General features: G+C 40.5%; 13 protein-coding genes across 32 annotated transcripts; 5 read left to right on the top strand and 8 right to left on the bottom strand.

The window, feature by feature from the left end:
• Positions 1-6,062: 6,062 nt before the first annotated feature.
• On the top strand, positions 6,063-18,881 carry zgc:113279 (uncharacterized protein LOC553749 homolog). 2 transcript variants are annotated; one of them, XM_026339349.1, is made up of 11 exons: positions 6,063-6,410; positions 7,174-7,295; positions 9,403-9,427; positions 9,626-9,663; positions 9,813-9,960; positions 10,045-10,360; positions 12,333-12,438; positions 13,016-13,162; positions 14,158-14,218; positions 14,460-14,623; positions 16,221-18,881. In XM_026339349.1, the coding sequence occupies exons 1-11, from the start codon at positions 6,239-6,241 to the stop codon at positions 16,251-16,253; spliced, it is 1,332 nt and encodes a 443-aa protein (XP_026195134.1). In that variant the 5' UTR covers positions 6,063-6,238; the 3' UTR covers positions 16,254-18,881. The 2 variants fall into 2 exon arrangements, with proteins under 2 accessions (XP_026195134.1, XP_026195125.1); XM_026339340.1 differs by lacking the exon at positions 16,221-18,881 and having other exon boundaries at positions 14,460-15,107.
• A 6,357-nt stretch (positions 18,882-25,238) lies between these two features.
• LOC113148238 lies at positions 25,239-30,215 on the bottom strand. Its single transcript, XM_026339853.1, has 4 exons — positions 29,635-30,215; positions 28,744-28,959; positions 27,205-28,393; positions 25,239-26,529 (listed from the first exon to the last, which is right to left on the bottom strand). The coding sequence occupies exons 2-4, from the start codon at positions 28,883-28,885 to the stop codon at positions 26,343-26,345; spliced, it is 1,518 nt and encodes a 505-aa protein (XP_026195638.1). The 5' UTR covers positions 28,886-28,959; positions 29,635-30,215; the 3' UTR covers positions 25,239-26,342.
• Positions 30,216-46,734: 16,519 nt separating this feature from the next.
• Positions 46,735-72,698, top strand: LOC113170943 (alpha-2-macroglobulin). Of its 5 annotated transcripts, none has more exons than XM_026373282.1 (37): positions 46,735-46,918; positions 49,504-49,684; positions 51,971-52,127; positions 53,565-53,617; positions 54,276-54,296; positions 54,784-54,952; positions 55,056-55,140; positions 56,250-56,370; positions 56,463-56,577; positions 56,660-56,769; positions 57,352-57,504; positions 57,592-57,828; positions 57,924-57,987; positions 58,403-58,548; positions 58,652-58,801; positions 59,007-59,210; positions 59,384-59,462; positions 59,571-59,600; positions 59,738-59,879; positions 61,369-61,594; positions 61,779-61,905; positions 63,380-63,501; positions 63,597-63,648; positions 63,851-63,934; positions 64,075-64,251; positions 64,658-64,739; positions 66,446-66,602; positions 67,263-67,337; positions 67,599-67,764; positions 67,944-68,140; positions 68,248-68,463; positions 69,935-70,053; positions 70,195-70,285; positions 70,403-70,471; positions 70,552-70,657; positions 70,752-70,793; positions 71,401-72,698. In XM_026373282.1, the coding sequence occupies exons 1-37, from the start codon at positions 46,836-46,838 to the stop codon at positions 71,421-71,423; spliced, it is 4,431 nt and encodes a 1,476-aa protein (XP_026229067.1). In that variant the 5' UTR covers positions 46,735-46,835; the 3' UTR covers positions 71,424-72,698. The 5 variants fall into 5 exon arrangements, with proteins under 5 accessions (XP_026229067.1, XP_026229058.1, XP_026229092.1 ...); XM_026373273.1 differs by having other exon boundaries at positions 59,568-59,600; XM_026373307.1 differs by lacking the exon at positions 59,738-59,879 and having other exon boundaries at positions 59,571-59,685.
• On the bottom strand, positions 71,592-155,102 carry phldb1b (pleckstrin homology-like domain, family B, member 1b). Of its 9 annotated transcripts, none has more exons than XM_026373214.2 (23): positions 154,960-155,102; positions 133,737-133,838; positions 130,664-130,787; positions 129,822-129,992; positions 109,971-110,096; positions 103,147-104,654; positions 92,098-92,403; positions 91,312-91,455; positions 91,027-91,164; positions 90,214-90,342; positions 88,386-88,541; positions 88,014-88,124; positions 87,816-87,905; positions 83,801-83,941; positions 82,843-82,959; positions 82,655-82,760; positions 81,802-81,846; positions 80,325-80,667; positions 78,880-78,970; positions 78,119-78,265; positions 77,627-77,846; positions 75,876-75,961; positions 71,592-74,731 (listed from the first exon to the last, which is right to left on the bottom strand). In XM_026373214.2, exons 1-23 carry the CDS (start codon positions 154,981-154,983, stop codon positions 74,591-74,593), a joined length of 4,566 nt encoding a protein of 1,521 aa, XP_026228999.1. In that variant the 5' UTR covers positions 154,984-155,102; the 3' UTR covers positions 71,592-74,590. The 9 variants fall into 9 exon arrangements, with proteins under 9 accessions (XP_026228999.1, XP_026229031.1, XP_026228985.1 ...); XM_026373246.2 differs by lacking the exon at positions 154,960-155,102 and adding an exon at positions 148,813-149,094; XM_026373200.2 differs by lacking the exon at positions 154,960-155,102 and adding an exon at positions 134,923-135,075.
• A 3,291-nt stretch (positions 155,103-158,393) lies between these two features.
• arcn1b (archain 1b) lies at positions 158,394-164,979 on the bottom strand. The gene is made up of 10 exons (XM_026375208.1): positions 164,801-164,979; positions 163,497-163,760; positions 162,022-162,201; positions 161,600-161,805; positions 161,304-161,465; positions 160,738-160,903; positions 160,425-160,572; positions 160,210-160,318; positions 159,356-159,560; positions 158,394-158,535 (listed from the first exon to the last, which is right to left on the bottom strand). Exons 1-10 carry the CDS (start codon positions 164,801-164,803, stop codon positions 158,446-158,448), a joined length of 1,533 nt encoding a protein of 510 aa, XP_026230993.1. The 5' UTR covers positions 164,804-164,979; the 3' UTR covers positions 158,394-158,445.
• Positions 164,980-166,702: 1,723 nt separating this feature from the next.
• Positions 166,703-174,018, top strand: LOC113147904 (porphobilinogen deaminase). 2 transcript variants are annotated; one of them, XM_026339227.1, is made up of 14 exons: positions 166,703-166,876; positions 168,666-168,719; positions 169,156-169,228; positions 169,457-169,506; positions 169,732-169,787; positions 170,273-170,350; positions 170,739-170,816; positions 170,901-170,976; positions 171,092-171,205; positions 171,293-171,331; positions 171,425-171,544; positions 171,623-171,676; positions 171,909-171,995; positions 172,084-174,018. In XM_026339227.1, exons 1-14 carry the CDS (start codon positions 166,853-166,855, stop codon positions 172,255-172,257), a joined length of 1,077 nt encoding a protein of 358 aa, XP_026195012.1. In that variant the 5' UTR covers positions 166,703-166,852; the 3' UTR covers positions 172,258-174,018. The 2 variants fall into 2 exon arrangements, with proteins under 2 accessions (XP_026195012.1, XP_026195002.1); XM_026339217.2 differs by lacking the exon at positions 166,703-166,876 and adding an exon at positions 168,266-168,522.
• Positions 174,019-174,254: 236 nt separating this feature from the next.
• On the bottom strand, positions 174,255-176,508 carry LOC113147899. 2 transcript variants are annotated; one of them, XM_026339193.1, is made up of 5 exons: positions 176,382-176,508; positions 175,695-176,296; positions 175,527-175,609; positions 175,339-175,401; positions 174,255-175,201 (listed from the first exon to the last, which is right to left on the bottom strand). In XM_026339193.1, the coding sequence occupies exons 2-5, from the start codon at positions 176,204-176,206 to the stop codon at positions 174,294-174,296; spliced, it is 1,566 nt and encodes a 521-aa protein (XP_026194978.1). In that variant the 5' UTR covers positions 176,207-176,296; positions 176,382-176,508; the 3' UTR covers positions 174,255-174,293. The 2 variants fall into 2 exon arrangements, with proteins under 2 accessions (XP_026194978.1, XP_026194988.1); XM_026339203.1 differs by having other exon boundaries at positions 176,391-176,499.
• Positions 176,509-177,394: 886 nt separating this feature from the next.
• ubash3bb (ubiquitin associated and SH3 domain containing Bb) lies at positions 177,395-217,976 on the bottom strand. Of its 2 annotated transcripts, none has more exons than XM_026370206.1 (14): positions 217,566-217,976; positions 193,611-193,664; positions 192,333-192,519; positions 189,776-189,974; positions 187,188-187,357; positions 186,867-187,075; positions 186,199-186,343; positions 185,995-186,121; positions 185,669-185,788; positions 185,491-185,583; positions 185,229-185,373; positions 184,606-184,712; positions 184,356-184,465; positions 177,395-183,147 (listed from the first exon to the last, which is right to left on the bottom strand). In XM_026370206.1, exons 1-14 carry the CDS (start codon positions 217,691-217,693, stop codon positions 183,010-183,012), a joined length of 1,932 nt encoding a protein of 643 aa, XP_026225991.1. In that variant the 5' UTR covers positions 217,694-217,976; the 3' UTR covers positions 177,395-183,009. The 2 variants fall into 2 exon arrangements, with proteins under 2 accessions (XP_026225991.1, XP_026225999.1); XM_026370214.1 differs by having other exon boundaries at positions 185,995-186,118.
• Positions 217,977-218,658: 682 nt separating this feature from the next.
• gkup (glucuronokinase with putative uridyl pyrophosphorylase) lies at positions 218,659-227,344 on the bottom strand. The gene is made up of 23 exons (XM_026371337.1): positions 227,193-227,344; positions 226,041-226,147; positions 225,881-225,925; positions 225,606-225,759; positions 225,435-225,506; positions 224,984-225,072; positions 224,689-224,851; positions 224,432-224,509; positions 223,916-224,007; positions 223,653-223,758; positions 223,471-223,550; positions 223,310-223,378; positions 222,511-222,571; positions 222,348-222,364; positions 222,184-222,241; positions 221,910-222,002; positions 221,750-221,810; positions 221,543-221,656; positions 220,862-220,919; positions 220,583-220,651; positions 220,450-220,513; positions 220,232-220,303; positions 218,659-219,462 (listed from the first exon to the last, which is right to left on the bottom strand). The coding sequence occupies exons 1-23, from the start codon at positions 227,247-227,249 to the stop codon at positions 219,367-219,369; spliced, it is 1,875 nt and encodes a 624-aa protein (XP_026227122.1). The 5' UTR covers positions 227,250-227,344; the 3' UTR covers positions 218,659-219,366.
• Positions 227,345-227,499: 155 nt separating this feature from the next.
• Positions 227,500-233,166, bottom strand: usf1 (upstream transcription factor 1). 4 transcript variants are annotated; one of them, XM_026371350.1, is made up of 11 exons: positions 233,114-233,166; positions 232,363-232,485; positions 232,160-232,209; positions 231,809-231,945; positions 231,418-231,531; positions 230,947-231,100; positions 230,202-230,289; positions 229,962-230,020; positions 229,767-229,861; positions 229,462-229,590; positions 227,500-228,357 (listed from the first exon to the last, which is right to left on the bottom strand). In XM_026371350.1, the coding sequence occupies exons 2-11, from the start codon at positions 232,368-232,370 to the stop codon at positions 228,268-228,270; spliced, it is 924 nt and encodes a 307-aa protein (XP_026227135.1). In that variant the 5' UTR covers positions 232,371-232,485; positions 233,114-233,166; the 3' UTR covers positions 227,500-228,267. The 4 variants fall into 4 exon arrangements, with proteins under 4 accessions (XP_026227135.1, XP_026227146.1, XP_026227163.1 ...); XM_026371361.1 differs by having other exon boundaries at positions 232,363-232,431; positions 233,114-233,151; XM_026371378.1 differs by having other exon boundaries at positions 231,809-231,921; positions 232,363-232,431; positions 233,114-233,151.
• Positions 233,167-258,671: 25,505 nt separating this feature from the next.
• On the top strand, positions 258,672-264,706 carry camkk1b (calcium/calmodulin-dependent protein kinase kinase 1, alpha b). Its single transcript, XM_026376993.1, has 16 exons — positions 258,672-258,938; positions 259,021-259,068; positions 259,163-259,216; positions 259,292-259,343; positions 259,427-259,560; positions 259,837-259,873; positions 259,984-260,005; positions 260,111-260,199; positions 260,741-260,940; positions 261,080-261,133; positions 261,232-261,305; positions 262,056-262,143; positions 262,257-262,385; positions 262,737-262,840; positions 264,127-264,177; positions 264,497-264,706. The coding sequence occupies exons 1-16, from the start codon at positions 258,687-258,689 to the stop codon at positions 264,576-264,578; spliced, it is 1,470 nt and encodes a 489-aa protein (XP_026232778.1). The 5' UTR covers positions 258,672-258,686; the 3' UTR covers positions 264,579-264,706.
• A 10,210-nt stretch (positions 264,707-274,916) lies between these two features.
• On the bottom strand, positions 274,917-279,845 carry ywhag2 (3-monooxygenase/tryptophan 5-monooxygenase activation protein, gamma polypeptide 2). The gene is made up of 2 exons (XM_026341207.1): positions 279,591-279,845; positions 274,917-276,543 (listed from the first exon to the last, which is right to left on the bottom strand). Exons 1-2 carry the CDS (start codon positions 279,675-279,677, stop codon positions 275,887-275,889), a joined length of 744 nt encoding a protein of 247 aa, XP_026196992.1. The 5' UTR covers positions 279,678-279,845; the 3' UTR covers positions 274,917-275,886.
• Positions 279,846-284,232: 4,387 nt separating this feature from the next.
• Positions 284,233-286,680, top strand: LOC113165422 (RIMS-binding protein 2). Its single transcript, XM_026364867.1, has 5 exons — positions 284,233-284,454; positions 284,830-284,986; positions 286,216-286,337; positions 286,435-286,506; positions 286,588-286,680. The coding sequence occupies exons 1-5, from the start codon at positions 284,233-284,235 to the stop codon at positions 286,651-286,653; spliced, it is 639 nt and encodes a 212-aa protein (XP_026220652.1). The 3' UTR covers positions 286,654-286,680.
• Positions 286,681-288,358: the final 1,678 nt, after the last annotated feature.

Below are 288,358 nucleotides of genomic sequence, written 5' to 3'. Positions count from 1 at the left end.
GAGAGTGGAAAAAAGACTGAGTAATGAATCAAAAATGCATCTGTAACAGTTATTAAAAAAACAGTCCAATTGTTTGAATGAGTCATATTTCACAAGTGCGTGGTTTATCATTAGTTTTGTGGTTTGGGCATGCAATTGATTTAACTGATACTACAAAAAAAACATCTATTCTATTATTTAACACCAAAAAACAATGTTTAATATGCACACAAAGGTTATTTGTGGGGGTTTCCCCAAACGCACTTTGAACATGACTGTCTGCAATATCAGAAAACATTTCCGGGTTAAACATTTAGAGACTGGAATTTTTGTCTACTGTCTCAACACTGATAAATGACTGAAAGTGCTATTTGTCACTGACTGCGATCCCATTAGAAATTCATACAGCAACTACAAGGCAGTAGCCCTGCGGTGGCTCTTCTCAGAAACAGAGAAGGAAGGTGCAGAAAACACAAGTTACACAGAAACTCGTTGAATGAATCCACCCCTACACAAGTGAGGGCTTGCACAGTTTCTTGAGTAGGATAGAAAACCATGAATTCAAACTCCACACACACACACACACACACACATTACAGTTTGTAATGTTTGCAGTTTGTATTATAGCAGGATACAGTGGTGCACACACTGTTCCTTTTTACCACTGAGGTGTGTTACATTAATGAATTTGATTAATATCAAACGAATGTTGTAACTTGTGCTTCACTGTGTGAGTGTGTAGACGCTAAAAAACAGTTTCTGTCTGTGCGCCAGTAGAAACATGTCAGAATCAACTCTTTTAAGCACAGACAGTGTCAAAACTAAGAAATTAAAGTTAAATTAAGCAATAAAAGAACCCGCAGGAGTTTGAGGAACACACTATTAGAGGAGTCAATCCTGCTGTAATAAAGCAATGAAGCTGTTTCTTTATTATACACTACTGCAACCTAGTGGTGACCACTCATAATTACAGCTCTTTCAAACAAAAGTCTTGTAAGATCATTCTGAAACCACTACATGGCGCCAGGGGACTAAATGTAAACATCATGAAAGAGCGCATGATGGGAAGATGATGTAGACCAGTGGAGGTCTGGTTGTAACCAAGTCCTCATTCCATGGTGGACGAAACCTTCAAAACTTCTGTACAGTACTGCATTACAGTCAGTCCAACTAAAGGCTGCAGGTTATAAGCCCCTTGAAAAAAGAACGCACCCCATCTGTAAGATTTGACCTTTTATTTAAGTGTTGTGTGCCTTTTCCAGTCTGCTCGCGTGCTGTATGTACTGTAAATGTAGGCTTTCAAAAATGCGCGCCTCTAATCCAGCTTTGGTTGCAGCCTTTCAGCCTTTGTATTGTCTTCAGTTGTTTGGTCCTATTGAGCACTCTTTAATGTTCTGAGTGAGTGTCCATGTCCAATGGGACCATTTTTTATGTTGAAGATGAAATTGACAGTAGATGTACCATTTCCTGTGTTGACTCTGTAATCCCATGTGCTGTAAATCTTTAAAATGCTGTTCTAATAACAAGCCATAGGTCGTAAAGGTTGTTAAACTGGCTATCAACTAGAAGAAACTGCCATTTGTGGGGAAAAGGACATGAATAAACTGCACAAATGGACCTTTAAAGGGCTATTTAACAGTGGGAGAGGGAATGCAAATTTAAACTGGAGGGGACATTTCTATAGAACAGCAGTAAGCCTGTTTGGAACAGCTCACGTCTGGCTCATGACTCCCAAGGAGGGACCTCTTGAGCTGCACCTTACTCCTGATGCGGTTAAAGCATTGTTTGCCAGGTTCAACTATCATATTTTTCCACTGACCTCAGTCTTTTCATGTGCTTTTAATACTGCACAACCTAATCTCCTCATATTGAAACTGATTGATTTGAATTTAAACTTCTCATATCCTACCCACACATTGGTGTGTGTGTGTAGGAATAATGATAAGATTAATGATAATGTCACCATCTTCCTGATGATTCTGCCATGGTAGGCTTCACACAGAATGGTGAATACATAAACAGATTTGCCAATGATAACAACAGGCTCGATGAGAGCTATGATTAAATTGTCTATATTATGCCCTTTTGCAACATAAAAACATGCCCCTGGAGTCTCAGAAATGTGCATGTACACTGTCATGCTGAAAAACTATGTAGATTATAACAAGTTTTAAAAAATGTTTTGAGGTGGAGATTCATTAGTCAAATTAGACATGTAGCAAACAAGACAAAGCACTTGTGAGGGTAACACTTACATAAAACTTTCAAATTCTGAATTTTCTGAATGACTTTAACATAACTTATAAGTTTACATCATAAGTGAACATGATATTATTGTATTGTACTGTAACAGCACTAAACACAACAACGTTCCATTGTTACTGTGAGCATGGGGACTCTGGTATTGGAAAATAGTGGCACACATCAGATTGTTTTGCCCTACAGTGACTCACATCAGTTTTTATCATATCACACCTGACCAATTTCTTGAAAAATCCTAGATCTCACTCATATCTGATCTTTGACAATCACTGTCAGAACGGAGTCAGTCAAAATGTGTTTCCTCTTATTCTTTCATTTTTCAGAACTATTATATAAGGATGAGTAATAATATTGTGCATTCCTAAGTATGCTTTTACACTCTAACACATACCAGAGAGGCCTTTAGAAGAGACACCGAACTGTGGGGCCCCACTTCATTATAAACATGTGATAACTGGTCTGACAACATGAGTGCTTTAAGCATTTTGGTTTCCATGTAGAATTCATGGAAAATTCACAGCACCTGATTAAATGCACTCAGTTATGTTTCACCACTGCTCCTACATAACAATGTGACTGTGTAAATGGAGGAAAGTGTGATCAATACATGACTGTGTCGGCTGGCCCCTAATCAGTTTCAAGTTTGATTATTCTAACAGAGATTCAGTTAGTGCTCTGCAGAGATGAAATAATCTGGCAAAGGGACAAACATCTAGTATATATCTACAGTACAACTAATTACTACCCTTTAATCCAATCGTTAGGGAAGAATCATTAAATGGAAACCACTCATTTGGAGTTTACCAAACAGCATCTAAAGGTCTCTACACTACATCAAGCAGACACTATGCTCTGCTCATCAACTACTAGAGCCTTCCCTACAGTGAAGCATGGTGGTAGCTTGATGCCATGAAAAGGGCTTATGGACAGCAGGGACAAGGAGACTGGCTTGAATCAAGTAAAGGATGAATGTAGCCAAATACAGAGAAGTTCCAGCTCCAGAGAGCACAAGAACTGAGACCTTCAGCATGACCAATGATCCAAAGCAAACAGACAACACTGAGTCTCTAACTGTCCTTCCAAAGACCAGACTTAAACCCCGCTAAACATCTGTGAAGACACCGTAAGGTGTCAGTTTACAAATGTTTCCCATCCAGTCTGAGCTTGGAAAGACAAATGAGATAAACTGCCTGAATCCAGGCGTCAGAAGCCTGTAGAACCTTAGCCAGGACGACTGGGTAGTTGTTGAAATAAGAAATACTCGTAGGTGAGAGATTTTAGTTTTGAATTTTTACTGACTTTGACTAACGTTTGACTTCATGGATTCAAGTTCAATCAGATCAGTTCAGACAGCTCTTATTAATGGATTCTGGAGTCCATTAACACTGAACATTGAAGGTAGCAAATGAATTTTCTTTCACCTTTTGGGTGAGATGATATGTTGCTTAATTGCAAACAAAGGTGGAAAATTTCCATGCTGGCATAGGTTAGAACTGTCACCACAACCGTGAAAGATTTTAACTCAGATCAAAAATAAATAAATAAATAAATAAAGGTAAAGATCTTACAGAATAACATGGAAACATATACTACTATGTAGAATTATATGGAAAACCCTACAAATCCCCCTTGAGCAGCACCAAGTATCAGTGGAGAGGGAAAAGTCCGCTAAATCTCCAGCAGAACCAGGCGCAGGGTGGGCGGCCATGTGCCTCGACCAGTTGGGGTGAGTGGAAGGAGGAGAGAGAAAAGAACAGTAACCAAGAGAGAAAACCCTGTCATCATTGGAAACAGTCAGAACAAAAATCGGCAAGGGCTGAACATTTTTTATTATTGTTATTTATTTCTATTTAGAGGTACAAGTGGTCATAGTTGATATTTCCGCAGTATGTAAAGTTGTGGGGTTTTATCTAACACTGAACTTATTACTTAATTATTTTATTTTATTATTTATATTGTACAATGAGTCAATTGAGCCAGTCAAAAGTTTGGACTGACCTTTGCCTTTCTCTTTAGTTTTATTATTTTCAACATTGTACATTAATACTGAAGACATCCAAACGATGAACAAACAAACAAGGAAAGAATATGTAAGTGGTGTTATTACACGTGGCATCTTAGCTCTCTGGTCCAACTCATAACAAACCATCTCAACTGGATTCAGACTGGATGATTGTGGATGTCAGGTCATCTGATGCAGCTCTCCATCACTGTCCTTCAAATATCTCTTACATTACCTGGAGGAGTGTTGGCTGTCGTTGTCCTGTTGGAAAAGAAAAGATGAGTGAAAACCAGATGATCAAACCGGATGTACAAATAATCAATAATAAAGAAAAACACCTGAAGGAGTAGGTGTGTTCAGACTTTTGTGACAGGGAGTGTGGTTCTCAAGATCAGAGCTTTAACTTTGAACCAGACAGGTTTTTCCACCGTCTCCCAGATGTTTGATCTGATGTGGACCCGCCCCTGAGCAGTAGGCGTGTGGCCTCATATGAAGCTCACACAGCTCCTGCAGCCTGCAGACAGAGACAGGCAGAGCAGAAAGACAGTCAGTCAGAGCAGAAAGACAGTCAGTCAGAGCAGAAAGACGGTCAGACAGAGCAGAAAGACGGTCAGTCAGAGCAGAAAGACGGTCAGTCAGAGCAGAAAGACGGTCAGTCAGAGCAGAAAGACAGTCAGACAGAGGAGAAAGACAGTCAGTCAGTCAGAGCAGAAAGACAGTCAGTCAGAGCAGAAAGACAGTCAGTCAGAGCAGAAAGACAGTCAGTCAGAGCAGAAAAGACAGTCAGACAGAGCAGAAAGACAGTCAGTCAGTCAGAGCAGAAAGACGGTCAGTCAGAGCAGAAAGACAGTCAGTCAGAGCAGAAAGACGGTCAGACAGAGACAGTCAGAGCAGAAAGACAGTCAGACAGAGCAGAAAGACAGTCAGTCAGTCAGAGCAGAAAGACAGTCAGTCAGAGCAGAAAGACGGTCAGTAAGAGCAGAAAGACGGTCAGTCAGTCAGAGCAGAAAGACGGTCAGTAAGAGCAGAAAGACGGTCAGTCAGTCAGAGCAGAAAGACAGTCAGTCAGAGCAGAAAGACAGTCAGTCAGAGCAGAAAGACAGTCAGTCAGTCAGAGCAGAAAGACAGTCAGTCAGTCAGAGCAGAAAGACAGTCAGTCAGAGCAGAAAGACAGTCAGTCAGTCAGAGCAGAAAGACAGTCAGTCAGAGCAGAAAGACAGTCAGTCAGAGCAGAAAGACAGTCAGTCAGAGCAGAAAGACAGTCAGTCAGTCAGAGCAGAAAGACAGTCAGTCAGAGCAGAAAGACAGTCAGTCAGAGCAGAAAGACAGTCAGTCAGTCAGAGCAGAAAGACAGTCAGTCAGAGCAGAAAGACAGTCAGTCAGAGCAGAAAGACAGTCAGTCAGTCAGAGCAGAAAGACAGTCAGTCAGTCAGAGCAGAAAGACAGTCAGACAGAGACAGTCAGAGCAGAAAGACAGTAAGAGCAGAAAGACAGTCAGTCAGTCAGAGTCAGACAGAGACAGGCAGAGCAGAAAGACAGTCAGTCAGAGCAGAAAGACAGTCAGTCAGAGCAGAAAGACAGTCAGTCAGTCAGAGCAGAAAGACAGTCAGTCAGTCAGAGCAGAAAGACAGTCAGACAGAGCAGAAAGACAGTCAGTAAGAGCAGAAAGACAGTCAGTCAGTCAGAGCAGAAAGACAGTCAGACAGAGACAGTCAGAGCAGAAAGACAGTCAGAGCAGAAAGACAGTCAGTCAGTCAGAGTCAGACAGAGACAGGCAGAGCAGAAAGACAGTCAGTCAGAGCAGAAAGACAGTCAGTCAGAGCAGAAAGACAGTCAGTCAGTCAGAGCAGAAAGACGCAGCACAGTCAGCTGCTGGGACTCGGCCCCGTCACAGGGCGCTTCACGCTGCAGCCGCAGTAACTGGGTCAGTGTTTAACGCTTACAGGACTTAAGTCTGTCTTCATCGTTTCCTTCTCTTGTCAGTAGTTGTACAAGATGAGAGGAAGGTACAAAAGAAAAGAACCAAAAGAAATTCGTGATGAAGCGGCAGACCACGGCGCTGGGCTCTCTCCTCCACACCTGTCAGGGGAAACCGCGGCGGGTTTGACCGAGCCTCACACACCTGTTCCCGCCTTGAGTGTGCAGGATGTGGGCGCTATAAAAACAGGTAACGTCGGGAAACCTGTTGGTTAAACAGCTCTACTAGTTCAGTGTCAGTGTTTGTTTTGGCTCGACTAAACTATGTTGCTAGTTTGGGTTTTTAGCAAACGTAGCTAACTTGTTGCCTAACTTGCTAACGTTAGCTGAGCTGCTAAGTCGGGGCCGGTTTTCGTGTGTGTTAGCTAAACACACAGCTGTGCAAGTTAAACTTCAGCATTACAGTTATTTAAAGGGGACATTTTTATATTTTTATTTTTTACCAATACATCTTACGGCACTTCCCAGTGAAACAACAATTTATTATTTAAAGCACTAAGCTACAAATTAACCCACAACAAGTGGGAAATAATAACTACAGCTACAACATCAGTAATCCCAGTATTTCTTCTCCTGCTTTGCTGTGAGTTATTGTCTTTAATCTCATCCTAATGTCCATCACACGTATCCACATATCTAGCTGTTAGTGTCAGAGCTATACCTGTTTGAACATGTTGGGTTCATGTGAATTCCAACTAAAATACAGTCAAGTATCAGACGTAGATCAGTGTGCCAGAGCAATATCTGTCTTCCTGACAGCAATTACTGTTGCTGTCATTTCAACGCTAGATTAAAATGCATAATATTAGTCCACCCAGTCCAACAGGCATGGGGCACTGGGAACAAAACATCACATCAGATGTGGGAACAGCTGATTCTGTGTCTAAGTATCAGCGATGATAAGGATTCATTATCTTTTCCGGTGTTGTTTTGTTTTCCTCCTTTTCCTCCAGGTGATAGATACTCTGTTTATGGTGGAGAGAAAGTCTACCTTGGAGTACGTGTCAAAATGCCAGTGAGAGATCTGCTGAGAAACATCCGCCTAGCCAAAGGCTGTGAATCTCAAGACCTTCAGGTAATGGCTAATAATGAAGATTTTAAATAATATGGAAATTGTCATATATTCAATATGCATTTTCATATGCAAACAAACAGAGGATAGTGTAAGGAAATGAGCAGGTGTCACATGGGTTGAGAGAATGTGTAGCATCTCCTAAGTGAGATGTGAAGCCACTTAAATTTGTTATTTTGGACCGTGGTTACTGTCTTCTGCAATAAAGTAGGCTATTACATGTGTGATATCTATTATTTCAGTTTTATTTATTATCTGATTCTGAACAATTGGAAAATTACCGGATTCTCTCTCCAGAAGTCCTACTGGAAATATGGATTTGTTGCTACAGGTTGTTTCCACACACCAAGCCCGTTCTGCATAATATGCGGTGACTGGCCCGCTAATGAGTTAATGATGCCTTCAAAACTGCTTTGTCACTTCATTTTGATCGGCAAAAATATAATTTTGATCGAAAACGCCTATATATTTAGAAAATACATTTTATTTTGTTGCATCTATCCGCCACACCTTAATGGCTGGTCCGTCAAAATGTTGTCTGACATTAAACCGGTCTGTGGCGCAGATTGGGGGCCGCTGCTCTAAAGGTGGATACTGCTTTAGTTCATAGAAATAAAAAAAATTACCTGTCTTTGTAAAAACATGCCTTTTACGCATTAATTTTCTCTTATCTTGCCCCTGGTCCTGACGCACTACTGCAGCGTCCTGCAAAGTGTCTCTATTTGTAGATTGTTTGCCTAACTTTAGACTGGTTAATTTCTCAAGTCTTTGACATCACTTTGTAACCCATTCCAGCTTTATGTAAGTCAACAATTCGTGATCGCAGGTCCTGTGAAAGTTCCTTTTGGTGAGCCATATTCCTCTTGTGCGGTGCAAACTCAAAGTTAGTGTCAGTAGAAGTATCTTTAGGTAATTATTCAAAGGGTTCACGTACTTTGTCCACATGCATCATTTATTTATTATTTAACACGGTTACTCGATGACTTAGATTTATTACATTTTTATCTGTGAATTGTATTGGATTTTAACTGGCCTATTAATTTCAAATAAAAGTGAAACACGGTATAATTAGTATATTTGCAAATGTCACTAACACTCTCCAGTTCAAACCATTACTCTGGATCATGTTTACTAATGCCTAAGGCTGGTGGTCTAATCAGTTCAGAAAGTGAACAGGGCGTAGGGCAATGCTTGTTATTGCTCTGTTGCTCTGTTATACACAGATACACACATAACTTGCTCTGGCCGTGGAAACTCAAAGCTCACAATTTGTATTACATATTAAGCCAAAATAAGTTGGAGGGGAACAGTTCTGAAAAAATGTAGTGCCTTCTTCTTCTCTCTTGTGTCTCTGTAGCCTTTTGCACCTTTTTACATCTAGGAAAATAAAAAAAACACCAGTTCGTTTTTGCTTAGAAGTTTGTCCAGTTACCTAAATAAGAGTGAGAGAAAAATATTTAATAGTCATAGCAATTCTAAAGTAATTCTTCAATAAAGAAAAGTTACAGTCATAGTTTTCGTATGCTCAGTTATTGGTGCTTAGGAAATAAATAAGAATCAACCAATATTATAATTAGCAGGTAAGATTACTTGAGGAATATCGGTTTATGTCTAAATGTCACATCTAAAATGAGTTTTTTGCAATAATTGTTTTTACATTGTTTTCCTAATCACTGGAAGGCCAAATCAGTAGTTGAAAGTGAAATTTAAATAATCACACAGCTTTGTTACTACATTGCTGGTGAAGCATATTTATAATAATCTTTTTTGCCACATTCAACTGCCAAACTCAAAAGTGAACTTGGAACTTCTTTTCTCTTGTGTTCACACAAATTAGAAAAAAAGGCTAAGAGACACAAGAAAATGCTTGTTTCTCTTGTTAGTTTTGATTAAAACTGAGTGGTGAGTTTTTTCAGTGCGTCAGTTTGAAGTTAACCAAGCCACTGACTCCACACCTGAAATGCTTCCTTCTTGTCTGTTAGACCGAAGATCTGAGTGGTCCAGCTGTATGATGTGCTTTGTGTCTGAGCCTATAGTCTATAGAAAACAGCCCACACTGACATAATGGTTGCTTTTTTTCTTTTCACATCAAACTAATGTGGGAATGAAGGAGGCCTGCAGCAAAACAGCCAAAGGTTAGTACAACCTACACCCATAACAGTAATTCAAATGTCTTATGTAGGTTTCTCCATTAATTGTAAATGTTCTTTTTCCTGTTCAGTACTGAAATGACTGGTGCAGTTAACCACCATTAACGCTAAACTCTTGCTATAGTTTGACAACAATTGGAATGTATAGTACTCTGAGTAATAAGGAAAACTTATCTTTTTCAGGAGATAAGAAACGCGTCAAAACTTGCAGAACCACCAGGGTGAGTGTTTAAAAACACACACTGCAACTCCTCCCAGAATTTTCCGCACACTTTATTTAAAAGGCAGAAGAAGGAAATGCTATAAATCACATGTCAGTTTTGAGGACCAGTTCGAATAACTGCATGCTTTGGCTGTTTTTGGTTTTCAGAGGAAACACCCCACCAAAAGCCTGGAGGAGCTGGCAATCATTGTCGAGGTGCTGGAAGAGGATCTTAGGACTTGTACTACCTACCATTCCCCTTCCCAAACTTTCTTTTCCTCCAACCCTCCAGTGTCTCCTGAATGGTCTCTATCAGGTAATTCATGTCAAACAGCTCCATATTTATAGAGCTGCCTCTTAAAATGCAGCAACTCCTCACATGCCGCATCTTTTAACCCAGGTATAGAGTACAACAGTGACGAGTCAGATGAAATGATCCCCAGTCCCCAGTACTACGTGACCTATTCACCAGGCACAGCGGAATATCATCACGCCCTGTCTCCTCCTCCTAGCATCTTGCACACCAGCCTTCAGCCTCCCAGCCTTTCAAACTCGGGAAGAGAAGCTGGAAGAGGGGAGAAGTGGTTTGATCCTCAAAACCAGGACTGGAACCTGAACAGCTCTGCTTTCTTCTGGATGCAGCTGCAGAAAGAGGAGGAGCAGCTGAGGGACATCTCTGATGCGGCACTGCTGGCCATCGATGAACACGGTAGAACGTAAGTTTGGAGCAAGTGTGTCTTTGCATTAGGGGGTTATATCATATTGTGATTTTTATTTATTATTTATTTTCAGGCAGCGTAATGATTTCAACACAATTATTTTTCATGTTGGATTTTAAGACAAAGTAACTGGACATTTGAAGTATTTTCGCTATTTAAAAGATAGAAACAAAAAGAAACAAAACCTAATGGAAAATTCAATGATTGGTCAGACTTAAGATTAGGATTGACAAGTCCAGCTAGACAATAAATCAGTTGTTAAAGCAAAAAAAAAAAAAGTAAGTTTGTGTTGAATGTGGTCAAAGCATTTAGACAGTTGCAATGGAATGGATTAATATTTGTGGTTGGACATCTGGTAGCATGGATAAACTGTTTTAGAGCTGTGATTTGAAACCTTCATCTTCCAGTTTTTATAGCAATCATAAACCTCATAAACATCACAACATCAGCTACCTCTTTCTAGTGCTACTTTGTAAATTACTGTTTTGTAAAGCCTACCGATTTTAGTCAAGTTGTCACACATTATGCTGCCAGCTACATTGTCCAAATAAGGAATAAAGGTATGTATCAGTGCACTGCAGTGCATGTTGAACATAGAACACCCCACTGATAGACTGAAAAGATTGAAACAGTTTTTGATTTTGCCAGAAGGGGACATCAGCAAATCTGAAATAACTAATCTTACATATATGCTCATGTCCTTCCTGCATTGCCTGGGAAAGGACAAAAAGTTACAAAATAATGTTTACTCAAGTTACTTTTTACTTTTGAGTAGATTGATTGAGTAGATACTGCAGACATAATTGTACTTTGTCTTGAATATAATTTCACCATCTTTACTTTTAAACTAATAAAATTATGTAGTACTCTTTACACTGCTGATAAATGTCCTTCAGTGATGTCACTTGAGTCAGTTGGAGCTGAGGTTTGAAAGAAGTGACATGAGACATGATTTATCAGCCTCAAGCCAAGGGTTGATCTGCCCCTGGCTTGAGGCTGAATTGCTACATAATTAGTATCACAAGCCTGAATTTATTACACAACTGTTGGCAGTTGAGTTGCATGGCAACAAACTGTGCCGGCCTCACTTTTGTGAGAGTCACCATACGAGTTTCTCCTTCATATGTGTAACTTCAACTTGTGCTTCACTGGGCTTTTTCTTCTTTGTAATGCGTAGGTGTCTCACAGTTGTTGTTTAAAGACACAAAGCCGAGCTTAAAGTAATTGCTCATTAACATTGTTCACATAAATGTAACACCTGTTTTTTCTTTACTGTGACTAGTCAAAATGTCTGCGAGGAAAAACATTCAATGTAGATCAGTTTACTGAGCTCACTCAAGCCCCTGGGCTTTTTGCATTCAAGTCTCTGTGTCTCAGTGTACTTTTAGAATCACCTGCAACTACTGTACAGTGTAACCCAGTTACTAGATTGTGTAGATTGACGTACAACGTACATACAGTACTGTGCAAAAGTGTTAGGCACCATTACATTTTTCTTTGGTTTGGCAGTGCTATTATAACTATATACCTATTTATATCGTAGTCACTTGATTAGAATACAGCTAGTGTACATAGGAAATATGTTCACAGTGATAAAAAACACAAACATAACATAATAAAGACGTTCTGTTGGCTAAAGTGACAAATAAGTGTAAGGACCTGGTTCAGCATCTGGCAGCTTCATGTGGATGTCATGTTGGTCCTTCCATAGCCTAAAGAAGCTTGACCAGAGATGTTTTTTGTGGAAAGGCAAAAGCCAAGAAACCCCTTTTTTGTTTCTAATGTAAAAAGAGAAATAAATACTGGTCATTTCTCATAACAGAACAAAGCAAATGGTGCCTAAGACGTTTGCATAGTACTGTATGTAATTTGTTCTCAGGTCTCTTAATCCCATTGAGATTTTCTGTTTAAATAAAGTTGAACTAACTGCAGCAAGTAACCATATGTTGGTCTGTGCTTGTCCCTCTAGAGCTCTCCATAAAGTGGCATGTGTTGGGAAGAGGGCGCTTGGCTATGCCATCGCTAAAAGGATGGCTGCACTCAACAGCCTGGATATTAAAGATAGTGATGGAATGGTGCGGTACAAACCATTTTATATTTACGTTTGTAATTCTTGTATATAATTAGCCTTCTTGTAAAATGATCTACAGTATACAGTGAGTTCCTGTGTTTCAGTCCTTCCCCTTTCTGTAAAATTCATTTTTAAGATCAGCTTCAGTATTATAGGAACTGAAGTATCAATGTGATATTTTATTAATGAAGATCATATTAAAACAAAGTACATGCACTCTCCCTGCTGTTTAATACAACATAATCTGTCTTAGTGAATCTCTGCTACAGTTTGCTCACAGTGATTGGGTCATATTTAATACAGTTAGGTAGGCAGTGTAAACAATATTAATTTGAAAGTTAATTTGTAACTTTAACAGCTGTGTTTACAGTTTGTCAATGTTGGCACAATCATCTGTAACGTTAACTATTCAACATTTAAATGTCTCATCACATATCTCCCCTACCTGCAGTAGGTGTATCGATCAGGCATGTTAAAAACATATTTACAAAGATAGAGTGGTGTTCTGTAAATATTCATGATGTTGTTGTCTAGTCATTGTTTAAAATATGGTTTCAATGTTAATAACCTTATATTTCCAGACTGCCCTTCTCTATGCAGCAAAGAACAACCATCACCTTATGGTGGCAGATCTGATTAATCTGGGGGCCAATGTCAACGAGACAAACAACTCTGGAAAGTCCTGTCTCCATCTCAGTGCAGAGAAAGGATACTTCAGAGTCCTGGAGGTTAGAGCCTTGTTTTCCTTTCTGCTATTCAAGACGTGTTTTGTATGGAGGTGCATTGCATAAAGATTGATAAGGTAAAAATTTCAAATCTGAGATAAAAAGTCAAAAGTAATAAAAAAAACATTCTGTCAGTTTGCCAAGAGAAGAATGGCATGGGGAACATCTTCTTTACTTTTCCTTGAGTTTTTAGTTCACAAGCATCACTCAACATATTAGATCATATTTATTTTTAATAGGCAACATGACTCCATCTGCCACATTTACAGTATGCCACAAATATGGCTGCCTCTGCCCCAAACAGGTTATTCAGGTGCTTGAGTGTTGGTTTTCACATCATGAAGATTCCACTTGTGTTGGTGTCTTTAAAAGGGTGAGATGAGAAAAAACCAACAGAACTGGTTTTGTAAGCCACACCCATTGTGTACAATGTGTCATTTAATTTCATCCTTTAGTTATTTAGTTTTCAGTGTTTATTTCTCTGGTGTCAGTGTTGAGTGAACCTGTCTGTATGATGGATGACTCAGCAGAACAAATATGAGAAGAACAAATAGTGTACCTACAAAGTGTGCATTGAGCTCATATTGTAGTTGTGTACAACGACAAGTCATTATGCTTCAAAGCAGATGTTTTCTTTGAACTATATTCCCATCTCCAGCTCAGCCCAAATACAAATGGCAGATCCTGTTTGACCAAACTGCTTCATCAAGTCACAATCACACAATCCTCAAACTGTACATTTTAGTTTATGTTGTTGAGGTTATTAGTAGTACAAGAGAATGTGATGTTGTCAGGATTCATTAAAAAGAGAGCACAGTTCTTTGGAAAGTTTTTTTTTCTCTAAATAATATCAAAATCTCAGCAATTTTCCATCATCAACCATAGTACTATACTTTATGAAAACATGGTAACAGCCTTTTTTGTTGTCGAACTAGAAAAACTGGCTTGCTCAAATATATGTAAACCTATCCTTAACCACTATGTATGCTTTCTTTTAGGTCCTAAAACACTCAATGATGGATGGTGTGTATGTTGATGTCGAAGCTACTGATAGCTCTGGTGTGTACTGTGACCTTTTAAATTCTACAGATTTCAGAATTATAACAATCATAAATTGCATAGCTGTCAGAAAATGGAAATACACATCACAAAATATAGAGTGTGTATTTAAGGTCTACTGAGTATGTTTAGACTGTTAGAAAGGTATCAGTTCAGATCAGTTAGGTGTGGTTTGGGAGTGCAACATCAGAAATGAAAGTTCATCAGAAGTTCACTAATCAAAATGTTTGTGTGTTCTTAGGAATGAGTGTCCTCCAGTGTGCTTCATTGGCTCTGAAGGCCATAGTACGTAAGCTGGAAAGCAGTAAATCCCCAAGTCACACCACACTACACAAGCTTCATCAAGAGCAGATGATGGAGACCCTGGAGTGTCTGCTGCAGATGGGCAGCTACGTTCATACCATGGTATGTCACTCTGTAACAACTATTTTTGTGTTGAAATGTTGGGTGCAAATGTTGATGGGCGTCATCAGTAATTAAGTTTCATTAAGTATTACAGTGGCTATTCTTACCATCTGACATGTATTGTGTTATAGCATTGTGGCTGCATCTGGAATGCCATTTTGAGAGTAAAATGTTGGATCACATGTGACCATGTGTTCATTTGTTACTGGAAGATATCCAGGAGACATTCAAACAAAAATATTGAATACAGTTGTCGCTTGTTGATACACTGCCCGTCCAAAAAAAAGTTAATAGGTTGGATCCTCCCTTTGGATAATTACTGCATGTGTGATTATGTTTCAGCTTGCAACAGTTTATTAAACCCTAACTGATGCTTCTCATTTCTTCAACAACCATATCTGAAGATACATCCTGTGGTCGTGGAAAAGATGTTAATCTGTTTCAGAAGGGTCAAATTATTGTCATGAATCAAACAAAGAAAACATCTAAGGAGATTAATGAAACTACTGAAACTGGGTTAAGAACTGTCCAATGGAAGAAGGTCGTGTGGTCTGATGAGTCCAGATTCACCCTGTTCCAGAGTGATGGGAGCATCAGGGTAAGAAGAGAGGAGGGTGAAGTGATGAACCCATCATGTCTAGTGTCTACCGTACAAGCCTGTGGGGGCAGTGCTATGATCTGGTTATGCTGTAGTTGGTCAGGTCTAGGTTCAGCAATGTTATGTGTCCAAAGAATGAGGTCAGCTGACTACCTGAATATACTGAATGACCAGGTTATTAATCAATGGAGTTTTTCTTTCCTGATAACACATATTCCAAGATGACAATGCCAGGATTCATTGGGCTCAAATTGTGAAAGAGTGGTTCAGGGAGCGTGACACATCATTTTCACACATGGACTGACCACCACAGAGTCCAGACCTTAACCCCATTGAGAATCTTTGGGATTTGCTGGAGAAGACTTTGCACAGCGGTCTGACTCTGCCTTCATTAAAACAAGATCTTGGCGAGAAATTAATGCAACTCTGGATGCGAATGAATGTTGGGTCATTGCAGAAGCTTATTGAAACGATGCCACAGAGAAGGTGTTCCATAATTAAAGCTAAAGGCGTTCCAACAACATTTTGTTTTTTGTTTTTTTTTTACGGGCAGTGTAGTTTTTGGCAGGGCAGCACTTGGTAGTGAAGAACTTGGTAAACAAAATGTACTAACATCTAAACCTGTTTGTCTAATTCTTCTTTGTTCCCTTGTCCTAGTTCTTTTGCATTCCAGGTAATGTTGTCATACAGTAAAAGCATAAGCAGAGGCTTGCAGTTTACAGAGCATAATATCTGATGACCAGAACATCTCATGGCAATTTACCTCTGAAATTTTACAACGTAGTTCATACTTTGAGCTTAATGATCATTTTTGCTTCTATAGTATGTTAATTCTGTGGTCATCAACATTAGCATGCTAGTGTTAGCACTAAGGTCTTTCTAACTAAGACTAAGACTTTCATTTTAATAAAGTTTGTTTCCAGAATATGTTTTTTGTACTTAAGCATCGATATGTTAAGTTATTATCCACTAACCTCTTTTTTTCCTCTTTTTTTCCAGGCGAGCCAACATATCCTGCCTAGAAATGGTTAACTTCTTGGCACACTGGCCCGGCAGGGCATTTTGGAACCCGACAGTAATGTTCTGAGTTAGTTCAGGCTTGAATTTGACATGGAGAAAACTGATTTGTAGTTGTTTTCTCCCTAAGGATAAATTCAGCCTTGTTATGTAAAGCATCTGATGTTTTGTGTGTGGTAAAAATACCTGACTTGCAATCAGGTATTTTTTGTAATCTGCACAGAAACATTAGGTGCCCTTCAGCTGGTTTCTAAGAAACTTCCATTGTTTGTTACATTTTAGTAACAAATTGTTCTCAGTTAGTCTGTGGAGATCCAGGTGTAAAATCCTATGAGAATATTATAAAAATATGAAACACTTTAATGACAGTTCAGTATCCCTTTAGTTTGTTGATGTTTACTTAGTCCTGAATCCAGTGACTGGACTGATATGGACTTGATTTTGTTTTTGTCTGTTGTGTGTTTGTTTTTTTCTGCCAATCAAGAACCAGTCAATAGATACTAGAATCCAAATGTTTAAATTGAAAATATTATATTTTCATATAAACCCAGAATACTCTGGACTATTACTGGTGTACTCACACAAAGTTCAGGGTGTCAGTGCATGTATGAAAGAAGCATATGTGAGAACTAAGTGAAAGTGTCAGAAGTCTGAATTTGTTTGTTGTGTATCCGAAACACGATTAGGCAGACTCAAAGTGACCACACCACCAGAAGATTAATAAACCGCACTTTCCACTGAGAGACAGAAAAAGAAATAATCACAGATACAAATTTAACTCCATTAGACTCTAGTCGGCAGAAGTTCTGTCAGAAGAAGGCTGTGTAGTAGTGCTCGCAGAGGATGAGTAGCCGTCTCTAAAAGAGAAGTGATTTAAGGAGGTTTAAAATAGACCAAATTTAATTTCTTTTTTTGTTTGTTTGTTTTTGTTTTTCTGTTGTTGTTGTTGTTGTTGTTGTTGTTTTTTAGGCACTGGATCTTTCTAATGACTTTCATGCTGGAGGACATTATAATTTTTATTATGTATGGTCTGGTGATGGGGAGTAAATACAGTTTGACTGCCTTCATGTGATTTAGCTTATTTAAGAGTTTGTAACAGTTTGTAGCTCATCAAGTGCTGGGAGTTGCTTTCCTAATATACAGTATAATCAAGCAGATACTGTAGTTTGTCAGCTTTTCTCAGCTGTTTTGATGAATTACTCAACTTAAACTTATACTTATTGTGGCAAATGCATTTGGTTTCTTTCCTGGGAGAGAGAGCAGTACTGGTTTAACAGTTAAATATTCGCAAGTGAACCATTCAAAATGTGTTGGCTAGCTTAGCTTAAAGATTGGAAGCAGAATGAACAAGCAGGTGAAGAAAAGGAAACCTTCAACAGCTTTAAAACTGTCAATATCATCTTTATTTAGTATGTGTAGAAACAGAAAACCAACCAACAATGAAGCTGTGGACACTGTAGTTCATGTAAAGTTTTAAAGACCTGTAGTATGTTATTAATTATTCTATGTGTAGAAGGTGTTGGGACCTTTGGGACTAGATGGTGCCTTTCATCATTTAGTAAGATGTATTCAGTCACTGTCTTTAAAATTATATCTTTGGGGAATTCAACACCAAAATTTTGTCAGAGTTTATTTAGAGTTTGTTTTGTAGTTGATTCACTGATGCTGCATCACTTTTTTCTCACTTCAAAAAGATTACCACGAACCTTGTTTTCTGAGTTAAACTTAACTCAAGATACAAGTTTAAGGTTAAAGAATTGATTTGATGATATCCTCTGTATGATGTTGCAAAGTGGTGGCCGGCAACAGTGGAAAAGATAACATTGCATGCAGCAAGTTAAGAGACTTGTACAGTTAACAGGAGACTGTTAGTAGAGATCTGAGTCATCGAGCTGCAGAATGTAGCTTGTGTGAAATTGACTGACTTGGAGCCTTGACGTGTATTTTTGTTATAGCTGCTCTAGAGTAAACAGTGTGAATAATTTGTTAGTGAGTCAAATATGTCTCATATTTTGTGTACAAGATTGGTTAACGTTAACATGGGTAATCAGCAGGTTAGGTTTTATTGTGATTTTAATACTGTGATCAAGTCACATTTATTTTCATGTAAATGTATATTTATATAAGTGTGTTTGTGGGTGGGTGTTATAGAGAGAAACATGTGGGTCAACTATAAAAAAAATCTCATAAGCAGTCACTGATGACTGCTTTACTGATGACACCAGTTTTATCTTCAGGTGGGTTTTTCTTCTGTTGCATTATCATGTGATGTTCGGTGAATCACGCAGATTTTAGACAGATGATGTCACAGTTTCAGTCCACAGTGGTGTTGTCTGTAATAAATGATGAACTCTGATTAACCAGAAACAAATCTGTGTCAGTGACAAGGTTTTTAAATTCCTGATCATGTTTCTCTTGATGTTTGAAGATGAAAGTGGAAGCCTGCTAGCTTGACTATAGTCTAATGATGGTTACCTAAGCTTAAACTGCTTTTGCACATCTTCAGTAATTGTCTCCATTTGTGTAACATGTATGTCTCTTGCTTTGGGTGGGTATTGGTTGTCATTATCATAATTCCTCCTTTTGTAACATGTATATATTTTTCATTTTATAGAATTCATTAAAGTTTTGGGTTCAGGAAAAGTTGTTCAACTTATTTATTGTTTGCTCCATCGAGGCACAGCACTCTGAAGGTCTACGAAAAGAACTCACATTTGGATAGTTTTATCCAAAGCATAATATTTTTTCTCTTTTTGTACTGTTACACACATCCATGGAAAACTATCAATAATAATAATAATAGAGCAACAGTTGCAGTCGAGTTAAGTCGGAGTCAGTTTCAGGTTTTGTTTCATTTCTATGGAGAATTTCTAGAAATAATGTATATTGAAAGTGGTCATTTGGATGTTCATCCATTAGCCTACATGCTGTGTCCCCTTAAGGGACTTGCAGTGGCAAGAAAACGTATGTAAATCTTTTGGAATTTCATTGTTTTCTGCATTGAATCAACAGTTCTTGATCATAGATGTTTTGAAAGCACCTTTTGGTGAGGTATGCCTCACACAGGAGTATTCTTCTTGTGCAAAGTGTTTTGGTCAGTCGAAGAAGCTCTATTATTTCAAGGGTTCTTTTTCCACTAGCATTATGAGTGCTAGTACTAGTCAACCAGGTACTATTTCCCGGGGTTCACATAAGATTTCCACTATAACTGTGAGGTTTTTAAGGTTGTTCTCAATAAAGACAAAGATCTTAATTTTTTACGTTATTATTTTAGTCACATTATATTTGCTAATACTCTTGACTTGGATGAAGATCAGATCAGATTTCACAACAAATTTAATAAAGCTGGAAAGGGTTACTGAAAACATTTTAGGATCAGATCACATTTTATGACAAATTATTGCAGAAAACCATGAAAATCCACTGTATGTCTGGACGAGTACCTGGAGAGAATCCACACAGAATATTCAAACCCTACACAGAGAGGCCTCCGGCCGACCCACAGATTCAAACTCGGGTCCTACTTGCTGTGAGGCGACAGTGCTAAGTTCAGGATGACTTCTTTTAGAACTTGAACTTATGGTTTTACTGAAGACAAGTTAATGCTAATTGATTTTAAAACCACAACTCAACAGAATATGTTTAGATGATATACTGATGACACCCTACTGTTTGTAAGGAATGATGGAGACAGTGAAACCACAGTCCCAGTTTTTCTGCCTCTGTCTGATGTGACACACCAACCAGCCACCAGATCGTTGTCGGCCATGACACTAAGTGCACGTTATCATATAGCTGGTAATGGCAGGCTGTTCAGCTGCAACAGTAAAGGCCTTAAAGCAGCTGAACTGCACTGCCCTCAATCTGTCAGGCTCTTTCAGGAGTCTCTGAAGTATTAGTCAGATGTGTCAGGGCTTGCTGGGTCGGTTAGTCTGGCTGATAGTTGAAGCAGCTGAAGAGTTTGATTTGTCAGCGCCAGTTCTCTCTGGTAAACAACTTTTACCTGGAAAAGCTGCCGAAATTCACTTTCTCAATATTGCATAGCGTGACTTAGATTAACAAAAGCATTTCCCGAATGAAGTGAATAAACTAGAGTGTGAAATCAAGCTCACTCATCATATTCCACATGAATAAACAATTAGTAGGTGTTTTCTCCAGGTTACTGTAAGCTTGGTGATTCTTAAGACTTTCTGAGGAACTGACACAACTGGGAGGAGGGGACGCGATTAAACAAGCAAAAAGTTCATGAGAAGGTCGGATTTCACAATAACGCTGACGAAATGTTAACACTGCAGACGGTAAAGTCATGCACTTAACTTATTATGGTCTACAAAAGAATCAATTCACACCAATCAGCCACAACATTAAAACCAACTGGTGGTTTCAGTGTAGTGGTATACATACAATCCTTTCCAAAAGTATTGGAAAAGTGAGGCCAGTTCTATTTGTTCCAATACTTTTGCTCACATGAAAAATGGGCGGGTTCAAATCACCAATGCTGCATCATGTTTTTCTCTGTTTGTTTAAATAGTTTCCTCGTTTTCTAACGGTTTAGTCTAAGGCTAAAGGAGTAATCTGACGACCTGCTCTAAATGGTGTTGACAGCTTCCTTGGACTTCACCAAAAAGGTGTGATGTAATTTCTCAAGACATGGCATGTGTGGGAAAACCAACCAGAATCAGCAGGAGATGAAACAATAATTCACTAAGTTGTCTTCTTGGGGAAATAAATTCTTGTCAGCAGCTGGGACAAGGTGACTGATGTTACTCTTACCAAACACCTTGGCACCTGGGATATCAGCAAATGTAGAATTCCACGACATGGTTGAGCACATACCTCCTGCTCTTGTTCATCTTCATCCATGCCAGCCTCCTGAACCTCCACCGCCCTCTCCCAGCATCTTTAACCCCCACTTTCTTACATACGGCTGCTAAAAATGAATTTTAGGCATGCTTGCTGATGCTTGCCTCAAACGGAGCTGCAGGCCATTCTGCAACACTGAGCTCCGGCTCATCCTCTACTCTCCACCACTGCTGGATGCTCACTGTGATCCCTCTAACCCGTCCTCTTCCTTCTCCTCCATTTCTCTTCTGTCTTGCATCACAGCACCTCTCCCAAAGCGTCCTATGGTTCTATGTTTCTATCATGTTACCGCTCATTTCTTTAGCCTGCATGTGTCTGCATGACCCTTGACCAGAGTAACAATACAGGACTGAACATGGGACTTTGTAGTTTGTTGCTGTTGCTGGTGATTGAACTGTACTTCACTGATCTCTGTGCAGATCTACAGTCCACACTCACACTGGAACACTACTGACCACATTACCACGGGCAAAAATGGAGCAACTGCTCTCTACTGGGGAAATTAAAAACACATAGTGGGTGGTAAAAGTTTTGTTTTGTCAGCTGCTGTTTCTAACATCAGGATAGAGGTCTTCTTTTTTTTCTTTAGGATGTTTCGCATCAAATTCATAGTGTACTTATGCAAACTGCATAAGTACACTATGAATAAATATCTGCAGAAACTATTTAGCTATTAAAATGTTCAGCTTTTTAAGGACTTTTCAGCTTCCATTCAGCTTATTTCTAATATTTATACTTTTTATGATATTAAGCTTTTTTCATCAGACTTTAAAATGGAACTTTGTGGGAGAGACTCTTCAAATGCTCTTCAACTTCGGCCTCTTTCAGCTGTAACCAGTTCAGCGTACTTTAACCTACAGACACCATTCAATCGTTAAACAGGTCTCACAACTTCAAGCTCTTAATCTATCATTCACTTTTTAATATCTTTCACAGTTTTTGTGTCATGATGGTGATTTGTATTAACAGTGAATGACGACAACTTTCTGACCCTTCGGTGAGTGATGTCACAGCTTTGATGAGTTTAAGAGGCTGATTTTTGAAACCCAAATTTCTCTCTTTAACTTGTTGTCACAGCAACAATGTTCACTCTTAAGTGACAGGAAAACCTGTCTTCATTTGAATAATGTGCTTTAGGTGAAAAACCCTAAAGATTTTTCTGTGTCAGCCTCAACACACAGAGAGTTCAAATTTCCCCTTAGGGAGCACTGTAAAATTTCAGTCAGGTCACATGATCAATGATCAGCATCAGTGTCAGACACAGACACTCACACTCACTCACACTCACACGCACACACTAACACACACAAGGTGACAAATATTGTGCTTATAACTGTATAATGATAATAGGTTATAACTTTTTTCCCTGAATGACAGTTGTCACTAAATCATTTCAAAATAAAAGCATGCAATTATGAAATAATATTTCAAATAGCAAAAATTAAATACTGGGAATTCTGCTTATGACTTGTATATTATGATTGTGTAGTAAATATTAAGTATATATTAAGTCAGCTGTAATAATTTTAATGCACTTTTTCTGTCAAATCCAGAAATCCAAATCAAAATAAAAGCACAAACTGAGAAATGTTGCTCAAATAGATCACTTAAATACTAATAAAATACTTTCAGGTTTTATATTAACAATGCAGAGATTATTGTCATGTTTCACAATATCCAACACTGTTTCTCAAAGGCTTTAGTTTAAAATGAACTTTAGCATGTTAGCAGTGTGGCTCGAGGACTGAAAAGCAATTATTGACTGAATGAACATGAACGTATTTGTTTTAGGTTTTCTTGTGTGCTTTATGTGTGAAATGCCTTTACTGCTGTCATTAGTCATTTGCAGGGAGGTCTGTGGGAACCGAGGAACATTGCAGCTTGTTGTATCATCAACTGAATCTAGCCAAAGTTATGAATCTATAACTTGCCCAGTGCTGATTTCTCATATTTATTGTTTTCCAAGTGTTTGTGTAACATTGAGTCGCTGTTAATAACCTCTTTGCACACTCCTGTGGTTTTTCAGGAACAATGACATGCCCTGGGGCTAATTCACTTCATACCTGTGTGAGGTGGTATCCAAAGAGCTTCTTGGAAAACGTTCAAACATGCACACAAAGTAACGCACAGCCAAGCACAGCAAGTGTGGGAAGAAATAAAACCAGAGGTTAGTTTAATTTACAGTACATTAGGTCTCATCAGGTTTCAGAGCAGACGACAGAACCAGCACTTTACCCGAAACACCACGTCTTCAGAGTCCGAGTGACGTGCGGAGGAAACAGGCTCTTAAACAGCACAGATCCTGGAAAATCTCACTTGCATCCCACTGTGGTGGGAAAGTATCAGCTCATCAATTAATTCATTGTAACTCACCAGCAGGAGCCCATCACTCACACCCCAGCTGGTTACCAACTTTAATCTTAATGTGAACTTGTCACAGCCCACGTCTCAGACTGGGATTTTAAAAAAAGTTATACTGAATAAGAATTTTATTAAATACAAAATGCTCAAAATAAACAAGAAGGGGTCATCTGTAAAGTGAGGTGTGGAGGAGATGCACTTGTTGTTGCACTGTAAAACAACAACAGGAGACAAAACTGGTTGCTGCTCTGGCTCATATGCGTTCAGCTGTTTACACTCAGATCTGCAGCCGTGACAAGAGAGAGCGGGAGAGAGGAACAGGAAGCCAACACAAACACAGGGACCAGAGTCCAATGACAGACTTGTACCTGTGAAAACAGAGATTGTTCATAATGATTTGAAGCTGTCTTGCTTTTCTTCGTCCCTCTGTGGGATCAGTACAGTTCACCTGAGACTCCTGCTGCATGTTATGCACAACATCTTACTGTACGGTGTATTCACACATACTGTAATGTTGTAGGGCGCACTGTAAAAAACATAACTCTACCACTCAGGTTCAATTTGTCTTTATCTAAGCTTGTGGTGACACCTGGTGGTGAAGAGGATATGTGCGCATATTGAATATATATTTCTATTATAAATTTAAAAACAGTTCTCCACACTTTCTCTTATACCTATATTTACTCCTAATATGTCAATGTTGTTTAATGTGTGCATGTGCGACATTAGTTTGATTAGAATATAAAAACATATTGTTTTTCTGACATTTCAATTTCAATTTGTAATTCTATCAATATTTATTTGATGTACCTCTAATTTACTTTACATCTTTATCTATCTAAATACGTAAATATATCTACTAGATATGGTAAATAGACATGTCTATTGTTTTAATTCCATTTATTTATAAATATTAATATGTTAAAGAATTTTATTGAACAAACTGCAAAATTAGATCACATTAAACATCTGCATTACAGTTCACTTGTCTCTGTATCAAACAAACAGAAGCGAAAACTGAATCAACAGATATAACAGCATTCTCTATCAACCCAATACTTTCTTTTTTTTTTTATTCTGATACTTCACTTGCATCTCTCCCCCTGCTGCAAGTATTGTGTGATATTGCCTCATGCACTTGAAAGGGCCTACGACTGCTAGGAGAGATACCAAGAGATTTCACACACTCACACACACACACACACACCCTCCACGAGCTGGGAGATGAGATAGGCAACTTATGTTGTCTGTTGACTGCTGAAGCTTGATATCGCTCCACTCAGCCCCAGGGATCAATCACACTGCACAACAAAGTAGTTAAATATTGTTTAAAAAAAATAGCATCAATAGCGGTTTTCAGTTTTTCTCCGAACATTTTTTTCCTCTTTCTTTTTCAGTTTGGACAAGTTGGCTCAATCTAACTGCAGCTGTTAAATGTAACGGAGCAGCTCTGTTTTGATGCAGGATGATCGGGCGTCAATCACAGCATGCCTTGATGTGCTGCCGACCAGCGGTGACTCTTGGGAAATGCCTTGTGGACTCTGCATTGCAGCCAAAATGAAAGAGGGTGGAACCAGCAGTTATGGGGTAGAGCAGAGAGAGGGTGGGAGGGGCAGTGGGGGTTTGTCCTCCATATCTCTGCTGTCTCTACCTCTAGCTCTTAATTCCACGTTCTTCTTATTTAGTGTGTGGAGGTCGTGGAATGTGGACGTGTAATGGCAGCAGGATGAACGCACAATGAAGAGCATGCAGTGAAAAACAGTCCACAGGCAGAGATGAATGATACTACATAACTTCTTTTTATTTGGCTGTAATTGACCTGATGTAGAATTTCCTGACATTGACATTGACTGTAAAAGGACCTGAATTTCAGATACATCAAATTGATCAACTTTAAAAACAAAAAATTCCCACGAAGTCGTACCATTACCCAACAACAATTTATTGTTGCATCAATAGGTGATTGTTTGTCCGCAAAATACAGCCGAGAAAGAGAGACAGTAGAGAAAAGAAAAAGAAGCCAGCGAACGTTTCTGTTTCTCCGAGCAGAAAACCAAAACCTGAGCATGAGTCACACTGGCGGGAACTCACAAGTCGCCAGCTGATGACGAGAAGAAAGTCAACTCAGATGAACTGACGCGGTGGAGATCTTGAAGCCATGCAGTTAACAGAATATTGCCTTCAAATAACACTCGCACATGCTTTTCCAAAATCAAACATGCATTGGGTATTTCAGTGGGGGTAAAGAAGTGTAAATACTCGACATTTTAGCAATACAAATCTCTAAATGTTTCTCATAATGAATATTTGTAGAGCATGTTACACACTTTTTCCAGCAATCCCTTTATTCAGTAGATTGTTTAAGCAAATGATAAATGAACAATAAGTCAAAATAAAATAGAAAATAAAATATATATTTAATAGTATGGATCTGCCTCGATGCTGCCGATGTGTCACAAAAACCACAAAGGAGTTCAATCACTACTACTAATTCAAAGAGCGTTTCTGTAAACGATCGATCGTTGCAAGCGCAAAGCTCAGTCATCACAAGGCTGTGAGTGCAGTTCGGGTCACAGTGGTCACGGACAAGTTCAGCATCTCCTCTAGAAGCCACCTCACTAAGGCTTGTTATAGTTTAGTCACCCATTTGGAAACTTCCTTTCTTTTTATTTCTTCTTTTTTAGGAAAGGTGTGTTTTTGTTTGACCATCCTCTCAGGACATTTTTTCCTTTCTTTCTTTTTTTTATTTTAGAAAAGAACTACCAAAACCATGCAACTACCATTTCATTTTTGTGAGACAAAAACCAGTTGGAGCTGTGGACTTGATTTTTCTCTTGGTGCTGGTTGGGAGGTTTGGAGGTGAGGTCAGCCTGGGCATTTTTAGGCACTGCCATCTTGTTTGAGCCGCTGACTGCGAGCCTTGTAGACCTCGATCAGTAAATCTTTGACGTACTGGATTTCTCGCTCCACAGACTCCGCCTTGTCACGAAGCTCCCGGTTCTGCCCCTCGAGGCCGTGCAGCTCTTCCTCCAGAGAGTCCAGCTCCGCCCTCTTACGCAACCTGTACCTGCAATGGAAACGCAGGCGTTTGATTGGTTTCACAATCACAGGTTTCTGCTGTCTTGCATATTTATTAATGAGTCAAGTGAATGTGAGCTACATCAACAAAGGAGGTTATCACTACTCCCACACACACACACACAGACACACAGACACACAGACACACACACACGCACAAAGACAGTGGGAACTGTGACACATTCCTACAATTTAAAACTTTGTATTAAATGTCCCCCTATTAAAATCACGTCGATTTTATCTGCGTGTATCTCATCTTAAACAAATATTACTCAATGAAACACACACAAAACAGACTTATAGAATTGACTAGGTGGAGCTGGATTTGGATGGGAGTGAGGGACTTTCCATTTCTCTCCTACACTCTGCAGGACATTTAAAGAACTGGGTGGTTTAGTTTATGTAACATTCCTGCTATGTGAAAGTGCAAAGTGAAACAACATGTATTCAATGTTATCCATCAACTAATGGATAAGCTAAATATAAGGGGGAAAATTCAATATTTGTTGAATTACATTATAACACTATGTAACTGTAAATATCTTACTTTTACAAACTACATTCACATTTTATCTATATGTGTATATGTTAATGAAGATTTTGAGAGAGAAAGAAAAAAAAACATGATGACGTTAAAATTTTAAAATAAGACTTAGTGGTTTACCTGTGAGCAGCAGTTTTGTTCTGGTCTCTTTTTTTCTGCTTTCTCTCCCCACTGCCGGTATCCAGAGAAACGGTGCCCATCACCAGAGATGGCTTCATGGAGCAGGGCTCGTCCTTTAGCCTGTGGGTGGGGCGGTGGATGGGGGTGCCCATCAGTGGCCCCTCGCCCTCACCTCTGGACAGACATTCATAGCTTTGGTCTGCAAGGCATTCTGGATAGAGGTAGTGGCCATGTTGGGGCTCTACAGCCTGTGCTTGTGACGGCTGATCTAGGTCACCTATAAAGCTATGGTAAGGCTCTGTGCTGGCCATGGATTGGTGGAAGTAGCCATCACCGGCCACCATTGTCTCTTGGGGAATACTTCCAGAAAGTCCTCCATCTTTGCTGCAGTGCAAGACGTCAAGCCCTGTGCTGTCGTAACTTACATTGACCTTCACGTTGTGCATCAACTGTCCCTCTCGCTTGTGGTGGCTGTCATACGAGCCACCCAGACAAAAACCTCGAGCAATCTCTTCGCTGCAAAACATTCCTTCTGAAAAACAATAACTGTCCTCCTCCTTCAACGATAAAGCACATTCTCTCACCTTCTTAACGTTACCAAGGCTGTTCTTGCTTACTGTCTTCAGTGTGGAGTAGTGGTTCACAGACAACTCTGTGCTTCCTGAGTAACTTCCTCTGGAGCCCCACGTATCAAGTCCAACTTCGTCTCCGACTTTCACTGCCTCGCTGATTATTCTTCGCCCGTTGTTGTGGTGGTAGCGGTGATGGTAGTTGTATGGAGCGGGTCGAGCGATTTTGGTTCTTCCGATGGGACCGCCACAGAAGCTGGCCAGGTCCAGTTCCCCTGTTGCCAAGGTAACAACCACGGGGCTGGTTTCTGATTGGCTGGTCCCATACGAGCCATAGGGTAACTGATAATAAGATTGGGAGCCCATGGCTTGAGCACCCTTGTCACATTTTGAGGATTTGTCCAACTTGTTTGTTGTGGATGTAGATTCGGAGCGGAAGTAGTCCTCCAGTTGAGCCAGCTCCTCCTGCAGTAGAGAGGTCATGACCTCCAGATCCGAGGGCACCTTGACATCCTGTTCTAACGGTGAGGGTGGAAGTGATGAGCTTGGAGAAGACTCGGTCGTTGACACAAATGAAGACAAATCAACTTTTTCCGTCATCCAATCTGAGTGACCATCACCTATAAAAGTTTAAAATAAGAACGATATAATAAGTAAAACAATCCATGTTTTTCATTCAGCTGCTTGTACAGAATAACTGAAATAAAAACTACCAATTCAGAAAAAAAATCTTAAAATCACGAAAGGTGTAGAGGATAACTGTAAAAAAAAGCTTAAGTTAAAATCAAGCAATACAGCCGTAAAATCCAAGTGAGCAACTAACCGATCATCTGAAAATGATTGAACAGCATCGTCTGCATTCGATAAATATCCACTTAGCTGTACTCACTGTACGACATTAGCCCCGTGCTGCACTGCGGCTCCGACCTCGGGATGTGGAAAAATAAAAAAGCGTCTTGGCAAAACTCACCAATTAAGTGCTGCCTCTCCACTGGCTCCACCCCCGTGCCGGGCTGTGATTGGCTGGAGCTGCTAGCCTGTCGGAGAAGGGGAGCGCCAAGCTCGCCTGTGGAAATGGGAGGATATCTGCTGCGAAGGATCGATGCCGCCATTGTATCGTCTGCTTCGATCGAATTGTTCAAAAGCACAGATCGTGCACAGAGTGGATGAAATAACAGTGGAAGACCTGTGGGGAACAAATTGACATCACAAATTGAATTCTGCGTTAAACTCGTTAATGTAAAAAATTTGTCAAATTTAACTAAGTTAATAAATTACAAAAAGTTGCATTTAATTAGTATTATAGATACTGTAAAAAAACAAAAAAGTTTTATAAAAACAAACATTTTTTTAAGTTTGCTGAGTTGAAATGAACTCCATTCACCTGTCACCTCCTGCTGTGAACACATCATTCATTTATGTCCTAACTGTTCAATTTTAAACAATACTGTGCAAAATATTAACCTGACATACTTTAACAAATAGCTATGACAAAATAAAGACAATTTTTTAAAATTATAATAAAGACTTTAACATTATTATAATAAATAAGCATAATTACAGACTTTGCATCTAATAACTAGTTCTTTTACACAGTGTAAACTACAGAAACATTTGTTGTGCACTCATAAAAAAAAAACTTTATCAAGAAAATAAAATCAAAAAAACTTCCACATTTTTTTTACAGGAGAATAAAATGACTTTGAAATAGCCACTTTAAAATAATGCTAACAGCAAAAACAGCGGTGTAAATGAGAGAAATAAGTGAATAACGTGTTGGTCAGACAGTGTCTGAGCAGGTTTGTTAGCTAAAAGCAGAAAACGATGTTTAACCTCAAAGCTCCAAAACACTTTGACTTACCCCATAGTTTCTGAGTGGTCTTTTTTTAAAGTGCGCCGCAAGAAGCAAAGCACACGACGCTTCACGGAGGGCAGGCAGACAGTCCCAGTTTAAAAAGCCATGTTTTCCCTTCCTTTTGGGAGACGGGACTCTGCATCAGGTGCTTTTTTCGACGAACAGAGGATCGAGACAAAGTTTTTAAATCCGCTACTTCTGCAACTCCTAACGCCAGGACCTGATCACCGCTCACCGAATCACTCCACGGTTTCCAGAGTCCAGCCGGCGTTACGTCATGAGCGGGGACTTTCCGACGGCGGACAACAGCTCCTCTAACTCAGCTTTCTCCTATTTCACTGGTCTTCAGCTGAGGCTCTCCTCAACTTTTGTTGCTCACAGTCACTTTACTCCATCCAAACTACAATCTGAAGTAAGTGCCCACTTGGAAAAGGACTCAGGTAAAGACATGTACAGAAACTCTGCCTCCTAACGCACACTGGTCTTTAAAGTCTACAAACTGCCTACTTGTGTCACCCAGTCATACACTAAACAAGAAATGAAGCCGTTAAACGCCCGATTAAAACCGTAAACACACTTCTAGTCACACGACTGAGGGATGCGCTCAGCACACGGCGCAGCCGGCACTAGTTTCCAGTGCGCCGCAGCGGAAGGACACCGTGTTGCAGTTCGATGGTGTAACTTTAGTTGCAGCCCTGTTGCATCAGATCCGCAGGGGATTCGCTGAGCGCTGGAACAATGTGGCCGCTCCGTCGGTTTGTCTGGGGGAACTTTTCTATTTCTATTGGCCTCCGATCACTCTTCCACTGATTGCTAATCATTCCACATTAACACCAAGCTGGAACCGGTGAACTGTGTCTTCTAACCAGTGGTAGTGTGGCAAAGAGAAACCCTGACCCCCAGCTGGCATCACAGTGACATAAATACCCACTTTAAATGAACTACACTTTAAGATGAGTTCATCCTACCTATCTGTTTGTCCTCCTGTATAATTATAATTTAGAAAGAATCATAAATACTAAACCTGACCAACATCCTTTGTTGCTACAGATGACCTTTTTCTCCTCCTGTTTAAATTTATGTTTGTTTTTTCTATAGATTTTTTTTTTCTTTTTCTTTTTTTACTTCTGTTAGATTCATGTTTTTGTTCATTTCAATGACACCACTGCCTTCATATCCTACTTTACTTATATTTCCAATCAAGAACTGGTACTTAACCAGTTTATTCTAAAAAGCTTTATGTGTTTACCCAACACATGAAACACAAAATGCAGATTTATCTGGAGAATAGGACGACTTCTCTTAATCATTTATAAAATAATGTTACAGGAGGGTTACAGGTAATAAACTGGTAACCTGTCTGTGACGGCAGTAGCAATTACATCAACAATTCAATCATGCTGCGCAGTGTGCTAGTAGATCCTTTATAGTCATTAAAAACATTTGCAACTTATTCCAAGTGTTCTAATGTAGAACAAATCTTTCCCATTACTTTAGCAGCTGTGTGTTCTCACATGTAACTGAGTTATTGGACATCAGATGAAACACAAGCGTGGTCGGCTGAGAGAGACAGAGTCTAAAACTGAGAGAAGTGAAGAGACAGGTGTAATAAAATCCTATTATTGTAATTGTATACAGTTTGTAAATTGTCCATGTTACCACTATCTATTTTAGTAGATGAGCTGGCACACGGACATATGTGAAGTACAGCATATACACATTAAAACCATAATGTAATAATACAACACAGTAAAATCAACTATGATAAACTCTTTCTTTCACCGTGTCCTATTCTATGTAGCATATGTAGGTAGAATAAAGGCATTAAATGATTTATACCAAGTGTTTATTACAGTATTTGTCATCTGTCAACTAGGACTTCCTGTAGGCACCCATCAGTCAATAAGTGGATGGTGTTTAAATACAACAATAATAACAACAATATAGTGAAACAGAATTGTAACAGTTTAAAATTTGCCTCATTTGTAGATGCATTGCAATCCCAACTCAAATGTTCCGTTTCTTGAGCGCTAACTGGACAATAAAATGACAAATATGTTGGAAGAAATTTTAAAGCTTATGTAGCTTCTTTTGTTCTGAGCTGATAACTTTATCACCTTTACTTTTAGTATTGTAAATAAATCCACATCCACCCCAGTCCCCAGACACCTGTGTATCCACTACTGTATCATATTTATGTGTATAAGTTATAATTGTTAAAAATGTCCTTCCTTGCTCAGAACTACAATACACACAGTTAAAACAGATTCTTATACCAAACTAAATTAAATGAAATCCTCTAATAGATTTTTTACATTTTCCTTTTTTTTTTTTTGGCTGTTTTTTTTTTTTGAGTTGGGAAGACTCAGTGATGTACAATTACGCTGAACTCAAAAGTTTAAAAGGTAAAGAGAATGAGTTCAACAAACTTATTTCAAATGAGCATTTGAATTACTGCAGTCCTTTAAGTCCATTACGAGTTGCAGCAACTCTAATTATTAATGTTATTTGGTGATTTTACCAACTCTTCTTTTGCATCAGAACAATCAGTTTGAACTAAAAAAAATCAACTCATATGAAATGTTAATTTATGTTTATTTTAACGTGCTGCAACAGAGAGCAGCACATTTAAACATTGTTCAAACTCAAACATTTGCAACATTGTTAACACAACCTGAGAAAACACATTTTGATATCATAAAGAAAAAAAGAACGCAAGTTCAGTTAAAAACCATTTGTTTGACATTCGAAATTCCAAAAAACAATCTATAACCTGAGTCAAAAGTCAAGCTATTGCATTAAGAGAATATTTAATTGTATTAGAAGAAGAAGCATTTCTTTGACTGGACATAACATACTGTGGCAGCACTTTTCACTCATCTTTGTAAGTTGAAAGAGCAAGTTATTTTTTACAGTGTAGACAATCAGCTTCTAAGTAAAGGAAAGGACTCTCTGACTAAGAATGACAATTTGACATGGATACATGGTAAAATAATGTGTCTTTTATTGTTATTTATGCTACTTTTTTTATTGCGTTTATGTGTTTGTCATTAAAGAAGACTTTTGAAAAGATATTTTATATATATGATCTTATTTGAAAACAAATTATCTGGCTTTTAGTATGTTGAACTTGTTACTTCCATCCTATTCTGCCTTCAAGTCAACTTTAGTCAGACACTCCCACAAAAAAGCATAATTTATTTAGGTAATAATTTTAAGTCAGATCAACTATAACAAAGTGACAGTAATGCAGTGGCAAGAAAAAGTATGTTTATGTGAACCTTTTGAAATTTTGAAAGTGATTTTCTGCATTAATTTGTCATAAAACATGATCTAATCTTGAGCTAAGTCTAGAGTATTAACAAATATAATGTGCCTAAAATAATAACACAAAAAAGTATGATCTTTGTTGAGAAAGCAACATAAAAAGCAAAACCTCATGCAGCTAGTAGAAAAAGTATGTGAACTAATGTGAATTAATAACTGGTTGACCCCCCTCGGCAGCAATAACTTTCAACCAGGTGCTTCTTGTAGCTGTGGATCAGACCTGCACATCGTTCAGGAGGAAACTGAGTCCATTCTTTCTGCAGAACTGCTTTAACTCTGTCATATTCTTTGGACGTCTCATATGTGTGGCTCTCTTCAAGTCTTTCTATAGCATCTCTATTGGGTTGAGGTCTGGGCTCTGACTTGGCCACTCCAAAAGGCGGATTTTGTTTTTCTGATGCCATTCTGTTGTGGACTCGCGTCTGTGTTTTGAGTCATCGTCCTGTTGCATCACTGAACTTCTACAGAGTTTCAGCTGATGTACAGACAATCTCACATTATTCTGAAGACTTTTTTGATAGACTTGGGAGTTCATCTTCCCCTCAATCACTGCAAGCTGGCCAGGTCCTGATGCAGCAAAGCAGGCCCAAATACTGTGTGTCCTTTTTAAATAGTTCAATATAGTTTCATCAGCCCACAAAACATTTTGTCAATATTGCAGTGTCAATGTGCTCTTTAGCAAACTTCAGGTGTGCAGAAATGTTCTTTTTAGTAAGCAGCAGCTTCTTCGTGGTGTCCTGCCATAGACACCCTGCGACACCCAATGTTTTACCTACTGCAGACTCATGAACACAGATGTTATCCAGTTCCAATGATGTCTTCAAATCTTTGCCTGTCACTCAGGGTTGTTTCTTTACCTCATTAATGAGTGTTCATTTTGCTCTTGCGGTCATTTTGACTGGCCGCCCACTTCTTGGTAGAGTAGCCACAGTCCCAAAGTGTCTCTATTTATAGATTGTTCACCAACTATAGAATTGGGTGAATTTCTTAAGTCTTTAAAATCACTTTGTAACCCTTTCCAGTTTTATGTAAATCAACAATTCTTGATCGTAGATCCTCTGGAAGCTTCTTTTTACGAGGCATGGCTCACATAAGTGTATTCTTCTTTTGTGGAGCAAACTCAAAAAGTGTTCTTTTGTCAGTCAAAGTAGCACTAGTCCAGAACTGATGAAATTCCAAAAGGTTCACATACTTTTTCTTGCCACTACACCTATTTTAGAATAGACTTTTAACATATTTTAAATGGATTGTGCAAAATTAATAGATTATATCTCGAAATAAATGAAAAAACAATATACAAAAAAACATGTTTTAATCAGTTTCCCTTTAAATTCGGAGTTTGGAGAGTAACCTTTCACTACCTTATCAGAGTCACACACTCAGCGCAGCTGAAATTAAAAAACAAAAAAATAAAATGATGCAGGCCTGAGTCTGAGGAGCTTGTGGCCTAAAACAAATGAGTGCTTCAGGGGAACTTGGCCTTGGCCTTGTTATAACTATTCACTGTGACATTTGACAGTGGAGTGAAGACTGCAGACAGTGGCAATAAAGCTGCTGGTGACAACAAGTGAAACTAAATGAAAAATGTGATTATCCATCTGTAAGCACCGCCTCATGTTTGAAATCAATCTGTAATGTGACTATAGTGTAAAATCGGTTTTACAACACAATGGGAGGAATTTGTTTTTGTGTAATCAGATGTAGATGTATTTATTATATTTTTCTCGACAGGCTGTCACTTTGTGTTTTTTATACCTGACCTCCAGGCTACTTGCGCGCCTTGACGGGCAGTGTGACAGCTAGGAGGACGTGTGGAGGTCGGACAGGCGGGCTGACACCCAGCCGATCCCACTGCCCTCATTAGTAAAACCAGAACGGCCTCTGCACGGCTCCTTGGCTGGAGCTCCTCCGCCAACCCTCTGCCTCCCCAACAAACCAAGAGCTGACTGAAGCAGCCAGGTCTTCCTGTTGCTATAGTAATAGGCAACACTGGCTCACCCCGCTCAAAAACATGTTTTTGGCATCCCTGTAGCCGTAGGTTTTACGGCCTCCCCCTCAGAGTTCTTACACCCCCATTGTTTACACTGTTCGTCTCCCTATTTTTGCAAACGGGGCACTTTTTTATTATGCATGATGCACCTCTTTAGTTGCGCATGAATTCATAATCATCTCGTGTCGCAGAGATCAGGGAAAGTTGTGTGGATGAATGTGAAATGCCCCTGCAAGAATGTTACCGTGCCCTCTAACAAATCTCTTCTGGAGATCAATTACCAAACAATCCAGTGTTTCTTTCTGACGGTGTTGACGTGAAAACTTCACTATTTAAGATTAGAAAACATGATGGAACAAATTTAAATGAATAAATTCATTCCAAAAAAAATGTTTTTTGACTAAATTGCAAACAATACACTTTTATTTCAGATTTACAAAAATAACGTGCAGATTTGCATTTGAAACACTTGAATATACACACTGTATATATTTACGGTACAGTCTACAGATTTCAGTGCTGTGTGCAATAGTGAATTTACAACCAATTTCTTAACTTGCAGGCGTTTTCTGTATTGCGGCAAAACGATTGCCTGCTTTTTGTGTGTTATTGCCCTCCATCTGTCCGTTTGTACTGTACAGCCATACAGGAGCCCTCTCCAGCAGTGCATCGTGGGATGGGAAGAGCCTCCTTCAAAGACGCAGACGGCCATGCACTTCTCTACTATGGCACATTGGTATCAGTTACACCATAATTTCATCACCAGCAGCTCCCTGTGAATCCTGCTTACATTAACTTTTTACAGGGATTGGCAACACAGAGGCAGAGATGCATGGCAGTGCCGGCACTTGAACCCATTTAGACTTATCCTCCCTATTCAATAGTTGTTCTCAACATATTGTTATTTGTTGATGAAGTGTTGTATTTGTATGAACAAATGGTCTGAATTGTGAAGAATCCCCGCGGTTACAGTGGGATTACACTGAGAGAAAAGGCGAGGGGGATTAAAAAAACAAGAGGATGGGGGTAGACTTCAAAGTGGCAAAGTGTGCAGGGCTGCGTTTGAATGACGGCTGGCGTATTGTTTTGATAAGTGTTCCCTGAGGAGAACATGTGAAGCAGCAAGTCACTTTCTCCTCTCATCTCTGCAACAGGGAGCCGGACAGCCGAAGGAGCGTCAAAACCTGCTGTAATTACAGCGTTCATACAATAATACTGCAGAGCTGTTGGCTCACACTCACACAGCAGCCCAGACATACACACACACACACACACACACACACATACATTAAGTGCACAAATGCATATTAATGAATTTGCTTTAAACGTGAAGCTAAATTAACATGTTAGACCCTGAGATGATGAGAATTATAGTGGTGCTCTGGGAGCGAGGAAGAAGATCAAATACAGACAGTTTAATTCAATCCCCGTGATGCACACGTCTGCTTTCATCAATGCTCATTGTGATATTTTCAGTTACTGTAAATGCTTGTTAGGAGACAAAGCACAGCATCAAATACACTGTACATTCCCATATTTGTTTACTCTTGAATTAATGTTACAGTGTGTCTGCTCGGAAATTCAAATTACAGAAGCAAGTTGAATAAACATGAATGAATTAGGCCATTACTGTGAACATGAATAATATATTTAAGATGTTCAAATAACGATTATTGGAGGTCTTATTATAATTGTAATTATTATCACTTTTGATTTGATGGCTAAACACACAATATAGTGCCTCTACAGCATACAGGAACTAGCACACAGCATTTTTTATGCATTAGAATAATGGAGTGTGTTTCTCACCCTAAGGTGCAGCTGTGTTGAAAATCAGTTTGACCATGATATCAGTGCAGCAGGAAGGGACACGCATTTTATTCAAGGCAAAAAATTTTCTTCACAAGAGATTGACATATTTATTCAAAATAAGTGAAGGAAGAGGCCCCGACACACTGCAGTGGCTCCAGGAGTCAGGACCATGATTCATGTCATGAGGAAATGTTGTTGGGAACATTGTTTTTTCTCTATGAATTGCTGCGTAGTTTTATCTCTTTTCGGGGGTATTTGTTTTATTTCTTCAATTCTTCAATATGCAGCATAATCATGAAACTTTATTGATCCTCAGTGTGACATTCCCAACGAAATGATAATGTTTAAATGTTAAGCTCAATAGTTAAAGGTGCAACATTAAAGTGATTAAAGTGATGAACACACGAATGCATCACTAGCTATAACATATGATGATCACGGATTCACTTGAGGAACATTTTGAGTGCAGTGGCATTGAACCTTTTACTACTTCAACCACTGCCAGTTAAGTCTTTGTTTGCCTTTTACTCCGTAAATTAGTACGTGGAAAAAATAAGGATGAAAAGGAAAAGATCTCTCTTTCAGAGCAACCAACAAGCCTCTGGTCTGTGAGATAAATTATGTATGTTTAGCAGTATCAGATACAATGCAGTGTTTTTCAGTTTTATCACATATTTACTTTAGATTTGACTGTAAACTAAAATGATACTGTTCCCTTCCATAGGCCTAAGCTCATTTTACCATTTGAATTAGGCTCCACACGCATGAACATTTTCCTGAGACCGAGAGCAAACCTGAAATTTAGGATTTATTTTCCAAAAGCAGCAGCATTTATAAAGAAGATGAAGCGTGGTGGTTAAAAAAGCCATTCTGGTTCAGTGCTGCTCACAGTCATTTGTTGTGTGTCGTCTCCCTGCTTCTCTCCCCTGGATTTCGGTGTCTGTGATGTCAGTGTCAAAATAAAGGCAAAAATGCCAGTCAAAAATAATCATCCCTTGAAAAAGGAAAGACACAGACCTGAAAGGGTGATAGGAAAATAAACACACACACATACACACACACTGTGCCTTACACTATGTATTAAATTACCATAAGCTCATGAGGACAAATGAGGTTTATTGAGCGAGACAGGCCATCCACCACTGTCTGTGACCTGGGGGAGAGACAGCGTGATGGAATAGTAATATTATACCAACGCTCAGCCCCTCTTTTACGACAGAAACAGTGATCAATATAAGGCCAGATATTTATTCTTTCACTCGGTTTCTCTGCCGTTTTCGAGCAGCATCACACGCAAAGAGCCGAAGCCAAGCAGATGAGTTTGCATCCAGAGAAACCCACATTACTAGATTACTGTTGTTTTTCTCAGGGTGTTCCACCGCAGCCTCTCATAACGATGTTGTGGTTGAGGGAGAGTGTACCAAGCCATGCTAGCTATTTCAAATCATTGTGGTCTCATTACAGCAGGCTGTTGGTAATCCTCTGCCTTTGATCTGGGAGCTGAAGGGAGCTGTGTTTTACTGTAGTTCAAACAATGTTTCCCCTGCTCCCTCAGCACCTCCACCAGCAGCCCCGTAGTAGCTGAAGAACCACAGCCTGACGATGGGAAACAGAAAGCTGTGGGTTGGTTTGTTTTTCAGCTCAATGCAGGTGAGACTGAAACACAGATGAAGGGTTGTTGGTGATGTGTGAGTCAAGCTGAGGGGAACCAGAAGAAGATTCACTCCACTGAGGTGAATAGAAATGGTGTGGGATGGAGAGTGATTAGAACCCTTTCATGCATGAAGTATGAGAAGCTCAGTCCAGATTGTTTTCCTCTCTAGGCATAAAAAAAAAAAAAATAATGCAATTAAAAAGAAATGTTATGAACCTATTTTTCAAGGAGTTACAAAAACAATGCACATGTTGACTTTTTAACAAATAAAAACATGTATTTAACAAACCAATAGCACTGTGTGAAAGATATGGAATAAAAAAAAGCTAATCTGTTTTCTCACATTTTAACATATTAAATAATACTTTAAAAAATGTTAAACGTAGCCGCTGACCCATAAACTGCAGAGAGTGGAGGATTTGTCCATGGCTCTACTGACCCTAACCCGTGCATACACCAGAGAACAGCTTTTGAGTAGCTGTTTACTGTAGTGACTCTTAGAGTACCACAGTAAATTCATTTCGTTTGTTGTGGAATTCGCAATTCTCTTGAAAATGTTTACCCCTGAGAAAGTTCCTGGTCTTTGCCTCCTTCAAAATAAAAGTCCCAGGAATTGCCTTTGTGTGATTAACTTATGGTGCAGCTTTAAAGTAACGTCAATATTAAAGAATATTATGATGGAAAACTGTTTTTTGTCTTTGTCAAATTAATACATTAAATTTCAGGGCTGTAAACCAACAAATGAAAGCATATTTTTTAACAAACGAGTTAGAAGGATTGTCAGGATTCTGGTACCAACCTCAAGCTTTTAATTCTCACTGATGGTTTCTCTATGTTCAGTGTATTTTACTAAGACAACCAGCTGCTAATTATATTGAACTGATAACATGCACAACAAGCAGATGGGAGTGGGGAGTTAAACCAAATGAATGAGCTGAAAGATGCTATAACGCTTGAGTAGAGGTGAACTGCAGAGCAAGCAATACTGTACTTACTGCTAAAATATGCAACTTTGGGGAATCGAGTTAACTGTAGCATGAAAGGCAAAATCAACCCACCCAGGCTGTCAAATACTGTCACTGTGTCAAAAACTATGCACACATGGTCAAAAAAACCTGTGGTGTCGATTGGATACGCGCAGGGTTTGACTCTGCCTCACTCAAAAACCTTTAGAAGAGAATATCTCTGCATTACTGCTGGTGAGGACTGTCAACGGGCATTTAGGAAAATGCAATAGGCCATTGTCTGGAGAAAACACAATACCAGCTAATCTGCATGATAGCATTGTAATCGTGTGCATGTTAGCAGGCTGACATTAGCAGCTCGCTGAGAGCACCTCCGGTTGACGCAATAGCTGCAAAATATCATCATGTGAGTGTCGCCTCTGTGAGCATGTTATCACAGTGAGCCTACTGTAAGTGCAGCCTCACACTGATGCTCACGGTATGACTGTGTGGCCTTGTTTTCCTGCAGGCACAATGCCACTGCTACAGGGCAAAGCAGTTTTTATACAGTTTTCCTGCGACACAAATCTAATTGCACCATTGTAGCATGGCACAAATCACACATAAGTCTCTGTGCGACAGGTCGGTCAGGATGTCACAGTGAAATATGTCAGACTGGTAAACATTAACTCAAACACAAAATATATAAACTGTGCTGCCCATAGAAATAACTTTATTTAAAAATAAAAAGTCAAATGATTTGTTTCCACAGCGAGTAAAGTGGCTGCAGAACAGTAGGCAGTGAGCACACAGTGTCAAAGTTCAAACAACAGCCAACTACAATGTTTTGGATGCGACAAAATGAAGATATCCAACAACAGGAGAGCGGGAGTTTCCCTTCAAATCCTAAGTCATACAAAGCACCGTACAGCGAAAAGTCAGAGTCTCTGGTCCACCCCGGGGAGAAAGAACTAAGAAACCAACAAGCAGCCAGCTCTCCGTTATGTCCACCACCTGCAGCTCGACACATCCCTGCTCAAGCTCTGTAGAAATACACTGAGACAAACACACACACACACACACCGATGGATTTAGTTATTTCAGTATGGGAATCATCCTATCTGATATGGCCTCACTGACAGAAATGCTCTGGGATTGTGCTCCTCGTCGGGCTCGTGTAGCTGCTGCTGCTGGGGGCTTCTGTTTGTCCCTGATCTCGCTATCTTTTGGTAGAAGTGTGGATTCCAATAAAGGCTTGTTAAACAACAGATTTCATTCTCCGACTCAAGAGGGCCCCGCATGGCCCAGAGGCGTAAGCTGCTCCTTTGAACATCTAAATCCCCAATGCAGCATCTGACTTCCCTTTGTTATTCACTGGTGGATGTTCCTCCACTGTTTTTCCGTGTGTCTGCAGAGGCTCCAGTGGACTGAGTAGGAAGAGGGATTTTAGCTCAAAAAGATGATCTTATTGAGATCATCAAGGCCCAGTTAATTGAACTGTTATATGATATCTTTGTAAGAGCACAGGGTGAACATATTGTTTTAATAAAGAATTCATCAGCCGCAGCTAGGGAGTCCAATTTAATGAGCTCCTCCCTGGGTTGGAGATGAGAGACATGGAACAGTCTGCTCTTAGACCGAATGTCTGCTGCCCTCTCCTGCCTGCTGCTGTGAACACAGACACACACACACACACACACAGATCACGCTGAAACGTCTCATTCACTGTAGCAGCTCTGCTACCTTATGAAACTTGTGCAGAGAAAATGTTTTAGTACCAAATAACATTTATCAGCAGAAATCCTTTAAAATACACAGGACATAGTCACCACTGTTGTTCAGACAAGGCAACAAGACTGTAATCTATGATTTATGAACTGCCCTGCCCCCAGAATCCCAGATTTACTGTTTAGGGGGGTTTCCAGTGCAGGAACATACACCCATGCCTGTGTGTTTTTATCCAGCGCTTGATATGCTAATGCTCTTATGTTTGACAAAGTCATTCAGTCCATTCCTCCTCCTGACTATGAATCACTCTTGTACAAATGTGTGAAGTCACTTTCGGACTGTTTTCTTCTGTTCTTTGCAGGAGGGGTTTTTGTGGTACTAACATGAGCTACTTAAAGTCTGGGACGCACAGTACTTAGCCAGGTCACAAGCCAAGTGGGATATCTTGCCTAGATGAGAGTCATCTTTTCACTCAGTATTCCAGTTTACACATTTTGTATTATTAATATATCTATAAATCATCTGCCTTACTCCAGTTCCATTCCTGCAGCTACTGCCACCATCACAATACACAGTCAACATTACTGTGGCATCTGGAAGGTGAGTGATGGCAACTGGACTTACTTCTTGTTAGATAGAAGGAAGCCTAGAACAAGAAGGAAGGAATGCCATGCTTTAACTTTCAGATAACTTCACCCAGATGACTGAGAATCTTCACCAACATCACTGTGGCACTTAACAAGGTTCACACAAAACGTGCTGGACCCCATCTGATCCACACTGTATAAATACTGTTTATTTAACAGTATTTAGTGCCCATATTCAGGGTTATTTTCAAGTTTTGTGGCAAGTTGAAAGATGATTTCCACTAGTTCTCTAAAAGAAATGTGTATAGCATATAGCAGGTGCATACCCCAACCCAAGTGAACCTGTCAAAACCTGAAAATTTGGGTCAGTTTTTGCCAGAAATGTAGGAACCGTCTTTACATTTGGGTATGGTTCAGTCACACAGGTCAAACTAAGCTAATTATTTTCAACTAAAAGGTTTATTTATGCTTCTTCTTTACTCTCATTTAAAGTGCTATTAAACATTGAGGTGATGAGGTAGATGATGATGTTGTTTGGCAACCACACTCTCGAGGTAATTGAAAAGCATAATACAGAGAATTGATACAAAAAAATCTCAAGGCACTGAACATCAGCCAGAGTTCAGTAAAATCTATCAACAAGAAATGGAAGAAATATGGCACATGTCTAAATCTGCCTAAAACAGGTCGTCCACACAATCTGAGTGACCGTTCAAGAAGGAGTCTTGAATGACTACTTTGAGGGAGTTACAAGCTTCAGCAACTGAGATAGGAGAGACTGTATATGCAACAATGGTTGCTCAGGTTTTTCACCAGTCAAATCTTTATGGGAGAGTGCCAAGGAGAAAGCCACTGTTGAAGAAAACTGATGTTAAATCACAACTTGGGTTTGGTAATAGGCATGTGAAAGACTCCATGGTCCAGAGGGAGTGGGAGAGGGAGAGTTCTTTGGTCTGATGACTCCAAAATGGGGCTTTTGTCCATCAGACAAGAAACACCAAACAGCAAAACAATGACCCAAAGCGTAAGGCAAAGCTACACAGAAATGGTTTACCAAGAAGAAGGTGAATGTTCTGGTGTGGCTGAGTCAAAGCGCAGACGTCAATCTAATAGCAAATTTGTGGATGGTTTGTAAAGGCCTGCACATATCTATAACATATTTAATTGACATTACCTTGTAAAAATCTGTTTTCTACCTGTTTTCTAAAAATACCTTTGAGATATTTTTCTGAAATTCTTTCATCAAAGTCACCAACTTGTATTGACCATGATTTATTTATAATGTCAATAAAAGGATGAAATATCCAAGGGGGTGAATACTTAGGCACAGTATGTGGCGTGATACGTACTGGTGTACAGTCTACACCGTACCACCTGCTTAAAATACACCCTAAAGATAAACTTATTAGTAGCACTAATAATAATATAAATAATAATTAAGAATAATATAAGTCAATTACTTCTTTTAGGAATCGAATACTAAATATTTAATTCACAAGATGATGTGGATAACTCTTGCTCTATTCAAAGTGATGCTTAATAAACAAGAAATTTAGTTAGAAATCTTATGTAAAAGTAGACATTGTTTGTTTGCTTTTTTTAAGGGTTTGCTCTGCGAAAGCTGTTAGATTAAATCCTTAACAGATTCAGCAAAACAGCTCATACAAACAATTACCCATTTAAGTACAAAAAGCCACATTAGAAGCAATTCAATTAGCCCATAACAGTCTTTACTGGCCAGCTTGATTTCTCTAATTGTAGCTATATAGACTAAACACCCTTGTCTTTTCTCCATTATGGAGGAGAAAGAAAACTTCAAAGCACAGCACTGTGGATCCATCTGATAGCTGAATGAGAAAAAGTGTTGCACGCACTCAGACTGAAATACTGTACATTGTTATCATTTCATTTCCATTCACCCCTATCCTTGATTGATTTTCTGAGCAGCAGAGATCAAAGGCAGGAGGAGACAAAAGATAAAAGAAGATAAAAGAAGAGCTGCAGAAAAGACGTCCTAGAACCTGTCACCATGTCACCTCCAGTTGTGGCAAACAGGTTCCCCAATAGACCTGAGATGAATGAAAATCTTGCCCTTTGTATTGTTATGCAAGTAGAGTCGCTTCAGAACGTATTCACTTTCAGCACTCTTTTCTGCAGTGTAAATGTAATTTCGAATGGGCTACATTTGACACTACTTACAGTTTCAAGACTCCGTGGCTACGTCTTCGGATACATGGACTCGTCCAGACAGATCCTGTCAAACTCCATTGGACTGGATGGGAAGCAACTGTGACGTCCACAGATGCTTCACAAGGTTTACTTCTGGGCTTTGGTTGTACCACTCAAGTCTCCACAGCCTGAAACTCGCCCTGAATCCACTTAAGTATTGCCTTAGTTGTCGAGTTGACCCCGGTCTCATTAACTGGGGAGCTGGTTTCCTTTAAGCACATCTCTGTATTCCAGAGAAATCTTTGTCCTCAGGTTCCCAAAGTCCTGTAAGTGCTATTTGGAAAACACCAAACAGGCTGTGGCTTCTACCAAATCTCTGTTTTTGATATGGTTGTTCTTCTGCTAGTTTTTTCAATATCTCTAGAGTATGTCTGAAACTTGTTGGGTTCTTGGTGACCTCCCTCAAAGAACCCTTGACCTGACCTATTTCTCACAAATATCAAAGCGGTCTACAAAGAGCTGCAGGGACTTCATGGCTCAGCTTATGTCCTTATGACATGCAGCGTGCATGTCAGGACTTATATTCACAGCTTTGTGTATTTCTTCCCTTTATTTCCGATGCCAATTAAGTTCTAGACTCACTTCAAGAAAGTGGCTTATTAAGAGTGTGAATACTGGCTTTGTTAATATTTTAAATCTCTAAAAGAATATGCCTGCACTGTTGTTATTGAGGTTAGATTGATGTGAAAAGGTTGCAATGTTTCCATTTCAAATGAAATGTAAAACTCAGTATACATAAAACAGATGTATCTCTTATTGCAATTGGATAATTTAAGTATATTTGCAGACTGGAAAAGCCAGACCACATCTTGTGTGCCTTGTGGAAATGAATGTCCCCACCGTGTAAAATGTATCAGACTTTTACTATCCCAAGAGGAATTCACCTCATGTTTACCCTCTCCTGTAACTCACAGCATGACATGCCAGATTCCTTCGGCTGTGTATATAAACTACTCACCTACCTCTGGCTATTGGTTGAAACTTGTGGAATCTACCAAAAGGTAGAACAAGTTCAAGTCATCCTCTAACTATAAAATCCTAATGTTGGCAGGAGAAGGTAGAGAATGACAGTGACAGATACCCCAGAGCTGTTTCTAGTGTTTTCTTTCTACTTTCAAGGGCAACTCCCTTTAATTTCAAACATCGGTTTATGTCAGTTTATTTGCACCATAACATACAGTTTTTTGTTTTTGTCTAAAACAACATATGCACCAACTCGGTCCAACTCAGGTCTTTTTTGCTAACCAAAACCAACCCTGGCTTCTTTCAAACAAACGTTTGTTCTTCTATAGTGAAAAGAAAAAGAAACCTGGGAAATCATTTTCAGCTCTACAATGGAAAACTGTCCATGACAGAGCAAAGCAGCCCCAAATCATGATGCTTCCTCCTCTGTACTCTGTCAGTGGAATGATGTTTTTATGTTGGTATGACATGGTGCTGCTGTAGTGCAGCTAAAGTTTGCTGAAGACCACCTTGCCATTTACAATGCTACTGAGTCTGTACTGATGAAATTACATTGGAATTGTATATATATATATTGGTTAAAAAGAGAACCACCAACCAGCATGAAAACACCATCCCTACAGTGAAGTACAGTGGAGGGAGCATGCTGCTTTGCTGCATTTGGACCTGGAGAGCTCTTCATTGTGGAGGGGAGAATTAATTAATAACTTCATGTCAGGGTTTGTGCCTGCAAGCTGAGTCTCAGTAGAACCTGGATAATGCAGCGGTCAACGATCCTAAACACTGAAGAAACATTGTGCAGCTCTAATCCACAGTTACAAGAAGAGTTTACTTGCTGCCAAATGTGGATTAACCAGTTATTAAAACACTGTTGCTTTTACACTTTCCATTATCATTCTGTATGTTTAACGGGTGTGTTCAGCAAAGACATGAAAGAATATGACTGTTTGCGTTTCATCAGCTTAGAAATATTGTGTTTGTTGATATTTGTGATTTTGGTGAAGATCAGGTCACATTTTATGACTAGTTTAGTCAGAAAACCAGGAAACCACAAAGTATCACTTACTTTTTCCTGCCACTGTAGATTGGCTTGGTAGATGGCTGGATGGCTCTCTATTCCCATTAATCCTGTTTAGTAAATACAAGTGATTTCTGAGAATTTCATTTAAGAACAGATCTACATTATTTGTTTGTGCTTTTAATTCGTTTTCCTGTAATGTGTAGTGCTTACTGAGGTTACACACCAGTCAGTGTTTTAAAAGTAGAAAACAGTGATTGTGAAGCTGCAGACAGATTTTCAGATATGAAACATATTTTAAAAATAGTCCTTACTTAAATAAAAAGTAAAAAAGGACATACTGTACTGCTGTACTATAGAGACAACTGTTCCAAGTTCCATCAACCCTCATTATTAGGATTATTAGGAACAGGAATAAAAAGCTTTGACTGTGGGATTTCTAAGTTAAGCCTTTATTAAAGCTTCTCTAACTTAAAGAAATGACCACCTTAAGACACTGGGATGTGCTTTGAGGGGAGGACTCAGCACTGTTAGAGCTGTGCGCTGCAGCCAGGCCTGCTGTTGCTCACCACTGCCTCCTAAACTGCACGGTCACTGTTCCTGGGTCTCACAGTGGCTCCTGTATCCCCCCCCCCCACCACCACCTTCACGCCCACCGTGTTTCACCCCTCACCCTCTCCGATTATTCAGGATCAGGAGGAGCAGGCTGTCTGCCAGACTGTGTGATTCAACTTTTGGGAAGTGAAACTCTTTTGGGAGTAGGGAGGTGGCTGCAAAAGGTCCAACGAACGTGGGGGGAGTGACTCTAGGGGGAGGGGGTGGCGTTGGCTTTGGAGGTATAAACAGCAAACCGCCCCCACCGGTGGGGATAGCAGGCTGGAAGTGCGTCCTCCTCCTCCGGTCCTGTCCGCTCGTGTCGTCGCGGTTTGCAAAGCACCGAGTGTCCTCCGCAGACATGGCACCTGTTCTCCACATGTGTGCCGTCATGCTCGCATCAGCGCTGCTGCACGCTGCGACATCGGCCCACCTCAATGATACGTAAGTAAAAGAAAACAGGGAAGTTTTTTTTGTTGATCCGACTGCTGCATCTGATGTTGTCCGCGAAAAGTTTGGCTCGTTGCGTCACGCCTCTTTTACGCCAAGTGCGCGCGCTACTTTCTGCAGGGGATGCGCATGCACGTGATGAAGTTAGGAAAAAAAAAAAAAAAAAACCGTTGCATTGTATTTGTGAATTCGTTTGTGAAGGTGCATTGTAGTGCACAAGGGCCAACATCCAGCCTCACGGTCCAGTGGTTGGCCTCAGGATACTGTTACGCAATCAGCACAGGGAGTATGTGTGTCCGTCCCTCCATCTGTTCCCATTTACCACCAAGATACTGAGTCTTAGTTCTGAAGACAACAACTCGCTCTCTCTGGATGTTTATTTCCACTGTGATTGTTTTGCAGCCCCGTGTGTTCTCTGCCATGAGGTCATCCTGACTCTAATGCCTTTCATAGTTTAGGATCAGTGTCAAATAGCTTTTCATCATCTCTGACTAACACGCCATCAATATTCTCAGCAGCACCACCCAGAACTCAATTAATTGTGTCCTTTATTTGTCATTGTCAGCTTCGGGGCCCCTGTGTGCCAGCAAGCCTCGTAGAAAATTCAGCAGAGTTGTTGGTTGAGATGAGATGATACGGTTGTTTGGTGTGTCCTTCAGTTCAAAATCCACACAAAACACATTTCTGATAACGCTGCATTGCGTATTACTAATTTACATATGTCATTCTCAGCAGTGAAAGTAGTTTTATACAAGTAAATGTCCTTCATTCAAAATCACAGGTTTGATCAAACTGCACTTTTACTTAAAGGTAAGATACTGTCATCTACTTCAGTACAGCAGGAGCCCGGTTGGTAGAGCAGCCGTCTATGGCCCCCACGGTTAGTGGCTCAACTCCAAGTTCCCGACTACCTGTTGAGGACAATATAGCAAAACATTGAAACACCATAGTGGTGTTGATAAGTACTGTGCGGCAGCAATCCAACCACAATTTCCCCTTGTGGCTCAAAAAAGTATGTCACCAATATTAAGTACAAATCCATGTAGCGGACAGTGGATTTTTTGGCCACTTGGGGGCAGAAGAAACATGCTTTGAACACAATGCTGACATATTATCACTTTCCACACTGATTTGTCAAACGAGGAGCTGCCCATTCGAACATCAAACATTAATATGCTTGTAACTTCAATACTCTCTCTGCTTTTATCAGAGTTTGCATCACAAGCTGTTCCGGCAAAATACGTGGGTCTTTAGTTGCTACGGAAAACGCTCCAATACAACCGCCTGTCGCTATCGACTAAATTGTCTGCAGTTTAGCGTTGATCAGATGGTGTACTGTGGGGTTTTAGCTCTTAGCACCAGATGAAAAATAACAGTACTATGAATGCACTGAGACTGAGCCAAAATATCATCATGTCATTGCGAAACTCAAAACGAGTTAAAAGTGCGAAAAGCGCTAAAATGCAGAAAACAGATTTGGTGATATTTACCATGTGCGAAACCTTTCACATAAAATCCACCACAAATACTGAAAACCTGATGAGTGAATCTGGGTTTTATAAATGTATCTGTAATGCATCAGGTTCACGTAAGCTGCGCTTGTTAGACAGCAGCAAGTGGGTTAGTGAGGTGACACATGTAGGGTCAAACATGGAAAAACACACTCGTGGAAGAGTGGAATGTGAATAGAGTCAAGTGGTGCCAAAAAGTGGCTGATTGTGTATAGCTGCTAATAAAGTACCTGGGTGCTGACTGGTCAGTCCTTAGATGACCATATACAGAGAGAGAGCACCTGAGGGAGGAAAAGGGAGAATAGAGGTCTTTTCCAAAACGGTATTGTTACATATGATATTACAAAAGATACAAATAGAAGATTAACCTCTGTATAATATCTTTGTTGATTAGAGAGACATACTATTGTTTTCTGTCAGGTAATGTTGGGCTGGCACAACTGCTGAGTGGTGGACAACTAGGAAATCAGCATAGACCACTAAAACAGAAGTGGTGTGCCATCAGATTTCCAAAGCTGAGTGCTGGCAGAATGATATCAGTTGTTAAAACAGACAGGTGACATGTGGGGAGGATGTGGGGAAATGCAACAAGCAGTTTTTACCATTTGAAAAAGTAAAGATACTATGAGCCTTATAAGGCTAATATTTAGTGTTCTTGACAAGCTGTTTTATGTAGGATTTACTACTTAAGTGAATATATTGAAATTTTTTGGAGTTATCTTGTAACATTACAGGTATCTGTACTCATTTGGTATGCATATGCATCTTCGAGGCTTGTCCATGTTGGATGTGTAAACTCCTTTTTAGTGGTATTAAATCTACATCAATCAATACAGAATATTATTTTTGGCCATATTATCTAAGTAACATGCTCCAGAGTGGATTACCTTCAAAATATCTCCTCAAAAGCTACTAGTGACCAATGGTTCAATAGAAAAAGTCAACAAGATCTTAACAAAGCAATAAAGATCAATAGATATTATAACAGATCTATATGATGCTTTTGATCTGTATCATATTATATCCTTTTCTTTTCTGAATCATTTGATGTTATTTATCTTCCTGTAGGATTTTTGTAGTCACAGTGAGCTCCCGCTTGACAGGAAGTCAACAGGAGATCCTGTGTGCCCAGATCCAGGATCCGACGGAGTCTGTGTCTCTGACCATCACCCTCAACATGGACTCTGGCAGCACAGTCATTCTAGAGGAGGCTGTCGAGGAGGACTTCTACCACTGCTTAAGTTTCCAGGTCTGAATAAACGAATGCACAACTGGCAACTTGCACAACAGGATGGATAATAAGTTTAGACAATAAATATATAGTAGTACATATAGTATGTGCTTCTGTTTTTCCAGTGACAGCGAGGTAGAATAGTGCAAAACACCATTTTTAATGTTTGTAGGGTTTAAATACATCCATGAAGTTTCCAAGCTGAGTGCTGAGTACATTCCTCTCCTTGTCCTCTAACTCTCTAAACTAATGGCACAAATCCTAGTTTCATTATGTACCTAATTATCCTGCCGACGCCATGACTGAGGCATTTGATGCCAATGGTTCTCTGTAAATAACTGCTCTGGTTTCTGCTACACCTCTGTTCCTGCTGTTACGCAACTCTCAGCCCCTGCTCAGTATTGATACTAAATGACCCGGCAACCCCAAACAGCCCCCGTGACACTAGCACGTAGTTACACTTCATTCCCCAGCATAGGGTCCAACTGCAGGACTGGTCTGGCGTTTGTCTATCAGCGACTAAACAAAGGCTGCTTTATGCCAGAGGCAAGCTATGTATTCCTGCATTCCTCTGGAAAACATCCTGTGCCCCTTACTCAGTCTTACAACACACACTCACAAAACACTACCCTAACAAAGTTAGGCAGTGGTTCCAGTCTCTGTTATGTAATCGCAGCAAGTAAAAACATATGCTTTACAAGTGTGGTGGCACTTCATAATTAACCTTGTATGGTAGAAGGGGTCTGTTGTTGCTTAATACCAGCATATTTGCCTGCAAGATTATGTACACTTAAGTCCATAACTAATGGAATTGTTTTTTTATTTGGCCACTGCAGACCACCACGCTGAATTTAAAATGAAACACTTAAAATGTGAGTGAATGTAAGACTTTCAGCTTTAATTCAGGAGGTTTGACGAAAGTGTGGCATCAACTAGTCAGGAATTACAGTGATTTTCATACACACAGCCCTATTTCTAGTGGGGCTCAAATAATAAAACTAAAATAATGGATGCCTTTAATTCTTTGCAAAAATCCTTTGCAGTCAATGGCATGACATCTGGAATACAAGGACATGACCAGATGCAGAGTTTCTTCTCTTAAGATGCTATACCAATGCTCACTGCATCTGCCTTCAGCTGCTGCTTGTTAATGGGTCTTTCTGCCTTCAGTCTTGTCATCAATAAGTGAAAAGCTGCTCTGTTGGGTTGAGATCAGGTGACTGACTTAGCCAGTGAAGAATAATGACAACCTTTAATGGTCCCCTTCGGAAAATTGTTGAATTTCTTTCTGTCTATATGGATATATCTTTTGTTGTGTGTTTTAGGTCATTATATAGTAGTACAGACAATAGCCTTGTATATGCCAGAATTCATCCGTATACTTTTATCAGCAGTGAGGTTATCAATAAATACAGTACCACTAAGCCCGTTCCACTGGCAGCCATACATGCCCATGCCATAGCACTCCCTCCACTATGTCAAACAGATGAGGCAGTATGCTTTTGTTTATGAGCTCTTTTTTTCATTCTCCATACTTTTGCCTTCCATCATTTTGGTACAAGTTATCTGGAATCTTATTCCAGAAGTGGTCGGGCTTTTTTAGGTGTTTTACATCAAAATCTGATCTGACCATTCCACATTAACAGTGTTGGTGTGAAGTGTCTGTATTTCCCCAAGAGGATCAATAAAGTATGTCATTATCATTATTTACATTCATAAAACTGTCTCTTGACTGTAGACTTTGGCAATGACATACCACCTCCTAAAGAGTGTTCTTTTAGAAGATTGTTATTAAAGGGTGTCTTTTTCTGGACAAACATGTTTCTGCAGTCCTTCACTTTAATGTTGTCTTTTCAGTAGTCTTCCAGGCCTTTTGCTGTTGCTGAGCTCGAGTAAATTTTTTTTTGAATATATCTAAATTCTCAAACTGTTGCATTGACCACTCCCAGTGTTATTGCTATCTCTCTCTGATGGAATTTCAAATTAATTTCAGCCTAATGATGACCTCGTTGGACCTTATGTATAGAGTTCCAGTGAACAGCTCCCAAATGCAAATGTAACACTCAGAGCTACCTCCAGGCCTTTTATCCTCTTGATTAGTCATGAACAAGGGAACAGGCCACCTCTGACCATGCAACCTCTTGCAAGCCATTCATTCCATTATTTATGAAACAATTAGAGTATGTGCATGAAAATTGCACTAATTCCTGAATGGTCAATGCCACAAAAGCTCCATTCCCTGCTCACCTCCTTTCAAATATCCCATGGTCCTGTCTGACAAAAGCATGTTTTCTGATATTGCAGGTCCCAGCAGTGCGCAGCAGAGTACTGGCAACCATTAACGTCAATATTCAGGGTGAGAGTGGCTCGATGAGCAAGAAGACCAAAGTTGTCATTGAGCCTCCTGCTTTCATCCATATCATCCAGACTGATAAACCGATCTACAAACCTGGGCAGACTGGTAGGTAGCTCAAATCAGAATCCTAATCATCAATGCTCTGGCACTGTCCTTCTTTGCTGCAGTTGTACTCTTGATCTCATCCTCAAACCACCCTCTCTGCACTTTTTACTAATTCAGCTACTTTCACAATTATAGGCTACTTCCTAATATCAGCATAATATGGAGTCACTACTTCTACGTACGACTCTTGGTAGAGGGTGTTTGAGTCAAATGATTTGGGATTTTGACCCAATAGCACAACGTTTGTGATAATAATAGTAGTAGAGTCTGCTTGAGCAAGCTTGCAACAATAGTATTGCTTTTATGTGAAGTTAGAAGTCAATTTTAAAATTGGAACAACATGTCTGAGATATCCTTGTTTTCATTTATTTCTGAAGCCCCAAAAGACTAGATCCCACACATCCATGATTGCAATCCAAAAGAAAGAAAGTCAGCTTTTTACAAGGCTGTTAAAATTAAATGTGATCTTGTAAAGTTTGTGGAATTTACATTCAAGGGGGAAATCAGGGATGTATTTATTTATATATATTTTACAAATTCTCTATGAAAATAGATGTTACTTCCCGCCTGAAAACAGCTGGTTAGAATTTCGTTGGAGACTCTGGAGCAAACCCCCAGGAACACATTGAACTGAGCTATGTTGGAATTTTTTGGTAGTAGCCAAATTGTGTAGCTACCACTTCTGTGTTCATTGGGATGCACACTGTCCCAAACAAATATTGTTCCCACAGAGAGTGATTGGACGCGGGGTAGCTATTAAATGTTTTTTTTATTAATATACTTTTTTTTTATTATTAAAATTTGAAAAACATATTTTGTAAAAAGTCTAGAAGAGCTGTGTAATTGTCATATTTATCTTTCGTTTTCATTTTTGTGTGTGTACTAATGCACTAAAGCATGACAAACAAAAGTATACAACACTGATCAACTATCACACTGTTGGAATGAGCTGGGCACCATTTTGTAATCCAACATCCTGTCCTCCTTAATGCATCCGTGCTCCCAGAAAGAAAAACTTGATTATGCAATAGGAATGACATCAGCTCAGGCTTGGAGCTTTTTAACAGAAACCTGAGGTAGAAACTGGGACGTGGAGTTAAAAAAATGCCAAGACACGATTCTAATAAAAGAATTGCTCTTGAGTTGTATTATGAGAAATGTAGGAGCCAATTTTTTGAAGTATGCTTCTAAGAGTGTGCTTCAGTTTTTTAAAATGCAAGTAGTTTCTTCAAACATCTCTCAGATTTATAGTAAAATACTAAATCACTGCAGCTTCTCTTAACAACTTGTTTCTTAATAACTAAAATTGTTGTTAATCATTTTGCAGCTTTCTTCCTCCCTTACATCATTTACTGTTAGAATAAAAGCAATGCTGTTCATTTCTTACAGTACATTTAAAGAAGCTTTGATCGTGCTCGTTTCCTTCATTTCTTTCAGTCAAGTTCCGAATCGTCTCCATGGACGCCAATTTCATTCCTGTAAATCGAGTGGTACGTTTTATTTAGTTTCCTGTTTGTGTGTGTGTGTGTGTGTGTGTGTGTGTGTGTGTGTGTGTGTGTGTGTGTGTGTGAGAAAGAGAGAGATGGTTCCAGCCAGTGAACTCTGTAGACTGGTGTGGTTTCTGCTAAGCAGTTGGTAAATGCAAAGCACAGGGTCTATTTTGGTTCAGGAGAGTGGGAGGTGACGGGAAGGCTTGTTTGTTGATTTTGAAGACAGCGTGGGTGTGAGGCGCTGTGTGGAGTAGTGTGATAAACATGCTGTCAGAGTTCATTTGGCGCACACTGCTTTTGACCCAAACATCTGAATCAATATGGACTCGGGGCCTTTTCCATTTGTGACGAGAGCCTGAAAACATGACTGTGTGCAGCGAACAGAAGAATCTGTTCAAATACACTGCGCGAGCAAGACGGCTTGCTGGAAAAGCATAAATCCCAGCAGTTAGATCATTTCAAACGGGCTCAGCGTTAAAGCAATCTGCATGCAAACCTTGTTTCAATTAAATTATTGTACCTAAAATAGGTCTTCTTTTTTATATTGTAGTGCATTGAAAGCTACAGATGTACTGTAATTGCAATTTTGTATATTATGCAAATTCAATATACAGCTAGACCGTTTTTACATTAAGTATTTTGTGTCTTTTCTTTTCAGTACAAGCTGGTGGAGCTCCAGGTAAGAAAAACATAGCATTAGAAATGAATTGGGCTTATTTACTTTTCTTTTTTTTTAAGTGATGTGTTTGGCATTTTGTGGTCACCGTTCTGTTCTGTATCATGTTGTGTACCACACTCAACATAGAAACCTGGTCTCAATGTTACCACTACACCATCCAGCCGTGTGTAACATTCCCTACCTTTATTTTAACGCAAATAAGATAAACTTTATTAATCACCAAAGGGGACACACAGATCCAAGACCAGTGGCAATAAAACTAGACCTTATGAAACTAGGCTCAGCAGATTTTTGAACACGACCCAACTTTGGGCTCCCCTAGTGAAAGCAGTACTTAGACTTCATCAGCATTTTCCACCAGAATTTTGTTATTTTTTACAAACAAAATAAATCCAACAGTATAATTTGGTATAATCATAAGACAAATCAGGTTATTTTAATGTAATGTAGAATTGAAGAAATGTGCCTCTTTATTTATCATATGTAGGATCCCATGTCAAATCGCATTGCCCAGTGGTTGGACAGGTCCACCGGTGGCGGCATCCTTGATTTTTCCCACCCCTTAATTCCCGAGGCAGCACAAGGAAACTACATGGTCATTGCCACAACGGACCAAGATGAGCAGATATCCCACAGCTTTGAAATCAAGGAATACGGTCTGCCTAAGATACATGGCATTTACCAAAATACCATTGATCTATGGAAAGTTTCACATATAAGATTTTTGATTTTGTGTCCTTTTCCTGCTCCTTGCTTTAGTTTTGCCAAAATATGAGGTGAAGGTCCATCTGCCCAATGTCATCACCATCCTGGACCAAGAGGCAACACTAAAGATTTGTGGAAAGTGAGTGTTCCACTGGCGCATGTCAGTGTAGACGACATTTACCAAGCAGCTTCTCTCTTCTAATCAGTGCTGATTGTTGCACTTACAAGTTAAGTGAAGACGAGGGTTGCTTAATGTGGTTTTGGGTATTTAACCAAGTAGGAGCATCAGAATTTAAATCACTCCACTCCACCTTGTGCTCAAATAATAAAACAATGTTGAAGGGATCAAAGTGCCGTTGACTTTCAGTTTTATTTTAAGAGGTTTTACAAACTATGGCATTTACCATTTAAGCAGAGTGCCTCCAATTTCAGTGACTCACTTTGGCAAAATTGTAAATATGACCACTATATTCAATACTTCAATGGAAATCCTTTGCAGTCAAAGAGTGCCTGAAGTCATAAGCTCATGAACATCACCAAATTCAGAGTTTTCTTTCTGAATTGGCCCTTAAAGCGTTTGATTAAATGTGAGCAGAGAGTATAGTATATATCAGAATTCCTTTTTGCAATTTCTATCCACAGAGTTTTCTTCACCAAAGAAAGGATTCTGCGATAATCTGCTTCAGTTTTCTGTTGAGATCTTCCAGGCCTTTAAGTGTACCAAACTGTAAACCAAGGTTTTTCTATATCTCTCATCGATTTATGTTGTTTTACTCTTTGGCCTTTATATTGGTAGCTCCAGTAAAACTACTGAAAATGCCAACTTGGTGCATTATATTAACTGGAGACCTTTCACCTGCTTTATATGCCTTGAAGTAGTGAGTAAAAAAAAGTACTTTGCTTAAAATGTCCAAGATGGTAAATGCCATATTTTTTGTGAAAACTCTTAAAATAAAGCTGAAAGTTTGTATTTTGATCACAACATGATGGTTTTATTTTAAATCTATTGTGTTGGTACATAAAGGTAAAATCATAAAAGCTCTATACAGTTCGACCTGGAAAGACTGATAAAGTAATTTACTTAGTATTGGCAGGTAGAAATACTATTGGACTTTTGTGAGATGATGTAGCTTACACATTACTCTTGCCATCTGTGGGAAGATACTAAAATAAATAATAATCAAATAGTTAAAATTTACTTGTCTTTTAATAATACCTTCTAAAAGAAAACTGTGCTGTTTCCTGCAGATACACCTATGGGAAACCAGTGTCTGGTTCAGTGAAAGCAGTGATTTGTAGAAAAGCCATGTGGTTTTTCTGGTATATAAATGATCAAGCAAAGGACATCTGCAAGACTTATACACTGACCGTGAGTGTTCAAGTTGAAAAAGTTTTAAAAACTTGTATTTATTTGTATTAATAATGTATTTAAATAAAATCATCTTTGTAATTATCTTGTAGACGGATAAAAGCGGTTGTGCTGCACAAACTGTGAACTTGACTGAGTTTTCCCTCAGCAAAAGCATGTACCGTGAAAATTTTGAGGTGAATGCTGAAATAGAGGAGTTTGGCACAGGTAGGTTGACTGAATGCCAGACAATTCATTTAAGGAGTCTGACCAACCGTGAATTGTAATCTGTATTTTAACTACCTTCTAGGGGTGATTCTTAAAGGCAGGGGGCAGACCAGATTCAGCCATGTCATCAGAACTGTCACCTTTGAAGACGTACCTGAAACCTACAAGCCTGGGATCCCATTTGAAGGAAAGGTACGTAATCTGGAAGCTGAAGTCTGTAGATGCTGTAGTCAAAGATGCCTCAAATTACAATGTTTATGCTTATGCTATTTTATCTGTAATGCATCCACAGTGGGAGAGTTTCTGCAGTGTTGCTTTTTCTTTTCTTTTCTTTTTAGATGGATATCAATGGAACTTGATAAAGAGAAAGATAAAGAGATTGATTGCTAATGATTAAAATTACCTTACTTTAAAGACTATCACAAGGCTAATTTCCAGCAGTAAACATGAAATATCAATAAAAGATGGGCAGCAAATAAAATACTGATCACAGTTATACTCTACAGAGGATGAACCCTTTAAATATAGACACTTATTTTAAAATAGCAATTCTTAAAATTAAAATGTAAAAGTTGCTTTCCTCGTACACCACTGGGTCTGAATATACAGATAAATATATATATATATTCTATAAATGGAGGATTTTCAGCAATATGTCTTAACATCTTCATACATCTATAGGAAATCAACTTTCTAGTCTCAGGCGTAATGGTCATTAGTATGTTGTGGGTTTGTGATGTTAAAACAAGTCTTCTGGTTTCTGATTTGTTGTAGGTCAAAGTGGTGGATCCCCAAAACAATCCTGTTGCCAATGAGTCAGTGTACATGATGTATAACTCCCAAAACTTAGTGCTCACTACAAACATCAAGGGCATGGCTTCCTTTTACCTGGACACCTCCCGCTGGACGGACACTATCACTTTGCAGGTCAGTTACCGCCCTTCTGTCATTATTTGTTGTCTCTATGCTTAATGAATGAAAACTTTGATCATCATGTTGATGTTCTGTCGACAGGCCAGTTCGAAAAAGACAGTGGAAAATCATCATTATGGCTCCCGTGTCCTTCAACCAGAGTACAGGCCCGCCTATCTCCACGTCAATGCATTTTATTCCAAGAGCAGTAGTTTTGTAAAGCTCCTGCAGGTCAGTGAGATGATCTCCTGTGACAAAGATGCGGCCGTTCGTGCGCAGTACATCATTCAGGGGAAGGAGCTGAAGAAAGGACAGGAAGTCCTGGACTTCTTCTATCTGGTATGTGCTTTGAGCCATTATGAAAATTTGTACAGTGCACATAAAATAATAAACACATGAATATATTTGTGTGTCTGCATTGTCTTTTATTGTAGGTGATGTCCAGAGGTAGAATTGTGCAGCACGGCCAAGTCCCGGTCACAGTTAAAGCTGAAACTGGTACAAACTAATGTTATATGAACTTCTATAGCATGCGACTCCCAAAGAAAAACCTCAAGCAATAATAGAATTATGCTACTATGAAGTATTACGCGTGTATACAGAGCCCAGCATGTGTCATGTGTGTATTCACTTGTACTATGCTTCAAAACATATTTAATGTGGAGTGGTGTAGACTCACTAAATGTGCAGGAAGCAGTTTTTTGTATGTGATAATCAGATCATCTTGTCTTAGTTAGTTTCATGACAACACTAGTTTGGTTTAAGTGATGCTTGTTAATTTGCTAAGTTTAGTCTCAGGCTCAGCAGTAGAACATTGTAATCAAGTGCAGCATATTAGATAAATATGTAATATGTGTTTCTATGTATTTTGAAAGTTGTCACATTTCAGTGTCTTTCTGTATTTCAACACAAGTCAACCATGGAAAGGTGTCCATACCCCTCGGTCAGGTGACAGACCTGGCACCGTTTGCCCAGGTGGTAGTTTACACTGTAATGCCCAGTGGAGAGGCTGTGGCCGACGGCAGGGACTTCCCCATTCAGCTCTGCCTCAATAACAAGGTAACTAATGATCATATATCCAAGACTTCAGCATGGCGCCCGACTTTAAAATGGGATCTCGAGCTCAAAGCAGTGACTCTCTACTGTGCCGTCTCCTGTGTAGGTGTCTCTGAAGTTCTCCTCTCTCCAGAAGCTTCCAGCAGACAAGACCAGTCTGAGCCTGCAGGCTCACCCAGGCTCCATGTGCTCTGTCCGAGCCATCGACCAGAGCGTCCTCCTGCTGAAGCCAGAGCAGGAACTCAGTGTTGACTATGTATAACTCCAATCCTAATGCTAGTTTTACTCATGTTAACCTGTATCTGCTTCATCAACTGAACATGATCTCCATGTGATTGGCAAAATATCGTGATTTAAGAGGCAGGGAAAGTGGAAATAGTATTATTCATTACTGAAAATACTGTGTGTACTCGTAGTCAGACATTAGTAGTCAGGACAATTAAGTTCATCATTTCTTGCAGGTTTACAGCCAGCTGCCCTTCCAGAAACTGTCAGGATACACCCATGATACTGAAGACTACGAGCCATATCCATGTTTACCCGAGCCGGTGCCCATGCCACAGCCTGTGCCTGATATTGTCAATGAGACGGCGCCTCAGCGAGAAACGCGTTCAATCTACTTTCGACTGCCCAATAACAAGGACGACGTCTACAGCATCTTTAAAGTAGAAACTGGGTCATTTTGATTGGGTGCTGAAAAATAGGCTTGAGTAGATATTGGCACTGTAGTCCTTAATAATTTTATTATTCATTTATTATTTCTTCCCAAATCCAAATTTCTGTCTTATCTGTCTCCGTCTCAATCAAATCATATGCAGCTCCCTCTTTCTCCTTCTAGGAAGTTGGAATCAAAATAGTGACCAACTCGGATGTGAAGAAACCAATCTGCCATGCCACGATGTATGACTACGAATATAGTATGTCTTATTCTTGGCAGTTGATGTTATCCATTGTCTTTACTGTCCTTTGAGATTTACCCCAGCACCAGAAATCGCAAATCTACTGTAAACTTCATTTATCAGCAGTATATGCAGAAGCAGATGCAGCGATTGAAGGTGACGATGGAGCTGGAAGAGAAACCAAAGAGACTATTAGAACATACTTCCCTGAAACCTGGATCTGGGAGCTGGTTTCTCTTGGGTAAGTCTAGTTGTGTGATTAATTAATGTATTTTTTATCCATGTGTTCATAGATGTCCTAGACTCTCCTGTTCCCATGGCCTTCAACATGATGCCACTGAGTTCAGGTGTGATGAAAGGTAAAGAGGAGGAGAAGAAGGAAACCGTCAGAACATTCTTTCCTGAGACCTGGATCTGGGACCTAGTTACTGTGGGGTAATGATGATGATGATGATGATGATAATATTGTCTCCTTTGTGAAGGTTCAAAACATGGTTCATAGTTCCTGTGTTCAAGTTCAAGTTTGTAACCGTGGTAGCAGTGTGACTTTGGGAATGGGAGCATCTGTTACCACAGCACTTTCTACACCAGTTCACTGCAGTCCATTCAGTTGTTGCTGTGACATTTCAATGTGGATCAGACAGCAGTGGTCCCCATAGGATGACTTGTCTCCAATGCTGCCATAAAATCACAAAATCTCAGCATCTATTGAACATGTCTTTAGGAACCTTTTGTACATTTGACGTTCACCCATTTCAGAATGGCCTGGTAGCTCCCGCTGAATCCCTCCTGCTTCATGCTCCACTTACTTTACTTTGAATGTGACATATTATGAAGTAGGCATTCAAAGTGAAATCAATAGCAACACTACCTTTAATTGTACTGTAAGTAACTGTTGTGTTTGCTGAAATGTAATTTAGCAAAAGGGGAAAAAAACCTTATATTGACCTGATGACATAAAGTATACATATGCTTTATATGGAAATGCTTAAAATACCTTTATTACGTACTGTACAGTTAAGATAGAAGTGTATTAGGTCAGATCTCATTCAAGTGATGGATTTTTGAGATTCTACTGATAGCAGTAGAAATGAGGTCAGTTTCATGTATAATTTATTGTTTCCTCACAGCAGGGTTTCATATGTAAGTGTATTACATTGAATTATCTTCCTGCTGAGCTGGTCTTCTCAGTTTCCAGATGCTCCCACGCTTCCGATGTGACTGTACGATGTTAGGCCTGCTACAAGCTATTTGTAAGAGAGCCAGGAGGTGCAGGAGCCAGTTTGTGATCCCAGGTCACAGGAGCAGCTTTCCCTTAGCCATGTCCACCTGGTTATTTACATATAAGAAGATATATCGATTCATAAAATGTGTACTGTAGGCTCATTTTGCAGCTGTTTCCCTTTTGTTGTTTGATACAGGATGTTGAGCTGCTCAGCAGTTCACGGCCTCCTTTGTCATTTTGTGCTCCATAAGTGTTCTTTAGGTGAAGTCTGAACTGCAGTCTGGTCAGGTTAGCACTGTGTGTGGTTCTGTATCTTACATCATACTTAACTTGCATTTAATTATCTTTGATATAGACTGTGGATGATGAAATGCTCAAGTTGTTACATTGAGAAGCATTAGTCTTTCACAGAGGGGTGAACCTCGTCCCATCCTCACCACTGACTCAGCCTCTGTTCACCCTTAACCTCATTACCTGGAGTCATGAACATTTGATGTACTCTTGTTGTAGTGTTCTGCTTGATTTATCCCAGGTAGGCTTGTTGCAGTAGTCGGCTTGGTGCTTTCTTTTTGTGCACCCTCTGAAGCCAAAAACATACCAGACCCTCACATGTTAAAGCATGGTTATTGTTCCACTCTTAAAACTTTATAGGAAGTGCTGTTCAGCTTTTTAATGAGGAACCTTTATATGTTGCTACAGAGACAGTGGCTCAGTGGATGTGGAGAAGACGGTCCCTGACACCATCACTAAATGGGCAGCTGGAGCTTTCTGTGTCTCCTCTGTGGGCTTCGGCGTGTCCCCCAACACCGGGCTGACTGTCTTCCAGCCGTTCTTTGTCAGCCTCACCCTGCCCTACTCTGTCATCCGAGGGGAGGTCTTCACGCTCAAGGCCACTGTCTTCAACTATCTCTCCAAATGCATTATGGTAGGTATTTAAATGAATGTGACAGGTGGTTTGAATGGATTCACAGGTGATGTTTGACAAAGAGGTTAAGAAACTGACTGATATCTGGAGACGCGGTGGAAACGAAACGAGAAAAGTTTAGTCTCTTTACACATTTGGAATATTTTAGGCTGAGGATGTGTTGTCGTCTTCTTTCTGCCTCCAGGTGAAGGTGATGCTGGCTGCTTCAGAGCAGTACACCTTCAGAAACTGTGACGGCTGCCAGTACAGTGTGTGTCTGTGCGGGGAGGAGAGCAGAACGTTCTCGTGGATCGTTACTCCAACCGCTCTCGGTACTCTTCTCCTTCTCAGACTTCTGTCTTCTACAGATCACGTTGACTGTCCAGTCCTGTACAATACTTGTCTTTTAACTTTTATTACAGAATTTAACATCACGGACAGTTCATTAAGTTACTGTCTAAGTCTTTTGAAGTGCTCACACTTGACTCGTGTATATTTTACATTTGCATTATATGCGTCTTTATACTCCACTACAGTTCAGTGGGTATATTTGTTTATTTTAGATTTTACTATAATTATTTGCCATCCTCACTTATTACTTGACACAGTAACATTTTTTACATTATAAAGTCATTATATTATTTTTTATGTGATGTTACATTGTCTTTTTGCTACTTTTAGAATTTTAAAGGGTTATAAACAATTTTTGTTCAATGATTCATAAATTCTTACATGGTGGGAGTACTTCTATCTGAACACCAGTTCAGATACGATGATTTAGATAACTTATTACTTGTCCAAGTCTGTTTTGTATCAATCCTTTGGGCTTTGGAAAGAAATGAACTGTTTTCTAGGATTCTGCAATAAAGAGCTAGTCTTGCCACTGTTCACATAAACCAGGTATTTTAAAAACATAAACGTGGGATCTGTGGTTTTTAACATCTGGATGAGTTTTTAGAGGCTTTTCAGTCAATTCAAATTGGATTTTAAATTTTAATGGTCCTAATTTGGATCTGTAAATGTTACCTTTGGTCCAAACAGCCGTATCAACCTTCTTCTGAAAACTGAACCGCGTCAGGTCTCGCTGCCTCCTCGTTACTACAGAGAAACATTACAGTTGACTGGTTATTATTGTCAGCAACAGTATAAAGCAATTATCTTGTTTTTGAAATGTAATACTGATGTTGTTTGTTCCGCCCAATCCAGTCTTCTGCTTTTAGCGATTAATGATACGACAGAACAAGCTAATTAATCCTTATTAAGGGCCCTGACGGCTCTTGCTTCTGCACTGCTGGAAGAAAAGGATGCCGGCTGTTGCCTGATAGCAGAGAATTTCTATCAGCCTCCATCAGTGAGGATGGAGATGAGGCTCTGATGAATGTCAAATTGAACTCCTCTAACACCCCCTTAGAGGAATGCTGACAATCACTTGTACTAACAAGTCAGGTAGTATCTCTGACGAAACCCTCAGAAACCTCTCCCTCGGGGGGTGATCTGTATTTGTCCTCCGTGTGAAGGATTGTGAGCTGTGAAGGAAAGAAAGGAGGGGGCGGGAGATTGAGCCGTATGGGGGAGAGGCAGAATAATAAGGCAACAAATGGGGATTAATGAGGGCAAATAAGATAGGAAACGGGGGAGGAAGGAAAGCGCAGGCAGGAGGGGATGGAGGAGGAACGGGGAGGATAACGAGTTTGGCTGAATAGCAGATGGGAAGCTGTTTTGCTTCCGTATGCAAAAAATGTGAAAATAGAGCAATGATCGATACAGCTCCGCTTTCAGAATAAGAGCATGTCTGTGTACACACAGGTGACGTGAGTCTGAAGGTCAGCGCAGAGGCCCTGAAGACTGATGTACTGTGTGGTAATGAGGTGGCCACCGTCCCCGACGTGGGTCAGATCGACACAGTGATCCGCACTCTGCTGGTGGAGGTCAGTGACACAATTGAATGATGGGAATTACATTGAAAACATAATTTTTGGGGAGACTAGTGCTGGAAATCACTCTGTGTTTCTCTCTCTTCAAGGCTGAAGGAACGCCACAGATGATCAGTCACAACGCTCTCCTCTGTCCTGTAGGTGAGCATCAGTGACGGCCTCAGAGCATCATTCAGAGAACAGAGTGCATGTTAGGACACCAGATAAATAAAAATAAATAATAAATATCAGACTTACACTAGATATATCCAATAAATAATCTATTAAAGTTCTTCAGTGCTTGTTGATTGTTTTTGGCTGTTGATTTTTATCGGAGAGTCTTTTGTGCTGCTTCTGTTTTCAGACGGACCCGTAGAAAAGAACATCTCTCTTCTGATGCCCGAGATGTTTGTGGCTGGATCAGCCAGAGGCTCGTTCTCCGTCCTGGGTTAGTCGCATACATACAGTGATGCTTCAAGCTTTTGTCCTGTTGTTGCTCTTGCTATCAAAACTTTGTAAAGCACACCAGTAGAAAGCATAACGTTAGCAGGGTAGAATCTTGGACTCTTACGGTAGCTTCTCGTGCAGGTGACCTGATGGGTCGGGCCATGAAGAACCTCCACAAGCTCCTGGCCATGCCGTACGGGTGTGGGGAGCAGAACATGGTGCTGTTTGCTCCCAACATCTTTATCCTCAACTACCTGAAAAGCACCGGTCAGCTGACCCTGGAGATTCAGGACAAGGCAACACGCTTCTTAGAGAGTGGTAATCAATTATGCTATTGATTAATTCCTTCAGGTGGGTCCAACTGTCAGAGCTAAGAAATGGTGAAAGATGGACAACATGTTTAAGGTTTTGCTTTTCCACTGTTCTGCACTTAAGGTTGGAGTTAGATTTTTTTTTCCAGTAGTAATAGAGGAACCAGTATAAAACAGCAGGGTTAGGGTTAGGGTCACAGGTCAGGTCAGGTGTCAAATGAAAAATGCATTTGCCCTGATCATTCCTCCTGTTCATACCTGGAAGTGATCCACAGTCCCTGATGGCCTCCATCTTTTAGCCTGTATTAACAAGAGGAATGGTTACAGCAAATAAACTGGCAGCGCTTTATTCTACAGGCCCTGAACAAGTGATTCTGTGAATGTGATGGTTTTGTTCCTGTGTGTCGCTGCAGGATATCAGAGGGAGCTCACCTACAAGCACGACGATGGCTCGTACAGCGCCTTTGGGAAGAACGATGAGTCCGGAAACACCTGGTCAGTAAAAACTCAGAGACTGCCCCCTGTAACAGGAATGAATGGCTAGAGGGACACAGACACCGAATAAAGAGAGGGATTAAAAAGCCCAGGTACCAGGCAAGGAATGTTATTGTGGGCAGCACCGGGGTGGATGGATGGAGAATAAATAACTAAAACTAATAACAAATGCTCTGATAAAGTGAGTAGAAATCTCCCCACACACCTGTCAGCAACTTTTTCTAGACATAAATATCAAAATAATAAGTCCATTATTATATAACCCATGACAGCACAGCAGTTGCATCAGTAGTCACAGAACATTTTAAAAATACTTATCGAGAGCTTTGCTGATAAACGGAATATTTTCAGCTCCAGTCTCACATAGCGAGAAAAGGAAAATGACAAGCAGACACAGTGGGAGGTAGACGCACAGTGTGTCCTCTCTGCTGTGTTGGCACCAGCAAGCATCCTAATAATTTACTTTATCAGGAACCTGCCAGAAAATATTAATATTTTCATTTAATGGGCTCAAAGAACAGTGCCTCGGGGGATTTAACAAACCCACTGCTGTTTTGAAAGGGTGCTGGGCAGTTTGGCAGTTGGTGAGTGTGCGTGTGGGTGTGTGTTTGTGTTTAGGAGAAACTAGGCCTCCCAAGTGTTTAATTAGAATCCCATCAGGATGTTGGAAGGAATCGTGTAAATCACTTCAAATACCACATCGCAGTTCAAGTGAACGCAGGGATGTCGGACTTTGTCCACTGTTTGTTCAGGTCACATGTTGTGGAGTTGAATTCAAATGTCAAGCTGCACTGATCAGTGGATTGTTTTTAAAAAATACTTTAAAGAACTACATAGAACAGAGTTTAAATAGACAAACTCAGAGGCATATATCAGCTGGTTCCTGTGGTTGTGAGGCTTTTTAGTCTCTTTTAGCTCATTGTTTTGGTTTCAGGCAGTGTGCAAGCAATACCTGGACTTTCTGGGGCACTTTGTCTTTATAAAATTGAAAGTATTAATGACAAGAACAAGAAAACAGGTGGAAAGTAGCCAGTGCTGTGTGGATTTCACCACCAGGAAGACGTGGAGAGCAGCAAGGGACAGGAGAGAACATTTACTAATGCAGCTCCAAAACCAAACACTACAGAAGAGGGCCGACTAAAGCAGGGGGCGTGTACTCCACAGAGTGATGTGCGCTTTTATACTCTATAGTTTACTGGCACAAATAAGAGGGTTAGGCACACGGCAAAACAACCACTGAGCGTCACTTGGGAAGAACAGGTGCTGGAGTATTGGAGTTCCCCCATCATGTGGGCAGACAGAGCTTATGTTGTTAGTTTGCGCATTAACACTGAGCTTGAAATGAATTCTTGCTGCATTGCTGGCTCAGTACTGCATCTGGCGGTCACCAACACAGGCATACATGGTTAGATTTATTTTTTTTAAATGTGTGTGTGGAGCTCCTTGGATACAGCGCATGCCATGTAACCCCAGCTTCCCCAGTTTGAATACGGCTGGGCACCTTTTTGGGGTGTTACACATGCATGTTTCCCATTTGCCTCCTTAGCAACTCTGTTAAATAAAGGCGCGCGCGTGTGTGTGTGTGTGTGTGTGTGTGTGTGTGTGTGTGTGTGTGTGTGTGTGTGTGTGTGTGTGCGCGCGCGTGTGTGTGTGTGTGTGTGCGCGCGTGTGTGTGTGCGCGCGTGCGTGTGTGTGTGACTTTCTAGGCTGACCTCTTTTGTGATGAAGTCATTTGGCGGGGCGAGACCATACATCTATGTGAATCCAGATCACATTAACAGTGCCAGGAGGTGGCTGTCAGGGCTCCAGCAACAGGACGGCTGCATCAAATCTGTTGGCAAACTCTTCCACAATGGCATGAAGGTGATGACATCATGTTTTAAATGGAAGTATCTGTTTTGAATTTTTGCACACAATTAGCTGAGTACAGTACAGAGGAGAGTTTCATTGAGCTGTGAATGTGTACAGAGATGACCCCAGTCTGCAAAGGAAATAACCCACACAAATGATTAAGTACTCTCTAGCTGTGTCTGTGAGGAACCAATAACCATAAATAATAACAAACCATAGTTCAAAATCCTATGGCTTTGCCTGTAACTAGCAGATGACAACTATCAACAGGTGAATGAAATGAAAGAAGAGACGTGCGCTGTTTAGTTCATTTGAGTTTGGAGTTCATTGGCATTGGGGAGCTTCCAATCGCCACCAACTGAATCAGTTTAGTTAAGTGAAGCAGACATTGCACGTTTAGTGCTGCTCACTAATGAGTTTCACACATTGTTCCCAGATAAAACAGCCTCAAACTCACTGCAGTGTGGGACATTAGTTAAAGCTACAATATACAGCTTGTGCTAGTACTAGTTCACTCATTCAGTGCACTCTGCTACACCCGGTCCTCCCTCTCCTCACTCTGCTGTGCTCTGCTACTGGCTCCCAACTTAGTAATCAGGCAGAAATTGTAGATAAATGACACTGTGTTGCTGCCTTGTTGACCTTTCCTGTGCGCTGCTGTGTTCCCACCAGGGAGGAGTGAGTGACGACGTGTCCTTGACAGCGTACATAACCGCCGCCCTTCTCGAGCTGGACACCAGTGTCACGGTGAGTCCGTTGTCCCTTGTGCTCCTCTCACCCCTCTTCATGTTCACAGACGCTGACCTGTTGCTGAAACTTTAAAAGATTTACATATTCATTTTTAACCAGTTTGTAGGCAGGAGGTTAAACATAGTAGCACAGTCTTCCTACGATTGAAGTTTGATTTTGCTTAAGACTTTATTCCATTTCTAAGCCAACGTAACCTGTGAGAACTGCCAGGATTGACCCTTACTCAGCTAATCAGCATCTTCGCCTGGTTTGTGACAGGATCCGATGGTACAGAGGTGTCTGGGCTGTCTGAAGGAAGCAGTGGTTGGCCAGCTGGACAACCTGTACACCACTGCCCTGATGTCCTACACCTTCACACTGGCTGGAGACCAGGACATGAGGAGCAAACTCCTCACATACCTGCACCAGAAGTCCAGCACACAGGGTGAGGCAGTGAAGGCATCAGCAGTAAATGGCCTTATTGCTCCCATCATGCAACACAAACTCGGACATGAAATTAGATAATGTTTAATTTACATGAGCTTGCTGCTGGAAATGTGTGATGGAGACACAGAAATACAGATTTCCACCCTGATAGGATATTTTCTCTGACTGTTCTGGCAGCGGGCACCCGTCACTGGAAGAGAGACGAGGCTTCTAAGAAAACCCTGGACTCCCTGGAGGTGGAGATGACTTCCTACGTGCTGCTTGCTCTGCTCTCCGGTCCTGCTCTGACCGACTTTGGTTTAGACTACTCTTCTGACATTGTCCGCTGGCTCACTCAGCAGCAGAACCCTTATGGCGGCTTTTCTTCCACACAGGTACAGTAGGACAGACCCCCCCCCCCCCACACACACACATACACACCCCCTCAAGTGGTTTACATTAAACCTTTTACCCTGCTACACTGAACCTCCCTGCTCCTCAGGACACAGTGGTGGCCCTCCAGGCACTGGCTAAGTATGGAGCTGCCACCTACAGGGAGGAGGGCAGCACTACGGTGACTGTGACATCATTGGGAGGCCTGAGCAAAGAGTTCACGGTGGATCAGAGCAACAGGCTGCTGTACCAGGAGGAGAAGCTGACCGAGGTCCCAGGAGAGTACACAGTCAAAGCCGAGGGGCAGGGCTGTGTGCTGGCACAGGTAGAGTCCAGTTCAGTCAGTGGATGAACCCAATCAACACAACAACATACAGGCAGGAACACATAATTATGATGACATGGGTAGTGTGAAACACGCCATATATCAGTGTACTATTTGTATAGCACCTTTCATCTACAATGAAGTTTGAAAGATACACCAAGCAGTTGTGAAGCCAGAGGGGGGCCAGGGATGGCACCACGTAGAGCCTCCATAGCTCACCCACGTATAGGCAGAAACATCATTAATGATAATAAGTAAGACATAAATCATCATCATCATATGCCTTGTTTGGGCTTAAAAACAGCTCCTTGAAGACCCAAAAATGTGCCGTGTAGATTATAGTGAGCGGCAAGTCTGAAAAAGTGCGCAAACAGACTCAAAGGTGACCAGTGTCTGTGGCAGCAGCACTACGTTAGGACAGTGTCAGATAAAGCTACTACATTACCACCATTCAGTCTGGTAATACTTGAGGCTTTCTTTGAGCTTCAGTCCTTAAGTTAATTCAGTAACTACAAACATATAGTGGACCTATTTGTCAAAAACAAATAAATCCACAGTTCAGATCCTGAAAAGATGGAGGATGAAGAGAGAATTCGGAGTTGTCCATAAATCCAGCAAGTGAGCAGTGTCTGAGCTTTGTGCTCTGCTCCTCCTGTTTGTCTGTTTTCAGAGAGAGTCTGCTGCAGTCAGGAAAAACTATGTCAGTGTTCAGCCTAGGTCGTCGTGAGTGGTGTTTGGACCAAGCTTATGCAGGGATTGGGTCCCTGAGACTCGACAACACGTCACTTTGAGTGGACACGAACTTTGACTGGACTACTCAGGGACTGGTTTCTACAAAACCAGAAAATGTTAAAAACAAAAAAAAGGAAAGGAGTGCACTTCTAACATATTTAGTGTGTGTCTACATGCACCATAGAGTCATCTAAATGTACCAAAATGACATAAAAAGGGTTTTTTGCTTTATATGGGCACTTTAAACTCAAATTGTATTGGTCTTTGTCACAGTAATATATCCCCAGGTACTGGGATGGAGCCAAAGGTGCATTACTGTGCTGCTTCCACCCAGTTGCATAGGGAAGCACGAAATTAGTAACTGAATAAAAAGCAAAAAACAAACAAACAATGATTTGTTCTCTTCAGTGTTTATTATTGAACTGACGCTAAATGTGACTGAACTCCTACTGGCTCATGGTGGTGATGGCACTGCTTTCTCTGAATAAACATGTTAATTATTATTAATAAAAAATAGATTTAATAACCATTTCCTGAACGCAGCAGTGTATCACATATAAACTATTGTGGCCCCAATGTGCCCCACTTCTCTTGCCCCCCCAGAAATACACAAATAGTAGCACTGATGTAGAATGAACAGACAATAGTACAGTAAAGGTCCTCTTCAGAATTTGCTGTGTTGTTCACTCTTCCTGCAGACGTGTAGAACTTGATGTTATGATTCTCTGTGCGTCCACAGATCTCCATGCATTTCAACATCCCCCCTCCCCCTGACTTCTCTGCCTTCAACATCTCAACACACACCATGTCCAAGTGCAACGTCAGCAGACCTCAACTCATCCTCTTTGTGCACGTCAGGTACTCTGTGTGTATGTGCGTGAGAGAGATGATTTATTAGTAGTTTGTGTACAACTGATGAGCTCACACTTATGAGCTGAAATGGATCCACAGTATGTGGCTCTGTCACGTGAGGTTTGACTCTTGCTGTGTGTTCTACAGGTACCAGGGCAGGAGAGAGGAAACCAACATGGCAATCATCAACATCAAACTGCTGTCTGGATACATTCTGGATAAGACCTCTCTGAACCTGGTCAGTTGATCAGCAGACGTTAAACAGCTAAATGCTTTCTCGTGCTGTCGTCGCCCTGACGTTTTTGTGGGATCCCGCTGTTTCTCTAATCACGTTCTCACTTTCCTTCTGTCGCAGCTGAAGAACGACAACTCGGTAAAACGCGTGGACTTGGAAGAAGGATTCATCAACATCTACTTAGACGGGGTAGGAAGACGCAGACAGACTTTTTGAATCTGTTTTCAGAAAAACCAACTGTAAGTTAACGTCTTCACGTGGTGTTGCAGCTCAAGAAAGAAAAGACAAACATGTACAGTGTGACACTAGAGGAAGACCTACCTGTCAGGAACCTGAAGCCTGCCGTGGTCAAAGTCTATGATTACTACCAGACGAGTAAGAGTCTCATCAACATCCTTTTCTCATATGAAATCCATTCTCTTACTGTCTCCCTTGAGTATTTTTAATTTTCTTCTGGTCATATTTGCAGGTGATGAGGCGGTCACTGAATACACTTCCCCGTGTGCAGAGAGTATGTAACGCTTCTTAAAATCTTTCTGTTGTGCCACACAGTAGATATAAAGGAGTAACACCATTATTTCTCACGTCAGGCTCTCCGTACAGTATTATAGGTTCATGTCTGACCTCTGACCTGCCACTAATTATGCAGAAAAGCATATGAAAATAAATATGTCAATAATCAGACGTGACATCACAGTAGACAAAGTGCAGGTGGAAATAATAAAGGGAATTACTGGTGGAATTCCCTTCAGCTTTTAGCATTTTATGACAAATTAATGCAAAAAAACATGAAATTCCAAAAGGTTCACATACTTTTTCTTGGCACTGCATGTGCTTGTGCTAGATTTAAAAAAAAAAAAAAAAAAGTCTCGCCTGAACATTAAAGCTGATATTTGAAGGCTCCAGACATCAATTTATTTGTTTGGTGAAGTATATTTATAACTGCGCTCGCACATATTAGGGCTAATGTTTTGACCCTGAACTGAACCTGAACATAATTTCAACAATTATTCACTCTGTTTTCTATCAATCAATCAAATACATGTATTTTATTTAGGAGTTTATTTAGTTTTATCTGTTTGTACACTTTAACTATAAATCATTTGTTTTCTTTCCAGGTGACAACATCAACGAGCTGTAAAAATCAGCTAATCCCTGACGGGGCCTCTTTCAGTTAGAAGAGTAACTGTGTCAAACAAAGAAGCTTCTAGGTGTTTATTTTTATTTTTTTTTTAGAGTTGTTGTTGTTGTCGTTTTAACTCCTTTTAAACTTTTTAGCTGGGAATTTTAGTAACTTCTTTTTGTAAGCTTTTGATATTTTTTGTTCTTCTGTTACATGTTGGGCTTGTCGATATCAAATTTCCATTGTTAGCTATGAACAAGTATTGAGACTCCACACAGTAGTGAACTGCTGTCTCGCTCGTCAGCACTGGAACCTTCACGCTATAACCCACAGAATACAAGAGAAGCAGCAAAACTACTCTTTAACAGCTGTGTTTTTATTTCATGGGACATAATCCATATTATTCATACATGAAAGTGACGCATGACACATACAGGGTACCAATAACACAGTATGGTCTGAATGATTGATTGTGTGTGTGTGTGTGTGTGTGTGTGTGAGTAAGAGAAACAGGAACTACTACCTAGAAAAAAGTCTCGTGAGCTATGACTGAATAAGCTGAGCTATGCTGTGTGTGTGTGTGTTCTGCTGTACCAGTAAAATAAAAAAAGGTAGATTCATACATCACTACCATACAATTTGAGATATAACTGACAATAAAATTTATAAAATAACATAAGTAAAAATTGTACTTCGTTTCATTTTAATAGCAAGATATTTTCATTCAGGCATCCTCGCTGCAGTACATTAAGTTTCCTTGCTTTTCAACGTAGATAACAGTCACGTATACATTGTACCATCATCAAACATGACTTCACAACCTCGCCAGTGTTGAATAGTTTTGGTTTGCATGTGTTAAAAGCCAAGGAGGGGGTTGGGGGCGGAATATATTAAGGTATTTTTACTAGCCTTCTATCGGATTTTCAGAAGTAAATACGTCAGTCTCAGGCACCACAACCATAAATTATTGTTACTGTACCAACGCATGAAACTAAACGACAGTTCCACATGCTCCTTACATCACAGCGTTAGTCTGTTCTCTGCAGAAACAGAACAACATCGGGGATCTGTTCACAGCCGATCAGCTCGGCCACCAAGACGTTCCAGTCTCCTAAAACTGGACATGCTATTCTTTATCCATCTTCGTGCATACAGGCTTCAGCTCACAGTGGAGATTCAAAACAGAAGTGATGTTTTTCACTTGGTTATTATTGTTGATGGAATGTAGCAATGTGGCAGCAGTTGTAGTTTTTTTTATGTTTAAGGCAAATAAAATATCACATTTGACAGTGACGTCATAACAAAAACATTTTGTCTTTTGTCTCCATTTTGAAATAATTGAATGAGTTATCCTGTTACTAGATGAACAAATCTCAGTCTAGAAACTCAAGCTAAGATCACGCAGATGGCATCACTGTGACATAACCCGCAGTACACCCCCTCGTTTTAATGACCTTCCCGTTAAATTTAATGTGATGTGATCATCACATTAAATTGGGGAAATCCTCATTTAATAACAAACTGATGTCTTTATTATTTGGTGCATTCTGAGTTGATGGTTAATTAATTGATTCCCCAGTGTGATCAGGGCCTCTGGTATCACAGCCAGAGAACTGTCCTCATAAAAAGTACAAAAACATATGCAAATCTGTCCACATACTGCTTCACAGCTCAGAAACACAAATTAAGATGCACTGGTATAATTGTCGCCTTCCAGCAAGGCTGTCCTGGACTCAAGACAAAGCATCAATAACAACACATATTCAAGGCACAGTTCTGAATTGCATTAGTATGTATTGTTAAGCCTGTGTTGGTGTGGTTGCTGCAGTGCCACCTAGTAGTTGTTGCTTTAGGCTGGCAGTGATGATGGCTGCTTCCCAGCTGTGTAGTCGCATCATCAACTTAGCTAAGAATTACTTGGCAACTAGATTATCTTTTGTTTCTAAGTGTGCGCACACAGATATTCAGGATATGCAGTCTGCACCTGAAGTTGACAAAATGATGGCATCATACGGACACAGTGGGATATTCCCAACATTATCTCAACATATACATATAAGCACAATGACAATGTGGCCGCTATGGTTAGACCAATATGCATGGTTATTTGAGCTGTTGAACATCATCTGTCCAGTCCATCAGATGGAATGACACTGTTAAAAACAGTCTGACATTTTGAGGATTTCTAACAGTTTGATGTTTGGGCACGAAATATGATGCTATAGTCAAACTATTCCTTCAGTCGTCACTAATCCACTTTTTTTTCCATATTTCTTAGTTTAGTGGGGGCGTTTGACTAATTGAAATCTCCTGACATAAAATATTTTCTCTCAAGTATTGTAACTGCTTACTAGCAGCTACAATCCTAGCATCAGTACTGGCTTTCCAGAGTCTATATTGGTCGAACCATAGAGAGAACTGCAAAGTGAACTCCTGAGCTGTAGTGGGTCAACATCTAACAAAATGCCTCTATTTACTTTGGTAAAACTAATGAAATAATAACTAGAATGTAGCTCTTGATACCCTTTATGTGCTGCGCTGTGTTTGCTGCACTGGATTTAGTGTTCGTGTTCCCATCTAAGAGCACCACTGAGGTGAGGTGGAGGCTGTAGTGCTTTACAGTGTTTCACATGTGCTGGACTGTTAGTCGGCCCCAGTCCCCGCAGACGGACCGATTTCTATTATTTCTCATAGATTGTATGATATTTTGAATACAGTTCTTTTAAATAAATTTCTAAAATGATTAAACCTTTTGATTGAAGATGCTTTTAAACTCTTTCTGTCTAAACTGAACACAGTCACGATGGAACACTCAAAACATTGGCATTATGTCATTTGGCAATATTCTCTGTAAAAAAAGAAAAAAAAAAAAAAGAAGAAAGAAAAAGAAATAATACAAAAAGTTCAACAAACAGTAACTACAGTATCTCCATTTGGCAATATAGAAAGGCTTATCCAAAGTCTCTGACATTTTGGTTTATATACAGAAATGTGTGTCCTCCGAGGGCTCCCTTTCAATCCAAACAGAATCACACAGAGAATGTGTACGTAGTAAAATGAAATGAGATTAATAATTAAAAATAAAAAACAAGGCGTCATGTCCGCTGTGGACTGGGAACGGGAAGGACCTGTAGAGTCTGTGATGGGAGAGTCCCTGCCGTATCAGCTCGTCACCTAAGTGTCTCTTAGTTCATGAACTGTGTGTATCCCTCTGCTCCTGTGACGATAACATCCATCCAGATCCTCATGGCCTCTGCTGAGGGGGCCACCATGTAGTAGAGGCGGTCGTGTGTCTTTACACAGAAGGTCAGTGAGGGGTTGGGGCTCTGGGGGAGGAAAAAGAAAAGAGAATGACACTAAGATTTAAAACTGCTTTGCAGATCCCACTGATTCTCTGCTTCATCATCTCTTCTGATACATAAAAAATAAAATAAGCTTTTACAGGAATTTCCCTGTGAACTCTTTTTTTCGCTGTGGAAGAGCAGCCAATCATGCAACCGCGCGATTAATTCACACGTTCACGACACACCACTCATCTTTGTCACCATTTCTTTTCTAAACCACCACACTTCTGTCTGTGCTACATTTAAGTGCATAAGACTTTCAAGTTGCTCCTCTCTGCTATGTGACATTGGAAGTGACAAGCAAAATCAAAGTTGCAGAGTTGATCAGAGCCACACAGTTAAGGCTGCTGTGCAACGCGACAGGCCATCAAACACACGCGCACACACACTGAAGATAAGGAGGCAACAGCAGCTCAGCTGTTGCAGATTTAAAAAAAAAAAATAGATGAGACGAGTGAGGCTCAAGTCAAGCAAGAAGATGCCCAACAACATGACCACAGACTACACCTGTGTAGTAACAAGGCAGGCTCTGAAAATTCGTAAAAATAATTGTGTCCAATTTTATAATGACTACACATTGAAACAGCAAAGTACTGTCATTACCTGGATTTCCCTACTCAGTGTATTTTATAAATCTTTTTTTAAACTGCAGTAAGGTTATTTTTCTCTGCTAGAGCAGAAGCTTTTGTTTTAACCTCCCCACTGTTTAACACTGGGATCACTGGGATAGACACAGGGATCAAGCAGGATTAACATCTCAACTGACATGAATCAAACCAGGGCACTCTGCTTATTTCAGGTCACAAAATACGTCCCCTAACCGTGCACAGCCAGTATTTGACCTTCTATTCGCTAAACACTGAAGACACACAGGATTCAGTGGGGTTAGATGGGTGAACTGTGAGCATGGATACATACACTGGTCATAGTGAGGCTGAAAAATCCCTTCTGTGGAAGCAGCCGGCCAAAGCAAAATAAATAAATAGATAAATAAAAAAAGGCACAAACAGGGAGAAAAGAAGCAAACATACAGAATATGCAGAAACATGAAGAATGTGGCGCAAAAATCAACAAACTGTGAAATAAATGAGAGAAAAACAATGTTGAGAGTTGATTGAAAGCGTACCTTTGTGGCACTGCGGAGATGATCGTAATACACCTCTTCTATCGCCTGGAAGTAGATCACACCTTTCAGCTTGGTCTCATGTTTATCTGTGGGAAGGAAAAGAGCGTGGGTTTGGTCAGAGACTGAAATATATCGACAGTGACAGACTTTTCTTGGTTAAATAAGCCAAAGCGCATCCCTTTCAAGTCACCTAGAATAACGACAAGTATAATACATGATGCGGTCATTAAAAAAAAAATAAAAATAAAAATAAAAAAATCAAACTTTGATCATGACCAATTTATGGTTTGTGATGATAGATGGAAAATGACAAGCACAGCACTTTTTTTCTTGTTTTTAAACCAATGGTGCTCTCATTGTATTTTCAGACTTGCCTGCATTCTTACGCTACTCTGGTACATCATTGCAGTTTGTTTCATCAGCCACTGCAGAACTGCAGTAAGGAACCGGTGGGGAACTCAACACCCCTCTCTACCTCCAGGCACAAACACTCCACAAGCCAACTTAAGAGTAGTAGGTAGAAAGGCAGCGCTTCATTTCGAGGAATAACACTTTCCTTTTATTACGTAGCTATTATCTGCTAATGACCTCTTTAGCATTCAAATAGCCCTGCATTTGCATCTCATTTATACCGCATCTGCAGATTACCAGCACTCTTGATGTGGCTGAGGCTGATTAATGCGAATTAGCGTTGCTCATGACTTATGCTCATCACCTCTCCTCAATTGCTGCTCAAGGTCAAATGACAAGGGCGAGCAGTACAGCTCGACTGGGCCTCCTCAGAGAGCACGGCTCTAACAGTATGTGCATTTTAACTACTGCCAAAGTAATCTCAGTACACCTCCTCACCCTGGCTCACTTTCAACAAGGTATGGTTTAAGCAGCTTTAAGCGGAACCTTCTGAGGACTTCAAAGGCCCCGACAGCAAACAAGCGTCCCAGAGCTCACGGCGGCAAGATCAAATTACACGACTGCGCGCTACACACATGTGCCACTGCTCAAGGTCTGGAGGACGCAAGTTCTTGCTGTCACTCATCCACAGCAGGAACATTTCTGCCACTTTACATGTTTTCTGTTTGGCATTTTTTTCTTTTGATACATTTTTCTATTATTACATGGATACTTTTACTTAAGTGACAATTTGTTACGATAAATACTTATTCTGAGCACACAGAAGTGGATAGTACAACCCACACACAGATGGATTATAGGTTGTTTGTAGTCTCAATGTTGCTGGGTCTTTCTCCTTTAGAGTCAGCGTGTCCTAGAAGTGTAGCTTGGCTGTGGTTAAGAAGATAACGGACTTGGCCATTAACTGCAGGGCTGGAGTTGATTCCTCAGCTCGTCCAATCCACATATTGAAGTGTTCATGGGCAAGAAACTGAACTCCCAGATGTTCCTCCTATGATACTTTGGATAAAAGCTTCTGCCAAATGACCAAATGTAAATGTTTAGGAGGCCAAGGCAACATCAATTTCTAACCAGTAAAATGTATTTGGTTATCTTTACTAGAGACTGACCACAGATTGAAAATTGAAAATGGCTCAGGTGTCAGTGCTGTAGAATGTCAGTGACTACATAAAATGCTGACAGTGAGAGAAACTCATTTGTCCTGCTTCAGAAGCATGAAAAAGTGTGTGATCATGTGCCTAGTCTGAGGCACACAGAGCAAAGACACTGCAGTAAGAAGCACATGCCGTGGTGGTGAAAGCAGATAAGAGCCAGAATGTTGTGGCTTAAACTCTTCTTACCGACGTAGTACGAGAAGGTCCTTTTGAGGCGGTCAAAGACAAACCAGCGTTTCTTCCAGGACTTGATCTTGCCTCCCATCTTGACCAGGTAGCCCTTGCACATCTTCTCATTAAGGATGACATGGTAGCAGGTGTCCACGCTGTGGCCTGACGACTCAACGTGAGAGCGCAGGTCGAACTCCTCTTTCCTGATAGGCAGGTAGCGAGTCATGGGACGGGCCTGGTTTGAGACACAAAAACACGAAGGGTAACCCTCAATATGAGAGGGTGAGGGTTGTAGTTTCAAGGCTGTTTCACAGGGAAATTATGAAATATTGGAATCTTGGCTAATAATTACAATGAATATGAATATACAAGCAGCGCCCGTCTAAAATATCTAGTTAACCCTTCAGGAGCCCACATCCGTGAAAGTATGTCATGCTGTCAGCAGGCAGGTGAAGTAATTTTCCACCTTCCTACCATGCAGACTCAATTAATTCTCATTTTACTGACCTGAGAGAAGTTCTTGGCCCTCATCTTGACCTCCTTCTCCACTAGCTGCTGCCGATGGAAAGTTTCATCCTGCAGCCGTTTCTCTGCCTCCTCCCTTCTCCTCCTCTCCTCCTCCAGCATCTGACGGCGAGCCAGGCTCTCTCGTTCCTGGAGGAGAGGGTGTTCATTAATATTTTTTTGATCTATGGAAGGGGTTTGCTGGGAAAACATGCTCCTGTTTTTTTCTTCCCGGCCAGAACACAACTTCACATTCATATATTTATGCACATCCCCTGCTGGGAGCTGCCCACCAACTTACACTCCTGGACACCATGCAGCTTCACCACAGTGGTCAATTATTTAAACAGAAAGCTTTTGGTTATTTGGAGAGATAGTGATGAACTTATGTACTGTGTATATACAGTACACAGTGAGAAAGGCAACAATTAACAACTCGGGCCTCAGATCCTGATCAGGTAAGAAATTCTGACACTTATGTTCCCTGAGTAAGTGAAGAAACATACATAAAGTATATTTTTGAGATGATGCTCAGCAAAGAAAACCTAATGAGAGAAATGCCACAAAGAGACAAAGATGAAATATTGAGACCAATAAAAATGGACTAAAGGATGGAGCTGCTGTCATGATCCTTTATTTTTCAAATGCATGCTCTGTTCTGACCTATTGAGAGAAGCACTGTACGAACTTTCCTAAATCACTACATATGGATTTGGGATAATCAAGTTGTGGTGCTGTAACACTCGTTCAAAGTTGTGTCTCACCCGCGATTCAATAAGTCTGGCTTTCTCCAGCTGAGCCTCCTTCAGCATTTTCTCCATCTCTTCAATCTTCAGTGCGTCCATTCCCATGACACTGCGTCAAACACGGCAACAACAGCAGAGTTACCATATGCTTTAAGGTAAGCTCCTATTTCAAAGTTCTATCAATAACAATAACAAGTTATATCAATATACAATATGTGTAGGGTGTTGGCAGACAATAATGTTAGTGTAAAATAAGTTCTAGAGAACAACAATAGACAATTTAAGAATTTTTATTACCCTAGTTTTTCTGAAGGAAATCTTATGAAGGCAGCTGTTCGGGTCAGAGTTAGTGTGGGTTGAATGGAATATTGCTTTATCAGAGCTGACGTGCTTTGCATGTCTTTGTTACAATGTGAATTTCCACTAAGAGACTGTGTCAGTTGCAGCACTTCAAGCTGGTAAATGGTTATATTGTATGTTATTGTGTTATGACGACCTATGTGTGGGAATGTGATGAAGACAAACATCATCTGTCCAGGATGGTCTAGGACAAAATTCTGACACTGTCAGAATTCTGACAGGTTTAATACCTAGATTTACACATACACTGCGTTTTGGCCAAAAACATGGCTTTTAAACGTAGCTTCTTTACCATTGTGTCCCTCCCGACTCCTCTGAGTACTGTTCATTACGGAAAAAATTCCATCAACATTATCCAAAATAAAAAAAGAAGTAATAGCTTTTGCAATGTTACTCTTGAGAGCTGTAAAGAGATGTGAACAAATGGGTTTTGCTCAGAAACTGCTGGGTGATCACTGTGGTAACACTAAGTCACTTAAGCAGATGGCCTCCAAATGAGCCGACCTGTGGCTAAAGAGATAACTGGAGAATCCTGGAGGGCTGAGGATTAACAGTCTGTGTGTCTCTTTACTGGATTTGTCACTGTGTGTGTGTGTACTGTGTGTGTTCCTTCTGTGTTGGTGTGGATAAACTGTAGCTTAACTGCAGCTTGGTTAGGGAAGGGTCAGAAGCCACAGCCTTGGATGCTGTGGAGCAAGTGAAGAGTTCAAATGATCTAAAAACAGCACTGAAGTCTTAACTGGTGCTGTCGACCCAGTTCCTACCTCCTTTTTTAAGGAACAGTTCGGTGTTTGTCCTAACAATTATTAATCAGTCTCTTCTCTACAGCTGGGTGTTTTCCCTACAGCACTATGTCTGTTAAGCTCAGTCTTGTAAAAAGGAGTCCTTTTCATTTGACCTGATCATTTTGACATTTGCTTTGTAAAATAAAATGACTGAAATATCATAAAATATCATTTACAGGATGTCATTAGGCAATAATAGCAGGCAAGAATTTAAATTTTTAAAGAGATCATGGTGATTTTCTTTAGTGGGAAGTACATGAAATGATCAGCAGGATAATGTTGATGTAACCAAACTTATCAGACTATCCCTGTATGTACCTGAACATGTTGTCTGGCGAGCAGGCAGAGTTGTTCCCAGTGGACACGCTGGTGTCCATGCTGTCTGAGCTCTCCAGGCTGAGTGTGTCATAAGGCTGTTCTCCAGCTGACGGAGGCTGGTGGTGCAGGATGGAGTGATGAACCAGAGGAGGGTGCCCCACAGAACTATGGCTCAGTGCGGGGCTGTAGGCCATGACGGGGGAGTAGGAAGGCGATGAGGAGAGCGAGGTCATGAGGTGGGGCTGGGAGCCGTGGAGTGCCTCCCATTGGCACTGAGCCTCTGCTGCTGCTCTCTGCTTGAGCTCGGCCAGACGGCGACGTTGCTCTTCTATCACCTGCTGACCTGGAGGGAGGTGGGGAGGATAATGAGTGGGTTTGTTCGGGTTTTGTTCGGTGCTGGAAGGTGGCACAGTGACTGAAATTCAACCCTATGGGCAACACCATCATTAAGTCGGCAGAGCTCTGTTTGTTTCCTACACAAACCGGCAAGCTACGAAGCTGAAGAGCAGGACATCCCAAGCATCTACACTAAAGACCCATCAAATGTAGAACCAGCACCAGTCCACAATTACAAGACCAGAAACCATGCCCCACACATACAAATACTGTATGTGCTCTCTCTAAATCACAAGCTCAAAGATGATCACGAAAACCAAAAAAAGACGTCCATCAGCACCAAGCTGGACTGAAAGTTAAGAATCTAACTTCTCATATTTCAAATCCATGCTGCTGGGCGCCTGATAATGGGCAGATACATGTGGAAAGAGGAGCTCAGGTCAGTAACTCCAAAGGAGGAGCACGCTGAACTGAACATGCAAGATTTATTCTCCACTAGCAGGAGCATTCATAGAAGATTAATGGAAGAAGAAAGACGGTTCAATGCTGCAGACAAAAAAAAAAAAAAAGATAAGATGAAAAGAAATCTTCTGGGGAGAAGACTTAATGACATAGCAGAGATGGAAGAGACAGAGAGCAAAGGATGAAGAGAGGAGGGCTGGGTGAAGCAGGATCTCAAATTAAACAGCCGCCAAGTGTCAAGTCTTGGTGAATGTTAACTTTGATGGATAAATCAATAGTAAGTAACCTGCCAGACCGGCTTAACTTTTGGATACAACTTGAGATTTGGTCTTTACCCATGCTGAAGTGTAAAGACAAGATCCTGATTGGTCTCTTTAGATACAGAGCATCTTCAGCTCACTCTATAGTTCAATTGAACTCAATGTAAAGATGCTTCATTTAATTTATATGTTTTTCACAAATTATATGAATAAAACAGACACATTAAACATCTGAACAACAGATAACTGTTGTTGTCAGTTGTGTTTGCTGAGCCTTGGCACACCAGAAAGCAACTGTTAATTTCAGACACTTTGTGACATATGAAGAGACAGAAGATGGAAAATCAGGATGGATCCCACTGGAAAAACAAATGAGGAAACATGAAACATTAAACTCCTCGACGCAGTGATCCATCTACCTGATGAGCTTTCCTCTATGGTGATCTGTCTGGAAGTCTGGGGCTCTGTGGTGCAACAATGCAGGAAGAGACAAATCCACAAAGACAACGTGAGGGGAAAACCCTGAACTGCAGACAACTGACAAAAGCTTGCGGCCCAGCACCCATGGGCGGTAGCCAGCTGAGCTAAAACACCAAACCACTTGGCTCTGATTGATTGAGCCAAAAAGCACGGACACACGAGGAACAGTGTTCTCTTTTTCTTCTGCTGAAATCACACTGCTGTCACTCACATACAGTATGAACGCCTCAGTAAAGGTTAGCGTTTAACAACAACAAGTTAACAAGAACATGATGATGCCAAGTACTAATAAATATTTAATGATGCACTGCAGTGATTACTTGTTATTAAACATGTGATAGCATGGTTTTATCTTGTATTATCTGGTACTTTCATACACATCTTATTTTGTTGATTTTTATATTAGGTTTAATTATGCACATACAAACACTCAAGCAATGCATTACTGAGAGGACATGCCTCAGCTTTGTAATGTTAGTGTATGCAAAAGGGCATATTATGGTAGCTAACAAACACTGGGATATTGTGTAATTGTCATACAATGTAAATTCAAGCTAAATTATAAGTCTGTTGTAGTGGTCAACACCTGTTGTCATATAAACTTCCTTAATATCGTGCTTGAAAAACCCCAAATCGTTCCTTTGAGATGTTGAAAGATTGCATTGATTATTTGCAGTTGTGTAATTAATAAGTGATGATGAAACATTTTTATTAGTTTTTTTTTTTTTTATTAGTGCTCTGGAGAGCTGTTCTTTAAAGCAAAAACTAAATAAAATAAACCCAATCAGCTACCTTTCTGCTGCAGAGCGAGCTGTCGCTTGGTCTCGATATCCTGCAGGGTTGCAGCCAGGTTCCTAGGCAAACTGCCTGTCCGACTGGCCACCAGCAGGGGGCTCTGCTGCACCAGGGGGAGAATTAAAGGTCAAACAGGTGTATACTGGGATTAAATCATTACCTGGAAAATTAATAGCCAGTCACACCTTGGAGCTTGTGTTGCGTCCCAGTGTCGCTGCTCCATGCTGTAGAGGGGATGATGAGCCTGATTTATGTTGATGAAGAGAGAGACCTGGATCACTGTCTAGTTTGGAGCGGAACACCTAAAGGAGAAAGCATACAGATAGAAGATATGGAGATTAGGAAGTGCTGAAGATACACATTTGCAACAACCCATGAGACTCCACGTGGTGTGTTTGAATGACATTAGAAATATAAGTGAGATCCACCACGGATCACCTGTTAGAAAACTATGGTTAAAAGCAGGATTAGCCTTATGCTGTGTAGTAGTGACCAGCAAGGATGTTAGAATACATAAATGAAGGAATGAATCAAGTCCCCATCAACAGTTTATTTCAGTATCAAAGTGAAGAACATCAAAGAGCCGCCAGACAAAACAGCAGCTTAGTGCCGTTCACTGAACAGCTCTTTGATCAGACCACTTAAGTTAATGCTGTGCTCAGTAAGATCTGCAACGTAAAAATGGTTCACAAAGTCTAACTTATTTAAAGAAGTGGTTGAGCAAACCTATAGCTGTGACCTGCAACATCTCTGTCAAAACCTACACAAATAAATAAATGAATTCAGTTTGTTTGAATTTGTCTGATTAAAATTAAAACCTTTATTAAACCTGACTTTTTCTTTTTAATCAATAATGTTTCCAGTCAACAGGCATCAAGGTTAGTGACTATCATTACCCACTCTTTCATACAACATGAATGCAGCATTCTCAAAGCTCTGACATTCAAAAGATTTGTTCAACACACACACACACACACTCACACACACACACACACGCACGCACACACACACACGCGCACACACACACACACACACACACACACACACACACACACACACACACACACACACTGTAAACAGACTAGTGTAAAGATATGAGTCACAGGCAGCAGGTGAAGAGAAAGAAGAAAGAAGGTCCTCTACCTGCAGCACAGGCCTGCGGCCTGAGAGACACTTTGCTGGCAGAGGAGGAGGACAGTGCTGGCTGGAGCCGACCATCAGCTCCTGGTACCACTGCTCTAAATCAAGCATGGGGAGGTGAGGCCGGCTACTCTCAGACTGGTACTGGAGAGCACGTAGAGGAGTAGCAAAGAGGAAAAGAATAGAACAGAAAAGTAAGAAAGATTAGAAAGCATCCAACGACAGAAGGAAGAGGGTAGAAACATTTGTTTTATACACCTTCCTAAGCTCTAATTAAGGATTTTATACTTTGCAAATTCTTCTTAAATATCTGCAATACATTATTGTTGGCAGTGTTGTTGCTGCATTCTGCTTCATACCCCCCAGCTGCTGAGTCTCTCCACACGTCTGTATTTGAATTCTATGTTCCTGCTGAAATGACCCAGTTTCACATAAGAACATTAAAGTTTCTCTTTAATTCTAGATTTCACTTTACTTCAGCTTATCCTCTGTCTCTCTGTAGTATAGAAACAATAACACTACATTTATTTTTGTTGTCTAGCTGTTTTCTTCACTATTAGCTGTTGTAGAAAACATATTTTAAGCAGCTGATCGAGGCATGTTGCTTTTATTATACAGCTGATGGTAACATGGCGCCACGTTAAATACGATAGTGTACAACGGTTATTTTCACCTGGTCAAAGAGATTTTAATTGAAGCAGATTCAGTTTTGGCACACACAATATAATTTTAAGATAGAGAAGCAATGGATGGGAAACATTCATCACACATGATCATCAGATAAAGTATGATGGATTAGTAAAATCTGTTTTATAAACATGAGAAGTGAAAATGGAAGTGTGCGAGTTCAGGCAAACTTACAGCACAGTACAACACACAGAATCACTTTATCCTGTAACACTTAAAGAGCTTTTCTATGGTAACTACTTATCTATAAATTGTATTAATCTTCACTCTAGATGACAACACCTGTAGAAGTTTTTTTTAAATAAATTTAATTTTAAATTTAATTTCTGGAGGGGCTCATCAACTCCTCCAAATGACGACTGGCAAGGACAACAGAAATCCTCTGTTGTCTCCTTGTCAAAACTCAACAACGGATAGATACTGAATTTGTCTGTAATTCTAGGCTGAAGTACGAACTGGAATTAAAGCATTACTTTAAACCAGGGTTGGCCAAAACCGGTCCTCGGGGCCCACTGTCCTGCTTGTTTTCCAACTATCCCTGAACACATCTGAACCAGGTAGCCAGCATTGGGTAGGGTTAGGGAGAATTGAAAAACTAGCAGGACAGTGTCTCTCCAGGACCAGGGTTGGTCACCATGCTTTAAACAAACTTATCTAACACTGTCAAGTGCTCCCAAACAGACATTTAGCAGGAGGAGAATAGGGAAGGAAGGCACACACCTCCACAGAGAGAGACAGGGAAGAGCCATGAGGAGAGGGGATGCAGGAGAAGGCGGGATCTACTGCTCCAGACTGCAGCGGCTGGCAAAGCGGGGAGGTAGGGGATGATTCCACCTTTGGCATCCCATAAATCTGATTTAACTGGCCAACTGTCACATACTCCTTTCCCAGAGGCAACACACATGCGCACGCGCGCAAGGGAAAAGAGGTGGAGAGAGAAAGAGATATGGAAGTAAGGGCAGATATGTCAGCAAGATGGGCAGCAGGGGAATATGTCGAGTACACTTAGTGACCTTCTGCATGTGAAGGAAGGAGGGTCTGTAAGGAAACACTGACTAGATCAGAACAGACGACACAGGGCCAACACAATACACACACCGACATTAGGGTTAGACTGATATTTGCAGCTAACACTGGCCTGTTGCCGTATCACTCAGCGCTGATCACACCTCCATTCTTGTTTCACACAAGGACACCAGGTGTGTTAACATCTGAGTGTAGTTGGTGGTTAGTGACAACTGAAGCCTACTGTTGCCATTTCTTCATTTCTTGTTCTGCCTCACTCTTTATGTTTGATGGGTGTGTTCAATGACAACTTGAATGATCATGACTGCCTTATCAGCTTAGAGATGTTGTGTTTGTGGATTATGGAGATGATCAAATAAGATTTTATGACCAATCTATACAAACATTGCTGATAATACTACCTGCAACTGAATTTTATCTTTAAATCTTAATTTTGACCATTTTAGACATGTTGATTTATATTCTATACCAGTTGCCCACTGTTTGTGAATAACTTTTTCTCATATTGCTAAACAAGAAAGAGATATAAAAAAAATAAAAATAGGAATAAAGGATTTGCAGGTATTAATATAAGTATTGTGTTGGCGGGTGGGCCAGGTATTAGTCCTAACCATACTACTGTCATTCCCTATCTTTGTTCTTATTTCACCAATCGAATAAACTTAAATGCAGCAAAACATGTTTATTAAATACCTTATTTTGGTATGCACACACAGGTATAAAACCTCTAACGATAAAAATCCTTACATGTTAAACAGGAACTGAGTGTGAATGTTTTCCAACATGTAATTTTATAGATTTCTACCAAACCTACATTTATCAGTTCAGTTTTCATTAAACCCTGAACCAACATACTATCCTCAGTGTCTACTGTAAATCAGCATTGCCTCACAGCTACCAAGAAGGTGAGAACAAGCCGTTTACACCAGAGGCTCATGTAGCATAGCGCAAAGCCGAGTGCTGTGAGGCTGATTAACTGCAAACCAGCAGAGGGAGCAGCGTGACATGAAAACAGAAGGACAGTGAGGCAGAGATGACATAAAGTGAATACAGGCAAGAACAAGTCAGCAAAAAGACAAAGAGGCTGGAAGTGATGGTACCTCGCAGGCACCAGCTAATGTAGCATCTACGGCAAACGAGCAGCCATGTGAGGCGGGTTTTCTGCCGTCATGGTAGTCACGACCACTGCTGCCGTACATCTTATAGACATCCGACAGCTTCATGTACTCCTGAGCACCAGCCAACAGTCAACAACAGTCAGACAGGATGAGAAGCCACAAGGACAATGCTGCACTGCACTTCTAAAGTGCAAGTGCATTCACACACACACACACACACACACACACACCCGACCCGTTTTTGCTAACAAACAACCATGCATGTCAATGTGTTATCTGGTTCCCAAAAGGTGCACAGTGTGCGTTAAAATAGACATCAAGAACAAACTCGCATATCAAGAGCATGTATTTTACATTACAAGTGGCTGACATACAATCAGGACACAGACAGGCACTGTAATAGCTTTCAGGGAAACATATTGTCACAGGTGTGCAAGGCGAGATTTAAGGTGGATTTATTTTGGACACAACCCAACTTCATCTGAAAGCTACTGTGCCGACTAGTCATAGTCATAATACAGTGGTAAAAAGCAACCTCAGCCACCACAGTGCAACACAGGTGCAATTACCACAGGAGCCACAGTAAGACGGGGACACCAACAGTGCAATGTGTGACCTTTGGGGTGAGTTGCACAAGACAACAGAGCAGAAGCAGTGGGCTTCATGCAGGGTTCATTAGTTGGGTTACCTCTGTGGGGCTGCAGGAGTACAGCTGATAGGGAGGGGGGGGGTGTAAGTAAGAAGGAGAGGCTTGACGGAGGGAATGCTGGGAGGAGTGGACATCGTCCAACAACAGGTCAGCCTCGCTGATGTGGAGTGTTTCCTGTTGCAACAGTCCACTGGTAAGTGCTTTTAATGCCTGCACAAAACTATACACAAACTGGTCTCCACACAGCATAAAGGGAATGTGCAGAACTCTGCTTTCTTGCGTTGTGCGCTCTACACACTATCAAGAGGACCACATTAAAAACATCATTACATTCTCCACCATATATATCTGCATTAGTCTAAACACACCATGCATGTCCAACACGTTTTGCACAACAACAAATTACTGCAGGTTACAGTGGTAAATGTGGTGAGGAAACAGCTGTGAGTCATCAACACTCCTTTTGTTTTCAAGCTGTAAGCACTGAGTGTGTGTTTGTTTCCCATGCAGTCACACTGGGGTACAGAGGTTCTCTCACCTCTCTCATTGCAGTGGGGGATTTGGGGAAGCCTTTTCCCCCAGTCAGGCTGTGGTATTTCTTCTCCAGAGCAGACAGTCTCTCCTTCTCCTGGAAAATAAGGCCACAGAGTCAGCAACTTTAGAATACGAAGTTCAGCAAATTTACAATTAGCATAAAACATTGTTTATTGTGCAGTGTGAATGGGTAATTGTGCACCTTTTGTAGCATTTGTAGTGTGAGGGTTCTGTCTTTGGCTAGTCGCTCACACTCCTGAGATGCCTGCAGGCCAAGTTGGTTGGCCTGGTTCTCCAGAGAAGACACCTTCTCCTAAAGAAGAAAATGCAGAAGTGAAAAATCCCACAGATAAAAGATGTTTAAAACCTCAACCTGATAGTACTAAATGTCTTTGGTCGCTATGTCGGTGGAAATAGTAGAAATCTGCAGTGAAAATATACTGTACACTGTATGAAGACAGTTGGTAACACACTAAAACATACAGACTTTTTTTTCGATTGAACTAAATTGATACTGAATAACTGAACCTAAGATTTGCCACTGCCAACTTTATCTCTTCATTCGTTTCCTCACCTTCCTCTTGGCAACACTGCTGTGGTACTGTGCTCTCTCCTGCAGCAGCTGCTGGCTGATTGTTTCTCGTTCCTCCTCTAAGCTGCTTTCTTTCTCAAGCTGCTGAAACTCAAGGTCCTCAAACTTTTTGGTTCCTGCTTCCAGCACCTCTCCGTCCTGATGGAGACCGACACACATTATCATTGTTTAGGTCATAAACGGAAAAAAAGACTATTGTTCATTTTAAAGCCATCCACTGTTTCCTTGCCCCAGGAATTTCTAACAGTAAAGTAAGCAAACCTTGACATCTCTATTTGAAGCTGCTTTACACTTTTTGTTGTCAGCAGTAGCTCTTTTGGGGGACAACTGAGAACACACAGTGCTCAGTCAAGCAGACAGCCAGAAGAACATGCTTCTACGTCAGCACAGTTACCAGTGTGTGATATCACGTTCTTCTACCAAAATAATCTTAATCACAACATATGTGGTTCAAATACATCTCAATTAAAAACTGATACAAAAACAATTGGTGCTTTAAACTGTAAGGCATATTCTACTGTGGTTAACAGACACTTATGTCAAGTATAGTCTGTCCTTCCTGTTGTTGCTATGCCACTATGTAGTTGCTGACAGGTGTTGAGTTTTACAGTACTTCATTAAGCAGCAGAAGTGTTGTTGTGTGTGTTCTGTAGCGATTTGGAAGGACACTGAGAAGTAATAACTTTTTTCTGCAAGTACTTAATACAGGATCAAGAAACTCAAAATGTCAAACACCAAAATCTTAATAAAAAAATGATAATAAAAAGAATCACTTTTGTTTAACTTTTGTCCCTTGTTTTAACATTGCACCACAGACTGAACTGTACTGTGAGAATAAATTTCCCACCATAAAAGTATATATAATCCAATCTCAAAATTCAATCATTTTCTCAGTGTGAGCCAAACAAATTCAACAAATGGTGGCTCTTGCTCCAGATGGAATTTTAATACATTTTTGACATAGAATCACTGGCAAAGATAGCCTATAATAAGTAGTCTAGCTTGTAAAAGACAACTAGCCTTGTTTATTTCATGAAAACTTGTAAAACAGGCGGGACTTGACTTAAAACTAAACAGCAACAGGATTAGAGTCAAGGGAGCCACAGAGAGCATCTAGTTAAGGCCTGTGTTAATTGATTAGTGAGCAGTTCTGCAAATTAATGCGAGCCATGACAAATTTAGAGCAAAGATGCACATCAGATTCACACATGCAGTGCAGCAGATTATATCAAAATGCATCACTAGCAACTGGAGCCATCTGTGTGCTCCCATGTTGACCTGAAAGCTGTGGTGTGAGGAAGAATTTATGCTTATTGTGGCAACAGCGTGTCTGTCAGGGGAGCCGAGAGGACTTCACATAAATACACTGGGTGGTGTGTGCATGTGTTTCAATAAACCAAATGTAGCAGGCCCCAGCTAAAAGGGTTAACGGTGCCAGTAGCACTATGTGTGTTGCGGTATGTGCAGAGTGGTGGTGGATACAGTATGTTAAATATTCAACTCAAAGTTAGATTAACCACACTAAGTTGTAAAAATGCCACCAGAGTCAAAAGCTGAGAAAGTTAGGTTAGTCTAAGCTAAGTTTGTTAGCCTTAGTTAAGTTTAGCTAAGTGTTGATTTCTCATCACTACTGGACTTAATTGGATTACTGTCTCATAAAAGTCAATGTGGTGACCATTATTTCAAGGAAGGTGTTTGGCGTGACAGGTTTGGGTCAGGTTTTCTACTTTCAAAGGGGTAGGCCGCTGAAAACTGGACTCAGTAAGGCAGAGGGGTGGGCTAGGTGCTTCTGCTGAACTTAACGACCCACCCTTTTGAGCTGTTCCTGCAACTGTTCCCGCAGAGACTCGGGACAATTATGAAGCTGGTTCTTCAGCTCAGCGTAGCCCTCCTGGAGGCTCTGCAAGGCCCGGCGCTCAGCCTCAACATTTGCCCTCTCCTAGGAAGACACAACACGCACCCACACACAGGATGGATGGGTGAGTGGTGAGAGAGAGAGAGAGAGAGAGAAACACACTGCTCAAAATCCATGCCATGCAAATAAAGCTTCCATGTGTTAGCAACAGACACGTTGAGAATGATATTTTGGGCATGAAAGCGCACAGAAAGTAGATTCTAACGGTGGTTGAGAAGTTACAAGTCACAGAATGACATTGATAAATGACACATGGATAACCAAAACTAAACTGACACCACATATTTATGTTTTGTAATTTAATTTCTAATAGTTGGTGTGTGAATGGCAGCTTAATGTGTATTCAGTCGTATGATTTCTAAAATGTGATGGATTTAGATAAAAGAAAAAAAAGAAACACCTGAAACAACTACAGAGACACACAATTGGTTTGGTCACAATTGGAAAAGAGAAAACTTATATTCATTTTTTGTATGGCTTAAAATTCTGCAATCATCTGTGTAAGTCTCAAAGTCAGGGATGCTACAGGAATGCTGACTTCTATAGGGAGACCAACAGAGCCAAATAAGGCTATGTAGAGGCACAGGCAGTGGGTGTTAGTGGGTCTCCTCTTAGTCGCAAACAATGTACCAGACTTCAACTAATATTTTAAGTCAGTCATTTCCAATTAAAGCATTTCCCACACCCTTTATGCCCCGCTGTCTCTACCTTGTCCTTTTCCCTCTGAATAGCATTCTCCAGTTCGTCCAGCTTGTGCTGCAGCTGGGTGATGATATGTGTTTCAGTCTCCATCTGCTCCAGCTCGGCCTGCCTCTCGCCCTGCAGCAAGGCACACTCCATCTCTGCCTGGAAGACAACAGCAGACCAAGTAACACCTGTGAGTCTGAGCTTTTCAGCTGGTACTGATTGATGCTGTGGAAAATGTATCCTCTACATTGTAAGTTTAGCTGGCATTGTAAGTGATGTCAAGTAATATTCTATGTACGTCCTTACCTCTTGTTTTGACTCCCGGAGTTGTTGGTCCAGCTCAGTCAGCCGGGCCTTGAGCTCATCGATACGAGTGAGTACACTAACCCGCTCCTCCTCCAGGTAACCCAGCTCCAGACAACCTGCACTGCCTGGACTGGAGTCCTCATGCTGCAGTGAGAGAGAGAACAGTAAAGGTCAGGCTTTCAAGAAAGGAACTGATGCCAGGAAGAGGTGGAAAGGAAAGGCAAAAAGACTTGTTTATAATATGTCAGATATTATATCAGGCTGTCATAGAGTATTGTGACGTGGCGATTTGTTTACACATTGATTAGTATTGATGATTTTATTTGATGATTATGGCGTCTTTCGTAGTGTGCTACAGTTTCAGATGATTTTCAGCCAACTTAAAACTGTGGGATAATGACATGACAGGACATAATACATGAACTATTACTCCCCTAAATGTAAAAATACAGTAGTACAGTAATAGCTCTATTTGTGACATCAAACAGAACAGACAGTAAGAACAGATGAGAAGGAACAAACATGGAATGGAGAGGTCCACGCAGAAGCCACGGTTAAAACAAAAAGCCCATTGTTTTAAAAGGTAACAAAAAAAAAAAGGAACAAGTCATTTTCTTTTCCTTTTTTCAGGACCCTACTGAATCCTCTCTTGGATGCTTGGTGGCTCCTTTACCTTCTTTTAAGAACCTCTGATATAGCACAGCCAAGCACATTACTTGCACATGCTGGTTTGACAGCGGCATGCAGAGTGAGCGTCTTTGATGGGAAATAAGCACTCCCTCTAACCTGTCTGTCTCCATTGTGCAGTGCTGATGCTGTGCTGGGAGCGGGAGATGTCCTCACCTCCTGATGAGTGCTCTCTGTGCTACTACACTCCTCTTTCAGATTCTCCTCGTCGTTCTCCCTCTGTCTGTGCGCCAGGTGGACAGCAGGTGAGGACAGTATTCCTCCCAGGACATTGTCCATGGAGGGTCGCCGCCCAGAGCCATCTGCCAGCCCCGTCCTCCCTGAGACTAGGGGGTCCAGGTCTGCATTCTCTCCTTTGTTGTATTCAGCACAGAGGTTTAGGATGGTCTCTAGTCGCTGTCTCTCCTGTGGCAAAACCAAGCACAACCAAAGAAGGACATCATTAAATTTACCAGCAGAATATGCATGTAAATCGCACCATCACAATCTCAGTGAGTCTATGATTGAACATAACATATATGTAGAAAATATTGAAATGATGGAGCATTGCAACATTATTTGTTCGTTTTGTGATCCTGTATCAGTTCTTCTTTCTTGTATCAGATTTTTTGTTAATAGCTTTTATGCAAAAACCCTAGACCACTAGATGGCAGTGTTTTTACTCAGAATGTATGCATATGGTTGTATGTTCTTAATGCTACATTAATTTTCCTAAAACAAGATCTAAAAAAACACAATATCGTTCCTTGCTTAAAGTATGATTTTTTTAATTTGTAAGGTAACAAATCATTATAGTATGGAACAATAGCATTTAAATAAGCCAAAGGCTACCAGTGTCCCACTTCATCGATTACGCAGGAAACTATTATGGAACTCTATCTGCTGATCTGACACTACACTACTGCATGAAAGATCTACAGGACGGATGTGCCACGGTCTCGGATTGAATCAGGGCAGACGTGAAGTCTGTCAAGAGTCTTCTCGCCCCTCACTTCAGGGTACTGCCTGGTGGTCAGGCTCTGTGACTGACTGCCCAGTTGTCACTGTGAGGGGCCAATCTACCTAAGGGGGCCCCGGCAGACAGTGCCAACAGACTAACCTCTGAACTCTAAATGTCAGCTGCTGTCTACTGCTGAACAGCTTAGCTGCAGACAGAGCATCTCTGAGGTCTGCAGAGTCACCCACACTGCATCTACACAGCACTGTGGCCCTTATAGGCACAGAACAACAAGTGTTCAGTAATTGGTCTCATTGGTCAGCTCACACTAGCAGTCCAGTGAAATCAAATTCAGAACAGCTGGCTCCAGTGCATGGCCTCCAAGACAAGATTATACAATATGTTGATTTCATAAGCAAAGAGTCAGAAATTCCACCTGACTCCAGTTTACCATCCTAAGTGTCTTTAGTGGAAGATAAAGTATGCTCACACAACCAGCCATACTATGAAACAGAATTAGCATTTAAAGACTAATTTCAAACTCAGTCAGACAGTACCTCATTAGAAGCAAAGTATATCCTCAACATGTACAATGAATAAGGTTTTCGAATAAAAGAAACACTTTGTTCTATTATGGTCTTGGGATCTAGTTCCGTTTCTTGTTGCGTAGGAACACTTGGCAAACCAAATAACTCCTTAGTGAAATTTCCCCCACAGACAGTGGGAGTGAGCATAGCTTTCTTACTGAAGGAGCATCTGCATGATTTGGCGATACAGCCCCACTATTGGCTTTAACCTGTAATCTGGGACCGGTTAGCTTTTAACTGAGTGGGTGGGAGTAAAAGAGCCCTTTAGGCTGTAGAACAGTGCTTTACTGTATATTCCCTAAAAACAAGTCAAACTTCAAACACTGGCAAGTCTACAACTACTCATGAGTCCTCCCCCTCAACATCTGCTTCAACATACACATAGATTAGAACACTCAGTGTTGTGATGACTGTCTTGTTTTTGTCAGGAGAGCTGATTGAAAGCCAGAACTATCATTGTTCTGTTTGATTGCTAGACAGCCTTCAGGCTACCAAACCTGTGTGATGGATGAGCAGCAGGCTCTCAGACAGATTTTATACCATCACATTTATTTAGCCTAAACATAAATCAACTTGACACAGCATCAAATTTGATGCTTGATTCACAAACTGCACTCAAATTATACTGCTAATCAGCACTTGCTGCACAAATTCCATATTTACTGAGTTTTGTGGCTCATGTGGGTCTTTATAAATCCCAGAGGAATTTTTATGTTCAGAGGTGGCTGCTGCCACAGGCTCTAAAACACTTTGCACAGAGCTGGCTGGGAAGGAACAGGATGGTACAACAGGTCACTGTGTTAATCCAAATCCTTTTAACAGTTGCCAAGCTCCTGTAACCATGTTGGAAACACAGAAGTTTTGCTCTGAACAACATTCAGCAATTGTTCTGTGAGTCTATTAAACTGCCTTTAACTTGTGCCATGATACATGACATATGTAACAGACAGCTTCATCCTCTTTTTTTCAAATCAACTTCACCAGTCTATAAAAGGTTTTCCTAACCATTAACCTAAAAGATAATTCAATGTGAAAGGAAAAAAGAAAGACTGAAAACCTGGGTTTACTCACTCTCATGATGGACTTTGTGTGAAGTCACAGCTCCAACCATGAAGTGAGGCAAATCAAGCCAGCTTGGTCAAAAGACAGATGAACAAATACTGGCCTTTGAAAGCTAGTAACACCCACAATTCCTAACACAACCATAACAACAACCCCCCATCCCCACCCATGAAGATGGCAGTGACAGAGCTCCCAGGCAACTGTTTTCAGTGGCAACAAATGGCAGGTGTGCACAAGGAGAAACTATTTTCTCACGTACCATAATGAACCAACTGACTACATCTCATCTGGTTACAGCTGTCCAGGTAAGGCAGAAGTACGAAAGGTTTTATTCTTTGAAAAGTTAAAATCATTAAAGAGTATTATTAAGTCAAATGTTGTCTCTTCTTTGTAGTATATTACTCAATGCAATTAGTGCAGTGTTGGTATGTTGAACACAACAAACAGCTTCTACTTTCAATGTGCATTGTTTACAACTAATCCCATTATTCCTCTATGTACTGTAGATAATTTTCTTACATGACATTCTACATCTCAACCTATTCTCTAATTTAGTTAGTATACTCTCCTCATTTTACTTAGTTTCATCCTCCCAGGAGTAAGCATCTCTTCCTCATATCTCCCTCTGTTAAGCATGCGGTCCCCGAGTACCCCGGGGCCAATCCTCATCTGGGTACCTTTGATCAGAGCAGTTACTGTACAGTTGTATTCCTCTTCATCATGTTCACCTACGTCACAGGCGTAAACAGAACTCTCACACGCGTACTATTTCAACAGTAAACTGGGATAGTTCAACAAAGCCTTATTCTCTACATATATCTGCAGGTGGAAGGGAAGAATTACACTCAGCGTTTCTTTAACAGTCTGCAAAACAAACCCCATTCATGATCACACACTGATCCCTGGAGAGTTCAACATGGTCTCAGAGAAGGAACAAACAGATGACGCTAACAAGAAATACAACATTTCTATTTTATTTTATGCTGCTGCTTTATTTTCCCTTGTGGAACACACAGGCATCAAAGGCAGGCGAGGGGAATTAGAAAAGTAGGCTCTCCAGCAGTGCAGCCAAGCTCTCTGGATAATAAGCTGGTGGTCCCCCCGCGCTTGTGTTGCTCGCACTGATTTTAAGATAAAACTATAGTTTTTGCTCCTGGTGGGGGTGGCTGCCATTTAAAACCGCTGAAGCCTCCTATTCAAATGGGATCCAAGCGCTGGAGGCATGTGTTGAAGTGAAGACCGGGGTTCCAGCTCTCATGTTAAACACTGCCAGCACAGAGATGAGAGCATCAAAGGCTAGACGGCAGTCACATTTATACACTCTCTAAACACTGCTGGAGATAATAAGCAGGCTTATGGTTTGATTATTGTTATGGGATAGAGATAAAACCAAGCCTGCAACATGTGCAGCCAGTTGCATCAGCTTTGTTAAGGTAAATCATTTGCTGTGCCCAAGAAATTATGAGATTAAATATCAATATGCTCATATAAAACAATATGAGGTGGCGTGTACAGTAGTGCATCGCTGTACTGAATATGTGAGCATGTTTAGCCAGAGGAGATTTATAGGGAGAATATCAGCCAAAGTAAACATCAGTGAAAAATAAACAGTCGCCCTGCTAGATGATGCATAATGCAGCTGTGTGCAGCTCAACAGCCAGGTTTCCATTCACAACATGCCAGAGGAATTATGATGTACAGTATTGTATCTTACTAGAAGATTTAATGATACTGTTTGTGTGGTTCTTTGGTCAGCACAGATACAAGTGTATCACACTATTTTCAAGCTATGTTTAGTTTATTTTTGAGGGACAACATTGGCTCCTGTTAAACGACACTGGTGGTGGATGTGTTTGCATCTTGACTTTCTCAAGGCCAGTTTTTCCACCTTACTTTAGCTTTTGGAACCTTGTCTTGATCCACATTTAACTATTTACAATATTTAATTTGACAGTTGGGTAAAAATACCCCGAGGCTTTCCATTCTGCCTAACATTGTCTTGACAAAGAGTTATAAACCACCTTGCTTGTGTTTTGTCCCTCCCTCATTAACACCACTGTGGTGCCCTTGAGCAACATTGAACACTACCCTCAGCACTTTACTATGATTGCAACTGTGTGTAACTGAGTGATTGAAGTCCTAAATTTCCCCAAATTGAATCATGTAGATATACTGGAATTGTGGGGTTAATTTCAAGAATCCAATCTTCAATGTCACTTTCTTTACATTCTCTGAAACATCATCATTTTGCCTGCCGTTATGTTAAGATATGTAACATTTCTCCGAAATCTCTCTCTCTAAAGCGGCCTGAACCCCTAAAAGCCCCGTGTTAATGACTCAAACAGCTGAAAGTGGAAACCACATGGCATCACATGGAGTCAACAGGCCCTGAACAGTACATGCATTATCCAAATGAAAAGCAAAGTCACCACCACAGGAACATCCAAAGTCTATTTAAAACCCATTCAGAGAGCAACAAGAGGCAGGGCATACCTTTATGAGTGCTGCAATGCTGTTGAGAAAGACCGGCTTCTCTTTAGCCAGAGAGAACAGATGCACCAGAGCCTGCTCTCTGCTCTGACCATGACACCGCTCCATGACACAGGAACAGAACCTACTCTACAGCTCTGACAGGACTGGAAGATGTTGCTGCTTTGAGTCTCAGTCCACTGGGCTGTAAAGTAATTTCACAAGCAGCTGTGCTACTTTGGGATGGATGGAGAGGGGCCCACCCCCAACCTCAGCCCCCACGTACCCAGGTCTTGTGAGAAGTGGAACAGGGGTGGGCTTAGAGATCAGCATGTGTAGGGACTTCCTCAAGTGGGAAGTTATTACAAGTTGGTTCTAAGAAAAGCAAATGGGCTTTATATACCAAGCAGAACTTTATACCGTATGCATGTCTGCTCTTTACTTGAAATAGGCTGATGAATTGAACATAGGCAGGAACAGATAACAGAGATGAAACACACTTTGAAGTGCCATTAAACTGAAAAAAAAAAAGAAAAACAATTTTTGTACCACATTTGATCACAGTGTAACTTGCTGTAATTACTTCTCTTTTGAAATTTTAATGATGAGGTGTTCAGTGACAGCACAAAGTAAATCATCCAAGTTCTGTAAGCATCCAACCCACCTCTCCAAAAATCAAAAACCAAAACTGAGGTCTATTACATCCTACTATTTTGGAATATAGTAAAGTTAGAAAGTAAGAAAGGACAGAAATAATATAAATGTACATTTGAAGTGCAAAGATAACTCAATTGATTAGTTGACTGACATAACTATTTAGATTTTGTGATTATTTATGAGGTAGCAGAGTTGTGATTTTAGCTGGGAATGATGACAAGGATAAGATGAGGGATGAGTATATTAGAAGGACAGCTCAGGTACAATATTTCTAAGAAAGTCAGAGAGGCAAGCCTCAGATCATGTGGGCATTTGAAGCATATGGGGAAAAGAATTCTGAGGATGGAGCTGCCAGACAGGAGGAGAACCAGAAGGCCAAGGAGGTGGCTCATGGTTCAGTGGTGGGAAAGGATATGGTCTGACAGGCTTAATTCATGACTGCAGTCATACTTTTTATAGTGTGCCTGTGAATTTCTTTTCTTATGGGGACCCAAATTTGACATTATCAACTAAATAATCATAAGAGTAGATTCAGACTGAATGCACCATCTAAACTGGATATTGTGAATAAAACTGTTAAAAGGAAGAGAACTGTGGGGAATCATATACTGTATAGAAGAAACTGGAACATAGACCGCTGGTGATGGTGTTACCAATACTTTTTCAACCTGGTTGTAAGAGGCTACATTTACATTACACTACTCAACAGGTATATGACCCCCTCTAGTGGAGAGGTCAAAAAACAACATAAAGCAGGACTACAGTCATAATGTGGCATGTAGCGGTAAACTACATGCCACATTAGCACATACCAACTCCAATAAGAGAGCTGCATCATCATCCTTATCATCATCATGGTCTAGAAATCAAACAGCAACTGTACAGAAATAATTTAAACACCGGATCCTAATCTGTCTCTTGTTTTCAGTTGGACAAAATCCACACGTGGCATGTTTGTTGGTGCTGTCTCAAGACTGGATTACTGCAGCTTTCCTGTGGATGGGCGGAGGAACAGATTTATCGCTGTCCCAGATAGAGAGCCACAAACTTTACTTAACCGTCTTATCTATCCGAGCCCGTCTTTCCTTTCCTGTCTAGCCCTGCTTAGTTTTCAGCCATAACACTCACAGAATCATACATCACCTGCCTCATAGCAAGTGATTTAAAAAAAAACAAGTTGTTGAAGTTTACATTTTTACTGCCTCTTCTTCTTTCTCTACTTGTACATTACAAAAAACTGTAAAAGTTGCACTCACTTGGTTAGTGGCTTTGTACAGCACTTCGTATCAGTGTAGGTGCAGGATATATTTGGCAGTCTGGGTGGGCATGTTTGGTGTCCCACAGTAGCAGGATATATTTGGTCTTGTTCTACAAGATGTTGTTGGATGAGTGCGAGAGTATATTTGCTCTGCTAATCCTCATGGATGGTAGCAAAGATACCAGCCACGCAGGAAATACTTTTCTGCCTTTCACGCATTCACACCGTTTGTAATATCTTTCTCGGCACAAAAAACTAAAAACAAAAGATAGAGGTTAGGGACAAGAGCGCGTGTTCAGGTGGTTGGTGGCCTTATAAAGAGGATCAAGGCCAGAGTACAACATTTGTTTTAAATGCCACTAAATCAAATCTCTGCCTGAGGAAAGATATACAAAACTGGAGCAATAATTAATAAGTTGTGATTTTGTGAAAGTTGTGATAAAGCCTTGTGATGTAGGCCTTTATTAAAGATGCATTAGGCAGCAATTTTTAAAAATTTAGAAACATTTTTAAAAATGTTAAAATTAGCAGTTTTGTGGTCGCCACATCGTGTAAGACAGAGGCAAACTCACTTTATGCCTCCTCAGTATAACAGCACACACATATGTCTCCAGTGCTACAAGAATGGGTCTAGGATGTAACATTTACATCGCAAGAAAGATGAGGTCCTCTTTAAAAAACAGAGGAACAATGTGTTTGTGTGTGTGTGTGTGTGTGTGTGTGTGTGCGCGCGCCACAGATGAAGCATGCCACTTGGCTTATGAGCCAAGTGTGTTTGGCAATACAGTGTGTCAGACAGACGGCCACATGGAGGGAGCGGTGCCAGGCCGGACAGCTTGGACCAGAAGGATGCTGGAAAATGGTCTTGCCTGGCACACCGGGTAGTACAGAGGGCTTACCTCTGTGCTCGGAAGGAAAAACATAATTTAGCCTTATTAAATGCTGCTTAAGGAGTTTTCCTTGTCGTGTGACATTATTTACCAATACCATTAATTACTCCCCACATGACCCTTATATCCATATTTCACACTGATGCACATCACCGTGTACTACTTTATAATCTTTTTCAGGTTTAAAGGAGTACATATAGTACTGCACTACCACTCATGAAATGAGGACTAAAACACATTCTGATGTTAGTCCCCATTATTAAGCTCCACTGGATGCAGTGTATTTCAGTATAACTGGCTCTCGACCCATTTGTGTGTGTCCTTAAAGTTACAATATGCAACTTTTGGCTATCAAGATTGCAGTAGCATGAGAAGCTCTTCCTGCTCCACTATGCTCTGTCCATATAAATATAATTTATTCATTTGTTATTTCCCCATAATGCAACTTGTTGAGACAGGGGGTGCTACACAGTTAAAAAATGCCTTCAAGCTGCATTTAAACAGCAGCGTTCAAAGTCAAGTATCTGGCTCAGAGTAGCTGTAGCTATAACGCTCCTGTAGCCTCCTGCTGCCTCTGAGCTCTATACTCCTGTTGATTTCACAATAACAGTCTTTTTCCTGAATAAACTTTTCCCAGAGTTGCTGTTCATATAACTTTGTTTTTTGGTAATCAGTTGTGTGAATGAGTAGCAGGCTGTGTGTGTGAAATGCTTTCAATGCAGACGCTCTAAGGCAAGAAAAATCTGTCATGACAGCGAGTAAACTGTGACTAATTACAGGCCCTGCAGCTCCACGCCCTGCCTCTTCAAAGAGCTGTGAGTTTCTGTGCTAGAAAAATACAATAACACAACATAGGCAGTTAAGCAGTGTTGTCTCTGAGTCTCAGGCAACCCTCACCCTGTGTGCCTTACTTACTCAACACAAGTTGTGTTCCTGACCTTGCATGACATGAGATGGATGCACATATCTACTGCAAATATTGTCATTTGCATGCTTGCCGTTGTAGTAGTCCAAAGGTTGTGGCTGATGACCTTTTAATAAGAACAAAGGATTTAAGGTCCGACTGATTGTGGTATGTGAAATCTAATATGAGCAATGGAGGGGTTAATGGCTTATATTATGTCATATCAATCACAACATTACAACTTCCTCTACAAATCTTCTTCCTCAGAAGAGGGAAAAAGCATTCAGACAACCATGAACCTATACTAATAGCATTCCTTTAAACTAGCTGTTAGTGTGGCAGGTGGGCTAATTACCAACAACAAGCAATAAAGAATTGTATTCATGAAATGTGCAGGGAAACAGACTTTTTTTGTCGAGATTTGAATTTGTGACGTCCACTTTCTACTACGCAGTTCAATCTCTCATCAAGTGGTACTGTCTGCATAGCATCTACTGCATCACTTGTTGTTAGACTTTGAATATTTCATAATTTAATTATACTGAACAATAATTACTTAGCATGGAAAAATACATAGGTACAGATCCTACAGATCCAAGCCTGGTGGCTCAGTGGGTAGATCATCTGCTTTGGATGCAGAAGGTTCGGGGTTCAAACCCCACCACAGACACCAGGTGTGTCCTTGAGCGAGACACTCCACACTAGCTCCCCGGGCGCTGCATGTAGCTGCTCACTGCTCCCCCAGGGGATGGGTTAAATGCAGAGGACAAATTTCATCTGTAACATGTAAAATATGACAAAATAAAGGTGTTTCTTCTTCATCCTGTTTCTATTTCTCAATATCTAACTATTGTTGTAGTCTGTGTTGTCTGCGCACATGTCTACGCTGACCTTCCTTGTTCATTCTCTCAAGATGCCTCTCAACTGCTCTCAGTGGGACAGCCTTGGGTTGTTTTACTTGTGATGTTTTTTAAAAGCTATTAAAACTGAAATTTTGGGACAACAATAGCTTTAGATCAGGTAAAAAATTAGTTGAAATATAGTATATATACTATATTTCAACTGTCAACATAAATTCATTTTACTTACAGCAGCAGGCTGTACCTTCATAATGATATCATGTTTTGGTCAGTGGAAACCAATGTTTTGACCTGTTCTCCAAGGTTGGTGTACAGAACAGCATAGGGAAACTGATATGACAAACAGCAGTGAAAAAAGAAATGCTATTCAAAGGAGGAAAACGAAGAGTTGAACATAAGACCAGGTTCACGTGTTAAGCCTGGTTTGATGATATAACTAAGATGAGTGAGTTGCTCTTTCATGACACGTAGCATTTACAACTGCCCACCTCACTGTTAGGTAGGGTAAGGTGGTTGTGAACACACTTTTTTACTGCTGTTCCTCTCTACGGGAGCTACTAGAATATGACCTGGTACATGCAGAGTGGGGGCATGCTGTGTCAGTCTCAGTGTACGCAACTTAGTCTTACACACACTTTGTAATTACAGGCAGGCACACAAACGTTTTCTTACGCAGGCACAAAGACATGTAACACGCTTTTTTAAAAGGACTTTGGTCGCAGCAGTTTCATTCAGGCTGGCAGACAAGTTCAAGATGTCTGCTGATGTTGCCACCCCCCACCCACCTCTGTTCAGTTGAGGAAACAACAAACAATGCGGTTGCTATGGGCTCATCTGGGTGCCCTGAGACCACATGGCAGCAGCAATTTAGACAGCCAGACAGCCAAGTTACAGACAGTTCACTGACATGGTTTATGGGCCTGGTTACGCCTGCTTTTCCAAACAAACACTGAGATACTGCAATCATTACACTCCCTTCCTTCAGGAGGTCATACAGATTAAAGTTAGACAAAACTTCTGCAGGAATATTTACAACATGTCATTGCAAATTAGAAGTCTATGTGATAGCCGTACTAATGTAATCTCCATAATTAATGAGTAAGAAGAAAGTTATTGAAAGTCATTGAAATTATCTCAACTGACTTGTTTTAACAAGACCATTTGTGCAACATTATTTAAGGATCATTAGCAGAGGAGAGAAAGGATGATGCTGACTGAAATTGTAAATAGCAGCGACCTTCCATTTCCTAAAACACAGTTCCACCAATAATGCAATTTCTGGAATTTGACATTTTTGTTCAGCATTTCAATATGCAATAACTTAATTTTATATTAGTTTCTGAAACTAAAAATCCAAACCCTCTAGCTAGAGCTGGTGCAGTAGTGCTGGTTTTTATCTACAGTAAGCCACTTAAATTCTTGACCTCAGGCTCATAACAATGGTCTGATGTTGATGTGTGTTATAGTTTTGTTATAAAATTCTAAAGTGAAGGACAGCGGTGATATGGTTTCTTACTGACTCACCAGTCTCTCCATCTCCTGCTCTCGAAGCCTCTCCTCTCTCTGTCGCCGGTGGTACTCCAGCAGTTCGTCTTCATTGTCACTGATCTCCGTGATGCTGTTCTTTCTCTCCCTCATGCCAGGATGGGGTCTCCCTGCAGACATCTTCCTGTGCGTCCTGGGGCTACCTACAGGGGATGAGCCAGGCAGGGAGCCTAGACTGTAAGCAGGAGACAAGGAATTTCCAAAGTTTGCCTTGCGTGCCCCAGCACTACCACCACCACTGCCCTCCATCATCATAGAAGTAGGTGATGGACTGCGGGCTCTGATCCCCCTACTGCACATTGGTTCCTCTGATGTTGATCCGCTCTTGCGTCGAAGCCTGGGACTCTCTGGAACAAGTTTGCTGAGACCTGAGGGACTATCTGGAGTCCTCAAGTTGGGGACTGTCCCTGGTAGTGCCCCTGGGAGTACCGGGATCCCTCTCCGGGCCAAAGAGGGGCTAAGTGGGGGCAGCTCTCTCATACTACTGCTTGTTCCGCTACTTCCATTCATCTCCAGGTTTCTCCTGGCCAACCGAGGACTTTCTGGGGGTTGCAGTGAACGTGAATGCTGCTGAAGTGGCGACCCTTGGATGATGTGGACAATGGGGTCTAAAGGAGGCTGAAAGGCTCTGGTGGGTTGGGAAAGCTGTCTGGAGGGACTTGAGGTAAGTGAGCGATCAGAAAGACTGGCCTGCTCTCTAAAGGGGCTGGCAGGTCTTTCCTGGAGCACTGTGGCTGTCTTGGTCCTGGGACTGGAAGGCGAGGGGGATGAACAGGTAGAAAATTTAGGAGTTAGTCTGGGGCTACTTGGCACAATGTTTCTACTAGTGAGAGACTCATTAGAGGACAGAAAAGAAGTCTGTCGAGGGCTCTCAGACCCATCTTGGCCTAGACCTCTGCGGCTCGGCTTGGGGCTTGGAGGAGTCTCTGATAAGAACTTCCTCGGAAGCCGGGGGCTTTCCTGAACCTTCTGACCTGCCCCACTGCTGCTGAAGTTAGGCAGTATGGTCCGAGGCTGGGGTACAGGCGGAGGCTGGGAGGTGAAGTTGTAGCTAGAGGAGCGTACAGGCACTGGCGGTAGAGAAGAACTCTGGTCCTGGGGTCCTCCACTAGGAGATGGGCTGGTAAAGCTCCCACTGCTGGCTGCTGAGGGTGAAGAGAGGGGGGAAAAGGGCGGCGATGTGTTTTCATAACTGGAACCAACAGACATGGCCCCAGGGCTAGTAGGTGGGGACAGCAGGTACCGGCCCCCTCCATTGACCATGGGCGACAGAGGGGAGTGGGGAATGGACTGGCCTCCGGGGGGCTTTTTGGCCTCAGAGGAACAAGGCTGGGGGTCATCCATGGCTAAGGAGTCCATGATGTCCTGTAGGTCCTTCTCAATAGAGCTGACGATTGCACTGTGCTCAGACTGGACTCTCTCTCCAGGAGCTGGGGAAGACTGAGCTGGATTGGCCTGGTGATTCCCATTGACCAAACTCTCTGTGTCTGATGGAGAAGATGAAGGAAAACAATAATCAGGCTTTGGCTCAAAAACAAAAAGCATGCAATGGGTACAAAACAGAATATATTCATACTTGATTACTTGTAATACTGTATTTCTACAATTAAAAACAGCTTATACAGTACAATGAAACTCGATGCCTTCTCTGGAGCTTTTCCTTTTTGCTTGTATGTTTCCTTACAGGATGCCCATTGTAGCCTGGATTACTTTCTTATGATTTTCCATAACCAACATAAGATGTCTTCATGACCTCATAATGTTTCTTCCTTACTGGCTCGATTAATATGTGTTTCTGTGCCTACAGAAATTAACATGTTTATTTATTAAAATCCTTTTCTTCCTGTGTTTATATTTTTTCTACATGTAAAACACATTTCTGACTACGTTTCAGAGATTCCATGTCCAGTTGTAACTTGACCTTACTCTTCAAGATACATTCAAGATCATCAAAGTCAGCTCAGCATAGGATCTAGGCAAGCACAAATAAGCATGAAGCAAAAAAGGGGTGGTAAGCAAGGAAGGAGATGAACAGACAGGCCTGGGCACTGAAGAGAGATCAGGAGAAAATGTGCTTACATAACCCAATTACTGTGTAGCCAAAAGCAACATAGGACACAGGCCAGGTAATCTAATCTTAACAGTCTCTCTTTAATGTCAGCATAGTGGATTATGGCAACATAAATGCACAACCACGTGGCAGATTCACCAGCATGGCTTTGAGACAAGAATCAGAGCACAGATCAGGTTTTATTAACACTAAATTAAATCTGTTTCAACTGACTTGTCTAACTGCAGCACAGAGTTATCATCAGTAAAAGGTAAAAGAAGACAACAGAAGGATAGATTATGTTCAGTGATGTGTTAATGACATCAGAAATCATACAGAACAATAACACAAGCATTGATCAGAATAGAATTAAATATAGAAATGTGATGTAATGCATCCCAATAGCTCTAAAATATAGAAGCTTTGCAAATAATACATTAGGTTTGCTTGTTCACTGTAGACAGGAGCAGCTTCCTGCCTGCTCCCCTACAATGACTCTGCCCTGATGACAGCCTGACCACAATGAAATCTGAATATATTGTCGTTGAAATGATGCAGCAAAGCTCATACAGTGTATCCATTAAGCTCCATGTATAATCATTTTTCACAGATTACAAACGTTTGATTGTTACATACAACCGATGGGGTTGTGGGGTGACAAAAATAAATGCCAGCCTTTTGCTGAGGGAAAGCCCAAGCAATGATGTCATGGGATACTGACTTGGACTATCGCCTCGAGCCTCTGCCAAACTTCCGTTGAAAATCTGTCAATTTTACCTTAGCTTAGTTATCTGTCAAATTGCATGCACGACAAATCATAATTAAAACGGTTTTGATGACCACTACAATTCGGCATTATTGTCATCATCATTTAGCTTTCGATAACCACACGCTGGATCATCTGCCGTTGTCAACATTTCACCTCATAAGGACAAACGCTGCTACCGTGACCCCCGCGAAAAGACTATTTCGAGTTAAGGACATATTTATTGGTCACTTTTTTTGCTGAATAAAGGTCGAAGATTCAGTGTATCGGATTACGTGTGTGATGTCCTACGCTGTGGGTATTTTCTCAGATTAGCGAGTGAACGTTAAACCGACAGACTCTGAATGGAGTTTGGCGTATGACCGGTTCGTATTACTTCTCTCACCCAAAGCTCAGGCGTTAAGTAATAGGGTTACTCACATGAAGGAATACAACTGCGACCCGGTCAGTGTCAGTGCTGTGACACACACTTAGGCCCACATCCTCCGAGCAACGGTAACAGACCGGGTGTGACGGAGCCCTGTCGTGCCTGGCTTCACCGGGCTCCACACACACCGAGGTGATGCTTCAGCCGGGGGTTGGGGTGCTAGGCTGTGCCGCTGCATACGTCTCACAGGCGCCAAGTTAACTACAACGTAATGCATTTCCTGCATACCTATCAAAATAAACTTAACTCGGGTTATGTCAGACACCGAACGGACTATATTAAAGTCCATCCTCGTGTGACAGACAGATTTGATCGAGTATATCAAATGCAAACAATGCCCCTAGTGTTCTCAATCGCACATATACAGTAAACTCAAACATGAGACCACACGCGCAAAACATTATATGTATGTATTTTGCAAACCCTTGACTTCCGGTGTCATGGCTAAATTAAGGTTGCTCTTCTACAAGGTGATGTCAACTACAGCTTGATTTAAAGCACAGTTTTAGAGTCACAGCAGAAAGCATCAACAAATCATCAAAATAGAGTCCCAGGCTTAAACAACAGAACCTACAGATGTGGTATTCTGTTTTGTTTTGTTTAATGCTAAAGACTGTGGTTTTTATCCTGTCATTCCTCATACATGCAACTTAAGCCACAGCCAAATTTTACCCTATTTAATTTAATGTTTTTGCAAGTAAACAATGTTTTGCACTATTAAAACCCAGCACACACCTTTTAAAGTATTCAACAAAATGTACTTTCTACCAACAGATCTGCTTAAATTTGACTCATTCATACATTCCGAATATAATACTGTCTAAACACACATTTAAGAGAAAAGAAGTCAGTCCTAGGTCCAGTGAAAATACTGTTTCGTAAGATTAATTAAACTAACCAAAACCTTTGAGGAGCGAACTTAGAGCTATAGTACGTGACTTTTAAAAAAATATCTTATGGTTAAGGTGCTGTCAAAGCTTCCAGTTATTGAGATTCACTAAGCAGCAAGACCAATTATTTCTGCATGACTAGTTTTTTATTTTCTTATTAAATGTACTTTTATCAGTGTAATACCTGAATAGCTATGTGAAGCAGAGTAGATTGATTTCAAGTCTCATGGTAGCTTAATAATCTACAACTGCATTTTACAGGTAGCTAAATGAAAACTGTTAACTAGATTTCTAGCTTCCTCACATTATATACTGAATGAAACAATATAAAAAAATGATTAAAACCTAAAAACAATAGAGACAGCACTGATCCGGAAGCATGAAATGTTATAGTGAACAATATTACCCTAGAGGGATAAAAGCACATACGTGTTTAAACGATTCTGTTTGTTGTCTAAAGTTGTCCTATTTTATTGACGGCCACGATAAAAATTCAAAGAACATTTGATCACAATCGATCCAACAGGTGGTGGTGCCTTTCTGCACACATAATAACCATCAGCAGCATCACAAACATTCAGCTCTCTCTTTAGGCCTTGTTTTTACAGACTGTCAAGCAGCCAGTGACAGATAAGCTAAATCACAGGAAGATAAAGCTGTTTATTGAAAAGCAAGGCTAACGAACAGGAGGTTGTTGGCTGGGTGCAGGAAGGGACAGAAGGGGAAACCTGTGAGAGACGGTAGACAGTAGAGAGAAGGTGGACGTCTATAAATAGTCTCTGTAACCCCAGTCGTCTACCTCTTTAAGTAAGCAGCTTGGGTCCACAAAGCAGTCTGCTGCCTTGGCAGAGAAGCACATGAAAATGCCCAATCAGTGAAGGGGTGGTAGCTGAAAGACGGTTGGCTAATAAAGACAGCTGGTCAGTGACTGGGCAAAAGCTTCCCAAAACTGAACAACAGACAGGTGAATGTTTCAGAGATGCATGACAAAGAAACAGCACTGTAGACTAGTTACGAAACAATCAGTTGTACCATTGACTCTCGTATATATATATGAGTCCAACTGGTGATTATCAGACCGTAGCTCAGCCTAGTGTCAGAGCTGCAGGTTTTACCTTAAATATCACCATCAAATTCTAATTGATTGTGCTGTTTATCTCTTCATTTCACAACAATGTGATGTGAAGCTAGTTTTAATAATTAAATAGCCAGTTTTAATAATTAAATACAGTCCATGGCCCTTTCTTTGTGTTATCTCATGATAAATATTATATTTCATACACTGGTAATAATTAGTTTGGATGTTAGTGCATGTATCCACCTTTTCAGAAAAACACAGATATTTAAACTACATATTTGGCCCTAAATATTTGCATACCTTCCTGAACAAACAGAGTCAGTGAAGGCAACTTAGACTGTTAGCCTGTCCCTGTAGGTAAGACCGTTAAATTCACTATGAGACACATTTAGCTTCCTGGAGTCTGAAGAGACCTAAGCTGATTATAGTAATATGTATCAGCAGGTTTAAAATATATTATAAATTGAAATCATACTTTTATTTTAACACAGAAGAGCTGATATATGTATAAAAATGTTGGTTTAGCTGGATTTTGCTATTACAATGTCTGATTCTAAAGTTTATACACAGATAACAGTGTCATTTTATTTCTAAGAAGATATGACAGATATGCTGACTTTATCACGGGAGTGGTATAAGCAGTCTTCATCTGAATGCAACTCAGGAATGCATAATTGAGGAAAATGGTAGGTTTCTAAACAACGGAGGGCTTTCATTACTGCATCAGGAAGTCCACAGCAGCCAGTACGACTGTGTGCTATACTTAACCCCTGGTGACAGACAGCATCAACAGTAGGGAAAAGTAGGGAAACAACAGGATGCTATGACAGAGCCCAGATAGACAGTGCCGGCCAAGAAGTCACACACTTACGCTTGTGAGCCTGCCAGGAAGAGCATTTCGAGCACACGAACACACACACACATAAGCACACACACACAAGCTAAAAACTCTGCCTGGAGACATGAGGAATGAGATGCCCATAAAACATGCATGGTGTGAACTCCGGCACCAGGTCCCAGCTGGGTACCATTCAGGCTGCGGGGTTCAACGGGTGCTGCATTTTAAAGGCTCATACTGACAACAACAATCATGTAACAGAGCTGCAAACACAAACAGGGAGTCTGTGCCTTTATTTAATGTACTTACATTGAAATATGATTATTTTGGGTTTTAAAGATGACAATAATTGTTTATTTTTCTACTTAAAGGTTCTAGAGACTATATGGATATGACCCGATCTTGTGTGTCAACAAATGAATATACTGTTATTCCACTCAGACCGCCTTGTGCGTCACTTCTCCACCCTCTCCGGGTAATAAAGAAGGAAACATGCCTGGTGGTGCTGTGAAAAAAAAAAAGAACCTCTAAAATACACTACTCCCCCTTCTCACCTGCCGGCTGCCCTCTAGAATAATCTGGCCCATTCATCCCTCCAGGTTAATCTACAAACTGGAACTTCAGGAGAGAAATGCTCTTTAGGCCTTATTATTCATGTGACAAAAGGTCACAGCTTGTTTATTCACAGTGGGCCCATGTTTCTGGAAAATACAGCAAAACACGTGAATGAAGTGTGTAATGTGCCATACAGTACCTGGACACAGTCTGTAGTCCACAGTGGAGACACTTGCTCCCTGGGGCATCATGCTCTTCATCTTCAAGGCCTCTTCGGGGTGGTTGAATCGGAAGAAAGCCGATTGGCCAAAACACAGCATACAGCCTGGAAAACAGATGTAGAGCATTTGTATATTTGTATTCAGTAGTTTCCATATTAAAAAAATGGTTTTAAGAATCCACCCAGTTTTGTAAGATTATTTGAAAGTATGTTGGTCAATAAATGATACCCTCTATCATTTGCATACAGTACATATGCAATGTGTAACATGTGCAAAACATAAGCTGATATGCTCATAATTCAGTTACTGAATAGTGGTGTAACAGTTCTCCTAAATCACAATTTGGATCAGACTCGGGAGTTGGGGGCTTTTAAACATGGCTAGCGTACACGCTGTACTGTCCCTGAACGCAGTGGTATATAAATAAAAGAAGGGAAAGAAAAGGCAAGTGATGAGTCCCTATCCCTATAGCCTATATTTCTGGGCTTCTTTATTGAATTTGCAGCTGGCAGGGAGCTGCTATTAATGTGCAGAAGACTCCACTGCAGGAGACATCAGACATCTGGTTGGAAGATTTGGGGGCGGGCTCATTATATGTACAAAATAAATATCACAATTACAGGATAACAGTGTAACAACAATGTAGCACTGCATAAAGACACAACTATAGGTGTTTGTGCACAAACTGAATGAACATCATGGCACGCTTTGGTTTGGCTAAATTAAGCTTAACGCCTGCTGGCCTCAGCTTCACATTTAGCTTACAAAAGTGAGAGTGAGAGAATCTTCTTATGTAACTTGTATAAGAGAAGAAAAAACACTTCTCAAAATATCAAACCAATCCTTTAAGTATCCCAGTGAAACAGTCACCAACAAGTGTGGTCAGGTTGGACAGAGACACAAAGCACCAGGCATCCGAACTGTTCCGACAGTGCCCGGGGTGAAAGCAGTGCAAAGAGATTCTACAGGGACCAATAGCACAAAGAAGCTGTACTGACTTACATGATAATGTCTTCACTATCACACAGATACTTGTACATGGAAAAACAAAACAGGAGGGAGCTGACTTGCTTGTCACTTTGTACAAATGAAAATATAATGAAATCACCTCAAGTCTGGACACTGTCGCAATAGGAAAAACAAAAACATACATTTCTATTTTTATTTTAAAACCTTTCCCCCCGTTCTGGTAGCACATAAAGATTCAGCAAGTTTCAGCTAGAATAGCTTTTCTCTGTTGGTATAGACCTCAAAGATAAGAGCTAATACTTAAAAGAACATATTACACATTGCTGATTGTAGTAAGCCCAAACCTACACATACAGACATTAGAAAGGATTTTTATTCATCAACACTCGCCAATAAAAACATAGTGCTTTATAACGTTTCTTCTATAAGGTTCTTCTATATGGGGTATTAATTCATATACTGTGCACATTATAGTGTGTCTTGCACACAGATTAGCTAATAAAGAATTGCTGAGAAGTACAGTATTGGTGCTAAATGCCACTTATAGATATTTTATATGGCTAAAGTAAATGCCACAAGCTGCATGGCCCATCCAAGAACAGACTTTTGCTTATTTGCATTAGTATTTAATTTTTGCCATCAGTATCTGGAGGAAACAGTACAGGGGAAGTTTCCATCAGCATTCCCTTCAGTGGTTACAACACCAGCCTCAGCATAATTTTGGTTGGTATTTTCCACAGTTTAAATAGTTTCTGTTGATATTTGGAAGTCTCATCAGCAGGAAAATGAGCACACCATCAGTTTGGTCATGAAAGGGAAAAACAAAAAGAAGCTGAAAAAGGCATTTGAAAATAACTTATTGAGAAGCTAATACTGTGGTTTGTAGAGCCACGTCAGCTCAGCCGTGTCTTTATGCTCTCCACTGACTCTTAGTCCGAGCTCCTGTTTCCTATGCATTCTGCCGGCAGCATTCCCTCTAACCTCCCTGACCCGCAGCCTACTCCAACCTGACTTGCACTGACATGACTTCCCTGTCGAAGATCAATTCAGGCACTTCCAAAGAAAACGCTGGTTAAAAGACAATAGCTTGAAGCAGCATGTATCTGACATAGTCATCAAAAAACTCATCCCTCACTGTGAGACCTGGAGTGGTTTGTCATGGCTCTGTGGGACACTATGTCATTTTTACTCAGCGGGTTTTACAGAACAGTGTTGACTAAGGTTCATAACTGCACCGTCAGTGTATTTTTTAATATTATTTTGTGCTTGTTACCAATAGGGCCATTTTATTATTATATTAGAAGATTTTGCATCTAAATCTTCCCACTGCCTAGCTTTTATTTTTGAGGCATCAAAAATGCACTAAGTGAACAACTTTCAGTCCAGGACTGGATGTAATGTTTTGCTCAATTTCTCCCTCTACAATAAGTCTGTGCATGATCACACTAATGATCACCGTTGCTGCACTGTTCAATGTAGTAATCTTGGATGTATTCATTTCTATGAAAAAAATATTCTTCACGCATACAAATTCCTGCCATATAACTATATGTATGGTCCACAAACTTTCTTTTTCACATTGTTTTTTCACAGAAACACTACATTCAGAGCGGTAATCACTGTGGCAATACCTGTATAATAGCAATGCCAGTGCAAATCCCTAATATGCAAACGCTTTCATTAAATGAATTACATCCCTTTTCCCAAGAAATAGGCTTTTCTGACCTGCTCTGCTTATATGTCTATGTTTCCTCCACCTGACCAATTGCTTCTGCACCAGAAGTTAAAGAATTAACTATCTATTATCCTCAGCCGATATGACTAGCAGCTCCACAATAAAGTAAGATTTTGATTATTTTTAATACATTACAATACATGCATCAAATCCTGATATATATATATATATATATATATATATATATATATATATATATATATATAATATATATATATATATATATATATAAAAAAGAAATTCATACAGTGTTCGAAAAGGCTTACTGAACCAGCAGTGGGTCAGGCAGGCTACAGTGGCGCAAAGCCTATTGCAGGTTCACCGTTCAGCACAAACAGCTGACACTCACTGACTGCTGGCCCCAAAGGAGCATGACCCTTCATCCCAGTGGCCACAGGGTCCTGTGCATGTGTGCATGTGTGTGTGTCATGGACCACAGACAGTGCATCAGTACCATCAGCAAAGCAGAGCACACACATTTGATCACATACAGTCTAAGTTGTTGTATTGTTCCCTGATGTGATGTAGTGGAAATAAAAGTCACTTGCAATTAGCTCTCACTTGACCAGAACTTTATGTCTGTTCTAGTCTTTTTATGAGGGTGAAAACATCCAGAACCACTGCCAGCCTGCTGGAGACATCCCACCTTTCTCGTGGTAGAGTCTCCCACACAGTAATACTCCTACTGTGCTCTGGTTACATTAACCATTATACATTATTCATTATCCTAATCACAGAAGCCTATTGAGAGGCAGCGTACACCCTAGACAGGTCACCAGCCTACCATGGGGCTGATATACAGAGATCAGCAATCAGCAACACTCACATTCACACTCATTGGCAATGCAGAGTCATCAGCTAACCATAACCCTAACCACATGTCTTTGGGTTGTACAATGGAGCAAGAGTACCTGAAGAAAACACGTGCTAATGCACACTTAAACACAAACACAGGGAGGACCTGCACACTCCACAAAGAAAGAAATCAACCCACGGATCTGAATCCAGGTCGTTCTTGTTGTTCTAATAGCATTCAACAAATCATCAAAGATTATATCTCTGATTGGCAATCAAGAAGAATAGAAAAAATATAAATGTATCTCAGCATTTAATAATGGACTAAAATAATGGACTAAAAACAAACTCTCTTGTACTTGCAACTCATGAAACAGAATCACTTCTTTGATAGCACTTTGCTTTGATGTTTTTCTCCTTGCCTTGTTGCCATCACTTGTAATTCGCTTTGGATAAAAGCTTCTGCCAAATGACTAAATGGAAATGGAAATTACTAAAAACAGACAGTAAATACCATGGAACTAACCTTAAAAAGAGAAAATGGATTAATGATTTATTACTGAATCACAAAGAAAATTTGGAATAAATAAGAATCAATACATAGGCTCTAGCATCTACATTACACTTTCAGCAAAATGCTGCCTGTGAAGTCCATAACTGTAAAGTTCATTGATGCCAATTAGAGCTCATCAATTCAGCCTGTACAACACGGCACAGCTACTTATAATGATGGATCCCCCACACAGCAAGGATGCATGCTTCAGAGCACATTACACAATAGATCATGCCAAAATAAATGCTGCTTTATGGCCCTGTGAGACATGCAGCATTTATCCAGGTCCCTGGAACAGTTCAAGAATTGCAGTAAACGGGTCATGTATCATACTCATTGTGGAGGCGGTGGGAGAGGGCTGGCTCATAAATCATGCAGTTATTCATTACAGAGAGCCCACACCATGTTGACACTGAGAAACTACAGTGCTTCATTTTGCAATTACAGGAATGAAAGGTAATTTAATGGAAACACTTGGTGTAAAGTCAATAAACCAGGTATGATGGATGTTTAAAGAGGAGTCTGCTGGGACATTTCAACATTTAAGATCACCAGTCTTCCAGAGGGAGCAGACCGGAGTTCGTCAATAGCTTATCTCACTTGATGCTTCATGTAAACATTATCTGTTGCTGCCTCCACCCAAAAAGTAGGGGTTTTCCTAACTTATCTCCAGCACTGAACAGATCTGCTGTAGCAGTACCATTCTCACATTAAACAGACACTGGGCGGGGCTGTTAATGAGACGAGAACATGCCGAACCTCTAACCATGCAGAGAAATTAACCACACCTCAAACCACTAAGTCTTCTGTTTAGACTGGAGAGGCTTTGAGTGAAAGTACGGTACAGTATGAGCATATTTTTTGGATATATTTTTGTATATTTTCTGTATATGAATGCTGCTCAATACATTTATGGCTTAAGAACTACATAATAAGACTCCACACTTGAAACACCATGTCTTGAGGGTCTTCAAGGGTCACATTCTCTATGAACATCAGTCATCGGAGGAGCTTTTTGATATTTAGTCATTTTGTTTTCAAATGTGCAGCTATTGTAGCTCGAACCATTTGTTCCAGTGAGAAATGGTAACACAACTTTTTGGAGTAAATGAAAGATAAATCCTGAAATGTAGGCTCAAAGTTAGAGCAAAGAATAGCACTCATGGGTTTCTGCAAATTAAAATCTGTATGCTTGTCTTTTTTCAATTATATTCAATTTCGATATATGAGTACACATTTACCGAAATGTGTACCAAATTGGCTTTTGTTTCTGTATTTCTAAATATTTATTTAAAGCAGCATTAACTAATCTCTTGTCCACAAAAGGGATTAAGGGACAGATTCATACTAAACTACCAATGTTATGATATAAGTTGTTATGGTCAACACATCCAACAGATATGGAGAGACTGTCTGGGCGATAAAACGATAACGATATGTATTGCAAAATAACTTTTCCTTGATAGCACTTTTAAACATGGTGGATAGAACTTTTATAGAACCCATTACATCTATGTTTGGACACGAGGTGTGTGTTGAAGTCAGGGAATACTAATCATTTTTACCATCTGAAGCAGTATCATTCTTTAGAGCATGCACAATGCAAGACCTCACAGTGTCCATATTTCAGCCCCATGTCTTCCTACAAAAAACATGAAGAGACACAGTGATATCACACATGTAATAGCCTACTTAATAGCAAAAGACATACAACCAGTACCGATTTAGGTGCATCCACATCTCATTTAAGAGTAAAAAGGAAGCTATAAGCTTGACAGAAATAGTGATTTGACTTATAAAGAAATAAAAATCGATATAAACTGATATGAAAACATTGTCCTGAGAGATCGCCCACACCTACATCAGAGGTTTTGTTAAACAACGTCATGTAAGTACTCACTTTCCTTTATGTCTGTTTTGATCTTTAGCAACTGCTTAGAAAGAAATGTGTTCTTGATGCTTGTTGTTGTCTTTATTGCCTGCCGTTCTTTTCTCTCTTCTCTTTCCACTCACCCCAACCGGTCGAGGCAGATGGCCGCCCACTATGAGCCTGGTTCTGCTGGAGGTTTCTTCCTCTAAAGAGAGTTTTTCCTCTCCACTGTTGCCTAAAGCTTGCTCAAATGGGATTGTTGGGTTTTCTCTATAATTTTTTGTATAAATATTTCCTGTAAGGTCTTAAACCTTACACTGTAAAGTGCCTTGAGATAATTTCTGTTGTAAATTGGCGCTATACAAATAAAATTGAATTGAATTGAATTGAATTCTTTAGCCTCCAAATGCTTTATTGTGCTACTTTTTCTGTCTGTTGTTTGGTGTTGGATAGGTAGCACACATGAGGTTTATTACAATTTTTTTTTCTAAAAACAAGATTAATGGGAGCTGTGAGATTGAACCTAAACTCTTGTGGGATGGAAGACCAAAACAATATGCTGAAACTGTTGCGTTTGGAGATAATTCCCTGTGGGTCTGTTACTATGTGGCCATCTGAGACATTGTTCAAACAAAAAAAATACTGATTAGAGAATTTAATTATATTATAAAATTATAGAACTTTTTAAATGATGAACCATGAGATTGATCCTTAAGTTACATGAACACTTCAAAGCCAGGCTCTGTGTTTGAATGTTAGTGCCTAATATTGTAAATTTAGTAGAACACATTCCTAAAGGGCAGTGAGGCTGTGACACATAAAGAGTAGTTTGAAAAGGCGTTATTACATCCATCAAGTTTATATCAAGTCTTGCTTATTGATAATATTGCCCCTGTTGACTGTTGACAGTCTCAAAAAGGTTCTTACACACACACATACACACATCTTAACTGCATTATTCCAGATGAGTCCCAACAAAATGATACTTTTTTTTACATGTTAGCTAACTACTTTTCCATGGTATTGCATGCACAACTGTTTCTCAATAAATGTACAAGAATCTACTTAATTAGTTTTACATGAATATCCTACTACTTTTACTGCAGAAAAGCTGTTTTCTTCCTAATGTTTACCACATGCAGAAGCAGAAAGCAATACCAATCCCAACCAATAAAACCATTACAGATTTGCTGTGTCAATTAAACTGCATTGTCTTCCCACAAGCTCTGTTTCACATGTTTAAATGATCTATCCACACGATAACTCAAGTGGTCTACAAACCATTTATGATAAGGTGCTAGACAGAGCTAGAATTCATTACAATTCATGTTACAGTTATTCATAGAAGAGACATAATCAACTTATTCACTTTAACTGGCACACTACAGTTAGTGTGACTTTAAGCGCATATCCAAGGACTAGCATACAATATAACATGTCAAATTCTGTCTTTTACAAGTGCCATGGACAGCATCTGTTGTTTAAAGCTCAGCATTGAGGCTTATGGTCAGTGCACTCTTTCCACATAGAATGAACACCTTACAAATAAACAGGTCAGGGTGTCACTTTTGGCCGCTCCCTTCAACCAAACACTAGCTTACTGAACACACTGACCACACTTTCTTCCTGCTGACTATTTAACTAGGAAATGTTATACACACTGCCAAGTGACTTGAGCTTGAAATGTTAAGACACAAAGCTGTGCTTGAAGGCAGTAATGTCAGTTATATGAAAACACTACAAACGGCATCTGTGTGTCAGTGACAGAATCATCTATCTGATTGGCCAGCTAGCTGGTGGACCTTATAAAGCTAATTAATTTTTTACAACAACTTGATGCAAACATTGACTTAGTTATTTATTCTAACAGACAAGGCATGGTAATTAAGTAATGTTAAACATCACGTCACGTTGTGTGACCGCAATCTATTAGTGTGAATTCTAAACCACAAGGTAGAACTGTCTGATAACTGGGAATCTAATTCCTATCTAATTCTAAAACCAGGACTAAAACCGCAATATAAATATGCACGGTCCTCTGTCATGGTTCAGTTTTCTGGAATATTGCAGGCTTTCCAATTCTCTTACATTGGCGTCTTCCACATTTTAATAGGGACTGCATGACACCCACAAATTCCATTCAGTATGAGGGGAACGTGATATTTCTTGTTGGAAGAAGATCTATAACTTGCCTTTGTGATTGGGCTTTATGTTGAGTATGCAACATTGTGTGTGCATATAGAAGGCATAGTGTGAGCTGTCCGTCCGCTGTTGCTGACGTTCAGGTACAGTACAGAGTGTAAGTCATCTACATGCAAGGATGTGGCTGGACGTAGCTCAACAATGTTAATGCAGGGACAGACTGTTCCAACTTACAATAACAAACCTCATTCATGTCTATCAACCTCTCAGCAACAGTTCATTAGCAGTGACTTGGATCACCGTTTAGTGCTTCATGTGTAGCAGCAAAATATCAGTTGCACATCTGTTGGCTTTAGCTATTTCAAACACACCAGTTATCTCTTCTCCTTTTCCCCCTCTTTTGTAAGAACCCTGTGACCCAGGATAAGCAACAATTCTTCCAAGAACTAGCGGTTCACAAACATGTCAGGATTAGTTTTCTAAAAGGCTGAGTTCAGCAAAAACGAGCTGTGGTACAAACTGAGATCTACTTAATCAACGGCTGTACGTCAAACTCTTTCCAAAAGGAAAATATGACACGTTTCCATTTTCATAATTACAGTGAATGAAGTCATACAGGAAACGACAGGCAATGGCAAGTGGGAATGGTTTTATAGAGGAAGATGAGTGGAGGTGTGGGTGTGCTTTGAAATCCCCCCAGTTAATCAGTTAAATTGATTCAACGAACAGTGTTAAAGAGAACGATTTCTTTCTCAACACTCCAGGAACAAATCGTCTAATCAGAGCCTTCATCACAGAGAGTGCAGAGTATTACAGCAAGCACAGCAGTTTCAGGTCTGCTCTGTGCTCCAGCATGGCTCCACTTTCACCAAAGAACTACCACATACTAACCAGGAATATGAAGTAAGAGTGCCATATCAAAGAAATCAATGGTTTTCATCTGTTATGTCACAACATTAAAAGTCTTGAGTTAGTATGTGTCCCCAGCCGTGGGGACACATACTAGATATAAAGGTCATCAGCACCTTTCCACAAGGACACCATAACCCCATTTCCTAATAAAACTGCAGGAACACCTAATTGGATTTTAGAACATATACTGTATACTGTAATGGAAACAAGCACTGAGTCAAGGTGATATAGGACATTTTTGTCAACAAAATAAAAAAAACATAAAGACATTCTTTTGCATCAGAGCTACACTTTATCATTAATAAAGAAATGCCTTTCATAGTAGGTATAAGATGCCATCTTCCAACTGTTTGTCTGACCAAATAACAAAATGATAGATTCAATTCGCTATAATGTCGAGCTGACACAACAATAGTGATTTTATCAACAGAAAAAAATATTGCACATTGAACATCAGAATAATTGTATTACAACTAGTGACTTAATATCCAAGCTGACAACACTAATCCTTTTATGCCCTGTGAGTATTCCTTTGGTAGCATCCAGGACAATCAGCATTAATGCCACATTATGCCTCAGGCGTATTGTGGCATTACAAGAAGGAATGTTTAGCAGACTTGCAAAATCTGTGGACCAAATATTCCATCATTTCTCTAATAACATCTCTGTGTGTTGTTTTTTTCCTCCCCTTTGCTATGACCACATTCAATCTTTCCAGTGAGTCGGCTAAGCCACAAGTACATATTCCCAAAAGATGTGATCAGAGAAACCGGAGGTGGTCAGAGAGGGAACACTTCACATTCTACTAGAATGAGTTCATCTAGTATTAATGTGTTATTTACACTTAAGTCCTTTAATATCAGGTATCTGTTAATAAAAAGCCAGAACTGAAACTTACAATGGGACGCAGAGCCTTTAGCTATCAAGCCCCTCTCCTGTGAAACCAGCTCCCAGTTCAGGTTCTGGAGGCAGAAACCCTCTCTACATTTAAGACTAGAACATTCCTTTTTTATAAAGCTTATTGTTTGAGATGGATCAGGTGACTCTGAACCCCTGCATGTCATGAACTTTGTGTCTTCTCTCTCATGTAGTTGTGCTTCCTCCTCTCTGTCTCCCTCTCTGTACTTTTCTGCAGTTATGCTCGTCCTAGGAGCTGTATATTTCCAGAGTGCATTTACTGGTCCTATCAACCTGCCCCTGCTGCTTGTTGTTATTTTTCGCCTGCTGTTCTTTTCCCTCTCCTCTTTCCACTTACCCCAACCAGTCGAGGCAGATGGCCGTCCACCATGAGCCTGGTTCTGCTGCAGGTTTCTTGAGAGTAAAGGGAGTTTTTTCTCTTCACTGTCGCCTAGTGCTGCTCAAGTGTGGTTGTTGGGTTTTCTATATAATTCTTTATACAGTAATATTTTGAAAGGTCTTAAACCTTAAACACTGTGAATACCCTTAAAATGACTTCTGTTGTGATTGGCACTATACTAATAAAACGTAATTGAATTCAATTGAAATAAGCTTAAATTGTTTGTTTAATATAAATGGGGAACATGGGATCTAAAATATGCCCAGATCTAGAACCGCTACCAATCCTGTGGCAGGGTTAAGAACATCTCTCAATAAAACTTGAGAAATACTTAGCTGTATAAACAAAAAGTGTAACAGTAGCATAAGCACAGAAAAAACATACATACAGTATATGTATTTGAAAGAGAAAGATAGAGCTAGTTCCTTCAAAATTATACATTCTGGATTTTAATGTGGCTTTATCTACACACACTTCTAAAAGGAGCTTATGCTATATATTAAACATTAATATACACAGCTTATAGAAAATCTAAAAGGTTTGGTGCGTTAGATACGGTGATGAGGAGATATCAGCAGCAGTGCAAACCTGCCTTCCTACGTTCCTCATGAAATCACTCTAATACTGTGATGTTTTTCCAGACCTTAACTCTACATAGATACGTCACCAGATAATAACTACAACTTATTATTCACTATTGAGGTGGTATTCGTGGTTTGCTTCCAAGTTCTCCATGATTCCTGTCTGCCTTAACAAGACACCGAACCCTAAACCCATGGTAGCTTAAATGCAGCATCCTGTGCATAGAAATTTTCCTTAGTGGATTGATAACAGATTCATTATTATTATTACTATTATTACTAAACTATGAGTATGACTTGTTGTCATTTTGTGATATAATTGTTGGCCACGACAAACAAAGGTGTCACAACTAAACCACCAGCATGGGATGTCACTAAAATGGTGGAGGAGCTGCAGACAAAGGCTGACGGTTGCTATGGAAAGCTGATGGTTTACAACTTCTGAAAAAGGCCAGAGTGTCAAACCCACTAGTTAATCAATGACTGGCTTTTGCTGAGCCAGGGGCCATCAAACACAGATGCACATACCAGAGGAAGATGTGGTACTAGTTTAAAAGGAATACACTGACAGGAGGAGGGAAGGTCTAAGCCTGCATTTCCAACAAGTGGGGAAAACAGTTTGAGCAAATAAAAGGTTGGAAGAAGTGATCACGTGGTTGAACCAGTCTGACGCCAGTGAGATGTAATGATGGAGGATATCTGGAGACAGCGGTTGCTCCTGGGGAGCCATTTCTCACACATGTTTTTGGGTTTTGCTGTGTAATGAATTCAATTACGTAGAATGTGGGTTAAATACAGAGTTCAGCAAGTAGGTAGTGTGGCATGGTGTTTTAAAAACTGTGGTGAATACACTGAATCTTGTTGGGGTGGTTTTATGTGATTCTCTCATTCCTGATACAAGATTACAAATATTTCTGTCAGTGGCCTTTTTTTAGTGTTAAATGTATTATAGGAAAGTGCTGTTGAAAGGACTACAAATACCTAAATATGCATCCAATTAACATGAGACATCTATGAAAAATCAAAATCATTAAAATCAGCTTTATCAGAGCCACAGTAAAAAAATAAACCACTGTTTTCACAGTCTGAGTAATACTAAACTGACCTTTATGTGTGAAATGAGTGGAATGCCCCTTTAAAACACAGAGTTAATTGGCACCCCTTCCACCCCTGCTCCTCACAGCATCCACATCCCACAGACCAGATGCAGTATCCAGCATGCTGTCAGCTGCTGTCTGGAGCTGACGCTCATCACAATAACGTGTCAGAGGTCGGTTATCGCTTGTCCGAACAGATGTCACGCCCCTGCCCGCATCCCCATTCCTCCCCCAGACTTTTTGTCAGGACAACTAAAACCAATCCCCCTGCTGTTAAACATGGTCCCAGAGGCAGATGGCTGCAGACCTGACAATCAGTCCATACCAAACTATGTGATCTACAAGTGGTTTAGAAGTGTGGCAACAATCAGTTCATTCATTTCCTGTTGCATGAGCATGGTGTTTTACTTTGCTCTTTAATTCTCTCCCTTAATTTGAACTCCTTACTAGTATATTGACAACTATAAGTTAGCTGCACAGTTCCAGATATACTTATCATGGCTTTCTTAATTAATTAAACTTGATCAGTGATAAACATGATTCACTCACTAAAATAACATGAGTGATAAATGTATTACCTCTGACTTTTGTGATCATATTGTGTCATCACTGACAGCTGTAAAGTTGCAGACGAGTAAAACACTTTTGTTTTTCCATAGGTGTACATGCACATGCACACCAGCTGCTGCCAACCCAGCCTTTCTGTGATTCCCCTGTCATCCCAAACGCATTTGTGACCTCTGCTCTTGGCCCCCTGGGAGCCCACATCACATTCCCAAAAATCCTGATCAGTGTTTGCAGAAAGACTTCTCTCTGACATCTCACATCCGCTGCTTGCACAGGAGTCAACAAAATGACAGACAGGGATGACAGATGTTGCGGAGGGGCAGAGATAATGATCACACAGCAGCATGTGCAGCACAATGGCTCACCAAGAGGGTGGGTTTGAATGGTCTAGCATGATCAGAACTCGTGGAGGTCTCTGAATGAGCAGAATGCATGAAAGGAAAGCTCTATTCTATTCCAGTGACCAGCCCTTGGTTAGGTTACATTGGCAACCAGGAATAGCAGTGTAACAGTAGACAGACACAGTGTGGTCTGATCATGCCAAGCTGGATGGGAGGTATCTGCAGATCTGGCAGACTTTTATATGTTTGTAGTCTATAAACAGAACAGACATGGAGGTAGGGGGTTTCTTGGGAGTGCTGGGGACTGAGTGGTTGGAGACAGCAACGTTATAGCAGGTGTTCATTCTGCCAGGGTAGAGCGAGGGACCAAACTCTATTCAAAAAACCTGTAGATCTAAACTTTTCTTGCCTTTAAGCAAAATGCACGTATGTTGATATATGACCTAAACAACTATTTCAGGCGAAACAATAACTAGCCTAAAACTCGGCTTTGTGAATGACGAGAAGCAACTGGTTTTGTTTAAATAAAATCTAAACACGCTAACACAGATAGCTAAAGTTAGCTAACTCGACGCCCCCCAGGGTAAAGCTTGATATACGAAAAAGTAACAAGAGGGAGTTTTTTAAGGTAATGTTTAGAGGACGAACTGGACAGAGGCTGATATTAATTCATAACAAAAGAGTAATTTTCTGTTACATTACGTACCTATAAGGAAAAGCGAAGAAACAATATGAAATGAGTTATATTTCCCATGGGAACGGGGTGTTCGCAGTATGCTAATAACATAAACTAGCCTACACGGAGCGTCGTTGTCTCCCCACAGTCCGTAACTTTCAACCAAACCAAGCAACCGCTAAAACACATGACAAGCCCACGAAGTGTTGAGAGTAAAAACCACCAACTTTAAAGCACAGGAGCCCTTACACCTAAAGCTACACACTAAACAGAGCTTTAGACTTACTTTAGCTGTAATGAATGAAAGTCGTCCGTCCCTCGGTTGTTTTCATCGCCTCTGCTTCTTTAAATAAAGCCACGTGTTTTTTTGCTGCCTTTCTTCCTGTTGTTCCACAACAGGAGCGTTTATGGGCTTTCTTTTCTTATGATAATCCTCAACTCAGCATATTCTGCACATGTTGAACGTCCACAAAAGGAGCTGGCTGCTTAGTCCCTCGTTAAAACGCGGCTTCATCCAGTGACGCGCTGCTGTGTCCTCAGTTCATTCAAACCGGTGCCGGAGCTCAGAGCCATTGTAATCTCTGTCCATTGTCTCCGTCCCAGCTATTCACGTAGGAGTCTCTCTACAGCCCGCGGAGAGAGTCGGGCTGTCACAGAGCAAGCACCGGGGGATAAAGCAGAGGAGAGGAGGAGGAGGAGGAGGAGGAAGGAAAGAAGGTGGAGATCCTGAGTCAGAGCTGTGAAGTAAGTGAGAGGGAGAGAGGGAGAGGCAAGGAGTGGAAGGACAGGAGGACAGGGTGTCTAGAGAGAGGAGGACAGGGTGTCTAGAGAGAGGAGGACAGGGTGTCTAGAGAGAGGAGGACAGGGTGTCTAGAGAGAGGAGGACAGGGGTGTCTAGAGAGAGGAGGACAGGGTGTCTAGAGAGAGGAGGACAGGGGTGTCAAGAGAGGAGGACAGGGTGTCTAGAGAGAGGAGGACAGGGTGTCTAGAGAGGAGGACAGGGTGTCTAGAGAGAGGAGGACAGGGGTGTCAAGAAAGAGGAGGACAGGGGTGTCTAGAGAGAGGAGGACAGGGGTGTCTAGAGAGAGGAGGACAGGGGTGTCTAGAGAGAGGAGGACAGGGGTGTCTAGAGAGAGGAGGACAGGGTGTCTAGAGAGAGGAGGACAGGGGTGTCAAGAGAGGAGGACAGGGTGTCTAGAGAGAGGAGGACAGGGGTGTCTAGAGAGAGGAGGACAGGGGTGTCTAGAGAGGAGGACAGGGTGTCTAGAGAGAGGAGGACAGGGGTGTCTAGAGAGAGGAGGACAGGGGTGTCAAGAGAGGAGGACAGGGTGTCTAGAGAGGAGGACAGGGGTGTCTAGAGAGAGGAGGACAGGGGTGTCAAGAGAGGAGGACAGGGTGTCTAGAGAGAGGAGGACAGGGTGTCTAGAGAGAGGAGGACAGGGGTGTCTAGAGAGGAGGACAGGGTGTCAAGAGAGGAGGACAGGGGTGTCTAGAGAGAGGAGGACAGGGTCTAGAGAGAGGAGGACAGGGTGTCAGAGAGAGGAGGACAGGGGGGGGGGGGGGTTCCCCCCCCTAGAGAGAGGAAGGACAGGTGTCTAGAGAGAGGAGACAGGGGTGTCTAGAGAGGGAGGACAGGGTTCTAGAAGAGAGACAGGGGTGTCTAGAGAGAGGAGGACAGGTTGTCAGAGAGGAGGACGGGTGTCTAGAGAGTAGGACACAGGGGTGTCCTAGAGAGATGAGTACAGGGGTGTCAGAGAGGAGGAACAGGGTGTCTAGATAGAGGAGGACAGGGGTGTCTAGAGAGGAAGGAACAGGGGTGTCTAGAGAGGGAGGACAGGTGTGTCAAGAGAGGAGGACAGGGGTGTCTAGAGAGAGGAGTACAAGGGTGTCATAGAGAGGAGGACAGGGGTGTCTAAGAGAGAGGATGAAGGGTCTTAGAGAGAGGAGGACAGGGTGTCTAGAGAGAGGAGGACAGGGTGTCAAGAGAGAGGGAGGACAGGGTGTCTAGAGAGAGGAGGACAGGGGTGTCAAGAGAGGAGGACAGGGTGTCAAGAGAGGAGGACAGGGGTGTCAAGAGAGGAGGACAGGGTCTAGAGAGAGGAGGACAGGGTCTAGAGAGAGGAGGACAGGGGTGTCTAGAGAGGAGGACAGGGGTGTCAAGAGAGGAGGACAGGGGTGTCTAGAGAGAGGAGGACAGGGTCTAGAGAGAGGAGGACAGGGGGTGTCTAGAGAGAGGAGGACAGGGTCTAGAGAGAGGAGGACAGGGTCTAGAGAGAGGAGGACAGGGTGTCTAGAGAGAGGAGGACAGGGTGTCTAGAGAGAAGAGGACAGGGTGTCTAGAGAGAGGAGGACAGGGTGTCTAGAGAGAGGAGGACAGGGGTGTCAAGAGAGAGGAGGACAGGGTGTCTAGAGAGAGGAGGACAGGGGTGTCTAGAGAGAGGAGGACAGGGGTGTCTAGAGAGGAGGACAGGGGTGTCTAGAGAGAGGAGGACAGGGGTGTCAAGAGAGAGGAGGACAGGGTGTCAAGAGAGAGGAGGACAGGGTGTCAAGAGAGGAGGACAGGGTGTCTAGAGAGAGGAGGACAGGGGTGTCAAGAGAGAGGAGGACAGGGTGTCTAGAGAGAGGAGGACAGGGGTGTCTAGAGAGAGGAGGACAGGGTGTCAAGAGAGAGGAGGACAGGGGTGTCTAGAGAGAGGAGGACAGGGTGTCTAGAGAGAGGAGGACAGGGGTGTCTAGAGAGGAGGACAGGGGTGTCAAGAGAGGAGGACAGGGTGTCTAGAGAGAGGAGGACAGGGGTGTCAAGAGAGGAGGACAGGGGTGTCAAGAGAGGAGGACAGGGTGTCTAGAGAGAGGAGGACAGGGGTGTCTAGAGAGAGGAGGACAGGGTGTCAAGAGAGAGGAGGACAGGGGTGTCTAGCCACTGAGTGGAGTCTGGAGGCTTTGGTGTGCCAAAGGTTTTTATCTGTCACGTCAGGAAGACAGATTTGAATTTGACAGGGAGCCAGAGTGAGAGTGAGCATGTTTAAGGTGTGGCTCTCTAACAGTCCACACTGCACAAAAGAACAAAGGTGACGGCTTAAATATTACCTGACATTAATATGAAACATAGCCTACACATCAAAGAGAGCATTCAAGATAAGAGTTTGCATGGTGTTATACAGTAGGCTACACTATACTGTGTGTTATCACACTGACTGTCAGCGTGTCCCACTGATTTCATACTACTCTTCTGGGTTGGATATTGTGCCCTAGCTGAGACATTTCACTGGTGATTTTTCACTTAGAGCTGTGACCATTTGTTTTGGGCCACTGATCATTTTAACTCCATATGTTCCCAATTTCCTTGCCATCAAAGTTACACTAACCAATTTAGATGGATGAGGAAATCAACCACAGCGCGATCAACGTTCTGATCAACGCTATCACTTCTTCACCCTGCTGTTGAGACGCAGCATGACCATAAATTCTGGACCTCAGAAACAGCTCAGCAATCAGTCTCTATGCACAAAAACTGACTGAAACATGACTTCATGTCCAAGACTTTAGGTTACATCGTCACTTCACACAGTCTGCTGCTACATCCAGAAACACAACCTGAAACTCCACTCTGCAAGAAGAAGGCCAAACATCAGTTTTGTGCAGAAATGCCTCCGACTTCTCTCTGACACTGAGATCAGAATGACTTGGAAACGTGTTCTGTAATCAGACGAATCTTGTTTTAGGGATTTTTGGGTTCTAACACGTCTTCTTATCCTGCTTTCAAACTAAATGTAAAATAATCACTGTCTGCTTCTTTACATTTTTAGAACCACAAAGCAAAGCTTATTTGCATCCCTGAAGTCATCCATAAGGGGAGAAGTCAGTGTGGCTCTTAGACAGTCACTAATTAAACATCATCAAAATCAAAATATGACACCTTCAGCTATCAACAGTACTCTCTGTGCTCCACTTGCACATCATCACAGAAACAGATGTAGAACAATGTTCTGCCCACATTGTTGACTTCTGCTGCTGAAGCTGCCAGGGACTTCACTTATATATATATATCTATATATTGTAGTGATTCACTTCCACCTTCAGTGTTTTAACTGAGTTAACTGAGGGGGACTTTGACATCTACGTGTGGTCTGTTTTCTCTTCTCAGTGAGCTGTGTTTTATTTTTAAGTAGATTGAGCAGGTGAAATGAATCAGCTGTGAATAAACTGCAGGGCAGTGGTTTGAGTCCTGGTTCCTTCTGACCACATGTTGAAGTGACCTTGATTAGAACTCTGAACTCTGCGTTGCTGAGTGTAACTTGTAAACCACCTCCACTGTTGCCTATAAAGGCCACTATCTTACCACAACAACAAATACAGTATATACTGTAAATAAAGCAGGGTATGATATTTCTACTTACCCCTTTATTTCATGTAAATACAATATAACGGCAATGGAATAGTGTACAACCACCTTAATCATACTTCAGTAAAACTAGAAAAATATTCGTAGCAAAATGCAAGTATAAACATATAAATGTAGAAACAACATCCACTGTGAGTGGTTTTTGAAGTTGCATATAGTATTTTATAGCATTCTCCTATTGATACACAGAGATTTATATGTAAATAGTACAACAACTGCTGCCTACTTTAGTCTATAATCATTATGTTTATTGATGATTAAAGACTAAACTACAACAATACATTTTATTTTATTTAGTTTACTAGAAATTAGGATAAAATGGAAATGAGTACCTGAGAACTACTTAAGTAAAGTAGGCTACTTACCCACAGATTATGGATTATAGATTATTTTCATTGTGTAACATCATCGACTTGTTTCTGCTTGAGTTTGTCTCAACTGTAACACTCATAAGTCAAAGTCATTAAAGGTTTAAGCTGTGTGTTTGCTACATAGAAATCCAGAATGCAGACAGAGTAAGTGTTACCTGTGACTCACATCAGCATCGAGTCATACTTTACTCTGATGAATCCTCTGCACCCTGCAATACTTCAGTTGACTTGTAAGGAACATTTATCTCCTGTAATGTATTACTCACATAATGTGCATAAATCATGGGAGTGGTAATTAGCCAATGAAGTCTCGTCTATTTCCTGCAGTAACTAGAGATTTGTATCAGTCTACATGAGCAGTAAAGGAAACAACTTGTAAACACCCGAAACTATTCCCCTCGTGAGCGCTTCAGCTCTTCACTATGTACTCGTCAAGTTCTGCAGCACCCTGACAGTGAACTCTGATTTACCCTCACCCTCATTCTTCAACCTGAGACCACCTCTGGGGCTAAAGTCGGATCTGCCCGGGGTACAGGGGGCAATATAAATAGCCCCGTGTCCCCACTCAGGTTACCCATGCAGCCAGCGTCCAGGTTGAAATACCATAAGACAGAGGGACACTGACACTGACAGACCACACACATGTTCATCTACACATACATGTACCACAAAGTCATGCAGGATGCTGGACACCGTGTGCAGGATTCAGGGAGCAGCGATTACAGTCTGTGTACTGTTTGGGCTATTATCTTTCAACACCCTCCTCAGAATGAGAGATGACACAACAGTGTGTGGTCACACAGCAGCACAGAGGGAAGTCCACATCCTGTGAACTATACTGCGTACTGTCCCTTTAACTCATTCTCATAACACGCTGCGTTCCCTCCATGATGTAAACGTCTGTGAATCTCCATGACTAGATTGCAACAGTTACAGGGTTCAGAGTTTTACTTCCTCTCTGATTTATTGGAGCAGCAGTGGGTTCATTTAAAAAGGATGTTACCAGACAGCAGTCCCAGCCCCCCCATGACACATGAAATATTCATCTTACATGCACACTTTTGTTTTCTGATGCTGGTAGCTCTGGCTATAAAACTGCTGAGTGTAGTGTTACAATAACCAATACAGCATGAAAACCAGTGTCTGAGGACAGCATTGCTCGCCCTGCTAACTCGTTAATGCAGGAACCTCACACTGTTCAATCGATGGCTCTGCATTTTTTAATAGACTCATTGGCTCTCATGGCTTTTATCAAGCAGGTAAAGAGCTGATTGATCTCTGGCTTAACAGGGATCATACACACTGGTACAGTAGACAGGTGAAACTCAGCTGAATTTAATAGAAAGCACAGACCACTTAACGCTCACAGTTACAGCAATATTGTTCCCTAACTAAAGTGAAATACTGGTTTTAATACTGTTGTGAATACAGTTGCACTGATTCACATTCAGAGGTGGGGTAAGACGACAAAAGAAAACAATCCAAAGTGAGCAAAACTCATCTTGTGGGGAGGTCTCTTACCTTGTGACAGGCGGACGGGCTTCGTAACCTGGAGCCCATCAACAGCACAGAGGTTTCCACATGGATGCAGCGTGATGACACCTGACCTGTTCTCAATGAAGCAGTGCTGAGCAGCCACCCCGGGGCCCTGGATGGTGATGTCCATGTGGCCATGGCCCACAGTGGTCCGACCTGGGGGGGTAGGAAAAAGTGTTGGTCTACTGTCCACTGACAGTATAACATATACAACCCTGAAATTGATTTAGGTTTTGAGATGTCACCATCCACTAGAAAGTCAAAGGCAAGTGTCACAAACACACACACACACAGTCTCCTTGCTTAAGTCCCTATAGAGTTGGGGGGAGTCTCCCAACATGCCAGCCTAGAGGGACACAGACAGAGACAGGAAGCAAACAGACAGACAGGAAGGGAATCATAGACACAGAGGCAGAGCAAAGGCCAAAAGATCACAGGACAGATTTAATGTGTGAAAGCTGCAATGCTCGGAAATAGATACAGATAAGGAAGAAAGACAGATATGGAGGTTATAATGGGGTCAGCTTCACAGATATACAGTGTGTGTGTGTGTGTGTGTGTGTGTGTGTGTGTGTGTGTGTTGTCTCTATAACAGTCTAACTGTAATAAAATCGTATTTAATTAACTTGGTGTAATAAAGCCAACACTGCAATAAAAAGCAAATAAAGTGATAATATGGTAGCAATTTTCCCAGTGATATTATCTCTTTTTTTTGGTGGAATTGTGCAGCAGTAACCATTAATATAAAGATAGTGTATTTTGATTCAATGACACTATTTGTTACATGAGTAACTAACAGGTGTGTTGGTGTTAAAGCGCCGCCTCACCCTCAGGAAGGGGCAGCAGGGTGATGGCTGTGCTCAGGCGTCCACTTCCCAGGCTGACCAAGTGGGGGCGCTCTGCCTGGAACTTCAACCCTTTTCCAGTCTCAATTAGGTCCAGTGGGGTGCTCTGCACAGGAGGTCAAAGGTCAGAAAAAAATCATGGTGCATTACATTGATCCTGTATAGCTTTTGTATGGACAAATGACTCTTTCTTTTGGTGTGTCAGTGAACTGCTCAGTGTATATTTTCCACAATGCGTTGTGCTCTCACAATCACAGACAGTAATTTTTAAACATTTTTGACCATCAATCATTTTCTCAATGAGACCGGTTATAATGAATATATTTATAAATATATATGTATATATATTGCACTATTCTTTATGTTTTTATTTGCATTTTAGTGCCAGTTGTCTGTGTAAATGTTCCTTTTATGCCAGCCCTGACTTTATTTAATTAATTTTTTATTATCCAAAAAATGAATTCACACTCATGTTCAGTCAATGACTTCACTTGCGATAAGAGCTTTTTAACAGCACCACCTAAACGTTAAAATGATTCTGCTTTTAAGTCTTCTAAGTCGTCTTTCCAATGTTCAATTATAGCAGTGCAGAGGTGGTGTGTTTTCTTCCTGCCTCTGTACTTTTGCCTCTGGCTCCGGTAGATGGTACATCCGTTAGTCTGAATGCAGCTAACTGGTTTTAAGCCATCACTTGGAGACATGCTATGATTCATTTGAATATTTACAGCTGTGATTTGCCTTCCTGTGACAATGTCAAAGTGTCTTCTGAGATAATGTCCTGTTACATACCGGTCTCTTACTGTGCTGGCTTGTGATGCTTCAAATCAAAGTAATGACCTTGTCACAGGTCACATGTGTAAACTGGCTTGTGTTCGCTTCATTGATGTTTCTTATTTGAATAAATTGAAAAGGTTTATTTAAAGATTAGAGAAAAGGTTTTGTTTTCCTTGGTTGTCTTCCCAACACCAGCTTGATCCACTGAACAGCTGTTTCTTTAACATGTATTTATGTATTTTAACCTGAGAAGGCTCTGTGCCCGGTCCAGTGTAACAGGGACTCTAACACTAACTCTCACAACATTTGTATTTTAAAACCTCTATAATCTATTTGAACTATCACCTATTTGTGTCATTTTTGAGCACACACTCTTCCTCTACACAACCGACTATTGACTCAGCCTCTCAGCTGGTTAGTTAGCCGCAAGTGTCCTAATAGGATTATCTGACTGTGGTGGAGTTGGGTCAAGACTAAGAAGATTGCTGAGATAGGGACTGGCTGAGGGGCACTGGGGAGCAATGCTGCAGGATTCAGCCCCTCATCTGCAGTGTGCTGCTGCTCCCATGTGGCACACACAGCAGCCTCTGTCTCCATCTGTCTGAAAATATTCTCCATGTGCACACAACTGCATGACTACATTAACATTAAAATTACGTTAAAATGCTACTTTTTAATATATTTTTTCCTGTGAATCTAATCTTTTATGGATTTATTGACCCTGTACAGTATATTTGCATGTTTTACTTTTTCTGTGTATCGTTTCTTGAATTACCCTTTTTTTGGTTACAGTAATGATGATATCATTCAGGACGGATTTGACAGAAAACACAATCTGTGACATTTGTTGACAAAATCACCATTTGATCAACAAAAAAGTGACATCTTACAATGGGAAAGAGAGGGAGCATGATACATTAAAAATAAGAATATAAACATACTAATCCTGCTGAGCTATCTTCTGGACAAATGTCACAGTAGGTTAACATCTTATCTTGAATTAACCAAACTGTAAAGGAGGATTGGTGTACTGGTTATTGACAGTTTTTAACAACAAAAGTTACATAGACAGAAGATAGAAAAGTGAATTTATACAATAGTAATAATGATGGTGGTCTGTCCTCCACCAGGAGCTGTTGGTTTTTATTCTGCATTTTATAACAGTTAGTACAGTCAGTCAGTCTGCAACTTGTGTTTTCTGTGATGCTATTTTTTTAATCACTTATGTCTGTAATAATCCTCATGTTGTCCATACACGTTCAAACTACAGTTCCTTCTTTCGGGATAATCAAAGTGCCATCTTGTCTTAAGAAATCCTATTATATGCAGTGTACTGTTGTCCATACATACACGTTTTATTGTCCTTGCTTGTATTCATACTGTGCACTGACAGTAAGTATGATGTATACAAAAGGTAAAATCAGGGTGTCTTAACATATTAACATATAAAGGTTTAACTGAGAGAGCTAAGCTTTTAGCCTAAGAACTTGCTTATTATTTGGTTATTACGTATGTGTACCTGTGTTCTTCCCACTCTATGTACTGTTCTTGCTCCAGTCTTTCCTGGGCTGATAAACACTACGTTCTCATGTTTCTTCTTTCCATTCAGTTTTCTAGGTTTAACAGACACAGCATTTGAACTGAGCGATGACTTTGCTATGTTCTTATTTATATTCCAGTTGTTCCTTTTCCTTTCAGTGCGTGCAGCATTGGCCCAGTTTCTCTACAGGAATCATTAAAGTTTAACATCATCTTGTTCTAGCTTCCATTTCTTGCTCAGTCTAACTAACCTAACCTACATGCATGTGAACACACACACACACACACACAACACTCCTGCTAATGCCTGATAGGATTGTCTGACCCAGCAGGAGACCCTGGCTGAAGAGCCCTACCTTCTTCTGTTCTGACATATGCTCTCATGATCCATCGCTGCTGTACCGCCTGACCTGACCTCCTGCCTCTTCACTTCAGTTGGCCCTCCAACTCTGCATTTAGTGTCATTACTGTGTCAGAGCAGCCAAGGCAATGACATTTAACATCAGTGGATACAGTACTCAGAAGAAGAGAGCGCTCACTGTGTGTGAGAGTGGATACACAATGGAAACATGCAGCAGAACTGACACGTGATGACATATGACTTGGTTTTTCTATGAGGGTTGCCAAGCTGAGAACAGTGAACTCTCTCTCTTCCTGATTCATTCTTTTGTGTTTCCTCACTCCATCTCCATCTTCACTCCCACAGCCCACCTATACTTAAAACACACATACACACACTCACCTGCAACACCTGGTGGGTTTGCCGTCCACACTCAGGCATGTTCCTGTTCAGGCGGTCCATGTCCACTGAGCTGTCCACGGCTCCCTGCGACACATGAAGATCCTGAGGGAGGAAATGATAACACCAGTAGAGTATGAGTAACAAAAGTCGTCACGGGTGACCTCATCTCTGCAGGAAAACAATGGTTAGCGTGTCAAAACCCTGTGTGTTTTGTAATTTTGTGGTTGAGTTGAGAAAAGTCACATCTAAATACAGTGTAAAAGTTTTTAAAATGTCACAAACTCACGAGTATTCCACAATAAAAGTGGGAAAGAGGAGCCGTATTTACTGGGATTCCCCCCTCCACTCTGCTTAGACACTACATTTAGTCATTTGGCACTAATGTGTCAAGGTGTGATTCATACTGTCAGCACACACACACACGCAACAGATGGTAGACAGTATTTAACAACACACTCCAAGGAAGTAATGCACACACACACATGTGCACCCCCATTTAAATCTCTAGGTAGCTGACACAGTCACTGGAAATTAGCCACCTTGGCTTCTCTCTTGTCTCTCAGTTTAGAGTAAACACACACACACACACACGCACGCACACACACGCGTGCACACACAAATCCCCCAAATTCCTCTCTTCTTACTTCGTCATTTTAAGATATTTCCATCAAGTCAGCACAGAACAAACAGCTATAAATATACTCCATGACTGGAATAGCACATGTAGAAAGTGGATTTTGTAAAAAGGTGTGTGAATGTGTGTGAGAAACCACTTTTGCAGTCATTATGTGAGATGTGAGAAGCTCGCTGTTGTGAGGAAGCACCGAAAACCACAAGGAAAGGATATAAAAACACATAATTATAACAATCACACAGAATCACAGTGTACCCGGAGTCGTTTGCATGCCTAAAATGTTGTGCAGCAGGGGCGGAAAATTTGGTTTTGATGTACTCTGCCCTCAGGAGAACAAAACACTGCTGCTGCAATATCATCACATTTGTTCTTCTGACAGACCTGAGAGACAATTTTCGTCAGATTCAGCCTCAAGCAAGCCTCACACAATAAACCACAAAATAAAAATATGCCCAATTCTTTCATAGAATAAGAAGGGACAGAAAGGTTTTGCGTAATCTCTGCTTTTTAAATGCTTAACCGTCCTTCGTTGTCTCTAAATGTGAAAATTACCTTTCCCCAGCTGTCCAGCAAACGCATCGCCTCCATGGCAAAGAGCTGCTCCTGGCTCCGGACTCAATCCTATCAGCGTGAACCTGATTGAACAGGACACCTTGAACACGGCGCACAGTTTCTTTAACACAACTTCTTTTCTTTTGTCTCGAGCCACTGCTGCTGCATCCTTCACAAACTCTCATTTAGGAGGTGGACCTGTTGCTGCTTGCTCCACTAAACTAAGACCTACATTCCTGACAGGCAGCACTAGAGTCCTACATAACAGAGAGACTTTGTGTCTGTGTGTCTGTGTGTCTGTGTGTGCGTGTGTGCGTGTGTGTTTGTGTGTAAGCAGGGATCAAAAGAGAGGAGCAGAAAAGAGCAAGAGGAAGGGAGGAAGAGTGATGAGTGAAATGAACTGATATGAGTAAAGGTCAGACTAAGTGATGAAGGAAGAAGAAGAAGCTACAATGCAAATGTACCACAGTGTCTAATTAAACAAGCCACCATGAATAAACTATGATTCATTTGGATATGGTATCAGAAGCACTGTGTGCCCATATGATCTTATAGATCAGCAGGTATTTTCTACTACAGTCCTACTTCAGTATCAATAAAACGTTCATGTCCATATGCTGAGGTGACCCTGCAGCCAGCAGCTGATAGCTACACTGTAAAACACTATACTACAAGTCTTTTAACTTTGTTCTCATGAGCTGTAGAGCTGCTACAAGACTGAGATAGAACCAGGCACTGAATTGTTACCTGGTGCTTCCCATTCCCAACTTTAACTTGCAGAGAAAGGCCTTGGAAATACTTGCTGTTTAGCACGAGGAGGATTTAGAAAGTCAGGTATGAGGGGCCTAATCATCTCCAATTAGACAATAAGAACATTTCTTCCTTGTGGGTGTCTTTTCCACTACCAAAACAGAAACCATGGCGACACTTGAAGTGAGCAACGATGAGATCAGATGAGACAGCACTTACCTTAAATCAATCACAAGTGACAGCCTGACAGGTACCTGCCCCTCCCCCCTGGAAGGTTTATGGAATCTGTTATTTTACTACCTCCTGAGAGGTGCTGAAATGTACTTCCCAGAACCTGCCCCCAAAGCAGGCTGAGGACAGTGAAAAACAGAAGCAGAACCTTAACCAAGGGGGTAAAGTTCAGATCTGGACCACTGAGTTCCTGCAGTGTAAACCCACCATATGACACACAGTCCAAAACCCACGGCTTCTTAATTAACATCCAGATTTGCATTTACACATTAAGTAATTTCCTAAAACAGCTGGGCACTGTATTTTATATATACCATCACTCAAACAGAAATGGGGAATTTATTTATTGGGGGGTACCTTCAAATGAGATGGATGTGGATATGCTTATTTCTTACACTGTACATAGAGTAAACTCTACCATGCACTACTCACCTGTGCATTAACAATTGTGAATAATGTATTTATTCATGTAGCAAATGAATATGATGTATCAGCGTTCTTCTTTGCTCAACACACTGTAATTATTGTAAGATGCATGGCTCCACTTATGCTGCACTACCCACTCAGTAATACCTGCCCTGTATCTGTCAGTGATGCTATATCTTTGATCTTTTGGTTAAAGGAGAGAATCTCATCTAATCTAAATACACATTTGACACTTTTTTGAGGGGAATCCTGGGTCGTGACAATTTAAAACAAGATCTGTGTGCAGTTAAAGAAAAGAAGGTTTTTTTAATTGTCATGTATAATTTAGAGGCTTGAAGACGTAGTCTATAAGAAGAAGATAAAGGCTACCAAACAACTTTATTGAGCAGAACTATGTGTTTACTCTCCTTATTTATCTTGTTAAACATCTCGTGACCTCTCTGATCCAACTTTACGATGATGGGGGTTCTGACCCTCGTGTTGAGAACCACTGACCTAGTAAATATTTACAGCAGCGCATGTTGGATTGACTCAGCGCTCTATTTCATAATGAAGCAGAACTCACCCAGAGAAAAAGTGGGAAAACGCTATTTAAGAGCAACTAACTGAGAAACAGAGAATCTTATATTTGATCTTCTATCTTAATGTTAATGAATGAAAAACGTCTTTGCTCTTACTGTACATTCACTTTCCCAAACTAGAAGTCAAACTTCTGTACTGCATGGATGTGTCTGTTCCCACCACATCAAAGTCCATTTCTGTCAGACTGAGAGTGGGGGGGTGCGGATTCTTACTGGACACACAAAGAACTCTCAATCTCTACATTTCTGTCTTTTCTTTTCTTTTCTTTCTCTCCCTCCCTCTCTCCTCTCATGCCAGGGCAGAAAGGCTGGCATTGTTTTCTGTTGAACAGGCATAGATCTCTCCTCACACATGAGAGAATCCACCCCCCACCCCACCACCCCCTCTTTTTTTGGATGGGGTTATGAAAGCGAAGGAGGGAGGCTCACCATTGAGTGGAAAAATGTAGATGCAGGGAGGGATCCTGGACAGTTTGCCCACTAGGTGGAGACTACAAATGTGAGATGGATATAGATGATAATAAGGCGTTGATACTTTTAGAATTAAACTGGTTTAACTTCTTGAGAGCAAGAATGTGCATAGGAAGTAAGACAACATGAGAGATTTCGGGTTTTGTACTAAATATAAATACTAAAGAAACAGGGCTCAATATAAACAAACAGAAAAGGTCTATCCTCTGGGGAGAACAATCCAAGAAACAATAAAGGTGAGTTCATGTAAAGGACATTTTTCATGCAGTACAGTCTCCCCAGCAGCAGTCACTCCTCTGGGACTGGGCCAGTTACTGTGTAAACAGGCTGGGGGCCATCTGCAAGAATGTGGAGATAATCAGGAATGTCAAGACAAAGAGGAGGATGGATCATGTCATGCTCATCTTTGGGGTGGAGGCATCCACCACTTCTTTTACACCTATTGAACCAAGTAATTATTATGCAAAATCTACCTGTATCTATCTGTATTCAATAGACAGACATGTACTGTATTTGATGATTTTGCACCACAAAGGAGCAAATGCACTGACTCCTGAGCTTTCAACTTTCAGGTGATTTACAAGATGTTTTGAGAGCAATCATGTGTCTCTATCCTCAGACCAACATCTTTCTGATTTTCCTAAGTAGAGCTTCTTCTCTTGCTCGTTCTTCCCTCTGTCAAGTTCATCAAGTTCCGACCGGCCTGTTACAGACTTCACAGGTGGGATCATGTATTAAAATGGTTTGGCCTAAGAATAGATGCAGTTCGTGCCCACAGGCAAGACAGTGTGCTGGAGAGACGCTCTGTGATCACAAAAATGCAGCATTGGGCATGTAAGTGAATAGAAGGGAAGGAGGCATTAAGGTTTCGCAGGTGTGTGATCACAAACTTCCTTGCAAACACACCTGGCTGCTTTATGGAGGTCTGCCAGACAAGGGTCTGTGTGCAAATACAGCAACGCTGGAAACATGTCAAATACCTGTCTAGTCTTTATCCTGTAAGCTGTTGTAGCTTTAAGCATGTATTTAACAGGTAGCTGCATTTCCGTTTGCATTGTTTGTTATTTACACTAAGAGATATCAGTTTGCACCTGTCGAGAAGCCAGCACAACTCTTTAAACTGAAATACAAAAAGTGTTTACTTCTATTGTGTTTTGCATGTGAGTAGTACTGTAATATGTTCATATTGTCTGTGGTTACAAATAAAAACTCTAATGAGTTAATAACTAGTTAGCGTACACCGAGCATTGATGTGTGCAGTGTCTGCATACAGGGGTTAGAAACCAGCCCAAGTGACTGAGAGCTTATGAGCAGATCATCATGTTTGTACCGTAAACCGCATGAATGACGAGTTGTGGCTCCGAGGCAGTAATTATGTTAAGAAGCAATCCTTCAGATTAGTTAATGTATTTATATCTAATTACTCAGCAGCAAACATAATGCATGGCTTTATTAGTTACTTTGCTTTTGTTACTGAGGTGTGAGCTGTCCAAATTCACACTCACATCCTATGACTGACTTCAACAAATGTACAAATACAATAGACACTTCAGGTTAACAAGCGAGCCTTCATGACTGCACACAGCTCATGAGAATGTACATGTTCCTGTAGCCAACAAATGCCACTTCACTCCAAACTCTCAGTGAGTAGCAAACAAGCCGACCCCAAAGCAACTAGCATTACCAGTTAGTGAAGTACATTTACATTTAGTCATTTAGCAGATGCTTTTATCCAAAGCAACTTAGAAGCGAGATACAAGGTACAAGGCAGGGTAAGTATAAGGAGGTCTTGCCTAAGGGCCCCTACTAGAGATAGACCACAGCCGGGATTCAAACCCCCAGTCTCTGAGTACTGTATGTATCTGGGTCAAACAACCACCAATTGACTCAACACATTATAACAGAGCTAGAATAAGTGCCACGTGGTTGTACGTCTTCCACGAAGCAGTCAATTTGCAGTTGAAATACACGTCTGCCCAGACTCATATTCTAATCAGTTCATGAATGAGTACCAGTGGGCGTTTGTGCCATTTTAGGAGAAATTCCCTCAAGGTGCTCTGAGATATGGACATCCCAAAAACAGAATGTTCCTAATCACGGCTGTCACCATACGTTGAGTAATGCTGCGGTTCATTCTCAAACTATTTTCACTAAGAGATGAAGGCCTCCAACATGTCCGCCTGAGTATGGCGCATGTTGCAGGAATGTTAGTGACTCTGAATAAGACAAGTGAGAACCAGTGAATACGGGAGGAAGAGGCAGAGCAGAGATAACAGGAGGAGGAATATTAGGACAGATGCGTTCTCTTGTGGTCCTATCTTGTCCAGACAGCTGCCACCACACAGTTCTGCTCGAGTCCCCTGAGCTCTGATAATAAAGCCTGTTTAAAATTCCTCCCTGCGCAGGGAAATTATTCCATCCCTCGTCGTTCCTCTCTCTCTCTCTCTCTGTTTATCTTACTTCATTTGGGTCTCTCATCATTAGTGTTCCTTCTTATCATCGCCGTGCCTTCTGTACGTCTCTGGCTGCATTCTCTCAGACCTCGAAATACACACACACATGCCAAGTGCAACACAAGCCAAAACTGCACAAGTGTAATAGCTCAGACAACAATAATAATATGAAGGGCAAAGTTGAACTGCATACTGAATGGAGCTGCTTTCAGATATGATTCAGATACATTAGACTGTAGAGAGGCTCTCAGAGTAAAGTTTAGTTTCTCCAGTAGCCATTGTTGACATGACAGTCCCAGCCCTGCAAACTGACAGTCCATAAGATCAATTCTTACAGCCTTTATGCTGCTGCCTTCTTCTCTACTGGGTGCGGCTGAAGCCAAATAACACATTCTGTTTTTAGACAGAAACCACAGAAATGTAGTAAACATTTGCCACCATGTGGGGACGGCTCGATCCACTATGTTTTGTTTTGTTTTTTTCCAGATGACAGCCAAACATTTGCTGAATATAAATGTTGCAAATTAATTAAAGTAAATTGTCTAAAATGTTGCTGTTCATCACAATCTAAGCTGTACTATAGTCACAAGAGGGTCTTTCAGCTGTATTTACACGGCTCAGCTAAGTGTTGTAAACTAATGGGACAGGGATGAGGTAAGTGATTTGAACACATCATAACAAAAATGACAATTTAATTAAACATCTAAAAACCACAACATCAATTATACATGTCTTCTTTTATAGAACGCGCATGCTGGCATTCGGCTCCGAGTGAATTTATGGCAGCGAGGAGGTGGCAGAACAGCTCCCAAAAAAACATATATGAAACCACAGTCTGCTCTCATCTAGTACGAGACCTAAAACCTCTCCCACCCAGCATGTGTTACTTTTTTACTTGCACTAGACAAGAAAAAAAATGTAGTATGTAGCAAAATATTTCTTAAGACGAGGCAAAAAAGTTTCAACAGGACAGACATGGAGATCCAGATAAGAGACATTTGTATGATATGTATGACATATCATGTTTATCAGTCGCAAAACTCACGTAAAGATATAAATGACACAACATTTAGTCTTGTGTGTATTATTTCTGAAAAGCTGGGAGCTGAGAAAACATGTCTAACCCCTCATATTTGTAATAGCACTACAGATTATTTGTGTATGCTGAGGTTGAGATATTTAGTTTAATTTTATCATCTTGACCACATATCACGTCAAAAACACATAACGAGCATGACGGTTAGTTTCAGATTGAACAAACATGTTTTGATTTATGTTTTCAGTCACGTCAGTCAGTCATTTGCAGATTGTCTTTGTCTTTATGGAGAACATATGCAGTGCATTTGTACCCAGACACATTCTCACACTCAGAGGGGGACAGAAAAAGAGTGTGTGTCACTATATCTAGACTTCCTGTACGGCAGGCCGAGCCATTCCCCGTTTCCTGATAGCAGCCCTCCAAGGTCACGGCTAGCGTGTGCTGTGGGACAGGATCGACCTCAACTATGAACACCATGGATGTTTGTTATGATCACATCTGCTCGGATGTCTATGTTTGAGTTTCACTATTTCAGTTAAGTGTAGAGGAAGTGGTGCAGCTAGTACTGAAAAGACAAGACTGACCTCCAGCTGCTGATCACAATTCTACTTTATTATTATTCCTCTTATCTTTACAACACAGTAATTTGTATCCGTTTGATACAACTCCACCTATTTGATGTTTTGCTGAGAATAATTAAAGCAACAATTTAAATGAACACCTCTCAGGCATGAGTCACAGAGCCAGACCAGCTGTTTACAGGTGTTGGATCCACAGGTCTGCTGTCATTTACTGCATTTCCTGCCACTGCTACATTTTCAGCTAAGAACTGTGACGAACCCTTCAGACAGTATGTCAGGCAACAAGGATCAGGCAGCATTTGCTGGATGTAGCTGCAACTCAAGGTATAAGGCCACAGTATGTGATCAGCTTATGATGGAGATCTCTCCATCTGACTGTCACTTCACTGGTCACAAAGGATTAGAGAATATGTACTAACTTCAAACTGAACATCAAACTGAAAGAATGGAGAAATGCTCCGGGCTTCAAAATAAAAGCTTAGACTTGTTATGAAGCCACGTTGTGAACTTTTCACCACGGATTCATTCAATCACTTTTATTGGTTTGAACGATGAATCACAGTTTGTCCTGAATTATCAGCACTTCACAGTATAGTATCTTCCCATAGATACGCTTTAACCTAACAAGTCCACATTAAAATGCTAATCTATGCACAGTGAGATACCAGCGTATCCCTCACAACCCGATAGGGTGAGTAAACACAGATTCATTATTCAGGCATGAAACGCTGTGTGCTGGAGAGACGCCATTATCAGCAGGCGGCTAAACACGCCAGCTGCCCTGTCTCAGTGTCTTGTACAGACAAAAAGTGGTATGAACACGCACACACACACACACACACACACACTGTACACACTGTAGATGAGAGGTTACAGAAACGCAGTTCAATACCAGGACTGAACGAGAACAAATAGGTGAGTAAGAGGATTGAATGTAATGTATCTCTCATCTTATTGAGACGAGTAATACGACTGTCCAAATGTAGAAGGTGTGGTTGTACAGGGATGAAAAATAGCATTATGCTCCGATGACTTTCCAAAGATAAATACAGGTTACAATATGAATACACACTAATACCAACTAATAGAGCAAGAAGCACAACACAAGAAGCCAGCCGACTCCCTGCTGTAGCCAGTGTTTGTCATTAAAGCTATGAAGTCACTGTTCTGTAAGCAGAGATGTGTGATTGTGCAGTTCAGCAGTTCTGAGGATCAGAGGCGTGTTATTACCAGATTATTGTCTCCAGTGACAGTAGAAATTACACCTCAAAGCCCCCAGGAAGGAATACTTGTTGTCATTATTCAAAGCACACCAGAATGGTAAGTTCGACTGAGACGCAGGAAGAAATGACTCAGTGTTTCTCTGAGTGTCTGGTTATGCAAGAGTAGAATTAAAAAGAAAAATATTACTCATGTTACAGTAAAATATTAAAAAAAGATTTATTTGCCACTCCCCCGCTCAGTCAGGTTGAACTCTAAAGCAATATACTGACATCATTATGCATTATACTCAGCGGGGGATGGTTTGCACCACTTCATCCTGCTCATTACTAAAAACAGATGACTTTACAGTCACTTTCAGCCCCTTGATTCTGCTGTTTTCAAGGTAATCAATCAGCCATGTCAAAACACAGCTCCAGTCCCAGAATAATATGGAATAATATGCAAGTCCACCGCAGTGCCAACAAGTGCTCAGAGCCAACAACCAATAATGTAGTGATAAGAATGAAGGTGATAGGAAACAGGGTCAGCGTCAAGTGGTTAGCCACAGACTCCATACATCATCAGATCAGCTGGCACACTGTATTCTGCTTGAGGACTTTCCTAATAATGATAGTTGTGAGCCACAATTAAAGAGTTTGAATTCATTGTATACCTACACGCCTGGCACCAAACAGCAGGTGGCAAAGTTGTTAAAACCAGTACAGACTGATGCACAGACAGTGTGGGCCACACTTAGGGGCTTCTCTGTTGCACATTTGCTCTGAAATCCAGACTTAAAAGCAGAACATTTAATGGAGAAGATTTCAGAGGTTAACGTCTAGTTTGTGGCAAATGTAGAAATGTTGTCCACCCAGTGAAGGACCGTTCTGTGCTGCTTCGACTGATTTACCTGGAGTAAATGCCAGTTGTCACGTCTACAGTACCTCTTGAGCAGGGGGATGGTGAAGGGGCCAGAGATGTGAGGTATTCCAGCGGTATTCCAATACTCACTGGTTCCGTTGACTTTTGGCTCAGTGTTTCCCAGAGACGTGGAGCTGGACAGGAATTCCAGACTTGCGGGGACAAAGAGGCTCTTTCAACAACAGTAATCCTCTGGAGGAGGAGAGGGAATGCTGCTGGCCTGCTGCACTACAGAACCCAGACTAAGGTTCACATAGCAGATGACCACAGCACACCAGAGGGGACAGCGACATGGGTTTGTGGCTGTGGGGGTTAAACCAGTACACTGTGTTTGCAGCCACTGGACTTGTATCAACTGGCAGATATGAGGTGGATTTCACAGATGTCATAAATCATTTCTGAATTCATGTTTGTTTTACAACCATGTGACATTTTCATCCAGGTGTGAGGGAATATGTGTTTTTGAGAGTCTAGAATTCAACTCAGTGTTAAAAAATATTCAGGATGTTTCTTAGTTTTCTTTTTTGCAAGAAGAAAATGTTTATATTAATAGAATAACTGTGCTTTATGACAGTAGTATTAAACTTGCTGAAATAACTTCCCATAACCTATGTCAGTCTTATGTCATGATATTAAAATGAATGGGTCACAAATTGCTTTTATTATATTAAATATCTGCATAAACTACTGAAACCAGAAAGTTATGTTAGCTTGTTTTGGTTCTAACCTTAGAGTCAGGAGGGCTCAACATGAACACCACCAGGGGGGGTTAATGTTGTGGTGGAGATGGGTCAGTGTGGGAAAAATCATGTCCATAATTCACAGGTGTCAGAGCATCGCAGCTTATGCACATAAGGCTGTGTAGCTAGTGGCTTTTCCACCACAACGCTAAATCCACCATTTGGCACAAATGTCCAAGGTCTCATGCTGCCATGACTTCCTTATCTACACTTAGTGCAGCTTCATGTCTGTGGGGAAATGATGTTCTCAAAATGTATTTAGTCCTCCGAAAAATAAATTGAACTGAACTTAAGAATTCCTTTGTGCACATGTAAGAGACACTTACAGGCTCTTTTTGAAATTTAATAATACTTATGCCACTCTAAATACAGTATTTAGTTGATATTTGAAGTGAAACATTTACTTTAATCACTTTATAAATCAACAAAATGCAGTTCATAATAAAAGTGACCAAACTAAAATTTAAAATGTTCAAAACTTTAAAATCTGACCCTTTTGTATTGTCAGATTAATGGTCAATCACACACATTCATCGACGCCTCAGCTGTAAACAGCACAGCGTGTGCACGTGGCAGGTGAATGGAAGTGGCTGGGCCTGCAATAATACACTTGTTAATAAGCTTAAATATCAGCACAGATGCTGCGTGAATCTTGACAGGACAGGTTTACTGTCACTTCTCACACTACACCAGCATCTCTCCTGCTTCCAGCCCGGAGAAGCAGCTTTAACCTACAGTCAAACACACACACTCACACACACACACACACAGTCATTCACAGTGTCACTCACCCGTCGTTCACTTTTCTCAGCTGCACAACTCAGTTGTAAGCTTTCAAATCCATTCGGTGTCCATATTTTAATAATTCCAAAATCCACCCGGATTAATCAGGCGTAGGAGTGGACGTTGTTGGTGGCAAACTATGAAAGAAGGGAGTGACGGGGAGGGGAGTGGAGTGGAGGCAAGGGAGTGGGGAGGGGAGGGAGGGGAAACGAAGGGGAAGGCTGGAGGCAGCGTGGGATATCCCTTTGAGTCATGGAAACTGATCCAAAGAGCAGACATGCTCACAGACAGCCAAACAGTCCTCTGTGTCCCTTTGTCTTGTCCTGTCATTTGGCCTCATTACACTGTGAGGACATGCAAGAGCCTCTGGAAACACTTACTGCACTTCCTTATGGGTCACTTTGGAAAACATGCACAATATCACTGGACACAAACACTCTCTGTCGTGCTAATATGATGCATGCAAGTTCAACTTCTCTTTCACAATTCTCACTTACAGAGAAGTTTCAGTTCATATGTTTGGTTTACTGGCGCATGCGTTTTTCTCCTTAGAGGCCACGAACACATTTCATTATTGAAGACATTTCTGAGAATGTACACATCATATTTCTGCTTTGAAGCGTGCAGGAATGGTTAGTTTCTTGTTCATTTATTGGCACACCCAGTAACATTATAGTGCATCAAGATCCTCACAGATTTTCCAACCAAGTATCCAGACAGACAGAGCCACTGTTTGTGTGTGTGTGTGTGTGTGTGTGTGCGTGTGTGTGTCCAAATAGGCCAGGTGAAGATCAGGAGAAGCAGCCAAACACCATGAGCTCATCCTTTCACCAGACGGCCAGTTCTCTGCCAAATCCTTGGTTGCCATGGCAACCCCAAGAGGCAAACTCTGTGTGTATACAACTGTGGCAGGTTGCTCACAATTGCTTTGATGTTCGAAGTAAGGCGACAATCTCTCGAATTGTCTTTACGTGTGAGTGTGTGAGAGCGTGAAAGGGGGGCGGTCTTTCAGAAGGAGCAGTGAGGTGAGTTGAGGTGAGGGGAAGAGCCTGACAATGATTGTGTATTTGTTTTGGGATGAATTGCTGGCCTCCAGGCATGCTGCAGATAAAACACAAAGACAATGAAGGGAGGAAATGATGGGGGAGGGAAACAAAAGAAAGAAAGGGAGCAAATTCTGCAGGAGTCATATCCCAGGTTGCAGACGACATACATTGTGAGTGTCTGCCTTCTTCTGCATGTGTCTAGTTCATGCTGCAGCTGTTAGAGAGGGACAGCAGACAGTAGAGTGTACAGCTGTTTGTGTGAATAACAAAGTGGAGGGAGCAGTATTTCAGAGCAGCCCCGACCTGACCTGCAGTAAACTCGGCCGTTCTCATGAGACTCAGCTGCACTTCACTTGTCAGTCATATGATCCAAAATGTCTCCAACTTCAGTCCAAATCTAACTTACATTTAATTCTGTTTTTTACAGCATTGTAACTCTGGACAGTAGCAAGTTGTTTGTTGTATTTGACTGAACCCCATGGAAAAGTAAAAGTCTTAACAAATCTTAACTGCTTCACGTGAACAATATCAAAGATGAAACCAACGCTACATAACTTCAGTGAATGAAATGAGTGTCTAGTGCGCTTGTCTGGCACGTGCAGAAATGTTTAGGCTGCTGACATTAAACCAAATAACCAACGTATGGCCTGTAAATCCAAAACAATGAGCTGAAAGTGCCAAAATGCAGCCAAGCCTCACCAAGCCTTTAATTGATATCATTGATTGAATCTTTTTTTTACTGTACACTTGTCTGGTGTCACTCCATGTCGATAATATGCTTTTTATCAGGATTCTGAAACGTTTATTTTAAATTAGACCTCTATAATGGAACTTTTTAAAAACCTATTATTATTCCTTTAGTTTCTGTAATCAAGCACAGTCAATGAGAATCAAGTAAAATAAATGAACACAACCTGATCTGCACTTCACACCCTGTCCAGTTTACATGCAGACGTCAATTACCACTCAAACTGCTTCATGCCACTGATTAAAAAAATTCATAACCTTAGACCCTGCGGTAGTAATTAAGTGGCCTTGATGCAAATTGGCTGCATGTAATGATGTTCAACCAACAACTGGCAGCAGTTGCTAATTTATCCACAGTGAATACACTCATTTCCCATGGCTCCTACACTAAGCAGCCATGATACATTGAAATTATCAGCTTGTTACAGTCCTCTCGTGGTGAATATCCAACAAGGCTGGTGCTCTCCAGCAAAACATGTAACAGCCTGATCACATACAAGGTCACCACTAACAGCTGAAGTGGAGCACCCCGAGGAGCCAACACGGGGGGAGAGAGAGTGGGCTGGGTGGCTGATGGGTAAAGAGGGTCTGGGGTGTAGATAGAGTGCCTCTGTGCTGGCCTGATTGTTCTCTCAACAGAATGAGCTCGCAAAACAAAGCATTTATTATCACTAGCTGGAGAGTTGCTGCAGGCGCCGGAAAAAAACTGCAGGTCCAGCTCTACTTTGGTTGGGACGTTCAAACAACAACCGACCCAGTGTAGGTCTCTCTCTTTCCCTGAAAGCAGCCAGTGTTCCAGGAGGGTGGGAGGCCTGAGAACCGAACGTGGCGGTGAGAGAGCACTGGCTCTCACACACCCACACACTTTTGCTGTTTGACTCACCATTTAAACTTATTTTCTCCCAGGTACAGAACACTGTCTCTCTGTGCTCGGTGGTTGCTCCAGGTTTGGCAACAACAACATCATCGTGCGTTATGGGATTTACTAATGTACGTGTTTTTTACAGAATATGGTGGGTTTATCAGAGTCTGCTTGATGAAAACAACTCGATGAGAGCTGTGAGAATGAATCAGAACCGTCACCCAGTGTTGGCCCGCTGGCCTGAGTGACTGTTTCTGATTTAGCAGCGTGTCCCGCACAGTAGACACTATCTGGACACGATGATGGCTTTTACGGTGATTAACCATGAGGACCGTACACAAACGCCTTTGTTTACACTTTGCATGTCCACAGTCCACTTTCCCTTATCAATGATGAATACTACAAATATGAGGAAAAGACTACTGCCACCTGCTGGTATGGAGAGTTATTTCGTCTCATGCAGGCGCTGAACATACATACTAGCTTACCTTTCACTGTAATCGCTGCGGTTTGTTCAAGTGACAAAAACAATGTGAGGCGACACAACATGAGGCCTTTGTTGCCGCTAGTTTAAAGTTGAGGACAACAGAATGTGAAGTAACACTGAAGGGAACTGCTGAGTAGGGCAGCTTTAATATTTCTGTCTGTGTAAAACAAACAAACAAACAAACAAACAGACAAACAAAAGAGCCCCTTGTGCCAAACCAGTCCCAGGCTTCACCTGACTCAGTCTGGACTGTTGTGTCTGTGCTGCTGATAAACCAAGGACACAACAATACCACACAGGAAAAAGATGATGAATTGTTCATCAGAATGATGAGTGATGAAGTCAGTGGGGTGCCTTCATGCACTGATACAATGAATAATGATACAAGAAATAACATTTGTAAATTCAGACACAAAGACCTAGAAGGCAAAAGACTCAAATCTGACACCTGCACACACACACACACACACACACACACACACACACACACACACACACACACACACACACACACACACACACAAACACACACTCAGCCTTTGATCTTACATACGTGAAGCTTACTTTACCTGACTGAGTGGCAGATGGATGCGTGTGTGTGTTAGGACGGTCCAGTAACACTAAACAAACACACCAGTGCTGCCCAATAAGACCTGACGGGACGGGACTCCTGCTGCTGCTGCTGCTCTTGTCACTAAATTCCAAACCACAAAGATGGAAACAAAGCTCAAACAAAAGCGACATCCAAAGAGGAAGTTTTTTTTTTTTTCTTCTCTGCCTCGTCTCTCCTCAGTCGTCAGGGTCTGCCACTCTCCTCGACGCACACACTGCTGCCTCTGGCTGTCATAACACACACTGGGCTAAAGCCATGTGGCCGACACTCGGCTGACACACACTATCTGGCTGCTGCTGCTGCTGCTGGTCCCCTCCTTCTCACTCTCTTTTGACTCACATGATTGCTCATTTACTCTCTCTCTCTCCTCTCTCCTTTGGCATTACTCACATACAGACACACACACACACACACACACACACACACACACACACACACACACACACACACACACAGCATACGTGGGCCTACCCTCTCCCAGCTTTCCTGTACGGTCAGCCTCGCCCCAACACAGGGACACAAGGCGCTCATTCTTCTGGATAAAGAAATCCTGTGTAGAAACGTTAACCTTAAACTGGACTCATGGCTAAACAGGGGGCTGAATATGAGTGGAGGACTGCGAGGGGGGAATTTTTGAACTGGAGAACAGTTATTTATTCTCTCACACCAAAGTATTCTGAGCCCCAATTTCCACACACGCTCAGTACTCGGTCTATTCCTGATAAATGGGATTGCAGCTACTTTTCAACTGACTCTCCGTTGGTCATTCTTTTACGTGACTTTTGTTACACTTGACTGTGATCTGTCAGAATGAGTGTGGTAATCTGTCTTTAGCTTCAGGTTTTTTGTTGCCCTGAACTTCGGCTCACAGGCGACTGTGCCTAAAGTTGAAATCTGTACCGCTTTGCTTGAATGCTTGCACAACTGTGGAGACTTGTTTGAATGTTGGTGAAGAATCGACACCGTGACAGAACTCTCAGTTATTCCAGGTATTGAGGCTGATCACATCACGTGCTTCTTTTACACATTTATTTTTTTACACACACACAACCACAACTACAACAATGTATATCAATAATATGCACACAACACAAATGTTGGCAATGATCAACAGTCATCAGAACGCAGAGCGCATCACAGCCTGCTATGTAAAAGACTGTGTAGCCACTGCGGACTGCTGTCCACTGCTAAAAGCCTTATAGTAGACACGTGAACCTCAGAACTGCACCATGGACGCACTATGGGACAGAGGCAAACCAGAGGAAGCTTTATGACACTCTGGACAATGTTCTGCTGGAAAACCTTGGGTCCTGGCATTCATTTACATGTTACTTTGACAAGTACCACCTAAACAGTGTTGCAGACTAAGCACCCCATCATGGCAAAGTTATTCCCTGATGACAGTGGCCTCTTTCAGCAGGATGTGGCGTGCAAAAACAGGAAGGAATTGAAGAGTTGAAGGTGTCGCCTTGACTTCCAAATCCCCCAGATCTCAATCCAATTCAAGCATCCCCCCAGCTCTCAACTTTCAGGACTTAAAGGATCTGCCTACAGTGCGTCAAGGACGCCTACAGAACTTCAGAGGTCCTGTGCAGTTCAAAGACTTTGTTTGGCGATCGCTGGCTTGACGCTGCAGGATGTTGCAAGTGTGACCTTCATCTGTGTGACCCTGTGTGTGGTTTTATTCCCATCACAAAAGAAACACACCGAAAACTGTTCTGGCTCTACTTCCCACGTGTCGCCGATAGAGAATATTTACTGATCAAGGACATGAAGGTCTTGCAGTGCTCCACAGATGTTGGTTCAGGCAGCCATGAGAGATAAATGTCCAGACAGACAACACAAATATGGACAAATAGTGTTATACACACACACAGGAAGTGAAATAGCACGTTCTATAATTCTGCAAGACTGATAGAAAGCTTAGCGACTACTGCATTTCTGTTGGTCTGAGTCTTTGGTAACGTATGCAGCTGCAGTCTGTCATCAGCTTTGCAGAGCTGGTGGTTCGTCTGTGACTAAACTAGTTATTTTCATAACTGCTGCATGTGTTTTATACATATATGTGTTAGCGTACACTGTGTGTGTGTGTGTGTGTGTGTTCTGATCTGGTGAAACTTCATTTGGTAGTGCACATGCCTCACATTCCTATAAGACTGGGTGGGCTTTGTCATGATTTAGATGAAGTACAGTCTTCTCCTCAGCTTAAAGCACACATGTGGGCTGTTACAGAAAGAAAGAAGAAACCTCCAACACACAACGTATTTACAACCTGCTTATCCAAAAGACATTTCTAACGTGGATGTGGCTGATAGTGAGGAATCGCCTTGGCAGACACTCAAAGCTGCACAGAATACAGCAGCTCTAATACATCCATGTGGGGGTGTAAATCACTGCTGAGATGTCTGGCTTTCTAAACTAAAAATGGAAACTAACTTCCACCGTGACCACTCCTATTTTCAATTGCTACAACAAACAAAGCATTTTATATACACTGTACTGTAGATGCTGAATATTTTGATGGTTTTGAATCTACAGGACTGAATAAACTGTTTTCAGCTGCTTCTCAGCTGATAGTGTTCGAGCGTTGGACGTTAGCTGAACTCTATCCAGTATGAATCAGCTCGTACTCATGCTGGATCACCTCTTTGTTCTGCCTCAGGTAAATTAGTATCTGTTCTCCGTCATTTGTGTCTTTCCATTGACAACAGCACTATTTGTACTATTTACCTCTTAAAGCTGTTATAACTAAATTCAAGAAAAAAACACACACTCTAATCAAAAATCAATTTAGTTTTCACATAATCTAATATAAGTTATCTTTTTAAACATTCAGCAAGTAACATTGGCATTTGTTTCTAGTTTTCCTCCAACTGGCCCCATGTAAAAAAGAGATGATAAAAACGATTATCTGTCTGATTAAACCATAACTAATGTACGTGTAGCTTTACAGCTTTGCTTTGTGTTAATTTAAATATTTGATAAATATTTGCACAGTTCATAATTTATGTTAGACAATCATACAATCATGTTATCAGCAGCTTTAAAACTGTTTTATATAAGCTGCTGAATCAACCACTGTAGTTTCTCATTGTATTTACCTTTGTTGAAATCCTCCAAGTTTCTGATTGGTTTAACCTGTCACAGTTAGAAACAAGGAAGTCAACCTGATTCTCCTTTCACACTAAACGTACAGTCATGGCCAAAATCTTTGAGACAATTCTAAGCTTCAGAGTTTCAAAGACTTTTATGTGTAAATAAATCAGATTTATGCTGAGAGTCAACATTTATAGTGTTGACCCATCTTCTTCATGACCGCTGCAGTTCATTCTGGCAGCTGGACGTCAGCCTCTAGGCCAAACCCTAACTGATGATCATTCATTTTGCCTTATCAGTGCTAAAGTTTGTGAACTCCTGCTTGAAATTTGTTTGACTGTGGATGTTTGAAGAAGTGACAAGTGTAATGACAGACCTTAACTTGTGCATTTCACTTTTGCAACCTATCTGAATGGAAGATGCTGGTGAATATGAGACGGCGCTGAGTCCCAGAAGCTTTTGCTGATGCTATCCAAAAGGGCGCCAAACAAACAGCGCAGTCACACTCGCATGGACGAGCCCCCAGGTATCCACAGATCACTGGGGGTCAAAGGTACATTTCTCTTTTATGTCTATGCACACATACGCCCGCTCGTACACTTAGCATTAAACAGGCGTCTGAGACAGTAAAAGCTCTCCCTCCTTTCATCTTTAATCAAAAGCATATTTGGTTGTGCTCCCCTCCTCCCCTGCACCGCACAAGCACCCACACACCCATTCAAATCCTAACGCCTTAATAGAAACATACAGTGAGCGCTGCAGGGCTGAGCTGAGGGAAGCGCTCATTATGAACATCAAAGGCCTAGATGGGCGCTGACTTGATCCTTTGAGATGATTGGAGCATCTCACTCGGCGAACAAAAGGCAAGGACGTCTCTGCACGCCTCTGATACTGTCAGCCGGGATGGAAATTCAATTATCAAGTGATGCAGGGCCGGCAAAGGGGGAGGAATGTAAAGATTTGAAGGAAATGGGTCATCGTTTTTTGCCAGGAAGTGTTTGCAGTTGATGGGTGGTGGATCAGACTCCCACATGTTGCTCCTGCAGCCCCGGGGCCACAGTGAAGGAAGCTGCAGCTCTGTGGTGGGCCTACAATGTGCCACCAGAGAAACATTTTATTGAACAACACTATTCCTGAGCGACTGCCTATTCCGCCGATAATTCCCATGTCAATCTTCATGACATGCTCCTTCTTTCAACACTGAAATGGTGTTCCTATTTTTGACAATGGCTAGCCATGGTTTAATATAGACAAATGTCTGCGAGTGCTGCTGTTCTGAAGGATTACTGAGCGTTTAGCTTCAGGCATCCTTTCTTCATGATGATGAACGAGACAGGGAGCAGGAGAGAAGCAGAACACTAGTGCCATCTAGTGCTGCTTAATCACTGAGAATACGTTCAACTGCAGGGCTCTGTTGTCTGCTTCTCCTCCTTTCTCCCACTGGGGATCAATGTACTGCTGATAATTAACTATGGTCTGTTGGTCTGTTAACTATGTTTAAAAATGATGACAAAAAGATGGGATGTCAAATTGTCTTCCATGAAAATACGTATTGAATCTAAATCAGAATCAGAGTCAGTCAGAATGTTCTTTGTTGTCTTTACACATAGATACAATGAAATTTCATTTGGTGAATTGTGAAGGATGGACTATGTTCACACCATCACATCACTACGACTGGCTAAGTTGCTCTTTTAAACCACGCTGGCAGCTCTGCAGGGGGTCGTCTTTATTTTGGAGCCTCACCTTTTTAATTTAGCATGTCAGCATTTGTTAATCAGCAGTAAACACAAAGTAAGCGTGAGTCATGTGTTTTGCATGATGTATTTATGGTTTGTTTGGAAGCTATATTGCATTTTTAATACTTAGTGCAAGATGTTTTTAAGTAAATGTGTAAACCACCAGAAATGAATTCTGCTTTAAAGGATCACGTTTAATGAAGTGAACTCGGTGTGGGCAGACAGAATGTAGCAGAGCAGTGTGAGCTGCGGAGAACAGTTGGATGACCAGTCGACCTGCTGCTGTTTGAACTGTCACAGACAGGAAATTCCACACACACACACAGAATTCATCCAGTATCCTCCCTGAGTCAGACGGTCTGCCTTTGGCATATTTCAGTACAAAAACAGCTCCACTTAGCGTCTCACTCTCACTTCTTCCGCTACCTGACCCCGTGCCTCGCACTGCTCGGGGAAAAGCGTCACCTCTGAAGTGATGGAAAGAACAGCTGGCGACAACAGGTGAGAGTGTGAACGCTGTCATCTGACCTCTGAGAGCAGCAGCTCCTTCTAAACAGTTGGGACGTTAATGATACTACATGATTACAGCAATAAACGGTTATTCACACACCTCCCTGTGACCCCATCAACCTGTTTACCCCCTGCAGTGGTAATCACTAATCCATCAGTATGCAGTGTTTTCATCCTGAACTTCATCCGTATGTTCTGGAGTATGATTTAGTGTTGCTTCTAATGTCTGTAAAGCTTTTATTTTGAAAGGTGTCATGGTAGATTTACAGAACATGGACAAATGTCTAATCGATATTTCAAAAATGGTGGAAAACAAAACATAACAGGTTATAAGTGCGTCATATTAACTCCGTTGCAGTTCCTACTGGTGGCATGTTTCACATTTAGAGTTGCCAGTCAGCAGCTACAGGCCCTTTTGTTGCTGCCGTTGTGCTGTAATTATCGCCTCAGTGTCACTGCACGGCCTGAGCAGCAGGCAGCAGGTTTTCCTTTTGAACTGCAGGCAGGGCTGCTAATGAAGAGCCAGCTGAAGCTCAACACAGCTTTGTTCGTTCACATGCACTGTAGGGGTTTGGAAAAGAGACGAGGCACAAAGCGTGTGGGCTGCAGCTGGATCGATGGTTAAAGTTGACGAACACAGTCAAGTCAAGTGAATCTCTGATCAAGAGCCACCAGACAGCTGTTATTCAGTGAAGACGTGTATGTGTTGATAGAAAATCCTCCAGCTCAATGTGTCAAACACAACTCTATGTTCCTACCTTGAACCTCACTTTCTTGAGCATCGTCCTTGAATCCAGAGGGTGACAGACAGTGACAGAGATGAGATGTTACCCCGCTTTTCCAACTCCACTCTCCATTGAGCCAAAAGACGGCCTCCACCTACAGCTCCCAACAGTCCAGTCCAGTGAATCCAAATCCGGAGTCAGACCATCCAAACTGAGTCCCTGTGTGCTGCTCAGTGGCAGTAGTCAGTGTGTCACTGTGTGTTCAGCATGCTCTCCCTTCTCCCTTCACAAAGCTTATCAGCCTGCTCATTCATGTGGAAAACAGACACACCCTCTTTTTATGACTGGAGGGCTGCTATTAACACCCCCCCCCCCCCCCCCCCCCCTTCAACAACACCCCCCACAGTCCAAATAAGGGTGCTGGTAAGCTCTCACCCTCTTTGACCCTTTAAAGACCTGCTCCCTGCTCCCAAACTCGGCCTACCCCCCTCTCATCTGGGCGTCTCCGCTCAGCATCTGACATCGTCATCATCATCTTCGTGGTTGTTCAGCTTCATCTATCACATCAGTAGACAGTGTGTAAAAACATGTTTATGGAAAAAAGCTTTTTTATATCAACTGATTTCCATGTGGCAGCAATGTTCTCTGTGATCTGGACCTGTACCACATCACAGTTTTGCAACATTTGTCTGACCTCTGATCAATAAGATTCACATGGTGAGACATAAAACACGTGAAGGTTCAACACAGAGCCTGCAGTCCACACGTGTCTCCTATTGATGATGTATGGCACATCATATAACAAATACAATAGTTTGGTGACAACACTGAAAATCTCTTTTGTATATCTGTCAGATAAAAGGTTCAAGTGAACTAACTAATCAGTTTTAGTAGGATTTATACACATCATGAAATGAACGGAGCATGGCAGTCAACAGTGTTTGAACACTTAAACTGCAGTCTGACATTTTATTACAAATTATAAACTTACATTAAATGTGAAGCAGAAATGTTGAGTTAAAGAAGATTCGGGTGATTTCTTGTCCTTTCTAGCCATTCTAGCAGAGTAGAAGGACAGTATTACCCCCTTCCAACAACCAGCTGACCGTAGTCAGGTCAAAAGTGTAATTATTCTCTTAAGAACGTCAGTGAACAGTGCTGGCCATGACTGACATGTAGCTTACAGCTTGCTGTGTAGTGGGTGAGTAGCTGCAGACTGGTCAGAGTGCCGATGCTGCCCCCTATTCATCACACCGAAACCAGCAGGTTAATGCTGTAGTGAATGTTGGCACACATAAAACGAAAACGTATGTTAAAAATCATAGCTGTGAACACACAGGCTGTGACTCCACACTCTATAGTCTTGAACCTTTCAATTATTTGTTCTGTTCAGTTGTGTAATAAAAAATATCCAAAGGAGATTATATTCATTCCCTTGCCTACAGCTCAGAGAGAGGAGTAATGCATGTAGAAGTCCAACCTGTGGCTCACATCTCCATGTTGGCTCTCGTCTGTGACCCTTATGGTTAATGCTAATGGAGGATGTTTGTGTGAGTGGACATGATGAATTAATCTGAATGTGGTTAGTCACCACAAGACAAAACAAAATGAAGCAGTTCAGCTTTCAATAGAGTTGTCAGGAAACAGTGAAGGTAGGTACCCTGGTAGCTCATTTATCAGATATGCTTTTGTGCTAAAAGCCATTAAATTACAAGCAAACAACATAGACTGAATAACTCCTCATCCACATGGAACCAAACTCAATACATGTCCAGAGCTGGACGGAAATAAACTCACTACACTAGTAAAATTAATAATAATATAACACTAACTGATAATTAAGACTATCTGAAATAACTGAGCTACAAAAACAAACAAACAAACAAAAAACAAGTCAGACTTACATGTTCAATAATACATTTTATTCCATTAAAGATTCTTTTTTCAAATTGTACACTGGAATGTTAAGATTCCCCTTCAGAAATTTAGTTAAAAACGCTCAATCTAGCCATTTTCAACCCCACATCCACACAACCGTTGCTAAATTGATATTTGGGTAGAACAAAAAAAAAAAAAAAAAATTGAAAAAAAAAAAAAAAAAAAACAAAGCATGAAAGACAAATGTTATATTTTTGAATAATGCTGATGTAGTGAGAATATAAGTAAAGGATGACTGGGTGGATGAACCAGGGTGTCTGCAGGCAGCAGAGTTCACTGTAAAGGCTCCAGTGGTTGCTCTGCTCACTTTGGATGTAAGGGGAGTATCACGCTGGTCTGGTGTGTGTGTGAATTTTTACTATGACGCCAACAACTCCCATCTGAGATCTAAACACGCTTTGAGGGATGTTAGATTAGGGGCTTGGGTGTTGTTTCTGGGTCGCCTTTAAAGTACTTTTTGCTCGGAGGGCTTATCTCTGGCCTTAAATGGACCAGAGTGAAACGTGACGTCTCTTGTGGGCGAAGTGAGGAGTGGCTGTAATGGTGTTCACAAAACAAAAAGGACATAAGAAGAATCAACTGATGCAATAGCCAAACATATTTACTGGTAGTTCACTTATCCCTGCAGCTAAGGATCCCTTATAAAGACCTGCTCTTCACTGTCGAATCTCAATATCCAGATTAGTGGTAAACAATGACCAATTACACAGCAAACTGTAAAAAATATCCAAGTTAAAAATGAAAGACACAATGTTGTCGACGATAACAGCAGGTAGCTGAGACATTATGATCAGCACAGAGCCACATTTTGCTTTTCATGTTACCTCTCTACAAAAAAAAAAACCTGAACAAATCAAAGTGTTTCCACAATAAACAACAATCATCTGAAGTGAAATATCAATAGAGCAAATCACGATAGTTGAACAGTTAGAGAGCGACAGGTTTCTAATGATTGAGGCAGCTACAGTTCTGCAGTTATCAGAGATAAGAAAAGAAAGAAAGCAAGAACGCCGCTCAGGAAGTGATGAACCTCTGCAGTGCGAGTGTGGAGAAGACAGGTTGTGGAGGATGCATGATTCTCGAGGGATGCTAAACTACCAGCGCTCGTTCTACTGGAGACTGATGCGAGTGGCTTCAGGTCCCTGTTCTTACCCTTCTCACACACAGACTGACGATGTCTGGCCATTGGCCTCTCCTGCACCCCGTAGTTATCCTCTACTTAGTCTCTTTACAGTTCAGCTTGGCGAACACAACAGCATCAGTGTAGTTTTCTTCGTGTTTTGTTTTTTTAAGTGTGTGTGTTTGTTGGTTTTTCCGTTTCAATTAACTCTATATATAGATGATCCTCTCTCATACAAACATATAAATACACCACTGCTGCTCTGCTCCACCACTGGAAGAGGCTTTGCCAGAGGGCTGACGTAGTCCTGTCGATGTACAGTCTCTGAAATAGTATACAGGGTGGGCAGGCAAGAAATCTTCAACCTTTCTCTGTAGCATAGATTTGGACTTTTTTTTCTCGTTGGTGATTTTTTTTTTTGTGATTTTGCCGTTTTTGTATTTTTTTATTTTATTTTATTTTTACAGGATTTCATATTTGTCGACAACGAAGGAAGTTTCTGAAGAGTATCTAACAGAGCTGTCACCATCTACATGAGTCACTTTGGTAACCTGGGAAAAAGAAGAGCAAATTGCAGGCGTGTAAGTGCTTAATTTGACGGAACATTAATGAGCACAATAACAACACAGTGACTTATCTGCACATACATAAACATGCACACAAGGAAAAGTTAACAACAGTTATTTATTTTCTCAATTTAACTACTCTGCTTACTATTTGTCTATACTACTTCTCTAATGTATTGTCAACTTTTCAAGACAAAAAGTTAAAGACTGTTGTCCTGATGTCCTCAAAACTACTGATCGATTATCTGATCTGATCAACTAATCATTACATCTCTAGGCAAAATTATGCTTAAATTTTGAAATTATGCTATGAGCTTATAAAGAGCTACACGGAGCTAGGCAGAGAAGGGTGTTGTGGGTAAACAGAAGTGGCCCAGGCTGTAATGTTTCTGCTTTACTGTTTCAGTAGAATCTGGTGTGCTAAAAGGGATACCGTACATCTACTGTACAAGTACAACGATGTGTTTCTATGCAAAATGCAGCAGGATAATTTGGCCTTCTGAATGGTGAGTGGTGATAGTTGTACTGCACTAAATGTGTCAAAAAGGGACACTGGGCAGGTACAGGTTCAGAAATAAGGCTCTTTAAGGATAAGCTCCGTCATTTTCTATATTTTTTCTTCTTTCAGCTGCCACACAAACACTAAAAGCTACAATGAATGCCTCGACTGTCAGTCTTTAACCCGATTTCCCTTATTGGTCAGTGCGATAGAGCTCCACTGTTGTGCTTAAATGATAAAAAAAACCTAGATGAGACACACCACTGCACTGGACGATATGTTACTTAGTTCATATCAGTAACTCACCTGGATGTCGCAGTAGTTGCGCTTGGACACAAAGGATACACTGACAGGGAAGAAGTCATTGGGCTGTCCTGCAATGCTGAACTCCAGGCTGCCAGTCTTGTTGTTGGCATCAATGACAGGTAGGCACCACTCCAGGACGTTTCGCCTGTTGTCGTGTTTGTACTCACCATCCAAATCACCAATGACAGGAGCTCCCACACCAGACCTGAAGAAACATGTCAATCCAAAACGTTGATGAAACATGTGACGGCAGGTGTTATGGCCTTCTTATTCTCTGATGTGGATGTAACCCTTAAATATGTAAAATAAAAACTGTATTTTGTGATTACACATCATATGAAGCTGATAAAAATCACACACTTCATTCACTTTCCGTGCCTACACTTACACACGACATGTTAGGCTGGGCATATGCAATACTTGCCAATTATTTATTTACAGGCAGCATCATCAGCGCTCACAGCACCACCACACGTTTGCCGACAGAGTGCTGTGTAAATGAACGCCGTGCTGCACAACATCTATTTCCGCCTGTGAAATCGCAGATGATCACTGGCTGTCTAGTCACAGGACAGTGTTTATATACACATAAGGGAATAAACGGCAGTCAGCAGCACCATGCCAGCACGCCTTGTCCTGGCACACGTGAGCAGACTGACATATAAACGCAGACTGACGTGTACATCAGCGTTTTAAAACACTACATGGAATATTTATATTAAACAACAAATGGCAACAAAAATGAGGCAAATTATAACCAATACTGTGCATTTTTAATCTAAAGATGCTATGAGCATGAAAAATATCAGCCACCATTACAAACGGTTACAGCTTACAGCTGCCTGTGTACTTACGGTACAGGGATGCTGATGACCACATCGTTGAGTTCTAGGCTCTCCTCCTGCAGCTCATATTCAATGTTGACATCGCAGCCAGTACCACTCTCTGAAGGCCAGCAGTTTACTGCAAGACACAGTAGAAGAGGAGGGTGAGACTCCAGCAGTACTGTCATACTACTAGTATACTATTACTGGACTAACATCTATGAGAATACAGCCTTGGCACTTACTGGTTAAAGGTATGAGAGACTCGTCTGTGGTCTGTAGTCTCCACTTTAGCACACCAACATCATTGTTGAGAGGGAATGACTTCTCTGGATTCTTCAGGCCAATCACTGAATCCGATGTGAACAGCTTCTTGTCCACATTAGGATGTGTCTGAGCAGAGAAGACAAACAGAAACATGTTTTTTATTACACTCATAAATCACACGACTTGAGATATGTACGCAAGACATTACACTATTGATCATCATTACCACTGAAATATGTTTAAATGTCGAATCCCTTTTCTAATAACTGTCACTAATCAATGTTGACCTACTTGCAGCTGCAGCCCTTTGTTGTCATTATTGTTGATAATGAGGCGAATGCGCCCGTTCTTCTCATCTGCCACTCGGAGCGTCAGCATGCCCAGCACCTCCATATTCTGTAGGCCGCCGTCGCGACCGCAAGTCAGTGAGATCTTCTCCTCCACACGCAGATGTACACTGGGAAATAACAAATCCACACTGGCTTCATTTAAAAGCAAGGGTCAATAACTTCTCTAATGGTAATTCAGCCGCTCTTTAATATAAGACAGGGATGTTCACTTTTTGGTAAAGCAGATAAACACATTTCAAGTAGATGACACTAAATGGCCATTATCTCATCATAGCTGCACCATGGAAAACATGGTAGCTATGACTGCTTTAATGTATATTGAATAAAATCTGTTGAATAAAAAAAGAAAAGCAATTGCAGAGAACATTTTAAAGGAGTGTTATAAAGTTGGACCTAAGTCTTTATCTGAGCTCAGCTGCATTATTCTCAATTGTTTATTGTATCATGTTACAGCTTCTGGATTGAACATTAGTTACTGTAAATAAATAGACCACAGTGTGTCTGTACCTCTCCACATTGACTGGTGGTGGCAGAACCTTTGATACATCTGAGCCTCTCTTTCCTGAGGTGGGCATGATTGTTTCACCCTCAGACTTGAGCTTGTCGACAAAGTTATCAACCTCTTTCCCTTTGGCGCCCAGTTTCAGAGCCTTACTGGGTCCACTTGGTCTGAAAACACAAACATGCACTTTATCAGTTTTTTGAAAACTCCAATGTCTGGAAGCAAAGCAACGCCTGTGTACTGTAATGCAAACAAATGTAACAGCAACAAGTTGAAACCAAAAAGCAGCTGATTTGTGTACCTGACTGGTGCAGGTGCGATCTTAGGCTTCTCTGGCTCAACAATAGTGTCTGTGAGGATGGACCCTGAGGAGACGCTGGTCATGCCAGCACTGCCAAAGCCGCCAAAAGCTGGCACCTTCTTTCCAGAGCGCTCAGCATCCCTCCTAGCCTGCTGCAACTCTTTGGCCTTCCTTCTCATCTCTGCCTTGGCCTCTCTTTCCTGGGTCTGTGGAATAACAAAAAAGAACAAAACATAATTAACAAAACTGCATGGTAATAATACACACAATGTTCATTTTCACTGGTGATATCATTTTACCTTAAAATGTTACTTTTAAAATATATAAACTGTACTATATATTATATTCATCCTTGCTTGGCTGTAGCTTTAATCACTCAATTATTATCTAGTAAACAAGCCAGTCATAACATGTAATCTCACCTCTCTGACAGCACGGAAAACCTTTTCCTCATGGGAGTCCATCTCTGTGAAGGTGCGGATCTGAGCTAGGTTGACATTCTCTCTGTAGCCTAATGCCACAATTTCATCGAAGGCGAAGATCAGGTCAAAACAGTGCTCCGATATTTCGCTCTCTTCCAGCACACGACAGTATTCTGGGATCTGAACAGGTAGGTAGGGAAGAACATCAACAACAACCACCTGAACCAGAACATGTGAAAGTTTCACAAACGTAATGAGAAACTGATGTGAATTATTAGAAGTGGCAACATTATTTTCAACATGATCAGTCTAGGCTAAAGGCTTGACTGCTGACATTTACACTCACCTGGTATTTGTTCCTGAATTAGTTTATTTAAGGGCTGGCTCTTTTTACTGAACTAAAATAAACACTACTAATTTTAAGGTTATTTTTGTTTCACAAATGCACCTTTCACCTCTTTTCTGTTTTATTTTATTATTTCTTTTTCCATTTGCCTTTAACTGTGAACGAAAAAGGATTGTAGCTACTCCACAGTATCAGTTGGTCTTTACAATTATACTGATATCGGGCTCTGAGCAAATGCTATGATTGTTAGGGACAACAACAACATCATCAACTCTGAAACTAATTCAGCACTATTTTCCCACAACAAATTGTTGAATATACAAATGAAACCCAGTAACACCCAAAAAACATAAATACACAAAATTTGAGTTTTAAACAAATGCAAATTAGGTAAACTGAAATAGTCTCAGAGATAGAAAAGGTGTCATTTTAGTTGTGCAACCATGGTGTTTATCAGACAATACAGGACAAAGACAGATCACATGGTGTTAATGTGGGACATGGTAAATTCTGTTGGCAAACAGATTTACCTGGCAGTCTGATCTGCTTGCTAAGTGAGCAATTACTAAATGTCTAACAGGGTGTAGACGTGGAACTGTCTCCGGTGGCATACACATATGTAACAATTTGTTAATAATAATAATGATAATAAATTTTAACTATAAGCGCCTTTGTAGGCATTCAAGGTCACTGTACAAACATTAAAAAAGCTCCCAATTCATCACAGTCTCACCGTCAATAATCAAACATTAAAGAACAGTTTTTTTTTTTAAACAGTTTTATAGGTTCTGATTCAACTGTATGGCCATTGTGGAAGACATAGTTTGTGCTGCTGCTGAACTATATTGCATTACACTGGTGTAACAGGTGTTCCTATTGTTTTGTTTTCCCCATGTATATCGGTGAGGCCAGGGTAGTTTCAACAAAAACTGAACATTTTCACCACTGACAATGACGATTTATTGTAGGGCTGTTGTATCAGATTGCATTAGTTTTAGCTACTTAAACAAAGGCCCACTGATATATCCAACACTGATATAAGCATCAGAAATAATAACGTTGCATCTCACAACTTAACGCAGGCTACTGGTATAGGCAGAAATTAAAAGTCAGCTGCATGATTTCTTACCACACGGGAGAAAAGTCTGAGTGTCTCTAGGTCCTCTAGGATGTTGCTGTTCTTGGTGGTAATGAGCACCATGTAGAGTTTCTCCAGTGGCTGGTACACATAGCGCACACTGTCTGTTTCCACAAAGGTATGCTGCTTTCCTGTGTTCATCAGTTTAGGAAATGCAGCCAGGAGACCCTCAATGCGCGTCCGTGTCATTTCCACAAACTGCCGTGATACAATGGCCTTGCCGGCCTTGGTGCACACCGCCGCTGCCAACAGCACCTGCAGGTGTAGAGGAAACACGACTAATATTGTGTCTACAGACTTTTAGTGATGGCACACCACAGTCATAATTTACATATGCAATTTTGTGAAAAGACAAAAACAAATAACAGAGCTAAAGAAATTTTAAGTACTAATAAAAACCGTCCCCCTTTTACTTTAACTTCAGATTTCCATATATCCCAATAACTCTGAGTTCTCCTTGGGGACACTGATTCTTGTAGCTGGCAGACAACTCCTATGATAAATCTGACACTAATAATAATAATAATAATAATAATAATAATAATAACTATTGATGTTGCAGACATCCGGTCCTTTCGAGCGGACAAGAAACAAACCAACTTTAAATCACCCACATTTTGAATGGAGGTTTGGTGAAAGGTTCTCATCACACCATAGAGAACAGATTCCATTCCAGACTCCATAACAACAATTTACTTAGACAAACTAAATGTTGCTCACTGTACGTATACTTAACATTAATAACCTCTAGTACATGAATTAACAACTGTTTTCTACCCACAATGGCTGAAGCTGAGAATGAAAGACTCCGACTAGAAAGGATCTTAACTGACATGGAAAAGCAACAACTGTGATTAGCGCTGACAGTCAAGAATACAATTTTATTTTCATCATACTTTATTTTAAAAACACATCCAGAGTAATCTGCCTGGGGACAATCTGACAGCAGGTAACGTTAGCTAAGATCCGGCTAGTGACAGGAGCTAACCCAAGCGCTAGCTTGCGAAGCTAGTTAACGTCAGCAATGTCTGCACACTCAGTACCGCCTGTCCACCTGAAATTTGTCTTCGTATAATTAAATGACAGCTCATTTGCTTCATTTTAACATCTAAATATAAAAATGACGCTGTCAACATAAAGCAAAGATACGTGTATATACCGACTTATGTCGTTTTGGAGAGACCAGCTAACTGATACCTAGTTAGCTTTAGCGACTTGCCATGTTAGCCAATGTTATGATAATGCTAGGCCCGATAATAGGCAGAAAAATATCTCGACTTTCGACGGTCACTCACCATTTTGGTCTCTCTCTATGGTACGGCGATCTACAGTCTCTCGTGTGTCTCGATTTGGGGGTTTCTAGTTACTCTGGAATAGCAAGTTGCGAAGATACAGCTGACTTCAAGTTGTGTGATTGTTAGCTAGCGTCAATATGGCAGCAGCACAGAGCCACGTCTCCACCGGAAGAGCAGCGCCAGATCAGCCCACCGTGGAAACCAGTGACGTGTGCTCCAACATGTTGGCCGGGTTGCATAAAGAAGTTACTCCTGCATGTCTGCGACCTGCCGCTTCTTGTTATTTCGTCTTTTTCTCCGGTGACAATAATCAACGACTTCTATATATTCACCTTTTATCTTTCTGACATGTGTGTTAAATAACCGGTGGTGTTATGAAAGTATTTGATAGTGAAATCTTTGAAGTTCTGGTGGCCTGTTTATTATCACTAATTCATTTAAATTATCAAAACCTTTTATTAACATTTCCCCATGTGAGGTGTAAAACCAGTAATTATAAGAAAATGTGTTATAGCAAGTTAACATTCAGCACTGACTTACTGAGTATTGTGTTGATTTACCAAGAGAACACTGATCTCAATCTGCCAGATGTTTCATCAACTGACATGAGGGTGTTTAGGTGGATTCTGCTCTACTACCTGATCTTTTTTGAAACGGGCCTGTTAATGGCTGTATATATATATATATAAATTATTTTCATCACACTGGGTAAATAATACAGGATGCTTAGAAAGACGTTCACAGCTTCATCATTGTAATGTGAGTGTGGTGAACAATTCTAAGTCACAGTGTTGCAGTAACTTATTTAGGGCCACCAGATGTCGTCATTTAACCCCAGTCCTCGGCTCTGTTCTTACAGTGAGAACATTTCACAGTTTACCTTAAGACACTCATGAACACTAGAAGTAATCACCCTCGTGTTAGGTGTGGCACCTGACATGCAAGTTGAAATGCTGGCAGTATTTACCATATCATCAGGCCATGTCATGGGAATAGGAATACACTTAGAGAGCTTTTAAATGTTCTATAGCAACTTATATAGCAACTTCTGATGCTGACCGCCCCCCAATCAAAATCAATAATAATAGTAATAATGTATACTTTATTATACATACAATGCATTAAAAAGTATAACATAGCAAACCATGTGTTTTTATTACTGGTGGGATTAGCAGGTGGCAGATGTAGCACATTTACTGTAACTTATGCTCTATATTTAAAAAGTCAAATTGAATATTGACAAACCCACATTAGTATGAAGGAATAGTTCAAATCCAAATTTGATTGCAGGCACCAGAGACGTGTCTAGTAGAAAACTGGATGTACCTGCAGATTGGATCATTTTGACGGCGTCGTTGTTGGATGAATGTGAGATCTCGGGCTTCCATCAGTATTTCCTAATGGTCAGAGTAATTAATGAAGTACTGTAGTTGAGTACAACTTCGAGGCAACATTACAGGATTATTTGCATTTTAAGTTGCTTCTATTGAACTTATCTCAATAATATGAATCAGAGAGAAATATCGTTCTCTCTACTGGACTGTACAGCTTTGGTAATTACTTTCTGCAGATGAAGAAAGATGTTAACAGCACACAATATACTGTTGTTTTTAAACTTTTATACTGTAAGTACATTTGAAGTAGTTATTTGGAGCTTGTGTACTATAATATGTCCCATATGGAGGTTGTTACTTACAACATCTATAGGTACACTAGGCTTAAAAATACAATAATGTTGTTTATTTAGACTGACCCATTTTTATTTTACCTAAGCTGTGGTTGAGTAGCAGTTCTAGTTTCCAGAAACTGTACTCATTTCTATCAAACTAATGGGACCTCTTCGTTCACCATCTGCAGCAGGAAACTGATACACGGAACAAGGAAATGACCTCCAGCCGGGACATCAGGGTTTCATGCTCATTCAAATAGCTGCTGAATGACAACAGCTCTCTGACTCTTTCCAAGGATTTCGGGTATTTTCGGTGAAATCCCTGTCAAGTAAAACGCCCCGCTGGTTCGCACAGCATCGACAGAGTGAAGCGGACCACCGACATGTCGGAGGAAGCAAGTTCTCCGGTAGGTTCTTCGCAAACCGACCCGGTGTTTTTCACCGTACGTGAAGTACTCGCCATCGCAAGCGAGCACACATGGTGAGCGCCATTTCCGTATGCGGCGGCTGTTGGCGCGCGGTGATTGGTTTATATTCGTGTCTGTTACAGCAGTCAGCTTTCCCATTGGACGTGGAAAAGAAAGGGGCGGGTGTCCTGTCCTGTCAAACAGATAAGAGCCAACAGTGCCCGTGAAGATAAAGCTGTTAAAAGTTTGAAGCTGTACTGTTTAGCTGTCCTTACAGACGACTTTCTAACTACGTTAGAATTCGTCTGTCGTCAGAATAAACCTTTAGGCCCCAATATGTAGGCGGAACTAACATCCAGCCAAAACAGTCTGTGTTCGTGTGGTTAAAGTCAACAAACACGAGTGAAGCTGCTGTCACTTCACAGACAGACCGATGGATCTTAAAGAGGAGTCTGCAGCTTGTTCATCTGCTAATAAACCAAGCAGACACGCCTGGTTCCTCAGCTTCTCTGATCCATCTAACAGCACTGCCTGGTACCTCAGCTTCTCTGATCCATCTAACAGCACTGCCTGGTTCCTCCAGCGCCATGAGTTTGGTGATGTTTAGTCTACAGAACAGAGACGTCCTGACGACTGGGAACTGTTAAATCCTAGTTAGTCATCATGAAATGATTGAACCTGAGAACAGAACAAAGACATGTTGCTTCAAATTCAGCTCGACTGACCTAATCTTTAACACTGCCACCCTATAATGACCCAAAGAGTCTATATAATGTTATAATCAGATATAGAAAACAATTCTAGGAGGAAATCCAATGCATTTTATTAACATTTAAATGAAATCACTGGATCATTAGTTGTTATTTTATTATTTTATATTTAATAATAGCATAATACCACGTCTCTCTCTCAGTGGCACTTTTATTTCATAACTTTCAGCCAATCACAAGCTTCCAGCCTCTTTTTTTTTTTTTAAGCATGGCCATGGGATGTATTAAGATCCACTAAAATAAAAGTGTGTATTAACACTGACACACTGGAAACTGCAGTTGTTATTTCAGGAATGCCACACAGTCCCAGATTGACCATTTGTGCCATGTGCCGAGGAGAAAAAGACACGATAGCTCAGTTTGTACATGGTTAATTAGGTTTTCGATTATACAGTGTGAGTTTGTGTGTGTGTTTTACGTCTTCCACCAAAGAAGGCGCAGTGAGAAATAGGTTTTAAATGGCCATTTGTACTGTGTTGTCTCGGTGTATGGACGCTGGTGGTTGTGATTGGTGGTGGAGTGTTCAGATACAGAGGACTGCACTCACAGATGACTTTCTGACCACACCTCATATCCAAGGCTGCCCCTCCCTGCCTCTAACGGACTCCGTGAATTGGCACACTTATCTTCTGGACCCAGAGATATCTTGGGGTGGAGATCCTGAAGGAGGGAGGCGGCATGGGGGGTGCTGGTTTAAAAAAAAAAAAAAAAAAAGACTACTGTTCAGTTTCTAGAGGCTATATGACCTCAGCACAGCTCCTTACAGAGACACAGCAGGCAGTCCCAGCCACACAGTGGACACAATAGCCTCCACAGTGCAGACGCTCAGCACGGACACACAGAATTATGGAGGAAGGACCTTACAAGTACATCAGGGTGAGGCGAGCAAAGAAAACCGTCTTAGTGCAGTTGGAAATGTGCTCGTCAATGAGCCAGGGCGATGAGCTAGAATATGTTGAAAAGGTTCAGCAGGAGGAAAGTGTCCACTCTTTTGGTTAACGTCTCTTTTGTCCCTGCAGGATGGGAATGGCAAAGTCAGTCGGGTCATCAGGATCGGAACCCGCAAAAGCCAGGTAAATGATTTGATTATTTGATTTTATTATGATTTTGTGTAAAGCTGCTTTGTGACAATGTCAATTGTAAAAAGCGCTCTACAAATAAAATTGAATTGAATTGAATTGAATTATGTTCTCTCACTTTCTCAGCATTTTGTCAGGGTGACTTTTGTATTGTTTCCACTTTGTGTTTTGGGGTTTTAACCGTAAGCAGAATATGAATGTAACTCATAAAGAGCCTCAGTGAGTCAGTTAATTGTGAATTATCTCATGCATCATTGTTCAATGCAGCAGAGCAAGTTGTTGCAGAGATAACATAGTCCTGGCTCATCGCTGTCACCTTAAGATAACTTTTCCTGCTACAGTCATACTGATTTGATGGCTACCGGCTGCGTAGATGGGTTCAAATGTTTTACAGGCATCAGTAGCTAAAGTCTGCTTGTGTATTTTTCAGTTGGCTCGCATCCAGACTGACAGTGTGGCTGAAAAGTTGAAAGAACTGTATCCTGACATCCACTTGGAAATAGGTGAGATCACACTAAAGTGTAATTTCTTTGTTTTGTTCCAACACAATTTGAATGTATCCGACTTTATGTTCAACTTTACTTTACCGTACCTTTTTTCCCGCGTGTCATGAGTTGGGATCAACATATTGAAATATCAAAGGACTGCAGATGTGGGGCTCCACCTCTGACTAGTTCTCTGTGTTTTTTTCTGGTTGTTTGTGGTGAATCATTTGGTTTCGTGTCTTTCAGTTGCCATGTCAACGACGGGAGACAAAATCCTTGACACGGCTTTATCAAAGGTGACCATTGTTTAATTGAGTATTTACACATCTAGGGCTGAAACCATGGATTTATTTTACTGTTTGTTAATCTGCCAGCTGTTTTCTCTAATATGAATTAAAATAAAAACACAAACAGTCCATTTACATTTACTAATCGCAGAATAATGTCTGACCTGTAGCGTCCACTGTAACAGATGTATGGGAAGAAACAATGTGACTAAAAAGCAGTTTTTTTTCCTGCAGATTGGAGAGAAGAGTCTTTTCACCAAAGAGTTGGAGAATGCTCTGGACAGGAACGAGTAAGTGTGACCAGTGTGATCTGTGGCTGACACCACACTGTCTCTGCAGCATTGTTTCAGCAGCTGTCAGGGTTTAACTCATACTGCTGCACTTCAGATACTTGCGCACTAGAGCTGCCAATTACAAATATTTAGTGACATTACTCAGCAGTTGAGTGAAGGCAAAAACCGTTCATTACCGGATATAGTGCTATTTGTTTTTTAGAATAAAATACTGACATTAGCCCTGGTCACCACAGTCATCATTGTTAATCAGGATATAATATTCTTAGGCACAACTCCTCTCAAAAATCCACAAGAGTATTCAGAGTATGCCTCAGATCACATCCATGCAGTGGGAAACTCTTTGATTCCCCCTGCTGCCTCACATGTAGCAGATGTCTCTGTTCTGCAGCTGCCTTTAATATATATGAAATATGGCTGAAAGGCTGTATTATACCATCACACGTGACAGGACTGTGCCCCTCTCTGTCTGTGTCCTGCAGGGTCGATCTGGTCGTCCACTCACTCAAAGACCTGCCCACTGCTCTGCCTCCAGGATTCACTATCGGAGCCGTGCTGAAGTAAGTGTGCTCAGACAAATAAGCTGTCCGCCTGCATTTAAAGTCACTCTCCACCCTGCACCGTGTGAATTAGTAGAATTACCGGGACCCTCACTCTGTAGTTTCCCAACAGCCTGAGTCACTTTGCCCCACCCGGTGATTCTGCTGTAAAAAAGTTTTTTTTTTTTATAAAATTAAAACATTTATTTCGCTTTTTTCCTGTAATGACACTGATGGGAAAAACAAGACAGGTAGTAGACATAGTGACCTTGTCTATGGGACATCAGTTCTGTCTCTGTTGGAGCCCAGTCCAGCAGATAGCTGTGGTATCTGTTGTGTCATTATACTGTAGTTGTCATCTGTCCATCTGTGACCACTCACCAATCTGTGCTTATTTCTGTGCTTTCAGGAGAGAAAGCCCTTATGATGCAGTGGTTTTACATCCAAAAAATGTTGGAAAAACTCTTGATGTTCTGCCAGAAAACAGGTACCGTCCAGTCCAGTCCAGTCTGTTTGTTTTTCTAGTATTAAAAGCACCAACAACTTCATAATAAGGTGTGTTTTTATGTAGTGTGGTCGGCACCAGCTCACTGCGCCGCGCTGCTCAGCTGAAGAAGAGATTCCCCCACCTGCACTTCAAAGATATTGTATCCTTTGAGAAGGCATGAGCGTAATAAAAGTGAAATGTTCTCAGGGGGAGGCTGGACAGGTCAGAGTGTATATGTAGAGATATTTGTTTCTGTCCTTAACTGTAGTCTTCAGCGTGGAAACCTGAACACGCGTCTGAAGAAGCTGGATGAGAAGGAGGACTTTGCTGCCATTATCCTGGCCGCTGCCGGCCTCAGGAGAATGGGCTGGGAGAACCGGATCAGCCAGGTACAGTTCCTGATCATATAAAGCCCTCTGTGTGAAGTCGCTCTGATTTCTCATCTAACAGTCCATGTGTCTGTTTTCTGCTGCTAGATCCTGGAGCCTGGGGACTGTATGTATGCTGTTGGACAGGTAAGACCTGGAATGAATACTGCCACTCAAACAGAGAGCAGAGTAGTTCACAGCTAATAATTATACACCACGTGTGTGTGTGTGTGTTTTCAGGGGGCTCTGGCAGTGGAGGTTCGAGCCAGAGACACAGACATCCTGGAGATGGTGTCTGTCCTCCATGACCACGACACTGTGCTGCGCTGCATAGCTGAGAGAGCCTTCCTCAGACACTTGGTACTCACACACTCTTTCTTCTATTGTATCAGTTTGACAAATCCCAGTGTGCTCAACTGAACATTTCCTCATTTGTAGGAGGGCGGTTGCAGCGTTCCAGTTGCTGTACACACTGAAGTAAAAGATGGCCAGGTAAGACTGCTTAGTAGAGTCGGAAAGACAGGAGGAGAAGCTGTCATGAGACTTCAGTACTGAACAGAAATGTTTGAAACATCACACCACAATCCGATGATTAACATTAGAAGACTTCCTGTTGCTTCCTGCAGTGCTGCACTACAAACACTGTTTAGAAAAAAAATAGAACTCTATAAGTATAACTAAAATAAGTTTCAAAATAAAGTGCGGCTTGTTGGTGTTGTTGCAGCTCTACCTGACTGGGGCGGTGTACAGCTTGGATGGATCAGACAGTCTGAAGGACACGATGCAGACAAGCATCACTGCTGCTGAGAAGGTAACAGCTCGCTGCTTAAAAAGTGAATCACACGCAGTAAAAGACTTATTGTCAGACTTCATATTGTCAACGTGTGCATGTGTGACAGAGCTTAGAAGAGGTCGACGAGCAAGTCCAGCGAGTCGGGGTCACAGCCCACAAGATTTCGGGTGAAGTCCAAGACCGAGCGGAGCGGCTGGGAGTCGACCTGGCAAACTTACTGCTGAGCAAAGGAGCCAAGGAGATCCTGACCGTGGCCAGGCAGCTCAACGATGCCAGATAGACCTGCTCTGCTGAGGGGCGGGGGCTGCGAAGGTGACCAGGTCCCTGAGTGCAGCCAGTCACAGCCTTGTGTCCAGTAAAAACTAGAATTCTTTCTCCTTATTATTTTTTTTCTTTCCATATCTGACCGATGAATTGATGAATTGCCACTACTACTGGACCAAGGTTGTGCTCAGTGTTGCACTACGCTGCTCTATTAACTGCTTGGTCTTGGTTCCATTCTGCTCTTACATCTATACAGTACCTCATGGAACCATATCCTGAGCCATGTAGAAACCGCCTAACTGGGATTATCAGCAGGAAACACAACGTGGCCTTAAAACATTCTAGTCAGCTTTTTTTTCCCACTGATTAAAAAATCATAATAATGGAATGCCACTAAAATCTGTCTACATTCAATGTTCAATGTGGTTCATCTCAAAAAGGTATAAAAGACCAGTTGATGGTACCAAAGATGAGTTTCCAAGTGCATGGCCACGTGAGTCTCTGGTTCTTCTGAGCTCATTCTGCCGTCAGAATAAAAAGTGTATGTAAGAAATGTAAATGTCAATTCAGTCTTTCATTGATTAGTTCTAAACTTTATGTTCCCGAGACTTGATCAGACCCTGTTCACTGGAATTATTAGTTATAGTTTAATGTTTTAATATGTCCGCCTCCTGCAAAATCTTTAATCAGCTCATGTTGAATGTTACACTTTCAGATGATGTTAACACGTTTTAAGACTATGCTAGCTACCTCTTTACAGAGAGAGAATAAACTTAATACACATTTGTTTTACTTCACCTGTGGTGCAGTTACAATGTAAGACTGGAAAAGACCTGTTTAACAGTGGCGCTGCGAGGCTGTTGGATAGCAACACTTTGCAGATGTTGCATCTTTAAGAATGGATGTAATAGCACTAAAGAAAGGCTTACAGTACCACGCTAGGTAACTGTGAACATGTGAACAGTTTTTAAATAAAGTGTAAATGCACACACCTGTAGTAGTGTGTGTGTATATAATATATATAATATATATAAAATACAAAGTCTGTTTAAAAGCGCACAGAAGTGGACTTCACTCATTGGCTTTCATGAAGTGGCTCTAGGTTGAATTCATGTTGTGAAAATAGCCAAACTGAATTTTATTATCACAGGTTATTACTGTTTCCACACGTATTATGCTGTTGTTCAACCGTAGTTATTCAGCTATTTGCAGGTCACACTTTTTTTTTTATTTTTTTGTATAAAATGTATTTTTTTGCATTTGCTGTAATGCTGTTCTTCAAGATGCTGTTCTCCACATCCAAACTGAAGTGTTTGGATGTGGAGCAAGACATTTTCCAAGTGCGTTACTTTGCATGTCAGAAGTAAACTATCTGAAATGCTATTGTAGTTTTTTTCTTCTTAATTTCTATCAATGTGCCATGTCAGGAAATGTATGATTTGTGCTGTAAAACTGTAGACCTGCCTTACCGAACCCCTTTATCTTTCATAAATCCGTAGGTGTTCATTCTGCATTAGTACCAAGTGTGTGACATTGTATTTCTTTTCTTCATTACATGTTATACTTAAACTGTGGAAGGTTAGGTCAGCCATATTTGTTTTTCAGCTTTAATATCTGTATGTGTTAACCTAGAATGTTCCTCTGTTTCCATTCTTTCTTACACTACTCAGTCTGTTAATAATAAGTCTTTTTCCACCTCTGTGGACATCTCATCAAATCAAAAACACTGATGTCAAGAAACCCATATCAATAAAGCTAAGTGCATCATAACTGTCCAGTTTCTGTGCCATTATGTTCTTATTAATCACTAATTGATTGCATTGGTAGCATGTCAAAGTCAGCACAGAATCAGTACCTGGAAAACTTACTCAGCACTGAAGAGACTTCAGCCCTGCTGGAAGCTGTGAGTCTGTATGTAGACACAGCAGAGCTTTATCAGCAAGCCCACTTTCTAATGACCATATGATGGCATGGAACAACAACCCACAGGTGCTCTCAGCAGCCTTTAGCAGATTTATCAAGGTAGTACAAAGCTCTGCAGGTATTTACAACTTAATGAGCAGTAACCTTGGTCTTTTCTACAGACACTTCCAGCAGCTTGTCCTCCTTATGTCCCCTCATCCAGTCAAACTGCAGCCTTCCATACTGAGTTGTCCCACAGGAATCCAAAGTAAAGAAGCTGTGTCGGGCGGCCGTTGGGATCACATGATGGAAGCAGGTGGAGGGCAGCTCCAGGGTGTCTTTCATCTGGATCGTTTGCACCACCCTCTGATGTACTGATACCTGGTCGGGCTGCACAGAGGGGATGGATGTCACAGGTGGTCTGGCATTAGAAGGCTTCACTAGATGCTCTGTAACAGCTAACCTTGCTGCTCTTGGAGAACGGAAACCCTGGAGAGAAATAAGCGTGTACAGGCGCTTCCTCCACTCAGCCATGGGCGTATGGTCAATTTGGTCTCTGATAAGATGGACAGATTGATCAACTTGTTCAGAGTAATCAGAATAGAGTGAGTGACCGGGACATTTAGTCTGGACAGTCTGAGCTTGAATGCTGGACAGTACAGATCTCAGTGCAGGAGAACTAGTAAGTCCAGTGTTCAGACGTACCCCCCCAGTGTTAGTCTGAACGCTGAAGTGTGTAGCCTTCGGAGTGAAAGGAGAAAGCTCAGCAGTAGTGTAGAGTTTTCCACGGCATGACGAGCTCTTTAAGTTGTCTTTGTACTTCTTGTAGAGCTTCAAGACTTTTCGATCAAGAGGGAGCGCTGCTTGCTCCATTATCTGGTCATACTTCTCTCTGGACAGGAGGAACATTTTGTCCTTGATTGGTGAGTGTTCAGTGGGACCAAGGTGTGGTTGTGGTTGAATCTCCTGAGGGGCTGGAGAAGCAGATCTTGCTATCTGGGGTTGACACATCCAATCCTGGGGCTCTATAGGCTGGATGTACTCGGTAATCCTGAGCTCTGTGGGTGTGGAAAGGTCCAGATAACACAAAGAATGTGAGATCACAAGAAGGACTTTAAATAGTTGAATTTAAGCTGTGTCCTGAGGCTCCATGAATGAATGAACACATTTAGAATGCAGTGTTGATGACAGTAACCTCCATTTGTGGTGAAAGTATCTGCAGAAGCCATAGGATGCTCCACTGGAAGTTTGGGCAACTCTACAGGAAAAAAAAAAGTTGAATGAAAAAGGGAAAAATATTGATTTTCACTCCAAACTCTAACCTTTTCAGCACCATGTTGAGATAGCTATCTTCAACTAGGAAACAGGATGTTGTCTGCTTACTGGACACAGAGAGACGTGGAGGTGTGATGGTTTCACAAAGCTCTGTCGGAGCTTCAGGTCCAATTTCGTGATGTATGGTTGAGCTAGAAAAAAAACATTGTTTAAATTAATTCATGATTATTTCTGGAACTGCAAACCACGATACCACTATTCATTCTTAACACTTACAGGAAGTTTGCAGTCTTTGCTGAAGTAAACGCCAAACTGAATTCTTGCCTCTGATGCTTCACTGTTTCATGATCAGATATTTCGGTCCTTGTCTGGATGTTGCCGGACTGTTTCAGGAGAACAGTTCTATCCGTCTTCTCCTCTTTCTTCTCCTCTGCCCTTTCCTTTCCCTCCACCTCTCTACAAGGGTATTTCTTATCTTCTTTCCACTTTCCCACCTTCACATCTGCTTTATCCTCCTCTTTAATCTCTTTCTCAACTACAAATTCTTTCCTCCTCTTTTTCACATCTGTCCTCATTTCTTCGTCTTCCCCCTCATCTTCGTCGAACCAGAAAATTCTCGTGCTGAGCTCCTCCTTGTCGTGTGTTGTCTGTTCAGGATGAAGGCTATAAAACACCATGCCATCCCAGCACTCTGTTTGGTCGCGCACCTTCCCTTTCACCCCCCAGCTCCGGATCACAGAGTTGGGGATGTAGCCGTCTGGAGCTATGGGCCATTTCGGAGGCTCCATCTTCACATCAGCAGTTCGAGACAGGATGTGATATTTGGCCCTCTTCCTCAGCTTGGGCACCAGACTGGTTCAGTTTTACCCAGCATGAAGCTGTAATTGCATACAAAACAATTATCACTCCACATTCCAATAAGACATTTAAAAATAGATTAACACATACTTATTTCTAACTCACTAGGATAACCTTTCTGGGTGCTTTATTCATCCTTCTCTTCTTTGCTAGTACTTCCTGCAGGCTGTTATCGCAGAGAGTCAGCTTTGCTGTTCAGAGGCCTCTCTAAGTTCGGTAGCCGTCCATTTTCATTTTAAATTTAAACACTTAGATTTGAACTTTAACAATTAATGCACAAAATGGAACTCACAACAGGTCTGCCATTCCAAAACCGGTAACAAGTGTTTGTATGCTTAAGGTAGTACATGATTATGAATAATATATGAGAGTGCAAAAATATTTTCTAAAAAAGGGTTTTCCCTTCTATCCAATCAGAGAAGGTCAAACACTGTGCATCACATTGAAAAGCTACCATGCCCATGGCCAAGGATGTATGATTTTCACCCAGCATCAGTATTTGATGCCCTATGTGGACAGATTTTGAGTCTTATGCTAAAGGTAGCTTGAGTCCTAATAGTTGCTCATTGTAGCTCTAATAATGTGCTGGGAGAGCACAGTGATTTTCACGGGTACTTCCATTACAAACAGTAGTAATACACAATGTCATACTAAACAAATATAACTAAGAAATGGTACAGTATATTACAGTACATTTTGTTATATTCATTCTCTTTTATGTATGTATTTTCTGTATTCTATTTAATTATATTATATTTTCTTTCTTACAGTTTGGGTAAAATGAATTAAGCAGGGGCTACTTCATCTCTAGGAGTAATGCAATAAAATCTAGCAGTGTTAAATATATGGAAGTTGGCGGAGCCTGGTGGAGTTCTTATTGTAAAGAGTGAGTGATGGTTGAAATCATACAAATATATACTACATATAAACTACATACCACATATTATGAAATTTCAAATGATTATTGCAGCTTATCTTTCCACATTTATTGTCCATGGAGTAGTGGGTCACAAGCATTAATGTGCAACAAAACAAACTGTCCCTCAATCTCTATGACAATGAAATATCTGCTATTATTTAATCATTCAACCAAAAAAAAAAAAGGTTCATTCGCAAAATCCAGAGGATGTAGAATTTTATTGGATTCTTCTTTTACAGTTTTTGCAGCAGTAGGTGCAAAACAAACAGATAAATGGCAATTTTACACCTGCTGTTTTATCACGTTATTGCTAATGTGAGGGAAGAAATTATGCTTTATTTGATATTGCCAGAGCCAAACTAAACTGCAAATGTACTTCCTGAGCTCACAGAGTACTGAAAATATAAAATGATCACCACTGATAATTAAACACCCTTTTCTCTAACTCAGTGTTTTACAAGCACAAGAACAGAAGATGAAAAACATCACATGAGTTACGGTACATATCAGATGAAGTAAGTTTAAATAAATTGCTGTACATGTTTGGTGATAAGTTCAGACAATAAATAAAAGAAGGAACAAACATGGCTTCTTCCTCTGGTTTCTCTTACTTGACTCTCTCTGTTTGGTGCTTCTTTCTTCAAAAAATACATCGCTCTATTGTCTAGACACACAAGGTGTGTAACTCTCCAGACAATATATGTTACTGATATTAAGATAAAAAACTAAAACCTTTCACATTTCTGTAGCAGTGTTGCAGTAAGACGTGGATTTAATTGGATTAAGCAATATTATTTAATGTCTGCAGATCAAAGTAAAAAGAAGACATGAAGCTGGCTGTTCTGAGCCTTATGGGATGGATTAAAGCATTAAATACAACGTCTGATGTTCCAAGAAATGAATATTTATCATGATGTAAGAAGATAATATTTTACTACTGAGAGAATTTAAAGATGAGCACCATGAAAGGTGATTTTTCCCAGTGAACCACTCCCAGAATTTCATCTGAACCCAGAACTCAAGTTATATTTTTTAAAATAAACTATACCAGCTCTATAGCTGGAGGTCAAAACCTCCACAAGGAACCTTTAAGTGTTGGGCTACAGGCAGAAGTGCATCATTTTCTAGCTATCTTTCTCTCCCCCTTTGTTCCTGGATTCCTATCTCAGTGGGCTATATTATGAGTGATATTCTGAAACTGATGTGATGACTTCTGCAGTCTTGTTCTGTATACATTTGACAACATAACATGAACATGTATTTGATTGTCATTTTGAGGTGTGTTTTATGTGGCTACTTAGGCTAAGCCAATCACCTGCCAGCTGTAGCGTAGTATTTATGATAGAGCCTATATATGCTACTGACCACAAGGCTTCCTCTGGACAGAGGCGCACAAGCTCCATCCACAAAAATTAGCAAGTATTCATATTTACATGGGCCCTACTCTTGTTTGTTACTCTCCAAAACTGCAGAGGGAGCTGTGGAAGCAGTCTAAACCAGAAATAAAAAGTAGGCAAAGCCAAACTTCACAGTTCTACTTCAGTTTGCAGAAGCTGTGTGTGTCCTGAGTTCTATGTGATGTTATGTTGTCTTTGGTCTTTATGAATACGTTAGTCATTTTATTATTAGTGCGAGCTGGAAGTAGGTGGAGAAGGAAGTGTTTGGGTTGGTCTGGGTGTCGTCTCCTCTAAGTGGAACCAACTATATGAGAAATGATCAGCACCCAGCATCAAATACTATGAACACCTAATAGTCTGAATTAAAGTAGTCAGAAAAGGCACCACAGGAAGTCACTTTTTGTCAGTCTGTAGATTACTGGTAGGAGATGCTGGACTCTTTCTCACACCCATCACCACCAACAAAACATTAGTTGTTGGGCTAGACTGGAAGACCAAGAACTGCTTAGCTTTCAATAGAAAGACACAAAGCATATGATACTATTATTCTAAAGTTGCAGATTAGTTAGAGGTAGCTTGAAACCCCCTTTGACTTTGAAAAAGACTGTAGATGTGTCTCATATTATGGGACATCCCAAGAGAATTGGGGCCAATGTAATTATTTTCTGGGTGCTCCTACCTGTCTTAACATACCTAATATAATTTTTTTTAGTGTCCCTAATCCTCTTTCGTACAGACCTGACTTTTAGAAAACTGTATGGACTTCCCACCATGTGGCTTTAAAAAATAACTTGATGTCAGGGACAGGACTGATTAACTAGTTCTTCAAGCAGTAAAATATTTTCAAAAGCTTCCAAAATGTTCCCAGACTAGAAAGTGATTAATAAGTGAAACTCTGATGAGATATGTCATATATTATGTTTAAAACATGCAACTTTTATGATGTGTTAGAAAGCAGATGGAAGCAAACTTTCAGTTTCTGTTTACATCAGATAAAGTTCAACACATTTTTCAACTACAGCTACGAGTCAGGAGACATCACTTTAATTCCAAGAGGCACTCACAGCAACACAGCTGCTCAATCGATGAAACACTTTTTTAGAGCTGCATAAAGATACGTCATGTCTTCAATGAAGTTACCACCTGAGATACAGGGCAGAGATTCTCACATGCGGTTAAAAGTGATAATTCTGTTTTAATATATTCACTTGTAACATCTGAAAGAACGGTGTATCAATAAATAGAAATAAAAACGGAAGACATCTTTTTAAAATAGGATTATTTACAGCTACTCTGAATAAATTGTAACAAACACACTAAAATGGTGCTGGACCAGAATCAAAGGCGCTACTGAATGATTGTCAATAGTGCAGATTGTGCTGTTTTAGTGGCATCTGTGTCATTTCAGACACAGCTGTACTCTATGTGCTACACGTGGCACCAAAATAGAGACAACATGAGAGGCTATGGAAGATTAAAGATGACAAAGAGTTTGAGAGAACATGAAAGTAATTTTGAGTGCTACTCAGTCTGCAAGTCAACATGTGAGGCATGTGATGTAGCTACATTTGAGCACAAACTTTAAATGATAGTTGAGCATCAATTCTTTAAGTAGAAGCTAAGAGGCATAGTTTTAGACAACATCCTTGTACTTGTACTAAAAGATGGGACAGTGGCATTTTTTCAACCACCTGAAAGAGAACTATTTACTGTCAACATTTTCTGAACCACACTTAAGAATTCCTTATTTTGTGTTATTTGGTTTTTACAAATAATTTCAAAAGAGAAAATTCTTATATATAAATATGTATAAATCAAGCTCATTTTACTTCTTAAAGATGCGTTTCTCCAGGCTAGCATACATTTTATATATTGTTTTCTTGTTATAGGAAGAAAATGAATATAGCAGATATATTTTGTACTGATTGTATACTGTATACCATGATTGGTTAACTTAATATGAATGATGTCAGATGGCAAAAGGCAGTTTTTGTTCTCTGGACTCTGAAAAAGAAACATTACACTTACATCTGAATGTCCTGTTGCGTTTTGCAGCTGTTGACAGATAATCTCTTGTTATCTCAAGTGCCCAGAAGCTGCCAAACAACAGCTGCCAAAAACAGCAAGCAAGAGAGCAGCAAAAAGAGCAAAAGAGCACGCACAACAGACTGTACACTCAAATTCTGCTCTTACAAATTTGTGCTTTCTTAACATGCTGCTCTTAAATGTTGACTTGCATTATTACTACCACTCAAAATTTGATTTGCCCTCACCTAAACCTTTTGCATTGTACTTTCATTAGTGGGCACCTCATGTCAGGTAAAGACTTGACAAACCCTTGAAGCCAGATGAAGCTAGATTTGATATGTTTTCCCTCAGCTACAGAAGAAACTGCATCTCTTTTTCATAGATTTGATACCATATCATCTATACCATTTCACTGAGGTCTGGAGCTCTGGGCCTATACTCACATGTTGCTGGGATCTGTGCAGAAAAGCAGTACTTGTATGATACATTATAACATATAATAGGTTATTACAAATCTTCAATAGTTTCATAAAATTTTGCAAAGTAACTACAAACTGAAGCACATTTTAGATATTGTGGACACAAATGATGCATATATTTAGTTGAATTTGCCTAAATGCAAGAGTCACATTGTCAACCATAGCAAGTTCTATTGCAACCCACTGAGGCTGCAACATTATACACCAGAATACAAAATTCCTGGATGAACAAACAATCAACAGAGGTATTATTATTAACATTAGCGAATGCTATATTGATACCCACTTCTAAATGGTTGAACATCTTACATGCTAACACAGCATGTTATCAGGCTTACATGTTAAATGCTAATATTTAGCATGTGAAGTACTTAGCATGGCTAAACCACAATTTAGCCATGCTAATATTAACATGTTAACTGCATTTTCCATGGCATGATGACATGCTAATAACACAAAGCCTAGGGCAACATGGTTAGATGGTAATGCTAATTTGACTGATGTACACATTTCGACATGCAAACTTTAGCACCTTTAGCACTTTAGCACTACTGATGATGCTACTGTTGGTAACAACGTTAGTTCATTTGAATCTACCACACCCAGAGTTTATGTCCAAATCACAAAAAATCCTCACTATTCTAACAAAAGAATGAAACAACTTCTATAAGCACTCACCCATTTTTTGGCTAATAATGTGTAACATTTTACAGAAATCTAAATTCTAGTTGTACAATACTGCCCTTGTAAATGAGTAAATAGGAGTAATTTCAGACACAGCTAATGTTTATCTAGCTAACGGTTAAGAAGTGAGAAAACAACGACCTTTTCAGAGTTTAGGGTCATTTAGCTTAAAGCTACAGTATGGAACTAAGACCCTTTTAACATTTTAGAGTCAAGTTTATTTCCAATCTCCTGCTACTGCTACCTTGATCTGAGAAAGGGTTTTACCAAAAATTGCAGCATTAAGTTTGGTTTACACTTAGGGAACTAAAAATATTGGACTATTTGTTACTAATTATTTCTTTGTGTAATTTATCATGAAAGGTTTTCAGTGAAACTTTAATAAGGGGTTAGAAAAAGAACCCAGGTCATCCGAGCTTTCTACCACACTTTTGCTTTCATTGACTTAACTTCAGTGTCACGTCTATTATAATCCTGCTTTCTTTCTGGAATACATTGCTCAAAAAAGTTAAAGAAAAACTTCTAAATCAGAGTTTAGCATCAAGTCAGTTAAACTTCTGGGACATTAATCTGGTCAGTAAAGTAGCAGAGGGCGTTGTTGATCAGTTTCAACTGCGTTGGTGTTAACACATGGGGGCCATACACAGTACTGAGTACCATTTTGAGTTGCTGGAATGAAGTTTCATTAAAATGGACTAACCTGTAGCATCACTTTTCCCTCTGCAGGTTGATCATTTTTATTTCTATTAAATCAGATGTGTTCCCTTAATTTTTTTTGAGCAGTGTACATTCATCAGTGAAAAAAATTGTTTTCTTGTTAATCATGAGACACGTTTCGCGAAATTCTTATTTCGCAAAACATCCTGAGACAGGCTGACAATATCAAAGTATGACTGAACTGAATGCTAATAAGAGTGTACCACACAGTGCGACTAACACCCGGTCACACTATGAAACTAAACCTCTCCTTCATTCTTGCAAAAATAATACTATAAAGAAATCTGAGCGTAGACATAAGTGTAGAAATTATCCACAGGGGGATGCATTCAGTTCACCCACCATTCAAAGACTGGGACACATCTCCTCATCTTCAGGCAGGAACCTTCTCAAACTGTCTGTGCTAAGCCACCTGTCTACTGAAGCAGAAAGGTTCCAGTTTTTTTACACTAAAATTATGCATGGCTGTGAAGTATAATCAGGTTGAGGAAATTGAGCTCAAGCAGATGTCATTCTTGCAGAAGCATCTCTCGCCAGTCAAAGGTGTGGTTTGGTCCGTGTGTGAGGGGGAGGATGGGAGGGTCCACCAACTGCCACACACCCGTGTCTCCCTGCTCCTCACAGGAGCAGAAGCCCAGGTATGGAATCTGAAGACCAGGCAGAAAAATGAATGATTAATGTAAAGACGCAAGGAAACAACATGTACATGCTAAATAAGAGATAATAATGAACATCAAACACAGATGAGAACATTTTTGGTGATAACAAAGATGACCACGTTTTTTACAATGTCAAAAAACAAGTTCTGATCAATTAGATGAGAAACAGTATAAGTAATAACACTGGAGTGTGCCAGAATAGCCAAAAACTATAAATGTTTTCACTATTTTCCTTTTAGAAAGAAATATGTTGGATTTAAATTACCTTTTCTTAACGAATTGTTAATGTATTAATGTAATTGTCTTATTTGCCTCAAAAGAAGAAAATCAGGAACAAATTATGTTTCTTTATGCACCTTTTCAGATGTATGCATAATCAAAGAAAAAAATATTTAATAACTAAATTAGTTGCATTTCATTGGGACATGGATTTTCAGTGTCATCTTAAAGTCAAAGCATATTGCATTTCAGTGTTGTCCAGCAGAGAGCAGCAAAGATATGCTGTTAATCCAAAGTTTTCATGAGGAGGTAGGCATCATTAGTGCCAAAATAAAAACCAATTAAAGGTCCAATCATAGCTTGATACAAGGCTTAAGTTATTAGAGACAAGAAGCAAAATAATTCCAAATAAATATGTTTTTCATTTACGCAAAACACAGTATCTGAATATATGACAGGAAAATGCATAGAACAATGTGGATTTAATTTTACTTTTAAATTTATTTTAAATCTTGAGAGCAACATGCAGGTTTCCTTTAAATCCTTGCTGATCTGATTTATGAAAGCTTTCAACCCAACTGTTTATCCCTAATAAGCAGCTCAACAACCATCATCTGAACAGAAAGTTTGGCCTGGAAGGAATCCACAGACAGATTTGCAAGGTTTGGCTGTTGATTAACTAAAATTTATTATTAATTTGTTCATTCAAAGAGGTTGGATTTTGAATACCAATAAAAACGTTGGTACTCGTTTCGTCTCAAGCCAATTAGCTGAAACGAGTGTTTCAGCTAATTGGCTTGAGTTTCATTTGTCTGTTCATGTTACACATTGATTCTTTATGTCTCTGGGTTGTGTAAGTAAGGCACATTCAGTCACAATGGGAAGTAGTATAGGAACTAAGGGAATAAGATGGAAGAAATTATGGATGAACAGTGAAGTGGGATGTACAGAAGAGAGAAAATCTGATATGAACAAACCTTTCGGACTACTTGGATGAAGTCCTTGGCGTTCTGTGGGCTGCGGCCCTGCAGCTGGCGTGTACAGGCCTCTAAGGAAGACGCGTGGGCTACAATAAGCACGTTGTTTCCTATGGAGAGTGAAAACCCAGGCAGGATGCAACATCAACAGAGGACAAATCACATGAGAATGAAAACAAAAGCACAAAGTAAAACCTCACCTACACATAATCAACAACTTCTACAAAGAGCTCTGCTGTATTGCTCTTACCAGTGTTTCTGCAGTCTGACATGATATCTTTGGTCACTTGGTAGCTCCGACTCATGTAGTTCTCATACGATTCAGACACAGTGAGCTTGCTGACTGGAATTAGAGGTCTACATGGAGACATATAGCAATAGTCAGAAAAGCCATGGCACATTTAAACTTAAACTTACCTTTGCTTAAGGTTGTAGTTTGGAATTGCTTTCTGTGAAACAGATGAAAGGTGACAGCACTATTTAGGCACAACTGTACAATCCAATACAGCAGCTCTGCCATGAATTCCACTGTTAGAGGTTCCAGTTTCCCAGTTTGTGTTGAGAAGGTAATAATTCTACTATATGTTTATTATTGAGGTCAGAGTCATTGGTGGAGTCATACTGGAGTGTATTATATTTACAGGTGGGTCTAATGTTTTGGCCCAGGGTAAGGTGAAGTCATGGCAGAGCTGCTGTATTGGATTACATTAGTATAGGTGTACCCAATAAAATGGTCAGTGAGTTTATATAAACTCTATAAAGTCTTGAATATGTCATTTAGTTTTTCTATGCAAACAGCTTATTTTGTTAAAGTGGGCAAATACTCTCATTACTTTCACACAAAACATAATTAATTGCCCTGAGGTGTGCCACCTGTATGTTGTGTCCACACTGAAATGGGCGGCAGCCAGGTCAGTGGGGGGCATCCATGCTGGCAGGGAGTTCCCAGAAACCCATTTGGTCCATTCAAAAAGCCCTGGTTCCACTCTCACCTTCAGCTTGCCATCCTGCTGCAGACCTGATTACACAGAAGACAACTCATCAGATCTTCAAAGTAGAACAAAAATTCTACACTTCACTTTCCTTCATGTCACTGAAATAGTTTTAATTGAACAAAGTGAGTGCATAATCTTACCTTTCAGAATGTTCTGTGCGGTCTGAACACATCGCAGAGAGGGAGAACAGTACACAAAGTCTATCACCGTGTTACTCTCTAACAGGGCCTCACCTGGAAAAGCACATATGTAGCACACATACATGTCAGATTGCTCTTTACCACAACAGACCTAGAGCATCATGCATAGGTGACGTACCCACTAGTCGAGCCTGAATGGATCCTAACACAGTGATGGGAGAGTCCATGTCATAGTCTCTCTGTCCCCCCCACAGTGGCAAACTGGGAGGCATGTTGAGATTGGAACGTACATATCTACCTGCCAAACAACAAAAAGAGAAATGTAAATTGGCTTCTTTTTGTATTTATTTCTACAATCTATTATACTTATGGAGGATGATTAAAATTATTGGTGTGTGTGGGACTTCAAATCTCAGCCTAATCCTAAAATATTCTTCATGAAATTCTTTTCTGTTACTTCTGATGAGGATGTGATGAGCTAAGGGCGGCAGACAATGCGCTCACCTTTACTGTCTGAGCAGAGGGTGAGCCACTGTTTGCCAAAGACCACATCCATTCTCTCACCATGCCGGCAGACAAAAAGGGTTCGTTTGGGCTGCCGAGAGTGAGCACCACTCATCCGCAGCACCTGCTGGAAATGCATGTTTCACTTTAGTGAAAAGCAACAAACGTTAGAGACACAATTATTATTTACTGACACAAAAATACCTGCATTGGATGACAAATGAGACTGAGGGTGGGTGTGTCTCCAGGACTTGCGTTTTCATTGCGTCGGCTGTCCATCAGTCCATCAAACATCCATCTCTCCTTACTGGTCTTGTCACTGGGTCCACAGCTGAAGAAAGAATGAGACCTGTGGTGGACGAGGGGAACAGACATCACTTATACAGGAGAAACTGAACAACTTAATATAATAAAGAAACCCCAGGTCCCTAACTTATAGCTATTTAAGTAAATGTGGATGTTGGATGCTTGTGTAATTCCTGTTAAAGAAAAAAAAAAATCACAGTGGTATTTACAAAGAGCCCTAAATACATGTGTAAAACAACAGATAATTAGTTTTTATTCATTTGAAATTTCCTTTTTACTCCATTTCACAATCTGTTTATGCTTCTTTGAGAATAAAAGTGCAGTGATGTACTGTATTTATGTCTGGAAACCAATAAATCATTCAATCAAGATGGTTCATCCTCTGAATAGGAATCTACTTAACAAATGACAATGTGCCAAGTTCTTTTTTGAAAATTCTCATGTAGCAAATTGTGACCTGGTGGTTACATTATGAGATTCAGAGGTCACCAGAACTACATCAGTATGTTAACGTTAATGTTTTTTGTTTGCTAATTTTGTACGGGTTATACAAGGTGCCTACTCACCCATGGAAGACCCAGGTGTCAGATTCGTCAGCCAGGTTAATGTAGTTCTCTGGCAGCAGGCCTGACAGTCCGGTGGCCAGCGAGGTTCCGTACACCCAGCCTTCACTGGTATTACTCTGTTCCACTGGAGACATGAAGACAAAATCTCCAGGAACCAGCTCCAGCTCATCCTCATTCTGAGGTATGTAGGGGTACATCACTCGCAGGGTCTGCAAGTGTGACATGTAGACTTACTGACACTTATAAGTCTTCAAGAATGTCATGTGGCAATATATTCTGATGCTGTGGTACTCTTGCATTGCAGGTTTTTGTAGCACCTACCTCATGGTTAGCAAAACGAATGTCCCGGGAAAAAAGGACAGCTAGCCAATCACAGCCCAGCTTGACTTCAATGCCCTTTGCCAATTTCTCCAGTGATGGGAGGTGATCAGAGGGGAAGTTGTAGGCCAGAGTTACGTGGAGCTGCTTCTTGTGAGGCTCCACATGGACTTCTAATGTAAAGAGATGGAAGATGGATATCTGAGAAATCTATGTGTGACTGTACGAAAGACATCAAAGCTATATAAAAATTGTGAAAACAAACACACCACAAATTATTGGGGAGAGACACATAGTAAGTATATAGTAAGTTGGAACTGATGGAAGAAAAGATGGAAAAGATGGAATTTGGTCAATTAGTGTGTTAATATGAAGAGTAGTGCCCATAAAAACTATAATGCACTGTAGTTACATTGCAACAGAAACCAATGAGGAACAGTTTGAGCCCTCTAGGCCTGCAAAGCCAAACTAATGTGGTCTTAAAAGCAGAACTAAATTTCAACATAATCAACTCAATGCCCCTGAGAAGATATATCACATATATCATCAACTGCTTATGAAGATTTTCTTTCCGTTTTATATGAAGTTGCTAAAATCACCATAAAATCCCAGTGCATATCATAGAAATTCCCGATATCACTGCAGGAAAGAAGGAGCAGGAGCTATTTTGGGCATCAAAGCCCAGCCGTTTTTCCCATAGACAATGTTATGTGACTCACAGATGGAGCACTTCTATGGTTTGAATCAGCATTTAGCCCTACAGGTTAAAACACCAGCACAGAACTTGACGAACTGCATTAGAAAATGTTTGTATATGCACATAAAATGTTAACTCTGACTCCCACGGAGGACATTTAAGCACAAGGTTTTACATTCTTACAGTATATGTACACCGTTAGTGGAAGTTAAAGATGATGCTCCTGAAATCTATGGAAATGGTGAGAACTAGTGCTGCATAATTACTGTACCTAACGGCAATTGAGACGTCAGTCTATGCGATTATACAGTAGAACCACTGGCTGCAAATTAAATATGTGTGTGGATGTGGCCATGTATTCTCTGTTGATGTGCTGTATGCTCATCATCATTATTCAGTCTCTGAAATGTGTGTCACATGACTTTCCAGTGGGCAGTATTTTTCCAAAAAAGCAATTAGCAAAAAAATCTAGCAACTTTTTTCCAGACTTTAAGGTACTTTCCTTGAAATGAGTCACTAAAATGTTTCAGTCAATGTTCTCTACTCCTTCAGTGTTTGTGTTTAGTGTCTGTGCAACAGCACATTCAGTTAACCAAAAAGTAGGCAGAAAGCGGTGTGAATGATTATACAAAAGAAGCATAAATTAGGTGTGATCACACCAAAACAACCAGTCATTGTTTGACCCTGTAAACTACTCCTCTGTTGTTTTTGTTAAACTTAAATTTAACTCAAATTTAAGTTGAATACCTCTGCATGTTATTTTTTCAAAACATATGGAGTTCAGTTTTGTGAGTTAATCCCAATGTTTGGATTCAGCCTGTTCATGATAGTTCAGTCCGGATAAAATCAAAATGTTCAAAATATATAACCACAATATGACTTTTACACTAAATTGTGCATATTAGGAAGGAATACTGGATACTACAAGATGGCCACTAATCAGAAAAGTTGCACATTGCTTTATAATCCCCCCAAAAAAAACATTCTTCATGCTTCTGCATTCCAGTCAAAAGACGTTGCAAATGATAATAGTCCAAATGGATGAAATTCTGATAATAACAAGTCACTCCACTGTGTTTGTAAAATGTATTTGCTGTTTCCAATGACAGTGTGTAGGAAGAATGTTTTTTGGGCCCGTGCACATCATATGATCAATGCAGACATTGAAATAACACAGTTTGGGCACTCTGCCAATGCTGCTTCACAGCCCAAAAGCTGTTTCTCAGGGCTTATTGTTTCGTTCTTAAACATCCTTGAAGAGACAGTTTGGAATAAAGAAACATTAAAAGGCTTAAAGCTGGTGTTCTGGAGCCAAACGTAGCAAAAAACACATCTGTTCTTCTTATTCATTATGGGGGAGATAAAGAAGCTGGGGAACCAAACAGCTGAGATAATGAACAGACCACACCAGTAATACACTGAAAAAGTAAAGAATACGCACCTCCCATAAAATATTAAAGAAGTAGCAGGAGGGTTGAATTGCACAAACTAAACCATTATCAGTGCTGAAATCTGCTGAGTAAAACCAACCTTCAACATTTCCACATCAAGCAGAAATATGACTGAGTATTAGCGCTAAAACCACAGCCTCTAATCTGACTTGGCACTTAGCTGCCTGAAATACCGTTTGGCTGGCAGTCTCATTTTGGGCTGTATTTAAAAACAGTTACACTGACAGATAGAGTGAGAGCTTTAGTAATCCAACGTGACTGCCATCCACACCATGAAAGCTGCCACAAATTACATAGCAAATATAATCAACTGGTGCTGACACTCTGCAAAATACAGTGTTGAAGAAAGATAGTAAAGACAGACAGAGAGAAAGACATGCAGTTAAGAGTCCAAATGTGTTCTAAATCACGTCCCCCCTGTACCTGGTGCCTGCGATTCCTACCTGCCTTCTTTGTAGCCTCAGCAGCAAAGTCTGCTGCAAACTGTTTGAGGACTTCGGCTGACTGGTCCCCAACAAAGAGGCCAATAAAGTTGGAGGATGTGTAGAGTTCTAGGGGTAGTGGGCTGGGAAATCGACCCCGCCACTGCTGTACAGTAGCCTGGAGGGCCTCACATAGAGCTTCTACCTTGTTGTCTGCACACTGCATAGAAGGAAATAGAAATAGGCTGTTGTTCTTCATGTAGATGTGATGTCCAACATGACTGTCTTCAGCTGAATGCAATGCAACATTTGCCATTCTGACTGTGTACATGTTGTCTTACAACAATTTATTTTTCAGCAGCAGGAAGATGCATTTAACTAACTAAAGGCCGAACATTGACAGGCAGCATAGTCACTGTTCCACAAGAGTGAGTTTGAAAATGATGAAGAAAAGGCTGTGTCAGTGAGGAAGAGAAAAAAATCAGTTAGCTGTTAAAGCTGTAATTAATGAACACCATGAGCTTGAGGAACACAGTTAATCCCTTAAAACAAGTCCCGATTCCACTACAGTAGTTTGCAGTTGTGCAAAGGTATGTAAGAAAAAAGACTGCTACCTGGTAAAATGGATGTAAACAATGCTCTATTTACATACTGTTATTTGCTCAAATGATGACTGTGAAGAGCTCTGCTTGTAATTACACTTTTCGAATATAAAGTGCTTCACAAGACAGACAAGAAACACATGTAGCCCAACAAGATCAACTTGAGCAAGCACTAGGCAAACAGTGGAGAGGAAAAACTCCCCCTGGGGGAAGAAACCTCCAGCAGAACCAGGCTCAAGTTAAACGGCCATCTGCCTCGACCGGTTGGGGAGCAGGAAACAGCTATACAAACAAAACAATAATACAAACAACTACCACATCGGTCCTTGGGGAGACCAGTTCCAACGTAAAGACATTGTAATCTAATGGAGAGTCTTCCCAAGGACAGATTTGTTTTAGCTTACAGAAGATCGCAAAAGGCTCGCCGGTAGAGGTATGTTTTAAGGAGAGTTTTAAAAGATGTTACTGAGTCAGCTGATCTTATATCCTCGGGTAAGCTGTTCCAGAGTTTAGGGGCTCTAACTGAAAAGGCTCTGTCACCTCTAGTAGTCATTCTGACATTGGGGACATACAGAAGATTTCTACCAGAGGATCTCAGGCTACGTGCAGGCTCATAAGGCTTTAAAAGCTGGGATAAATAGCTGGGGGAAAGGCCATGCAGAGCTTTAAAAGTTATTAATAAAATCTTAAAATCAATCCTAAAAAATACTGGCAGCCAGTGTAAGGAAGCTAATACAGGAGTGATGTGATCATATTTTCTTTTTCTAGTTAAGAGTCTTGCAGCTGAATTCTGAACAATCTGGAGCCGATTAATAGATTTCTGGCTGAGACAGGTGAACAGACTGTTGCAATAGTCAAGGCGTGAGGAAATAAATGCGTGTAAGATTACTTCAGTGTCATGAAAAGAAAGAATTGAACGTATTTTGGAGATATTTCTAAGATGATAAAAACATGCCTGGACAAGCTTTGTGACATGATGCTCGAAGTTAAGTTTACTATCAAACCAAACACCAAGACTTTTTGCAGTGGGCTTAGAATTAGCTAAGAGAGAATCTGTGCAGGGCAGAATGTGTCTGGCTACACGCTGTGGACTGATGACAACTATTTCTGTTTTGTCAGAATTCAGCTGCAGGAAATTTTGAGCCATCCAGTTTTTTATCTCATTTATACACTCATGTAAGGAACTCAGTCCCCCGTGGTCTGATATCTTAAAGGGACAGTACAGCTGAGTGTCATCAGCATAGCAATGAAAAGAAACACCATGTTTGCGAATAATATGTCCCAAAGGGAGCATATACAAAGAGAACAAGATTGGCCCCAGCACTGAACCTTGTGGGACTCCGTACTTTACAGGAGAAAAAGATGACTTGTAGTTATTAACTGTAACACAAAACGATCTGTTGGACAGGTATGAGGAGAACCAGTCCAGTGCAGTGCCTTCTATTCCAGCCCAGTGCTTTAGCCGGTCTAACAAAATTTGGTGGTCTACTGTATCAAAAGCAGCACTAAGATCGAGGAGGACAAGAATAGAGCACAAACCAGCATCAGAAGCCAACAGAATGTCATTGGTTACCTTCAGTAGGGCGGTCTCTGTGCTGTGGTGTTTGCGAAAACCAGATTGCAATTCGTCAAAGATGTTATAGTTTTCTGCGGCTAGAAATAAGTGTTTAGACACGTACTTTTCTAAAATCTTTGATATGAAGGGTAGTTTGGAGATTGGTCTGTAGTTTTCGGGGGATGAGGGATCTAGACCAGGTTTTTTCAAAAGAGGTTGCACAGATGCAATTTTAAAATAATCTGGCACAATCCCAGTGGACAGAGAAGTATTGAAAATATTCAGGAGAGAGGGAGCAAGCGAATCAATGATCGAGATTAAGAACTTAGTTGGGATGACATCAACTGGGCTGGAAGATGGTTTCAAATATAATTTTATTAAAATTAAATCATTTATAAAGGATCAGTTCCATTCAACTTACCATGAAGAACTGACAGAGAGTGATGTGGGGGAAAATGTTGTGGGCTTTATTTTTACCACAAGTTACTCGGCTCTGCTGCCAGAAGTGGGAGAGCTGGTTCTGTAGTGGTCCACTAGGTCGCAGATACAGAACAAACTCTCGAGGCAGAGGGTCATCCAGGAATGGGTCGTCCACATGTGAAAACAGCCTGTAGAAGAATGAAGGTGAAGGGAATCATGGAGAAGTATTAGATTTTTTGTAGTGTGAGGACAGTCATACTACCATGTTTTTTTTTTTTTGTTCAATATTCAGCACAATTTTAAAAAAGTTTGTGCCCACTTACTTGTAGCACATATAAAATCTTAAAAGAGGAACTGGTTAAAAAAACAGCCCTGAATGCAAATTATTTCAGCTGTATGACCAGTTCACCACGGCTGGCACATTTCAGCCCTACAGCGCCTTTATAATTGGGTACATTCTGTTTTGAAATGTGATTCTGGGGGAGGATGCTTTTTTTGCCTGTTTATTTGCCGGTAACATTGACCCCTGAAGCAATTATAGCAGAGGTTTTGAATAAATAAAGTCCTTGGTCTTCATTCAAGATTTGAACAAATCTTATTTAAGCTACAATAACACACAAAACAGGCAACAACTAGAATTACTGCGATGTGGTTGTACGTCATGTATGTCTGTCTAAAGCAGATAAAATCATACAGATCAGACAAAACACTACAAAAAGACAGAAAAGGCAAAAAAACATCTGCTCTCCTTTCTCAATTGGTCAAATTCAGTTTATCTGCCATACTGTACCTAATGGAGCACCTCAAGGTTTTGTGCTGGGACTGTTTTGGGTTTGTCTGACATTACACCTTTGGACTCTGGGAGGAAAAAGGAAAAACCTAAACAGGCCTAAGCAGAACATGCAAACTCTAACTTTATTTTATGTCATTCTGTGAGTGATAATAAATCACAAGGCCTAGGGACAGTAGTTGCTGTAGTTGACTGTCCCTCATGCACAGACAGATATGGAAAGGAAAGCATTTATGCTCTTAGTTATAACCTTTGGTAATAGTCTTTTATTACAATTATTAAAATGAATTGATTTATTTTAACATTTTTGAATCAGGCTATTTACTTTTAGGCTGCATTACATTTTAACATTTAATATATTAGACTATAAGACCTGATAATGGTGTGATCAGACTTTTAACACCCTTCTACAGGAGAGGGCAGTGTAGCACACATTTTTTTTCCTTTTATTATGAATCTACTAAGAACACGTTTATTGTTTTAACTTACCAATCACATGCTGCTTGCACACTTCGACCTCCTGTTGATACAAGAGCTTTTAGTCTGTAAAAGAGAAAAAAAATAATAAATCAAATTATGTCCTCACCAGCACTGAGAATGAGAATCACCCACAGGTTACTCATCTGTTGTGTGTTCTAAAATTACTTTTCTTAAACTCAGAATGAGTTAACCATAACTCTAAGCAGCAGAAGAATGTGCTGAACTCTGTACAGCTTTCTGTAGAGGTTTGTGGTAGTAGATGGAAAATAAAATGTTGAACTGTTCTAGATCCACACCTATGTGGAAAGTCTGGCTATATAAACAGAGACACAGGAGCTTTTATGCAGGAAAATAAATATGGAAAAGGTTCAAAGTCTTTGACTAAATAGAAACGCCACCGGGTAAAAACAATGTCACTGGAAAAAGCCAACTGGTGAATTATTCAGGTTATTTCCCAGTTTGACTGGCTAAAAGAACAGTTGACACTGCAATGTCAAAATTGTAATAAATGCATTTTTGCAGCTCTATATGTAAGCTGTCTAATATTCACTCTAATTCTAATTTTGTTTTGGTCACCACAAACTCTCGAGGGAAATATCTGTCTCTTTAGCTGCTACATGCTCCTCTTTGTTCACCAGCTGCACTACTTTTAGTCGTACAATGTATTCATGAGGGGCTTTCCTCTGAAAATCACTTGCACATGCACATTTAATTTACGGTTAAATCAAATTACTGGTTAGTGAAGCTCTAATCTGATCTAATCAATATGTATTTATTCAAAATATTATGTAGTTCATTTACCCTGAATATTGGATTGATAAATATTGTACACAAAGCGACAATATTAAAACATGTTTGTCAAAATCAACATTTTGATACGGCTGTGTTCATATTGCTAAATTAATTTATTTAAAACATAATATTTTAGAATTTTAGCTTTTATTTGATCGTTTAAAAATTAAGAGACAGACAGGAAACATGGGGATAGAGAGAAGGTCCCCAGTCAGACCCCAACTCGAGGGCGTTCGTGATCAAGTTACAATGAGGGTAACATTGAGTTCCATGCATATTTATTTTTAACTATGAACAAACGTGCTGTGGTGTTAGGCAAGATGATATCTGTCTATTGGCCGGTCAGTCTACTTAATAGCCCACAGTGAAATTTCTTAACAACAGTTTGATTGTTGGTGGCTTTCTTACAGAGTGGCAAGTCAGTTAGTTTTGTTTTCCAATAAAGACTACCTATTTTAAGGTAACAGCACTTTCATTTAGCCTCAGCGGAATATTTTTGTAATTCCTTCCAGTTGCACCTTGTGATCCGAATGGCAGGAGTGTGAGTAATTGTAAATGCATGTCACAATGAGCATGACAAAATGTGAGTAAAGCAAAGACAAAGAACAAGCAACGATAAGGTATAGGACAAATTGGGTCACAAGCGTTGGTTCCCTCGTAAGCTACTGCAAAGCAGCGTGAACGATGATACATAGCATATGTAGGAAGACATTAACATTTATTCCTTTCATTAAAGGCGTGAACATACCACAAAGGGTGACTCCTCTTAACCATAACAAGGACTCCCTGTTACTTGTGAAATAGATGAATCACAACACTCGCGATTATTCAAACAGCTTTCTGATTTCGATGAACATGCTTCAGTCCTGAGTTTATGCAACAAACAATGTTGTCTCTTTTTATTTTGCCATTGCAATTATAGAAAGTTTTCTTTCATTGGACTTTATTATTAATTAATAGAGATTAAAGTCCTGGACATCTATTCACGTCTTCGTCCTTACTTCAGCAACAGCTAAGAGTTGGCTGATAAGTAGGAGAGAGAACGGAACATCCGATTGTTCATATTTGAGCCACAGAAACTAATTAGCAACCACTCAGAAGATAAGAACTTGTACAAACTAATGTGGTTTCATCTCTTGGGAGCAAACAGCTTCCTCAGCACAACATTTGATGTTATTCCTCTATGACAGGACAGGCAGGTGCACCAGAGTACAGAGAGTATTTCTGCATATTAGGATTGGACCATTACAGGTCTTGTTGTTTTGATTTGCTTATGTTATTATTTTAAACACTATTGGAAAAAAAGGTCAAGCATCAAGCATTTCCAATAGATTTAATCATATTGGGGTGAAAAGAACAGAACTTTAAATCTGGGAAGACAACATTTCCATTAATAACTTTAGTTATGATATTTATTATTTTATATTATATATTATAAATAACTTCATTTATTTTCTATAGGTGAAGTATAAAGTTTAAAAAAATCTTCCATCATGGAGTAGCATGACTACAGTATACTCAATATGGAAAGTCAAAGTCAAACTGATCTGTAGATACAAAATGCAAATCATATTTAAAATCTATATTTAAAAAAAGGACCCAGACATTTTTCAGAAACTTCACCACAGTAAGATCAGTAAGCGACATTTCTGACCACACCAGAGACATTAGAGTCAGCTTACTGATGTACGAGCAGCTGCTTAGGTTATACGAAGCAGCTGTGTCCCACAGGTGTAGACCTACATACCACTGCATATGTGTTTGAAAGAATTCGAAAGAAGGAAGAGAGAGCGAGAAGTGGAGGCTGAATGAAGCTGCTTAAGGAAAGGTCTTAAACCACTTCCACACACACCCACTCACCAACAAACAGTAAATCAAGCAAGAAAAAGCCTCGCCACATACAAACTAAAGCCTTGGTCATGATGCTGATCTGAAGTCTGTCTGAAACACAGCAGGCTTTCACAAGCATGAGAAAGAAGTGGAACTGGTCCTGTGATACCTGTTGTCTTTCAAATGGTCACCACGGCCGCATTTAAAGCAGATAATGTGTGGCCTACTTCCAGTAGGGGTCCTTAAGCAAGACCTCCTAACGCGTACCCTGCCTGCCTTTGTACCTTGTACCTCTGTACACTGTAAGTCGCATTGGATAAAATGACTAAATGTAAATGTATTAGTTTGTCATTACTGGAAGCACAAGGGACCTTTTTTCTTTCTGGTGTGTATGAATCACATTATGCACTAACTAACTTACGGCCCACAGTAGCATTTTCCCGTACTGTAAGTGAATGTTTCATGTGCGCTCAGTATCAAACTTCTGCAACTCAACTGGCTATTTGCTAAAATGTTTTAACAGACATTGATTGTCTAAGCTATTTCCCTATGTCCGTATGGTAAACATGTAATAGGGCTATAATAGGTTTTCTAGCTTTTCTAGCCTCCACAAAACTATAAATAAGGGTTTAAGGATAAGAAACGGATTAAAACTGTGTTGTATTTTTGCAATGCTTGTAATGCTGCTACTGTACATTAGAGTTTAGAGTTAGAGTTTCTGTCCTGCTCTTTTTTCTTTGAGGAAGTCTGCACTTCAGCAACCACAGACAAGCTTATGTAACATACAGACCAACTATTTCTGCACAGCAATGCTTAAAGAATGTGCAAAATGTTTTTTAATTTCACATTGATCTAGTAAAGAGCTGACTTTATACTTCAGCATAATATTCCGCATAAATATACTGTTTTGATTCTCCATTTTCTTGTTTTATTCAGCCATTATCATTGTGAAGTGCATATGTGGCATAAGACACAGGAGAATTTCAACAGAAAATTAAGAAACAGTAGTTAGTGGGGTGGGACTTTGTGAGGGGTCATTAGGGACTCTCTTTATGCAGCTGTGACATTTAATAAATGTGATTCACCAAATTACAAAACTGCATTTACAACATGTTTCTCAGAAAAATAATTACCATTATCTAGGAAGTCACAGAGAAAACTTGCATCAATATTTCTGTGCTAACTCTTCCAGTCATAGGTTATAACTCCAAGTTTAGAAAGAAAAGAATGACATATAGACAGCATAGTAAGACAAACGAGTTTAAATTGTTTAAAGAACAGGTGAACCAGAGTGAATTTGTGGCTGTAAAGCAAACACTGTATTTCATGGTAAGACTGTTGCATGTGGCATCATCAGCGTCTCAATCTACAGAGACTGTGCTGCATCAAGTCATGTGCAGCCGTTTCCCTCCTCATGATTTTGCTTTGTAAACGGCACAGAATGGTGAAGTAAAACAATTCTCCAAAAGAAACCAGAAATTCTACACCAGTATGGCAGAAGAAGAAGAAGAAGTAGAAATTCAGAGTGTAGAAACAATGGCTTCCTCAATGTATGGCTTCCTCCTCACCTTTGCAATTTGTTAACTTCAATGGTTTTCAAGTAATCCTGAGTCCATGTGGCTACATTCATCACAGTAGCGTGATGGTTTCTCATGCAATGCGGCCAGAGGGCCCGAGGATCACACAGCCATATTCTTTTTCAACTCATTGACAATTCAGTTCTCAATTCTGACAATGGCCTGACTGAAGTTTTTCAGACTACTTTTAGCTTCCTGTAGATTAATTTTAGTTCCTATATGCATAGGAATATAAACTCTGTTTATGAAGAGACAGTAACTAAATCAAAAGCAGGTTACAACTTTGCAACTGTTCTTGAATGACATTAAAATAACCACAAGAGAAAAAAAAAACCCTGAAAATTATGCATTTGGATTCCCCCTGACAACCTCTATTTCTTTCAGCTTTAGCTGCCTCTCAGGGTTTCCATAGCTGTGGGTTGTTGTTTCATAAGGCAAACCCTAAGATGAGTCAAACATGTCGATTAGAGGCTAGTGGGGACTCCAGGAGAAGCCTATGTAAACACAGCAAGGAGCTTTTTGGGAGTAAACTAATTTCAGTTTGAATCATGAAAGAAATCCAACTTAATCTAAGCAGCCTGGCCTGATGTTTGTTGATCAAAGAAGAGAGATCTGCTAAGTCTAGTGGGAAGGGAGCGCTGCTTTGCTAAATTCTCAAAGGCCAGCTGCTCACCCCTCCCCGAGTCTTCGTGAGTACAACATATGTATGTACTGTACGCACGCTTTCAACCCTCGACACTGTTCACTTTAATGCTGCTGAGCACAACCCGATTTACCCTTGTTTGTTTCAAAAATACATCTGCCCATTTACATCATGTCAGAATAAAACCATTCAGAAATTCCACCAGGGAAATAAGTAACAAGTGCCTTCTGCATGTTTTAAATGAACCATTAAAGCAAGTGAAGCTTGTTTACAAGCCTTGGTCGCTGTTCTTCTAGTCTTTTCATGAAGAGAAATATATTTCTCTATGTACAAATGGTTTTCTTGAGGTTTTAGTTTCCTGCTTTTCAAACAGAAATGTTCATGTCATGTGACTCTTTGTCTTGTAACTGAATGACTGTTGCTCTAAATGCTTACCAGACTCCTTTATGATTAATTTTAGTTCCTACCTATAGGAATACAATAAACGCAATGCATATCAGTACAGCTGCATTAATTAATGGATAAACTCATGACTGAAAGTGTTTTTTTTTTTTTTTTACACAAATTTGAATAGTATAATCAGTATTTTTTTTTACAATTTTCTAACATTTAATAATTGATCAATTAATCAAGCCACTGTTATAAGACCAGTATCTACCCCATGTTATTGTTGAGTTTACTTCTCACTGTGTCCCTATGATCCCTATGACAGGCCAAACAAACAAACAAAAACTGTTTAAGCCCCTCCACCTCTGAGTATGCAGTGCTATGTGGGTTGAGAGCTGCCTGAATAAGAGGTCTTGATGAAGACTCTCTCTATCACTAAAGTAGGCTATGAAAGCTGCACTGGTTAACCTTACTTTAAAAAACTACAAAGTACGGACTTTGTTTCTCTTACAGCTGCTGTCAAACTCATTTTGTCAAATACTACAGTGCATGCACTGATTACAATCATTTTCTGGCTTTCTTCTGCTTCATCGTGAGTCATTAATTTGTAAATATGTATTCGTTGACATTTCTGTCACCTGATTAACGCATACAGAGTCGATCTATCACCTTGAAGGCATTTATTGTGAAAAAAAAACAAAAACACTCGTTCTCGCCCACAGAGATGTGAAAGCAAGTTTTCCAACCATAAACAGATCCTCTGTTAACAGCTCAACTCACAGAGAGACAGGAAGAGGAACAGACAAGGCAGTGAGCAATACACCCACGCAACACAACACTTCTTAGACCTATGTATCATACAGCAATGCACAGAATACGATAAGTAATGATAATATCCAAGATATAGATGTTCGAGATACATAAATATAAATAATAAATTGAACTTCAAGCTGTAAACCTCTTAAGGGGAGGCCTCTCTTTTGCACGAGCAGGTTTAGAGAAAAAGAAATTAAATATACAAGTAAAGAATATAAAATCTACATATACATAAGTCACATAATGCAATACAACAGGTATTAGTGATATAAACATTCCAAAATGTTTTATTCACTTTCTCCAATCAATCAAAAATGCATTTTCTTTTCTATTGAAGTTGCAATTAAATACATTTTCTTTCTCAACACTTTCTCAGTGTTCATTTGTTTAGTGTCTGGTACACTTAATGTCAAAAACACCGTTAGATGCCTGTGTAGGCCAGCGGTCCCTGCAAGACTAAACCAGTTCAGTTGTAGCTTGGTGAACTTAATAAACTGGTAACTATCTTTCACATGCTAATAACAACCACAGCTCATATTGTGCTGTAGCAGCTGTTTTACCTACATTTATATATAAATGGTATAAGCTAGGTCTAAATTGAAACATTAGTTATAAAACACCACCGAGTCGTGTATGATAACTTTTTATTCATACAAAGGCATGGACAGTAGCACTGAGAAGAAAGGACTTACAGGCAAATAGCCTCTTCAGCTGTTATTTAAAGGTGAAAGATTTAAACAGACAGAAATTTTTTTTACTACGTGACAACGTGTTTAAATGAAGTATCAAAGCAGTAAGAAAATAATAATAATAATAGTAATAATAATAATAATAATAATAATAATAATAATAATAAAGTAACCTACAAAAGATACGTGTTGTGATTCAGTAATCCGCATTTCAAATTTAACGATCCCTGTATACTAAATATATTTCTGCCATTTGAAACTAACCCATTTGTTGAAAAATCAACTGTAAAATCAGTCAGTTATGGCACCTCAGCCTCTATGGCGGCTGAGGTGACACATCCACCAATGGAAAGAAGCGTGTCAGGCGGCATCTAGGTGAATATATCTATGCATAGTAACTATGTAAATGATCTGTAAAATATACAGTAGATAGCAGGTGTATAATCTGAATACAAATTACTGGGGAAAACAGTTCAACAATTAGGTGAAGCATAATGCTCATCTGTGCGTTAGTACAACTTGCTAAGCTTGCTAGCCTCTATGGTATATAAAATCCATCCTCTTATTCATTGTTAGTATTGCATTGTAAAGATTGTGTGCAACAAAGAGTTTTACAACAGTAATGTACTTTAATATCTATTCAAGTGAAGTTTGCATATAGTAGCAGTATAGTATCAGTAAAACGCATCTCTAAACTTACTGCTAGTGTTCTTGTCACTTGCATATGACAAGATCATTTCAGCATGAAATATTTTCTGACTGCAAGTAACAATGAATATTAAATCAACCATTTAAAAAATTAAGTAAATGTATTAAACAGTTGATGGTATTTGATGCTGCTGCAAAGCTTCTTACTTTTAATAGGTAGATGTTTAGATTTATTGCATATAACTTCTAAATTGTGTGTGAAGACAGCAATTGAGCTCTTGTAATTTGGCCTTTGCACCTTCTGACATTTTAAAAGCTTAAATGATTAATCTATTGCTGTATGGAGTGATATTTCAATCAATTATTCAAAAATACAAAAGACCTTTGCATGTAGTATGAAATGGGGCTCTGTTGCCTCATGGAATAACACGACTCATTGTTGAGAAAATAAACCCCCTCCTATGAACACAAGAAAACCTGGGGTTACCTTTACGTACATTTTCACCCACATTTGTATTTTCCATACTGCTTAGTTGTAAGCCCCAAGATGATTCAAATTCATCTTGAGTAATAAACTGCGACTGACATTTAGTGTTTACTCTGTGAATCATATAAAAAAAGTAAAAAAAAAAAAAAAGATAATACTGTGGTACTGTGTTTTGTGGATCCTTAGTGCAAATGCATATCTACCATAATCTACTATATCGGTTTTGTACTGTTTATAAGGTACAAAATACAAACAAAGGCAAACAGGCAAACTGTCAAAGGCAAACCAATTTCATACAAAGTCTGTTACCATGTGTTGGGGAGTCCTACTGTATATGTGAGAAATGAGTTATGACATTACATTGTGAAACACCTTGCTATATGAAGGTTAGTGGTCTGATGCAATAACCTTCAAATATCACAGATCAACATAGTTAATGTACTAGATTGATAGTTTGTTTTTTCACTAGGAAAAGCAGCAGACAGAGAGATAGCTGTTTAGTTTGAATCTAAAAAGGTGTAGCCAGTAGCCAGTTGCCAGAACCAGTTGCCTTGACAGTGATGATGGCAGCTAATTTGGGGCACTTTGAGCCCCACCCTGCATTGTCTGACAATTGCTCAACCTTAATTTATTTCACCTGCTCCCACTGACTAATGTAGCACATGTGCATACAGGCACTGACGTTACCAACTGTTCTGACACACACCCCACAAACTCAATGTGCAGCTTTTGGACTTGTATTTGAAATAACCAGCTTGGTCAGCTGACACATGTCATGCAGTATAACTTCTCAGTACATTGTTACTGAGAAATGTAACATACCACACAACATACTACACTTTCTGCTACAAGCCTTTAACTCAAACTCTATGCATTGCAGCATTTGATCTATTTAACACATACACATGACTGTGTTTCACTGTGATAACTCAACTTTCTTAGTCACAAGCTGTTTATCAGCTGTCCAGAATTTAAATACACCACAAATGAGCCCACCCATGTAAAAGAAACACACGCACACAAACCACCCACTCGCGGGGAGCCTCTTTCAGCTGAGCAGTTCTGTCGCTGTGGGAAATCCCATAGCTCTGTGTCCTCTGACTGCCTGCATCCTCACACTTCCTGTTTACAAATGTGACAACACACACATTTGCAAAGAGGCACATATGCTAACAACCACACACACACACACACACACACACACACACACACACACACACACACACACACACACACACAAACACAGGCACACACATTTATGACTTCTAAACATTTATATTTCAAGATTACTTTTTGATTTTCAGCCTGAACCTCTGGGGAATTTGTACTTTTCCCTTTAAGCTACTGCTTTAAAAATGACTGCATGGTCATAGGTGTGTTTTAATCAACAAAAAACATCAACAGTGAGCTAATACATGAACAGGTTACAGCAAAATCAGTTCACTAAAACGCAAATCTATTATTATCAATAAAACCTAACCTCAACCCCCAAAAATGTGCTAAAGTGATAAAGACAGGTGTGTTGACAGTTTAGTGCTAATTCTATGAAAATACTAATTTGTACTGAGCTTGGCCTTCCTGTCCTGTAGTTGATATGTAAAAGCTACTTAGCTTAAATGATGTTCTTTATCATCAATGCATATTACAAAGTTACATAGTATGTTAGGTAAAATAAAACTCTACTCTAAAATAAACTGAGTTATAATTTGTTTCTAAGTTAGTACTTGTGCTTTTATTGGCAGAAGTGTGTGTTTGTTCTGTGAGACTTTGTTTCTATACTGAGCCAGCATTGTGCTGTGTGTGGCGGATGGGGATACAAACTTCCGTCCTCACAATAACAGAACTGATAATCTTTTTCCTGTGTTACTGTACATTGTTCCAGGGAGTCTTCGGCTAGACAAAAGCACATGCACACACACACACACACACACACACACACACACACACTATACTACCCTTCAGCTCAAACCAGTTACTAAAGATCAGCACAAATCCCCAAAATGATATTTCTGGATTTGAACTGCCGACAGCTTAAATTTAGTGCTAACTTGTGACTATTTTAAATATGCAGTGTCTGCCCAGAATTTTTTCCTATGCCTCCGTGGTAGCATTTATTAAAATTGCATGAAAACACACGGAAATAGCAGGCGCACAAAAACCAAAAAGCATTATGAACAAATAAAATCATTCATGCACTCAAATGACTGTGCACATGACTGATTGTGCAGGGATGTAGATAGTTTACATTAAACATATTGGGACACTTATAGTCATAAACCATGCAATACAAACAAGATCACTTATACACATGTAAAAAGTAACGCACCAATATTTCATATTTGCGCAACAAGTGTACTATATTGTAAAAGTTATAAACAGATAAAAACGCAACTTCATTATTACCTCACTTGTAACTTCCCCATAAAAGTTTTCTTTAAATTTCATAATATACATTTTTTATGTCACTTATTTTATACGTGGTATTGTCACTCACCACAGCCTCAACTTTCAGCATGTCCTAATTCTCTTTTAAGCACACACGCTCAACAACGTTTCTATCAAATATAGCTGCATTAGTAATATGTTCAAAGAATACTGAATGTACACTATAAAAAATATTAGAAAGCCTGAAGTTACTTTTTCTACATCTGAAAGTTTAACTTAATTTTATTTTCAACATCAACTTAATTTAATGGACTTACATGGGCTATGCTCACTCCCCTTATTTATTCTTGCTTTTCCCTAAATGCTAAGCAGAATAAAATTATATCTCCTTAACAAAAATAAAGTTGTTCAAAAAAAAGAGTGTGAAGATGTGTTATGATTTGTTTTCAAAATGGAGTACCCGAAGGCAATTAAAAAATGTAGTACTTCCACTTGAGTGACAAATTTAAGATGGTACATTTACTTGTGGTGGAGCATCTTTTAAGCCAAAACTACAGAAACACAAGTCATTTCACAGCGGAGCTACAGCTCGACACTGTGCAAGCTTTCGAAATCAAAAGGACACCTGTGAGAGGGTTATGAAGTCAAAAACACGAAGAGACTCATACTTTCACATGACAATTGAGTTTCTCAACTCCTGCGACCGCTGCATATTTTACTTAGCTTGTACATACCACCACTATTTGTGGCTACTTAGTAAATCAGGTTGGGAATGTCGTCTGGTGCTCAGCATTAAAGTGATGAACCAATGTTACAGTAACATCATTAATCTAGCCGGTCTGCACAGCTATTGTATCTCTGCACCGTCAACCTAGATGTCCTCACAGAAAGACAACGAATCTTTGAAAATAAGTTTCTGTTTGATTGAGAAATCTTGCACAGTGTCAAGCTCGAGCTCTGCTTAGAAAAAACTTGTGTTTCTGGACCAGCTTTGCCTCCAGGAAATGTTTGTAAAGCTAAAATGGTAATCTGCTCAGTAATAAGAAGAGATTCAGCCTGTTTACTATTCATAGTGGAAATCAACTCAGGATTCAAAGCCTTTGGTCAATGTCTTCAGGGAAACAATCGTCATCTTTCTCCACAACTCATTTAGCTGTTGTTTGTCCTCCTAACTCATTAATCCTAATTGGTCCTTGCTGGACAAAAACTACATACAACACGCTCCAGCCGCTCGAACCCACAGAGAGAGAGACTGTTCGGTGTTCAGACAACTTATTCACTGTCTGATCCAACTCCAATTACGCACACATATCCATACACAGAAAAAGTAGTTCACACACACAAACACAGACACACACACACACAGAAGATCTCATGCTGGTAAAAGCTTGGCATTGACCTATCACTCACTTTTTTTTCACAGGCCCTCCTCTACTCTCAATGTGTACATCCATTTCTGTCCAGAGGCATATTCTATATATCACAACTAGAATGCAGTTCAAGGCAAGCAAAATATCTAAGCCGAGGAGAAGAACTTTAAAGTAAAGTGCTCTAAGGAGAACTTTTTTCGTTTCATAAAGTGCAAGTTTTTTTTTTTTTATGGCTGTTTTTAGCGGTGGGTAGGTCGTAGGCGAACTGCTGAACTGAAAGGTTTAGCCTAGGATCCTTTGAGGTGAGGTGAGGGGCCCACTAGACGTCGCTTGCTGGCAGCGTCCAGTGGACTGCAGGCATTGTAGACCCGGATAAGGGAGTTCAGGTAGGCAGGGGCTGTTGAGTTGACCACGTAGGCAAGGGTCAGCGTCAGAGTGACCCCACTCACATGAACATGCTTTTTCAGTGTTAATATAAGAAATGATTAATGCAGCTTTAGGCTCCCGGAAGTTTTAGGTTTAACCCACTCATTGGTTAAATGAAAGAAAAAAGTTCACACACACATTAACACCCTTAAGAAAAACAAACTGAACGTATTGTGATTGCATAACAGGACACCACCGCCAGAGCTTGAAAACTTTGCTGCAGCACTCAAAAAATGACAGACAACACTTGAAAGACAATGAGGAAAGACTGAGAAGACAAAAGGTGCAACCAACAGTAGCCTATAATTAAGAAGTATCAAAGGCAGCACACACCTCAAGACAAGCTCGTGCTTGTAAGATAATCTCACATAATGATGAAGACTGCACATGATTTTTCTCACCACCAAGCAGTGAAATGTTAACATTATAATATGCTTATATACACTTTAAATTGCAATTAAAGTAAAGCAAACTTTACTAGTTCAAACTGAAGATCATAAAGTCAGTGGGGGTCAGCGCATTTATATATATATATATATATATATATATATATATATATATATATATATATATATATATATATATATATATATATATATATATATATATATATATATATTCCAACTGAAAACTTGAGCAAGTATACATATCTGACTGTCAATGACAACCACAGTACACACACTATTCATGCACACTGTTGCCTGCTGCTCGCTCAAGGGGGATTTATTGGCTCTGACCTTAATGTGTAAAGTTACTTGAGATGATACTGTTGTTATATGGTGCTATGCAAATTAATTGATTTCATTCGTCTATCTGGAGGTTTCTTGTTGCCATTCTCTGTAGCTCAAAGTATTGTGTACTAAAACTATTTATGAATGCAATGATTCTCGCTCATATCACATACTGTTTGACTGGTTGGTCTCTTTAATGGTCTGTCATCCTCCATTTTGACTGTATTTGTGAGAATTGCTACAGATTTCCAGACACAGGGCTGGAACACACTTTTAATTTGATTTGATTTGAAGACAATTTAAATACAATATGACATAATTAGTTAATTAGGTACATAAATCTTTTGAGAAACAAGAATGACAACATGATAACATATTTTAACATGTTGCAAATCTGACACATTTCCATAATTTAATGTCAATTCATTTATGTTTTGTATAATAAAAAAATGATTAATTTGTGCACTGATGAACTTTCTCTGTGTTAGAATTGCCGCTTTCCCTTTCAAGAACTGGCACCTATCTTTTCATGTAGCAAAAATCAGACATAATTTTATGTTTGAATTAAGGTAACAGTGAGTGTTTTTTGTTTTTTTTTTAACTCAGAATCAGCGTGGGCATCCTGAGTCTCAGGACACAACAGGTGCCTGCTGTCATTCATTTATACTACGATGCTTTGTTTGCTGTATTTGAAGATATAGTAGGCTATACTGTTTGACATTGGAGTATAGCAGGTAGAGAACATATTTTCAGAACACTGTCATCTGAAACTCGTAGTCATACCGAAGAGTACAGCAAGCATTTACTGTCTGGTTAAATGGAAACACTCATTAGCAGCAGCAATATCCACATCTAATCAGGCCTGTAATTAAATGCCTCATCAAATCTATTTTCCTCCACAATCATTTTAGTCATCCAGCTGGATTACTAGAGTGCAGTAAGAGGGAGAATGAGGCAGGAAACTGGTCCAAGATGGAGATGCTTCCTGTCGCATGAAGTGAATATAAGGGCAGACGGCAGGGAGCTGGAGGACACTGGCTGCTGGAGCTGCTCCAGTTGCTGTATTGGCAAAGGTACTAGAGGCACAGATGGTTCTGTCGCCACTGAACACACACACACACACACACACACACACACACACACACACGCACATACATGTACAAGCCCGTGACAACAGATGACACATGAGCACATGCACATGCAAAAAGCAACCTACAAGTACCAAACACTTGAGAACACAGTCTAAAATATTTGAATGAACACACACAGACTCCACAGACTCTCTCTCTCTCTCTCACACACACACACAGTCCACATCAAATTGGGCATGAGATTAAATGCCACATCAAATCTACTTAAGTTCCTGATCCTTTCAACCCTGTAGTGCCCTCCTTTACAAAACCAAAATAAAAACAGCAACTGTGTTCACAGATTAGTTGTGCGTGCTTGATTATGTGTGTGCATGTGTGTGGGGGGAGGGAAAGAGAGAGATGGAGAAGGAGAGGGACAGAGAGAGACGCCCTCTGACAGTGAGAGATGCACCAGGACTCATTCTTCGTTTCTACTATGTAGCTACCTGAACGTAGCAGTGCTGTAACAGAAAACACAGAGCAGCCTGGTTTCATTCTTATTTTGTATTCACAGAGAAGATGCAGTGTTTGCTGCCTGCCCATCAGGGAACTACATGGTTTATGAATTTCAGCTTGTGCAGTAGAACTTAAAAAACTGAGAAAGAGAAAATGAATTTTTAAAATGTGCTGGAGATCACGGAGACTTGATTCCATGAGCAGGTGTAACACGGCTGGGTCTGAATAATGATGGATTGAAAATTGCTTGATGTCTTCAGAGAGAACTGGACTGCAGCTGCACAAAGCTACTGTTTCATGCAGATATTTTCAGAATATAATGAATGATTGTCTGGACAGAGAAACCTTCTATACTTACTGTATACAATAAATAGTAGGATTAGGAGTGAATATCAGATCCAACTGAGTCAAGATTGAGACTATTCTTCATAGTGTTGCTTATGTGTGTTTTTAATTTTAGAGACAACTGAACATTTTAAATGCGTTGAATGACAAGTGATTAGTTGAAATAGGGGTTACAACTAGGAGAAAAAGAGAATTAAACAAGAAAAAAACTACTCACTATCAAAAAAACAAGTCTGAGTCAAAACACCTATGAAATTAGACGTGTCTGAGTCTCACGCACAAGAAACAAATAAGCCAGTCATTACCAGATATCTATCACATTTTTTGGTGTTGCATATAGACACTATATGTTCCCCCTTAGCTCTGGTATAAGACACATAGGGATACCATTTCATAATACCATTTCAGAAAGAACGTATTTTATCATTTACCTTAACCTAACCCTGACGTTTTTGTGCCTAACCTTAACTAGGGCTGGGCGATAAAACAATAAACATATCTATCACGAAATTAATTTTTCTCGATAGAACTTTTAGACATGGTCGATAACTTTGATAGAACCCATTCCATACATGTTGTGACAGACAACAGGTAAAGCCAATGATAATGAGAACAGCACCACGCAAACCAATCATGTGGCTGAAAAAGTTACAGCCAAGTCAGGTTAGGTTGACGTGCACGGCACAGTATCTGCTGTTAGCAGCAAGACTTGTTAATGTTTTGGCCACTGCAGCTGCTGTACAACAAGAATAGGAGCAAGACAAGAGAAAATGGCGACAGAAAATGTTAAGGGAAACTCAAGAGACAATGTTACCGAAGAAAACCTCCACAAAGACACAGCCCAAGGCCCAAAAGACAAAGATAATGTTGAAAAGAAGGATCAGAGAAATTCTGTAGTGTGGAAATATTCTGGCTAATTAAAGTCTGACTGAGAAGCAGAGTGGTGTACACTGTAAGCTGTGTCAAAAGCATGTTTCTACAAAGACAGGTGATACCACTAATCTTTTTTTACCAGCTGAAGCAGTATCATTTAGTGCACGCGCAATACAAGATATTACAGTCCCAGACCAAAGCAAGTGCTGGTGGTTACACAACCAGTGTGATACTAACACAACAGCAACATACAGTAAACAATGGCCTACTTTACTGCAAAAAGCATGCAGTAAGTATGGTCAAGAGCGACAAATTTAAGCAGCTTCACATCTCACTTAGATATAAAAAGGAAACTTTAAGCTTGACAGAAATTGTGATTTGACCTATATCGAGATATATATATCAAAAGTCAAAACATCCATGAGTTTAATCTGAGTCACAACAATCATAGGACCACATGAGTCTGACTCATCTACAAGACAGGTCAGAGTCAGAGTCAGAGACAGCGTCAGAGTCTTGAGTCACAGTTCTGAAAGACAGCACTGAACAACCTCTTATTCCTGGACATGCAGCTAAACCGCAGCTGTCTCCCGCTTACTAATAGCTCCACCCTGGCATCAGCAAATTCAGTACAATTACCTGAAAAACTCATAAAATCTAAGAACTTCGTTTGTTCACATGCTTTGTGTTAGAGAGTGTAGGTTATCCGTGTTGTAAGGCGTTCAAGGACAAATACGAGGAACAGATAAGTAACCTACGGCAGTTCTAAAATTGAGGTCCGAACAGAAAGCTCATACCAGATTAGATGAGTCCCACACACACAAGACAAGTCAGAATCAAAACACCCACAAGCGCAGGACAAGTCAAGGCACAAGGAAGAAAAGACGAGTCAGAGTAAAAGCACATGCAGAAACAAGTCCTGGTCAAAACACAAAGACTGAGACGAAGACCAAAAAAACGTCAAGCCAAAGTTAAGTGATAATATTCCCAGGAGTCTTTTCTAACTCACATTCAGAGTAAATGTAGTAACAATAAATTGATCATGGATTCCAAAGCCAAATGTCCGTATCACCAGGACGCAGCCATTTGGACTGTGCCCTATCCTCTTATCTCACAAGTCTTTTCACAATGTCACTGCATCAACTTTAGGATTCTCGGTATGAGCCTAGTTGAGATTTTGTGACATTAAGTTAAACAGGGTATGCTGTGGACAGTTTCTGTGATACAAGCATGCAAACGAAGGCAGTGAGTGTGCCTTACTTTTGCAAATGTTTGGAACTGGTTATTTATTTACCTGACAGAGGTTACTATCAAATGCTCCTGCATAACATTAATGAATAATGGCAAGAGCGCCTCAACATCAGAAGGCATAAACAAAAGCCTCCACATCTATTGATGAGAGTTCTCCATATGTTACACACAGAATATGTTTAATTTGCAGCACATAACATAAGACTACTTCCTGTTCTGTTTTTTGTTCTGTAAAAGTAGAACAGCTTAATCATTAGGAAATAGATCTGTTAAAGCCAATAGAGAGAAAAAAGGCCTCACCAACACTTAAAAATACTGTAATAATTCACATGTAAAAATAAATAAGATCTGAAAGAAGACAAAGAAATTGTGTAGTGGATTCTAAAACACTTTAATGAGAAGACACCTACAGTATATCTGACAAAATGTCAATGACTCATTCATATTAATTAGGTTTTAGTTCATGCATGGTGTGAGACATAGTGAGATCCTGCTATTACTGAGCACAGCAGACTTTAGTGTCAAAAGACATTTAAAATGTATGGGGCTATGCATAAGAAATAATATTAAATGTAGTGTTATTTGTCATCAGTCAGCTGGAGGGAAACCAAAGGTTGTCTTGGAGTAGTACGATATCACACAGTCTTTTGCACTAAGGTCTGGGGAAATCCTGGCAGGTTTAACTTTAATATGATTCCCAAAGATTATCTTATTGTGGCGAGGTGCCACAATAAGATAATCCCACGAAGTCAAACTTATATTTGTTTATTTATATAGATATTTCATTTTTAAATTTGCACAGTGACGTTCACTCTTCTATCCAATTAGGAAATTTCAACGATTTCTGCTTGATTAGCAAGTACAGCTCCGTTATCATTTACTGTCATTTGAAGGGTGTAGCAGGTAATAGAAGAGCATAGCAGAGTAAAGAGAGGGAGGGCTGGGCTAGCCTCATTCTAGCGCCACCTTAAATAGCATATTATAGCTTTATGATAAAATAATTTTGTATGTCATAATCAAAATCTGATCATTTAATGAAAGGATCACTTCATAATGAGATAACGTTTTGAACTAACAGCTGTGTTAAATGTATGTCTGGCCTAATCTGAATGAGGACAAGACAGGTCTTATAGCCTTATCTATGTAGATAACTAGTGATATAACATTAAACTGCTAACACCTAAAATAACAAGATATGCAGATCATTGTGGGAGAATGATGTTAGCATACTGCAGTCTGTCTGCACATTTAATGAGAACTTTTTCAATTACAGTTACAAGCGAAATGAAGCAGATTTCCTTCATCTTTGTTCCAGCCGTAATTCCCTGTCCTAAACAGACACACCTTAACTAACTCATTGGTCTAATATTACGTAGCTAAAACACATTCTTCTGTGCAACCCAGGTGCAATTTCCCTTTTACGACCGTGGTGGGGAACATCAAACTGGTTGGAGATGTTACTGTAAAATGTACTTTGATCATGCTTGGCAATAATATTCTTCAGCTCTCGTTTCTTTCTGTTTGCACGCATTAAAATGATGGCTCAATGCCTGATTATAAGACTGAAGACGATAGTCTACTTCAAATAACAAACCTACTTTTATTAATCGCCACGTCTAAGGGGCACCAATTGTTTTATTCAAGATTTTTGTAAAATAATCAAGAATTCATGTCTTATCACTGCAGAGAACAGCTGTCAATCCCAGCAGCCTCCAGGCTTCAATGCAACCATGCTATGCTGAATCAATTTTGTCATAGTGGACAGCTGAGGTATTGCAACTTTCTTGCTGATCACAACGCACACAATAATTATTACTAACTAGCTAAAACGAAGTTTACTTCCAAAATTGTATTCATCCAATGTCATTTTAGTATTATTATCAATATTATTATTTTAGGATAATTTATTTAGTGTGTGTGCCAGGAGATGTGCAGGTCACTAATGCGCATGCTCTATGGCCCCAAAAACATCTGCATCGGGGTCATGCAGGCATTTTTTTGGACAGTTGTGCCACTAAATAACTTCCACAGAACTAAATGGGTGCTGTGTTTCCCTCCGTTCTCCAGTTCTTATAATCCATCCATGTCCAAGATGGCTATGACAGAAATCAGGCAAAAGAGCCTAGCTATAACCTAACTATATAAGGCAGTAGTAACATTTGTCTTTTTTAGGAATGACATTTGTTTGCGGGTAATTTGTAATGCAAACCCTTCTACGCATTGGCAGTTGCACTAACTTGAATTTCAATCAACCATAGGGAGATATTTCAGTGGAGACAATGGACCCAAAATCTGATAGTGCTGTCTGTTTCCCTCTTCCGTACAGAGCTTCAAATGAACCATGATATGATCACCGAGCTGTACTGGAAGTGCACCAGTGAACAGTAGCAGCTATATCCAGACAACGATGCACCTCTCTTATTTCAGGAAGGAGACTAATGACATTTCTATGACCTTGTTAGAGGCTCCCGACAGAGGCAGACATAGAATGATGACAGATCAAATATAATAATAGGTATATCGTTTGGATTTTATAGTTGCCTTCAAATAGTCCCAAAGAGCCAATTTAAGAAGGCAGAATGGAAGTTGATGTCCCGAATAACTCATGGTCATCTGCATTTCAAAGATACTGGGCAAAAAACAAGTGAATGAATGAATGAATAATTCATAGAGTTGCCATAGCTGGGATACTGTATACAGCTCTCACACAAATGTATTGTAGACATTTTCATTTCCTCTGCCACGTCAGCAAATATGCTATCTTTGACCTGAGCTAACTAAGTACATGTCCTACATTGACATCTGTTGTGAAATGGGAGAAAAGACATTAAATCAGCAATGAGAAAGTGCAGAGCACATATGGAACTGCAAATGCAAATATGTCAAGTGTTTATCTGTGACACCATTTTCAATTCCACATCAGCAACCCAAAATATATATACAGTATAGTTTAGTTTATGATGAGTATGTAAGAAAAACAAATTATCTACACAGGAAGTGAGTGGGTGTCCATCTGATGGAACACAAGAACTTAATCTCCATGAACTGACAACAGTTCTCAAGATAAATAAAGTAAGGCCACAGCGGATAAACAACATCGCAAAATCTTATTGTTAGAAATGTAAACAGCATGCAGGTGTCTGAATTTGAACAGGTATACAGCTTTAGTTCAAAAACGCCAATGCATTTACTCATCTAACAAAATAACTGAATACATCATTACATAACTAAAAAATAAGTTAAATGGAGAGTAAAAATTTAAATGAAGCCTTATACATTCCTTTAGAGTCCAATCTGTTGGAACCAAAACAAAACTCATTACTACCAATCAGATGATAATATTAGTTTTTACACTTTAAGTGGTTCTGTTCTGGTCCTGTGGTCTTGGCACACATTTAAAAATGTATCTGTTCCCTTTTCCATCAATCCCATTTTAATTATCTAGTTTTCACAGTTCTGTGATAAAAAGGACATGTCCGGTGTATGTAACATTAGTGGGTCAACTGGGGGAGCTGTGTGGTCTGAACTGAATACAGGACTCAGAGATGGCATCCGGTCACTGATACTTACTAATCAATACGTCTCATTTGTCACATAAGCCAAAAAAAGTTCCCTAGCTCCAACTTTCCTGTCTACTTGAGAAAGCTGCTGTCTCTTAATATCCTGGTTACTTAAGTGCATGTGAATGCAGTCAAGGACAGTCGCTCAGTGGAATGATGGAGAATGCCCTTTATTTTGTTTGCACTAACAAACGCCGCTGTCTGCAAGCTGTAATCATCAATAAAACACATTGTCATAGTTTCATAGGTATCATTATTGCAAATACCACGGTATAAGTTTGAGGTCATATTGCCCACACCTCTACCCTGTGTTATTCTGTTAGGGATTCAGGACACTACATGCTGTATAACAGATCTCCCTCTTAAACCCAGAAGAGCAACATTTAGACATATCACTAGTACCACTAGTACAACAGTGCAATGCAACAACAAGTCTGTCTAAACTAGAAATGATACACTAATAATAATGATAGTTTGTTGAGACACTTTTTTGTCCACGTGCTTGATACTCGCTTTTAAACTCTCGCATCCTTCTGTGGAAAGGTTCAAAGATGTTCAAGCAGCACGGTCTGGTTATTCTTGTAAAAACAAGCACGACTCAGGTTGTTTCATGTATAATTGATCACAACATTAAGAGTTGGATGACATGCACAAGACTGTCATTTACAAAGTCAGAGAGACGCACCTTGTGACTTGCTGGAAGCACTTTCTCCCTGGAGATAAGTGTAATGTGTGCAATCGATTTTGTTTTCAGAGTGATTTAACCTGGAGTCAATGTGCAGTAAACCTTAAGCTATTTCCTGGTTCCAAGTTGATGGATATATCAACTCCTAATAGCAGCAGCAAGATGGATTTAGTTTGTTATTATCAGTCTTGTATACAGTTTACAGTGACTGTGATACAATTCTATGTGAAATTTACATTACATATTTGTTGTTCTGTAATTTGAAAGTTCTGTGATAGACTGGAGACCTGTCCAGGGGGCACCCCGCCTCTTGCCCAGTGACAGCTGGGATTAGCTCCAGTAACCCCACAACAACATAGGAAAGGTAGGATAGTAGCTGGACTTTAAATCTTTAATATTATTATATTATTATGTTTTGTTTTAGAACTCATTTTCGTATTTTGACTTTTTCTCCTTTTTGTCTACTGAATTATGAGTAGATTTGACAAACCAGTGTGATGATGACACATCTTTGATTTTAAATCAATTTTTAAAAAGCTCAATGGATGCCAAATTTTAGATTTTTCATATTCAAAATGCCAAAGTAAAACAGTAGGTTGTATTTCTGCCACAGCTGCATTATTAATCACATCCTCCTGTACTGCTATCGCTAAACTCTATCCTATAAAGCCAGTGGGTATCTAGTGTCTATTGTGTGACTACTGGAAGTCATGTGGCGATGCCTCTGAACCAAAACAATGGCCTGACTCACAGCAGCAGATAAATTTAATCTTTCTGTACAGAAATAATAATTTTACAACAGAACCAGGACACCTGAAGTTGGTCAGGAAATTTAGTGGGTCAGCCTCTTCAGAGAGAGATAGACAGAGAAAGGAAATTAATAAGTGGCTGTATCAAGGCCAAGCAGTCATGAGCTGATATAAAAGAGACCGTGGCTTCCCTAAGGGAGTGTGTTGTAGACCAGCAATGGCCTGCCTGGGGCCCTTTCATTGTCCACAGTGGCCATTCAGCAAATCACAGAACACTTCCTCTGGTATACACACTCACAAACACTTGCACATACACACAAATACAGTACTTTGGACGTGTGACATCTGTCTGGGTGAAAGGAGCGGAAAGACTCCTAGCGCTGAGTGTCTGAATTGAGAGAAAAGATATTTTCCCCTGACCTCAAATTTATGGACCAAAATAAGTTTAGATACTTTGGACAGTCACTACAACACAACAGATTTTACTGCAGCTGAGGTAGCTCTTCAAAATATGTTCTATCTTCTGTTTAGACCAACTGTCAGAGGTCATTTACATTCAGCTTTGTTCAGAATAGGAAGCAGGCATAAAAATGTATCTGGTCATTAAGACACAGCAGCAACATTAAATAGTGTCTGTCAGAGACCTGCAAGTATATTGTTCAGTTATAAAATGCCGTCCTGTACACACTGTACATTGATCACGTCTTGAACAATAATAAGAGTTCTTTATCAAAATATTGCCATAAAAATATAGTTAAAATATCAGAAGGTAAAGCAACATTATTTCTCAAAGAATGCCATTTTAGTCTTTAAGTGGGTCAAGTCAGTACAATTGATGTTTTTCACGCATCAGTGGTACATCCCTGTGTGAGCTGCAACAATTAGTCTAATTACTGATTAGCTGATGGACAGAAAATGGATTCCGACCCTTTTTAAAACTGAATTTGTGCTTTAGTCATTCCCTAAGGTGCTTGTTAATGTAAAGATTGTTTTTCTCTGACATTTTTTAAACATAATTATGAATGAATTACAGGGTAATTATAATGAATAATGAAGATAATTAAAACAGGTGTTGAAGTTACCAGAGTGACTCTAGTATTACATAAGTCCTTTTTCTATAGATCAGATTTTTCCTTAAAGGTGCAGTAGTCACTATTTCCATAGTAACAGGGGATTACTGTTATTCTTCCATGTCCTCAGCTGTTTTCAGCAAAAGATCTGATAAACGACAGAGTATGTTAGTGGTACCCACGGAGCAGCCACAGTGGAGCGTTTAGCAGATAAAGAGCCACATACTGCATCAGGGGTTAGTGGAGACCAAAAAGTGAGCATTTATTAAACTGCTCAGAATGAACGCCACTCATACCCTGTGCTGTCTGCTCTCATGCTTTTTACAATCACATTTTCCATATCAATGGCGCCTTATCAACATGTTCTGCTCAGCCAAGCTTCAAAGCAGGCTCCATGCAAGTTACCTGACGGCGTCAGTAAAACATGAAATGTTAGAGATATTCAAACTTCATCCAGTACAGTGGCTGCTGCATTATTATCATTAGGAGTCTGACTGAGTCAGAGTCACATCAGTGAGGAAGATATCATCAGTGAGGAAGATATCATCAGCTGAGGAAGATATCATCAGTGAGGAAGATATCATCAGCTGAGGAAGTCCACTCACTGATGTGACCCAGTCAGAGACTTCAGTAACACACACACACAGAACAAACTGAAGTGAGTGAGAAGCTCAAGTCATTTAACTAATACTTGTTTTGTTGCTAACATCCCTGTTGTTCTAACTATTACTGTTCCAGCTCTTCTCTTCTGACCTGTGGTCAGTTTCGCATGATTTTATTCAGCTGTTTGTTCAGTGTCTAATGTGAACTGAGCTCTTTTTCACACTTTGTTCTACTCTTTCCTTGTGTTTTGTGCTAATAAAAGCTAACTTAACAGCTGCGCACGGTGTGAACGGACGCGGGGAGACGGCGTCTGACGAGCCGCTAACTACACCGCGCTCGGAGCTCACACTCCGGCTGTGTCCCCGTCAGGTGTCCGCATGACCTCTGACATGAGAGCAGTCCCACACACACACACACACACACACACACACACACACACACACACACTACAGGATACTCACGCCCTTGGTCTGGGGAAGCCCATGGACAACAACACGTCCAGGTTCGAGCCACATTTCACCGAGCCCGACCGGTTCTGCCGGAGCCTCCGAGGGAGAATCTTACTGTAGAGGTCCTCCTTAGCAGCCATGGTCCACAGTCCGCCGCCGTCCGACACAGTCCACCGCCGTCCGACCTCCGTTTAGTCCATGAGGTTCAGCTGGGTCCGCATGAGAGGGGGGGTAACGACAACAACACCGAGCGAAGCAGAGAGCAGCGCTGCGCGGCCAGGCAGAGGCAGAGCCCCGCTACTCCGCCCACTGGAGGGAGACAGCACGGTAGAGCTGCTCAGTGCATGGACCGTGGTGAAGCACACACACACACACACACATACACACACACACAGATCACAACACAACATACACACACAGATCACAACATACAAACACAGATCACAACACAACATACACACACAGATCACAACACAACATACACACACACACACACAGATCACAACACAACATACACACACACAGATCACAACACAACATACACACACAGATCACAATATACAAACAGAGATCACAACACAACATACACACACAGATCACAACACAACATACACACACAGATCACAACACAACATACACACACAGATCACAACACAACATACACACACACACACACAGATCACAACACAACACACACACACAGATCACAACACAACACACACACACACACACAGATCACAACACAACATACACACACAGATCACAATATACAAACACAGATCACAACACAACATACACACACAGATCACAATATACAAACAGAGATCACAACACAACATACACACACAGATCACAACACAACATACACACACAGATCACAACACAACATACACACACACACACAGATCACAACACAACACACACACACAGATCACAACACAACACACACACACACACACAGATCACAACACAACATACACACACAGATCACAATATACAAACACAGATCACAACACAACATACACACACAGATCACAATATACAAACAGAGATCACAACACAACATACACACACAGATCACAACACAACATACACACACACACACACACAGATCACAACATACACACACACACACAGATCACAACATACACACACACAGATCACAACATACAGTGCGATGTTATTTAAGCAATCTGAAATGGTGGGATTACCCCCAGCTATACATGTAATATGGTCTAATTAACTCTTATCTTAATTAACTCTTTCTAATAGTATTACATCACTACTACACAGGGGCAACACCATATACATGACCAAATATATATATAAAAGTTCCTTTTAATCTGTGTACAAAAATTACATGCATTATTCAAAGAGAATTGGAAGAAATCTATTCAGTTACAAAAGAATGACATAATGTTTATATGTGTGTGATGCATTTGGCACAAGAGCATCAACTCACCACATGAAATGACCACAATGAGATTTGATCTGACATAATTTGCTACAAACTCTGAAATGTGCACGCTCACTCATCTTCTAGGGTCAAAGCAATGAGATGTTCCATTTTAGACTAAAAGTTATTTTGTCAATCTGGTAAATTCAAACATAAGCGATCACCACAGATTGACAGTCTTATCCTGATTAGCTCTTTTATGCTGATTTTAATAATAATCTTGCAAGGCTAATAATAAATGCTATAAAATTCCACTGGGAGTCTGTCAGACACATTGAGGGCTACGCTGTGCCACATCCAACCGACAGCCGTGAGTTGGCCTTGAATAGCCTGACGGAGTCGTGGGGCGAGATGAGGTTAGAGTTGGCCACCGACAGTGCTGGCAGATGGGTTGTATGGCACGATGACACAGAAGACGCAGCCTGCCTCCTGGAAGGCTTGCCTCATCTCCACCTGGTGGGCCAAACACAGACTGCATCAGACAAGGGGCACTGATGCCACATGCACAATCACATCCTACAGTGGAATATAGGTACTATAGTTAATTAATCTAATAATTTACAGCAAGGAATGGGACAACAAGTTGTGCCTTCTGTTTTCAAATGATCCCAAAGCCAGAATGAGAGAGCTGGAATGGGTGGAAATATTATAACTACATTGTTTCTCTCCAGTTCATAAAATGCAAGAAAATGAAACGGTACAGCTGCTTTGTTTCACGATCATTTGTTTGAAAGGAAACTTATTTTAGAAAGGAACAGACCAACTTTGACATTTTGAATATCTTTGCAAGAAAACAAAATAAAAATGTTGTGTTTAGCTGAATTGTTGTCTGACTGCACTTCCACGTATTTAGTGGCTAGTTTAGCAGCGTCAAATGAATAGCCTCACTCAGTGAGCTGACAGCAGGCCTTGGAAAGTGATAAGGTAGATATGCCGCAGGCTTATCATTTCATTTTGATAGCCTATCAGTGACTACATCAGTTTCTGTCTTCAACAGATTGATATAGGTTCCTCAGCATCACAGAATTAACACATTTGGACTCACTAATCCCTGTAGACTCTCCTTTAGGACAGAAATCATCCTATTTTCATCTGCTGAGTTGGTAACATTCAAATGTCAACACAACAACTATTCAGCTTCAAACCCATAGCCTCACACTGAGCATCCATACTGTAGGGAATGTCAGCAAACAGCTACTATATCCACAAAGCGCAGTCTTACCAGTCTAGCTTGGTCCAGACACAGACCCACCACAGCCCCCCCGCTGCCTGGCAACTTCACTGCTGAGCCAAACTACAAGAAAGAGCCAAAATGAGTGCATCAACAGAAGGGAAAAAAGAACACTCCTGCAGGAGCACACAGATGGAGAATGAATAAAAAAGTGAACACTGTGCAATAAAACATGCTCTTTGTAGGTAGTGGAGTTCTCGAGCACCTACCTGCCTCGCCAGCTCAACCATCTTGAGATTCCCAGAACCCAGACACTCATCAGTGTAGACAGACCTGTGGAGTACATTGTTACTTTAGCTCTGAGTGTAACCATAATATGAATGTGAATGCCTCACTGTTTACCTCCTCAGGTCAAAGTTCTGGTCCATCAGCTGTGCCAGGTGGCTCCAGTCTTTCTTCTGAAAAGCCGTTCTGAGGAGAGAACATTCTCAGTCAGTGCTGAGGTGAGATAAAGTTTCACCTCTTTTGAAATGCAACAACAAAAGGACAAAAACTAGGCGCGGTTTTGTCAGCACAGTCGCTGCAAATGAACACGTGCATCTGCATGTGGTGTTTGGATTTCAGAAAGCCCAATGTCAGATAATGACTATATACTAGATACTACAAGCTACTCAAACCCACCTCGCTTGATCAGTGAGCTCTGCAAAAGTTTTCATCGCCTCAACGACCACAGGCTCTTCTGTAGAGAGACGTGGAAGCATGAAAACAAATCAACCAACTGTTCTTAAACTACTTAAGTAAAGTACTTTTTGTTTCTCTACACATCAGCAGATATTGCCAAGTGAAGAATAGTTTCAGGCATCATCAGTTATGATTGTGTACAGTATATCTCTAGTCTTTTGTTTGCTTCTATGCTCAGAAAAGTAAGATATTCAAATAAAAGAGAGAATTCTGTCCAGCAGTGTGACTCACAGGTGTGTTTTTGATTTTCTTGTGAACTGTAACAATTATAATGACATTTAAAATAAAAATAAATCCAAATGATGGCGGCAGGGGAAAAGATTGAGATCACAGAGGTGTTGTTTGTGAATGAAACCAAGACTTTCTGGACACTTCACATTAAACCATTAGCAAAGCTCATAGTGGTTAAAGGGAAAGTCAGGAGATAACCAAGTCACCAGGATTCATCCTCTGGGTACCATGAATGTCTGTACACAGAATCTCCTGGCAGTTTATCTAATAGTGTTGTGATATTTCAGTGTGGAAGTACTGTATATGTAGTCACCTAAATGACTTCACTATAAAAATATGAACCACCATCTTGTTTCAAAACTAGCCAACTGAAATGAAGAAGTACAGTACCATTGAGCCAGCGCTGTCTGATGTTGCTGTGGATGCGTCCAGAGTCACTGGGGTCGCTAAGGTAGGCCAGCCAGAATGGTGGGAGGTCACTTGTGTCCATAGAAACATAATCGCCTAGGAATGGAAATATGATATCTCTCAAGTTATCCGCTTAAAAATATGTATTTGATTGATGGACTCAGAATCTCATGACAGCGACATCAGTACCATAACCCTGCTCCTTCATGAGCTTCTTGCTGAAGTCCATGTAGACTAAACCTTCATAGACCTGCAAAGCAACAATCAGTTTTTACTGAAGCTGGAAATGTGCAGTTGGTGTTAAGAGTCTGTGTTAGGTACATTCTGTAGTGTTGATTAGATCACCCACCTGAACTACTCTGTCCTGCAAACCAGCAGTAATGAAAAGCTCATCAGTCTCCACATTGAGGATGAAGTTGGCACGGACTGGTTTTGGAAGATCCTGAAGTGTACAGTTGATAAAGTTTAACTTATCCTTCAGGAACATTTATGAACATGATCTCAAAAGTAACTGTATGCAATGTAAAGCTGTTAATAACACACCCATACTTTAGCTGCAACATATTCTGTTTTTTGTCATTATCAAGGGAAGGAAAGTTTAAAATGGCAACACAACTCCTTACATAATCTGTGATGTTGTAGAACTTCATAAGACACTTCAGTGTAGCTGAGACAATGGCACTGCACAAAAGAGAAGATTGTAAATGAGGAAATTATTACATCAAATGTTGGTAAATAGATATTTACACTGAAATGTAGAGGTAAGACATCCACCAACACTACTTACCTGCTCCCAGCGAGGCCCTGTAAAAAAAGAGACAAGTAACTTCATCAGTAGAGTGTTTTTTAAGACAGGTGGGCACAGGTATACATGCTACACTTTACACATCATGTCGTGTACTGGGCATTGTGGTGCTTTCATTCTTAGAAAACAAGCACTTGATGCTCACCACTTGCCGGGGAATGTTGGTGTCGTACTTCAGGGTGAAGTTCTGCTTTGTCAAAGCAATACTGCAGCAAAGATACACAACACATGTATACACACACACATATATATATATATGTAAAACACTTCTTCAGTTGTATCTCTATAAGGTGCCTTGTGCTGTAATAACAGGCTTCTCCTTCATGCATTGCTGATAGATTTATGCATGGCCTACACATCATATGGTTACAGTAGAGAACAGTAACCAACTACATTGTACTTTACTGTACTTAAGTAAAATGTTTGAGTGTATGTCTGCATTCATTTTAAGAGATTTACCTACTAGTTACATTGCAGAGTAAGTTTATTTGTGCAACACCTAGAACCACCTACTAAAATATTGTGCAATTGTTTTGCTTTTATGTCAATTGTCGTCATTGTTGTCAAACATTATGTTCTCTATGCATGTCCACCAGTGCAGTAGAATAAATACAAACTACGGTAGTTAGGGTACAGTTTCGTGGACAACAGCTAGTCCGGCTCTGTCCATGGACTACAAAGCCCAAAGTTGTGGTTTTAATGGCGAGTACCTGATTATTTATTGGCCAGGCGTAGTGGCTTTACCCGATTTCCTATCTTTGTTCTAAGCTAGCAAAAGCCACCTCCTAGCTTTGTGTTTGGGGCCAATTCAAAAGTGGCATCAATACACAGAACCTTCTTAAAACCTTGTTGAAAGACTATTACAGATACAGATATTTCATTTGTGTTACTGATTATTATTGTAGCTCTATGCTTTGTAACTGTATCCCAGCTACTCATCTCACCCTTGCTTGGAGCAGAACTGGTAGAACTTCTTACAGGTAGCCTGCAGGAGACGGAGACCTCCCAGGTACCTACAGTGAATAAGGACCATTCAGATTTAACAGCCTGAATGTGACTGTGACGTGTAATGCTGGGTAGCTCATTAAACTTGCTGTGTACACACCCTTCCTTCATGCTGATACAGAACAGATCCTGCAAGCTTCCAAATTCTGTGGGATCATTGAGTGGATGAGGCAGTAACACCTATAAAGCAACAGAAATGCACACACTGATTGCACCATATATCCCTTCTGACGCAGTGTTTTATATACTCCATGTGCTAGGAGGTGTGTGCGTTTGCATTACCAATCTCTGACTCTCCACTAGAGTGACCTCGGCCCAGAAATTAGAGATGGTCATGGCGATGGTTTTTCCATTGAAGCCGTCTGAGGGATTCCCCATTAATCCAACCCTGCAGTGGATCATATATTTAGATATAGCGCATGAGTTTTAACACTGATGTGAATTGAGAAACAGAAACACTTTGTTTCTACAAAGTGGAAGAAAACAGTAATTTGAACTAAGTCCAAACCACTGAGTGTGAGTAATGTATGTTGGCATTTCCATACCTGGCATAGGACCTGCATGTGATTGGTTTAGCAGGACTGTCCTGACGTTTTGTAGAGTAGTGGGTGAGCCACTTAGTGTAGTCTGACAGGCCCTGAGTTGCCAAGAGGAAGCATGTCGTTAGCGTAGACTGTACTCTGAACTGACAGCAGACACTTTACACGAAAGTAAAAAGACATTAAAGTCTAAGTGCCCAGTTTGCTGCTCATATCACATTACAAGATTTCCTGTAATGGTAGCTTTTAAACTTTAAAATATTTAAGCATTTTCTCTTCCTGCCACTTGCAAAATTGTGTCGTGCAGCTTCAACACACCTCAATCCATTTCCAAGTCTAAATTAAGAATGGCTTTTTATTTTCCTGTGGAGACGTAGCAAACTAAGGTCAAGTTATATCAGTAATCTTCAGGCCTTAATCTCTGGCTTTGTTTGTTTATTATAACCTTTATATGTCTGTAAAGTAATACTGTGCAAGAAAATACATGAAATATAACTGATGGACTGAGCTAATGATACAAACCACTTGTCCAATGAGCTGGAAGCCAGTAGGAAGCTTCATCCCAAACACATTACGTTGCTTCTCATTGATGAGCCACTCCTGAAGAATAACAAACCATGAAGGTAACTTGATTCATTCATGACAATAGTTAAGAGAATTTGAGGAATAAGGCCTTGTTGGTGTATTTGACTCTTATCCAAGATCAATAATGTTTATTGTATTTCCTGTATAATTTTGCCTGGAATTAAAAACATGGCACTTTACTCTTACTTACGAACCCAGAATTGCCCGAACGTCCTGTCTTTGGCTTGTGCCGAGCTTGGAAGGCGGAGGAAGTCTGACAGGTAGGACAGTGTGTCTCTCTGGATGCAGTAAAACACGACACTGGCCAGTCGGGAGTCTGTCAGCCCTTCCTGGGGTTTCTCCAAAAATCGATGTATCCTGGGTCACAAAAGTACAATAGATTAAAATCAATTTTACAACATATATCAAACCTATGTCAAAAACCCAAAGACATATTTCCTAGTGCTGCTGTTGTGCATTAGAGGCTGAAAGAAACACATTTTTTCTCACCTATGGGTATCAGGACAGACCTCCACGATACCCCTGGAGCTGCTTTTCTCACTTTCTTCCAGCTCGTAGTAAATTATTAGCTCTCCAGGCTGCAGCACAGACACAAAAAGCTGTGTTAGTGCAAGCTGCTCATGACTTCACCTCCTATCCCTGAATGAAAATCTTTTGACTCCTCAGTTACTCATTCATGTGTAAAAAGCTGATATTGGATAGGTTTAAAGTCCTTTTCACTGCTGTTCAGGGGTGACCTACTGTACATGTCTAACATGACATATTTGAGCAAAATGAATTGTAGTATTAATAGTTAAGTTTAACTTCATTGCTGTTGTCACAGCTAGCAGAGGACACACATCCTGTGGTCAGGATGTTCATCACAGGTATGGTGAACATCCTGATCCCAAATGAGATTCCATGAATTCTTGGTGTACATTTGCATTCTTGCAAAACTAACCTTTGACCTGAAGAAGCGGATAACTTGAGCGATATCAAAGTTCTGGTCTGCACACAGCATGTCTCCTGCTATCTGCTTACACAGAAAAGACATCCCCGTTGTATAAAATATGCCGCTGCAGGACAATGAAACATAACTAAGACACATAAGTAACTGATAGATTTACCATACCACCACAATGTCGTCCTGCAACTTGCGGCTGTGAATGGCCAGCTGGAGGTCAGCCACAGCACCGAGGCGATCTTCCAGCGTAGTACTGCCGTCATTTATCACGTTTTCCACTGGAAAGTCATTAGCTGTGGCCCAGCGCTCATAATGCTTGTACCTGATCATTTGATCATAATAAAGAAGAACCACATTTAAATGGCATGGGTAACAAAAGCAATAGTAAAATCAAAAGGTCTCGCAAGAGTCTGAACTTAAAATAAATAGGTTTATCTACGCACTTGTCTGCATTAGTGACCAGATACACATCTGTGAACAACTGCCGCCTGCAGAAAAAACATACACAGAACATATTTAACAGGATTCCAGCTATGTCTTATATGAAGGATCTCTGTTGACTTGGGATGGAAGAAAAAGTTATTAGAAGCGAGGCCTACTCACATCTTAACAGTTTCCCACCAAAAGTCAAGGATCTTCTTTCCTCGAATGCCAGGAAGCAAGGCCTTTGGTACCCCAGTCAGGTGGCTGTATAAGCCTGTGTCATCTTTCTAGGATAGGAGAGGTAGAAAAAACAACAGGACATGTTACAAATCTCCATTTTACTAAGCAACACCATGTCAGTAAACTCTTACTGCTTTGAATAGTATATATATATATATATATATATATATATATATATATACTATATATACATTTTTGCTTTTGGCCAGCACATAGAAAATGCTAAATGTGTGATAAAAAAAACAAAAACAAAGATACTCAGACCATTTGCTTAAGTGAAATAATCAATACCACAGTGCAGAAATAACCCTAATCCTACTTAAAAGTATAAAAGTATTAGCTCAAAAAGTACTCTTTGTGCAGAGTTACTTATTTCACGTTGGTGAATATGATATTACTGGATTATAATTACTGATGTGTTCATCACTAATGCTGCAGCTCGTAAACAATCGTATTCACTGTTTTGATGAAGTTTAAAGCACTCTACTAGCAGTACATCAGAACTGTCCTTTGAATACCTCAGTGTTGCACGTTAGGTGTGCATATAGAATACAGGTTTAGGTTTTGCAGTGAATGCCTCAGATGGTTCTTGGTACCGGCAGCGCTAAACTCGGGTTCAGTTGACGTGGATTCCCAGCTGTTCCTGAACTTAACACATATGCTTTATTTTGTAGGAGAAAATTAATTAGCGTTAACCAACGTTAAAGACGTTCGTTTATTGTCGTGTTTTTCTTTCTATATAGGACAATATCTATTTATACTTTACCCCATTCTCTTTTACAAAACATAATGAAATCTACTTTCAACTCTACAATTGTATTCCTCCACGCTGCTCGTTAGGGGGCGGTCAAGACCACCGTGTACAAATGCTAAAAATGTAAATGTACTAAAATTACAATTATAATTAAGTTGTTGGCTCATGTGTGAGCCGGACACACCAGCACCTCTCCACGATTTCAAAAATGCCCAGAGTGACTGTCTACTGTCTACACACGCTCGGCGACAGTTAACGCAGTGTAAAAGTGTCAGGTTATTTAACGCAATCCGTCGTGATGTGAACTTTGTACTCTTTGCAACATTCAAGCTGCTTACCTTAATCTGTGTCTCCATTACGGTTCCATGACCGGCCACTAATAATATACAAATCATTGTTGAAGCTGCAGTTTCTCCAGTTTGTCTCTGAATCAGTAAAAATATCGTAGTGTAGTAGTAGTTACAGTTTCTGCTTTTGCAGCCAGCGTCATGAAGACATTGACTTCCGGTAATGACCTTCACAATAAAACCGTTATTCACTAGAGCGATCAAAAATAAATTATAAAAATAATAATTAGAAATTATAAAAATAATTATATAAATAAAATATCTACTCACAGGTCTGACAAATAAAAAAAACAACATGTTTTAACCAATTTACTAACTTTAATAAACATAACTGAAAGTGGTTTATGACATACAGTATATAATTAGATTCTTTTATATAAAGACATACATAGCCTACCTAGTAATGCAATGCTTACAACCCCTGTTTATTTAGTTTGTTACATTGTTGCAATGTAATTATTGTCCCCAGTGAAGCTTCATGAAACATGTAAAAATACAGCAAAGCAAAATGAGCTGACCTATGAACTGAATGACAAACTTGGTATTAACTGGTCAAAGTATTACTGATAAAAGATGGGAAGAAGTCAAAGCATGAATACAATGTGACATTACGATGAGTGCATTTGTTACAGAGAAGCACAGTACTGCAGAAACTGAGAAAAATAAACACCAAAAGCTGGCCATGTTTTACAGCTTACTGTACTGGAGGATAAATGAACAATCATGATGTATGTGTAGGAAGGCATTCAATGAGGGCTTTACTAAACTGTTTTGACTCGAACTCAAAAAGCTGATGTTGATTTGTTGACTCTCTTATTAGATCCATCATGTTATTATGATTACGTTGTATTCAACAGGCAAAGGATTTCCATCCTGCAAAAAGGCTTAAAAGACAATGTTTGAGTTCGTCATTTATCAAAGAAGCTGGGTTTGAATATTAAAGACAATATTCAATTATTTCCTCTATTTCATGCACACTCGATCACAAATAAAGTATCTCAATGAGTTTCAAGTACTCTTTTGGCCCATGGGTGGTTGTCTTTGAATACCAGTTGGCAAGGTTTCCTCACTGGGGGTCTGTGCTCGATGATCCCACAATTCCATGTTGTCTGAGCAGGTTCCTCAGGATCTGGTTCTTGGACTTCCAGTCTTCCACCTGAGCAACAGTAACACAAATAAAACAGTAGTAATGTAATATATTGACTCATCAACTCACTTATGAGCGTCTGTCTCTCTATCCGAAATTTAATGACGATAACAACAGTGCATCCAGGAACCTTTTTCACAATTTGTTATGTTACAGCCTTACTCCAAAATGGTAGAGATCTGGGCAAAGGTACAGATATGTTTCTGCAGCACTGAAGCAATGAGCACAGTGGCCTCCATCATCCATAAATGGAAGACGTCTGGAAACACCAGGACTCTTCCCAAAGTGGGTTGCTGGGCCAAACTGAGTTATACAGGGAAAGACCAATGCAGCAATGTAAAGAGACATCCTTAATGAAAACCTGTTCCAGAGCGCTTTGGACCTCAGACTGAGTCTACGGTTCATCTTTCAACAGGACAACAACCCTAAGCACACAGCCAAGATAACAAAGTAGAGGCTACGGGACAATTCTGTGAATTGAGTGGTCCAGCCAGAGCCCAGACTTGAACCTGAACATCTCTGGAGAGATCTGAAAATAGCTGTGCATGATGCTTCCCATCCAACCTGATGGATATTGAGAGGTGCTGCAAAGAAGAATGGGAGAAACTGCCCAAAAAACAGGTGTGCCATGCTATTAGCTTCATACTCAAAAGACTTGAGGCTGTAACTGGTGATAAAGGTGCTTTAAAAAAGTACTGAGCAAAGACTGTGAAAGTTTTACCAGGCTAATCCCGGTTGACAACAATCGCATTCAATCAATCCAGTCAACACAACACCGGAAAGTGCAGTAAAGATTTGCAATACATTCTGATTTTGTACCACATTATACTTCACTCATCGTCTTCAGGAAACTGGGGTTATATACTTGATGCATATTTTCACAGTAACTGGCTCTGCTTCTATGTGCTGTTAACAAAACACAGATTTCCACAGTTTACTCCAAATTTCATTTTTTTTTTACATTTCCTGTCTCCTGTACCATCTACCCTGCAAACACTCTTTACTGAGACCAATCAGGCTATTTCACAAAGTCTAACACAGTCAATCTGCTGTTGTGTGCCACGTGTGAAAAAGCAAACTCAAGTTCATATGTTAAAACAGCTAGACACATACCTCCTGTCTGAGTAGCTGGTTGTCGATCCTGAGACGATCAAGAGAGTTGATATCTTCTCCCAGTTTCATGTTGCCCTGTCTGAGCTCCTTGATGTATTCACAGGCTTTGGACAAAATTCCTCCTTTACTCTGATGACACACAAGAGAATTTAAACAGTGAATAGCTTAACCTAATGTAACAACGTTTCTGTATCTTCTGAAGTATGAAGGCACAACATGCTCAAAAGCAGGATGACACAAGAGTAACACATTTTGGTTTGTCTTTATTGTCAAATATAACAAATCCATCCTCAGACTTAACTTACCTGTCCGGTCTTGGTGTAGTCAACATTGCAGTCTGGGATGGCCTTTGACAGCTGCACAATCCAGTTGTTGATCTTGTCCCTGCGTCGGCGCTCAACTATTAAAACATTTGACATAAAGACTTATTATTCACATCACTTCAGATTTTTCTTTTAGCAGAATGCAGTTTTTAACTTCAACTTCACATTCATTCTGACCTTCGTTATGCTGAGCTCGCCGTTTCTCATCTCGGGACGCCCGTGGAGCCTCTTGCTTTCTGAAGAAGAGATCAGAACAAAGATATTAAGTTGGCTCAACTCCCTGGACATAAATGACTTTCTACATTTAGCTGAAGCACATTTCTTTCAACTACTTTAAAACCCACTACTACTACTACTACTACTACTACTACTACTACTACTTTAAGACCCTACTACTTTAAATTTGAATGTACTTACGCTATGTATGGCTGAGTGCGAGGTGCGATTGTCCTTTGATTGGATGCCGTCAAAACCTCCTGGGGTGACATCATGACATAGAGCTGCCCTGTGAAACAAAACATTAATGTCAGCAGCACAAAGGAAAGCCTTAAATCAAAACAAAAGGATTCCTGTTTCTCCTGTTTAAACAGTTGCATTATTTTAAATTGTAAAATGATTTAATATCCAATAAGAAATAAAATCAACAATTAAGATTTATGGAAACAAACTAGATACAATATAGAGGCTTGTAGTATTTCCATTTACTGCTACTTCATACCTAAATTACACTAATTATATTAACTACAGAGAACAGACAGGGGATCTGTTGCAGTCTCAGGGCCAAGATATTGATTCAGGGTGGGAATTGGACTCAGGTCAATTTTCACATATTCACAACCTAACAAACACTTCAACTACTTTTTAGAAAATATTATTTTCTGTTTATTATTTTCTGCCAATACCACATTTTTTAGTTTTACTACTACAGTATATACAAACTGCCTACAATACATCTAAAACAGTTCAAAACAGACAAGTGTCTTCACTCATCCCATTCTTCCTGGCACTGAGGTACCATCTTCATGTCTGTCCACAGATGCTCTACGGGGTTATAATCAAAGCCACTCAGTCTGTGTGTGTCTGAGGGCAAGCAGACACTGTAAAATGGGATTTAGGAGTACCTAAACGTTCAGCCACATCTGTACATATGCACAGTTATTACCTGTGGGAGTGGTTTGGCCCAGCAGTGTGTCAGAGGCCTGCACTGTTGTCACCATGGTGCCAGTTGTGGCATCTGCAATTGTGGCGGGGTAGTATGTGTACTGTGTCTCAGTGCTGCCATCGCCATCCAACCCCTCTGGCTGGGAGAACACAGCCTGCAGTTAAAGAGACATTCATTGCTCTTTTACTCTAATGTATCAGGTATTTAAAATCTAGTTCATAAGCTTCTGTCAAGGCAGCTGCTGGACTTGACGGACAGAAATAAATAGTCACCACATCAAGAAAAAAAAAAAAAAACATGACAAAAAAAGATACTACATGCACCAAAGTAATTAGTAAGGGACACATTCAAATTCTATATTTCAGTTCCACTAATACACAAAGTGCATTGTGTGAAAATAGAATAGGTAATTTGAATATGCCCCCAATTTCACAGGTGCATGCTCTTTGAGGTAACCAGCGTTATTCTCACCTGTGTGACCGTCTGAGTGGTTGCAGGAAAACCAGCAACCAGGCTTACTGCTGCAGCTCCATCTGTTTGAGCCTCCAACTGGCCATCTGATACCTGAATCACTCTGTAGGTCACCTGCAGCGTAACACATAACACCGAGTTGTGAATGTCTCAATACGACTGAAGTAGCATAGTATTGTAGAGCATATGGTCACAATAAAAAAAACATCTAAAATGTTCTTTTGAATCTCAGTTAAGTAAAATGGGTTAAGAATACTGAGGTGAATATTATGGCTGTCATATTTGCAAAGTGATACACAATATGTGCACGTGAAAATCTGCAAGTAAACAGTAATGATGAGAAAACGTGTGGGGAAAAATGTGACTTGAGCGATTAGAGCAGCACTCCTACCTGCCCGCCTGCTCCTTCTGTCTTGAAGAGATATTTGATGGGTTGGTCAGTGAAAGTGGCAGCAGACTGGATGGTGGCAATAGCTGCTGGATCCTCTGCAGTGGCTACAGACCCTGATGGCAGAAAGCCACATACAACTTTATAGTTGTAAAGATTGGCCAGGAAAAAAACAGCTTTAAGACAAACGCCATGTTTACATCAGTGCATCAGGTTTCCTAACATAACCATGTGGTAGCACGAAGTAAAATATGCAGCAAGCACTAAACAGCAGGATTTCATGGTTACGGTGTGCAGCACAGGCGGCCACCGTGTCTCTGTCTAAGGGGGTTCACAGCACAGGGGAACATTTACCTTCCTCGCTGACGGTTACACTCCCATCTGGTTCAGGGCTTTTCTGTTGGCTGAACACATACGCACATTAGGAAGCGTGTCCACACTGTGGTTCGATTAGTTAATGGATTAATTACCTACTGCTCGGAGGACTGGTGGCCTAACATAAGGATGTATTTTTGTTAATAGTGGGAGATGGCGCATGAACGTTCAGTCCCACTCACCCCTTCATTTCTGCCGACAGTCTTGAACGAGGAGACCGCCTTCACTCGCTCCCACTGCTCCCAGCCAGACTGTGAAACAAGTTCATGAGTTGGACGAAAAGCCAGACGACACCTCACTCCAAACTAGAGGGTATAGATTTATTAATACAACTTCTCGCGACAGCAACCCGAACGCAGAAGATTAAACGTGAAACGGGGTGAAAGATGAGGTTGGCGGCGGCGAGCTGTGGGCTCTGCGAGCTCAGTCAGGGCGAACGGTACTGTGGGCGACAACGGAAACAGGCCGTTTTCGCCTTCACAATTAAAGCATAAACCTAAAGCGCGATAAAAAACAAAATGCGTAGACGCTCACATGTTTGAGAAACTGCGAAATTGTGGACGCGCAGTTTCGTTTAGTTTAAAAACACGTTTCTCCACGTGGCTTCTCTTTTACACTCGTAGGTCTTGTCACTCATCGAAGTTTCACTATGTTTGCGCGCAGACATTTTATTTTTGGGAATTTCACCGGAAGTCCCCCTTTCATTGTTCAGATCATCACTTGGTCGACACGGATCGTACCTTTCTGCTGCTACTCGGCCCCAGCGGTTTTTACAGATGTTTAACCAAACACTCTCCTTTTACGCTGGTTTAGTGGAAGCTCTGCCCACGGCACTCTACAAATGCGACGCTAAATTATATCAAAGAGGCTACATTATACATTCAATGCTCATTTATGCTCCGCATATTCCAGACTAAACAAATATCTACTTACGCCGCAGAGGTCCCTCCCCCGATATTTGTCAACAGACCTTCCTCCGTGTATGCTATACGCATGCGCCACAGGAAATGAAGCAGTCTGGTTCCAGATCAGTTCATAACCCCGATCTATGAATATTACACAACAAAGAGATATAAATATCTGATTCAGGGCCTGTGATTGTTAGTGACACTTCCGGTGGAGAGGGGCATTATGATGCGTCTCTGATAATAAATAAATACTAGGTTACAACCTAAAGCATCACACTCGTGTTACATTACCATAGATACATTTAGCGAGAGGATGTTTAATACTCAATACTCGTGACAGCTGCTGGGTACAAATAATCAAGAGAAATGAATTCATTAACAATGTCAGAGAACAAAAACTAACTGTTCACTTTGTGGTAGGATAGATAACTTTGCTTGCTTGTTTTCTGTTGGTTCTGCCCTACAATACAGTATTAGTACAGGATATAGCACTTTATCTGTAAATAGTGACATACTAACCAGGAGGTATTGCACAAAAGTAGAATTAAGAAATTAGGGGTAAATGAAAAAGCTGGCCTGGTCTGATCAGCACATTCTGCATATTCAGCCACGGCTAATATGCATTTATTTACGAACTGTGAGGGAATAAAGCTAAATCAACAAATCAACAGCACAGTGACGCGTTGTTCCTCCGTGTCGACCCTGCTTCACTGAAATACCTGGTAGTCTTCTAATCACTAAACTGAGACAGCTTTCCTCAGTAGATCTAATAACCTGTGTGTTATTTATGATGATAGGTAGGAAAATAAAAGAGAAAATGTCATCGCAGAGGAGAAGAAAACACCGGACAGCACCCGTGGTTCGATCCCCGGAGGGATGGATGTGTGGAAGTAACCACTGAGCTAAACCGGCGCACTGGAGAAAAGAAAAACAGATCTTATGAGGGCTGCTGAGAGGTAGACACAGCTTTTAATTGTAACCCTAACCCATGATTAGCCATGTTCATTCATCCAGCAACGTTACACTGAGTAAAAGGCAATTTAATTATAACATTATATAATTTGACTTGTCATAAAGGATCTAATATAATCTGTATTATTTTTATAGAAAAGAAGAAACTGCATCACATTTGCCGTCACACCTTTAAAAGAGTGCAAATGTAAAACGTGTGTTATTATTTCAATAGGTAAAAATGAATGCATTTCTGTTGGGTAACATTGATCTCTCATATTGTCTAAATGTCTTCAATAAGGATCCTGCACAGAGATAAAATCACAGGCCACAGTAATGGTGGAGCTTGATGCAACAGTAAACCTGTGGTGTCCATACAGGGCCTGAGAGATTCTGAGGAGAAACACAAAGCAACACAAGACATGTAGCCATTGACTGGACATAAATATAAACGTGTTACTAACTTCTTACTAAGTCAAAAATGCAACTTGTTATATTTAAATCACTTCAGGATTGGTCAGCAGAAGTTCTTCATTGATAGTTTTAACCGGAAATCAAATTCCTCACAGGTGACATCGCAGCCGAGAGGGTTCAGTGTTGAGTCGATCATCAGCTGGTAGTGTGACAGTGTTATTGTCACAACTTCTGACAATTTTAAGTGTAACATGTTTACGCAGCCACGGCTAATATGCATTTATTTACGAACTGTGAGGGAATAAAGCTAAATCAACAAATCAACATCACAGTGACGCGTTGTTCCTCCGTCTCGACCCTGCTTCACTGAAGTACCTGGTAGTCTTCTAATCACTAAACTGAGACAGCTTTCCTCAGTAGATCTAATAACCTGTGTGTTATTTATGATGATAGGTAGGAAAATAAAAGAGAAAATGTCATGGCAGAGGAGAAGAAAACACCAGACAGCACCCGTGGTTTGATCCCCGGAGGGATGGACCTATGAAACAATCATGTGGAGAAGTAACCACTGAGCTAAACCGGCGCACTGGAAAACAGGAAAACAAATGTTATGAGGGCTGCTGAGAGCTAGACACAGCTTTTAATGAATACTTGTATTCTTTTCGAGTAGGAGGAACGAAACTTCACTGTAAGGAATCTGCTATAATTTAACGATCGTTACTTGTAACACAGACAGTTTGGTTGTAACTTGTCTTTATAAACACAAACTGTGAACGCTGCAGCGTCTGTACGGTGGCCCTGAAGGCTCAACGCTCTGCAACTAAACGAAACGCAATTAAATTAAGAGGACTGCTGCAACGAGTTGGTAACATGGGTGCAGCATTCAGAGAAGAACTGTTCAAAACGTGACAACAGAACCAAATATGTCCAGAAGAATTTAAATTGCCCAAATAAACAAGACAGAGAAAGTCAGCACTAATGAATAACTTCAAAACAAAATTCAAAATCTCGTGTAAAATCTTTATTTCTTAAATTCCACGCTTCTGGGTCACAAAGACTTTTGTAGGAGCCCTTAACGTTAAGATCTGAGAATGTTGGAGCATGTTTCCATAAATACAATAAAAACAACTAAAGATAACTTATTTTCAGAATAATCATCACACTTACTTCTTATGAGCATGGCTACATTTATTTATTAACGCCTGCCCAAAGCTTCCCCGCAGCAGCTTTTTGATGGCCTCCTCCTGGTGCTGGTACTCATACAGCAGACAGTCAGTCAGGTAGTGTGTCACTGCTTGGTTTCTTGTTGTATGAACTGAGTGATGTTTTTTTTGCCCATACTTTCCTGACTCACCATCTGTGATGTTTTGGCAGTTGAGGAGCTGGAAGTTGGCACTTTCATATTTCAGGTGCATTATCTCCATGATCTGACTCGTCATGTCTGTGGGGGAGTTACCCGTGCGCCTAAGATAATCCCTAACCGATCTGCAGATTGCCTTCTTGTAGGTGAGTATAGCTGGCAACACGTTTGTAAACCTCTTTGGAGGTTTTTTGTCAGCCACAATGGGTTGTCAGCGTAACATCTCTTCCGACAAACCTTGCAACACAGCCTGGATGACAACAGGTAGTACTGTCCAGTGAGTCCTACACTCACACTCGGTCCAGCAACACCTGCAGAGGCAACCTGTGGCTGAACACAACCTTCAATGCAGGGCAAAGTGTGGTTGTTCCTCAGTCTCCCCATGAGGTCATCGATGTCTGGCTTCCAAATGAAAAAGGGGTGAAGCTGAAAGTACTTTGGAGGTGGGAAATCAGAGATGCTGTCAATTCATTCTGGCTGGGGAGGGAAACACCACAGTGACACAATCTTCCTTGGGGATCCTCACAGGAGCTGAACCTGCCCAGAGGCTCAGGGATTCCAGCTCTGTCTTCATCCAGATCTTCTGGAAGAGTGAACAGGTCCATTGACTTCCATCATGATCATAGCCAGGAAGCTGAGGAGGACAGCTGGGGGCAGTTGATGATGGCTGACCTAGTCAAACAAGAACAAAGAAAGAGTAAATTATTTCCGTGTGACTTGACTGTATTCCTTTTTGATGTGCACAAGCAAATCTAAAATATTTTATCACTTACTTCGACTCTTTGCAGGTGGTGGTTGTAGCGGACTGGTCACTGTACACCTTTCAGGAGAAGAACGTGTCTCTGCCAATATAGACATTTTTAAAGATGTCATTGTTATTTACAATAAAGGAAGAATAAATCAGGCCATTTATTCCCTACAGTGTAGTTGTTGAGCTAGACCAGAGAAAAGCTTTAGTAGTAAGTTAGGTATTAATAAGGAAACAGAGGTAAACACCACACATTCACACATTTAATCATCTCATTTCCTGGAGACTCAACGAGAAGGAAAAATGAGCACGTAGGTGACACAAAGCAATTTATAAAACAGACAATGATGTCACTTTGTCCCATTGTTTTACCAAACGAGATCTGTCCTCTCCTCTCTCCTTTCTTCTATATCAATTCAAATGCCGCCATTACACGTCATTAACTGTGTGTCCTCTCTCTCCTGTAGTTGTGTTTCCTCCTCTCTGTACTTTTCTGCAGCTATCCTCGGCCTTGGAGCTGTATATCTCCAGAATCCAGCTGACCTGCACAATGTTCTTGCTGCTTGTTGTTGCTGCAAAGAGAGGGGTCTGAGCTTTTACCTCCACGCAGTCCACCAGAGCGCCGTGGGCTAGCAGAACCTGCAGACAGCTCAAATGCCCTTTGGAAACTGCAGCATGCAGAGGCGTGCCTGCAATCCCCCAGCCTCCTCTGCAGTTGACGACTTTCTTGTACATTTCTTGGGAAAGCATCTCATCAACAAGTCTGTCATGGTTTTGGAAAACAGCTCGTCTGAGCTGGGAAATCTCACAACAGCTTTCTTCTTCTTCAGGTGTTCTTAAACGGAGCATAGAACCTGCTGGAAAATAACAGAGAAAATCAACTGGACACATAATATATCACATGTGTAGCAGTGCTTTCAGTTGTGCTGCTTCAAACCCTACAACACAAACAGCAACACATAGTTTAACCTGAACAATATAGAACTCAGCATTTCACTGAGGCTTAAAAGCTGCTTCAACATTGATAATATATATGTATAATATATATATGTATGTAATGTAAGTAAACGTAAAAGCTGCAACAGCACTATATTAAACCTCTGTCCTCAACTTTTCATGTTATGACTGAACTGAGAAACTAAGCTCACTCATTTCACCAAACTCCTATTAAATATATGCTAATTTAAGGTTTAAATGGCTGCTGGCTTAAGTAAACTCACATATGAAATTCTAAATGGATCATTCTTCATTTCAGTGATGGTACATCACTCAGTGTGTGTTGTACCACCTGTACCACAGAAAAATACCAAAAAACACTAATTAAATATTATTATTATTAATTTCAATTTAAATAAGCTCACTTGAGTCCCACATGAACTCAAGAGAGCATCAGAAGGAACCCAGGACCCACTGCTCCAGCATATGGTCTCACAATGGGTCTGAGGATCTCATCCCGGTACCTCACACCTCCGAGACGATGGCTCTGCAGATCATCACTGACCGACCGTCAAACCGGTCATACTGGAGGATGTTGCAGGCAGCAGAACGTTCTCCACAGCGTCTCCAGACTCTGCCACATCTGTCACATGTGCTCATTGTGAACCTGCTCTCATCTATGAAGAGCACAAGGAAGTGCTGCTTCCTAACTAGACAGGTTTATATTCCAGAGGTGTGGTGGACTTGGACTTACAGTGGAATGATTATGTGTTCCAGTTTTCTGTTTGAGCAGTGTATTTTCTGAAGGAGAGACAGATCAAATCTGTCGTAAGGAACCGTTTCCTCTTCAACTGGTAAACTGGTTCAGCACTGGGACGTCATGCACGCTCCCACACCTGATGACTTTACCCATAATGCAGTAGTCTCATTTGACACATAAAACAAATGGTGTCTGGTGTTTTTTTTTTAGATTGTCAAAGTTAGTATAAAGTGTCCTGTCATAGTCTCTGTCCCTGTCACACACACTGTTCATGAGACTTTACTCTGTGCTGAGCACCTTCAGCTGTGACAGTCAAAAGTTTCTTGTTGCTTCTGTCAGCTCACATGATGGAGGAGCTGAATGCTGCAGTAACTCCATCTCTCCTACAGTTTACCTCATGGATTTCCATTTGACCCATCCCTGTCTTATTTGTGCCTTTAAACTAGATCAGATAATGATACTGTGTTGAAACCAAGAGGTGAGCAGCAGTGTGCTGCTGCTGACTTCTCTATCATCCAATGAACAGAGCTGACTTGCTTCACCTGAGATCACAGCTCAGAGGATCTTAGTGTGAAACTTTGTCTCCAGAAGCTTCATCTGTCACAGCAGCTGTATCAGTGAACTGTGGAGAGTTACACACAGTCAAAGAACAAACGAGACCAACAGACTTCCCACGTGTCTCTGAGGAAGTGAATTGTTTGTATGTTAAAATAAAGTGATTCATTTCAAATGATTGGTTCTCTTCCAGCTAACTGCCCTGTTGCAGGTTTAACCCAGGTGGGAAGAACCAAACTGAGCACAGGGTCACTCTGTTATCTCAGAGGCTCTGGACTCTCATCAGAACTCTCACCTGTGTTTCCTGCTGCCTGTCTCCACTCATCAGGCTGAAATGTCCAAAAATGAGAAACAGTGAACATGGAAGAATAGAGCAGAGCAGCTGTAGCCGTAGTTTTTGTCCTTTTCCTTTAAGGACTGAGATGAAAAACAACCAAACCAGCTCCACGACATCAGCAACACGATGCAACATACGAGCTACTGTGAACATTCCTGTTCTCCAAATCCACACTGTCACATTCTCCCAACATCTCTGTTTGTGTCTTCAACACTGATGTTGCCTGTTTGTCTTTAAAGCAGCTTGAGTCTCGGCACAAAGTAGAACTGTATGTGGTGCAGTGATTTACAGTAACAACAGGAATCTGACACAGAGCTGCATAAAGAGCACTTTGAATGGTACTTTAACTTTTCTACTTTTACTTCAGTAACATTTATTTGGAATAGAGTGATGAAGTTTAAAAAAATGCTTCTTAACAGGGACGAACTTAACATCCTGATCAGTACTGGATCACTGTTTTAACCCCATTGTCATATACATATATTATATTATATTATATTATATTATATTATATTATATTATATTATATTATATTATATTATATTATATTATATTATATTATATTATATTATATTACTTTATATTGTATTATATTATATTATATTATATTATATTACTTATTTAAAAAGCTCCCCTTGTAACACGACTGTGGGTAAAATGAAAGTCAGAACAGAACTTAAAGAACAGTTAAGTGTTTTATTGAAGCTTGTGTCAGATTTCTGCTTCATCTATCAAAGTGAACTGCTGCTTTCTCTTGTTCACTGTCAAATGGTGACTTTCCATTGTGTGAGTGTGAGGAGCTTCCCAACCCCACCAACACAGAGGAATCATGAACAACATCCTCGGTGCGGGTAGGATCGGGACGGTCCTCGTCCTCCGCACTGGAGGCTGAAGACTGTGGAGCGGTGGAGGGTGGGCTTCAGTGAACTGCTTCAGTGCTAGAAGAAATAGCAACAGATGTACTGTTAACATAAGTGTACGTGTTGTTAGCGTCAGCTTATCACCACTGTACTGAGGAAATTACTCACTGAGGCACACAGGGGACCACTCCTCTCCAGCTGACCCTATGGTCATCCATCCTTCTGGTCAGCCTCTGTCGTCAAGGAAACTCTGGACATCGGGTCTCGGTCTTCCACGTAGCTTCTTGGAGGTTGCTGTAGTGTATATACTGGAATCCTGCTGGCTGCACTGAATCAGGTGACGTCCGGTGGGTTTCGTCTTCTGCATGGGGCTGCACCTCTTGGACTGCAGGACCTGGGTCTGGTTCAACAAGCAGAAAAATCCAACAGTGAGAAGAAATATTCAAAGTAACTCAGAGACATGCAGAACATTTAGTCATTCACTTAACTTTGCATGAGATTGTCATCTGCACCTTGAGTAAGAAAATGCACAGAAGTAAAACACAGTCGGTCAAATGAATCCTGGGCTATATTGAATAAGTGAAATGAAAACTTGCAGGAGATTTGATCATGTTGAAAATCCCAACAAACTTACCTGTGATGGAGACACACTCAAAAAACAAAGTAGGATTCACACTTTGAATTCTTAACAGCTTTAAACATGAGATTGTACATGAAATGAACAGACTGTTGTACTGTGACTTACTACACAATACAAGACATTACGTTCCATGTCAGTCTGACATACATGAAGTGACATTCATACTTACCTGTTCACCCATAGTCCAGAGTTTCCTCCATTAAATGCAGCAGTTTCTATTCAGGAGTTCTAATCCCTGCTTCCTTCCATCCACATGATCCTCACTTAACCCAGATCTACCTGAAGCACCAGAGGTAAGATGTGATGTCAGTGGAATCAGCAGCCAGGAGAGGATCCTGTTGTCCCTGATAGAGAACATGGTAAATGGCTGCATTGAAGTGAAGCTCTGATCCAGCGTGTGTTGAACTTTTCCTGTGATTCATCATTCATCCATTCACACAGCGATGACAGCGAGCTACCACACGAGGTGCTGGCCTGACAATCAGGAGCAATTTGGGGTTCAGTGTCTTGCCCAAGGACACTTGCCCCCCCCCAGTCACCCTGATCCACAACCACCATGCAGGAGTCCTCTCTATCCTTCAACACATCAAACTCCTCTGGTCCATTGTGATTATACTGAATGATTCTTCAGCCACCAGATATTAATTTACCAAGGTCCAAGACGCTACCTACAGCAAATCCAACCCCCAAAGACACAAAGACAACCTGTGGCATCACCAGCCCCTCCAGAAACAAAAACAACCTGTGGCATCACCAGCTCCTCCAGAAACAAAAGCAACCTGTGGCATCAGCAGCTCCTCCAGAAACAAAAACAACCTGTGGCATCACCAGCTCCTCCAGAAACAAACACAACCTGTGGCATCACCAGCCCCTCCAGAAACAAAAACTACCTGTGGCATCACCAGCCCTTCCAGAAACAAAAACTACCTGTGGCATCAGCAGCTCCTCCAGAAACAAAAACAAGGTGTGGCATCAGCAGCTCCTCCAGAAACAAAGACAACCTGTGGCATCAGCAGCTCCTCCAGAAACAAAACAACCTGTGGCATCAGCAGCTCCTCCAGAAACAAAGACAACCTGTGGCATCAGCAGCTCCTCCAGAAACAAAGACAACCTGTGGTATCAGCAGCTCCTCCAGAAACAAAACAACCTGTGGCATCAGCAGCTCCTCCAGAAATAAAAACAACCTGTGGTATCAGCAGCTCCTCCAGAAACAAAAACAACCTGTGGCATCAGCAGCTCCTCCAGAAACAAAGACAACCTGTGGCATCAGCAGCTCTCAAGGTCACCAAAAAAACAGTTAAACAAAGGTACAAGAAGCAAATAGACCCTGGTGCAAGACGCTACCCAAAGCATTCTCTGCCCCGCCAGACGCAAAGGCAGCCTGTGACATCACTAAGAACAAAGATACTGCAGCTTTCTAATGTGCTGAAGTGCTTCAGCTTCCAAGGTGAACGTCCTAATCGGAGTCGCTGTCGTAAGTCCACCGTAGAAAAGGAAAAAAAAGTCTCCTGAAGGTGTAGGATCCAACGACTGAGGTTGAAGGAGCTGACTCCTCGCGGTTCGCTTCTCGGCTCCCGCTGGTCGAACGTCCGAGGCCCGAAGTCGATGGCGCTGACTCGTCCAAGCCTCCATCAAGATCCCACCTCTGCCTCTTGGCACTTACCTGCTCCGTGTCGCTCTCTTCCCTGCTCCTCTTGGTGGCAGAGCTGAGGCCCGATGTTGAAGGAGCAGAATCCTCAAACCTCTGAGGGACTGGTGGTTCGGATCGACAGGGACCAGCAAGAGACCGCCTCTGTGGTCCATCTTCAGGTCGCTCCTCAGGAATCGGAGCCTGAAGCTGTAGTGGCCTGAACATCGGGTGTCGAGGACATGCACAAGGAACGGGAGGATCCACTCGTCGCCAGCCGTGCCAGAAGTCTTCTGATGGCATCTGCTGGTCAAGAGGAGAGCGAGGCCTGATGACGTCGTCGTCCCCATCCCCGTCATAACCGGAATTCTCCTCCACGTCTCTATCTTCTTCCTCCACCTCCTCCTCCTCGCTGTCCATGTCTTCATCATCAGTCATGGTGTCATAACCGGAATCTTCACTGGTCCAGTCATCCACCATGTCGCTATCTTCCTCCTCCTCGCTGTCAGTGTCCTCATCATCTGCCACATCATCGTCAGACATCGGACGAACACCCAAGAACTCACCTACCTCCACCTCCTCCTCGTCCGACGAGACGTAGATGGGGAGATCTTCAGCGTCGTCCACAATCCTGATGACTTCGGGGAGTCCATCTCCAGCAGGACGGTCAACCACGTAGTTCCCGCGCTGAGAGGAGCCACCTGAGGGGGAAACAACACATCAATACATAGTTTGACATGTTCAGAATTTCTCATAACATCAACTATTTGGAACAGAGTAACGTAGCACTGAAGCAACACACAAGCAAGCAAATGTCAAAGTGCACTGACATGAGACTCCTTCAAAATAAGTGTCTCTGTCATTGGGTCACTTGTGATTGTTAACTGATGGTCCAATGTAACATTTGGAAAAGCAAACATGTTTTTCAGTAAATCTATACATTAGAGTCAACTACAAGACCTCCATTTACAATTCATTGTAAATCAAGGGAACGACTTTCAGAGGAAAATGTGATACAACACGTTCAAACTCATAACTTTGTATTTACAGACACAAACGACGCAAAACAGACTAAATCTTTGTAATTTACTCATTACGCTAAACCGTGCTCAACGAACAACATAACTCGATCACTTCAAGCTCTAAACACAGTAAACTAGCAGATCTTTAGTCTCAGGATACATTTGATGTCATTTCAGTTCAAGCTTCAACCACTAAACTGTTTCCAGCAGGTGTCCGACTGGAAAGCCTCTGTGCGTCCTGACGTCACGACGTTCGCGCCTGAAGCTGCCATCGTCTCCATGGTGACGGCAGTTACTGATTTTTAGCATTTTCTAATTTTTGGCCCGGGCGCCATCTTTTTCCACTAAACATTCATTCACATTTTGGACATTTCGACGCCCTCAAACCAAAATAGCAGTGTTTTCAAACCAATACACTATTGTTCAGACATTCCCCAACTTTCCCGGGAAATTTAGCCCATTCTCAGTAAAAAAATCATCAATTTACACCAAGAAATCGTCGAATAAAAGCAGTTTTCAATAAATCTGTGTTTAACCAACAGGAAATGAACGTGATGTCAACAAGTTCCATTAGTTTTAGAGGTTGACAAGGCTTCCAATAGTTTTAGGAAGAGAAACTATTGCATTTCTACTAATAAAAGTCGATTTCTTCTTACCTCCACCGTCGAGGTCGAGCCCGAGCAGCAGCTGCTCCTGGCTGAGCAGAGGCCTGCTGAAAACCATCCTGGACCAGTTGGGTTTTCTCACTAGCTCAGTGATTAAGTCCAAGTGTGTTTGTTTTGTAGCAGTAAGATCAGTAAGATGATCAGTAGATGGGTTTTATTCCAGTAGCTTTGATTCTCCAAGTGTTCGCTTTCCAGATGATCGCTTCCTCAGAGAGACTTTGCAAAAGGTCAACTCAGGTCAGTGTCCAAGTGCAAAGAGAGAGGTCACCAAGGTCTGCACACCTGACGTCACCTCGGTTGGCTCGTCGTTCTGTTTCCATGGTATTTACGCACACGCACGCACGGACGTGCGTTATTTCTTTGTATTAATTTATTATTTTTATTTCATTTAATGTATTTAATAATTTACATTTTCTCACGACCAAGATGCTTTTCTTGATCCACTATGTTCATTTTTTACCAGGTCCAGACGGCCACTCTCTAAAAATATAATGTATAATCTCACTAAATATAATAATAATAATAATAATAATAATAATAATAATAATAATAATAATAATAATAATAATAATGTTCCTTTATCCCTCGACATCTATTTCTTCTCCACTCACTGAACTGATTTGGTTTTGGAAATGAATTCAGAAAAACCACAACTACGTTTTCCAAAGAAATTAATGGCTCTGTGTTAGTGAACTCCAACACTTTCAAATATTCAACATCAACCATCAATGAGGTGGAATTTGGAAAGAGACCAGAGGAAAGCTTTAGTAGTAAGTTAGGTATTAATAAGGAAACAGAGGTAAACACCACACATTCACACATTTAATCATCTCATTTCCTGGAGACACAACGAGAAGGAAAAATGAGCACGTAGGTGACACAAAGCAATTTAAAAAAAGACAATGATGTCACTTTGTCCCATTGTTTTACCAAACGAGATCTGTCCTCTCCTCTCTCCTTTCTTCTATATCAATTCAAATGCCACCATTACACGTCGTTAGTTGTGTTTCCTCCTCTCTGTACTTTTCTGCAGCTATCCTCGGCCTTGGAGCTGTATATCTCCAGAATCCAGTTGACCTGCACAATGTTCTTGCTGCTTGTTGTTGCTGCAAAGAGAGGGGTCTGAGCTTTTACCTCCACACAGTCCACCAGGGCGCCGTGGGCTAGCAGAACCTGCAGACAGCTCAAATGCCCTTTGGAAACTGCAGCATGCAGAGGCGTGCCTGCAATCCCCCAGCCTCCTCTGCAGTTGACGACTTTCTTGTACATTTCTTGGGAAAGCATCTCATCAACAAGTCTGTCATGGTTTTGGAAAACAGCTTGTCTGAGCTGGGAAATCTCACAACAGCTTTCTTCTTCTTCAGGTGTTCTTAAACGGAGCATAGAACCTGCTGGAAAATAACAGAGAAAATCAACTGGACGCATAATATATCACATGTGTAGCAGTGCTTTCAGTTGTGCTGCTTCAAACCCTACAACACAAACAGCAACACATAGTTTAACCTGAACAATATAGAACTCAGCATTTCACTGAGGCTTAAAAGCTGCTTCAACATTTATAATATATATGTATAATATATATATGTATGTAATGTAAGTAAATGTAAAAGCTGCAACAGCACTATATTAAACCTCTGTCCTCAACTTTTCATGTTATGACTGAACTGAGAAACTAAGCTCACTCATTTCACCAAACTCCTATTAAATATATGCTAATTTAAGGTTTAAATGGCTGCTGGCTTAAGTAAACTCACATATGAAATTCTAAATGGATCATTCTTCATTTCAGTGATGGTACATCACTCAGTGTGTGTTGTACCACCTGCCTTTACATATATATATAATATAGATATTATAGATTAAAGGATATTCTGTGATCTTGCAGTAAACTGTAAAGAAGATTCTCTTGTTTTTACGGAAGAGAACTGGCAGCTGTGGTTGAACATTTGAAGCTGGTTAATCTAACGGTCCTTTATTGTTAAATGAACATGCAATTTTTATTTATCATACATTGAATCTCATTCAAATTCACAGAAAAATACCACAAAACACTAATTAAATATTATTATTATTAATTTCAATTTAAATAAGCTCACTTGAGTCCCACATGAACTCAAGAGAGCATCAGAAGGAACCCAGGACCCACTGCTCCAGCATATGGTCTCACAATGGGTCTGAGGATCTCATCCCGGTACCTCACACCTCCGAGACGATGGCTCTGCAGATCATCACTGACCGACCGTCAAACCGGTCATACTGGAGGATGTTGCAGGCAGCAGAACGTGCTCCACAGCATCTCCAGACTCTGCCACGTCTGTCACATGTGCTCATTGTGAACCTGCTCTCATCTAAGAAGAGCACAGGGAAGTGCTGCTTCCTAACTGGACACGTTTATATTCCAGAGGTGTGGTGGACTTGGACTTACAGTGGAATGATTATGTGTTCCAGTTTTCTGTTTGAGCAGTGTATTTTCTGAAGTAGAGACAGATCAACTCCGTCGTAAGGAACCGTTTCCTCTTTTAACCAGCACATCCAAAATATAGTAACTGGTAAACTGGTTCAGCACTGGGACGTCATGCACGCTCCCACACCTGATGACTTTACCCATAATGCAGTAGTCTCATTTCACACATAAAACAAATGGTGTCTGGTGTTTTTTTTTTAGATTGTCAAAGTTAGTATAAAGTGTCCTGTCATAGTTTCTGTCCCTGTCACACACACTGTTCATGAGACTTTACTCTGTGCTGAGCACCTTCAGCTGTGACAGTCAAAGGTCTCTTTAATGGTGGTTGAACTGGGGCTGCAACAACAAAGAATGACAAAAATGAGTTTAGCTGTAAATGATATATTGAAAGGTATTAGGAAATATAATTACCAACTAGTTCTGAACCCGCAAGTACAGTTGATGTGGACAGTGAGGACAGTGTAGCAGGTGGTACTAAAACAGAAAACAAGAAAAATTTGAACTTTTTGTGAAATTGTAACTTTTAAAAATATAAAACAAATGTCTTACAACTCTGTGCAGATCGCTTGGAGGGAGAGGACAGATACTCAGCATCGCCCTCTCCAGCTCTTCATCTACGTCCATCACTGTGGCACAGACAGAAATTATTGAGTTTTGTCATCTTTGGGTACTAGAATATTTTGTACTTCTTTGAAGAAATAATAATAATAAAAAAAGACCCACTCACCCATGGCTTCTGTAGGAGTGTGTGAGGGATGCAACACAGAGACTGAGCAATGCTTCTTTTTCAGGGACTGTTGTAGCTTGTGCATCTTTGTCCCTGAATGCAGCTCGTCTTAAGTATGAAGGCTGCATAACCATCGCCCCTACTGCCATGAAGATTCCTGCAGCCTCTTCTATCAGCTGGTTTTTGATTAGGTAGATGGTATTGGCCTACCCAGTGTCATTCTCAAGGAGCCAGCAAAAACAACTTCCGTTTATACTTCCCAAAATGTAGAATATATTCTTTAAGTACATTTACAGTTAAGTCTGAACAAGCAGGGCAGACAGAGAGAGAGAGAGAGAGAGAGAGAGGAGGGACGGCAGCGGCCAGAAGGCGCCACAGCGCACACTAGCGGCCAAGAATATATCGCATCCGTAGTGGTTTAGCACTACCATTGGAAATGAATGGGGAAGGTTTTAGGGAGACACAGCTTTAGATGAATACTTTTAAACTTACGAGTAGGCCAAACAAAAGTATCTGGTATCAACTGTAGATGTAGTCTAAACCTTTTTTCAAAAAATCAAACATATTTAAAATGTTTGCTACACGATTGCCAAGTAATAATTTATTATTAATAAATAACTCAACTAAACAAAACACTGAATTTAAGTCACTAAATATGTATGTATTCATTCATACAACAGCATTACACTGAAAATCAAAGGCTGTATAATCATAGTATGACATAAATGGACTTGTTCTTAAGGAAATAATGAAAATTATGCTTTTTTTAGAAAAGAACAAACTGCATCACATTTGCCATTGTACTTTTTTAATGATCAGCTGGTAGTGTGACAGTATTAATGTCACAGCTTCACTGAAATACCTGGTAGTCTTCTAATCAGCAGAATAACAGAGAAAATGTCATGGCAGAGGAGAAGAAAACACCAGACAGCACCCGTGGTTCGATCCCCGGAGGGATGGACCTATGAAACAATCATGTGGAGAAGTAACCACTGAGCTAAACCGGCGCACTGGAGAAAGGAAAAAAACAGATCTTATGAGGGCTGCTGAGAGCTAAACACAGCTTTTAATTGTAATCCTAACCCTCGAGAAATAGGAACGAAACTTCACTGTAAGGAATCTGCTATAATTTAACGATCGTTACTTGTAACACAGACAGTTTGGTTGTAACTTGTCTTTATAAACACTAACTGTGAGCGCTGCAGCGTCTGTACGGTGGCCCTGAGGGTTCAACGCTCTGCAACTAAACGAAACGCAATTAAATTAAGAGGACTGCTTCAACAAGTTGGTAACATGGGTGCAGCATTCAGAAAACAACTGTTCAAAACAGAACCATATATGTCCAGAAGAATTTAAATTGCTGAAATAAACAAGACAGAGAAGGTCAGCAATAATGAATAACTTCAAAAAAAATTGAAAAACTTGTGTAACATATTTTTTCCTTAGCTTAATTAAAACATTTTCACATTATTGGTCGTTCTTAGTATTGTTTATGGTTGTGCATTTCGTGATTAGTTGTACTTTTGATTGTCGACTATTGTGTCATGCTACTAAAAGAAACATGAGCAACTACATTTGCTCAGAGGGTGTCATTTGAACCCCTGTTCCCAACCAATCTGAGGTGCTGGGAGGTTGTCATGTAAATTTCTCTAAATCCTCCACTGCTCTGCACTGCTGCCAATTTTGTTTTACAAGTCTGGGTCACAAAAGACTTTTATAAGACCCTCTCACATCAGGATGTAAGAATTTTGGAGCATGGTTCCACAAAATCAATTAAACAGTCTTTTTAGTATTAAAGATAAAGATAATTAGTCGTTATTTTCAGAATTAAATCATCACACTTACTTCTTATGAGCATGGCTACATTTATGAGAAGGCTAAACTAAATTATCTGGTGTTATCTGTACATATAGTCTAAACTTTTTTTTAATAAATCACAAATATTTGAAATGATTGCTACAAGATTGCCAAGTAATAATAATAATTATAACTGAACTGAACAAAATACTGAATTTGAGTCAAGATTCTGAGTTTAGATAGCAGACAACAAAGGGAAAAGACCAGACAAACCAGCCTGAAATCACTTTTGGGGATCACAAACTTTATTTCTGTCATGGGAGATGGAGGCTTGTTCACCACAGTGTTGGTTTCGTCTTCTGTAAACATTTACATACCAGCAGGAACCAGTAAGTATGTTATTGGTACCTCATTCATATAACAGCATTACACTGCAGATCAAAGGCTATATAATTATAGTATTACATAATTTGACTTCTCATAAAGGATCTAATATAATCTGTATTATTTTTATAGAAAAGAAGAAACTGCATCACATTTGCCGTCACACCTTTAAAAGAGTGCAAATGTAAAACGTGTTATTATTTCAATAGGTAAAAATGAATGCATTTCTGTTGGGTAACATTGATCTCTCATATTGTCTAAATGTCTTCAATAAGGATCCTGCACAGAGATAAAATCACAGGCCACAGTAATGGTGGAGCTTGATGCAACAGTAAACCTGTGGTGTCCATACAGGGCCTGAGAGATTCTGAGGAGAAACACAAAGCAACACAAGACATGTAGCCATTGACTGGACATAAATATAAAGGTGTTATTAACTTCTTACTTAGTCAAAAATGCAACTTGTTATATTTAAATCACTTCAGGATTGGTCAGCAGAAGTTCTTCATTGATAGTTTTAACCGGAAATCAAGTTCCTCACAGGTGACATCGCAGCCGAGAGGGTTCAGTGTTGAGTCGATCATCAGCTGGTAGTGTGACAGTGTTATTATCACAACTTCTGACAATTTTAAGTGTAAAATGTTTACGCAGCCACGGCTAATATGCATTTATTTACGAACTGTGAGGGAATAAAGCTAAATCAACAAATCAACAGCACAGTGACGCGTTGTTCCTCCGTCTCGATCCTGCTTCACTGAAGTACCTGGTAGTCTTCTAATCACTAAACTGAGACAGCTTTCCTCAGTAGATCTAATAACCTGTGTGTTATTTATGATGATAGGTAGGAAAATAAAAGAGAAAATGTCATGGCAGAGGAGAAGAAAACACCAGACAGCACCCGTGGTTTGATCCCCGGAGGGATGGACCTATGAAACAATCATGTGGAGAAGTAACCACTGAGCTAAACCGGCGCACTGGAAAACAGGAAAAACAGATGTTATGAGGGCTGCTGAGAGGTAGACACAGATTTTAATGAATACTTGTATTCTTTTCGAGTAGGAGGAACGAAACTTCACTGTAAGGAATCTGCTATAATTTAACGATCGTTACTTGTAACACAGACAGTTTGGTTGTAACTTGTCTTTATAAACACAAGCTGTGAACGCTGCAGCGTCTGTACGGTGGCCCTGAAGGCTCAACGCTCTGCAACTAAACGAAACGCAATTAAATTAAGAGGACTGCTTCAACAAGTTGGTAACATGGGTGCAGCATTCAGAAAAGAACTGTTCAAAACGTGACAACATATATTTTCAGAGGGCCACTTCAGAATAGTAGCACATTTTCCTCCAAAATGCCTTGATAGTCTATAGTAGGTACAGTGTTCTTTTCTTTGGATGCTTCATTTATTTTGTCTGTGAACATAGAGAAGGTGTGACTCGCCAAAAAGTTCCAGTTTTCTCTCATCTGTCCAAAGGACATTTTCCCAGAAGCTTTGTGTCTTGTCAGTATGTGTTTTCTTGCTTTTTTATGAATGATTTGCAACCGTGACCGATGGTGTGATCTGACTGATGTACATTGATTTCACCTCTAATCTCTATGGAAGTTATTCTGGGTTCTTTAGTTACCATTCATATTATCTGTCTCTTCAGTTTGTCATCAACTGTCCTCTTGCAACCAATTCCAGAGAGGTTGGCAACACACAAGTGGACCTTAAATGCCTGAATATTATGAGCAACTGTAGTCACAGTAACATCAAGCTGCTTGGAAATGGTCGTACAGTCTTTACCTTCAACATGTTTGTCTATAATTTTATTTCTAATCATCTGAGACAAATCTCTCCTTAGTTTTCTGTGGTGCATGTTCAGTGTGGTAAACACCATGATACCAAACAGCACAGTGACCACTGTTCACCCTTCAACTAATCAACAAATTTTTTTTATTTTAAGTTATTTCACATTTTAAGGCAGCAGGGATCCTTAAAGCTTTAGAAAATTTATTTCTTTAAGCTATAGAAAATTGATACATGACTATTAGACGTGGTTGGCATTTGTGTCAAATTTAGCAAATGATTTAATTTCATTTGTGAAAATATTTCGTGAAAAAAAATTAAATGTTTTTGTTGTATATACAAAATGGAGAGATAATTATGTAAGGAAGATTATAATTTAAACGGCCATATGTGTGTATTATTGTGAGCATGTACTCATTACACAGTAGATGCAGTATGTTACTGTAATTGAAATGGGAACTGTTATTGGAGCACCATGTATTGTAGTTGGAGTCTGCACAGATGTCTCTGTTACAGCTTAAATGATTGACTCAGGAATATTGGAACATATCCTGAATAATACATGTGCTGTATACTGGTAGTATGCTTTGAGACTCTTTGAGAAATGTCTTCTCCAGCCCATTAGGAGATGGCTTGCGGCTTTTTTTAATAGTTTCTCCTCTGTGCTGGGACGATGACAATGTTCTCACACATTTTCCAGTGTTAGTTTTTCTGTGTCCACTTCAATTTGATTTACATTAGTCTTACCTGCATTACAGAAACATTTATACTATAGTAAGCTGCTGCAAATATGTTTGACATACACAACATGTGATGATGATGTAAGACATTTCAATCATGAATCCTAAACCAGTCACTTGTAAGATTCTGACTGCAATCAACAAATGAAAAGTCACAAGAGGTTCATTTGTAGAAACAGGATTACATTTTTCCTCATATCCACTTCTACATAAAACAGTGAACTGAAAACTTAAACTTAATTAAGAACTCTGTCCAACATTTTTTAATGGTGTACTGAATCGCAATCTGCCACTGAAGAAGATTTCAGGGCTGGATTAACCTGCCCATGAGGCTAGGGACCAAAATATGCTGCTGGGCACTCAGTGCTAAGGACAGTTTAAATGCTTAGCCAGACTTTTAACACCAGATTTCTCTATTTGCAAATTAAAATAAATACTAACCTTTTCCTTTTATGGAGATTTGCTTCTCTTCGCTTCTGTTTTTTCGTGTCAGTATGCAGGTGAAGGTCAAAATTTCACTTTCACTGCTCGAGAGACTATGTTCAAAAGTCTTGCACGAAGTATCAGATGCCGTACCCAGCTCTTCTCCCTTCAACATTAATTTGCAATTGAAGGATGGAGAGTTTGTGCATGGGGCATAATAGCATTCCAACCTGCAATGGATAACGAGGTTGTGGTTAATTTTTGAAGGCACATTTATTCTAGATAAGTCCAATGAATATGACTGCTCTAAGAGGGACCCTATAAATAGATTGGATGTTTGAACCTGAGGTTTGCGTTCTTCATGAGGCAAGCAGTAAAAATGCCAAAATTTCCTTGCTGTGCAGCTCCAGGTACACCTGCAATCACATTGCATGTGGTTTGGATAAGCCATGTCAGAGTGTGTTGAGAATCTCAAGATGCTCCTTAGAATTGAGCACAAATACATGTTTAGAACTTTTGTATGAGGTGTTTGACGTACTTTTACTTTAGTTTCAGTAAAACTGATAATAGGTATTAAAAAGTACATCTAGATTGTCCATCACTAAAGTACACAAAGTAGCTCCTCTAAAATACACACCAGTTATGACAAAGTGAAAACTTGTCAAAATGTAAATGTAGATGCTATAATGATTAAAGACTTAGCAGTAGTACCCAGTAGTAGTACCCAGCATGACCTGGAAACGGATTCAGGTTTGTCGCCTTCCAACTTTGTTGAGTCCAATGGACAGAAGTTAGACTAGTTTTAATTATTATTTACATTGTATCATTAATTTATATATTAAATTAATTAATTAAATAAAGCACATACATGTTATTACAAAAATGCTGAATTACTCCTCTAAATTATTTAACATTACAAGAGACAATCTCATTTTTAGCTAAATCAGTTACAGCTTTGGTCAAACTTTCACTCACTCACAAAACACAAACAATATCCACACAATAATTCATGTCTAGCATCGTGTCTACACTGACGAAAAATCCTTTCTGCTATTTGTTTAGAGTTAAATCCCTGTTCTATTATTTGAAGTGAGCTTACCTAAGAGCAAGGGAAGAGACAGGGAGATGGACATTTTTCTGATCCAACTGTGACATTTAGACACAAGAAACAAAGGTACACACATACTGTCACTCAGGCAGGTAAGAACATTAAATGAAAAAAACCATTAGATTTGTATTTCACTTTTATGGCACCACTAACCACTTTCTAACCTTAATGCTTCATATAAGGTGCAAATAATTTAATACTAAACTTAATGGTCAGACAAGTGAATAGAGAAAAAGAGTTCAAAATGTATGTCATTGTCTTACCGTTGATCTGCTTTTTGGGCTGTTCTCTTCTTGCAACAGTAGAGGACAGATTCAGTGTAATGGGCTGGGCAGGGCATGATAAGGGAAGGAGCTGGAGTGGAGTTGAGTGGGAGGGTTGATGAAATATTTCCTTAATGTGTTCCTGTGATGTACAGTACAGATACTCAGTGTCTTTCTCATTTGTTACTCCATCAAATCGACATCCCAGACTGATAGAGGGCCTTCATCTTCACCTGTGATGTCTTCACCTGTAAATTGGTAGGAGAGTGTGTGTGTGTGTGTGTGTGTGTGTGTGTGTGTGTGTGTGTGTGTGTGTCTGTATGTGTACGACTATTTTGGAGAAACTGGTGACACAGAGAGTGAAGTGAAGCCAGACTTTATAATAAATCTGTACATCCACTGTCACAAACAAATACTGTGATAATATTTGGCTGTAATTTCTATTCATTTCCATCTAGTGTAGTGTTTCTGTATGAAATCTGTTTAGAGAATGACTCAAACTAGGAATGGGGACAACTTTACCTTGCACTTGGTCTAGGCAGCTTGTGCTTTTTGTGGATAAAAGCACAAGCTGCCCTCCACTGTTCATTGAACCACTACTTACAGAACACTGACCAGCATCAACCCCAGGGCAGAAGAAGGCGTTTGGACTTCTCTTTGGTGGGATTTCTGGACGTGAGCATTTAAAGTTACTTTACTCAATGCAGCAACGCAATACATTTAAACTCTTTTGTACAATAAAAGAATGTCCTGTTCTTTTAATCTTTAACAGCATATTTGAAAACCTGACACGGGCAGAACTTAGAACAACACAGTATAAATAATAGGAATTTCTACTAAACAGGCTGTAGCAGTTTTATTTTTAGTATACACCTGGCTGAGAGGACAATGAGTGAGTTGTTGGTGAGCTGAGAACTTAATCCATGCATCTAGTCTCTAAAGAACACCTAACTTCTAATTACTCTCTAAATACATCTAATTTTACTAATGAAATAAATTAATCCATTTGTTTTATCCTTTCATTACCAGGTAGAACTAATTAAGATATGATAGGAAAAACAAAGAAGGTGGAGCATTAAATTATCCAAAAAACTGTTTCTGTTGGGCACTTGCTCATCTCCACATCTCTACTCATAACCATGAGCATCACTCAAGCTCCATCAGTGCCTAAGAAATACAATTATGTTGCTCTGGATATCTGTGTTGGAGGGGACACTCAACTGCCTGTTGTTCCCATGGGAGATAAAACAACATACTCTGTAGTCATTTACTGTCCATACACATATTGTTCATATTATATAACTTGATAATACACTGCCCATTCAAAAAAAGTCGCCGCCTGGATTTAGCTAAGCAAATAGGTAAGAGCCTCCCATTGGATAATTACTGCATGGATGATTATGTTACAGCTGCCAACAAGTTATTTAACCCTAACTGATGCAGTAAGTAGCTTTTCATTTCTTAATAAAACATGTTGAAGACACATCCTGTGGTTATGGAAAAGATGTTAATCTGTTTTAGAAGAGTAAAATTAATTCTTTCAAACAAGGAAATCATCTAAGGAGATTGATGAAACTACTAAAACTGGGTTAAGAACTGTCTAATAGAAGAAGGTCATGTGGTCTGACCTTAATGCCATTGAGAATCTTTGGGATGTGCTCTCCCTTCTTTAAAACAAGATCTTGGTGAAAAACTAATTCACCTCTAGACGGGAATGAATGTTGTGACATTGCAGAAGTATGTTGAAGCAAATCCAACGGTGAATGAGTGTAGTAATCAAAGCTAAATTTATTATGATTTAGTTCTGATTTAATTAGAAATCTGTAGGCAATATAATCTGTATATTTTCCATCTATATGTGATGGATAGTTACATGTATCCTGGTCATGACTGTACAGAAGTATTAAAGCTACTGAAGATGAAAGAAAAAGAAAACCTATCAGCAGCCATAAACTGAAAACTGCTAGAACACGCCTCATGGTGGGTTAATCGTCTGATCATACAAGCCTTCTGGAGGATGGTTTTATTGTCAGCTGAGACAAAGATGGAGTTGTTTGACCACAATAACCAGATGCCTGTTTGGTTTGGGGAATTACGCAAATCAGACGAAGAGAAGAACCACATTAGAGTTCTTCAGCTTAACCTCAGACCATCAGTTAGACAGTTGGACACAACTGGGTGTTCCAGCAGGACACTGATCCCAAACACACATCAAACCAGGCTGTTGAAGAGATAAAGCAGGGTTTTGAATGGCTTACCCAAAGTCCTGACCTACCAAAATTTGTGGACTGTGTTTTAAAGTTCAGTCTGTGCCAGAAAAACCTAAAAACATGTAATAATATTATTATATATATTATATATATATATATACTATATATATATATATATATATATATATATATATATATATATATATATATATATATATATATATATATATATATATATATATATATATATATATATACATAGAGAGAGAGATATCTACATATCAATCAGATCAATCATATTTTCTCTATTAGAGCAAGTGCATGTTTTCTTTGTCTTGGAAATGGATGTGTTGAGGTCATTAGTGCATTAGGTCTAATGGATATGAATTAGATTGGGTTCATTTCCTGGCTCTCTGTCCCAAAAGAGAAATTAGAAAATGGACTCCTTGAAAAGTGAAAGGTGATGCTAGTGTGTGCGTGTATGTGTGTCCTCTCGGCAAAGCATTGTATTTGTGTGGGATTTTAATGCTGCTGTTACTGTTGTTGATAATTTTAATAATTTTGTCTCAACAGCTTTAAACGGATTAAGAACTTAACTGTTGATTTGCTGATCTTCTGCCATGGAGAAGGCTCAGTTGTCACCATATGTCACTGCCAACTCAGTTGGGGCCACCAGAAGCATCCCAGTGGGACTCCATTAGAAGGCCGGACTGTCACAGTATCTAATCTTAGTCACAAAAACTCTGTACCTACCACAAACTATTCAACCCTTTCACAGTCTGCAGTTCTTATTTATCTATCCACCTTCTGTGAACGGTACAAGCTATATTAAGGGGTCTCCAAAATGCAGCTTGGTAGCTGCAAGACACATGGATGGCTGGTACACCCAACACACACACCCTCACCGAAAATAGACAGGGTGGAATAGGACAATAGTCTAAATCACATTTGAACATTTGCTTTGGCACAGGTCAAAGACAGAACAGGACCACTGGCCTCTGCTAGTGACAGCTTGACTGACAAACATCCTGACAGACTCTGACAAACAGAGTGCTGTATCAAATAGAGAGCTGAGACACCAACTTGAAGCTTATCCAGAGGACCATGTCTACAACAATTCATGTCTTTATTGAATGACAATCCCTGCACTTGTACAATTTGAGACAATTATTCCAACTTTTCCAGGGTCTGGTGCAAGGAGTAATTACTCAACACTGCCAAGAGGGGCAGAGTATTGTTAGAAAGTGAAATCCTGGCCACAGAATGGCAAAAGGCCCCATCCCTACTACATAGGAAAATGATCTATTGTCCCTCTGACTTTTCTCATGATGTGTCTCCTTTACTTCTGGATCTAAAACAGCTGCTGTCACTGCTGTGTGTGTACTCTGTACTCTACCTTTTCTGTGTGTCTTGTTTTGCCAGGGTGGAGTCTGGTGGAGTCAACACAGTGTACTACTCAGGTGACCACTGCTGGCCTCCCAATGAATACCTGTAACTCAGCTATATGTAGCCTCAGTTAATCCTTAAGACGCACCCTGCCTCAGTCCCTCCCTGTTTGTCAGTGAAAGTCCTGCACTGAGACACAAAGGAGTTTCCCTTCCTTAGAGCAGCAGCACAAAATGCATATTGGCCACAACTGCCCTCAACACAGGACACGTCCACTGTGTAAGTAAACTACATAACTAACCTCATATTTCATTGTAACAGTATCTTATTTGTGTGATGTGTTAATTGAGATGAATAGTGAGTTTTAATAGCTCCTTATTCTATATTTTCTATAGCTTACAAGTAAAGTTATAACTTTACATTTTACAAAGGCATAAATCTTTTTAATAATATGTGTACATGTTGAGCAATCGTCTGTACCGTACAGGTATGTTAGTTTACTTGCCTGTTAAAGCTTTCTACTTTGTTACATAAGAAGCTTTGCTGTTCTCTTAGTTGTTATGTGATGACTGTAGCATCTTGTAAAGCCCATTTAGGACAACACAACAGACAGCTTCTCTCTGCGGTTTGGGAGCAAAAAGACACACATTGAACCCAAAGTTACTCGTTTTAGAGTTTTCCAACAAATTGCACAATGCATCACTACTTACACTTAAACACACCAGTACCATACCAATTCTGCCAGAGTCAACAGCTGACACAACACTTGGTTTGTTACCTTTTTGCTTTTCTTCTCCTGCATTAACGTGACAGACATTGTCATGACTGAATTACTAGCATGTTTTTTAATAATACTTAACATTTTTCAATGAGAAAGAACATAAATTAGCATTAGCCAGGCCTAGCGTTGCTCTCCATAACTGGCTTTCACTTGCTCCCTTGCTTCAGCTCGAGTTGTTCTCTCTCTGGAACATTTGGTTTGGTTTTTACTTATTTTGTATTATATCCTTTTAAACAACATATTTGTGCTCCCCTGTGCAGAAGCAGGAGTGTCTTGATACAGCACCCTGAGGGACATCATTTCAAAACTGAGGAAATAGCACCCCAGTGGCAGAAAACGTGACATGAAAGACACGCTCAATTATAACACCTGCTTTGTTTTATCATTCAAACTCTAAAACTAAAACTGTATAAAAACTATAGGATTAGTAGCAAGATCAAAACAAGTACTTCTTTAATGGTAGAGGATGTACAGTAGTGACATGGTTTAATGGCCATGTTTAAAACAATGCTTCAGAAGTTTGTTTTTTTTAACCAACCACCAAACTTGGCCTCTTCAACTCTTTTCGTTTCTGCGTTCACACCCTTCAGTGCAGTGATGCAGCTGAATGTTCCGGATGCTCAGCTGTGAGTGAGCAACGACTAACCCACCATGAGCGCCGACACTGTCTACAGAGAGCTGGACATGGAGCCCCCTAGTGAGCTGGCTGACTTGGTGGCAGCCATGAATGTGGCCGCCAACCGAGTGACCCCGCCTAACGGCTACAGATCTGGTGCTCCGAGGACCACCAGCTCTCACAGAGATCGAATCTCACACAGGAAGATGTCTCTGCAGGAGAGAGGGAGCCGCATGGCCCGTCAACCAACCATAGAGACCAAACGCGTGTCCATCACAGATATTGATGTGAGGAGTCCTTAAATGATGAGTGTAAATTAATGTGTTACTAAAAAGACATGTAACTGACTGAACTGTCACGTTCGTGTAGGACTGTGTCCAGCTCAACCAGTATAAGCTGAAGCAAGAGATCGGAAAGGTGATGAAACACGTAAACACAGCACTCTCCATGACACACAGGTGGTGACTGATGAGCTTAATAGAGCTACCCGTTTTTGCATTTTTACACCCAGGGTTCATATGGAGTGGTGAAGTTGGCTTATAATGAAGACTCTGAACAGTACTATGTAAGTTGAAGCTCAAAAATGGTGAATTTATGGCCAAAGTGTCTCTAACCAGCGTTTACTCTGTCATTTTTTCAGGCAATGAAAGTAGTTTCGAAGAAGAAGCTGATGAGGCAGTGTGGATTTTTGCGTGAGTGAACCCCTCTATCTCTGGTAACACTTAAATATGACTTTTCATTAATCCTGTAGTGATTTGTTTCTCTGCACTTTCAGGTCGACTGCCTCCTCAAGGATCAAACTCGCCACAGGATCCGTTCCCTAAAGCCGTGCTGCCTTTGGAAAAAGTCTACAAGGAGATCGCCATTCTGAAGAAACTGGATCATCATAATGTTGTGAAAATGGTGGAGGTCAGTAAAGGATGAGAAAAACTATTTTCTTTTGTACGCAACAAGACATGGAGACAGGGACTAGTTAAAATATGACACTCATAATGGAGCATGGAAGTAAAATAGACATAAACCTTACAGAAAAATATATTAATGTGCAGAAATGTTTGTTCTGGTTGTGAAACACATAATAACCAAAGGCATAAAATATGAAGGAATACTAAAGCCTGTGTCCAGGTTAAAGGTGGTGATTGAACAGGGCAGTGTATGCAGCTCTTGAATGAATTTGTCTTGCAGGTGCTCGATGATCCTGATGAAGATGGACTTCATATGGGTAAGAGACTCACTCATCCATATTTCAGTATCTAAATGTTTCTCTTCATGTATTAATACAATACAAGTGCTAAAGTAATAAGTTTTTAAATCTGATTATTTATCTGCAAGTCTTCGAATTGATGACAAAAGGGTACGTTTTTGTGCTTTTATTTCCACTTTTCAAATCTGAGTGGATATTGTGCAGTATAAATGGTAAATGACTTTGCTGCTGTCACTCACCTCTCACGTTGATTAGCCCGGTGATGGAGGTGCCTACAGACGACCCTTTCACAGAGGAGCAGGCTCGCTTCTACTTCAGAGACATCGTCCTGGGAATAGAGTACTGTAAGGATTTCATGATTAACGCCACATACATGTAGTTAAAAACAACACATAAAAGAACTGTTCAGGTGTGTTAAATAAAGTCTTTAAACTATAAACTATATGAGCGTGCTTACACTGTATATCTGTCACAGTAACCCTTGGTTGCTACAGTGACCTCTTTTAGTTAACCATGATATTTCAAATTTCTCCTGGAACACTAGTACACAGTAAAAAATTAAAGCAACCTTCATTCTAGCTCTTAAGTTCAGCTACAGACTGAAGACACGTGGGTTTTTAGAGTTGTTCAGTATTAAACAAGCACTGCACTCTTCACAAAGTGCAGGCCTGGTTAATAGCAATCAAAATGGACACAAATCCACTTTACAAGTACGCAGAGCTAATTGTTAGTGGACAGTCTCAGTAGATAAGTAACAGCTAACAAACCTGTACTCCACTGATATATTTCACTGCATATTACACCACTATTCTGCCAAAGTTCATCACAGCTGCTCTACAACTACTCTAAGGCTGATGTCTTTTATTTCAACCACCTTCTGCCCAGTGCACTACCACAAGATCATCCACAGAGACATTAAACCCTCCAACCTGCTCCTGGGGGACGACGGTCATGTCAAGATCGCAGACTTTGGTGTAAGTAACGAGTTTGAGGGGACGGACGCCCACCTGTCGAGCACGGCGGGGACGCCAGCCTTCATGGCCCCGGAGATGATGACTGAACAGGAGCAGAGCTTTAGTGGAAAGGTGATCACAGAAATCACATATGCTCACATAATACTCTACTGCTTAATTATGAGAAATGATCAACAAATGTTGTCCAAACGCCCACTGAGAGCATTCCAGTAATGACGCATCCCTGACAATTAGTGTGCTTGTTTACTAGGCATTAGACGTGTGGGCGATGGGAGTCACACTCTACTGTTTTGTCTTTGGGAAGGTAAGCACGTTCACAGCCGTGTTCACCTAGACTAACAAAGCCAGGCCAGTGTTTATCAGGAACATTTTAATAAAGTGGCTTTGTTCTTCCTGTTCCAGTGCCCTTTTTATGATGAATACATTGTCTCACTGCACAACAAGATCAAGAACAAACCTGTGGAGTTTCCAGAGACGTGAGCAAACGTTAGCTTTGGATGATTACTAGTTACAGTGTGTAGGATAGCAGCATCTGAAAGGAAATGATTTTGCTTTTGGTACATACTGCAATATAATACTTTGCAGTGGCAGTGGCTAAAAAGATTTTTATTTGCTATATTCATTCCTCTTGTTCATATTGTCCATGAAGAGATCTCTTCCTGAAGTCTATCACTGGAAGTGATGGTAGCCAAATCCACATCCTTGTGCTATGCAAAAATATATTTACTGTGTATCTAAAGCTGATATGAAGCTTCAGCGGACCGTATTAATTCAATCTGGCTGACATGCTCCACAGTTGACCTTTTTTAATATTAAAAAGGAGGAATTTTTACTAAAAGGTCTGCAGCAATGGAAGATGTCCATTTATTGTGACTAATTTGGAAGATTGAAGCATTTTATTGTCTTCAAATAATCTTGAATACAGTTCTGCATAGATGAGGGACTGTGGATTCTGGACTCCAGCTTACATAGGAAGCATATCAAAGGTCTTTATGAACAGGTGGAATGGTTACGGCAAGTAAAATCTGTTTCAGTGTTCATAGAAGCACCTGACTGCTGCTTTAAGACAGACTTGACAAATTGGAAACCTGTTAAACTTTACTGGTAACTGATAAGTAAAGTATTTCCTAATATTCTGTACAGGTTATATTTCTGTTCTATGTCCTATGATGATAATCACTGTGACATGCTGCAGTAGAGAATAATACACCTTCTCTTTTTAACAGGCCACTCATTAGTAATGAACTGATGGAGCTCATTGAACGGATGCTGGATAAAAGCCCTGAAACAAGAATCACTATTCCTGAAATTAAGGTCACAGAGGAAGCAAAATGTGCTGTAAAATACTGCATGCTTGCTACTAATCTATGTTTCAGTTTGGGTTTTTTTTTTAAATAGCGATGGTTTTTAAATGTGTGTCCTTACAGCTACACCCGTGGGTCACAGAAAACGACTCCAGTCCCCTCCCTCTGGAGGAGGAGCACTGCACGGCGGTGGAGGTCACTGAGGAGGAGGTTCAGAACAGCGTCAAGCTCATCCCCAGTCTTTCCACTGTGGTCAGTGGCACATCACTGTTTAAATCTTAGAATACCACAGTGTCCACAGTATTTCAATTACAGCATCACGGTCCACTGGTTGCTCACACAGTAGGTCTCCTGTTAAATTCCCCTCAGTGGTAAGGGGTACTGACTATGTACAGACAGACTCGGGTTTTTATCACAATTTTCACTTAAACTGTTCTTTACATGTCCTCTGTATCTAAACCAGTTACATCTACAGGGCTCTTGCACTTGAATTTCACCTGTAGTCTCTAGTAGTTGGAAACAACACCAGTACCAATTTGCCATTTAAAAGCATACATTTTTCTCTGGTGTCTTTGTTCATTCTCTCTCTTATGTCCACTGCAGATTCTGGTGAAGTCCATGCTGAGGAAGCGGTCTTTCAGTAATCCCTTCGAGTGTCAGGGCAGACGGGCGGAGAGGTCCATGTCTGCCCCTGGAGGTCTTCTTACGTAAGTAGCCTACTCAAATCTGCAAATCCTGTCTGCTCCGCTCTGCCAAACTGCCTGCTCTGCGATTAGGCCTTTAACAAAACAAAGCAGCAGATGCCTGGATACAAACACAGATTCATAGTCTACATATGTGCTGTGCCTCTCATTTGTTAAATCGGTTAGATCTGCTATCATGCATAGACCGGTAATCTTTGTAGACTGACTCGCTCTTCTACTCTATTCATTTGGTTTTGTTTTCCTCCTGAAATCAGCAGCACGCTCAGGCAGATAAAAGCATTTGTCCTCTCCTGATAAGCTAAAAGGAAACCCCTGTGGCAGCAGTAATGAAGGCTGCGCTGCTTTTGTTTTCCATTAACAAGCCAGTCCTATCTGTGGGGGGCCACTGGCACAGCTAATTACACCTTCATGTAAAGAGATGTGGAGCTGCAGCTACATCCTCCTCCACACCACCAGTGCAACAGTACACAGCACTGCTGTCTCCCACACCTAAATCTATAGAGAGCAGGCTGACTGTCCACCTGACACATGTGATGTGTTAATGCTGAAATGGCAATTTATGCTTATAGCATAACAATTTTTTAAAACAATAATGGTTAATGTTTCATGCTGCATTTTAATGCTATAGCTGACTGGAAGACGATGAGAATATTTAAAGTCATCTTAGAGGGATGATGCCTTGTACATAATTATAGCTCATTATTATTATTAGAAAATGGACGTTCTGAGTTTATCGCAGATCTTATTCAAACTTAATTCAATTCTATTCAAGCTGCTGCTCGAGCAACAGCCAATTACATCACAGTCTCAGCCATGTTTGTCTGGAACAAGCTTCATGAATTAACTACACTGGAAAACATTTGTTAAAAAAGAGTAATTGGATTATTTTATGGACCTGTGATAAAGCTTTAGTCCTGTATCCATGTGTTCTGGAGCAGAAGCACAGTAATACCATGTATCTATTGAGGTTGACAGTATTTATGCTAAGTTAAGATAACCAGCTGCTGCCTGTAACTTTACTATCCGCACACCAACTAGAGCTGCGTCAGGTTTCTCATTAACTCTCAAACAAACAAACTTATCCTTCCTAAATGTCCTGTGTCCTTTCCACCCTAGCCATCTCAGTCAATCCCCATTTTGAGGTTCAACGCGTCACACAGTTTTAGGAAAAACCTACTTGTTATAACTGTTTCCCTGGCTGGTGAATAAAATCTGTGGTGATCATTAATTGTGTTATGGACTGGTCGCGGTTCAATTCTGGCAGCTCACATCACATCTCTGTTTTGCAGTGGTTCTTGGGGCTTATCAGGGTCTTCGCCTCAGCTTCATCCTTCCTTGAGGTACATTTTCTAAAAGCATTTAGGCCGAGCTCATACGCTTCACACTCAGCACAGCTCATCAGCTGTTTGTTCAACCTTAAGAGGATTTGAGCGAGACAACACAAAGCTCTCAACACTGAGCTGTACCAAAAATACACGGACACACACGGGTTGCTGCTGCTGAGTGCTTTGTGTTGGCTTTTCGTCCTCTCTCGTGTCCTCTCGCCGTGCAAGTGGGTAGAAAGTGATGAGCTGTGCTGTGGAGGAGCACCTCCATCCCATCCTACCATCTCACTTAGTGCCTGCACCAACATGATGGAGTCTTGTATGTCACCCACAGGAAAGTCAGCAATGAAGGGAGCAGAGACGGAGAGCTGGAGGACTTGTACGAGGTCGACACAGTTACAGAGTGTACAGATTAAACAGACACATGCAGACACATTAACAATAACAAGCGCGTGAAGAAAATGAAAATGTTTTGTACCCTTCTTCCTCCTAATCTTATCTTGAGCTTCATGTCTGCTGTCTTTATGTACTTGTATTTTGTCTAACTTGTTGAAAATAATTATAATAAACGGATGGTAAGTTAATTCATAACAACATAGCAGATGAGATTAGGTTGGATTCTGTCCACTCTGCTTGTTCACTCCAGTGTTAATTTCTACATGTAAATAAAGTTTATATAGAAAATATTTTTACATTTTCCTACAGATGTTGAAAATAAAAGTTGTCATTTTAAACACTGCTGCTGAAGGATGATGCAGAAAAAGTCTGTTGGTTCTGTGTAAGTGCACCTGATCTTACTGTCCCTGCAGCACTGTCACAGTCGTGTTGTGTTGTCTGTGGAGCACTAGAGGGCAGCAGCCTCATGACAACCTGTGCACTGGTTTGTGTTTGTTCTGTCCTTGGATTACCTTGTTATGCTGCTTATCAGTTATTCATTCAGCAAGGTCCCACTGTCAGCTTTGTTTTCCAAGTGGTTAATGGCATTTGAGCATTAATAGCATTTTAATTTGTCCTGAAAAAATACTGTTTTAATCAAGGCACAAATACACATAGCCTTACATCACCATTCATTTGTGTCAGTCCTCCAAAATATGTAAAACCTGCTCTGAATCTCCAGTCAGTTATCTGTTCTACTCTATTAAAGCCCTTTTCACTATCAAATGCACTTCCCTTTTCCAGACCAGCAGAGGACAGCATCGTGCTGTGAGGGAGGAGATCGGCCATGTGCCAGAAGGTCATGTTGCTGAAGTGCCCTTGAGCACAGCACCACGCAGCTTTCTGCTCCAAGGTCACTGGTCTGACAAGTCCAGTTATAAAATGTTTAAAAAACAGCCCCTAGCATGTCCACAAAAATGATGCAGTCCTGACATTTGAACCTCATGCTTCAGCAGGTTATATGATAAAATCAATTAATAATATTAATAAGAAATAAGAAATAGCAGTTAGGCATACTTATATTGGATTAGGTGGTTATGGTAGTTGGTATAGTGATTTAAGATGTATAGGTTCACATTTACATTACGTCAAGAAACACAGCACATTTCACATAGTACAGCATTATTATGGGCAAGCTGGAGTTGATGATGTGATGTGAGACTAATTTGAACTACTTCATATTTACTGAGAGGAAGATCATGTGTAGTAATACATCATAATAATTAATAATAGTAATTGCTGTAGAAATAATAACAATAAAAGATTTATAGCTGTCAGATAAATGCAGTGAAGTAAAAAGTACTATGTTTGCCTCTCAAATGCAATGGAGTTAAAGTATAAAGTAGCAAAACATGGAAATATTCATTTGTGCTGTGAGTACTCAATGTTTTATTCAAAAACAAGCTGTCTCTCAGCACTGATCTCTCCTTCAATTGTGCTTCAAAAATAGATGTTTGAGATCAGAGAAGAAGGAGGAGGCATGATGCTGCAAAAAGGGAAATCGCTGAGTAAGAGGGCCACTGCCAGTCACCATCACAGCATCACTGTCCACAAAGTGTCCTGATCAGCATAAATTTCAGGTTCATGTAGAGCTGTGAGTACACCGTTGGGTTTGGCAAGGTAGGATTTACTGAGGTAGAACAGAGCCTGGAGGATTCTCCGGAGGTGTGTGTAGTAGGTGGAACAATATCTCTGATGGTTTGAGGCAGAAAGGTGCAACGTGGCAAAGAAACAATGGTAACAAGCACTGAACAGAGACAAGAAGGTGTTGCTGTATTATACAAAATACAGATACTGAGACTTTGTAGCAGGTGTACTACTGATGTAGAGAAAAAAACAAGAAACAACAAGAAAAGAGAAGCTGAGAACTGAGTAAAAGTATAACGCAGTTCAATTCAGCATATTCGCATAGCGCATATAGCATTGTGTAATACCTATGGATTTACCAATACAACTATAGAATCATGTATAAAACCCAACAATCTCACTTAAGCAGATAATACAGAACAAACATGCAGTACCAAGTTTAGGGTGAGAGGTCATCTGCCTCGACCGACTGAGCTGAATAGAGAGTACACTTAACCCAGACACCTGCATTCTGTTAGAGGGGTTAATAGAATGCTCAGCTAGGCTGATCATGTCAAATCTAGTCTAATCTATATTTTCATTTAGTATATTGCTGCTTTTACAACACAGTTTGTGCAAATTAAACAGTTTATCAAAATATCAAAGCACTACATGCACTTGATGCATGATTAGTGATTTTTGGTAATCACGTGTTCCAAGATTTGTTAAAGCATCAAATGTCAAACAGCCTAACTCATAGTTCATAGACTTAGTCGAGTTATAAATAGATCAACATCACATGAATAGCAGGCTAGTAGCGCATTAGCATTATGTAATAAATATGGCTCATTATGGCTGCTACATTTAAGGTGCTTGGGATTCACTGTCTTGTCCGAGGACACTTTGACACGCGGCCAATACTCTTTTGCTGCTGTATGTAAAAGCTGCAGCAGCACATATTCCTTGTCACAAATATTCTGTATACCGGGGCAGCTGACGGCCTGCAAAACATTACAATGCCCAAACTAAAAGGTTCTGTCAGTCAACTACAATGAACTACATGATCGCTCAGGTTCCGTTTTCTGTGCTAGGTTCCCTGTAAATGTAGAAAACAAAAAGACAAACGTCTCCTCGGCCCCAGTGAGCTACACTGGTCCAGGAGGCCATTTGTATTCCTGCAGTCAGCCCATTTCACTGCTCGTTGCAGATATGTGAAGACCAGAGAGGAGAGTTTCTGAGCAAAGATTTCTGTGGAAACTGTTGCCATGCAACAGCACAGCACTGCACTCATACGGAGTAGTAACTTCATTGTGCTGCTCTTTTTTCCTCCGCTCTCGCTGGCTATTTTTCTATGCTTTCTATTCTATTCTGCTGTATTTCTCGGATTTCAAATGCATAATGCTTCTTCAGCATGGAGTTTCCCACCCAGACTCTCTTCAGTTTCCACATCCAGGGCCAGATGCTGTTCAGCCTCACATGTTAAGCCAAACACAGACGCTCTCTGTTAACTCTCTATTTCACCGTCACTTCATCATGTTTCCCTCCTTCTCCCTCAGTGTGTCTCTTTTCCCTCTCTCACTCCCTTTTGTGTCTGTTATTCACCATGACTGACCCCACTGGCCTGCTGTCAACTACAAAGTTGAGGGGAGGACTTCTTCTTCTTCTTCTTCTTCTCCTCGTCTGCACTGCTGGGAATCCCCTGTGCCCACCTCAGTAATGAGTCACCAGCTCAGACATCAGGCAGACCTACAAATGCTGGGGTGTATAATTTGTCAACCAGTTGGCATCTGAGGAACAAATTGTAAAACAAAGCTTGACTGCTTCGATACTGTTAAGGTAAAAATAATATAAATAAATGAACGCTTCACGCTCAGAGCAGAAACAGCACAAGAAATGTTCAAAACTGCTTACTAATGATCTGCAAATGTCTGACTAAAGATTAGTCCACAATACCAACATTCAGTTTTAGTTATTAACAGTTAATTATCACATTGTGAACCTCTCTGGTGCTTAAGAGTTAAGATTACCGAAATAGGGAATGTGCCGATTCACACCACAGCTTGCTAGACAAGTGACATCGTTTCATTCTCACTTTAACTTTTTTTTTCCTTTGCGTAAAAACATTTCTAACAATCACGGAAAGATGCAGCTAAAATTAGCAGAATAACTGTTTCACTGTGTGCGATCTCCTCGGTGCAGGCACGCCCCCCGTGGTCAACGCTCTGACAGAGGAGGTCAAAGAGATACGTCACCTCCTCTGACAGTGAGCTGACTGTGGAGGCTAGTCCCTCTGCATGATCCACAAAGACTCACCTAATGACAACACATAGTACTGTGGAGCCCTGGGTTGTTCATTGTGATCTAATATTTGTGGATTTATAGACATTTTGCTGTGTATATATTATTTCCATATGGTTCTAGCTACCTGTGCTGTATATGTTGCTCTGTAAGATATTCCAAATTGGCTCTGTGTGATGTTTCTACAATACCTCTGACTGATTTTCTCCCTTTTCTCAGGTTGAACATTACTTACTTTTCTCCCATAGGCAACTCTCCAGTCTTCATGTGGATTTATCCTTTTGAACAACAAATGCAGTCTTGCATATTGTCAAATGCATATAGTTAGATACCATACTAACATTAAATAAAGGTAGCAGTAATTAGAAATACTCAGGTATTTGTAGTAGTATAGGTACCTGTACTTGATGTGGTTTTGGTTGCTTGTTTGTTACTGAACCTTCCACCACTGGAAAATAGGAAAATACAGTATACAATAAAATGATCTGTGATGAAATGAAATCTGTTTTTTATCGACTGCAAATTTATCTTTTCATCTTTTTTTTAAATTTTAAATGCTTTTGCCTCCATTAATATAGTTCCCTCATAATTGTAATCTATAGTTGAACAAGTAGAAGTGACAATGCTTTTATAGCTTCAATGGTCTCAGGGTCTTGGTGTAGTCTCTTTTATTTCTACGCTTCGGGTTGAGAGATATTAAAGAAAATTGTTCTTCATGCAGTTTGCTACAAACAGTAGGTCACACAGTTATCCCTATTATATAAAACTTCTGCTTGGCACTAAGAAGTATGGTGAGAGACAAAAAACTAGAAACTAGCAGACATTAGTGAAATGTTCCCATGTATCCGTGAGAGTAGATTTACAATCTTCATAAATACCAGGATACAGAAACAACACATCAAATACAGTGAGGTTTGAGCACATTTATGTTATGTTAATGAGGATGTTACTGTGTCAGGGGATGTGGTGTGACTGTGATTCTCCTGCAATTGGAGGCCTTGAAAGAACATGCAGCGTGACGTAACCGTGAGACAGGGGAGGGAGGGGCGAGCACATCATTTTAGTCTCACCTTTTACAAACTTCTGCTCACCGCAAAAAAGCCTCTGTAGTTACGAGTAATCATCCCCGGCGCTGAATGTCAGAAATGCTGCGAAGCTCGTCAAGAGGTGATGAGCAGATAATGACGGCAGTGTTTCTGTCAGACGCAATGTATCCAGTGTTTTAAGACCAGTGCTCCTTAAAATAGGCTTTTTAAACCTTCAGCTGAACGTTGTGGGACTTTCTGATAAATAATACAATGTCTAAATGTTAGTCTGAATAATTCATTTTGCAGCAGTCATGCATAACAGCTGTCGGTGTGCCTGAGAGAGTCGGCAGCATTCTTTGTCTTATCATAGCTGTGAGAAAATAACACAATATGGTGGAACAAAAACCACAAATATTAGAGCTGATTAGTAGTGTTATCCGTGTGGTTTTACGTCACGTCACTTGTTCAATCAGCAAAAAAAATGGGAAATCAGACCTTGTTAATCATAAATCTGAACTCTCACCAGCCGTACACAGGCGGATCATCTCTGTGGTGGAGACACTGTCACATTGATGTCTCTGGTCTACTCACTGTCTACTCACAGGCTGCAGGGAGGCCTATTTATAGATCTGTCTCTTTTCTCCGCTTCTACATGGGTCCCCTCTTTCTCTTCATCTCCTTTTCTCCCTCCCTCTAATGGGCTGATATTTCTGGAGCCGTGCAGCTATTATCTTCTGTGGATCTTTGAGGTGCTGATCACGTTGAGTCAGATCATAAACTTCTAAAAATCCAAGGTGATGCAACATTTTTATCCATCCTTTTTTTTTTTTTTTTTTTTTTTGCTACTCGTGAATCAGCCTTAAGGCTGTTTGTGCTCTTGCTGCTGCCATCCAGTGTCTGGTCACTACGGTTGGCACTTTTGCCTCAGAGCCCCAGCCACAACAGCCTTGAGGTTTGGCTGCTGATGAATGCTTTAACAGTGAGAAAACAGCAAAAAATGCTGCATCTAGTGTGGAGTTTGTACATTTCTGAAATCATTACACTGCAACAATACGTCACGTCACTTCATGTATGTAGAATGAAATACAGCAAGGGGAAACACGTCTACTGTCATGTCTAAATTTCCTAAAAGAGCCACGACGAAAGGAAAAGAATGTTAGAGAAAGAATCAGTTAACAGTCGCGTTAATGGACATTCAACTCTGTCTCTGAATCAGAGTCCAGGTTATATCTGAAATCCCCCACTGAAGAATAAAGAGTCCAGCTTTTCCAACTTAGTAAATGTATTCCAGAGCATTTTCTCCTTTTGAATGTTATGAAGTGTATGAACTCATTAGGATTTATGGAGGGTTAACATTGTGACTCTGATGTGCAACGGACCAGCTGACTCTTCCCTTGCTGAATTCTGTAAATCCAGACATAGAAACTGGGAAAATACAGACATGACATAACTTGGGTAATTTGTCTGCAACACTGACTTCTGGATGAGTTTCCAAGTAACTTTTGAAGTTGAATGTGGTGGACGCATTGAGTTGCCTTTTTCACTTAAGGCAGTTTTTTTGTTAAGCCTGTGAGTTTTGACAGCGTAAAGTAAAACTGGATTTAAACTCAGGAGATTGTTGTTTCATCCTCTGGGGATCATGAACGCCTCTAGTTGATTTTACACCAATCCATCACAGTTACTATAATATATCAGCCTGGACCAAAGTAGAAGGCCAACTGTCATTTACATGCCTTGATCCACATGTTAACAGGGTCCAGATCCAGACCAGGTAAAATCCTAATAAAAGCAAGAGGATGGAGATTAGAGTGGCTTCAGAGTTAAAGGTATCTTTAGACATGAAAACAGGGAGATAAAAAGAATAGTTCAACATTTGAAGTGGAAGTGCTTTCTTAGATTTGAAGACCGATATTCAATACCTCAGTGCTTACTTTAAGCTGACTGGTTGCTTGCAGTGACTTGTTATTTGCTGAACAGTCATGAGAGTGGTATCGATCTTTTTGTTTAAATCTCAACAAGAGAATCTAGTAAGCACATTTGTCCAAAATGTCATTGCCAAATGTCTTTAAATGCAGTGCACAGACTTTCAGTTTTCCTTTCATCAAATCTGTCACTACCTAAAACGAACTGAGACTGTGTACACTACTACTTTTCAACTAAGCTGAAAGAGCTAATGGAATTCAGAGAGGACAGAAATAACTTTCCCGTGTCATCATCATCAAGTCACACCTGGCTTCTACAGTTTATTTTTAATCTGTGGATGAAAATAACAATTATTTGATATCATCAGGAGCTTTTCTGTGAAAAGTGGCATCACAGTGACCACATGCGCTGATGCTGATGAGGAATTTGATGCAGTGATTTAAAGGACATCGGTCTTTGGGTGACATAATTACAGCTCCATTGTGCCTTATCATGTTATTTTATATGTAGAAGTAATGCTCACTGGAACACCTTTCTGTTTTGTATTTCCTAGATGAGACATTTATGTTCTCTTGTAATGCAGATTACATAAATCTAATAAACTAGTGTGAGTAGGTGTGTGTTTATTGTAAAGAGCATAAAATAAATATTATTTCATGAGAAAATGTATGTAGTTTTATTGTAAATTGATGGAATTCGACACAAAAAGTGCTAAATCGAATTAGCAGATGCTGAAGATTCAATTACATGTCCATCAGTAGGCCCCCTGTGTATTTAGGGATGTGTAATGTCACCAACATTTACCAATAAAGACGACACCCATGTCCCTGAAAGCCTAGCAGTGCATTAAAAACAGCCAGGACAGGTTGGTGCTGAATCCTAATGCCTCCTGTGTGCTTTGAGCTTTCATTTTTTTTACAGGATGCAATAGGTGTCTGAGCAGTGCAGCAAGGAGCCAGGCTAATGGGGGGGGGATACTTATTATAGCCCTAGCAACAGGAACGGGATTGGTGGCTGTGGAGAGTGAGCCTGTCAGCTATTGGCTGGCGAGGAGCACTGTTCAGAGCACAGAATTTCATCTTGTGAAAGATTCAGTGCAGCAAGCTGCAGCAGGAGGCTGCAGTCTGTAAGGGTGGGAGATCCAGCAGCCTGCCACTCCAGTATGAGGGCTCGACTCCCAGTTTGACAAACACAGATATCCCTGATTAGTCTGATAGTCTCAACCTCTGGGTGAGAAAATACAGCTTGCGTTTCAATGTAAACGCCTATAAGATGCAGATTCTCCATCCACTGGCTGTGATGAGGTGCAGGGTGATGTTTATTTTCAGTGCTGCTCTGCTGTGATTACTAAACCTATTGTGTTTTGAAGCAATATTCTTTGATCTGTGCACTAATTAAGTTAATGACGAGCAAAGCGGCTTCAGAAGGAGCCTCGTTTGACATGCAGCCCAGTGGTTATGTGAGCTGCACTGCAGCTAACACAGGCTCCATCTCACACGCTCACCCACAGACACTCAAGACATGCAATGGTGCAGGCGTATACACTGTACGATGCACACGTTCCTTTCCAGATATGGACGCAAACACTCATACATGCCACACAAACCAGCTGTGTGACCCACGAAGGGTTGCATAAGGTCATATTGACTTCCTGTTTCAATGTGTGGGCTGTAAAGCTCAGCTGAAAGGTAGAAAATCTGTTCAGTAATGAACTTAGGGAATGGGAGCGAATGAGCTGTGGTGTTTCTGATACGACTGTAAATGGCTGCATTACAGAGAGAAACGAAAATGTAGAATAATAGGCTACGGATAAACAAATAACTTTAATGGGCAACAGATGGCAACCAAAGATTGGGCAGAGCATACAGTTTGTATTTATCTTTTTCACTTCTCACTCCTCTCTTTGCTGATTTCCAGCAGGTCAGCTCTTATTTGATCGAGTTCTTTTCCTTTCTTATGTTTTCACGTCACAGAAACAAAGATCAACATCAGCGGGAAAATGAAAAGATCAAAAAACACAAAGCACAGAAAACCAAAACTAAACGAAAAAGAATTCAAAAAGGAACACAATGGATGTATTCTTGGCAATGAGTCTCCTGACATGGTTCTTCAAAAAAAAAAAAAAAAAACCAAAAAAACACAATAAAGTAAGAGAAACAGAAACAATTTCCACTTATTGTAACACACGTAAGCTACAAATTCAAAGTGTGTTTGAATATTCATGAGCTGTGTGAGCTAGCTGTGCAGGTTGGCATTATGGTTTCATGCATTTTCTCTGGGGAGCCTTCGAGACCATCGCGGCTGTAACACATTAAAAATCGTATCAATGCGTCTGCGAGCTTATGAGCCCTAAATCATGATGGTGACATAACTGGCATACGTGACTGAGGCTTTGTGACTGACCTTAAGGCTTTTGGTTTCTGTTAAGTCCCCCAAAAGTGCCACCTCTCCAGAAAACTAAACTGCCATCTGTATGAATATATGAATGTAATAGTCTGTACAAGTAGCAGCATCATGAGGATAAATCCATTCAGCAGCTTTCTGTGCTCCTAAGCAGCTTCTTAGTGTCGAAGGTTTGTTCTGAAGACGTGGATTCTCACATTAGAGCTAATCAATAAGCAATTCTTCTGAATACGCTTTCCCTGTGATTGTATTTGTGCATCGCTGTTCAATATACTCCTGTCTAAGTGATGTATAGATGTGAGACACGAGTAATGTTGCTAATTGCACACATGCTTGCTAAAAAACTACAAAATAATAATACTCGAGCACATAATGCACACAGGGCACAAAACAAAGCAGTTTTCTGTGAGATGGTTTTTTTCCTTAAAAGCAAAAAAAAAAAAAAAACTCAAAACAAACCAACATTTCTCATGGGTGACAATACAACAATACACTAGACCACCACAGCAATGGTGCATGTATAATTTAGTCATATTCTTTTTTATTATCATAGCTATTATTTCGGTTCTTGTGCAACTGCTACATAATGACTCACATTCAAGATATTTTGTCACTCAGGAACAGCTAAAAGGTATAAAAACAAACAAACAAACGGAAAATGTATACTGTCGGAAAGAAAGTATGGTCCATGTTTGTGAATTCATAACAGAAACACTGAGCCTGAAAACGTCACCATTATTAAAACTGGATAGCATGACAGAAAAAAGTACTTAAATACTGTTCAAAGAACAAAATAGAGCAGAATCATACTTCAATGTGACAAACACCAGCCGCTAAGATTAAGTGATCACTGCTGGGTTTGTATCTTCCTTTTTTTTTTTTTTTCTTTCATTAACAAATTAAATACACACATATTGCATGTCACTATAGCAACGCCCATTACAGGTCAATTTTTACGATCACCATTTTGGTATAGCAAATCAAAAACCATAACCCAAGAAACGAAACCGAAAAAAACATAACAGAGGAACGAAACAGAAACAGAAATCCAAAAATAAATTAGAAATCAACATCAGACGAAGCCTGTTTTTCTCAATCATATGAATACTTAACACCCACAGTATAAGTTAATAAAGTCAAGCTACTGTATATAAATACATCACCAGCATGCACAATATTGAATAATCGATATTATTGTTGTCATCATCTTACACTGAAGAAACAGTATAGTAGGCAAGTGCATTTAATAAAACAAACACAGAAGTAAACCACAAACTCTGAAGCTGCTTTAATTTTCTTTTTTTTTTTGTTTTGTCTTTTTTAGTTTTTAGTTTTTTTATTGTTTGATTCATATCGTTAAGTCTCTGCCTTTAGTAATCTTCAACCTCCAAAAGAATCTATGGTTCCAGTGACGAAACAGACTAATCTGTGAAATACGCTTTAGACGCAAGCTGGGGGATCAATTTAGTCGAAGCGCTCCTCGTTTTCACTCCAGCTTCATTTCAAATCTAAAATTTGAGGTGTGTGTGTGTTTGTGTGTGTGTTTGCGATGGGGGAAATAATCAGTTTAGAAGCTTCCTGATTTCGTTTCATACCAATCGCTTTCGGGGGCCCTGTCTCATGAACTGGACTGGAACCAATGCAAACTAGTTTAGTGAGGCATTCCCATTCAAGCATTTTCTCTCTCAAGTGACTCAAATGCATCTCTATCACCCAAAAAACCTAACAAAGCAGCTTATCTTGACGAGATCAGTTCCTATGTATGCCAGTGTGAGGCTGCCATTTCAATCCAACAACAACCACTTCAGGCTGATTGACTGACATATCAGTGGTTTTGGCAAATGTCAAAGAGAAAATCAAGAAGACGGAGGCCCCTTTCAACTGTATATATATTTCTATATATATTTAAACTAAGATTTAACCTCCACTCTCACCTCTCTTTTGATTCTTTGATTCTTTTAACACATGGAAAAATAAAGAACTGCTGCTGCGGTAGTGTCATCGGCAAAAGCGGCTGCCAAAGTCCACCGGCCCTTCGTATTTTTTTTTTTTTTCGAAGTGTGGTTTCTCTTTAATTGTTGCCCTCCCCTCCCTCGTCATCCTGCTGGTCACTTGTCCACAGTGTCAAGTTGTCTCGGAGCAGCTGCATGATGAGAGTGGAGTCTTTATATGAGTCCTCGTTGAGGGTGTCCAGCTCGGCGATGGCGTCGTCAAAGGCGGTCTTGGCCAGATGGCAGGCCTGCTCCGGGGCGTTTTGGATCTCGTAGTAAAACACGGAGTAGTTGAGAGCTAAGCCCAGGCGGATGGGGTGGGTGGGCTGCATGTGCTCCTTGCTTATCTCGTGGGCCTCGTTGTAGGCCTTCTCAGACGACTCCACCACCGTGGCCCTCTTCTCCCCGGTGGCCACCTCGGCCAGGTACCGGTAGTAGTCGCCCTTCATCTTCAGGTAGAACACCTTGCTCTCGTGCTGCGTCTCGCTGCAGTTCTTGATCAGGAAGTTGTCGAGGAGGTTGAGCACGTCCTGGCATACGGCCTCCAGCTCCTTCTCGATCTTCTCCCGGTAGGCCCTGACCATCTCGATTTTCTTCTCATTGCCGTCGGCAGAGGTCTTCTGCTCAATGCTGGAGATCACCCTCCAGGAGGAGCGACGCGCCCCGACCACGTTCTTGTAGGCCACAGACAAGAGGTTCCTCTCCTCATTGGACAGGGCCTCATTCAACTCTGTTACCTAGAAGACAGAGGAAATGGAGCATTTAGTCACCAGTTAAGATCGCAAGCCTTAGTTAGCAGGAGCAGACTGCGTATACGCAGTGTAAAAGAGAATACAAGAACAAAAGAGATCGAGCACTGTAAATGGAGTTTAAAGAATTAGTTGAGCAGCAGCTACTGTTCATGGTTCCCGCCTCTCAGGTGTGAGGAGTTCTGGTTGATTTATATAAATGTAAACTGACATGAAATAGAAGTTGTGTTTTTTGTGTGTTCTAGTTATAAACTATACTTATGTTTTAAGAAAATAAAGTGACAAATCATCAGATGACTCGATGATGAATAGATCTCTTTTCTACATGAAAGGATCTGGACTAATGCTTCAGTCCACAGCACAGAGGATGAGCAATATTTCACTTGTCATGTGCAATTCCCAGTTTCCATGGCAATCCATTCATTTAGTGCAGCTCCAGCTGCCACGTGGACAGCTAATGCTAGTTAGTGAGAAATGATATTCAAGATATCATTCAAGGGGGGTGAGGGGGTTAGGAAAGGAGAGGGATGGTGGGGGCTGGAGATGGCTAAGATTTTACCACGAGCACTCGGGGGGCAGCTGCACTGTAAGTGAAAACCATCAGTGCACAGGGAGTTCACATGTCCCAGTGACCTTCTCTCAGGCTCAAACTGACCTTTTTACCTGTCAGAAAACGCTGTTACATCAGCGTGTGCTCAGTCGTCACATTTAGACTTTGACAGATCAGGCCTGCGGTTTGGGGAGTTGTCATAAACACAGCTTTTCTGTTTGATCGATAACTGCACGGGGGCCAGAAATACACATGTAAATATCATGTAGATAAGGTTTTACAGGACCTGTCACCCTAAGAGAAAGCTAGTTTTTCTAGTGTGGAAGATCTGCTTGGAGGATTTGCCAGCGTCTCTCACTCCTCCTGAGCGTGTTCTGACAATTCTCGGCTGAGGTGGTGGAGCACAAAGATGGCACAGGACCGCTGACGTCACGCACATGCTGAGTGGATGGAGAGGAGGGCTCAACCTTTACACGATGAGATAGAAGTGGGGTGGGCCCCTCTAACACAAACCTACTGATCCTGTCTGACTGTAAATGACAAGCGGGACATTTACAGTCGAACAGAGTCAATATGTGCACACAAATAGGACATTAAGTCCAAATATAATGCACTCACTGCTGTGTCAGTCAGATATGTTAATTATGCTGATCTAGATTTAAAAAGCAGCTGAAACAAAAGTCAATCAGATCTTTTATTATCCACTCACTATGTGCTGCAACAATCTGGCAGAAAAATAACTGGTGACAATCTGATAATTAATTAAGGATTTTGAAGCATGAAAGCCAAAAACTTCCTGGTTTCCACAAAATCATCCATCATGATCCTAATCAATCATTAATTGATAATGACAGGCCCATGCATGTACAAATCTCCTGTTCCACTAAGAACAATGTCTATTTCTCTTAAGGAACACAGAGGTCTGGCTACAGTTGTGAGGGATTCCCTTCGATTAAACAGCGAGAGCACACCCCACTGCAAGAGGGCCCGGTTTGGACCGCACTGACATGGCTGATGGTTTAAAGGGAAAGGAATCCCTCCCTGCACACGCATCATCCCACCTCCTGCAACCAGAACCCCCCCTCCTGCCCCGTCCTGAGGACAAACCATCTACAGGAGCTCGCTCGGTCTATCACTATGAGCAACCACTAAATGTTGCTTGTTTAAAGCCACGTATGATGGTTTGTATCTATAAGTGAGCTCACACAAGCCCAGCTAAGACTCCCATGATGCTGCTGGTTCCAGTAGGAGCTAGTGTGACACAGCAGTTTTTTTTTTTTTCATCCCCGCTGGAGAATCCTGTTCCCTGAATTTCTTAAGGGGGCAGAGATGGAAAGAATAAATCACAAAGCAGAGAGATGTTCTGTGCTCAGCGCCGCCCAATAAGAGCTGAGGCAGCTCCTGTGAGGCAGGCCGGCCGTGTCACCCCCCCTCTGCATCAAATGTTACACTACTTACTCAGGCTCATTAACCCAACATGACTTCAACTCCCTGCTGGATATCAGGCGGAATCAGCCCCCGACATGGAAACAGCGCATGCACAGATGGGGGAAAACGAGCCTGTACGAGGACTGACAAGACCAAGAGGACGAAGACGACAAAGCCCCACAATCAAATCTGATCATCCTGACTCACTGCAATATGACAAAGAATATTCTAGAGAGATTCTACTGCCTCCTACGTTTGTTCAGAGGGAAGAACAGTTAAAGGGCTCCTCGTGGAGGACTGTTCACCAAGCACCAAGCATGAGGTGAAAAAGAAAGAAAGAAAGAGCAGTGTGAAAAGTGAGCAGGCTTTAATCACATCTATTATTTGAATAGATATGACAAAGAGAGGAGGAGGAGGAGGAGGTGGAAGAAGAAGAAGAAGAAGAAGAGGGGGTGGAGGAGGAGGGGCAGCAGCAGCAGTTGATAGGTTTTTTTTTTTACCAGAGCAACCTCACATGGCTCCAAGCAGCAGAGGCTCTGATCAGTTCAGTGGAATGGAGGGAGGGGAGATGGAGAGGTGAAGAGGGAAGAGGGTGAGGTGGGAAAATATTTCAAAAAGTAAAAGAAAAGCAACAGAGAGGAGTCCGATGTGATGTGATGTGATGTGATGTGATGTGATGTGAGCCTCTCGTACAGCCACACATCAAGCTCGGGCCTGTGCGCGCTTCATTGCAGCGCACACGTTCATGTGCGCCTCCACCGAGCGGCTCGGCCGACAGAGAGGCACCGCCCAAGGAGCGGACCAAGTTGGACTCGACTCAGGAAAAATACGGCACCGAGATGGCGATGCATGGGCGACAGGAGAAGACACACATGAAATATGACTGAATTCTAGCTCGACGCCCGAGTGTGGAGCAGGGAGAGCGCACATTGAGGTGCCAGTCACCTCACAGTCAAAGGATGAAGCCTTTACCCAAACACAGCAGTGACACAACATTCCTCACACTTCCAAATCTCAATCAGTGCCCTTTTGGATTTTTTTTTTGAAATAGACTTACCGATTTCATAGCAGCTGCCATGTCATCATACCTCTCAGCCTGTTCAGCCAGCCTGGCTTTCTGCACCAGCTGCTCGCGATCGACCATTTTTAAAAAATGAGATTTGGCTGCTTGCTCGAGCTGCTCTACTTGGGGTTTTTTTGGGGGGGAATGAAACGATGAGATATTTGAAATCGCAATGCAGTGAAATCCTACGCGAGCCTAATGCCGCAGCTGTTCCCTGCTGTCTGTCTGTGCTCCGCGCAGACGGGACACCCTCTCTCCTCTCTCCTCCCTCCCTCCGTCCTCCCTTCCTCCTCTCTCTCTCTCTCTCTCTCTCTCTCACACACACACACACACACACACACACACACACACACACACACACACACAGTCCCTCGGTTGCGTCACCACTCAGAAAGGTGGGTGTCTGTGCCAATGATGTAACACTCCATACATGGGAACCAGAGGGGCCAGGCGCGCAGGGACGGATGCTGTGGAGAGGCGCTGGACCAAAGGCTTTGTGGGAGAATGAGTCCTGTGTAGCTGCCTTTGTCTGCCCGTGTTTCCAGTCATTCTAAGGACTAAAAGACAAAAGCAAAACTGTTAAAACGGCCCATGATTATAAAGGAATTATACATAATAATTATAAATTTGCTCTAAAAAAACAGCAACAGTGGCCCAGAACTTTATAGAATACTACTACTAATAATAATAATATAGGACGACTGAACTTTAACTGTATAGTTTTCATTTGTTTTCATTTGATAGAAACTGACTTAACTGCATCTGAACGTTCTTTGCATCAAATGAAGAACAACTCTTTAAACTAACTAAGACTAATGTTAACTAATAACTGAACACATGACTAAAACCCTGAGTTAACTGAGCTTTGATTTTCAAGTTCACCCAACATAATCGAGTTAGTTTTAAAGAAGTGATTTAGTCTGCAGTGACATAGACACTATGACATCTGGATGAAAAGATATTGTGTGTGCTGCACGGTAACAACAATTTTAAAGCATTTCCCAAGTCTTCCAGTGTGGTGTGCTGTTGTCTTCCTTTAGAATAAGCTCATTGCTTTGTGTTTGCATTTCTGGCTGTTGGTAATGACCATCAATTTTTATGACATATTTGATTCCATTCTTTGGATCACTAGTCTTGTAAGTTATAGTGTGTCACAATGTGCTGTATCCCACTGAGGCCGAGATAATAAAAAATATATATTAATAGTAACTGATACTTTATCAATCCCCTTGGGGAATTCTGGTAGACAGGCAGCCACATTTTAAACACTAAGCGTTTGGAGTTCAGTGTTTTGTCCAGAGAAACATGCCCGTTTTGCAGCCAGGAATGCAGGGAACCAGGAGTCAGACCTGTGGTTTGTAGACAACTCACCTTTTTACACAACTTGTGTGTGAAGTTCAAATCCATTTGCTCAAACTTTATGTTTATTAAAATTATTACCTATTTAATTCACTTTATTTATACAGCACCAATTCACAACAAAAGTCATCTCAAGGTACTTCACAGAAAATAACTGTATGCAGAATTACACTGCTCTTAAAAAAAATAAAAAATGCGCATTCACTGTGGCATTGTTCTGATACTTCTGCATTTACATTTAGTCATTTAGCAGACGCTTTTATCCGAAGCAACTTACAAGTCAGTACAAGGCAGGGCAGCGTGAGGAGGTCTTGCCTAAGGACCCCTACTGTATAAATACTTGTATATTATACTCTACTGAATACTGAGTCTTAGTTAAGACTGAAGATACGGGTGTTTTTCTAGACTCCTATTGTTGACTTGACCCAGTTTACACATCACTGAAAGTCAACACCTCCTCTCTTCACCTCTGGCCAGGTCACCAGGTGATAATCTCCTTCTGCAGAGGAAGGGAAAGGTTTAACTCTTCCCTCTGTGTGTGTGTGTGCCAACATGAATGATTCCTTCATGTATTCAGTTCATGTATTTCATATCTTCTACCCACTGTGATGTCCTACAATAGTCCCTATGGGGATGAACAAGGTTGAATAGTATATTTAATGATGACCTGCCTCTGAGCCTGGGTCAGCTTACATTTATAAACTACAAAACTGACAGTCCTGTGGTTTCCAAATCTTTAGCAGCTTTTAAAGCTGCTGACTAAATCATGGTGGCTCATCTTCAGATGCTTTCATTTCTAGTTGTGTCCAGAAGAGGACCCCTACTGGGGGTAGGGGTCCTCACACTGCCTGCCTTGTGGTAGGGGAGCATGGTAGGCTGATGGGATTTGAACCCTAGTCTCCAACATTGGAGGCAGTGATGTTACCACTACACTAACCAGGCAGTGAGTGGACCTCATTTTTTAGACACATAACGTTGCTGAACCTAGACCTGACCAACTGCAGCAACCCCAGATCATAGCACTGCCCCCACAGGCTTATACTCATTAGCCTCACTGACAAGTAGTTTTCTTAGGGTTACAGAGCTGTTTAGTCCCAATCCCTTGAGTGTGTGTGGAAAATGCTCTTACTGCCACTATTAAACATAGGCGTGATTTCTACAGTTTTTTTTTTTTTTTACAATTTGATTTCACTAATACGTTTTGCACCTTTCCACCCCCTGCAGGACAAATTAGACAAACACATGAGCCTGTTTTCTGTAAAATGAGAGATTGGTCACTGATTGGTCTGGAAGGAACACTTTCTTTCTGGTGGACATCCACTGGTCTTGTACTGTTCCTCTAAAAAAGTCCCAACATAAGGAAATAATAAAAAGGGATCATCAAATGCCCCAAAATGCAATCTATAGTCCAAATGAATAAAAGTACATGTTAGTGACTGGATCTTTGGTAAAGTTTGGCTTTGTTTTTAATCATGACATAATACATTTTCTTGGGCAGCTGAACTGTAATCTGAGATCCCTGCATTTCCTGCCGTCAAGGTCATAAGTGAGTAAACAGTGCAAAGGGCAAACTCTGCTGGTGAAGATGAATTTATGCAGCTATAGCAGAAACACACTGAGAGCAGAGGATGTTTGTCAGAGTCACTGGTGGAATGTAACTAAGTACATGTACCCAAGTACTTCAGTTTCACAGCATTTTATTCATCCACTTTAAATATATTTTCTACTTTATGCTTCAACATATATATTTGGCAGCTATAGCTCATTAATATGTGAATTCAGATTTAACATGCATACACCTCCATGTTTCCAAGCGTCTCATGGTTTTAGCTTTTTAAATGTGCTTGACCTACAGTAAACTAGATTATTTTATGGTTGAATTTATCTGTTTTACAAAGAAATTAAAATTGCACAAGACACTATCAGTATAATCTATAACAAAAATAATCACTTCCTGCAGCTGTACAGTCATACAAGGCAGATATTTCAGCATGGAGGTTTTTTACCTTTACTTTGGCTGCCTGACCTGCACAGCTCCCTCTTCTGGACACAATCAGAAATGAAAGCATCTGAAGATGAGCCACCATGATTTAGTCAGTTGCTTTGAAAGCTGCTAAAGATTTGGAAACCACAGGACTGTCAGTTTTGTAGTTTATAAATGTAAGCTGACCCAGGCTCAGAGGCAGGTCATCATTAAATATACTATTCAACCTTGTTCATCCCCATAGGGACTATTGTAGGACATCACAGTGGGTAGAAGATATGAAATACATGAACTGAATACATGAAGGAATCATTCATGTTGGCGCACACACACGCACACACACGCACAGAGGGAAGAGTTAAACCTTTCCCTTCCTCTGCAGAAGGAGATTATCACCTGGTGACCTGGTCAGAGGTGAAGAGAGGAGGTGTTGACTTTCAGTGATGTGTAAACTGGGTCAAGTCAACAATAGGAGTCTAGAAAAACACCGTATCTTCAGTCTTAACTAAGACTCAGTATTCAGTAGAGTATAATATACAAGTATTTATACAGTTGGAACTATGAAAGAGAGTAGAGTTTTATTTATTATTTATTTATAACATTTTTTTATAGATGAAAAGTTTAAGAAAGGAGAGCCACTGTATGAAACCAGAAACTATACAAAAAAACCCCCAAAACATTTTCACCCATTCTCTGGTGCTTTTCAGTAAACCCATTCTGAGAGGAAATCCCACTTGACTCACACTGATTATTCTTCAGTGCATGTTCTGTAAACCCTCTATTTCCCTGTTGGTTTGTTCAGAAAGCTGTGTACATGCACCTTTTGCTAACAGTTGGCAGATGCCAGCAAGGCTGCTGTTAAGGTTATTTACACGACTAAGGTTCAGCTGTGTGATAAAACTTTGTGTGACTTTTTGCATATTTTTCTCATGTGGAGCATTTCCCTAAGTACATCTATCAAATGACCATAAACTAACACTGGTATTCATAGACACTAGGGATCTTTCAGCTGCCTTGTATGTAGGTTTGAGGTTTCCTTAAAGAACTCCAAGCCCACTCAGATAAGTTATTAGAGGCTTCTTCTGCAGCTTTTTAAAAGCCCTTTACTCTGGTCCAGGCCTACAATGCCACAGGCAGTGCTGAACTAATGAATGTCTCTACTTGCTTCAAAGAGGATTACTGTACCTTCTGCTCAGCTTAATTACCTCAAATTAGGATGAGGGTAAGGAGAGTTGTGCAGTCTGCAGCAGCCATCTGTCTGCTGTGGACAGTCGAGTGCTCACGCTGCTGTAAATGGAGACGAGGTTGGAGTTGGATGTTTTAATATACGGCGATGAAGTGAGGATTGCTACTCCGGAGGAGCTCACAGAATGGGAGTTTGAGACTGCAAGTCAGGTGTCCATAACCACCGCCCGGCTCTTTGTGGCACTTTACCCATACAACCCTGCTGCAATGTCTCCCAACCCTGACACGGCTGCAGAGGAGCTGCCTTTTGTACCAGGCCAGATCATCAAGGTAAAGACTGTCTTTTACTTTTGGGATTTCATGTCCTGCTAAAGTGTTACTCTTCACCACGTACAGTTTAGTCTACAGTTTACTGTGCACTGGTCGTGAATGAGTTGTGTTCCCACACTGCACCAGTTGAAAAGCTTCTTTGAAAGCGAACGGCGGTGTTTCCTGTTTGTGCTACATTCAGGCCAGCCGAATGTGAATATGAATATGTGAGCTGTTTTCTCTGTTTCCTGTCACATCTCCAAGGAACTGATGTGATTTGCCGCTTTTTTCACTCAATCTGTCGACTGCTGCAACGCTCCTGCGGTACATGCAGCAGGCTACATGTTTTTGGTAGAAACCTTCACGTCACAAATTAACGGCCTCTGCATTTGTTAGGTGTTTGGAGACAAAGATTCTGATGGGTTCTATCACGGGGAGTCTGGTGGTCTTTCTGGGTATGTGCCAAGCAACATGGTGGCTGAAATCCCTGTCGATGATGAGTACCTGAAGCATCTGCTCATGCAGCAGGGATTCCTGCCTGTGGACCACACAGGTATCAGCTCTCCTTGCTGTAGCACACTGGTAGAACAGAAGTGATGGGACTACACTGTAAACACGCCCTACATTCCCTACATTCAAAATTCTACGTTGATGAAAGTATAACAGAAAAATGTTCAAAGTCCATGAGTTTTTCAGAGTAGTGTAAAAAAACTTTTTTTTTGCACACACCATATAACATGCTGTAGATTCCATCAGGGCTTTTATGTATAAACACATGTGGATCCCTTTCTGGCCACTTCATTAGGCCTAATACAATCCAATACAGCAGCTCTGCCGCTGGTCTACTTCAACAAGCTTATAATTTGTCATTAAGTTGAAACTGTCTACTATAGGTTTCATATTGAAATCATAGTGAGTGGTCTTTAGCAATCTACAAATAAAAGCGAGATTTACAAATGTGTACAAATGTTTTTCAGTGCAGTTCTTTAAACTGGATTTACACATCACCTGGCACTCACAGATCACATTAGGCTTGAATTCTTATGTCACTCTAACCTCTAACACTGCAAACAAGAGTGATGTGATCCTCCCCTGACATGGAAGTGGAAATGCTACCAATCTGTAAATGCATCTTAAACCAACAACTTCACATTTGAGGTTACTTATAGGAAGAATTTACCTCCATAAAAATCCAGCATGAAAAACTGATCAGTAAGTGTTTTTGATCAATCAGTTTAATTATGGTTTGTAAAACATATAGAAAAAAATATTCTTTTATGTACATTTTAATTTAAATTTTCATTTGTAGATACGTGTAGTTATGGTGGTGTAGGGCTATGAAGTGTCATAAAGTAAAAATACTGAAGTACAGACACCTCAACTCATATTTAAGTAGTTGTACATAGTAACTTTCCACCGCAGAACAGTAACATGGGTTGTTATCTCAGGGAAGTCATCAAAACACGAGCTCCCGCCACCTTCTACAGGCCTGTGGCACCAGTGGTGAGAAAGCTACAGAAGCTGATCGTCTGTGAGAGACAGTTTGTACTCTGCTGCTCCCCAGGGTCAATGTGTGTGACTGTAGGAAGTTACTACAGCTAAAAAAAGATACTACAACTAATAAGAAGAAGTAAAAGCAAGACTTATTGTGTGTATATTACAAAAGTTACTAAATGAACTACTTCAAACTAATTTCACTTAGTCAACAACTAGTTTTTCAGCAGTTTGAATGCTTTCACTAAGTTTAGTGTGTGTGATTGTTTGTGTCCGTTGTCCTCACAGGTATGTCTTTAACGCCAGATCTTAGCGATGCAGCCAGTGTCCCTGACAATGTAGTCGTTCGACGAATGGTGGCCTTATTTGACTACGATCCATGGGAGAGTTCACCCAACATGGACAGTGAAGTAAGCACTACATTCAGATACGAACCACATCATGTCTTCAGAGTCTTCTACTGCTTTACAATACAAAAAGGTGATTTGGACTTTTCCTCTGTCACAGGTTGAACTTGGGTTTCGTTCAGGAGACATCATATATGTGTTAGGTGACATGGATCAAGATGGATTTTACTATGTGAGCATCATCTCTATAACTTCTAGATGATTGCCGTTTAGCTCTTATCACACACAAGCTGAACCTTCCTCTGAATTTTAGGGGGACCTGCACGGACGACGAGGTTTGGTACCATCCAACTTTCTGCAGCCACTACCCTGGGATTAGACGAACGCGCCACACTAAGATGTTTGCTCCGAATGCCAAGTCTAAGACTCAGTATTTAATGTGTCAAACAATATATTTTTTAATTTTGATATTATAGGATGACACTGCATCGCCTTTAGATAGCAAATATATGGGGCTCTACATTAAACAAGCAGCTATTTAAAGTATTGTATTGAGCAGGATTCTTCAAAGTAAGAAAACAGTTCTCATAATACATTGCTCAGGTCATTCATTTATTGAAAAAAGGAATAATGAAAAATTACAAATCATTTTATATAAAAAAAAACTGTTAAATGTTCTGATTCAGCATAGATTCACTGTTAATATTCACTTCTACTCAATGCACTTTTACAAAACGCCCCTCATGAGCGGCCACATTTACTAAATTAAGTTTTATATATAGTAAATTTATATTTATATGAAATAAAATATTTTAATCATATCTGAAGGCAATGTATAGATCATTTAGCCTAAATAAAAAAACATTTTTGCAGACCATGTATCAATATAGTACGTCCACATTTGCCTTATACCCTGTTTATATATTTTCTATAACTGTCTCTTTTCATATGAAGTAGTAAAATGATGAATTGTTTTAATTAATATGAAAACTGCAAGTCAGAAAGTGAAAAGGAACAAACTTGAATTTGTACAATGCTCAGGCCTACCTGCTTTGTTCTAACTGCAGATCTCAACTTTACTAAATTAAAATAGTTCAATCTGTTCTGACAGGTTTTTACATTCACTATTATTCTATCATTTGTAAATAACCAAATAAATAAGGAAAACAGACAAATTCATGGTCATCTGGTGAGGTTGGTGGGGGGGGGGGTCTTCTTTTTACATTCCTCTGCAGCCAACAGTATACTCATCCATAAAGTAGGAAACACTACACTGTGTAGTGAAGTTTAGTAGTGCTTTCTACTTTATGGGTGACAACACTGTACATCAGTAGCTTCCGGTCACTCCATCGCAAACACTGAAGATGTGATGAGTTGAATAAAGGCAGGTTTCCACAAGAGTATGACACAATATGACACAAGAACACAAGAACACACTTCATAACTTGACACGAGAACAGCACCACTATGTGTAAAATGATGCTGATACAAGACAATAATGCGATGTAATAATGTAATAATGTAGTAACGGCTTCATATTTTAGGGATATTTGTTTGGAAAGAGACAACAAATAAAAGCAGTAATGATCAGATCATGAAATAAAGTCACTTGCTACCAGGGTCTTACCAGCGCGAGGAGTCCACAGAAGAAAGAAAACCCAGAAGTGAACGTGATCTTTTTATTAACCCTGTCTGAGCCACGTGGTTAACACAGGAAAAGCTCTAACAGTCACACACATGTACACACACACACACACACACACACTCACGCACGCACACACACACACACACACACTCACGCACGCAGGGGCACACACACAAATTGGTTGCACTAGAATTGGAAACTAATTGATATTTGACTTTTTGGGGAAAGATGTACAATGTTTTTACATTTCTGAAATAATTCTTGGGCTTTTTGGGCAGCAGGTGGTTGTGGGTCCAAGCATTTCGAAGACATCCGGCTTTTACTTCTAACAATACAAGTATGACAGTATTATGGGTTTTTTATGTACAATTTGTAGCTATGAGATAAATGTGGTACACAAAAGTTTCACAACATATACTCCAAATACCAGAACTTCATA

The sequence above is a fragment of the Anabas testudineus genome, chromosome 13, assembly GCF_900324465.2.
Source record: "Anabas testudineus chromosome 13, fAnaTes1.2, whole genome shotgun sequence".
Lineage (NCBI taxonomy): Eukaryota > Metazoa > Chordata > Actinopteri > Anabantiformes > Anabantidae > Anabas > Anabas testudineus.
Note: the sequence above shows the minus strand (reverse complement) of the source record. Positions and strands in the feature narration are given on the sequence as shown.

Coding starts and splice junctions, on each gene's coding strand:
- phldb1b (XM_026373200.2), bottom strand. CDS start 134,958: ATGGAGGCGATGCGTTTGCTGGACAGCTGGGGAAAG. Junction 130,788..133,736: donor AAACCCACCAGGTGTTGCAG/GTGAGTGTGTGT, acceptor CCTCCTGTGCAG/AGCACCCCACTGGACCTAAT. Junction 80,668..81,801: donor CATAGAGGAAAGCTCATCAG/GTAGATGGATCA, acceptor ACCTCCCTCCAG/GTCAGCAGGTGATAGAAGAG.
- LOC113148238 (XM_026339853.1), bottom strand. CDS start 28,885: ATGGCGGCATCGATCCTTCGCAGCAGATATCCTCCCATTTCCACAGGC. Junction 28,394..28,743: donor GGAGAGGCAGCACTTAATTG/GTGAGTTTTGCC, acceptor AAACTTTTATAG/GTGATGGTCACTCAGATTGG. Junction 26,530..27,204: donor AACAAAACTGCTGCTCACAG/GTAAACCACTAA, acceptor TTTCCATTGCAG/GTACAGGTTGCGTAAGAGGG.
- camkk1b (XM_026376993.1), top strand. CDS start 258,687: ATGAGCGCCGACACTGTCTACAGAGAGCTGGACATGGAGCCCCCTAGT. Junction 259,217..259,291: donor AAGACTCTGAACAGTACTAT/GTAAGTTGAAGC, acceptor TCATTTTTTCAG/GCAATGAAAGTAGTTTCGAA. Junction 259,874..259,983: donor TGAAGATGGACTTCATATGG/GTAAGAGACTCA, acceptor TTTATCTGCAAG/TCTTCGAATTGATGACAAAA.
- gkup (XM_026371337.1), bottom strand. CDS start 227,249: ATGATTTGTATATTATTAGTGGCCGGTCATGGAACCGTAATGGAGACA. Junction 223,551..223,652: donor TAGTGGAGAGTCAGAGATTG/GTAATGCAAACG, acceptor GTTGCTTTATAG/GTGTTACTGCCTCATCCACT. Junction 222,003..222,183: donor TCTACAACATCACAGATTAT/GTAAGGAGTTGT, acceptor TGTACACTTCAG/GATCTTCCAAAACCAGTCCG.
- LOC113165422 (XM_026364867.1), top strand. CDS start 284,233: ATGGAGACGAGGTTGGAGTTGGATGTTTTAATATACGGCGATGAAGTG. Junction 284,455..284,829: donor TACCAGGCCAGATCATCAAG/GTAAAGACTGTC, acceptor TGCATTTGTTAG/GTGTTTGGAGACAAAGATTC. Junction 286,507..286,587: donor ATCAAGATGGATTTTACTAT/GTGAGCATCATC, acceptor TCTGAATTTTAG/GGGGACCTGCACGGACGACG.
- arcn1b (XM_026375208.1), bottom strand. Junction 161,806..162,021: donor TTTTCCGTGCTGTCAGAGAG/GTGAGATTACAT, acceptor GTTATTCCACAG/ACCCAGGAAAGAGAGGCCAA. Junction 158,536..159,355: donor GCAACTACTGCGACATCCAG/GTGAGTTACTGA, acceptor TCTTTTTCCCAG/GTTACCAAAGTGACTCATGT.
- usf1 (XM_026371350.1), bottom strand. Junction 231,946..232,159: donor TGTAACCGTCAGCGAGGAAG/GTAAATGTTCCC, acceptor ACAACTATAAAG/TTGTATGTGGCTTTCTGCCA. Junction 231,532..231,808: donor CAGAAGGAGCAGGCGGGCAG/GTAGGAGTGCTG, acceptor GTTACGCTGCAG/GTGACCTACAGAGTGATTCA.
- LOC113170943 (XM_026373273.1), top strand. CDS start 46,836: ATGGCACCTGTTCTCCACATGTGTGCCGTCATGCTCGCATCAGCGCTG. Junction 46,919..49,503: donor TCGGCCCACCTCAATGATAC/GTAAGTAAAAGA, acceptor ATCTTCCTGTAG/GATTTTTGTAGTCACAGTGA. Junction 54,953..55,055: donor CTTTGAAATCAAGGAATACG/GTCTGCCTAAGA, acceptor TCCTTGCTTTAG/TTTTGCCAAAATATGAGGTG.
- LOC113147899 (XM_026339193.1), bottom strand. CDS start 176,206: ATGGAGCCTCCGAAATGGCCCATAGCTCCAGACGGCTACATCCCCAAC. Junction 175,402..175,526: donor TCCACGTCTCTCTGTGTCCA/GTAAGCAGACAA, acceptor TTTTTCCTGTAG/AGTTGCCCAAACTTCCAGTG. Junction 175,202..175,338: donor TACTTTCACCACAAATGGAG/GTTACTGTCATC, acceptor CCACACCCACAG/AGCTCAGGATTACCGAGTAC.
- LOC113147904 (XM_026339217.2), top strand. CDS start 168,493: ATGGAGGAAGGACCTTACAAGTACATCAGG. Junction 169,788..170,272: donor AATGCTCTGGACAGGAACGA/GTAAGTGTGACC, acceptor TGTGTCCTGCAG/GGTCGATCTGGTCGTCCACT. Junction 171,206..171,292: donor GGGAGAACCGGATCAGCCAG/GTACAGTTCCTG, acceptor TTCTGCTGCTAG/ATCCTGGAGCCTGGGGACTG.
- zgc:113279 (XM_026339340.1), top strand. CDS start 6,239: ATGAGAGGAAGGTACAAAAGAAAAGAACCAAAAGAAATTCGTGATGAA. Junction 7,296..9,402: donor GTGAATCTCAAGACCTTCAG/GTAATGGCTAAT, acceptor GTGGGAATGAAG/GAGGCCTGCAGCAAAACAGC. Junction 14,219..14,459: donor CGAAGCTACTGATAGCTCTG/GTGTGTACTGTG, acceptor GTGTGTTCTTAG/GAATGAGTGTCCTCCAGTGT.
- ywhag2 (XM_026341207.1), bottom strand. CDS start 279,677: ATGGTCGATCGCGAGCAGCTGGTGCAGAAAGCCAGGCTGGCTGAACAG. Junction 276,544..279,590: donor TGGCAGCTGCTATGAAATCG/GTAAGTCTATTT, acceptor TCTGTCTTCTAG/GTAACAGAGTTGAATGAGGC.
- ubash3bb (XM_026370206.1), bottom strand. CDS start 217,693: ATGGCTGCTAAGGAGGACCTCTACAGTAAGATTCTCCCTCGGAGGCTC. Junction 193,665..217,565: donor GGCTTCCCCAGACCAAGGGC/GTGAGTATCCTG, acceptor TCTCTTTTACAG/ACTAAAAGCTCTTGTATCAA. Junction 185,584..185,668: donor CATTCAGGCTCGACTAGTGG/GTACGTCACCTA, acceptor GTGCTTTTCCAG/GTGAGGCCCTGTTAGAGAGT.